This window comes from Coregonus lavaretus (assembly GCF_964263955.1).
Source record: "Coregonus lavaretus genome assembly, chromosome: 33".
Taxonomy (NCBI): Eukaryota; Metazoa; Chordata; class Actinopteri; order Salmoniformes; family Salmonidae; genus Coregonus; species Coregonus lavaretus.
In genome coordinates, this window is record NC_140020.1 from 11,298,749 (window position 1) to 11,587,106 (window position 288,358).

At 43.0% G+C, this 288,358-nt stretch overlaps 7 protein-coding genes and 1 pseudogene across 9 annotated transcripts; 4 read left to right on the forward strand and 4 right to left on the reverse strand.

Annotated features, from left to right (window-relative positions):
* Window positions 1–25,512: 25,512 nt before the first annotated feature.
* On the forward strand, window positions 25,513–26,600 carry LOC311108303 (4-galactosyl-N-acetylglucosaminide 3-alpha-L-fucosyltransferase 9-like; annotated as a pseudogene). The gene has a single exon. The product of its transcript is annotated as a 4-galactosyl-N-acetylglucosaminide 3-alpha-L-fucosyltransferase 9-like (transcript).
* A 500-nt stretch (window positions 26,601–27,100) lies between these two features.
* LOC311108779 (E3 UFM1-protein ligase 1-like) lies at window positions 27,101–41,765 on the forward strand. Its single transcript, XM_084151523.1, has 19 exons — window positions 27,101–27,430; window positions 31,025–31,170; window positions 33,139–33,167; window positions 33,264–33,361; window positions 33,454–33,568; window positions 34,042–34,172; window positions 34,277–34,335; window positions 34,543–34,689; window positions 34,813–34,988; window positions 36,142–36,321; window positions 36,968–37,094; window positions 37,398–37,520; window positions 39,421–39,541; window positions 39,681–39,847; window positions 39,958–40,088; window positions 40,217–40,297; window positions 40,438–40,523; window positions 40,646–40,826; window positions 41,081–41,765. The coding sequence occupies exons 1-19, from the start codon at window positions 27,354–27,356 to the stop codon at window positions 41,288–41,290; spliced, it is 2,385 nt and encodes a 794-aa protein (XP_084007649.1). The 5' UTR covers window positions 27,101–27,353; the 3' UTR covers window positions 41,291–41,765.
* Window positions 41,766–53,203: 11,438 nt separating this feature from the next.
* Window positions 53,204–61,839, reverse strand: LOC311108106 (putative G-protein coupled receptor 63). The gene is made up of 2 exons (XM_084150744.1): window positions 61,447–61,839; window positions 53,204–54,928 (listed from the first exon to the last, which is right to left on the reverse strand). Exon 2 carries the CDS (start codon window positions 54,820–54,822, stop codon window positions 53,563–53,565), a length of 1,260 nt encoding a protein of 419 aa, XP_084006870.1. The 5' UTR covers window positions 54,823–54,928; window positions 61,447–61,839; the 3' UTR covers window positions 53,204–53,562.
* Window positions 61,840–63,457: 1,618 nt separating this feature from the next.
* Window positions 63,458–65,693, reverse strand: LOC311108180 (NADH dehydrogenase [ubiquinone] 1 alpha subcomplex assembly factor 4-like). Its single transcript, XM_084150798.1, has 3 exons — window positions 65,529–65,693; window positions 65,040–65,131; window positions 63,458–64,930 (listed from the first exon to the last, which is right to left on the reverse strand). Exons 1-3 carry the CDS (start codon window positions 65,668–65,670, stop codon window positions 64,628–64,630), a joined length of 537 nt encoding a protein of 178 aa, XP_084006924.1. The 5' UTR covers window positions 65,671–65,693; the 3' UTR covers window positions 63,458–64,627.
* A 1,092-nt stretch (window positions 65,694–66,785) lies between these two features.
* LOC311108258 (dermatan-sulfate epimerase-like) lies at window positions 66,786–102,807 on the reverse strand. 2 transcript variants are annotated; one of them, XM_084150879.1, is made up of 7 exons: window positions 102,628–102,807; window positions 95,461–95,934; window positions 91,503–91,756; window positions 85,118–85,165; window positions 83,586–83,825; window positions 71,492–71,699; window positions 66,786–71,284 (listed from the first exon to the last, which is right to left on the reverse strand). In XM_084150879.1, exons 2-7 carry the CDS (start codon window positions 95,886–95,888, stop codon window positions 69,535–69,537), a joined length of 2,928 nt encoding a protein of 975 aa, XP_084007005.1. In that variant the 5' UTR covers window positions 95,889–95,934; window positions 102,628–102,807; the 3' UTR covers window positions 66,786–69,534. The 2 variants fall into 2 exon arrangements, with proteins under 2 accessions (XP_084007005.1, XP_084007006.1); XM_084150880.1 differs by lacking the exon at window positions 85,118–85,165.
* Window positions 102,808–102,960: 153 nt separating this feature from the next.
* On the reverse strand, window positions 102,961–209,644 carry LOC311108749 (5'-nucleotidase domain-containing protein 1-like). The gene is made up of 12 exons (XM_084151486.1): window positions 209,500–209,644; window positions 208,709–208,800; window positions 208,354–208,425; window positions 208,050–208,159; window positions 207,766–207,845; window positions 207,543–207,624; window positions 128,505–128,679; window positions 115,970–116,067; window positions 111,063–111,184; window positions 106,688–106,861; window positions 104,770–104,938; window positions 102,961–104,479 (listed from the first exon to the last, which is right to left on the reverse strand). Exons 1-12 carry the CDS (start codon window positions 209,590–209,592, stop codon window positions 104,364–104,366), a joined length of 1,383 nt encoding a protein of 460 aa, XP_084007612.1. The 5' UTR covers window positions 209,593–209,644; the 3' UTR covers window positions 102,961–104,363.
* LOC311108747 (uncharacterized protein) lies at window positions 198,496–207,376 on the forward strand (the record flags this gene model as incomplete). Its single annotated transcript, XM_084151484.1, has 2 exons — window positions 198,496–198,619; window positions 204,913–207,376. 2 exons carry the CDS (start codon window positions 198,496–198,498, stop codon window positions 206,769–206,771), a joined length of 1,983 nt encoding a protein of 660 aa, XP_084007610.1. The 3' UTR covers window positions 206,772–207,376.
* Window positions 209,645–214,213: 4,569 nt separating the features above from the next.
* On the forward strand, window positions 214,214–239,918 carry LOC311108748 (tyrosine-protein kinase FRK-like). Its single transcript, XM_084151485.1, has 8 exons — window positions 214,214–214,887; window positions 217,992–218,113; window positions 223,962–224,125; window positions 225,167–225,335; window positions 232,151–232,309; window positions 237,537–237,718; window positions 237,926–238,091; window positions 238,430–239,918. Exons 1-8 carry the CDS (start codon window positions 214,511–214,513, stop codon window positions 238,636–238,638), a joined length of 1,548 nt encoding a protein of 515 aa, XP_084007611.1. The 5' UTR covers window positions 214,214–214,510; the 3' UTR covers window positions 238,639–239,918.
* Window positions 239,919–288,358: the final 48,440 nt, after the last annotated feature.

Genomic DNA, 288,358 nt, shown 5'->3' on the forward strand with positions numbered 1-288,358 from the left:
CCCTGCTCCTATCCTTGGAGATCCCCATGTAGATTAGTATCCAGACCTACAAAACACCACCTCCCATTGGTGGAGGTCTCTTTCAATCTCTCATCCAATTTAGTGTGTGAAGATCTACACCTGGTGTGTTACTAATAATGCATGAACATCCCTGCTTGATGTCAAAATACCTTTGCCATTTTCTCTCTGAACAACATTCATTGCCAGTTGCAAGTTTGGGTGTCTGTGTGTGTAGTTCACTGTGTTTGTTTGGTCTAAAATGAAAGTTAATGGCCTCATGAGTCATTACATTTCAGGAATTTATCAGACACTCTTATTCAAAGCGACTTAAATATGATTTATGCTTGACCTGGCAATGCGGCCCATAGGCTCGGTACGGAGGGTGTGACGCAATTGCGGAGCCTCCGGAGAGTTGCAGAGGCCAAATCAAGCTCCGTACGGCGATGCCGTGCACCTCCCAAATGTTGTAACAATCCAGAGGGCTCCGTATAGCTCCGCATTTACATGATTGGTTGACGGTAGGTGGGGGAGGTACGTCCTGTACAAACAAACTCCCTTCCTTGACAACTTCCTTCACAACAGCTCTGCTCCACGAAGTGCAAGAAGTATGAATGCCCTGACTTCTGCAGAGGCCACGTCGCAGTAAATGCTGTACGGCCAATGCAGACAGCAGATTGACCATGCTGCTAGCTTAACAGTATTGCATAAATTTTCTTACTTTTTTTTATTAAACGTTTTTTACATTAAAAGGCTGGCTGCCCATGTCACTATCAATGTGAGTGTAATCTGCTGTCACCATGCACTGCAGCTTAGTAAACAGATTTGAGCTTCGACACATCAAGTCCAGGAAACGGTGGTGTCAATTCAATCTGATTGCCCCAACTTCAGTGGCCAACCATCCACTCAAGTTGCTCGTATCAGCTAATGGAATCGAGTAGCTGCCAATGTTTGAGATTATCTTCACATTATAGGGACATGTTGGCTGGGCTCCCTAGATAAGAATCCCTGTACTGGTATATGCCATCACAGTGAGACAGCAAGGAAGATCACACTTAAGCCTCTTTCCTTAGACCCTAAAGTGGCAGATGGACGTGAAGTGCAACTTTTGTTAACCATGCAACTTTGAGATCCAAGAGTCTTCACCTTCTCCAGGCAGTGCATAGAAACTCAAGACCATCACATTTTGGCCAATCAAAGCATTTATTTGCCATTCACTTTCTCTATCCCTTTGTCCCAACCCCCCTATTCCTCTCCAGGTAAACAGTACTTCAGATCTATTTACATTTATACATTTATAGGGTAGATCAAACATGTATAGGGAAGCCCAGGAGTCTATAAGTAAAATGAATACCACTGTTCACTCAGATTGACCAAGTCCAGTCTGGATCTCCAACACTGTAATGTGAATATTAACTCAACTAATTGGATTTGGCTCTTAAGTCTCTTCTGCAAGGGGACTGCCAATCAGGCAGAGATATGGACCATATCTGTATCTCAGTCAGGCCATGGGAATAAAAAGAGGGGAAATTACAGTCATTTAATCCAAATTGTATGCGTGTGAATCTTTCTGGGTAGAAAATGCCTGACTGTAACCTTGCATGAAAAACCTGGGTGTATATGACAACAATAGAAGGCCAGTTAAGCTGTAATTGGCAATTTGTGAACTGAAGTATCGATAATCAGATTAAATTAGTGAAACTATGATTCCTCGATGATAGAATGAATGAGGGTCATAACGAAAATGTCAGCTAGTGTGAATTTTTCTTGTTAGGCGAAGCAAATAATAAACTAAAGTTAGATCAAGTGTGGGTGTTGTGTTACATGCACTGATGTTATGCTGGCAGGGAATGCTTATCACACTTCATTCTGACAGATACGGCTTCAAATGTCAGTGAACAAAATAACTGGGTTTTTCACATAGCTGCATGGTAAACCCAGATGCTAGGCTACACTCTCTGTAAGTGCATTGATTTTCATGCTGTCTGTCCAGCATGTTTCCTACCCTGCTGTGAAACTTTAAATTGTATTGGTTGTTTTGGCACTGTACCCCAGCACTTTGGATTTGAAATGATATAATGACTATGAGTACAGACTGTCAGCTTTAATTTAAGGGTATTTTCATCCAAATTCACTTATATGTGTATTAAAGTAGTAAAAGTTAAGTATTTGGTCCCATATTCATAGCACGCAATGACTACAGCAAGCTTGTGACTACAAATTTGTTGGATGCATTTGCTGTTTGTTTTGGTTGTGTTTGAGATTATTTTGTGCCCAATAGAAATGAATGTTAAATAATGTATTGTGTCATTTTGGAGTCACTTTTATTGTTACATACACACAAAATAACCCCCCCCCCCCAATAAAGCTAACCTTGCCTGTTATTATAATGGTGAGAGGTTAGCATGTCTTGGGGGTATGATATTTGTCCGTCTGTAACTTTCTCACTCATCATTATTCACGATTCATTAAGGATTATCCGTAATCATGATAGCATCCACATTAATGTAATAGAACCATATTATATTCTTATTCACAATAAAAGTGACTCCAGAATGACACAATACATTATTTAACATTAATTTCTATTGGGCACAAAATAATTTCAAACACAACCAAAACGAACAGCAAATGCATCCAACAAATTTGTAGTCACAAGCTTAATGTAGCCATTGTGTGCTATGAATATGGGACCAAATACTTAACTTTTACTACTTTAATACACATATAAGTGAATTTGTCCCAATACTTTTGGTCCCCTAAAATGGGGAGACTATGTACAAAAAATGCTGTAATTTCAAAACGTGGATGAAAATACCCTCAAATTAAAGCTGACAGTCTGCATTTTAACCTCATAGTCATTGTATCATGTCAAATCCAAAGTGGTGGAGTACAGAGCCAAAGCAACAAAACAAATTGTCACTGTTCCAATACTTTGGAGCTCACTGTATATAAATGCTACCTATGTTATGTTTGGAAGATGATAATAATATGCACTAAAAAGTTTACTTTTAAGCTAGCTAACATTTCTGTTGACTCAAGAGTTCACCTAAGATGAGGGAGTCAGGCAAAGTTGAGCCATCATATCTTTCTCCCACAGCTCAATTCTCATGTCAATGTCATAGTGCCGGCCCGAGGGGGAAGTCGTTCCTATGAATATATAGCCACATATTCAGTACAATTCCTCATATCAAAAGAGTCCTTAGATAACATGAACTGTTTATCCAGAACATCTAGAGAACAACTTTCGCCCTTTGGACTGGAGCTAGTTGCAGTGTCTTTTTTTCAGTTTGCGTCTAAAATGACATACCCAAATCTATCTGTCTGTAGCTCAGGACCTGAAGCAAGGATATGCATATTCTTGATACCATTTGAAAGGAAACACTTTGAAGTTTGTGGAAATATGAAATTAATGTAGGAGAATATAACACATTAGATCTGGTAAAAGATAATATAAACAAAAAAAACATTCATTTTCTATTTATTTTTTTGTTTCATCATCTGAATATTGAAATGCAAGAGAAAGGCCACAATATAGTCTAGAAAATACTGGGGTGAGTTTCAGGCCAAGGGTAAATCTGTTATTTGTGTGTGGGCTCACACTGCACTGTGGTAGCATCAAAGCCACGTTACTCTGCCACTTTCAAGCTCCGTCTTGCTCTCTTGCTGTCCGTTTTTATCGCTTGTGCTTTTAGTCAAGATGCATATTTTGACAGCAAAACCTGCTGTGCTCTCCAACTTGGTTACCATGGACACAGTAAAGTTAGGGAGGGTTGCATGTTGTGCTCTCTCCCTGCCATTTATCCTGTCGGAAAAGGATCTGACTTACGGAGAGAAGAATCTGACTTACGGGGAGAAGGATCTGACTTGAAGGCTCTACATGGTCTATCCGCTGTCTGCATTGGCCGTGCAGCATTTACGGTGATACGGCCTCAGCAGAAGTCAGGGCATTCATACTTCATGCACTTCGCGGAGCAGCGCAGAGCTGTTGAGCAGAGCTGTTGTGAAGGAAGTTGTCAAGGAAGTGGCATGCAGGGGAAGGGAAGCATTGATGGAAAAACACGCTCTAAGCAGCACCTGGCTGGGAGACAAAACTGATTTAGAAGCAGCTACACAGCTGAGCCTCGCTTCACAGGTCACACAAAAACAAGCAGTCACACAGTATGATAGTTTTTGTCATTTTAGCAGACGCTCTTATCCAGAGCGACTTACAGTTAGTGAGTGTATACAATTGTTTTTTTTCATACTGGCCCCCCGTGGGAAACGAACCCATAACCCTGGCGTTGCAAATGCCATGCTCTACCAACTGAGCTACACCTTTCTCAATTACCATCTCAATTAGGCACTTATGATTTTAAAGGTCCAATGCAACCATTTTTATCTCAATACCAAATAATTTCTGGCTAACAATTAAGGACAATACTGTGATCTGAGTGGGGAGGGGAAAACAGAACATTTGCTGTTATTGGCAGAGAGGTTTGGAACTCTCTTTCCTATTGGTCTATTAACTAATTTACCGCATGGTAATGCCACCATGGAAGGCCAAAACTCCATCCCACCTTACACTAAAGGGGCAATATCATAATTTTCACAGTATTATTCCAACCTCATAGTGTGGAAATATATATATAAAGCACATGAAAATAAAGTTTTGACTGCACTGGGCCTTTAATGGTGCCTGGGGTTGGAAACTGAAAGCATTTTGAGAGTGAAGATTGTAGAAATGAAAATATGTACCAGTGGAGGCTGCTGAGGGGAGGACGGCTCATAATAATGGCTGGAACGGCGCAAATGGAATGGCATCAAACACATGGAAACCATGTGTTTGATGTATTTGATCCCAGTCCACTAATTCCGCTCCAGCCGTTACCACGAGCCCGTCCTCCCCAATTAAGGTGCCACCAACCTCCAGTGGTATCTACAGTACAAATTCAGCTAAGGCAACTGATCCGCTTACTCTACTGTCAATTCACATTTTTACACTGTTGTTGTGACACATCTTTTAAAAGGAATTCAAAGGGATAGAATAAACATTGTTTAAATTAGATGATTTTATCCTCCACACTGGCTTCCAACACTTTAAAATCTTTACTGCATGTTTGGAGATTAATGCTTTATACTCTTTCAAAAAACTGGTTTCCAATTAAATCTGGGCCAGAAAAATCCTGATTCATTAATGTTTACCATGGGCACTTTCCCAAGTGAAAAAATATTTTCTCATTTGACAACGCTATGTGTTTACATAATTTTACATTTATTGCTACCTTGCCGAATGCCCTGGTAGTAAACTTAATCCACCAGGAAATGCTGCATTTTGTATCCCATTTCCAAGGCTTTTATAAGTGGAGACCTTTTTTCGGATGAATCATGACGTATTGAAAGGAAGTCATCTGGAATAGGTTGCATGGCATGTAATGAAAGCTAATTCACTCCCGATGTTGATTGATGGGGTAAAAAACTTTAATTGATATCAGAACGAGAGAGGAAGGGGGACGTCAGGATGGACATTGAAATAGGGAACAGAACTGCGATGATGATTATAGGGTTAAAAGTTCTGCCATGGCTCTGAATAATCAAAAGCTGAAACAATGCTAACAATTTCCCTACAGTGCCTTTACTGTATGTCCACTTCGTGAACCATGCATGACAGAACTGTGTGTTGCTTGTAGTAGGCTAGATCAGAGTTTCCCAAACTCGATCCTGGGGCACCCCCTGGGTGCATGTTTTAGTTTTTGCCCTAGCAATAGACAGCAGATTCAGATAATTAAAGCTTGAGGATGAGTTATTTGAATCAGCTGTGTAGTGCTAGGGCAAAAAACGAAAACGTGCACCCAGGGGGGCCCCAGGACCGAGTTTGGGAAACCCTGGGCTAGATGACCTTCGACCTGTAAACCAAAGGCATGCTCACTACTGCATGCATAAGCTATGTCAGTATTCTGTTTTATCATCTAGGCCTGTTAGTTACACACACCACATAGAAACGGCCTCTCGACTAGCCTACTCTCTACAAGGCGCATCAGTGGATTGAGACATTCTGTATAGGAAATCAACTTTTCAGTGCCTTCTATCCCAGTCTTCTCCTTGAATTTTCCTGACCCCGATTTCTCAGTTTGCAGCTATGATTAGGATCCCCAGAAGAATTGGCTCTGATGCAGGCTGCAGAAGGGCCAACAAGGCTGGGGGTTTTCTGCACTCCGTGGAGGCTACGGATCCCTCTGGATGTGGAAATAGATGTCAGTCAGAGTCTGGCTCTAATTGTAGCTGCTCAAGGTCCTGCCCATGTCGTGGCACATTTAGCTCAAATTATTCACCACTGACGGAAAAGGACTAGAACTATCCAGAACACTCATAAAGGAATGCCGTCCATACTGATATCTTAATTCTTGACTTCTACTCTTTTTTTTCTACTCTTTGGTGGTTTAGAGTTACAAAACTAGAGTCATTGGCTCCTTTTTTTCAGCCTAGGCAGGCATTTAGAAATAATTAGTAGTTTTAATATTTAAAGATAATATGTTCTGCCCTCAATTTTCCCCCTTTAACTTTTCAAGGAGATTGTTTGTGCTATATTAACCATAATTCACAGCAGGGGTCATTTAAACTATATACCTAAACTATAAAAAGACTGCATGAAACGTCCTTCAGTTGGCCGTGATGAATGACTTGTTCTCATTTCATTTCCCATTTCCGCTTCCCATTTCAGTTTGAAAGTCAAATATTGTTCTAATATTATAGGCATAAATTAAAGCCTTGTTCGTTTTGTTCACATCCCTGGAATAGGGAGAAAACAAGAAAATGTGATTTAGATCCAGGTGATTTGAATCTTTAAGTAGTCCCTGAGCCAGGTGAGTAGTGGAAGATATGCTACTGGCTCTTATTCTTGATGAACGTGATGAGTTGATGAGGTAGGATCTAAGAAGGAATGGGTACAAGTTATAATTAGTCCTTGATTTCTTTCATATTGGAGGGCTTCCATCTAAAACAAGTCTCTCCATCACGTCACTATGCACCTCCATGTGCGGCAGTACACTCTAAAACCCAGCCAATGGCTGTTGGGTTTGTACACCTTGTGACAAATGACCAGAAGCAGTTATTTATCATGCAGGTAATTAGGCCATTACAAAGGACACAGCTGTTGGTAAAGCAGGGCTTCTGTTACTGACTGTGTACTCACTGGCACTCCTGGGGCCAAGTGGCTGTAAAAACACTGAGAAAACAGAGGAGAAATCAATACTATATTAACTAAATTAAACTTGCACAACCACTGGTCCCTGAGCCCAAGGTGTGGAGAGAGAGAGCCTGAGAGACACAATGCAGCCAACAGGCTGCATGTTGGGCTACTGATGACCTCCTAATAATGAGGGTGTAGAGCAGGGGTCTCCAAACCTGTTCCTGGAGAGCTACCCTCCTGTAGGTTTTCACTCTAACCACAGTTGTAACTAACCCGATGCAGCTAATCAACCAGCTAATTATTAGAATCAGGTGTGCTAGATTGGGGTTAGAGTGAAAACCTACAGGACGGTAGCTCTCCAGGAACAGGGTTGGAGTGAAAACCTACAGGACGGTAGCTCTCCAGGAACAGGGTTGGAGTGAAAACCTACAGGACGGTAGCTCTCCAGGAACAGGGTTGGAGTGAAAACCTACAGGACGGTAGCTCTCCAGGAACAGGGTTGGAGTGAAAACCTACAGGACGGTAGCTCTCCAGGAACAGGGTTGGAGTGAAAACCTACAGGACGGTAGCTCTCCAGGAACAGGGTTGGAGTGAAAACCTACAGGACGGTAGCTCTCCAGGAACAGGGTTGGAGAGCCCTGGTATAGAGGCTCTATAATTTGTCATTATATCTTCACTCAAAATAAAGCAAAAACCGTTATAAGACAATTTGTGAATTATTAGCTATCGTGCCCTTCATGGATAAGATATTTGTGCATGTCAATGTTTCAAGGAATCAATGATAACATACCATGATGTATTTTATGTAATTTATCATGTTTAACTGAATGTTTGGTTTAATGCATATTTTAATTAAGAGGCGGCAGATGGTATAGCTCAAGACAGAAGAAAAACAAAGGAAGTTGTTTGCTTCCTGTCTATAGGGAGAAACAGAATGGTGAAAGGGAAGTTGTTTGCTTCCTGTCTATAGGGAGAAACATAATGGTGAAAGGGAAGTTGTTTGCTTCCTGTCTATAGGGAGAAACAGAATGGTGAAAGGGAAGTTGTTTGCTTCCTGTCTATAGGGAGAAACAGAATGGTGAAAGGGAAGTTGTTTGCTTCCTGTCTATAGGGAGAAACAGAATGGTGAAAGGGAAGTTGTTTGCTTCCTGTCTATAGGGAGAAACAGAATGGTGAAAGGGAAGTTGTTTGCTTCCTGTCTATAGGGAGAAACATAATGGTGAAAGGGAAGTTGTTTGCTTCCTGTCTATAGGGAGAAACAGAATGGTGAAAGGGAAGTTGTTTGCTTCCTGTCTATAGGGAGAAACAGAATGGTGAAAGGGAAGTTGTTTGCTTCCTGTCTATAGGGAGAAACAGAATGGTGAAAGGGAAGTTGATCATACAATTCTAATAACAGAAGATAATTTTGGCTAGTCCGTTTTTGGACAATATGACATGCCTAAAATATCAAATTAACATATTTTTGGTTCATGTTGTGTATTTTCATCCAAATCATAAAATTTTTCAATTACTCCTAATTTTTACCAATGAAGACCATGTTACAATAACCTTGCAGCCTGTTACTATTAACCCTGTGAGAAATACAAGAGGGACATTTTACTTCCCCCACTTTCGGTTGAATTGTAAACAACTGGTATGTCCTAGAAACTCCTTTACAGCTGGTAATGGCAGCTAAGATACTGCAAATATGTTGTTTGTAGAAATCTATTATGAATCTACCTCAAATATTATTTTCAAACTAAGCAAAAGCCTAAAACAATTACTTTGTTCCCTGGTCTCCCCTACTTCTGAGTTCTTCTCTACTGAGATTTGAGCCCCACGACTCTGTCCTCACAATCAAACATTCATTACTGAATAGTTACAAAGAACATCTTGTTAAAAATAATAAAAGCTAAGCATACACTGTACACAATGTAAATACAGTTACGTTTATTCCCTTTCTTTTTTAACTTGCACCACACCTGCCCAATGACAATTAATCAACATCAATAAGGAAACAGTAGTCACGTTCACTTTGATATTATTCATGAGATATTTCCAAGGCACACCTATTTTTCAAAATATACATTAATTAGTAATGGGTTCTACCTCATTCTACCTCTTTTCCTGATATTTGTCCATTTGAAAACATTGTCCAACCTACAATGGAACTTGATAAATGACTAATTTAATGTAATGACAAATGGTGCAGAAACTGCTTTGGTTAGGAACACATGGGAGGTATTGCTTTTTAATTTGATTTATTACATTTTTCTCTGAGCATGTGTGAGAACAAAAATTATACAAATGTGCGAGCGGGTTCCCACCCCACACACAGGCCGCACGCAGAGGCAACCCATACAGTGCATTCGGAAAGTATTCAGACCCCTTGACTTTTTCCACATTTTGTTACATTACAGCCTTATTCCAAAATTGATTAAATTACATTTTTTCCTCATCAATACCCCCATAATGACAAAGCGAAAACAGGTTTTTACAAATTTTTACAAATGTATTAAAAATAAAAAACAGATTTTACATAAGTATTCAGACCCTTTGCTATGAGACTCGAAATTGAGCTCAGGTGCATCCTGTTTCATTGATCATCCTTGAGATGTTTCTACAACTTGATTGGAGTCCACTTCTGGTAAATTCAATTGATTGGACATGATTTGGAAATGCACACACCTGTCTATATAAGGTCCCACAGTCGACAGTGCATGTCAGAGCAAAAACCAAGCCATGAGGTCGAAGGAATTGTCCGTAGAGCTCAGAGACAGGATTGTGTCGAGGCACAGATCTGGGGAAGGGTACCAAAACATTTCTGCAGCATTGAAGGTCCCCAAGAACACAGTAGCCTCCATCATTCTTAAATGGAAGAAGTTTGGAACCAACAATAATCTTCCTAGAGCTGGCCGCCCGGCCAAACTGAGCAATCGGGGGAGAAGGGCCTTGGTCAGGGAGGAGACCAAGAACCCGATGGTCACTCTGACAGAGCTCCAGAGTTCCTCTGTGGAGATGGGAGAACCTTCCAGAAGGACAACCATCTCTGCAGCACTCCACCAATCAGGCCTTTATGGTAGAGTGGCCAGACGGAAGCCACTCCTTAGTAAAAGGCACATGACAGCCCACTTGGAGTTTGTCAAAAGGCAACTAAAGGACTCTCAGACCATGAGAAACAAGATTCTCTGGTCTGATGAAACCAAGATTGAACTGTTTGGCCTGAATGCCAAGCGTCACGTTTGAAGGAAACATAGCACCATCCCTACGATGAAGCATGGTGGTGGCAGCATCATGCTGTGGGGATGTTTTTCAGCGAATAGCTGTGCAGCGACGCTCCCCATCCAACCTGACAGAGCTTGAGAGGATCTGCAGAGAAGAATGGGACAAACTCCCCAAATACAGGTGTGCCAAGCTTGTAGCATCATACCCAAGAAAACTGGAGGCTGTAATCGCTGCCAAAGGTGCTTCAACAAAGTACTGAGTAAAGGGTCTGAATGCTTATGTAAATGTCATATTTCAGTTTTTTTTTTTTTATACATTTTATAAAAACCTGTTTTTGCTTTGTCAGTATGGGGTATTGTGTGTAGATTGATGTGGGGGGAAAAAACAATTGAATCCATTTTAGAATAAGGCTGTAACGTAACAAAATGTGGAAAAAGTCAAGGGGTCTGAATACTTTCCGAATGCACTGTACATACGCGTGCACACACACACACACACATTTGTGAATAAACACATACCTGTGAAAATGATTAAATGCTTCAATCATGATTACAATCCCTTCAAAAACGACCATATGCAGAGATGCCTTGGCCTATGAAAAAAATTTCCCCAACACATTTACTCTCATGCCTCACTTTAAGTATAGCTACTAGTCAGCTTAATTTTCTCCAGAGAGATAAATAATTTTTAGGCCAATTGATAGCTATTTGAAAGACAGTCTCGGTTAAGTCTGAAAGCATGAGGAACTGACAAGCTGACCAATGGAAAAAAGGAGAGAAAATGGGACAGGAGCTGACAGAAAACACTGACATCCAACACAGGCGTACACATACACAGCCACAGCCACACAACTCCCTCCTCTCCCTGCTTCCCTTTGATAGGGAGGCACTACAAAACAGTGAGGGGGCTTGAAACAAGCTGCACATTAATATTTTAAAAAGGGCACCCGCTACTTTTGATCTGTAGACCTTTATGCAAATGAGCTAGTAGATACAGGTCCCAGCAGAGAATGTGTTGCTTTATTCTTTGTTCTGGATTTTTCTGGGGTTGATAAATCTAAATGAACTTTTCACACTCCCTCTGCAACCCTGCGAGCTGCAGAAAGGATAGTTAAACCCCTCCGCCTCCAGCAGAGTGTGTTTCCTGCTTGTGTGTATGTATGCGTTTGCAGATAAACAGCTGGCCATAGTGAAAAGACTGTACCACTAACAAGGGAGTCACTGTACATAATGACACTGAAAATAATGCAACATCATGTGTGAGTCTCAAAAATGTTACTGCCTCTCTACCAGTTAGTTGAACACTGACTATACAGTATGGCATGATTTGGCATAACAGTGTGATAGTGAGCTGAATGCAATTATCAGCTACTCTGAACATAGTTAGCCTCCCCCCATTGTTACACAATTCATTTCCAAAACCATGCACTTCACCTAGTCGCTAGATTCTAGCACCCAATGTGAAATAAGCTGCTGTATTTCAGGATAAAAGGTGACTCCATCATCCACCCCCTGATGTGAGGTAACAGCTATGAAAAATGTAGATATATACAGGACGAGTGGACAACCAAAGATAATGGGTTTAATGTGAATCAGGTGTACTTCAAGACATTCGTTTAGCTCAACATTCCATTTAGGTTCACTGCTCCCCCTCAATCCTTCCGGACAAGACGGCCAAGAATCTATTTACAGGCATTTCAACCACAAACTTCTTGTACTGTGAAAAAATAAAGATCTTAGCTTTGCTGAGACCTAGCCTTGCATAAACTCTGAAAGTGGTGCCACATTTTAACCTACAGTTGAAGTCGGAAGTTTACATACACTTAGGTTGCAGTCATTAAAACTTGTTTTTTAACCACTCCACAAATGCCTTCTAAAAAAAACTATAGTTTTGGCTAGTCAGTTAGGACATCTACTTTGTGCATGACACAAGTAATTTTTCCAACAGTTGTTTACAGACAGATTATTTTACTTATAATTCACTCTATCACAATTCCAGTGGGTCAGAAGTTTACATACACTAAGTTGACTGTGCCTTTAAACGGCTTGGAAAATTCCAGAAAATGATGTCATGGCTTTAGAAGCTTCTGATAGGCTAATTGACATCATTTGAGTCAATTGGAGGTGTACCTGTGGATGTATTTCAAGGCCTACTTTCAAACTCAGTGCCTCTTTGCTTGACATCATGGGAAAATCAAAAGAAATCACCCAATACCTTTTTGTAGACCTCCACAAGTCTGGTTCATCCTTGGGAGCAATTTCCAAATGCCTGAAGGTACCACGTTCATCTGTACAAACAATAGTACGCAAGTATAAACACCATGGGACCACGCAGCCATCATACCGCTCAGGAAGGAGACGCGTTCTGTCTCCTAGAGATGAATGTACTTTGGTGCGAAAAGTGCAAATCAATCCCAGAACAACAGCAAAGGACCTTGTGAAGATACTGGAGGAAACAGGTACAAAAGTATCTATATCCACAGTAAAACGAGTCCTATATCGACATAACCTGAAAGGCCACTCAGCAAGGAAGAAGCCACAGCTCCAAAACCGCCATTAAAAAGCCAGACTACGGTTTGCAACTGCACATGGGGACAAAGATCGTACTTTTTGGAGAAATGTCCTCTGGTCTGATGAAACAAAAATAGAACTGTTTGGCCATAATGACCATTGTTATGTTTGGAGGATAAACGGGGGTGGCTTGCAAGCCGAAGAACACCATCCCAACTGTGAAGCACTGGGGTGGCAGCATCATGCTGTGGGGGTGCTTTGCTGCAGGAGGGACTGGTGCACTTCACAAAATAGATGGCATCATGAGGAAGGAAAATTATGTGGATATATTGAAGCAACATCTCAAGACATCAGTCAGGAAGTTAAAGCTTGGTCGCAAATGGGTCTTCCAAATGGACAATGACCCCAAGCATACTTCCAAAGTTGTGGCAAATGGCTTAAGGACAACAAAGTCAAGGTATTGGGAGTGGCCATCACAAAGCCCTGACCTCAATCCTATAGAAAATGTGTGGACAGAACTGAAAAAGCGTGTACAAGCAAGGAGGCCTACAAACCTGACTCAGTTACACCAGCTCTGTCAGGAGGAATGGGCCAAAATTCACCCAACTTACTGTGGGAAGCCTGTGGAAGGCTACCCGAAATGTTTGACCCAAGTTAAACAATTTAAAGGCAATGCTACCAAATACTAATTGAGTGTATGTAAACTTCTGACCCACTGGGAATGTGATGAAAGAAATAAAAGCTGAAAAAATCATTCTCTCTACTATTATTCTGACATTTCACATTCTTAAAATAAAGTGGTGATTCTAACTGACCTAAAATAGGGAATTTTTACTAGGATTAAATGTCAGGAATTGTGAAAAACTGAGTTTAAATGTATTTGGCTAAGGTGTATGTAAACTTCCGACTTCAACTGTATTGTTATTCAGTTTATGAAGAAAAATGTGTATTTCGGAGTCAATCCAGTTTACCTAGGTTAATACAGTACATCTGAAATGTCAAACATTTGAAATGTAAATGTGAACAAAAGTCACCGATGTAAATGTGCTCTTTTCATGATTGGTTGAGGGAGTTTAGGCCCATTAAGTATAATACCCTTCCCACTCATATGGAATTTGATGACTTATGTATGTATTTATGTAAGTGCACGGTTCATATGTCACCCCATCGAATAATCCGTTGGAGAAACTTTATGGAACATAACAACCATATTAAAGATCACCATGCTGAACAACAGTGATTATGCATTTTTACAGCTTTTCTAAGTTCACTGAAAACCTGAGCGTGCAATATTTGTGAGCACATGGGTAATTGTGACCCATAACCACTCATATTTTCCCTACGTAATTTGGTGATTTTCTGTGGGGTTTAGTAATCCCCATTTCATGTGGTAGAAATAAGGAAAGTATTTTTTTCAAGTGTGTGTGTGTGTGTGTGTGTGTGGGGGGGGGGGGGGGGGGATACTGTAATAGATGGAAGAAAATGCATGAGGCAAAGGAGGGCGGTGACTACAGGCTTTAATGCAGGAGGGCGGTGACTACAGGCTTTAATGCAGGAGGGGCGGTGACTACAGGCTTTAATGCAGGAGGGGCGGTGACTACAGGCTTTAATGCAGGAGGGGCGGTGACTACAGGCTTTAATGCAGGAGGGGAGGTGACTACAGGCTTTAATGCAGGAGGGCGGTGACTACAGGCTTTAATGCAGGAGGGCGGTGACTACAGGCTTTAATGGTGGAGGGGCGGTGACTACAGGCTTTAATGGAGGAGGGGCGGTGACTACAGGCTTTAATGCAGGAGGGCGGTGACTACAGGCTTTAATGCAGGAGGGGCGGTGACTACAGGCTTTAATGCAGGAGGGGTGGTGACTACAGGCTTTAATGCAGGAGGGGAGGTGACTACAGGCTTTAATGCAGGAGGGGTGGTGACTACAGGCTTTAATGCAGTCCCCATCAGAGGGAGAAATTGTAATCTAGACGAAAATGGTTTTCTATTAATTCTGTGTCAGAGTTCATTTAACACCAGAATGCAAATGATTCACATTCACCATATCCAGTAACCTCTACATTTGTGTGTGTGTGTTTGCGTGTGTGTGTGTGTGTGTGTGTGTGTGCATGTCTAAACTGTATGTACATTGTAGCCACCTAAGTATACATAGCCTAGCTATATCATAAAAGAGAGCAGAAATGACTGTTACAATTTGAGATCACCTCTGGGACTAATACATATATTTGATTCCACAGTCAAATTTGACCCTGTTTACAGTGCCTTTGGAAACTATTCAGTCCCCTTGACTACGTTACAGCCTTATTCTAAAATTGATTACATTTGTTTTTTTGCTCATCAATCTACACACAATACCCCATAATGACAAAGCAAAAACAGTTTCTATTAAATTTCTGCTAATTTAAATATTTTACAAAAATGAAATATCACATTTACATAAGTATTCAGACCCTTTACTCAGTACTTTGTTGAAGCACCTTTTGCAGCGATTACAGCATTGAATCTTCTTGGGTATGACGCTACAAGCTTGGCACACGCCCCGTGTAGCTCAGTTGGTAGAGCATGGTGTTTGCAACGCCAGGGTTGTGGGTTCAATTCCCACGGGTGGCCAGTATGAAAATTGTATGCACTCACTAACTGTAAGTCGCTCTGGATAAGAGCGTCTGCTAAATGACTAAAATTTAACATTTCTCCAATTCTTCTCTGCAGATCCTCTCAAGCTCTGTCAGGTTGGATGGGGAGCATTGCTGCATAGCTATTTTCAGTTCTCTCCAGAGATGTTCGATCGGTTTCAAATCCGGCCCCTGTCTGGGCCACTCAAGGACATTCAGAGATTGTCCCGAAGCCACTCTTGCATTGTCTTGGCTGTGTGCTTAGGGTCGTTGTCCTGTTGGAAGTAGAACCTTCACCCCAGTCTGAGGTCCTGAGCACTCTGGAGCAGGTTTTCATCAAGGATCTCTCTGTACTTTGCTCTGTTCATCTTTGCCTCGATCCTGACTAGTCTCCCAATCCCTGCCGCTGATATACATCCGCAAAGCATGATGCTGCCACCACCATGCTTCACCGTAGGGATGGTGCCAGGTTTCCTCCAGACGATGGTGCCAGGTTTCCTCAATCTTGGTTTCATCAGACCAGATAATCTTGTTTCTCATGGTCTGAGAGTCTTTAGGTGCCTTTTGGCAAACTCCCAAGCAGGCTGTCATGTGCCTTTTACTGAGGAGTGGCTTCCGTCTGGCCACTCTACCATAAAGGCCTGATTGGTGGAGTGCTACAGAGATTGTTATCCTTCTGGAAGATTCTCCCATCTCCACAGAGGAACTCTAGAGCTCTGTCAGAGTGACCATCGGGTTCTTGGTCAACTCCCTGACCAAGGCCCTTCTCCCCCAATTGCTCAGTTTGGCCGGGCGGCCAGCTCTAGGAAGAGTCTTGGTGGTTCCAAACTTCTTCCATTTTAAGAATGATGGAGGCCACTGTGTGCTTGGGGACCTTCAATGCTGCAGAAATTTTTTGGCACCATCCCCAGATCTGTGCCTCGACATACTGTAATCCTGTCTCGGAGCTCTACGGACAATTCCTTCGACCTCATGGCTTGGTTTTTGCTCTGACATGCACTTTCAACTGTGGGACCTTACATAGACAGGTGTGTGCCTTTCCAAATCATGTCCAATCAATTGAATTTACCACAGGTGGACACCAATCAAGTTGTAGAAACATCTCAAGGAAAATCAATGGAAACAGGATGCAGCTGAGCTCAATTTCGAATCTCATAGCAAAGGGTCTGAATACTTATGTAAATAAGGTATTTCTGTTTTTGTTTTTTTGCTTTGTCATTATGGGGTATTGTGTGTAGATTGCTGAGGATTTGTTTTTATTTAATCAATTTTAGAATAAGGCTGTAACGTAACAAAATGTGGAAAAAGTCAAGGGGTCTGAATATTTTCTGAAGGCACTGTATGTTGTGTATTGGGTATAGTGGTGATGCAGCCAGGTCACCCGAGATATACGTCAGTATTCGACCTCCATCCATATCTAAAGAATGTTTGGAGATGACGTTGAAACCGGCCACTAGGGGCAACAGTGAGCGCTGTTACCTTCAAGTAGGTTTTGGTGTTGCTGGGGTGTTGTGGACAGGGATGGCAGATGTGTGTAAGCATCTGCCTCTGGTGCTAAAGTTTGCATGTTTGAATCCAGTGATAGAAAGTTGTTTCTGAGATTTTTGGTTTAAGCCTATCCCAAACCTTAACCCTTACCTTAAGCATTCAGAGTTAATGCCTAAACTTAACCCTAACCTTAAAAATGTGGAGTTAATGACTAAACTTAACCTTAAACACTTTTGGAACAACTTAGAAATTTTATGTTTGAGGAACATGGCTGTATGTCTAATTCTAACGTGAGACCATGAGAGTTTGTTGGGTGGTGTTTACGTTAAGGAGCGTGCACAGACACTCCCATATACAGTGTAGTGTGCGCACCCCATAGGTGTGGAAGTTCACAGTCACCTGCCGACATGGCGTTCATGTTCATTGCCTGCACCATGGAGTAAATAACCTAACCTTACCTTTCTGCCTCCTTGTTATTGAATTGTACTTTCACCATGTCACGAACATAATAGTTTAATTCCTCATCTTTTCATCTAATTCCTATTTAGATGTTTATCATTGAATTAGTGACAAAGCTAAACACAAGGTCAGAATTAATCCATCGGGTGCTATTTCAGACTATCTATTCTAGTGTAGATGTGCCAAACCTCTATCAGACTATAAATTCAGAAATGTTTTAGAATCCTCCTCTCCTTTTGGATGTTGACTAACTTCAATGACAAAACCAATACTTCAGTTACACTTTCTGACTGGCAGTCAGCCACTTACAAAGCATCCATTTCATACACCCTTTCACCAAAAACCTATTTTTGGCAGCGACTCCTGTTTTATTTAAATACAAATCTGTGCGCAGTGAAACCAAGGACATGTACAGCTCCGTATAACCAGGTTTCGGCTGAGGCAAAATAAGGATATGTGTCAATCTAGTGGATGTGGACAGAAAATGTTCCTAGGTATCCAGATGGCCAGTCAAGGGGATCTCCCAGCTGAGCCCTCAGGAATGATAATGACATGCTGAGAGACAGACAGACAGCCAATGTTACCAGCACCAAGTCCAGGATGCCACAAGAACATGGACAAGGTCCTGTTCCGGCTGAAAATTAAGATACTGACAAGAATTACAGAAAAGTTGCACTAACTACAGACCTACACTTTCTTTCAAGTTATGTTTTCTGATATTTATAAATCACAAATACCCACACAACATAGTCAATATGAACACATTGTGAATGCATGGGTGAGAGCAGGACACTGTCATGACATTCATATAAGGACATGTGCATCAGTCAGATCCCAGCAGGTAGGTGACCGCCATGCCATCTTCAGGTTATTATGACCCTTTAGTATGGCCCCCTTTCACAAATGCATTTCCACCCCTGTGATTGGATGAGGGCAGATCACAGGTGAGCATCACAGTGCTAAGCTATACACTGTCAGATGAGGCTCCACCTCGCCACTTGCTGTACACCAGCTGTCCCCAAGAGGATGGAATGTTTGTTGAGGGGTGATACCAGGGTGATATTTGGGACCATGGGGCTTTTTCTCCTGTCAGGTAATGAAAAGATAAGCGCCAAACCAAGGTCCCTGCTGTGGGCAATACAATCCCTTTGTGAATTCACCCAGCACTTCTGCTGCATGATAGATAGGTAGTTCACCCAGGAGATAAAAATATATATATAAATAAAAATGTCTACCCACCCTCACTGAACGTGTTGGCTTCAATAGAGACTGCTGGTGTAGTTGACTATATACCCCTGAAAGGAGTGTTGGCTGCTGAGTACACACCCTAAACCTCTCCAACTACTGCATGAGACTGGCTGCTGTGTACACGACACAAACCTTTCCAACTACTGCAGGAGACTTGGACAGATGAAGATTCCCCCACCCCCCCCTCCCCCCTCCCCCCAGTTCTACCCTTCATGTTGCCAGCTGAACAGTCATCATACACAATGTCCAGTTGGCTTCTGCATAATTAGTAAGACGCGTTTCAATCAAGAGGAATTCACTTTTACAGAAATGAAACTGAAATGTCTGAATTTTAATAGCTTGTTAGATCTATCATTAGTGGGGCATTTACATGCTAGTCAAAGCTGGATTAAGAGGTATACTGAATAAAACAGGTCTACACTGTCATACTTGTTAAGCTAGATGTTAACAAGAAATTCATGTTAATCATTTTTCATTACCAGAACATGCAATAATGATCTGCATTCACTCAGACAACAAGGAGTTCTGCATTCACTCAGACAGCAAAGACATGTAATGATTTCCAACATGCATCAACATGCATTCAGGCCTGCATGAATACTACCCATAGGATGATAAAGCAGTGTTCAATCTAAGAGAGCATCCCAGAGAGACATCACTGTGAAGGTCTGTATTGTGCTCTCACACCATCAGTACTCTGTTCTTTTCCTGTCTTTATCATGTTTCATTTCCTTCTCTGCTTAACACCTAACAGGCTAGGAGATGTGTCTTGTTACAAATGATAGTTTGGACAGGCAGAATTGCTATTTACAAAGCCTTTCAGGATTTTCTATTATATCTGTTGTCAAGTAAGCACATCAGCATTGTTCCCTTTTCCTACCTGATGGGGACAGCAGGGAGACTAGACTACACAAGAGTCCTACACATGAGACTCTTATGCTTAGATAAAAGTGCTACCAAATTTTCACACACCCAATACTCCAGAAAAGAAATACGCCATAGTCAATCCAAAAGTGTTGAACTAATAATTGAACAAATGGGCTCATTGCTTTTGCCATATTGGGAAAATAGTCTCAACAGCATGCTACAATTCTAAACAGAGCTGTGAAACATGTTTCTGGTGTTACACAAGAAAGCAGACAAATTAAGACATTGCATAGTAACTTTTCCCACAGTAAGCAAGTGGTAGCGTTAGTGACCCCAATTTCTTTGCATAATGATTCGAAAGCTCCTTCTCTGTGGGAGGTTTTACTGCAATAAATGGTTGCTTGTCCTGAATAACTTATCTTCCTCCTACATTTCACTACCTACAACAGAGCAGTCATAGGAACACTTTCACTCTTTTCCTTTCAAGGAATCGGAAGAAGATCACCACCAGGGTTGTCAACACCTTTGAAAGGTTGTGTGGATTTGCGGAATCACCTTTCTCTGCAACCCCTGTCTCAGTCCTAGTGGATATGAATGGGCCCTGGTCATCAGACCATAACACAGGTGACAACCTGATGACACCTCTGATATGTCATGGCAACAACCTGGTTAAAACCGTAGGTCACACTTTATTTGGATAGTCCATCTGTAGACGCTCTACAGATGGTCATACTATCAACAAACTATCTGTTGATAAGCCACTGCTTGCTAAGTTTAGGGTTAGGTTTAGAATAAGGGTTAGAGTAAGACTTAAGTTTAGGTCTAGGGTTAGGGTTGGTAGATAGTTAGTTGAAATGTTACTGTAGATAGTCTGTAGAGCATCTACAGGTGGACTATCCAAATAAAATGTTACCAAACCGTATTGCTGAAGAGTATAATGTTACTTACTCACTTAGTCTTCTTTGTCCCGGGTGGGACACACGGCTGGAACAAACTTATACAATCAGAGTCCATCTTTGGCCATAGCTTGCGCCCTGTCCCATGAAAGACCCATTCCCTACAGCTCAGACACCACTGTCCGTCACCATGTAATTTTTTGCCTGTGTATAATGTGTTACAATTGAATTCCGACCATAGTTACAAGTGTTTTACAATTACAGACAACAAACATGTATTTCGCTTGTTCTGCTGCATCAACAAAGCAATATATGCATTTAGAATAACTATTAGTGACAATACTAATATTGTTTGAAGTAATAGAAAAGGACTGTCTGCAATTGGTTTACTCATGCTGCTAAACATCATTACATTTCAAAGAGGCAGTCTCATCATTTCTAAATTGCTGAGGTAACTTGACCTAATGTTTTTAAAGGGGAAGCTATTACATAAGAGAGGAGAGGATGCCTTTGAAGTTTAGAATTAGATTGGAGAACTCTTGTCCCTCCTTCGGTGCGGGGGGCGGCTTATCAAACATGTTTATTAAACATTCAGACTCACAGCTTTAGAGGTGATTTGATGCATTTGATCATTGACAAACCACTTTGCTGGTCCTGACACACAACAGAAGGTTGACAAAAAATCTCAAAGAACATTCTCGACCGCATTTTCTGCTTTCTTCATGTGAAAGTGTGTGCAGCACGTAGGCTAGTCTGTCCTTCAACTGTATCCTGTCATTACAATCAACATATAGCACATGTAGAATATGACTTATAACAGGCAACTAACTGCATTCTGGGAAGTGGGGCAAATTGTTCCCAGTCATCCAGACTGTTGCTATGGTACACTAGTGAAGTGTATGCTATACGGGTGCAGGATGAGCCCAACTTGAATGAGTGCACTTCTAATTGTAGTCCAATTCACCACAACCTGTAGGTGCTCAGTGCCACATAAGGTCAAACGCATTTCTATTTTTGGAATTCTATTAAATTTGATTTTTAAGGCAGAGAAAATGTGATATCTCACATTTGCTGGAATAGGATCATACTGTGTGAACTAAATAGAGAATTATGCTCTCCTGCTGAAAATGCAAAAAAGAAATGCATCTCCATACAGATGGCATATTACATTGCAGAAGGTTGTAGCATTCTCCCACAAAATAAACAAAGCAATAATACTATGTGTACTCATTGACATAAAAAAAAAAAACGGTATTAAACGACGGAATGGTTTCCCTGTTTTCCTCTAAAGTCAGTCCTATTTTATTCTGAACATATGAGAGTCTGGTCTTACACAAAGAAGAAATAGTCACCTGCAGCCCCTATCTAAATTGATCACTTTAGCCTGCACCCTTCACTTGTTGCTACAGTAATGTGTGTTGACGATTTAGATAAAATGCAGGGGAGGTGCACTAGTTGTTTGTGTAATGCAAACAGAGCTCCATTCTGTGATGGGAGAAAAGACCATGCACTTTGCTTTTGTAAATCCTATATGTAAAGTATCTGCACAGTCGAGCCTACATATGAGTACTTAAGAGTTATCCGATCTCTCTGTAGGCTCCAATAGAGTCCATTTTGAAGAGGAACATTGAAAAAAATTCCATTGAAAATGAAATAGCGCTGTCTGAGGATGGAACTGCCTGACACTGGGCACAGCAGGGCCCACAGGTTGAGAGAGAGAGCGAGAGCGAGAGAGCGAGAGAGCGAGAGAGCGAGAGAGCGAGAGAGAGAGAGAGAGAGAGAGAGAGAGAGAGAGAGAGAGAGAGAGAGAGAGAGAGAGAGAGAGAGAGAGAGAGAGAGAGAAAAGAGTGGCTACAAGGACAGAGGCATTTTCATGCTGCTGCTATATAGAGCACTGCTTTCCCATTCCACTGAAATCCTCTCAAATGACAAAGCCATGCTTATCTACAAGGGGGATTTTGCAGAAAATAAAACTATTGGTCCCTAACCATTACATAAAATAAGACAATAATTGGTTCCCAACACAGTGACACTATTTAATGGGTAAAAACAGCTTATAAGAATGTCTGTGAGTCTGAGACATACCTGTCCAGACAACTGAGACTTATTATAGTGGCTTCCTATTCAGATCTTAATCTTGGGAATTCCATAACAGTGCTGTGACTGGTTTCATGCTACCTCACGCCATCTGCAGACATCAATGATAAAACATTACTTGTATTTTACTGCCCTCCAGTGTCTGTACTAGGAAACTACAAGTTCATCTAAAACCGGGTAAAATCTCACAGCAGTTCATTAATTTGAAGTCTTTATAGAGCTAGACGGGAGAGTCTATAGACCAGGGCCCGTATCCACAAAGCCTCTCAGAGTATGAAAGCCGATCTAGGATCCGTTTCGCCTTTTAGATCATAATGAATAAGACTATATGGACAGATGGGGACCTGATCCTAAATCAGCACTCCTACTCTGAGACGCTTTGTGGATACGGGCCCAGGCCAGTGTTTCCCAAACCATGGATCTGGACCCACTAGCAAGATGCACTCGCAGCATATTCCTATTGGGTTATATTCAGACTGGATTGCATCAACAGAAAAACATAGTTTCATTCATTTTAGTTGGTCAAGAAATGTAAAAAGGCTTTAGGTGGGCCACAGAACAAAAAGCAACCACTAATGGCCCAATACAGCATATTCTCCTATAATATCAATAAATATATATATTTTTTTTTACAGTACCAGAAAGGGGCAGCAATGGCCGGTTCTCTCCCACAGGTTGACTTCAAACACCTCTAAAATATGTTTTGTGCAAGTTTGTCTCTATTCTAAATAGAAAATAATGATAATGTGTAATGGCAACACATTTGTCTAAGGTTATGATATTGGAACACTAGTCACTTTAATAATGTTTACATACTGCTTTACTCATCTCATATGTATATACTGTATTATATTCTACTGTATTTTAGTCAATACCACTCCGTCATTGCTCATCCTAATATTTATATATTTCTTAATTCCATTATTTTACTTTTAGATGTGTGTGTATTGTTGTGAATTGTTACATACTACTGCACTGTTGGAGCTAGGAACGCAAGCATCTCGATACACCCGCAATAACATCTGCAAAATATGTGTATGTGACCAATACAATTTGATTTGATTTGACACGACTATTGGCACGAGTGCATCGGCCATGCATCACCGCTATTCAATATTTTCATCATTGGGTGAGTCGATGTCACTGGGGAAGTTTTTTTTTTAGGACTATATGTAGAATTGCATGAAATACATGTATAAAATGGCCATTTGTTTCCGCACCCTACAATTTGTTTTGCCTCATGTGCCTAAATCCTAGAAATACTGTACTACTCTATTCTAGTACGCAAATGCGATGATAGTTCATGTAAAAGAACGAACGCCAGAGTCTGGTAGCTTAATCATGTCATTAATTTAGAAGTGTTTGTCTTTTTGTTTCGTCAACCTGCTCTCTGCTCACCTCCGCTGTGAACTGACTCGTAGGCGTGGCTTCTAGGTCAAATTTACACCGTTTTCTTAAAGTAGGCCTATTTCTATCTCACTGGCTAAACAAATTTGCTCAGGGCGGGGCATGTAGTGCGAGTAGGAGCTGACAATAAGTAGACCAGAGCCAACCATTCCCTATCTCGCATGAGCGTGCCAGATATTATGGAGGAACCAGCTCACGCGGGAAAAGCATGCTCGTTTAAGAGAGGAAACGCCCACTTACACAGACAGGAACCTTGACAATTTCTTTGAATGGTAAACAGCCCGAGTAAACTAACGTATTGTAGCGACCCGCACAGACAGCTGTGTGTTATGTGTTAGGCTAGTAGATGGTTGTGTTGTACCTACCAGTACCCAGTGTTCGCGGGGTCCGACATGTCAATCAACCTGCTATCTGCCAATCACGGGAATGCCTGGAATGTTCTAATGCCGGGCATCCTGGCGGTTGGCGGAGTGGCGTGGAGGGGGGTTGGGCAGGGGGATGGAGCATTGGAAGTTAAGACCAGGTTTAGCCTTTGTTCTCTCTCTTTACGTCTGGGCTTCACAAGAGAAGGTCACGATTGGCTTGTGGGTTATCTTTCATTTATTTGGCGTGGGCTACGGCCAAACAGTAGCCTGTGTAAAGTTGGTTTAATAAACCGTCCATTCGTAAACTCAATCCTCTGTCTGAACAGTTGTTCTTTTATGATCTAGTCAGGTCATTACAGTATTTATCCACCATCTTTGATATGAAAAAAAAAAGCATGGTTTCGTTTGCACATCGTTATGCACGATTGGTCAACATCAAACGTGTAGCCTAATTCACAGTGCGCGTTCCTCGTCAAATGCGATCAACAGATGCTGAATGAACGGGATGCTCAAGTTTTGTAAATTGCCTTTTCAAACGTAAAAGCAACAGTAGTACTGTATAGTGAATCAGCAGCCTATATGATTTGATTATCCTCTGAGTTTCTCTAACCATTCTATGTTCCCATTCGTTAGTCATGTATGAAATTAGTTGGTTTATAGGTTATTATTCAATCATGATCAGCCTATAAGCTACTTAGGCTATTTGATCATTTTAGCCTATGCATTGATTGTGATCTTGCCATGTAAGCTAAAATATGTAGACATGTTCCTATGTTGGACATCTGTGATTAGATAGTGTCAGATTTTTGTGATATAAAATGCTATAAGGTAAACAATCCATAATCACCTGAGAAAATATACACACTGAGCCAAACCAATACATTTACTGCATTGTTACATTATTGAACCACACTATAAGAAAAAAGGGTCCTTTGGCATTCCCCATAGGATAACCCTTTTTGGTTCCATATATAACCCTTTGTGGAAAAAAGGGTCCTACATATAACCCAACAGGGTTCTACCTGGAACCAAAAGGGTTCTACCTTGAACCAAAAATTATTTTTCAAATGGTTCTCCTATGGGGACAGCCGAAGAACCCTTTTAGGTTCTAGATAGTGCAATGTCATCAACATTGTTTTGAAACAAACTTATGACATGATTTTGTGTTTTTATTTTATTTCACAGGACAAAAATGGCAATGGCAACTTTGTACAGCTTTCTGCGCCTACTTGTAATTGGCATCAGTGCAATAGGCTGTTTTGTGACTGTTTTACTCATGTTTTTTAAACCACCAAGTAACTGGCTTGCAAGACCCATTGAATCATCAACATTACCAATTCAGAAGGAAGAACATCTTGAAGATATTACAAAGGAGGTTAATAATAAGACCATAGTTCTATTATGGCTGTGGCCTTTTGGTCACTCCTATGATTTGGACACATGCAGCACCCTGTTCAATATTGATGGCTGTTTTTTAACATTTGACCGAGACCTATACAATAAGTCAAGTGGGGTCATCATCCATCATAGAGACATAAAAAGTGATTTATCAAATCTACCACCATTGCAGCAGCGCCCACCTTTCCAAAAATGGGTGTGGATGAATCTAGAGTCCCCGTCCCACACTTATAAAAAGCCAGGTCTTGAAAATATTCTCAATTTGACTTTGAATTATAGGCAAGATGCAGATATTGAAGTGCCTTATGGGTCAGTTGTATTCAGCCAAGAGGAGGGGGAACCTTTCTTATTGCCAATTAAAACTAAATTGGTCTGCTGGATTGTGAGCAACTGGAACCCTGACCATGCCAGGGCGAGGTACTACAATGAATTGGTCAAACACATCGATATACACACCTATGGAAATGCCTTCAGAGAACACATCAGTGATCAAGACTTCCTGAACACAATATCCAGTTGTAAATTCTGTCATTTGAGAACTCAATTCACAAAGATTACATCACTGAAAAGCTGTACAACCCACTAGCTGCTGGATCTGTGCCAATTGCTCTTGGGCCACCAAGGCAGAACTATGAGAACTTTGTGCCTGGAGATGCCTTTATACATGTGGATGATTTCCTCTCCCCAAAAGAGCTAGCTCACCAACTCACACTGTTACATTCAAATGAAGAAATGTATCTGCAGTATTTTGACTGGCGCAGACATTTCAATGTAAAGAGGTCCCATTTCTGGGCTGAACACACATGTCGTGCCTGTGATTACATTAAAAGACACAAGGAATATAACGTTTGTAATAATCTTGACACTTGGTTTTGGGGTTGATAGCTCATTTTCTTCTGCAATGTTGTGGTTCAACCAATGTTATGGTAGCTCATGAAACATAGCCTGATATCTTGTGTGATAACCAGGACTCATCATTTTGGAGTATAATGTATGTAAGGAGACTGCCAACATGTTTTGCTGCAGAATTTCCCTCCTTGTAATCTCTTCTGTAAACTACAGCATTGCATATTAGGATGAAATCATACATTTTCATATTTTTCAATAAGCTAATTTGTTTGTAGACTGATTTCCAGTGAGTAATTTACAACAATGGATACTCAAACCATTTGTAGCTAGCTTGCATTTCTTGCTCTCAAGCAGTTTTTATGAAATTAGGCTATTATAATAATAACAGGCTAATAAAATGTGTGAATAGGTGACATTGTACAAACTTGAATTGTGTTTTTTGTTGACTGTATAATAAGGCGTGTTTGTTCGATGTTTTCCCAAAGATGTGCTGTGCAGCTGCCAGATGATGATGATGATGAATTTAATTATGTGACGTCACACAGGAGGAATGAGGAGGGGTTGCGGGAAAAAAGGGTGGAAAAATTCTGGTGCTTTTTGGACTCTCGGGCTTTCCGTTCTACGTTACCGTTATGTTGACGTGTAGATCACTCACTATACTACTAGCTAACGTTACTGTACTTTGCGCAACATGGTTTAGCTAGTAGCAATAAATATAGCCATAGAGTTGAAGATTATCGCTCATGCAAAGCTGTAGTTGAATAGTTTTGGAAGCCAACAAATACGATGGCAGCCGCCTGGGAAGAAATCAGACGTCTGGCAGCGGATTTCCAGAGAGCACAGTTTGCTGACACAGTGCAGAGGTAGCTAATGCCAGCGGGCGATTGCAAAACAGCTAACGTTAGCTAACGATACTCGAGTCGTTAGCTAGCTTCTCTGAACTTTATAGTCAGATGTAGCTAGTAAGTTAGCTAGATAGATACATGACTTTGTTGACTGTTTATGTCTGTGTAGTCATAGAACTAGCGTTATAGTCCGAGTTGGCTAGCTGAAACTAACGTTGTGTGGTGGGCTGAACCAGCAGGACAGCTATCGTTAGTAGGACAGCTAACGTTAACTAGCTATCTGTGCCTACGTGCATTTTTTTTGTATGACAAATAAATAAATACAATATTTTTAAATAAACTGTGCCTACGGGCTTCCTGCAGAAGTTTTTAGCTGGACTAATATTGTATTCCCTAGCTGCTAACTAGAGTATGTTAGGTAATGTAACATAACCCCTGGCCTTTTTTAGGAAACAGCTGCTAAAACTAGCCATTGACATACTCTGTTAAAATCAAATTGTATTTGTCACATGCGCCGAATACAACTGGTGTAAACTTTACCGTGAAATGCTTACATACAAGTCCTTCCCAACGATGCAGAGTTTAAAAATAAAATGGTAACATGAGGAATACAATAAAATACACAAGAATGGAGCAATACAGGGAGTACCAGTACCATATCAATGTGCAGAGTTACGAGGTATTTCAGGTAGATACAGTATGTACATGAAGGCAGGGTAAAGTGAATAGGCATCAGTATAGATAACAGTAATATAAAGAACAGAGTAGCAGAAAATGATGAGTGTAAAAGTATTTGTGTTGTTGTTGTGTGTGTGTGTGGGTATGTCAATGTAGTGGGTGTGAGTGAGTATTCAGATCCCTTGACTTTTTCCACATTTTGTTACATTACAGCCTTATTCTAAAATGGGTTAAATTGTTTTTTCTCTCATCAATCTACACACAATATCCCATAATGACAAAGTGAAAACAGGTTTTTAGAAATGTTTGCAAATGTATTTTATTTATTTAAGCAAAGGGTGGCAATTTGAAGAATCTCAAATATAAAATATATTTTGATTTGTTTAACTCTTTATTGGTTTCTACATGATTCCATATGTGTTATTTCGTAGTTTTGATGTAGTTACAATTGCGAAAATAGTATAAATAAAGAAAAACCTTGAATGAGTAGGTGTTCTAAAACTTGATTTGGAAAGGCACACACCTGTCTATATAAGGTCCCACAGTTGACAGTGCATGTCAGAGCAAAAACTAAGCCTTGAGGTCAAAGGAATTGTCCGTTGAGCTCCAAGACAGGATTGTGTCGAGGCACAGATCTGGGGAAGGGTACCAAAACATTTCTGCAGCATTGAAGGTCCCCAAGAATACAGTAGCCTCCATCATTCTTAAATGGAAGAAGTTTGGAACCACCAAGAATCTTCCTAGAGCTGGCCGCCCGGCCAAACTGAGCAATCGGGGGAGAAGGTGACCAAGAACCCGATGGTCATTCTGACAGAGCTCCAGAGTTCCGCATCATGCTCTGGGGATGTTTTTCAGAGGCAGGGAGACTAGCCAGGATCAAGGGAAATATGAATGGAGCAAAGGACAGAGAGATCCCCATCCAACCTGACAGAGCTTGAGAAGATCTGCAGAGAAGAATCTGAGACTCCCCAAATACAGGTGTGCCAAGCTTGTAGCATCATACCCAAGAAGACTTGAGGCTGTAATCGCTGCCAAAGGTCCTTCAACAAAGTACTGAGTAAAGGGTATGGTGTGTAGATTGATGAGGGGGAAAAAACTATGTATTCCATTTTAGAATAAGGCTGTAACGTAACGTGGAAAAAATCAAGGGGTCTGAATACTTTCCAAATGCACTGTATAGTATAGTGAGTGTGCGTAGGGTCAGTGCAATATAAGGTCAGTTGTGCAGATAGTTCGGGTACCATTAATTGACTTATTTAGCAGTCTAATGGATTGGGGGTAGAAGCTGTCTCGGAGCCTATTGGTCCGAGAGCCAATGCTCCGGTACCGTTTGCCGGACGGGAGCAGAGTGAATAGTCTATGGCTTGGGTGTCTGGAGTCTTTGGCAATTTATCGGGCCTTTCTCTGACACCGCCTGATATAGAGGTCCTGGATGGCAGGGAGCTCGGGCCCCAATTATGTACTGGGCTGTCCGCAGCAATCTCTGTATCGCTTTTTGGTCGAGGGCAGTGCATTTGCCATACCAAGCGGTGATGCAGCCTGTCAAGATGCTCTCTCGATGGTGCAGCAGTATAACTTTTTGAGATCTGAGGGCCCATGCCAAATCTTTGTAGCTTCCTGATGGGGAAGAGGCGCTGCCGTGCCCTCTTCACGACTGTGTAGGTGTGTGTGGACCATGTTAAGTCCTTAGTGATGTGGATGCCAAGGAACTTGAAGCTCTCGATCCGCTCCACTACAGCCCTCTCAATCCGCTCCACTACAGGGAGTACAGGAGGGGACTAAGCACACACCCCTAAGGGGCCCCCGTGCTGAGGTTCAGCGTGGCGGAGGCGTTGTTGCCTACCCTCACAACTGGGGCCGGCTCGTCAGGAAGTCCAGGATCCAGTTGCAGAGGGAGGGGTTCAGTCCCAGGGTCCCTAGCTTGGTGATGAGCTTGAAGGGGACTATGGTATTGAACGCTAAGCTGTAGTCTATGAACAGCATTCTCACATAGTTATTTCCCCTCTTGTCCAGGTGGGAGAGGGTGGTGTGAAGTGCAATTGAGATTTCATAATCTGTGGATCTGTTGGGGCGGTATGCGAATTGGAGTGGGTCTAGGGTGTCTGGGATGATGGTGTTGATGTGTGTCATGACCAGCCTTTCAAAGCACTCCATAATTACAGTTGTGAGTGCTACAGGGCGATAGTCATTTGGGCTGGTTACCTTGGAGCTCTTGGGAACAGGGACAATGGTGGTCAGCTTGAATCATGTTGGGATTACAGACTGGTACAAGGAGAGATCTAAAATATCCTTGAAGACACGTGCCAGCTGGTCTGCGCATGCTTTGAGAATGCGCCCTGGTATTCCGCCTTGTGATTGTTAACCTGTTTAAAGGGTTGCTCACATCGGCCACGGAGAGCGAGATCACACAGTCATCCGGAAAAACAAGCATGAAAGGCATTTGCTTGTTTGGGAGTTCTGCATCGCTGGGCAACTCATGGCTGGGTTTCCCTATGTAATCCGTTATCATCTGCAAGCCTTGCCACGTATGAGCGTCGGAGCCGGTATAATAGGATTCCACCTTCCTCCTATATTGTCTTTTTGCATATTTGATGTCTCGTCGGAGGTCGTAGCGTGCTTTCTTGTATGCGTCCATGTCAGTGTCCCGTTCCTTGTAAGCGGTAACTCTAGCCTTTAGCTCAGCACGGATTTTGCCTGTAATCCATGGTTTTTGTTTTGGATACGTTCGTATAGTCACTGTGGGGACGCCATCCTCTATGCACTTATTGATGAAGCCCGTGACTGTTGTGGTAAACTCTTCAATGCTATCGGATGAATCCCGGGACATATACCAGGGGACTCAAATGCCTCTTACTAAATGCATAGAATTACATATAGAACTAAATTATAGGATCTTTGTGTCTAAATGCCTCTTCTACTGTAAATCCTTCCCAGGTTGTCGGAGAGGAACTGCATTGAAATCGTTGCCAAGCTGGTTGAAGAGAAGAAGTTGGATGTGGTACACACACTTGATGGCAAGGAGTACATCACCCCGTCCCAAATCAGTAGGGAGATACGGGACGAGCTCTACGTCCATGGAGGTCAGTTGGCTAGACAACGTTCTTCTGATTCCATTACCTTTGTCATCAAAGAAAAAAGTTTTGCACTCATTCATCTCAGATCATGGTTGCATAGATGTTCAAGGTTTAACATACACCTACATTTATTGACATGGGCAAAAGGTTATGGAAAAGATGGTCCTCTGTAGTTCAGTTAGTTGGTAGAGCATGGTGCTTGCAACGCCGGGGTAGTGGGTTCTTTTACCAGGACGACCCATACGTAAAATGTACGACACATGACTAAGTCGCTTTGGATAAAAGCATCTGTTAAATGGCATATATTATACTAAATGATTATGGTTATATATACAGTGGGGAGAACAAGTATTTGATACACTGCCGATTTTGCAGGTTTCCTACTTACAAAGCATGTAGAGGTCTGTAATTTTTATCATAGGTACACTTCAACTGTGAGAGACGGAATCTAAAACAAAAATCCAGAAAATCACATTGTATGATTTTTAAGTAATTAATTTGCATTTTATTGCATGACATAAGTATTTGATACATCAGAAAAGCAGAACTTAATATTTGGTACAGAAACCTTTGTTTGCAATTACAGAGATCATACGTTTCCTGTAGGTCTTGACCAGGTTTGCACACACTGCAGCAGGGATTTTGGCCCACTCCTCCATACAGACCTTCTCCAGATCCTTCAGGTTTCGGGGCTGTCGCTGGGCAATACGGACTTTCAGCTCCCTCCAAAGATTTTCTATTGGGTTCAGGTCTGGAGACTGGCTAGGCCACTCCAGGACCTTGAGATGCTTCTTACGGAGCCACTCCTTAGTTGCCCTGGCTGTGTGTTTCGGGTCGTTGTCATGCTGGAAGACCCAGCCACGACCCATCTTCAATGCTCTTACTGAGGGAAGGAGGTTGTTGGCCAAGATCTCGCGATACATGGCCCCATCCATCCTCCCCTCAATACGGTGCAGTCGTCCTGTCCCCTTTGCAGAAAAGCATCCCCAAAGAATGATGTTTCCACCTCCATGCTTCACGGTTGGGATGGTGTTCTTGGGGTTGTACTCATCCTTCTTTTTCCTCCAAACACGGCGAGTGGAGTTTAGACCAAAAAGCTCAATTTTTGTCTCATCAGACCACATGACCTTCTCCCATTCCTCCTCTGGATCATCCAGATGGTCATTGGCAAACTTCAGACGGGCCTGGACATGCTCTGGCTTGAGCAGGGGTACCTTGCGTGCGCTGCAGGATTTTAATCCATGACAGCGTAGTGTGTTACTAATGGTTTTCTTTGAGACTGTGGTACCAGCTCTCTTCAGGTCATTGACCAGGTCCTGCCGTGTAGTTCTGGGCTGATCCCTCACCTTCCTCATGATCATTGATGCCCCACGAGGTGAGATCTTGCATGGAGCCCCAGACCGAGGGTGATTGACCGTCATCTTGAACTTCTTCCATTTTCGAATAATTGCGCCAACAGTTGTTGCCTTCTCACCAAGCTGCTTGCCTATTGTCCTGTAGCCCATCCCAGCCTTGTGCAGGTATACAATATTATCCCTGATGTCCTTACACAGCTCTTTGGTCTTGGCCATTGTGGAGAGGTTGGAGTCTGTTTGATTGAGTGTGTGGACAGGTGTCTTTTATACAGGTAACGAGTTCAAACAGGTGCAGTTAATACAAGTAATGAGTGGAGAACAGGAGGGCTTCTTAAAGAAAAACTAACAGGTCTGTGAGAGCCGGAATTCTTACTGGTTGGTAGGTGATCAAATACTTATGTCATGCAATAAAATGCAAATTAATTACTTAAAAATCATACAATGTGATTTTCTGGATTTTTGTTTTAGATTCCGTCTCTCACAGTTGAAGTGTACCTATGATAAAAATTACAGACCTCTACATGCTTTGTAAGTAGGAAAACCTGCAAAATCGGCAGTGTATCAAATACTTGTTCTCCCCACTGTATATTTTTTAATCTTGTGTTTCTGCTTTCCAAAGGTCGTGTCAACATTGTGGACCTACAGAAGGTGTGTCACTCTGCAGTACTACTAATTCATCTTCCTAGTGTGTAGCGCTGTAGTTAAGTGTTTCTGACAATAATGGTTTTTTATTATTGTTTACAGATTATCAACGTTGATTGGGTCCATGTTGAGGCCAGAGCAAATGACATAGCAAGATCTGATAAAAGCGTTCAACTGGTGCTGGGGCAGCTTATCGATGAGTAAGTAGAACTTTTCACATTACATATTTTTCATTGTAGTACTGTCAACTACTGGGCTATCAGATTTGTTCTGATTTCCCTTTGTCTTCAAGAAACTACCTGAATCGAGTTTCTGAGGAGGTGAATGATAAACTACAAGAGGCAGGCTTGGTGAACATCCCAGAACTATGTAAAAACTATGACCTTCCAGGGGACTTCCTGACTGAGGTGAGACAAGGGAACAGTCTAAACGGGGTCCTTGGGACGTCCCAACTCTGACGTCACCCCATTTATGTTGAAATTCAAAATGGTTAGTGTTTAGGGTAGGGACATCGCAAGGATACCGCATAGCACTAACCATGAGTTTAGAGCCCCCTCTGTCTTCTTGTCAATACCATCCCCTCTGTTTCATATTTGAGGTGATACTGACAGAAAATATCTGCAATTAATCATGTGTATCCTTTGATATCAGTAGGCTTTTGACAGCTTGAGTTAAAGCTTGAGGTGCATGTATGGACCTGTACACACAGTTCTTATCTGAAATGGTCCTGTGTAGCTCAGTTGGTAGAGCATGGCGTTTGAAAATGTATGCACTCACTAACTGTAAGTCGCTCTGGAGTGTCTGCTAAAGGACTAAAATGTAAATGTACATTTAAATGTTATCCACTTTGTCTGATTGTGTGCTGTGCTGTGTCTCATAGGAGCTGTCGAAGCGCCTTGGGAAAGTCATCCAAGGCCAGATGGATGAGTACAACAGGGGAGTCTTATTCACCCCTGCATTTGTCTCTCGCCACAGAGCTCGCATCCGTGGGCTTTTCAGTGCAGTGACTTGGTATGTTCCATACCGATCCCTTCTTGTCTTGCGTTTTTAACCAACACTATCTTCGTTTTTTTCGCCCTGCTCCTAATACTTAATTCCTTTGATTCCTTGTGTAGGCCAACACCAGTCGGTAACGTGATTGGCATCTATGGTTTTCAGGAACATCTTCTCTACTGTAAGTAGCTATTCCTTCTGTTGTGTTAATATTCAGACCAAACAGTTAGAATATTGTCAGCACTGTACCATGTGTGTTTTGGGTGTATAGTGATTTGATCTGTGTGTTCATATACAGTACAAAGAATGTTTTGAGTAGGCCTAATCAAACAAATTCAGTTGTATGTCATGCTATCGTTCAACTAACTTTTGGGCCATTGTTCCCCAGCTGTTTTGGAGGAGCTGGTGAATACTGGCCGTCTGAAAGGCACTGTGGTGGGGGGCCGGCAGGACAAAGCTGTCTACATCCCTGACATCTACTCCAAAACACAGAATGCCTGGGTGGACTCATTCCTCAAGCAGAACGGCTACTTAGGTACTCCCACCTTAAATTATTTATGGGATATACTAAGATTATTGGTTGCAATATTTCTTTTTCATAATTTCCATACTGGAATTCTGCCTAAAACCTGATATTTCCTCTGTTCCCCCCACACAGAGTTTGATTCCTTGATCAGACTTGGCATCCCTGACCCAGTGAGCTACATCAAGAAGCGTTTCAAGTCCAGCAAGCTGCTGTTCCTTAGGGCAGCCTGTGTAGGCCAGACCCTGGTAGACCAGGTGGAGGCTTCTGTGGAGGAGGCTGTCAACTCTGCCACATGGTCCGATGTACAGGTCCATACAAACCTGCTTTATGAATCGTTTTCTGCCAAAAAAAAAAAAATCTTTATAGCATAATATGTTGATTTTGCTCAGTAACTAGCTTGCGTCACATTTAAAGTATACAGTGCGTATATATACAGTACCAGTCAAAGGTTTGGACACACCTACTCATTCCAGGGTTTGTCTTTGTAGAATAATAGTGAAGACATCAAAACTATGAAATAACACATATGGAATCATGTAGTAACCAAAAAAGTGTTAAACAAATCCAAATATATTTTATATTTCAGATTCTTCAAAATAGCCACCCTTTGTCTTGATGACAGCTTTGCACACTCTTGGCATTCTCTCAACCAGCTTCACCTGGAATGCTTTTCCAACAGTCTTGAAGGAGTTCCCACATATGCTGAGCACTCGTTGGCTGCTTTTCCTTCACTCTGCGGTCCAACTCATCCCAAACCATCTCAATTGGGTTGAGGTCGGGTGATCCTGTGCACTCTGGATCTTCCATTCCTGTGGCGGTCCTCATGAGAGCCAGTTTCATCATAGCGCTTGATGGCTTTTGCGACTGCACTTGAAGAAACTTTCAAAGTTCTTGACATTTTCCGAATTGACTGACCTTCATGTCTAAAGTAATGATGGGCTGTCGTTTCTCTTTGCTTATTTGAGCTGTTCTTGCCATAATATGGACTTGGTCTTTTACCAAATAGGGCTATCTTCTGTATACCCCCCATACCTTGTCACAACATAACTGATTGGCTCAAACGCATTAAGAAGGAAATAAATTCCACAAATTAACTTTTAACAAGGCACACCTGTTAATTGAAATGCATTCCAGGTGACTACCTCATGAAGCTGGTTGAGACAATGCCAAGAGTGTGCAACGCTGTCATCAAGGCAAAGGGTAGCTACTTTGAAGAATCTCAAATATAGAATATATTTGATTTGTTTAACATTTAATTGGTTTCTACATGATTCCATATGTGTTATTTCATAGTTTTGATGTCTTCACTATTATTCTACAATGTAGAAAATAGTAAAAATAAAGACAAACCCTGGAATGAGTAGGTGTGTCCAAACGTTTGACTGGTACTGTATATAAAATCATCTCATTTTCTTGAGTCACTTAAAGTGTGCCATGTGTTCCCCTGCTTTTGACATGTAGCCCATTCTGCCCAGCTGTCTGTCCATGGAGGACGTTGGCATCATAATCAACGAGGCCATGAGAACGACCAACGTGCAGTCGACTGCCAGGGTCCTGGGAGACACCGTGGTGGTCAGCGAGAAGTTCATCAGCAACTGTCTCTGTCTTTTTGAGGAGACCATGCAGCATAAAGCTCAGAAGGTAAATCACACCGGTCATGAAGTTACCTGATGGCCCAAAACTGTGATTGTCATTGTCTTTTGAGATGGATATAAACTGAATGTACAAAGCATTAAGAACACCTGCTCTTTCCATGACAGACTGACCAGGTGAATCCAGGTGAAAGCTATGATCCCTTATTGATGTCACCTGTTAAATCCACTTCAATCAGTGTAGATGAAGGGGAGGAGACAGGATAAAGAAGGATTTTTAAGCCTTGAGACAATTGAGACATGGATTGTGTATGTGTGCCATTCAGATGGTGAATGGGCAAGACAAAATATTTATTTGCCTTTGAACAGGGTATGATAGTAGGTGCCAGGTGCGTCGGTTTGTGTCAAGACCTGCAACAGTTTCCCGTGTGTATCAAGAATGGTCCACCACCCAAAGGACATCCAGCCAACTTGACACAACTGTGAGAATCATTGGGATCAACATGGGCCAGCATCCCTGTGGAACGCTTTCGACACCTTGTAGAGTCCATGCCCTGACGAATTGAGGCTTTTCTGAGGGCAAAAGGGGGTGGGGGTGCAACTCAATATTAGGAAGATGTTCTTAATGTGTTGTACACTCAGTGTATAGCTGTGTCTCCTTTCCACTTCATCAATTCCATGCTGTTCTCTTTCAGGAAGCCAAGAACAACCCTGTTTTCCTGATAACTGAAGACGATCTCAAGCAAGGCGCTATGATGACAGAAAATATAGCCCCCTCCAAAAAGGAGAAGAGGGAGGCAGAGAGGAGGAGAAGGACTACAGGTAGTACAGGCCAGGCCTATCTGTTAGTCTATCTGTTATCAACTAGACATGGTAACCTCTTCTAAGGCTAGGTATTTTCTGCTCGGTAGTTGGAGAGATTTGACCCCTGGTCAGTTCCTCATCATTCATTAATTAACCTAACGTAGCAGGTGTCAAAATACGCCTGTGCGGCGTCCCCACATCCGTTTTTCAGGAGAAATGGACGTTAGGTTAAAAATACTACATCCCTTAAAACCGGAAACATCTGCTTTCTGCAGACCCCGCGGAGAGTGTTCATTAATTGGTTATTGTTTTGCTTCCTAGAGGGCAGCGGCAGTAAAGGAGGTGGTGGAGGATGCAACGCCAGAGAGGTCAGGATACGCAAAACCAAGAGGAAGGGCAAGAGGGACGATGACAGTGACGAGGAGACAGCAGTCACCCCACAAAGTATGACTACAGTCATTATGTTGCCTGGGTTCCACACTGAATTCACTATGTAGCACGGCTCCAGTTTGGATCACAGGCTAACGTTATTGTGGGTTTGCACAATAAAACCCTACAGTGAAGTGAAAAAAGTATTTGATCCCCTGCTGATTTTGTACGTTTGCCCACTGACAAAGAAATGATCAGTCTATAATTTTAATGGTAGGTTTATTTGAACAGTGAGAGACAGAATAACAACAAAGAAATCCAGAAAAACGCATGTCAAAAATGTTAGAATTTGATTTGCATTTTAATGAGGGAAATAAGTATTTGACCCCTCTGCAAAACATGACTTAGTACTTGGTGGCAAAACCCTTGTTGGCAATCACAGAGGTCAGATGTTTCTTGTAGTTGGCCACCAGGTTTGCACACATCTCAGGAGGGATTTTGTCACACTCCTCTTTGCAGATCTTCTCCAAGTCATTAAGGTTTCGAGGCTGACGTTTGGCAACTCGAACCTTCAGCTCCCTCCACAGATTTTCTATGGGATTAAGGTCTGGAGACTGGCTAGGCCACTCCAGGACCTTAATGTGCTTCTTCTTGAGCCACTCCTTTGTTGCCTTGGCCGTGTGTTTTGGGTCATTGTCATGCTGGAATACCCATCCACGACCCATTTTCAATGCCCTGGCTGAGGGAAGGAGGTTCTCACCCAAGATTTGACAGTACATGGCCCCGTCCATCGTCCCTTTGATGCGGTGAAGTTGTCCTGTGCCCTTAGCAGAAAAACACCCCTAAAGCATAATGTTTCCACCTCCATGTTTGACGGTGGGGATGGTGTTCTTGGGGTCATAGGCAGCATTCCTCCTCCTCCAAACACGGCGAGTTGAGTTGATGCCAAAGAGCTCCATTTTGGTCTCATCTGACCACAACACTTTCACCCAGTTCTCCTCTGAATCATTCAGATGTTCATTGGCAAACTTCAGACGGGCATGTATATGTGCTTTCTTGAGCAGGGGGACCTTGCGGGCGCTGCAGGATTTCAGTCCTTCACGGCGTAGTGTGTTACCAATTGTTTTCTTGTTGACTATGGTCCCAGCTGCCTTGAGATCATTGACAAGATCCTCCTGTGTAGTTCTGGCCTGATTCCTCACCGTTCTCATGATCATTGCAACTCCACGAGGTGAGATCTTGCATGGAGCCCCAGGCCGAGGGAGATTGACAGTTATTTTGTGTTTCTTCCATTTGCGAATAATCGCACCAACTGTTGTCACCTTCTCACCAAGCTGCTTGGCGATGGTCTTGTAGCCCATTCCAGCCTTGTGTAGGTCTACAGTCTTGTCCCTGACATCCTTGGAGAGCTCTTTGGTCTTGGCCAGGGTGGAGAGTTTGGAATCTGATTGATTGATTGCTACTGCGAACAAGTGTCTTTTAAACAGGTAACAATCTGAGATTAGGAGCACTCCCTTTTAAGAGTGTGCTCCTAATCTCAGCTCGTTACCTGTATAAAAGACATCTGGGAGCCAGAAATCTTTCTGATTGAGAGGGGGTCAAATACGTATTTCCCTCATTAAAATGCAAATCAATTTATACAATATTTGACGTGCGTTTTTCTGGATTTTTTTGTTGTTATTCTGTCTCTCACTGTTCAAATAAACCTATCATTAAAATTATAGACTCATCATTTCTTTGTCAGTGGGCAAACGTACAAAATCAGCAGGGGATCAAATACTTTTTTCCCTCACTGTATGTCAATTCAGGTACAGTATTACATTGTTTGTTCGGTGAGGTAGTTCTCTGTAATGAGATCTTAACAGTTGTTGGAAGAGATTGCTCCCCTGGGTGATTAAGCCTGTTAGTGTAAGACCAAGGGAACTGTAATACCCCCATTTAAGGCCAATTATATTTTTCTTTCACTCTTTTGCAGATCGTAACAAACAGACTGAAGTCCCCTTCATGGGCCTGGAGGAGATCACCGCTGTTCTAGAAGAGAGAGTGTGTGACTGCCCCGAAGAAATCCTCTCTGAGTTGGCGGAGCATTTAGTAAGGTAGGGATTCCTGTCACGATCACGATTAGTCACAATCACTTTCAAGCACAATGTATTAACCCCTTTACTCAACCAACAAAATAAATACTGTGCATCAATGCGTCAGTTTTAACATGCAAGACTCTTGCTCTGTCTGCAGGCCATTGACTAAGACCTACCAGGAGGTGGTTCGGACTGTGTTCATGTCCTCCACTAGCTCCACGACCGGTGTGACCAAGAAGAGAAGTGTGAAGGACTTCCAGGAGGAGCTCTCCAACCTGTACAACAACATCAGGCTCTTTGAGAAAGGGACCAAGCTCTTCTCTGGTAAATAGCTTTAATTTACCTCCTACAGAAGTACAGGTGATCCTCATTGAACGTAAAACCTATTAATGCAGCATAAACATCAACTGATCAATCCTTATTTGAGCCCACAGATGAGACCCAGGTCCACATTGCCAAGTACGTCCTGAAGACGGTGTGCACGGACATCACCAATATCCTGGTGAATTTCATGGCAGCTGAACTCATGATGTCAGCAGAGAATCCCAGCTCTATCACCAACGAGGTTAGCTCTCCTCTCAGCTTGTCATTCCAAGCCTGTTCAGTGCTGTTGGTCAAGTACTTTAGTGAGGCTTCATCCATGTACTGCACATTCCCAAATGTCACAATGTCTGTCAATGTATCCCCCTTTAGGTCAGAGTGAAGATGTTAGGAATGTTTCCAGAGGAAACCAAAGGGCCTCTTATGAAAGTGCACAACAGTCTGAATGGAAAAGTAAGTTATGTTCATTCAGTTGGAGGGTTACTACATTATCATTGTTGTTATAAACAAAGAAATGTACTTTGAGATTGCTCTCTCATATGTATCATATGCATGGAGCTTTTCTGACACTATTGATATTTGTTTCTTTTCAGACGATTGAAGATTTTTTAACCAATATAGAAACAGCAGTTGAGGTGTGTGGATTCATGCTGAAGAAAGGAGACAAGAAAAGAGAAAGGTTAAAGCAACCAATTAAGTCAAAGCATTTACCTGTCTATAATAACTATGGACCTGGGTCATTGTCTGAGGTGCTACACATTCTTGGCTGACTGGGCAGTGTGTGTGTTCTGGTTCCTATAGACAGGCCCTGTTCCTGCACCGGCAGGCTCTGATAGAGCAGCTGAAGGAGACGGAGGACCCAGCCTTGATTCTCCACCTGACCAGTGTGCTGCTCTTCCAGGCCAGCACCCACTGCATGCTGCACGCCCCCGGACGCTGTGTCCCCCAGATCATAGGGACTCTGGTGGGCCGCGTCTCTGAGGTACTGCCCCCTTTCTCCTTGGTTCTCATTGATAATACATTACACTAAATTCCTAGTGTTATTATACCAGTAATAGTTAGAATGGTGTATGTTTGCAACCTTTTATGTTATTGGGATGTTTTCGATTAGCTCTATGGGGGACCTATGGTGATCTTTTTCTGCAACACTTACATTGTGACCTGTTTACAATTGACACCGTTTTTAAGATGACATCATACTGAAGCTTTTGGATGGGTGTGGTTGTTGTGTTCCAGGAGCAGCACAGGCTGCTGACGGGCTACCAGGGTCTGGTGGTTAAGCAGCTGGTGAGCCAGAGCCAGGGGAAAAAGCAGGAGCAGGGGGAGGGAGAGAACCCAGAGGAGGGGGATGAGGCAGAGGCCATCCGGAAGGAGCTGGTCTCCCTGACCAGCGAAGTAAAGGATCTGGTCCTCTCTCAGAAGAAGACGTCTGGGACTGAAGAGTGAATGGGCTTGTGCCACATCGACTGCATTGCAGTTGGAAACTGCCAGCTGACTGATCTACAAATCACCTAACTACTCATTATTATTTGTAGATCAGTCAGTTAGTACTGATTTACCCACAATGCATCGCAGATTTAATGCTCTCCAAAGCGGCCAATGAATGTCCAGAAATCTAGAAATAAATTCATAATTAAATACTGTAGATCAGCTGCCCCAAACACAATTGTCTTACAAAGTGCTTTCTCAACAGTCTTACCCATTTAGACTAAGAAATATCTGATACCCACCTAGTGTGGTAGTGTTGTGAGTGGTCTATTATTTGCAGTAAATTCCTTTGCAGGATGTGTCATTTGAATTAACATTCAAATTAAGTCCTCAGTGAGGTAATTTGCTCCTGTAAGTCGCTCTGGATAAGAGCGTCTGCTAAATGACTAAAATGTAAATGTAAATGTAATGTAATAAATAATTTCATGGATTAGTTAAACTCAGCCTCTCTTGGAATGTAACTTAGTTTGTGTCTTTTGGGCTTATAGTCAACATGATATTTAAGAGGTGGAAACTATCGTTATTTATGTCACTTCAAAATTCACAGAAGCTAGATATTTATCCTTAGTAGTCCTAAATCACTGCCTCATCCAGGCTACTGTATCTTCTTCATTCTACTGAAACGAAAGATACACAGACCACTGGCGCCCTCCATTGGTAACACACAATACTGGGAACAACTGCACATGAAACTTGTATTAGGGACAGATCGAAATTTACTGGTGGGGAGGGGCTAGTCCAACTAAAGGTGTCATAAAATAAATTGAACACCCTAGAATTAACAACGAATAACAATAACCGTAGCGACCCTGTGTTTATAAACGTGGATATCAACTTTGCCACTTCTGTATGCTTTTGTGGCACAGTCGATTCCACGCAGGGCTATGGGCCAGAAGGTTGAGGGTTCACCGCTACCACAGACGAGCTCACTCTCCCTGCCTGTTTCATTACACTACGATCAGAGCCGGCTGCAGACACTGATCAGCTAGGGGGAAATCCGATTTTCAACATTTTGATGCCATGTTTATAATTATATAAAAGTGCCCGAAGTCGGTATGCAACAAATTTTCCAACAACTGGTTTCTGTGCCAATGCACCACACAAACAATAAACAAAGCATACTGACTTCGGGCACTTCAATATCATGGTTTGCGTTTTCACACCACAATAAATAGACTGTGTCAATCTGGACAAACAGAACATACATCCCTCCCTACCTTGTAGTCTTACCCAGTATAGAAGGCTTAACAATCTCTGAATAATGTCATTCAACTTTTTGGTGTTTTGTAACAGATGTCGCTTTCCATTCATCAATTGGCCGCTGCACAGTTTGGATTGATTGATTGATTTTATTTGTCAGTAAAAAAATATACATATTCAGTGCATTCGGAAAGTATTCAGACCACTTGACTTTTTCTACATTTTATTACGTTACAGCCTTATTCTAAAATTGATTAAATAGTTTTTTCCCCCCCTCATCAATCTACACACAATACCCCATAATGACAAAGCAAAAACAGGTTTTTAGAAATTTTAGCAAATGTATTAAAAATAAAAAACTGAAATATCACATTTACATAAGTATTCAGACCCTTTACTCAGTACTTTGTTGAAGCACCTTTGGCAGTGATTACAGCCTCGAGTTGTCTTGTGTATGACGCAACAAGCTTTGCACACCTGTATTTGGGGAGTTCCTCCCATTCTTCTCTGCAGATCCTCTCAAGCTCTGTCAGGTTGGATGGGGAGTGTCGCTGTACAGCTATTTTCAGGTCTCTCCAGAGACGTAGTCTCCGTGTCCCTGCCGCTGAAAAACATCCCCACAGCATGATGCTGCCACCACCATGCTTCACTGTAGGGATGGTGCTAGGTTTCCTCCAGATGTGACGCTTGGCATTCAGGCCAAAGAGTTCAATCTTGGTTTCATCAGACCAGAGAATCTTGTTTCTCATGGTCTGAGAGTCATTTAGGTGCCTTTTGGCAAACTCCAAGCGGGCTGTCATGTGCCTTTTACTGAGGAGTGGCTTCCGTCTGGCCACTCTACCATAAAGGCCTGATTGGTGGAGTGCTGCAGAGATGGTTGTCCTTCTGGAAGGTTCTCCCATCTCCACAGAGGAACTCTGGAGCTCTGTCAGAGTGACCATCGGGTTCTTGGTCACCTCCCTGACCAAGACCCTTCTCCCCCAATTGCTCAGTTTTGCCAGGTGGCCAGCTCTAGGAAGATTCTTGGTGGTTCCAAACTTCTTCCATTTAAGAATGATGGAGGCTACTGTGTTCTTGGGGACCTTCAATGCTGCAAAAACGTCCCCAGATCTGTGCCTTGACACAATCCTGTCTTGGAGCTCTAAGGACAATTCCTTCGACCTCATGGCTTGGTTTTTGCTCTGACATTCACTGTCAACTGTGGGACCTCATGTCCAATCAAATTAATTTACCACAGGTGGACTCCAATCAAGTTGTAGAAACATCTCAAGGATGATCAATGGAAACAGGATGCACCTGAGCTCAATTTCGAGTCTCATAGCAAAGGGTCTGAATACTTATGTAAATAAGGTATTTGTTTTTTTATTCGTAATAAATTCGCACCAAAAAAAAAACTGTTTTCGCTTTGTCATTTTAAAAATCCATTTTAGAATAAGGCTGTAACGTAACAATGTGGAAAAAGTGAAGGGGTCTGAATACTTTCCGAATCATCACCACCGTGAGAGGGGAGTATTCCCTAATGTTGAACAGCAAAATAGACTGAAATCTGTAAAGGATTTTCTCTTTAGACTATGCCAGAAGTAAATAAAATCATTTTTAGCCCTCCATCATGTTACCATGAACAGTGATAAGCTGCTCCGATGTTGATTGGCTTGGATAATACTACATTATCTGGATTGTGTGTGCCAGATGGAACGAGATTTGCTGCTTTCAAAGGGGAATGCCAAAGGGGATATATAACTGGAAGGTAGTAATCAACATTCTAGACGTATAGATTGCTGAATGATACATTTTTTGATTGAACCTAATGTAGACCGCTGTAATGGAAGCATGATTATAAAATGCTTTTCATCATGATTTTAGGAAGGTCAGTGTCTAGACGTCCTTCATTTTCTACCATGCAGTAGTTGGTAGTCAGCTTATCTTTGGTAAAGCCCTTGACAGCATACTGTATTGTAAAGTGTCTTCCTTTCCTTAATCTACACTGATCTGATGATTATGGATGGGTGCAAGCAATATAACAGAACCTACAGCTTCTAGCTGCCTAGTAATTATTTCAGATCGCTGCATATCCTCTGTGTTGCAGTCTTCTACAGGTGTCCTTCAATCAATCCAATTTTATTTATAAAGGCCTTTTTACATCTGCAGATTTCACAAAGTGCTATACAGAAACCCAGCCTAAAACCCCTGACAGTACGGCACCACAGAGATGAGGGAGTCTGTCTTGGGTGTTTTTCACATAGACCCGCATGAGGAAGGACGCATGCATCACACAAGTCTATCCACAGGCACGTGCCTCCGATTGCCATGGAAACAAGCAAGAGCGCAAGCTGGAGGAGCTATATGCATGAAGTAGAGCCTGGGCCAAAGCACGAAAGTGTGAACTGTCATTTTTTTCAGTAGATTTTGTATCTTTAGCGCCTACTCCGGTAATCAAGTCAGTGGACCACCCTTCATCTCTGTTCAGAGGCCGTCCATCTCCTTTCTCTTGACTCTCCATCTCTTTTCACAGGCCGTTCATATCCTTTCTCTTAACTCTCTCCATCTCTTTTCACAGGCCGTCCATATCCTTTCTCTTGACTCTCCCATCGCTTTTCATAGGCCGTCCATATCCTTTCTCTTTTCAGTGGCAAGAACAGGATATTTGATCAAACAAAAGTGACGATTGCTCGCTAACATCACCTGAATTGTTTCAAATGTATTGGTAACATGTTTGAAAATAGTTTTTTGTTTACAATTCTTATATTTTCATTTTTGGGGGTTTTGAACTCAACACACATTTCTTCTCCATTTGCTTACAATTATTATTATTTTCGTTTAGAATACAGCTGTACACAAGAGGAGCTTCAGACTCATTACCTGAGAGCTGACGGGATGACTCAAGGGTGCATGGGCAATGTGTTTCCAGGAAACATTTGTTTACGTATTTGGCTAGTAGACCGTCCAGAGGAGCAACTGCAACATCATAGAATTGTCATGGAACGGGCAGGAAGGACTGCCCGTTCCATGATCTCGCCATCACGGTTGACAACTCCGTTGTGTTCTCCTCCCAGAGTGCGAAGAGCCTTGGCGTGACCCTGGACAACACCCTGTCGTTCTCCGCTAACATCAAGGCGGTGACCCGATCCTGTAGGTTCATGCTCTACAACATTCGGAGAGTACGACCCTGCCTTACACAGGAAGCGGCACAGGTCCTAATCCAGGCACTTGTCATCTCCCGTCTGGATTACTGCAACTCGCTGTTGGCTGGGCTCCCTGCCTGTGCCATTAAACCCCTACAACTCATCCAGAATGCCGCAGCCCGTCTGGTGTTCAACCTTCCCAAGTTCTCTCACGTCACCCCGCTCCTCCGCACACTCCACTGGCTTCCAGTTGAAGCTCGCATCTGCTACAAGACCATGGTGCTTGCCTACGGAGCTGTGAGGGGAACGGCACCTCCGTACCTTCAGGCTCTGATCAGTCCCTACACCCAAACGAGGGCACTGCGTTCATCCACCTCTGGCCTGCTGGCTCCCCTACCTCTGCGGAAGCATAGTTCCCGCTCAGCAAACAAACAAACAAACAAAAAAAAGAAAAAAAGAAAAAAAATAGAAAAAATAATAAATACAAAATAAAATTCTAAAGTGGTTATCCCACTGGCTATAAGGTGAATGCACCTATTTGTAAGTCGCTCTGGATAAGAGTGTCTGCTAAATGACGTAAATGTAAATGTAAATAGAATAATCAGGTCATGGCATACCTCACATACCCTTTATTGGCCATATAATTGGATATGATATCATTAGTGTTCTGTTCAACACAAATGCTATAATGCATGTTGTTTAAACACAAGGCTCCTTAAGAGGAAGAAGACACCTTTTACTGAACAATACTAGATCCGCCTTCTCTTGAGACACCCCCAAGTAGCTGTTGCTTAGTAATAGTGCTCGGAGCTATGATTAAAGTGAGCTTGAAAGCCCTTAGCACACTCATTAGTCACTGCTGGCAGAACAATGAATTCCAGAGAGGAAGCTGATTTAAGAACACCATCCCTTATATTCTTTAAGCTGAGAAGAATCGCCTTGGTCCAACTCTATGTTCGTTTGAATGTATCTTTATCTAAATGGACCTGGCCCAGCTACAAAAGGTTGCAGAGGCCGAAGTCTCTTTGAGGCTAAATGTCCACACTGGAAATCAACCCGTTGACCTTTCAGTCTGGCATCCGTTTTAGACGATGCTGCCTGGGACCATGTCCCAAATGTGTCTGCAGAGATTATGTTTGCTTTTGTCTTTTAAACTCACATTAACAGAAATTCGCTGTTTACCTATTCCTAGCTATTCCAGTTAAATGTTAAATACATCAGGAGAATTCCAATGAAACCTGTTAGCATATCAAAGAGAACCTTGTGCATAAACACCTTCAAATAGTCCAGGGATCAGACATGACTGACTGGTAATATATTCTATTACCATATTCAACACTGTTTCATAAGCGGTGTGACCAATGCAACATTGAAGTGTGTACAGTGGCTTGCGAAAGTATTCACCCCCTTGGCATTTTTCCTATTTTGTTGCCTTACAACCTGGAAGTAAAATTGATTTTTTGGGGGTTTGTATCATTTGATTTACACAACATGCCTACCACTTTGAAGATGCAACATATTTTTTATTGTGAAACAAACAAGAAATAAGACAAAAAAACAGAAAACTTGAGCGTGTATAACTATTCACCCCCCCCCAAAGTCAATACTTTGTAGAGACACCTTTTGCTGAAATTACAGCTGCAAGTCTCTTGGGGTATGTCTCTATAAGCTTGGCACATCTAGCCACTGGGATTTTTGCCCATTCTTCAAGGCAAAACTGCTCCAGCTCCTTCAAGTTGGATGGGTTCCGCTGGTGTACAGCAATCTTTAAGTCATACCACAGATTCTCAATTGGATTGAGGTCTGGGCTTTAACTAGGCCATTCCAAGACATTTAAATGTTCCCCCTTAAACCACTCTAGTGTTGCTTTAGCAGTATGCTTAGGGTCATTGTCCTGCTGGAAGGTGAACCTCCGTCCCAGTCTCAAATCTCTGGAAGACTGAAACAGGTTTCCCTCAAGAATTTCTCTGTATTTAGCGCCATCCATCATTCCTTCAATTCTGACCAGTTTCCCAGTCCCTGCCGATGGAAAAACATCCCCACAGCATGATGCTGCCACCACCATGCTTCACTGTGGGGATGGTGTTCTCGGGGTGATGAGAGGTGTTGGGTTTGCGCCAGACATAGCGTTTTCCTTGATGGCCAAAAAGCTCAATTTTAGTCTGACCATAGTACCTTCTTCCATATGTTTGGGGAGTCTCCCACATGCCTTTTGGCAGGTTTGTTGTGGTGCCATATTCTTTCAATTTTTTAAATCATGGATTTAATGGTGCTCCGTGGGATGTTCAAAGTTTCAGATATTTTTTTATAACCCAACCCTGATCTGTACTTCTCCACAACTTTGTCCCTGACCTGTTTGGAGATCTCCTTGGTCATCATGGTGCCGCTTGCTTGCAGACTCTGGGTCCTTTCAGAACAGGTGTATATATATTCCAAGATGGCAGCATGTCAAGTCGTTTGTCAAGTCGTTTGTTTGTGACTAGTACATTTTAACCTACTAATAATCTATTTATTTATGGTTGCGTAACTTCGTTGTTGCGTAGTGCAAACTATTTTATTTTTGCTGGTGTAAAGATCACGGGTCCTCCTCAACTCGGAACTTCATTACTTGAAGTTTACCAAAGTAACCCTATCTCTGGCTGGCCTGAGTTCCTCGTTAGTCCGCGGAGGGTCTTGTCCGAGCTGCTCCTTGCTCTTCGCCTGGCTGTCAGTGGCAGCTCAACTCGTTCTCTCTATCGCCCTCAACACCCAATCTACTCACACGCGCAAACACTCACATTGACTCACATACACGCTGTCCCTCTCTCCACTTACCTTCGTTGGCCTCTTGTTTTTTGGTCAGAGAAAATGACAATTTACGTGGTATTGCTTTGTGCACTGACTTTATTGAACTCTGGAGAAAACGAACATTGTCGCAGTGTGAGTACATCTGAAAATGTACTCTCGCGTCCATTAGACATTTTGTCTGCAGGAACTCGCTCTTTTTCACTCGGTCCACTCGTCCAAGTGCCGATGTATTTGTGGCATGATGTGAACAGTACGAATTTGTGTCACTACCAAAGTCTAATGGTTTTAAATGACTGTTTTGTATTGTCTGGAAACTCACTTGTAGAATTCGCTTGCAGTAGGTCTCTTAAAAAAGAGAAGCCGTGCAAGGTTATTAAACAGAGGTGCCTAGTTATTCTTCTGTTGTTGATATCAGGTAACGTGCAACCTAACCCTGGCCCTGATATGCAATGTCTCCAAACCCCCTCTGATTTTAAATCTAGATCTGGTTTTGGTATTTTTCATTTAAATGTACGCAGCCTGTTGTCAAAAATTGATGGGGTTAGGATTTGGGCTAAATCAACTGATGCTGATGTAATTGTGTTTTCGGAAACATGGCTCAGCAAGCCTATTTTTGATAAGGATATTTGTATAAGTGGTTACAATGTTTATCGTACAGATCGGGTTAAGAAAGGTGGGGGTGTGGCTATATATGTAAAATCTAAATTCCATGTAAGTGTGGCAAAGTCTGAAACTATTTGTAAACAGTTGGAATTTCTTGCTTTGAATATTGAGGTTTCAAAGGGCCTCTCTATAACTGTGATTGGCTGTTATAGACCCCCCTCTGCTCTTGGTGATGCATTTTCTTCTTTGACGCACCTTATGTCTAAACTTCTTTACAGTGAAATGATCTTGATTGGTGATCTCAACTGGTGTTGGTTAAAGCCGGTGTCTGATGATTTAAAAATGTTTTGTAATTCTATGAATCTTACCCAGTTGATTAATTCACCCACTCGCCCAAATCTTAAATGCCCTGATAAATCTACCCTGATTGATTTGATATTGACAAATGTTCCACATAAATATTCTGCGGTTGGTGTTTTTTGTAATGATTTAAGTGACCATTGTGCTGTTGTTGCTGTTAGAAATACTAAGGTTCCAAAGACAAATCCACGTTTTATTCGTAAGAGAAATTTGAAGTGTTTTAATGAGCAGGCTTTCTTTCATGATTTGTTTTATTTTGACTGGAGCAAGATTGAGCTTATCCCTGATGTGGAAACTGCCTGGATATTCTTTCATGATGGTTTTTTCCAAATAGTAAACAAACATGCACCATTCCGCAGGTTCAGGGTTAAAGGGCGGGATAATCCATGGTTTTCTTCTGAGCTGTCTTGTATTATTCACGACCGTAATCTAGCCTGGGCTAAAGCAAGGAAATCTTGTTCTGATGCTGATTGGCTTATTTTTAGGCAGTTAAGAAACAAGTGTTCTTTTCTTCTCAGGAAGGCCAAGTCTGAATATTTTATGTCTGTTACCACTGATAACCTGAATGACCCTAGAAAGTTTTGGAATGCTATTAAGTCTATGTCTGGTAACAGTAATGTTAATGAATTACCGTCATGTGTTTTGAAGGACTCTGTTGCTATATATGACAAAACTGAAATGCTGAATTGTTTCAATGAGCACTTTGTATCATCTGGTAGGCTGTTTGATTCAGTGTCCTCTGTCTCTGTACAACCCTGTGTGGATGAACCAGTGTCCTCTGTCTCTGTACAACCCTGTGTGGATGAACCAGTGAGAGCTGGTCAAACTTTTAGTTTTCTGCCATTCTCAGTGCAGGTGGTACATAAAGCCCTGAAATCCTTAGATCAAAGAAAGCCTGCAGGTCCTGATCTTTTGGATCCCTGCTTTTTAAATCTGGCAGCTGATTTCATAGCTGAACCACTTACATATCTGTTCAATCTAACCCTGGAATGTAATGAAATTCCAAAGATCTGGAAATCAGCATTTGTCCTACCACTTTTAAAAGGGGGAGATCCAACTCTTTTAAATAATTATAGGCCAATCTCAAAGCTGTCACCCCTGGTGAAAATACTTGAAACCCTTGTAAGTGAACAGCTAAAAGAGTTTTTATTTACTAACTCTATTTTATCAATGTATCAATCGGGCTTCAGGAAGAAGCATAGCACAATTACAGCAGCCATGAAGGTTTTAAATGATATCACTGAAGCCCTTGACAAAAAACAGCACTGTGTCTCACTTTTTATTGATCTCTCTAAGGCTTTTGATACAGTTGATCATGCTATACTAAGGCAGAGATTGTTGAGTGTAGGTCTTTCGGAGCATGCAGTTGCATGGTTTGCTAACTATCTGTCTGATAGAACTCAGTGCACTCAATTTGATGGGCTTATGTCTGTTAAATTGTCTGTCCTGAATGGTGTGCCCCAGGGCTCTGTACTTGGTCCTCTCTTATTCACTATTTATATTAATGATTTAGACAAAAATGTCCAAAATGCACAACTTCATTTTTATGCTGATGATACTGTTATTTACTGTTGTGCCTCATCTCTTACAAAAGCTTTCCAGAACTTGCAAACTGCTTTTTATACTGTTCAACATACCTTGTGTCAATTGAAGCTTATCCTCAACACTGACAAAACTAAACTAATGGTGTTTTCTAATGCAAGAAATAGACCTCTGAACCTTTCACCTGTTATTACCTGTCAGGGCAAGGAGATTGAGGTTGTAACCTCATATAAATATCTTGGAATTCTAATTGATGACGGCCTCTCTTTTAAATTGCATATTCAACAACTTACAAAAAAATTGAAGCTGAAATTGGGATTTTATTTTAGGAATAAGGCCTGTTTTTCTTTTGAAGCCAGAAGGAGGCTAGTATCAGCTACATTTATGCCTTTACTAGATTATGGGGATATTTTATATATGAATGCTTCCGCTCAGTGTTTGAGATCAATTGACACTCTTTATCATGGTACTTTGAGATTTATTTTAAACTGCAAAACCCTTACGCACCACTGCACTTTGTATACCAGGGTTGGCTGGCCTTCTCTAGTCACTCGTAGGCTCAGTCACTGGTATACTTTTATTTACAAAGCCATTTTGGGTTTACTACCTTTTTATTTGGGCATTTTTATTGTTCAGAAATGTGGTGGGTACTCTCTTCGTTCACTGGACTTTATCCTGCTAACTGTTCCAAATGTCAGAACTGAATTTGGTAAAAGGTCTTTTATGTACTCTGCGCCATCGTCTTGGAACACCTTACAAAATAATTTTAAACTGGAAGAACTTGTCCCGATTGGTGTTTTTAAATCTCTGATGAAGGATTTTGAGGCTGATTCCCTGACCTGTCAATGTTTTTAATTTGCTGTTTTTGATATTGTTATACTCTTGTGAATTCATGAATGGTTTTTTACTAGATTACTTGTAGGTTTTCATGTTGTCTGTCTGTAATTTTTTGTAATGACTTGGTGCTGCCTATCTTGGCCAGGACGCTCTTGAAAAAGAGATTTTAAATCTCAATGAGCCCTTCCTGGTTAAATAAAGGTTAAATAAAATAAATAAATAATATACTGAGATCATGTGACAGATCATGTGACACTTAGATTGCACAAAGGTGGACTTTATTTAACTAATTATGTGACTTCTGAAGGTAATTGGTTGCACCAGATCTTATTGTTATAGCAAACTTTTCCGTTAATTATTTTTTAGAATTTTTTGAAACAAGTAATTTTTTTCAATTCACTTCACTAATTTGGACTATTTTGTGTATGTCCATTACATGAAATCCAAATAAAAATCCATTTAAATTACAGGTTGTAATGCAACAAAATAGGAAAAACGCCAAGGGGGATGAATACTTTTGCAAGGCACTGTAGCTAATATCAACAGCCAAGATGAAGGCAGACTTATGGAAATAAGTGTATGGTGAGATCATACATAAATGCACTGTGGAAACGTTTCACGTGTGTATGCACTCAGTGGAGGGGCTGACAGGAAAGAGACACCACTGGGTGATGGAAAGAGACACCACTGGGTGATGCAGAGATGTGCTTCATTAACCCTAACCTTTGGAAAAACATTAGATAACTGGTAAACACGGAAAATAGTCTTGCTGCATGTGAAATATACTCTCAACCATAGTGTAATACAGGGATCATCAACTAGATTCAGCCGCGGGCCAATTTGTTATTGAGCGGATGATCAGGGGCCGGAAAATAATTACAAATAATTTATAGACTGCAAATTGACCACAAGAAACACATATAATATTTGACTAAAACATAATAATTTCAAACCTTGCTTACATTTGTATACGATCACGTCATGTGTGGGAATACTTGGGAACATATTTCCTAAATTAAAATCTCTTTGAGCTGATTTTCTGGGGTTCTTACAGTCTTTTATGTCTAACAAATAAATTATTATATATATTTTTTTAAAGAAGACTTGCGGGGCCAAATAAAACTGCAGTTGGGGAACCCTGGTGTAATGCGTCTCTAGAGTGCATGGTACATTAAACAACACATAGGATTCAAGGTCATGTTGAGACAATCTAAACAAATAGACTGCTGCAATTAAAAAAAGTAAAAAAATTAGTGGGTTGCTAAGGAAAAACATTTCTTTACATTTCTTTGACTTTTTTATGACGTGTGTAAACCTTAGTATAATTGCAGAAGTACAGTATAGGTCAAAACTTCCATGAAATCTAACATGAGATATAAAGAAGTAAACCAAACCAGAAGTAAACGCCAAAGACCGTATTAACATGGTAAGAAATGTAAATGTTTTATTACATTCAAGAGAGGCCTAAGTGCAGTACACTGAAATTGCACATTTTCAGCAGATGTAGCAGCATTCTGACTGGCATAGACTAATTAATAGGCACAAAACAATCAAACAGAAATATCAATGATAAAAATGTAATAGTCTGGCTGCCTTTCACCATAATCAAAACCACAGAAGCAGTTAATTTACATGCTTTGTAAACAAATTCTACACAGCTAAAATATCCTGTCCTTGTGGAAACAGCAATCACATCTCCTCATGAATTTGACTGGCGAGAGCAAATTGGATAAATGGTCGAACAAAACCTACATGGCAGTGAAGTCCGTGTCCTCCAAGTCAGACCACAGAGCGATGCTCCCCACACACGTACACAGCGCTGGGTCGGATACGCCGCTTCATGTGGCCGGGCAACTGAGGGAGAAACTTGAAGTACTTGGGCATCAGGTCAAGGCAGACGTCGCGGAACTTCTTGATCCGCCAGTAGTAAATGAGAGGGTTGAGTGCTGACTTGAGGTAGCACAACCAAAGGAGCCAGGTGCTGACTTCAAAGAAGTTGGCCTTGTGGTAGAAGGGGCTGCTGAAGGTGGACAGCAGGCTGTAGGCGGTGAAGGGCGCCCAGCACACGGTGAACACCGAGAAGAGGATGAGTATGGTGGTGAAGGCACGCGTCTTGAAGCTCATGTCTATGTTCATCTGGAAGGGCCTCTGCAGGCTCATGAGGCCCAGCTTGCTGGACTGACTAAGGCAGATGCTGTCCGGGTGGCTGTGGATGCGCACAGCGTTGTGCCGGATGGTGTTCAGGATCCCCATGAAGGTGTACAACATGACCATGAAGGGGATGAAGAAGAAGGTCAGCATGAGGAGCAACACGTAGGCGTGGTACCCCGGCTCACTGGTGTAGCCGAACACACACTGTGGAGCTCTAGAGGGGATCTGGAGAGAAGGGTGACCTGTGGCTAGTGGGAAAGAGAAACAGAAGGAGAGAGTCCAAGTGATGACTATGAACACTTTGGCTCTGTGGGGACTCAACTTGTCCTGTTTCTGGACTATGATCAGGAACCGATCTATGCTTATTATAAGCAGGATGGCCATGCCCTCTATGACAAAAAGCCAGAAGAACATGGCCGACACTCTGCAGAAGACATCCCCGAAGATCCAGCGTGTGGACACCACGGTAACCAGGGCGAAGGGCATGTTGAGGACGGCCAGCATCGTGTCTGCAAAGGCCAGGCTGGCCAACAGAATGTTGATGGCAGATCGCATGGCGGCGCGCTGGTAGACCATCAGAACCACCACCACGTTCCCCAGGAAGGCCACCAGCAGGATGGAGACCATGGCCATGCAGAAGAACACCTGGAGGGGCAGGCTGATGCCCTGCACACTATCCTGGCCCTCGGCTGTTGGCGTGACTGTGAGTAGGTCCAGAGGTGACCAGGAGACACCATAGGAGCTGTTTTGCATGGACATGTCTTCCATGTCAGGCTGGCCCTGGAGGAGGTGGTCAGAGAAGTTCAGCAGACCCGTGATGAGGCAGCAGAGGCTGGCGTTGTTGGTCTCCCTTGCCTCCACAGGGGGAACGACAGTGGAGTAAACCATTCTTCCCCGGGGGGTGTAGGCTTGGGTTTAGGCATCGTTACTGGAGCACTTCTCTCGCCAAACATGATGCCTCGGATGCATTTCTTAGTCCTGAAGAAGCCAGCATCTTAGCATAGAGGAGAGATCCAGGGGAGACAGAGAGGGAAATGGAGGAAACACAGAAAGGGGGGGTCATTACTAAGAGAACATAAACATCAAAATTGCTTTGTCTGTTCTTCCTTAATAATAACACATTTAAAATGGGTATTCTTTGCCTTCCTCAAAAGACAATATTATGTATCAAATTAAATGACTTATTTCAGTTCATTTGTCAAACTGAAACGTTCATATACACATTGATCTGCACGCAATTCACTGTCTCCATGCTTAGGCACCTTGAAAGGAGATCAACAGAGATTGAGATAACATCCTTTCCCTCCAAATCCTCTTGGTGTTACAGTGAATGAGATGCTAAAGCCTCTAATCCATTCAGTGTTGAGGGAAGGCCCTCGTGGGACACAGTCAGTCAGCAAAATCCTACCCTGACACTGCACACAGGGCACAGAGAAGACAGCAAAACCGCCAAAAGCTACCAACTTCATATGGGACTGGCAAGGATCTTCCCTGCCCTTGCCACACTGCTCTCCATCCTCAGTAAATACTGCACTTCCCTACAAACAACATGGCCTTCCCAACACTAACAAAACTTGTTGTTTGTCATTTTTAGGTTTCCATTTGGAGGTCAAACTCTACTTTAACTCTGCCAGTCAGCTGGTGGAACTGGTGTACAGAATGAATTTAAAGAGTTAATGAGATGGTTTTTGTGTATTTATGTATCCCCTTACTGCCACAGGTAATTTATTTTCCCAGAAGAAGTGTGTTTACAGGTGTTAGCATGTCTAGCCTACATAGGGGAGAGTGGGGTAAGTTGAGCGGTTTTTTACATTCAGCATCACTCTGTCAAGGGAAATATATTATTCTTTCCAACAAAGATATCAACATATATTTCAGGATGTTGTGTATCCCTGAAAATAATCAGAATTAATGAAAACATTACAGTTTTGAAAACATAGCTTGTCCAAAAAAAGTGGTCTCATGGCACAACTTACCCTGGGTAGCGGATAATTTCAGCTGCGGGACAGGGTAAGCTAAGCTGCCTACACATTTCCATAATGAATGAAATATTACCACTACCTTTTTAAAAGCATGCCTATCTTTATTTCCCAGACACAATCACGATCGCTTATTCTCTTGTAATAATTTTAAGCATATTTTAACACAGGCTTAACACCTAACAAACACTTTGTACCTTTGTTTTTCCACTTTTAACATAGGCCAGGCCCTGTTGTTACCTCGTATCCCTGCGATAATGCCTTGCATTACACCTGGGAAGAAAACACTTCAATTTGGTCAATTTGCCATTGGCTCAACTTACCCCAAGGCACACATTTTGACTATATTAGCCCACACTTTCATGCTAGGTTTAAGACCTCATATTGAAGCTTATAGAGACCCAAAATTATGTATAGAACAATATTTAAATTATCTAATTTGGTTTAGATACAAGCATCATGAAACCTCTAACACATTAAATTAATTTGACTTGGTGAAAATCAGTTTTTTGGACCTAACTTGCTTACCACTTTTTACATGTGGTTTATTCCTTCATAGACTCCATGAAATTATGACCTCTTCCTATATATTTGGTAAAAGTATTAATTTTGTGTATGCTTTCCTAGAAGCAAGGGTGGCTCGTCTTACCCCTTTGGCTCAACTTACCCCACTCTCCCCTACTTTATTTAGATAAGGCTAAGACTATTTGTTGGTACTTTGTCTGGCACATGGTTTATATCCAGAGCTAAAAGGACTTCAGTCCTTGGAGTTTAGCTATTTAGATGTAAGCCCGGTTACTACACTATTATAAGCATGCCAAACAACTAACTAACCACTGCTTTCCATCTCCAAAATGTCATAGCAATTTCATGCATTAATTAAACCGTGCCAGGGAGAGATTTCTCTGACCATGTCACTGACCAAGTCAATATTTTTATGGGGACAACTCAAGACTGCAATAAAAAAAGCGTATTGCTTATATAAACATTGGATACTGTTATTTTAGAACTGCTGGTATCATTTAGAATGGCTCCACGGCAAACCTCAAACAGAAAATCTTGTAACCGCTTGTCCTCTGGGAGAATAGGACTGTCTATGTTAAACGTGCCAAACTATAAGCAGTTCCATCCATAGAGCTCGCCAGCTTGTAGTCCTAAAAACCGGAAATGAAACCTCTGGTTTGTTCAGCCATTCATATGAGGGAAATTAATTGGGAAAGAATGGGCTTTTGGGATAATTGCCGAAAATAAGGTCTGAGGTTAACACAGGTTTAGGAGATCTTTACGTTTTTTTTATTTATTAGATATTTCAGGTTGACGTTTATTGTCATGAGTCTTGTCCAGGAGGCAGAACAGCAATTTCGCCAGCTGCAAAGTCAAAAATGAGCTTTCTGGTCTTAAGGTTAGGGTTAGGCACTAGGGTTAGCAGTGTGGTTAAGGTTATGGATAGATTTAAAATCTGATTTTATGACTTTGTGGCTGTGGCAGCTAGTGACCAATCTGCAGAGCTGCCTCCAAAACAAGATTCATGATGAAAAACACTAACCTGTGAGATAATATCAGTCAGTTAACATGACCTTTATGAATTATGAAGCCTTCATGTGCTTTATGTTCTTATTTTGATTACATAAATGCTTCAAAATTCACAAGAAGTGGCGTTAGCTGATGAAGATTATCTCATAGAACAAAACATATACAGTGCCTTCAGAAAGTATTCAGACCCCTTGACTTTTTCCACATTTTGTTACGTTACAGCCTTATTCTAAAATGGATTTTTTTTTAAATTAAATCCTCAGCAATCTACACACAATACCCCAGAATGACAAAACGTAAAACAGGTTTTTAGAAATGTGTGCAAATATATTAATCAAAAATACCTTATTTACACAAGTATTCAGACCCTTTGATATGAGACTCAAAATTGAGTTCAGGTGCATCCTGTTTCCATTGATTATCCTTGAGATGTTTCTACAACTTGATTCGAGTCCACCTGTGGTAAATTCAATTGATTGGACATGATTTGGAAAGGCACACACCTGTCTATATAAGGTCCCACAGTTGACAGTGCATGTCAGAGCAAAAACCAAGCCATGAGGTTGAAGGAATTGTCCGTAGAGCTCAGAGACAGGATTGTGTTGAGAGACAGATCTGGCAGCAGCATTGAAGGTCCCCAAGAACACAATGACCTCTATCATTCTTAAATGGAATATGTTTGGAACCACCAAGACTCTTCCTAGAGTCTAAACTGAGAAATTGGGGGAGAAGGACCAAGAACCCGATGGTCACTCTGACAGAGCTCTATAGTTCCTCTGTGCAGATGGGAGAACCTTCCAGAAGGACAACCATCTCTGCAGCACTCCACCAATCAGGTCTTTATGGCAGAGTGGCCAGACGGAAGCCACTCCTCAGTAAAAGGCACATGACAGCCCGCTTGGAGTTTACCAAAAGGCACCTAAAGACTGTCAGACCATGAGAAACAAGATTATCTGGTCTGATGAAACGAAGATTGAACTCTTTGGCCTGAATGCCAAGCGTCACGTCTGGAGGAAACCTGGCACCATCCCTACGGTGAAGCATGGTGGTGGCAGCATCATGCAGTGGGGATGTTTTCCAGTGCCAGGGACTGGGAGACTAGTCAGGATCTAGGCAAATATGAACGGAGCAAAGTACAGAGAAATCCTTGAAGAAAACCTACTCCAGAGCGCTCAGGACCTCAGACTTGGGTGAAGGTTCACCTTCCAACAGCACAACGACCCTAAGCACACAGCCAAGACAACGCAGGAGTGGCTTCGGGCCAATCTCTGAATGCCCTTGAGTGGCCCAGCCAGAGCCCAGACTTGAACTCGATATAACATCTCTGGAGAGACCTGAAAATAGCTGTGCAGCAACGCTCCCCATCCAACCTGACAGAGCTTGAGAGGATATGCAGAGAAGAATGGGGGAAACTCCTCAAATACAGGTGTGCCAAGCTTGTAGCGTCCTACCCAAGAAGACTCAAGTCTGTAATCGCTGCCAAAGGTGCTTCAACAAAGTACTGAGTAAAGGGTCTGAATACTTACATAAATGTGATATTTCCGTTTATTTTTATTTTTTATAAATAAGCAAAACATTTGACAAACCTGTTTTTGCTTTGTCATTATGGGGTATTGTGTGTAGATTGATCAGGGAAAAATAACAATTTAGTCAATTTTAGAATAAGGCTGTAACCTAACAAAATGTGGAAAAAAGGGGTCTGAATACTTTCCGAAGGCAATGTAATATCTCCTAAGCCAATGGAACGCTGCGTTTGCCTTGCAGCATTGCGTTGCAGAGGCAGTTGCAGTGCGTTCTGTGTGGCGCATACGTTGGATTTATCGAACGTATGCATCAAACTGTATGCTTAGACGACTTGACAGAAATGGTAGGTGAATGTTGAACTTTTGTTGCACACATATCCAGATGATGCTGTGTACCATTTTGCACAATTACGCTGTAGGTGTGATCGAGGCATAAGCCTCTGTTAGTGCCTACGAAAAGACGCCATTACTATTTCTCTCTATTAGCATGATTTTCTAACATTCCTGCAGCACTTTCAAATGTGCTCTCTCTCTCATTTCTATTTTTAGTCATTCCATGTGGGTTGAACATACAAAGTGATAAAAGGATTCAAGGCCTATTAAATAACTTGGGAGTAAAAATTTTATTGGCCTCTTTTTTTCTACATTAATTTGTACATTGCAAGGAGGATATGATTGTATGATGGCTGTTGCTAGACTGAAACCTTGAGGCGAATTATATCTATTTACCATGCTGCATATATATAATTATGTCAGTCACCTCACCAGACCAAGGGAGAGTGTAAAATGGTTAATTAATGAGATAAACAGGCTACCAGAATAGAACAGGAACAAATGTATTATTAGGCGATAATACACTGACTGGTGGGTTGTGTTGTCCTCCGCTTACCTTGACAACAGTGTTAGAATACGCACGGCTATATTATGATTAAGACCGAAAGGAAGTGTAGATGTGTGCAAACAAACCTGACTGAAATCTAGGTCTGCTTCCTATCACTGACACTGACTGATCATAATGCTCTGCTCTCTCCTCTCATAAGGATACTATGGCAGGCATTGTTGATAGATACAGTCGCACCAATTCTGCACTGTGTAGGAGTCTTGTATTCTAATTCCCACTGGGCACAGATGTCAATTCAACGTCTATTCCACGTAATTTCATTGAAGTGATGTGAAAACAACGTTGACCCAACCAGTGTGTGCCCAGTGGGTTTCTACATAATTCCTGATACAAATTATACAAATAGCGAGGGAAATGGAGTATATTGGCCATTCCGTCATTACAGTGGTTTTCAGTAATCCAAAAGACAATTAATGATTTGAGCTAAATGTCAGGTAAAATCATGGCATACAGTATCTGTCCCCTTTTCATACAGAATGACCAAAAAGCCATTTGGCAGCTATGCACACACAGCTGACCCATAAAAGCACCTTTTAACCTACCACTTTAAAATAGAATAAATATGAATTGGTGGTTAGGTCATTATTCTTCCATTTTCAGATATTCAGATATTCAGCAGAATACAGTCATTTGAAACATGTAATGGAAGAGCTAGAAAGAGATTAGAGTACATGTACATATTCACAGAAACCATAGTAACTGGTGAGAAGGAACTGCCTGGTACCTTGCAAGTCAATGATAACACTGCATGGTGGGTAGTTGTGGAACCTAGCAACAGGGACCTGCTGCCAGCCACTAGGCCTACCTATCTGGATGCGTTGTATCTTTTTGAAAACGATGATGAGCCTTTCATTAACCACTACAAATAAACGAATTATGTGTCATACTATTTTGAATGATTATGTTGATGTATCATATGGTCCTTAAAGCCTTAGATTATTCTAAGAAGAAGAGACGCAAAAGTGATGCTGCTGAGTTGAAAAGGTTACCATACAGTTAATGGAAATTGCGATTATCTTTTTGTGTCTAGCTAGGAATTGGAATTACACATTTGTTATTGAGCTGGATAATATTGTTCAGTTATCAAATGGGGAAATAAAACATAATAAAGCCGAGTAATTCGTACAGTAGTAAAGTTACAAATAATAGTAGTCCAGTTTAACATGGTAAGAGGTGTAGAAATGAGTGATTAAACGACATGACTACAGTGATTAAAATGTATAAATATTATTTTTGATGCATTTTCTGCAATTATAGCCATTATGTGCCGGCCTATTTAAAGACGATCTCATCACAGGAAATTATTGATTGTGAGGCTATATAATTTCATAGCCTATACATTCTGCGATATACAGACACTGAAACAAACCCATACAAATTCAAATGATAGGCCTATTTTGATAACAGTATTATTATTATGATGCTTGTTTGATTAGAGTTTAAGAGTAGTTTAATCAAACAAACAGAATTGTTTTTAAATGTTTACATTGTATTCATTGAAACAACTTTTCAGGGAGTATTATTGTTTGTAGTTTATTTAGATTATAGATCCTCGGTCTTGAAAAAGCTTAATTACCTTTTTCCTTCCAAAGTCTCAGGTTGACCAAGATCGTTATTGGGTTTCAGTTAAAACAGACCATTTCACGTTGCTTATTTCATTCAGTCTTTCTGTTGATCCATCTCGACCCATCTCGCTGTCCAGATGCTTTTTGTAATTCCTCGAAGTCAGACGTCACAACTATATATTCGAGGTGTAATCATCTCTCATTGCACGCTAATTAACAAGTCTAATCAAATAATATTGATTACAGAGCGACAAACGGCGAATGCTCCCTAAACAATTCAACAAAAGCGGTGAAGTAAAATGTAGCTCCTCCGCATATCCTTATGGCATTGTTTAGCAGGGAAATAAAAATGTCCTACCAGACAAAATCATGACTCAAAACGGGCATTAAACAATTAGATTTTCTTTCCTGTAGGCCTACCCTAACCCTTCTGTTATCCTGAGAACGATAATTTTGCCTTCCACTGTTGGGGTACACGGTAGGCTATAATATTGCATCACTGTTACGAACTAAAATCACTGTTGGTATCCTGGTTAACTGACAGTCCCATCATCCAGTAGTATGGACAGGTTTGGGTACGGTCCTCCGTTAGGACACACCCATTATCTAGAGCTCCAATGGAAATGGGTAATGGCCATAAAGAGAGTTAATGTTTGGTTGCATGACTAGGCCTACAGGGCAAGTGCGATAGGCGTTGTATTGTTACATTGTATACAATCATTCGTCAAACACACTCAGAGAAATAAAATGTTACAACAAGGTTCCATTCAGTGTATGTTTGGTCATTAGATGTTCCAGTAATAATGGCTACTTACAGCTGTTTATAACTGCTTATTACACATCTCACTAACCCATTTTCAAATCAGGCGACCCCACATGAAGTCTCGACCCCTAGTTTGGGAAACACTGTGCAAGTTACACCACTATGATACAAAAATCTAAACAAGTCAGCACTAAATAGATAATAGCAAGGTCAGTGCCTCAGTGAGTCAGAATGACTCATCTATTAGCAGTGCTCTATTCTCAGCCACCATCCCAGGAACTACACTTAGTAATGGTGAGAGGACTCAGCAGTATCCAAGAAGCTGTTAAGTGTGAATAACTCATAACTCAATCCAAGCATGTCATTCACACATCCAAGCTTTGGAAAGACTTATATTACAAATACTGTGGACGTAATAGATTGCCGGCATCCCTTCTAGTTACATCCGGTTGTAAAATGGGAACACACATTGGAACAGGAAGACTGATAACTGCTGAGGAACATTCTGGAATTTCCTTGCCATAAAAAAGGCCTACATTAAAAAAAACTTTTAAAAACAATGTCCTTTATTTTGCAAAAATTGTGCGTTTACAGCAAGCTGTGAAAATTGAGACCATCGAACCAAAATAACCTCACAAAATTGCTACTGAATCAACAAAGAACCCACTACTCATACTCCATGAATAAGAGTTTATAACTTCATCACAAAGTGGAGGAGGCCACAGCACATGACACTGTTAGCCATGTCAAAGTATTAACCCTACAATACAATACTTCCTTATTACCTGGGCACCCCCTTCCATAATAAATCAATCTATTTCCACATGACTTACATTTATAATGTACTGAATATCTCTCAAACATCCCTTTAATCTACATCTTCAACATTAGTGGCAAGTAAATAATGGCATCATGATTATTCACTCATTCATAAAATGGCCCAGCAAAGTATATATATAAACTATAGAAGTTATTGGCAGGATATCCCCACACCAAACACAGAGATACATTCAGTCTGACCCAAAGGTGGATGGAAGTTTTCATATCATAGCATAGGGACCACCCATACACAAAAAATGTATGCACGCATGACTGTAAGTCGCTTTGGATAAAAGCGTCTGCTAAATGGCATATTATTATTATAATGACCAGTGGCCACTGAGGTCCTCACTTGATACACACTGAAGGTTTACATATCATGATACATTGGGTACTTGCTTGCTTGGACACACATGGAAGACAAAAACAAGTCAAATATATTAAATTATTTCTAGTCTTTATAACAGGATTGACAAACATACAGAACATTTGTTTATATAAATGACGAATTGAAGAGAAGAGTAGCTTGATACTTGCAGAGAGATGCACAACTGGCAAGTGACAGTCAATTTATTGGCATCTAGAACCAGTTTTGTAACTGGGATCCATTTACTACTGGGTCAGTTGTATGTGAACATGTAGCATTATGACTCGGCATACAGGGATGAAGGCCTTAAAAAAACAGTATGTTTGCCAATAATCATGAATTAATTTACAGGCCAAATATCATAGCTATCAGTCATATAATTATATAATATAGGCCTAATTGGTTCAAGCTGGAATCCTTAATGGTGAAAAAGCCACGTCCATGTGCAATATTACAACAAAGAAGTTACTGCAAACAACAAACACTGTTTTCTCCCCTCGGACATCATTGCACACGCGATAGAAGAGCACAATATGTACTGCCCGATATGTACTGCCTGTGGTGGGGTGGCCAGTGGCGCTGTTTCCCCCTACTGCGGATTTCATCTTTAATGCAGGCCTAGTGATTATTAAATGTGTATCGAGATTGAAAGATTCGGTCACAAACCTTTTTATTTTTTTACGACCTTGGCGTTTATAACACTGATTAGCACTTCCACAAGGGCGCCATCTTTTTGGAGCAGTAGTAATGTCTGGCTCTGGACCCTAGTGTACTGGGTTCAAATTGCAGGTTGTCATTTATTGTCATGAATCTTGCCCTGGAGGCAGCTCTGCAGAGTGGTCACTAGCTGGCACAGCCAGAACATCAGATTTTAATCCTAACCTTAAAGGGATACTTCCGGATTTTGGCAGTGTGACCCTTTATTTACTTCCACAGAGGTAGATTTACTTGTGGATACCATTTACGCCTCATTGCCAAAATCCCAAAGTATCCCTTTAACCACAACTGCTAACCCTAATGCCTAACTCTAACCTTAAATTACAACCAAAAATCAAATTGTCTTCATGAATTTTTGCCTTTGCAAATGGCCCATCTAGCCTCATGCTTCTCCCTCATTTCATTACAGTATGTAGAACTCAAAATATTGCAGTTTCATTTGGACAAGGACAACAAACACAAATAAATAATATACACTTGGCTGATGGCTGTTGTGTTTAAAGGCCAGGAATACTGCATCTTCGTCCTAGATATCTTTGATCTTCTTTGCATCCTCTGTCTTTGGTGGTATGATCTTAACCTCGAAGGGGATGAAATGCTCTAGAAGTGCTTTAGTATCTTTTAAGTCAAGAGAGTACTCCAGGGCGACCTTGTCCACTGTCCATGTTTGGGGAGCATTCTTGTGATTGTTGAGAGCTTTGAGGGCCTCAATAATAGACAGTTTGCCTTTAGGGACATCACTGATCTCAACAATACCATAGGGGTCCCCAGGTAGGCTGAACATTAGTGGCCTGCGCTCCTCTTTCTCCTCAGTCACCTCCTTTGGAGCCTGTTAGGATCAAACAGAGTAGGGTTATAATCAAACACATAGTTATAGGCCTAGCTATCAAATAATCCATCACTAAAATGTCAGTTGAATAGTCATTATTTAGGCTTACCTCTGTAGGATCCTTTGATTCCACATAAACGGACTTCAGGAACCCCAGTAGAGGGTCGTTTCTCTTGTGGATGGCATCAGAGATCTCAGTAACTGAAGGAAACAAAATCAACCTGAGGATGTAAGTAGAGGTTGAACCCTAGTGATGAATGGGGTAATTTGCACACTGCCACACTAGGAATCTTAGCTGGTAACTAGGTAACGTTAGATAGCTAGCTTTTTTTCTGCTTGTTACAGAATTGGAAAACTGATAAGTCACCACAAATTCATCCACACTTAAACCGTGGTTTCAAATAGCTAGCTATTAGCTAACTAAGCTGTATGAAACACCACCCAGGACAGAGTAAGTTTTGCTAGCTACCTAACGTTACTTGCTAGCCTGGCAGGCGTACCTGACTTTGATAACCCTCCGACTTGAGTTAGCAAAGTCTGTAGCTAGCTAGCAACAGTAATTCAATGCAATGACATAAAGCCCAATGTACGTACTCACCCTGTGTACTCTGAACAGGATCAATGTGGGTCTGATGTCGAGGTGCCGCTTCAGGTTTTGCCTTCCCGATCTCACGATGTACCCGGTTTTCTAAGTTAAAATTCCTAAATAACCGTGCAACGCGTGCCCCCATGTTTGACATAATCAACTCTGGGAACGGTGAAGTTCGTCCAACATTTTTAACGGAGAGCGAGAAAGTTATATCATGGTAGCTGGAAATTCCACAGCGAACCCGTGTGGCGCAGAGAACATCAAGCATCTGGTTCCACCAGTCTGGGTTCGACATCCATTATTTCGCTGGGGACACACTTACCAGCAGGTGGTAGCAGAGCCTTGGAGTCTATTCAGTACAGTAGTCCACAGTGTAGGTAGGCAGGCAGGCAGAGAGGATGGAAAACCGTATGATGCCTCTTGAAAAGGCGAAGGACACGCAGGCGCCTGACGTCCAAACCGATATTTAATTTAAGAATTTATTTTTAAAAAATAGTTTACGGTTTGGTTAGGGTCAGGGTTAAGGGTTTGTTTAAGGTTAGGGTTAGGGTAAGGGTCAGTTTCAGGTTTTTGCTAGTTGGTTAAAGCGCCAGCTGTGTGCTTATAGTCTCCCAGCCTCTTTGGTGTAGGCAGGCCTATAGTTCAGTGTAGTTTGTTCTAGTATTAGTGAGTGTGAGTGACACTTCTGAAGGTAGGCCTATGATCAAGAGGACTGGTATTTGTAATAAGGTAACACTAGAGTCATACAGGTTTTTAGTCTTTTTACTTTATAGAAAAGCATATATTGCAGGTTTTACCATAAATGCAATAAATATAACATCTGTATTTGTTAGTTTATCTATAGGTTGAGTTTGAGTGAGTCTGACTTGGGAGCACATCTGGCAAGGATCAACTGGCAAGGACAAATACCACATTTCAAAATACCGTAGCCTACAGTATTAGAGACACAGACATTATTTTGCTGAAATATCATTGACTTGTGTGCCACTACTCACGTTCATAGGAACTGTCAGGTGAAGTGGCATTTGAGCAACAATGGAAATGTGTCAAAGGTCATGGTTTACGTAAAATAAGATGTTGGCCTGGCTGTCACACTACCTAGGTCATGTTTCTGACAGTCTGGTCACCTCTGAACGCAGGCACTGAACATTGAGATTAATGATGAACTTGTCGTCCTGTAACTTAAATTATTATCTAAGTAACTCAATTCAAGTTCATTAGACATCATCACAACATTTGAGACAGATAAGATACATTTGAGATCTTGCGTAAAACTCTTTATTGAAAAAACTGTGAAAATTAGTTTTTTTATGAGATGACAAAACAAAGAATTCAGATTGTTGCTTGTTGTTGCAAGCCCTGACCAAAAGCTGCTACTTGTCATAAGGTCTTTCATAATCTCGGCATCCAGAGCCAAATCTCTGCGCTGTCACAAAAGACTAGGGATTCCATTACTCATAGTTTAGTTAAATTCATTGGCAAAATACAGCATGATTAGGCTATAGTGGTATAGTGGATTGAGCATCACACTCACCTAATCAAACTGAATTCAACTAGTGACAACGCTGTCATGGGTTGCAACTCCTCCCACTTGCAGGCTGAGGAGTCATGTGTCTACACTCTAGACCCCCCAAGTCTTCTGAGCAAGATTTTCATTGTTGGACATAAAAAACTGTAAAAACACCAGGAAATCAGCTCCAAGTGATTATAATTTGGGAAATCTGTTCCCAAGTATTTCCACACATAATAGAGAGACACATGATCGTATACAAATGTAAGCAAGGTTTGAAATTATTATGTTTTAGTCAAATATTATATATGTTTGGGCAACTTGCGGTCAATTTACAGTCTACAAATTATTTGTAATAATGTTCCAGCCCCACGACCATCCACTCAAGAAACAATCGGCCCGCGGCTGAATCTAGTTGACGATCCCTGCTGTATTTTATTTTATTTTTTAAATTTTTTAGTCATTTAGCAGACACTCTTATCCAGAGCGACTTACAGGAGCAATTTAGGGTTAAGTGCCTTACTCAAGGGCACATAGACAGATTTTTCACCTAGTCGGCTCGGGTATTAGAACCAGCGACCTTTTGGTTACTGGCACAACGCTCTTAACCGCTAAGCTACCTGCCGCCCTGTAGACCATACTATTGACTTGCACATGTTCAGAAGACACGTCTGGGAATGTGTCTAACTTACAGAGAGAGAGAAAGACTCCCACAAAGATAGTTGAACAGAGCCCACCCTCACATGTGCAAAACACGTCAGAGGAACTAAAGACTTGTTTGCATGTCTCTCCTTGTTGTCTGTGTGACTGAGCAGGAGTGAGTAAATATTGATAGCTGCATCCTCTTCTTCCTACAACCAACCTCCTGATCTGAGGAAAACTTTATCATACACACACTAAATTGAGGACAGATACAGGTAACTGCCAAAATAAAGGAAATACCAACATAGTGTCTTAATAGGGCATTGGGCCACCATGAGCCAGAACTGCATCAATGCACATTGGCATAGATTCTATAAGTGTCTGGAACTCGTTTGGAGGGATGTGACACCATTCTTCTTCAAGAAATTCCATAATTTGGTGTTTTGTTGATGGTGGTGGAAAACGCTGTCTCAGACGCCGCTCCAGAATCTCCCATAAGTGTTCAATTGCGTTGAGATGTGGTGACTGAGACGGCCATGGCATATGGTTTACATCGTTTTTATGCTCATCAAACCATTCAGTGACCACCCGTGCCCTGTGGACAGGAGCATTGTCATCCTACGGGGGTATAGCCATGGTAGCCAAGATATAATTAAGTCAGGAACCACACCTGTGTGGAATCAACGCTAGCATAAGGGTATGGCCTTCACCAACATACTGTTGACAAGCAGTTGAGAGCATGAAATTAAATCTATTACAGAGTAAAATTAACATTCAAAAGTGTATTAATCTAAATGGAATTACATGGACCCTGACAGCTTTAGAATAATATCACAATCCTTAAATGGGGATGACAATGTGTTCTGTTATGCAGTTAAGCCAATTTGGTTGTGTCACGACTTCCGCCGAGGCTGCCTCCCCTCCTTGTTCGGGCAGGTTTCGGCGTTCGTCGTCACCGGCTTACTAGCTACTGCCGATCCCATTCTCATCACTCCACTTGTCATGTCTTGTCAATCACACACACCTGGTGCTCATTCCCCTAATTAGTATGTGTATAAGCGTTCCCTCTGTTCCCCTTGTCTTTGTGAAAGCGAGTAGCTCGGTTGAGCTACTCTTCCATTTGATATTGCCAAGGTGGAATATTTCCCTTGTGATAGTTTCGTTTTGACGCTTGGTGCGTTTTCTTTATGTAAACGGAATAAACTCTGGACTTTGGTGTTTTACCTCCTGCGCCTGACTCCTTCTTTCATACCTCATCACAGGTTGAATGCAATGGTATCATGCTGCAGTTATAGAAACAGAGAGGACCACCGCCTGTCGTCTGAGGTAACATATTGCTACTGTTTTATATCTGCAAAGTCCCCACATTCACCAGGCAAAACCAAATACACAATGACAATAACATTGCACATCTATGCATATTGCTCCTTTTTCATTACAAAGAGTAGAAAATAACACCACAAAAATATATCTTGTTTGAACATAATGTACATTCTTTCTATATTCTTTATGACTTAGACTGCATGTCCAAACGTACACAGAGAGAGGCAGAGATATCTGCATTTTAGTGGCTAGCCTTGGAGATCTTTGATATGAGGCAGGGGGTCTAATCTAAAAACGGTACATGACAAAGTTCACACAGACGCCATTCTAAAGCTCCACAGAAGCTTAGGATCTCAGAGGTGGTCTGGCTTAATATCCTTATTAAATCTATCAATTCCTATTTGGAATTAATTTTTTCCTGGACAACCATCAGGTAGATTTGGCTCAGACTGAGGTGTATGGTGCATTTTATTCACCCATGGCGAACTACAATAGGTCTGTCTGTACATTGACATTCCCCATTGTTGCACAGTGATGATGTCAACACTGTGCACGAGAGCAGGAAGAGTAGAGGCAGAGTAAGATGAAGCTGTCAATGAGGAGAATGCCATAGAAACACCTTTGGGTGTGTAGACTTCTGCCTCTCTGGAAGCGTGTCAATAACACAGCCAGTAGCAGGAAGAAGGTGGCTATGTTTAAGATGAGGAATAGTCTGATATAAGAGGCTGAGTTTGACAGACTGTCACTCTTGGCAGTTGCCGACATGTGGACCTCCTTGAACTTGCGACCCTTCACGAAGCCACCCTTCCTGCCTTTCTTTGAGTCTCCATAATCCATAAAAGCCCTGGAGTCTCCATCTTCCTCTGGGCTCTCCTCAATAATCCTCTTTGTGCTCTTCGATCTCTCCTTCTTCTCACTCACCTCGATCTGTGCAAAGATGTCCGGCAGGCTCTCTGAGAGCTGATCCCCAAGGTTCCCCAAGGCTTTCTTGGTCCCCTTTCCCTTGCCCTGTTTCTTAGTCAGAGCAAACATTTTCTTGATGGCCTCCTCCGTCTTCTTCTTGTCTGAGAACTGGAGGAGGCGCTCAGCCGTTTTGCGGAAGCTGGCCGTGTTGAGCACCCGGCCCAGGATGTGTCTCTCCAGCTGCTGGAAAACAGGCTTGGCATGCTGGAGGTTGTCCTCTACTACGTTGACATACTCCTCCACCTCCTCTGGCGTGTCATTCTGCACTCCTGCTGCTTTCTCAAACACAATCTTCTTCTGGTCCACCAGTACCATGGCGAACAGAGGCTTGTTGGTCACCTCTCCTGTCAGAAGGTAGATGGTGTAGGTGTGCTCGTTGGTGGTCAGGTAAATGTCCACTCTATTAGCATCACCACGCAAGCTAAAGCTCTGCACGTCCACCCCCGGCCCAAAGAAGATGTAGGCCACCCTGGTGTGTGGGTACCTCAGTGGCATTGTCACATTCACATAGTTAGAGCCATTATAGGGGTAACCACGTGGATAGTTCCAGTACCCCAAGACCCCTTTCTCGCTGAAGCCTGTGTCATCCAGCCAGAACATTTTATACGGGTCTTCACCGTGTCTGACAAAGGCTCCGTGCACACCATCTATTTTGGCTTCCTGAAAGGGCAGGTCCGTGTTGTGGAAGAAGGCGCTCATGGCCCTTGTTGGGCTGTCTGTCTCCAGATGGATATGATCCACTAGGACCAGCAGCTGGGGGTGCAGGAGCAGCAGGTTCCTCTGGAAGCTCCTGATCTTCAGGTCAGGGTTGTAGGCCGACTGGCCCTCCCCACGGATGAACACCATGCCCTGCCTCTCCAGAGTCGCCTCCACCCTGCCCTGGGCGTCCGCCGCCAGCCCAACCTTGTACTTCAGCCACTTGGAGTCACAGGCCTCGGTGACCTGACCGTCCCATGGCTTGAAACAGCTCCCTGAGGCAGCCGGGGAGAACAGCACTGCGTTGTTGAGGAAGGTGTACTTGGGCCCGTACAGAGCCTCTGTGATAAAAGGAACACCGTTAGGGGCAAACGTAAAGGTGTTCTGGTCAGGGTGCTCGTGGCCAGCGTTAAAGTTCCGCCACCCTTTGATCCAGTCTTTGTACTTGTTCCTGTGAACGATGTCAAATATGGCCTGTCCACCCAGCTTCCCCGACTTGAAGGAGAGGAAGGTGTGGTTGGTGTCTGCGGGTAAAGCACTTCCATACGTGACGACCCCCCAGTCCTCAAAGTAGTGGAGTTGGGATGTACCGAAGTCTGCAGGAGCCCTGGGAGTCAGGCTTGGATCATACCTGCAGAATTGAAAAAACAACAACACATTAATTTCATACATTCAAATTAAGCTGCTCAAAAAGCAGTTTTACATTCAGAATGGAGTAAATGATTTCATTATCAGTACAATAATAAAATGTAGGTCTAAATCCATACAATACAGCATATTTAACAGTACAACTAAACCAACAGACGAGCGAAAGCGAGAGAGAGTGACTCAGTCTCACCAGATGAACTCCGTGTGCAGTGTGCACCATCTCTGTCCCTTCCCGGCCTGTCCCGGCCCCTCCAACACCCGGTTCTGACGGATCAGCTCAGCCAGCCAGTTCCCACTGCCGTTCCTCATCACGTATCTGTCCAGGAACACCAGCTGGCTCTCAGGCCCGTAGAACCAATTGTAGTTGGAATCTGCTATGGCTACAGTCCTCTGGAACCCTGGTGAGATGGAACAGGCCAGGGCCAAAGATCCATATGGATTATTTTACAGTTAAAATATAGGAGGGGGCAACTGCAATAGTGGCCATTCATACTGGTTTGTTTGAGAAATATTGAATGTTATTATCATAAATCTCTTACAAATATGAAGTGACAGCTACATACTGATTTGTCCAAGGTCCAGTTTGGTTGTACAAACAATATACCTTCCTATGATTAAATCTTGAGTAGTCTACAAAATGTAAGTAATACGGTACATGTTGTACAGATATACAGTGTATTCAGAAAGTATTCATACCCCTTGACTTTTTCCACATTTTGTTGTGTTACAGCCTGAATTCAAAATGGATTACATATTACATTTTTTACACATCTAGACACAATACCCCACAATGACAAAGTGAAAACATGTTTTTTGCAAATGTATTGAAAATGAAATACAGAAATACATTATCTCATTTACATAAGTATTCACACCCCTGAGTCAATACATGTTAAAATCACCATTGGCAGCAATAACAGGTGTGAGTCTTTCTGGGTATGTCTCTAAGAGCTTTGCACACCTGGTTTGTACAATATTTGCACATTATTAATTTTAAATTATTCAAGCTCTGTCAAGTTGGTCATTGCTAGACAGCCATTTTCAAGTCTTGCCATAGATTTTTAAGCCGATTTAAGTCAAAACTGTCACTAGGCCACTCAGGAATGTTCAATGTCGTCTTGGTAAGCAACTCCAGTGTATATTTGGTCTTGTGTTTTAGGTTATTGTCCTGCTGAAAGGTGAATTCATCTCCCAGTGTCCCGTGGAAAGCAGACTAAACCAGGTTTTCCTCTAGGATTTTGCATGTGCTTAGCTCCATTCCGTTTCTTTTTTATCCTGGAAAACTCCCAAGTCCTTAACGATTACAAGCATACCCATAGCATGATGCAGCCACCACTATGCTTGAAAATATGGAGAGTGTTATTCAGTAATGTGTTGTATTGGATTTGCCCCAAACATAACACTTTGTATTCAGGACAAAAAATTAATTGCTTTGGCACATTATTTTCAGTATTACTTTGGTGACTTGTTGCAAACAGGGTGCATGTTTTAGAATATTTTTTATTCTGTACAGGTTTCCTTCTTTTCAAGCTATCAATTATGTTAGTATTGTGGAGTAACTACAGCGTTGTTGATCCATCCTCAGTTTTCTCCTATCACAGCCATTAAACTGTTTTAAAGTCACCATTGGCCTCATGGTGAAATCCCTGAGCGGTTTCCTTCCTCTTCGGCAACTGAGTTAGGAAGGACGCCTGCATCTTTGTAATGACTGGGTGTATTGATACACCATCCGAAGTGTAATTAATAACTTCACCATGCTCAAAGGGATATTCAATGTCTGCTTTTTTACCCATCTACAGTGGGGAAAAAAAGTATTTAGTCAGCCACCAATTGTGCAAGTTCTCCCACTTAAAAAGATGAGAGATGCCTGTAATTTTCATCATAGGTACACGTCAACTATGACAGACAAATTGAGGAAAAAAATTCCAGAAAATCACATTGTAGGATTTTTAATGAATTTATTTGCAAATTATGGTGGAAAATAAGTATTTGGTCACCTACAAACAAGCAAGATTTCTGGCTCTCACAGACCTGTAACTTCTTCTTTAAGAGGCTCCTCTGTCCTCCCCTCGTTACCTGTATTAATGGCACCTGTTTGAACTTGTTATCAGTATAAAATACACCTGTCCACAACCTCAAACAGTCACACTCCAAACTCCACTATGGCCAAGACCAAAGAGCTGTCAAAGGACACCAGAAACAAAATTGTAGACCTGCACCAGGCTGGGAAGACTGAATCTGCAATAGGTAAGCAGCTTGGTTTGAAGAAATCAACTGTGGGAGCAATTATTAGGAAATGGAAGACATACAACACCACTGATAATCTCCCTCGATCTGGGGCTCCACGCAAGATCTCACCCCGTGGGGTCAAAATGATCACAAGAACGGTGAGCAAAAATCCCAGAACCACACGGGGGGACCTAGTGAATGACCTGCAGAGAGCTGGGACCAAAGTAACAAAGCCTACCATCAGTAACACACTACGCCGCCAGGGACTCAAATCCTGCTGTGTCCCCCTGCTTAAGCCAGTACATGTCCAGGCCAGTCTGAAGTTTGCTAGAGTGCATTTGGATGATCCAGAAGAGGATTGGGAGAATGTCATATGGTCAGATGAAACCAAAATATAACTTTTTGGTAAAAACTCAACTCGTCGTGTTTGGAGTACAAAGAATGCTGAGTTGCATCCAAAGAACACCATACCTACTGTGAAGCATGGGTGTGGAAACATCATGCTTTGGGGCTGTTTTTCTGCAAAGGGACCAGGACGACTGATCCGTGTAAAGGAAAGAATGAATGGGGCCATGTATCGTGAGATTTTGAGTGAAAACCTCCTTCCATCAGCAAGGGCATTGAAGATGAAACGTGGCTGGGTCTTTCAGCATGACAATGATCCCAAACACACCGCCCGGGCAACGAAGGAGTGGCTTCGTAAGAAGCATTTCAAGGTCCTGGAGTTGCCTAGCCAGTCTCCAGATCTCAACCCCATAGAAAATCTTTGGAGGGAGTTGAAAATCTGTGTTGCCCAGCGACAGCCCCAAAACATCACTGCTCTAGAGGAGATCTGCATGGAGGAATGGGCCAAAATACCAGCAACAGTGTGTGAAAACCTTGTGAAGACTTACAGAAAACGTTTGACCTGTGTCATTGCCAACAAAGGGTATATAACAAAGTATTGAGAAACTTTTGTTATTGACCAAATACTTATTTTCCACCATAATTGGCAAATAAATTCATTAAAAATCCTACAATGTGATTTTCTGGAATTTCTTTTCTAATTTTGTCTGTCATAGTTGACGTGTACCTATGATGAAAATTACAGGCCTCTCTCATCTTTTTAAGTGGGAGAACTTGCACAATTGGTGGCTGACTAAATACTTTTTTCCCCCACTGTACCAATAGGTGCCCTTCTTTGCAAGGCACTGGAAAACCTCCCTGGTCTTTGTCCTTGAATCTGTGTTTGAAATTCACTGCACGACTAAGCGACCTTACAGATAATTGTATGTGCGGGGTACAGAGTTGAGGTAGTTCTTCAAAAATCATGTTAAACACTATAATTGCGAAATGTTTACTCCTGAACTTATTTAGGCTTGCCATAACAAATTATGTTTTTAGAAATGTTTACAAATTAGTTAAAAATTAAAAGCTGAAATGTCTTGAGTCAATAAGTATTCATACTTATTGACTGAAGACATTTCAGCTTTTCATTTTTAATTCATTTGTAAACATTTCTAAAAACATTATTCCACTTTGACATTATGGGGTATTGTTTGTAGGCCAGTGACACAAAATCTTAATTTAATCTATTTTAAATTCAGGCTGTAACACAACAAAATGTGGAAAAAGTCAAGGGGTGTGAATATTTTCTGAAGGCATTGTAGGATCTTAATTTGAGCCAGTTTGCTACAGCAGGAAAATAATCACGCAGCAACAGGAAATGTGAATTATAATGTGGATTATAATGAATGGACATTTTTTTATACATTTGTCAAGTCTGACATTTCAAAGTTGAAATTACAAACGTCAGAAGCCTATGTTAAACCTCAAATACACTACACATCTTACATATGTAGCTTCAACAGAACACATTATTATTTTTGAATTTTTAACACAAATGTCAAAAATGCATGGTATGCCATGTTCTAAAAGGGAACAATAAACTACAGGCCCTGTTGAAATCAGCAGCTCCCTAGCTGTAATGCTGAAGCCATTTCCCCAACACACACAGTTCCCATACATGTTGCTCACTCTCAGGATCTAAGAGAAATGGCAGTTTGGCGTGAAAAGGTATCTTAAAACCTAGCAACCGGTAGTAAATATTTAACCACAATAAATCACTTGTAAGCCAAAGAAATAATAAATAACAGCAATAACCAAGCGGTGTGACAATACATGTTTATATATATATATATATATATATATATATATATACAGTGGGGGAAAAAAGTATTTAGTCAGCCACCAATTGTGCAAGTTATCCCACTTAAAAAGATGAGAGAGGCCTGTAATTTTCATCATAGGTACACATCAACTATGACAGACAAATTGAGAAAAAAAAATCCTGAAAATCACATTGTAGGATTTTTAATGAATTTATTTGCAAATTATGGTGGAAAATAAGTATTTGGTCACCTACAAACAAGCAAGATTTCTGGCTCTCACAGACCTGTAACTTCTTATTTAAGAGGCTCCTCTGTCCTCCACTCATTACCTGTATTAATGGCACCTGTTTGAACTTGTTATCAGTATAAAAGACACCTGTCCACAACCTCAAACAGTCACACTCCAAACTCCACTATGGCCAAGACCAAAGAGCTGTCAAAGGACACCAGAAACAAAATTGTAGACCTGCACCAGGCTGGGAAGACTGAATCTGCAATAGGTAAGCAGCTTGGTTTGAAGAAATCAACTGTGGGAGCAATTTTTAGGAAATGGAAGACATACAAGACCACTGATAATCTCCCTCGATCTGGGGCTCCACGCAAGATCTCACCCCGTGGGGTCAAAATGATCACAAGAACGGTGAGCAAAAATCCCAGAACCACACAGGGGGACCTAGTGAATGACCAGCAGAGAGCTGGGACCAAAGTAACAAAGCCTACCATCAGTAACACACTACGCCGCCAGGGACTCAAATCCTGCAGTGCCAGACGTGTCCCCCTGCTTAAGCCAGTACATGTCCAGGCCCGTCTGAAATTTGCTAGAGTGCATCCAGAAGAGGATTGGGAGAATGTCATATGGTCAGATGAAACCAAAATATAACTTTTTGGTAAAAACTCAACTCGTCGTGTTTGGAGGACAAAGAATGCTGAGTTGCATCCAAAGAACACCATACCTACTGTGAAGCATGGGAGTGAAAACATCATACTTGCACAATTGGTGGCTGACCAAATACTTTTCCCCCCCACTGTAAAAAAAGTATTTAGTCAGCCACCAATTGTGCAAGTTCTCCCACTTAAAAAGATGAGAGAGGCCTGTAATTTTCATCATAGGTACACGTCAACTATGACAGACAAAATGAGAAAAAAAAATCCAGAAAATCACATTGTAGGATTTTTTATGAATTTATTTGCAAATTATGGTGGAAAATAAGTATTTGGTCAATAACAAAAGTTTCTCAATACTTTGTTATATACCCTTTGTTGGCAATGACACAGGTCAAACGTTTTCTGTAAGTCTTCACAAGGTTTTCACACACTGTTGCTGGTATTTTGGCCCATTCCTCCATGCAGATCTCCTCTAGAGCAGTGATGTTTTGGGGCTGTCGCTGGGCAACACGGACTTTCAACTCCCTCCAAAGATTTTCTATGGGGTTGAGATCTGGAGACTCCAGGACCTTGAAATGCTTCTTACGAAGCCACTCCTTCGTTGCCCGGGTGGTGTGTTTGGGATCATTGTCATGCTGAAAGACCCAGCCACGTTTCATCTTCAATGCCCTTGCTGATGGAAGGAGGTTTTCACTCAAAATCTCACGATACATGGCCCCATTCATTCTTTCCTTTACACGGATCAGTTGTCCTGGTCCCTTTGCAGAAAAACAGCCCCAAAGTATGATGTTTTCACTCCCATGCTTCACAGTAGGTATGGTGTTCTTTGGATGCAACTAAGCATTCTTTGTCCTCCAAACACGACGAGTTGAGTTTTTACCAAAAAGTTATATTTTGGTTTCATCTGACCATATGACATTCTCCCAATCCTCTTCTGGATGCACTCTAGCAAACTTCAGACGGGCCTGGACATGTACTGGCTTAAGCAGGGGGACACGTCTAGCACTGCAGGATTTGATTCCCTGGCGGCGTAGTGTGTTACTGATGGTAGGCTTTGTTACTTTGGTCCCAGCTCTCTGCAGGTCATTCACTAGGTCCCCCCGTGTGGTACTGGGATTTTTGCTCACCGTTCTTGTGATCATTTTGACCCCACGGGGTGAGATCTTGCGTGGAGCCCCAGATCGAGGGAGATTATCAGTGGTCTTGTATGTCTTCCATTTCCTAATAATTGCTCCCACAGCTGATTTCTTCAAACCAAGCTGCTTACCTATTGCAGATTCAGTCTTCCCAGCCTGGTGCAGGTCTACAATTTTGTTTCTGGTGTCCTTTGACAGCTCTTTGGTCTTGGCCATAATGGAGTTTGGAGTGTGACTGTTTGAGGTTGTGGACAGGTGTCTTTTATACTGATAACAAGTTCAAACAGGTGCCATTAATACAGGTAACGAGTGGAGGACAGAGGAGCCTCTTAAAGAAGACGTTACAGGTCTGTGAGAGCCAGAAATCTTGCTTGTTTGTAGGTGACCAAATACTTATTTTCCACCATAATTTGCAAATAAATTCATTAAAAATCCTACAATGTGATTTTCTGGATTTTCTTTTCTCAATTTGTCTGTCATAGTTGACGTGTACCTATGATGAAAATTACAGGCCTCTCTCATATTTTTAAGTGGGAGAACTTGCACAATTGGTGGCTGACTAAATACTTTTTCCCCCCACTGTATATATATATATATATATGTATATATTTTTTTTTTGGGGGGGGGGGGGGGTAGATCAGCTTAATATTGCAGATAGATTGTAACTTCCATCAATGTAATTGTCTGCATCACTTCCAATCCCCCATGTTTATTATATACACTGCTCAAAAAAATAAAGGGAACACTTAAACAACACATCCTACATCTGAATGAATGAAATAATCTTATTAAATACTTTTTTCTTTACATAGTTGAATGTGCTGACAACAAAATCACACAAAAATGATCAATGGAAATCAAATGTATCAACCCATGGAGGTCTGGATTTGGAGTCACCCTCAAAATTAAAGTGGAACACCACAATACAGGCTGATCCAACTTTGATGTAATGTCCTTAAACAAATCAAAATGAGGCTCAGTAGTGTGTGTGGCCTCCACGTGCCTGTATGACCTTCCTACAACGCCTGGGCATGCTCCTGATGAGGTGGCGGATGGTCTCCTGAGGGATCTCCTCCCAGACCTGGACTAAAGCATCCGCCAACTCCTGGACAGTCTGTGGTGCAACGTGCCGTTGGTGGATGGAGCGAGACATGATGTCCCAGATGTGCTCAATTGGATTCAGGTCTGGGGAACGGGCGGGCCAGTACATAGCATCAATGCCTTCCTCTTGCAGGAACTGCTGACACACTCCAGCCACATGAGGTCTAGCATTGTCTTGCATTAGGAGGAACCCAGGGCCAACCGCACCAGCATATGGTCTCACAAGGGGTCTGAGGATCTCATCTCGGTACCTAATGGCAGTCAGGCTACCTCTGGCAAGCACATGGAGGGCTGTGCGGCCCTCCAAAGAAATGCCACCCCACACCATGACTGACCCACCGCCAAACCGGTCATGCTGGAGGATGTTGCAGGCAGCAGAACGTTCTCCACGGCGTCTCCAGACTCTGTCACGTCTGTCACATGTGCTCAGTGTGAACCTGCTTTCATCTGTGAAGAGCACAGGGTGCCAGTGGCGAATTTGCCAATCTTGGTGTTCTCTGGCAAATGCCAAACGTCCTGCATGGTGTTGGGCTGTAAGCACAACACCCACCTGTGGACGTCGGGCCCTCATACCACCCTCATGGAGTCTGTTTCTGACCGTTTGAGCAGACACATGCACATTTGTGGCCTGCTGGAGGTCATTTTGCAGGGCTCTGGCAGTGCTCCTCCTGCTCCTCCTTGCACAAAGGCGGAGGTAGCGGTCCTGCTGCTGGGTTGTTGCCCTCCTACGGCCTCCTCCACGTCTCCTGATGTACTGGCCTGTCTCCTGGTAGCGCCTCCATGCTCTGGACACTACGCTGACAGACACAGCAAACCTTCTTGCCACAGCTCGCATTGATGTGCCACCTGGATGAGCTGCACTACCTGAGCCACTTGTGTGGGTTGTAGACTCCGTCTCATGCTACCACTAGAGTGAAAGCACCGCCAGCATTCAAAAGTGACCAAAACATCAGCCAGGAAGCATAGGAACTGAGAAGTGGTCTGTGGTCACCACCTGCAGAACCACTTCTTTATTGGGGGTGTCTTGCTAATTGCCTATAATTTCCACCTGTTGTCTATTCCATTTGCACAACAGCATGTTAAATTTATTGTCAATCAGTGTTGCTTCCTAAGTGGACAGTTTGATTTCACAGAAGTGTGATTGACTTGGAGTTACATTGTGTTGTTTAAGTGTTCCCTTTATTTTTTTGAGCAGTGTATATTTAAACTGTACTGTGATGTTTTACAAAAGTTCTGAACCTTTCTATTCTCATTGCTTCTACAGTTTGTGAATTAAAAATAAACATTTTTGCTAAAAGTATTATTATATTATTGATCGATTGACTATGACTTTTCAGATCACCCAGTAATGCTATCTGCAAGGTTAGCTCCAGGTAAATATTGCAATCCTTTAGCCATTCCTGGACCTGTGTCCAAAAACAAGCTACAAATGGACAGACCCAAAACAAATGATCTAATGATTCTGTCTCTTCACAGCAAAATCTGCAGAGCTGGGAAGATTGTATCCCTCATATAAATAACATTCTATTGGTAGCAAGAATTTTATATAATAATTTAAATTGAAAGATTCTAATTTTTGAATCTGGTGTCATTTTGCGTGTCAGTTCATAAACACTAACCATGGGATCGGTACGTCAAAAATCTCTTCCCAACTATTTTGCAATCTATATGGGACGGCTGTCAATCCTTTGGTCCTTAAATGAAACTGATATACTTTTTTTTATTTATCACCGTTTTCCTTAACCAATTATGTTTTTTAATGCAAGGCCGACAGACAAGTTCCTTACTTTCTCCCCCTTCCACTTTCCTCTTCCATTTTTGCGGTAAGGTTGCAATTATTTGGTTGTAATTTTGGGTAGAGCAGACATTTCCATATGTGTTTGTTAGCTGCATGTGCGACATAACTCCACCAGTCCTACCGATGATATCATTTACGAAGATTATACCTTTTTTAAACATTTTGTCAAAAAATAAAGGTTTTTTGTCAATTAGTATATTTGAATTTAACCACAATATTTGTTGCATTATTTGTTCTGTCGTTTCTGGAGGATTAAATTGAAATTGCAACCAACTTTCTATGGCTTGTTTTAGAAATAGTGATATTTGGGAGATGATTTCCTTTTCAAATAACTGAAAATGAGTGGTTGTAATCTGAATAAAGGGAAAAAGGCCATTCTTGAACATTGGGTGAGACAGTCTTACTAATTTGCTTGAGAACCATACATGTTTGTGTTTCCCATTCTGAAAGATTGTCTGTTTACAACATTCCTGCTGTGATGCAAAGCTAGATCTTGGACAAACAAATGTCCCATGCCAAATATTGTGGGAGTCCAACAAGTCCAACACTAAAATACGGCTACAGTTTACAATCTAACTCATTGGAACACCAACGACCCCCATCATTTGCACACATAGACAGGGTTGGGGAGCAACTGATTACATGTAATCTGATAAATAAATAAAATGGAAGCGTAATCAGTTACATTACGAGCACAAATGTTGCAATCAGATTACAGGTACGTTTGAGAAACTAGATGTCCTGGCTGCTGTAATTGGAGCTGCTCAGCCCCAGCCCCAGTCACAATATGGAGAGTGTTGGCAGCACTGCAGAGGAGAGGGATCAGCACAGCTCTGACAGGCCTCCAGGAAGCTAATAAGTGCACGCATTCATACCCCATATCAGGACAAATGAGTAGTTACACTCTCTAACATGGTGGTAATGCACACTGGGGGTTTTCATGCCTAATCTACTTATAACTTGGGAAACGTTGCCAAGAAGGACGCTGGCTGGGTGCAGGGCCAGGGCAGGTGCCTCAGCAGTTCACTAAGGCATTTATGAACAGATTGCTGACTGGCATTGTATTTCCTCAAAACAATGTTCTTGCTCCCAATACAATATCCATATTACCTTTTAATACATCACGTGACATCTAGACTAAATGCACAGTTAGAGGTAAAAAGTTGATCGAACCAATCAACTTCTGAAAAGGGAAACATTGAGATAACACACCATTAAGGGGAGAAATTATGTTCTATTGAATGGAAGAGCAGAGCAGAGTACAGTCGTGGTCAAAAGTTTTGAGACTAATTTTCACAAAGTCTGCTGCCTCAGTTTTGATGATGGCAATTTGCATATATTCCAGAATGTCATGAAGAGTGATCAGATGAATTGCAATTAATTGCAAAGTCCCTCTTTGCCATGAAAATGAACTTAATCCCCCAAAAACATTTCTACTGCATTTCAGCCCTGCCACAAAAGGACCAGCTGCCATCATGTCAATGATTCTCTCGTTAACACAGGTGAGAGTGTTGACGAGGACAAGGCTGGAGATCACTCTGTCATTCTGATTGAGTTAGAATAACAGACTGGAAGCTTTAAAAGGATGGTGGTGCTTGAAATAATTGTTCTTCCTCTGTTAACCATGGTTACCTGCAAGGAAACATGTGCCGTCATCATTGCTTTGCACAAAAAGGGCTTCACAGGCAAGGATATTGCTGCTAGTAAGATTGCACCTAAATCAACCATTTATCGGATCATCAACAACTTCAAGGAGAGAGGTTCAATTGTTGTGAAGAAGGCATCAGGGCGCCCAAGAAAGTCCAGCAAGCTCCAGGACCGTCTCCTAACGTTGATTCAGCTGCGGGATCGGGGCACCACCAGTGCAGAGCTTGCTCAGGAATGGCAGCAGGCAGGTGCGAGTGCATCTGCACGCACAGTGAGGCGAAGACTTTTGGAGGATGGCCTGGTGTAAAGAAGGGCAGCAAAGAAGCCACTTCTCTCCAGGAAAAACATCAGGGACAGACTGATATTCTGCAAAGGGTACAGGGATTGGACTGCTGAGGACTGGGGTAAAGTCATTTTCTCTGATGAATCCCCTTTCCGATTGTTTGGGGCATCCCGAAAAAAACTTGTCCGGAGAAGACAAGGTGAGCGCTACGATCAGTCCTGTGTCATGGGCCTCCTGTAGCTCAGTTGGTAGAGCATGGCGCTTGCAACACCAGGGTTGTGGGTTTGATTCCCACGGGGGGCCAGTATGAAAAATGTATGCACTCTGGATAAGAGCGTCTGCTAAATGGCTAAAATGTAAATGTAATGCCAACAGTAAAGCATCCTGAGACCATTCATGTGTGGGGTTGCTTCTCAGCCAAGGGAGTGGGCTCACTCACAATTTTGCCTAAGAACACAGCCATGAATAAAGAATGGTACCAACACATCCTCCGAGAGCAACTTCTCCCAACCATCCAAGAACAGTTTGGTGATGACCAATGCCTTTTCCAGCATGATGGAGCACCTTGCCATAAGGCAAAATTGATAACTAAGTGGCTCGGGGAACAAAACATCGAAATGTTGGGTCCATGGCCAGGAAACTCCCCAGACCTTAATCCCATTGAGAACTTGTGGTCGATCCTCAAGAGGCGGGTGGACAAACAAAAACCCACAAATTCTGACAAACTCCAAGCATTGATTATGCAAGAATGGGCTGCCATCAGTCAGGATGTGGCCCAGAAGTTAATTGACAGCATGCCAGGGCGGATTGCAGAGGTCTTGAAAAAGAAGGGTCAACACTGCAAATATTGACTCTTTGCATAAACGTAATGTAATTGTCAATAAAAGCCTTTGACACTTATGGAATGCTTGTAATTATACTTCAGTATACCATAGTAACATCTGACAAAAATATCTCATAACACTGAAGCAGCGAACTTTGTGAAGACCAATACTTGTGTCATCCTCAAAACTTTTGACCACGACTGTACACAACATCTATAAGAGTTGTATTACCTGGAAGGATGGTCCTGTACATGAAGGCAAAGTGTTTGTGGAGCCAGGGGTGGTTGAAGTGGCTGATGGAGAAGTGTCTCTGCACCAGGAACATGTACTGGAATAGAGAGCGGGTGGTGTAGGTCCCGTAGGCCACGCCCTCGTACAGCGAGCCGTCCGTCACGTCTTGGAGGAGTACCATAGACTTCTCCATGATGGCCAGAACCTGCTTAGTCCACAGGTAGGCCTCCTGCAGATAACCTGGAACAGAACAGAGGAGAAACCAGGGTCAGCATAGTGGGTTTGAGATGGATTGCTTTTAGCCACCTAAAGTGTTTGTTGTCATGACTTTAACTAAGCTAGGTGTAATATGTGGTCTCAAGTGAGGTACTGTAGTCATAAATGCAGTTAAAGCTACTCAGTCATTCATATTCCCATTTCAAAATTCAGATGTATAAATTTGTATTTCCAGGAACTTCATACAGGAGCCTTAACTCACGTTATATGGAAAGCATGATGCTACCATACCAGACTAATGTATAGCGTCTCTCTCTCTCTCTGGATCACACACATAGAGTTTACTATGAGAAGAAGTGACCACATAAACACTCCAGCCACACTTCATTGAGGAATCCCAGTCCTTCACTGGTGCCTGGCAGCTACCCAGTGGACTGGCTCCAGCCACCCACTCACCGGAGCCCACAGCCCAGCCCCTGAGCCGGCATCCACCCCTGTGTTTGGTTTGGGCTAGGAGATCAGTGGCCTACACATAGCAGGTATTTACCATCGAACAGGAACTGCTGGCACACAAAGATCACATTTCCACAAACAGCATCTCACTCCACTAACGCCCCCACTCCGGTTCCACACAGTGTTTGGACGGTTCTGCATTTTCCATTATTAGTCAAGGGCATCATGTAGGAATTCATTAACCAAAAAAATAACATAACTACAATAAAATATAAAAAAGTAGATCAAATATAATATAAAAAATAACATATAATTAAATCAAGTCAGGGGAATACCCAAACTAATCTGATTAACCTTATAAAGTCAAAAGCTCCAATAATCTTAATGACCAGTAAGGAATTCTACCACCCATGGCTCAATCACATCACATACAGTAACACTGTGCTCTAGCCATGACCTCCACAATCGATCTGGAGCCTAATGATGTGCCTCAGTTTACCTAATGATTGGCTGAGTGGATAATGTTGCTGTCATGCTGGGGGCTTATCCATTGCTTCTCTTCAGCCATGCTGTTAGTGATGTTACTGGCTCTGGAGCTCAGGAGCCCTCATCAGTACACATTACTCACCCACACCATGACGTTGTGGTTCACAGGAATGTGGAAGGTCAAGGGATTTACTATTTATATGGTGCCATTTGACTTGCCTTCTACTCCTTTGAGGTTCTTCACTAATTATCATTTGATGAGCCATTAAAGGAGAAATTCTATTTTTTACAACCAAATCTCTATTTTTTATGTAAATTGAATGTTATAGAAGGGTCCAGACACCTCTTTTGTGATTTCACGTTTTAGAGAAACTTACCCCAAACAGCAAATATCTTCCTCATCCTCATTGTGTAGTATGGGGGCCCTGAAAAAACATGAACAAAATAAAAAATAGAACACCTCATAACGTCCTTTCAGAAATGGCAAAGCTCTTAATATTTTGATGCAGATCTTTAGATGTTGTACACATGAAGTTGTGTCATTCCGAAATGTATCTGCAACGTTATATGCCCTTTTGCGCAACTCGAGCCGTCTCGAGCGGTTCCATTTTCCGTGTAGCCTGCTGCTACAGGTAACTGCCAAAATAAAGGAAACACCAACATATAGTTTCTTAATAGGGTGTTGGACCACCACGGGCCAGAACAGCTTCAATGCGCCTTGGCATAGATTCTACAAGTGTCTGGAACTTCCTGTGTGGAAGTACCTCATACTTTCAATATACTTTGTATCCCTCGTTTACTCAAATGTTTCTTTTCTTTTGGCAGTTACCTGTAAAATGGACGGAGAGGTATCGCTCGAGTCACAACAAAATGGAATATAACGTTGCAGATAAAGTTCGGAATGACACAATTTCATGTGTTCATGTGTATCTGCATCACAATAAAGAGAGCTTTGCCATTTCTAAAAATATGTATTTGGGTGTTTTTTGGAGTCTTTGTTCATGTTTTTCCGGGCCCCCATACTACACAATGAGGATGATGAAGTGATTTACTTTTCGATGTAAGTTTCTCTAAAATATGTAAAATCACAAAAAAGGTGTCAGGACTAGGGCTGTTGCGGTGACCGTATTACCGCCACACCGGCGGTCACGAGTCATGAAGGCAGTCAAATTCCACATGACCGTTTAGTCACGGTAATTAGGCTTCTCCAAGCTCTGATGCTGCTGCTGGTCATTAGTAGCCTACCAAACTTGCTAACTGCCTGGTACTCAGCACTCTATTGTCCCTCTAATCACTCTGACATCAATGCAAATGTGATCAAAAATCTAATCAAACACTTCATGTGAGCCCATGAGCTCATGTTGAGCAACATTTCTATAGGCTATGCAATTGCGGGAGAAAATAGTGTCATGGCCGCTAATAAAAAGAGGAGGATCCCATCAGCTTTCTATAGGCTAGGCCTACTGTAATTATTTCTCAACTTTCCTAATATTAAGCACATTGCTTATATTTACAACAGGAGTATAGCCTACCTGGCTATACCATTCGCTATTTAAGTGCATAGATTACATGTACTTTTTCCCGCTGCCCATGTTTCGATACAGGTGCATGATAATGGTCCATTCTAAATCAAAATAAATGTCACACATATATAATTTAGTATATGTAAAGACAATATTAAATCAAGAATAGTCTGATGGGTGACAATATTAGCCTATCACTTGTGAATGATGCCCAGCATAAGTAACAATGCCTTTTTTTTTCTTCTCATCATAGTCGCACACCTCATGTAGCCTAGCCCATAAGCCTATATGTTTTAATAAGGTTGGTATCACAACTAAAGTGGCCAAATAACTTCTTAAAATTAAGCACATTAATCCACTTTACAAGGGGTGTAGAGCCTAACTGGCATATCTAAGCAGCGCGTGAGTTTCAAGTTTGGGGAAGATCATTTTCACCATAAAAATTCACCTTTATAATAAAAGCATTACATGCATAATTGCATTTGCGGTCACTTTTGATAATGGTGTTTTCCGCCAATGGAACATTCGCGCTTATAGCCTACTACCATGTGCGCATTGCTGCACTTATAATGTGAAGAAATAGCCTAATAGTTTATCAACATTTTAAGCTAAATGTTCTAATCTGTTGCGTCAGCCACATTGCATAAAAAAGTTTTTTTGATGCTAGTGGTTGTATTAATTTGGGATCTATCGCATCCCACAACTGTCTCAGACTATGTTTGGAATATGTATTTCTCATACAGAATAGAATAGGTCAACTTTTGTACTATGGGGGATAGTAGATTGACATAGGCTAGTGCTTTTGCTGTTCGTTAGGCTTACTCATCTTGTTGGCTGACGAAAAGTAAATGTGGATAGTTCTTTCAATATCTTCAATATGCACCTTGGAATTGGATAAGGATGCGCGCAGTTGCGTCCCCGATGTGTCTGTCTTCACTTGTAGCCTGTGAGAAAGACCCGATCACGTGACGGAGAGCCATGTGAATGAGAGGCACTTCGGATTGCGCAGCACACTCAGGGAGTAGGGCACAACGCAGCACTCTGGGACGCAAAAGGCATGGATTTTTTTAGGGGGCATTACAGCCACAGGGGATGCCGCCGTGAAATTCGAGGCATTATCAAGTGCTTGTCAAATTGTGAATGAGAGACTATTGGAGTGTGTACAGCCTGCGCAAAAAACAAAGCAGATCTCATGCCTTTCAAGTTACTTTTTTCAAATCATCATTAGAGTCTCGTCATGCAGCCTTACAATGTATTAAAAATCCAAACATATAGGCCAACGTTTGTAGAACAACTAAAGTTACATTAATATCTCTAAATTAAGCATATAGGAGTACCTATTTCTTTGTTAACCGCTCAACACAGAATAGCCGCATGTGCGCACTCCTTCAAATCATTTGGAGAAAATATTTATATTTTATTCAGCTTTGTTCAATTGTATTCTTCATACTATAAAATAATATAAAATAATGCCACGGAATTATAAGCATATCTTGTCTGCTAAATGAACTAGTGTAGCCCACAGCCATTTGGCATTGCCACATCAGGACCTAACATAAGGACAATTCAGAGTATGCTATTATTTTCTTCTGAAATAGGCTACATTTTCTTCATATCATGCTTCTTTAGACCTGTCTAAAATAAATAATGGATTTATTGTGAAGGTGTAGACTATATTACATGGATATATTAGATTTTTTTAAATGGCTTGTAGGCTATGTGTGGAAGCCAGGAGGTGCTAAATGTGTTTATGTTAATTAACGGTCAATTACCGCGAGACCGAAAGTTATTTGCTTGACAATCACCGGCTGACGAAATTTCGTGACCGCAACAGCCCTAGTCTGGACCCTTCTATAACATGCCATTTACTTCAAAAATAGAGATTTGGTTATAAAAAAAGTAAACTTATCCTTTAAGTTGAGGGAAATTCCTGATTCCTCTTATTTCATTTCAAAGAATGAACAAAGATTGATTTCCAAGAATAAAATAACAAAATATGACATAGGCTGAATGCAATGATAGTGGTCTGACAAGAGTTTCTGCTTCATTTATTGACATGAGGCCAATCAAGTTGGTTTAGATTATACAAGACGGGAGAATGAACAAGTTTAGACAATTGCTTAAAGCTGAGAGTAATGGCAATATCATTTTCAATACTGTACCAACCGGGCAAAGACGTCAGATCTACACACAATTTTATTTGACATTTGATAAAGTTCTCAACAAACTGTCAAAACGTAAACCAACCCTGTTGTTAATTTGTGTTTGAATTTGATGTAAATTATATTGAAATTTTTATTTTATACCTTTATTTAACTAGGCAAGTCAGTTAAGAACACATTCTTATTTACAATGATGGCCTACACCGGCCAAACCCGTACGACGCTGGGCCAATTGTGCGCCGCCCTATGGGACTCCCAATCACGGCCAGTTGTGATACAGCCTGGAATCGAACCAGGGGGTCTGTAGTGACGCCTCAAACACTGAGATGCAGTGCCTTAGACCGCTGCGCCACTCGGGAACAAGGTTGACTCAACCCATTTTGCCCAGAGGTTATACAGTATGTGTAAAATATACACTTTTCCGCAAATCAATAAAGTGTTCATGTATAACAGCTTTTGTTTAAGGAAGCAACACAATGTAGTGTGACCGTGGCTATGACTGTGAATGGCTCCCAGACAACTCGAGCTCCTGGGTGGCCATAGCAGACAGGTGGGTGATTGAGGTCATAGGTTAACTACTGATGAACCCATGGTAAACTACTGCACACATGGCTGTCCAATTAAGATCCCAGCAAGGCAGCCCAGAAGCCAAGCGCCAACATGCAGACACCTGCATCAGGAATGCACTGATCCCCTATAAGCTGCTGTCCTGTGATCTAGTCATCTGATCCACTCTCTTCTCGTGGCTCACCCTTTGGACAGAGCCCATACAATATCTCTTCTGATGATAAGACTATAGTTTACACAGTAGTTATTTGCTGATATTAACTTTCTCATAGAGGTCTTAAGAGGTTTTATGCTTTGGACAGATATGTCTTCCTTTATTTTCAACAGATGGAGCCTATCCCTTCCTTATAAATAAATGCTTTGAATGGGCTTTTTACTTCCCCTAACAAATAACACACATCTTTTAAAGAGAGGTGCTGAATTCTTCCATAAATCTCAGTACTATAGACCTATTCAGTACAATGGCTCTGAATTAAATGTGACATGAAGCCAATGTTTGCTAGGATTGATTTTTGGCAGAATCTTATTTGCAAAGTTCCATTTATTCATTGGGTTCTTGATAGAATAATATTTGCCCGTAATGTCATACTTTTGCACATGAATGATACATTTGTGACAAAGGAATGCAGGAAGTGAATATGCACACAGTTAAATAATTATGCCAGAGTTAGGCCCCTAAATAAACTGGTTCAAGAATGAGCAAGGTAACGGTTTCTGCCTTTTCTCAATCTGCTATACCCTAAGCAAAAACTGTATGTTAGTTTAGCTACCTTTCAACAATTTGCAGCTGATCTAAAACATATAAGTGCAAAGTCAGCTTTAAACATTTATACAGTCAGCACATAGACCCCAGGCCATGACCAAATTACGTTTATTTCCAAGGTAACAGAAGAGTTAACAACCAAAGCTGCTGGACCAAACTCGTTTTTTCCTGGACTTGAAACAAAAAAGCTGATTCAAAACAAAAAGGGGGTGCTATAATTCTCCAGAGTCTGCACCGCCTGCCTACCCCCCTCTATTTTTTCAAACCTCTGCTCACTATCATAAACCAGCCTCAAAGAAAAACTACGATGACCACAGTAATCTCCATAAGCCTGCTGTCATGTAGTTTACATCGACTCTCATTCTTTCTGTACCAGAAACACTTCCCTTGTAAACAAACCAATCTATACTGTAGCACTACTTGGAACAACAAGAACAACTTCACCTTCCTTTGGCCTCTCTGCCTCTCTGACTCAAACATTCAATAAAATACAACCAGGAAATTGAAACCAAAACAATAGAAGGAACAGTTTTGAAATGAGCAGGAAATAATAAGGCCCTTTTTTCAGACTTACGTTCCTTCCTTAAGACTCTACTAATAGAAATACTGGGAAAAGGTCAATCCAGAATGTTATGGAATCGTGTGGAGAGTCTCCGCTTGAGAAACAATTATGAGGGATTAAGTGCAGCTATAGAGAATAACCCCGGGCTGACTGAACGGAAATTCCAGCCCAGAATTTGTCTACTCAGGGGCAGAGGGGGCTGCCTGGCAAGCGTCCACTGGAGGAACCAATCTTACTCAAGTCATATGGAGCTGGCCTGCAGCCATCCATTTAAGGCAAATGTGATTTCAAGTAACTCAGGAAGGATGTGACAGAGGAGGAATGAAGTTGCCAAGAAGAGGCCACAGTATTCCACAGAGGAACATGAATAGACTAAGTAGAAACTGACCAATCTGCTGGAGCTACACTGAGTGTACAAAACATTAGGAACACCTGCTCTTTCCATGACATAGACTGACCAGGTGAATCCAGGTGAAAGCTATGATCCCTTATTGATGTCACTTGTTAAATCCTCTTCAATCAGTTTAGATGAAGGGGAGGAGACAGGTTAAATAAGTATTTTTAAGCCTTGAGACAATTGAAGCATGGATTTAAGTGCCTTTGAACGGGGTATGGTAGTAGGTGCCAGGCACATCGGTTTTAGTGGGTCAAGAACTGCACCGCTGCTGGGTTTTTCACACTCAACAGTTTCCCATGTTTATCAAGAATGATCCACCACCCAAAGGACATCCAGCCAACTTGACACAACTGTGGGATACATTGGAATCAACATGGGCCTGCATCCCTGTGGAACGCTTTCCACACCTTGTAAAGTCCATGCCCCAACGAATTGAGGCAGTTCTGATGGCAAAAGAGGGTGCAGCTCAATATTATGAAGGTGTTCCTAATGTTTTGTACACTCAGTGTATATCTATCTAGGCCAGTGTTTCCCAAACTCTGTCCTGCCCCCCTGGATGCACTTGTAGTTTTTTGCCCTAGCACTACACAGCTGATTCAAATAACCAACTCATCATCATGCTTTGATTATTTGAATCAGCTGTGTAGTGCTAGGGTAAAAAACTAAATGTGTTTTGGGGGGGCAAGGCATTTCTGTAGGAACCCTCTGAAAGCTGATTATGTAATAATACATTTGTTTGTGTTTATCTGCACACACACGTTCACAGTGCATGGACCAGCTGTACTCACCCTGGGCCATGTAGACCAGGCTGCCAGTGAGGAGAGCCACACAGTTGGTGGGCTGGTGGTTGTGCAGGTACTGGAAGCCCCAGCCGCGGATGTAGGACTTCTCATACATGAAGCGCGTAGCGTTGCCGATCACCTGCAGGAAGCGCTCCTGCTGCACCTTGCTCAGGTACTCATACAGGAAGTCATACGCCGTGGCGAAGCCAACCAGAGAGTGGGCTAGAGGAACCTCATCCCAGGGAGCATCTTTAACCAACCTGCAACACACGGAAAAGGATTGATGAGTACAGTAATCTGTAAATACGGGTTTATATTGTGCCTATATTTCCTAACTTTGAAAGACTTAATTCAAACTGAAACAGTAATAACAATATGTAGTATCCTTAAGAATAGTCTTGAATTAATTGAAATTCCTTTTACACACTAGCCCAAGCAAGGCTGCTGGTTCTTTTTCTGTTTTTTAAACCACTCATTGACCTGCTCAATTATCTGAATTACATTTTGTTCATTTTTTCTTCTTCTGTGAGCACAATGCGCAGTTTCTCTAGCGATAAATCAGATCAAGCTCAAATTGAGCAATGTAGTAGGGTTTCCAACAGTCCAATATTCTACATAGTTTAGTGCAGAAAACGTGGTAATTAACTACAACGACCATAATCCATTGCGTGCCTACTAGTCCGGTTTGAGACGAAGAGAAGAGACAGAAGTACGTGCGATCAAGAGAGATAGAGAGCAGCTGCTTCGTGAGGTATCACTACCTGAAAAGACATGATCTAAGATTGATATTTAGTATTCAGCAGTCATAAAAGTATAATAATAATATGCCATTTAGCAGACGCTTTTATCCAAAGCGACTTACAGTCATGCGTGCATAATTATTTTTGTGTATGGGTGGTCCCGGGGATCGAACCCACTACCCTGGCGTTACAAGCGCCGTGCTCTACCAGCTGAGCTACAGAGGACCTTATTCACTTTGAAAAACTACTAAAATAGTGACAGGATATGCAGCAGCTCTTATAGAGATGAGATGATGACTTGGAATTAAATAATAAAGTCATCAAATAGGCCTGACATTTTTTTAATATACACAACAACTGAAATATTTTATTAAAATGTGAATAAATGATGGTTAATAAGTGATAAGCAGTAATGGGCAGTCGCTACCATCATGGGACTTTTATTAATTGTTTTATTATCTGTTGTTACAGCATTCAACCCACATAACGCATAGTGCATTTAATGGCTAAAAACATTATCAAAACCTAAATCAAAAACCGTAATAATGTTTTTATCGAACCGAAACCGAACCGACCTCAAAACACACTATTTGCTCAGCACTAAAGGCTGCAATAAAAACAGAAAAAGGTAACTACATATTCTTGAAAGTTAAAGGTCATCAAAAGTGTAGACTTTAACTAATCTTTCTCAGGTCCATTTTATGATTTGGCAAAGATCAGCTACTAAATAGATTTTTGTTCTCTTTACCAAAAAACATGCAAAACAGCATTTTCACACGTTTTAAAGTCCAAAAACATATCCTGCCTTTTAAAGTGATTTAAAGTGCAATGTGTGCAATTTTAAAAGTAGCTGGCACCTCAGAAATGCAGAATGCTGACTGACTTGTATTTCTAAGAGCTACTAATTGTTAAATTGGCAAAATAGTCCTGACCCATGCATTAATGTCATATAACACAGGCTAAGAGGTGTTCTTAAAAAGCTCTCTCTGTGTAATTATAGTAAAATGTGGCAGTAACATGAAAAAGAAGGAAATTGTATTTTGAGCAGTTACCATTAAAATGCATGCCATGTAACTACATTTTCATCCCCATCTTGACAATCATTCTTCTCAGAACATATAAAAGACATATAGGTTGAAATCCGTTCCATCCATCACATGGACCCATACACTTTACTCCGTGCCAAATATCAAAGCAGCTGCCTGCCTTACTTTCAAATGTGACTCTTTATTCACACATATCAAAGATATGCAGCTACCCTCTGGCAGCATTTCCTCCATTTGATGTAGCTAATACATTATTTCCATCTGTCAACGAGCTGTGTAAGTTCGTTGGAAATTAATTTGCCTTCTACATGGGTAGAAATTACATTGAATAAAAGGGGTGCTTGATTTCGACTTCATCCATAAAAAAACAAGTTAAAATATTTTTTGGGATGACAGTCTTTGGTTCACAAACCAGGTTTAATGCACTGTAAAAGTATTTAGAATGAGTACTGCTGTACTGTACTGTATATTACATTACGCCAAAGCACACAAGATGTCTCTTCTGTGTGTTTACACATGGACTGCCTTAAAACAAACCAGGGACCAGAATACACCACAAGATGGAGTTTCCCGGTCGGAATATGGTTCTCCTCGACAAGTTGTCAGAGACATTATTGAAGGTCACAGATACCACAGTTGACTGATTCCTGGAGCAACTTTTAAGGATCCCTGTGAGATTCAGAAACCATAGTAAACGTGTGGCTGAGGAGTGAACTCACATTGTATGTTGTTAAACTGTAAAAACGTGCTCAGTGGGTTTTCATTTCTCAACTTGAGGTACAGACAAATATTGTGAGAAGTATTGGCAAATTTGGACTAATGCTTCTGGTCAGTACCCAGAAGAAAACCTTGCCTCTCCCTCTGAATGGGGTGGCTAGACGCAGCAGCTGATGGCTAAGTAGAGGATTTAAACAATGGGGCTGAGGTAATGCTTCTTTCTGATAGAGGAATGAGAGATCGGGAGAAGGTGAAACTGGAAAAGGGAAGCCCTCTGACCATGAGGCTAAAAGCAAAGACATTCTGAGAACGCAGGCGCCATGACTCCAAAATTGGCTGTGACAGTGAAATGCCTTGCCTCATATGTCAGAGACCTCTCCTTAACACTGAATTCCTTGGCTTGCGACATGCAGAGAAAGCTTGATATAAAGCACTTTATAAACTGTACTGTTAGTGAACATCTTAAAACCACTGCAGTTTCACAATCACAACCCTCACAGGAGGTCAGGGGTCATCTGAAGTACAGTACTGTAAGGGTTGGATAAAATACAGAAACAACATGCAATCTCATAGGTGCCATCTTAGCCTATGATTCTTGTGCAACATAATGTGAACAAGTCTGCATGATAGCCTAGTACGGTTAAATAAATATCATATACTTTTGATTCAAATATAACAAAATTCAGACTCTAAGCGATTCCCTTCTGATTCTGTAGACTGGGACAGCCATTAGCACATCCTTTTGGTTGGGGCTGAACAATGTGAGATGCAGATGAGCTTTCCCATGTAACCCCTCTGAGAACCCCAGTCAAATTACTATCTCAGCCACTGACCTCCAGTCCAGAGCAGTAGTAGTGGCTGAAACCCTAGTCCTCCCATCCCACTGCACAAGGCCAGGCAGCTCAACATTTCATTTCCTTTGAACGGGGGCATGTTCAGCAATGAATTAGAACAGCTGCTAAACATATTTCCTGGACCACAGGCCCATCGGACCACAATGCATCTCTACTTGCAGGTCTGGCCACAAAGAAGTGGAGGGGGATTGAGTCAGTCAAAGGTCCTCTGAGGAGGATTTGGCATTGATCCCCAGTGGGCACATGGTGATGTACAGAGGACAAATACATAGATTAGGTTGCATCTGTGCCTTCTTCAAATAGATCAGTATTGGTCATTGTAATGAGAAAAACATGTGAGAGTTTTTCTTACTGCAAAGGGTAAGCTAAGCATAAAACAATAGAGATCCCAAGGGAAGAACGGCTCCGTTTTCTGCAATTGAGAAGCAAGCAATCCACTCAGGGGTTGAATTTTAGTAACTACACAGTAACTGTTTCCACAGGGGCATATCTGATTGTATCTCATATTTCTTATCCCTATAGATTAGGGATGCTGTTCACAGACAATTGATTGCATTTTGGTTTGCTTTCTGCAGCAATAAGGGAAAAACTAAGATAGAAAATATACCAACTAGGCTGAGCTGCCATCCTCTCCATGTAATCCTTGGCCAGGTCGAGGGCCCCGGCCCTGTGTGGGTAAAGCAGACAGAACATAGACAACACGCCCAGGTTGTTTCCATACACCTCATTCCAGCGGGCGCTGAACTCGGCCGGGCTCCAGGGGGGCAGGTACTCCTCAGGGTGCTCCAGCATGGCCTCCCCCGCCTCGCGGATCCTCGCAGCCATCTCCCGGTGAGTCCCAGCCGCTGCCGCCTGCAGCTCCTCCACCTCGCCCTGGCCGAAAAACAGCATGGGGTGTCCATCGTAGTTCCCTCCCATGAAGGGTATCCCTCCACTGGGGTCCGTCTCCTCCCCCACCCCCACCACCGGGGACACCAGGGGCCACAGTAGACTTATGAAGAACACTGTGGGGGCCCCTCGGGTGTAGGTCCTCATCCTCACATCAGAGAGGGCACCGTGGAAACGTCAAAATGGAGCTCAGCTGAGAAGGAAAGGAAGGGGAGAAGGAAAGACTTTGTGAAAGCTAGCCAGCATATTCTCTCTCTCCACTCCACATCTTTTTCATACAAAGGGTGCATTCCTTGAATAATTGGATACAGCTGTATTCCTGATCATTCTGGCTTTCCCCTACTGTTCTGAGAGGTTATAAAACGCTACAAAACCAGAGGACTTGGTGTAGACTGTCACAACTGAAAGGAAAGCTGAGCTCTATGTTGTAAAAATGCAACACATCTTTATGATTAATCATAACAGACCCCCTCCTCCTCCCCCATGTGTACCTTGAGAAGAGGTAGCGGAAATGTGTAAAGTGTGCTATCATACCTATTGGCGAGAGGTGTGTTCATCGCTATGAATCCTGAGGCCTAGTTCATTCTTGTATTGGCATTGTCTCAGGCGAGTCTAGCCATGTACACCCACATAGTCAGACACGTTGTCCTCAACACTCTAAAGGTCAAAAAGGCCCTTGCTGGTATTCTTATTCATCAGTTCTACTGGTTTGGCTTAACCGATGACTAAGATGACATGGGTACATTTGACACTATGGTAGTGTTAATCATCTCTTCTCAGGAACATGGACGTACATTCCAGGACCTTACTCTTGGCACTTGTCTAACAGAAAACCATTTGGTGGTGATTTGAAGGGTGTCTAGAGAGTCTAGACTCTGGTCAGTTCTATTAGTATGAGTTGTCTGTTTTGTATTATGTTACACTATTTAGTGTTGCCTAGCAGTGTCGTGTTCGAGACCACCTTAAGCGAGACCAATTCAAGACCAAGATCGGGAGGGGGATGAGAGGTTCGAGACTGAGTCAAGACCATGACTGTAATTTTGTCAAATCGTCACCATGATAAGAGTTCAAAATGTCCAGTATTTCTGTGTTCATATTTCAGAAGAACATATGGATTCTTTAGACAGAGAAAGGGTAAGGATTTATAAAATAATACAAATGATATTATATTATTATTTTCAATGATGTTCTGATTTAATCTCTTCAGTTTTTGTTAGAAATGAAAGGGTTTACACTGAAGAGAAAAGAATATCCAATCAGGATTTTCCTTTGGTGGTCTCTGGGGAGATAAGTCAGCCATTGGCTAGGTCATCAAAAGCTCGATAGAAGGCATCTGTCATTCAACTGTATTAGGGCAACTTTTTGGAGTAACAGTGGAATCAACCAATCACATTGACTTGTAATGGGTGGGACCATTTTTACATAAACTTATTGAAACTTCTGCCTTCTCAAAGGCAACAGGTCACTGTGCAATAGGGAGCAGTAGTTTTCCCACGGTTTAGCTAGCTAGCTTTTGTTCTAGGCTAGTTTGCAGCGGCTGCAGCAGGTGTTATCGAAGAGGATGTTGTTGCTAATTTGTTAGCTTCTCCCTTTTCAAGAATAACTTTCAACAAGAAGTTTCAAATGATCATCATCAGGTGAGTGGAACTGTGTTTTTTATTGCAGCTCGCATGCTGTTGTTGGCCATCTCTATCAAAATAACTTAAACTACATGACCAGAAGTATGTGGACACCTGCTGGTTGAACATCTCATTCCAAAATCATGGGCATTAATATGGAGTTGGTCCCTCTTTTGCTGCTATAATAGCCTCCACTCTTCTGGGAAGGCTTTCCACTAGATGTTGGAACATTGCTGCGGGGTCTTGCTTCCATTCAGCCACAAGAGCATTAGATACAGTAGGTTGGGTACTGATGTTGGGCGATTAGGCCTGGCTCGCAGTCGGCGTTCCAATTCATCCCAAAGGTGTTTGATGGGGTTGAGGTCAGGGCTCTGTGCAGGTCAGTCAAGTTCTTCCACACCAATCTCAACAATCCATTTCTGTATGGACCTCGGGGGCATTGTCATGAAATAAGAAAGGGCCTTCCCCAGACTGTTGACACAAAGTTGGAAGCACAGAATTGTCAAGAATGTTATTGTATGCTGTAGCGTTAAGATTTCCCTTCAAAGGAACTAAGGGGCCTAGCCCGAACCGTGAAAAACAGCCCCAGACCATTATTCCTCTTCAACCAAACAGGTAGCGTTCCATTTCATGAAGCTCCCGACAAACATTTATTTTTCTGACGTTGCTTCCAGAGGCAGTTTGGAACTCGGTAGTGAGTGTTGCAACCGAGGACAGACAATTTTTACGTTTGACGAACTGACTTGTTGGAAAGGTGGCATCCTATGACGGTGCCACGTTGAAAGTCACTGAGCTCTTCAGTAAGGCCATTCTACTGCCGATGTTTTTCAGCTGGTTTCGGGAACAAATTACGAGTCCTCACTGGCCGAGACCGAGTAAAAATGTATTAGACACCGACACAAGACTGAGACACTCTATTAGTGGTCTCGGGTACTACAACACTGTTACCTAGGCTACTACAAATGACACCAATGGGGGAAAGGAAGCAAAATTGTCATTATTCTGCAGATGTTGCTTCACTTGACCACTAGACATGACACCTGACCTCATAAACTGGCACATTCCAGTTTAAAGACACATAATCAGATAGTCTGCCATAACAGACATAAAGACCATAAACCCTGGATGGTGGAAGTGGAACCTATAGCCACATGTTAAGAGGACATGGAGATGGAGCACTGATTGGTTTAAGGGAATAAGGGAAACCAGATGAGAGGGCCCAGTTTTCCCTCTCCGGGGCTGGATTAGCATTAGTGGAGTTGCCAACAACCGGATGTTCCAGTTTTCAGGGATACAGATATTTTCAACCTAGCTTCCTTTTTCCGCTGAAATCCACTCAGTCGTTTCTCTTACGCCTGCTAAATTAGGTTAGGGCTGGATTAACCTTTAACTGCTTTGTTTTCTTTCAATCTACACAACAATGAGAAACCCATGGAACAAAATGGGGAATGAATTCTCAAATAGACCTTTAGCTTTAAAATAACTATGCCCTTAAAACTTTATGACTACTTCAAATGACCACATGTTGAAAAACTTTATCTTACACAAATAAAGTGTAATTACTGTAGAGTAATGTGCCAATAATGTATTATGGAAACTATTATATACTGCTCCATCACTAGAAAGTAATACAACAAACTTGATACTCATATTAAAAGACACCTTTGCCAAAGTGTCCCAGCTTTTTCCTATTAGTAGTTTTAATAGGACATATGATTATGATATATTTGAATACCTACAGTTGAAGTTGGAAGTTTACATACACTTAGGTTGGAGTCATTAAAACTCGTTTTTCAACCACTCCACACATTTCTTGTTAACAAACTATAGTTTTGGCAAGTCGGTTAGGACATCTACTTTGTGCATGACACAAGTAATTTTTCCAACAATTGTTTACAGACAGATTATTTCACTTATAATTCACTGTATCACAATTCCAGTGGGTCAGAAGTTTACATACACTAAGTTGACTGTGCCTTTAAACAGCTTGGAAAATTCCAGAAAATTATGTCATGACTTTAGAAGCTTCTGATAGGCTAATTAACATCATTTGAGTCAATTGGAGGTGTACCTGTGGATGTATTTCAAGGCCTACCTTCAAACTCAGTGCCTCTTTGCTTGACATCATGGGAAAATCAAAAGAAATCAGCCAAGACCTCAGAAAAAACATTGTAGACCTCCACAAGTCTGGTTCATCCAAATGCCTGAAGGTACCACGTTCATCTGTACAAACAATAGTACACAAGTATAAACACCATGGGACCACGCAGCCGTCATACTGCTCAGGAAGGAGATGCGTTCTGTCTCCTAGAGATGAACGTACTTTGGTGCGAAAAGTGCAAATCAATCCAAGAACAACAGCAAAAGACCTTATGAAGATGCTGGAGGAAACAGGTACAAAAGTATCTACAGTGGGGAAAAAAAGTATTTAGTCAGCCACCAATTGTGCAAGTTCTCCCACTTAAAAAGATGAGAGATGCCTGTAATTTTCATCATAGGTACACGTCAACTATGACAGACAAATTGAGGGAAAAAAATCCAGAAAATCACATCGTAGGATTTTTAATGAATTTATTTGCAAATTATGGTGGAAAATAAGTTTTTGGTCACCTACAAACAAGCAAGATTTCTGGCTCTCACAGACCTGTAACTTCTTCTTTAAGAGGCTCCTCTGTCCTCCACTCGTTACCTGTATTAATGGCACCTGTTTGAACTTGTTATCAGTATAAAAGACACCTGTCCACAACCTCAAACAGTCACACTCCAAACTCCACTATGGCCAAGACCAAAGAGCTGTCAAAGGACACCAGAAACAAAATTGTAGACCTGCACCAGGCTGGGAAGACTGAATCTGCAATAGGTAAGCAGCTTGGTTTGAAGAAATCAACTGTGGGAGCAATTATTAGGAAATGGAAGACATACAAGACCACTGATAATCTCCCTCGATCTGGGGCTCCACGCAAGATCTCACCCCTTGGGGTCAAAATGATCACAAGAACGGTGAGCAAAAATCCCAGAACCACACGGGGGGACCTAGTGAATGACCAGCAGAGAGCTGGGACCAAAGTAACAAAGCCTACCATCAGTAACACACTACGCCGCCAGGGACTCAAATCCTGCAGTGCAAGACGTGTCCCCCTGCTTAAGCCAGTACATGTCCAGGCCCGTCTGAAGTGCATTTGGATGATCCAGAAGAGGATTGGGAGAATGTCATATGGTCAGATGAAACCAAAATATAACTTTTTGGTAAAAACTCAACTTGTCATGTTTGGAGGACAAAGAATACTGAGTTGCATCCAAAGAACACCATACCTACTGTGAAGCATGGGGGTGGAAACATCATGCTTTGGGGCTGTTTTTCTGCAAAGGGACCAGGACGACTGATCCGTGTAAAGGAAAGAATGAATGGGGCCATGTATCGTGAGATTTTGAGTGAAAACCTCCTTCCATCAGCAAGGGCATTGAAGATGAAATGTGGCTGAGTCTTTCAGCATGACAATGATCCCAAACACACCGCCCGGGCAACGAAGGAGTGGCTTCGTAAGAAGCATTTCAAGGTCCTGGAGTGGCCTAGCCAGTCTCCAGATCTCAACCCCATAGAAAATCTTTGGAGGGAGTTGAAAGTCTGTGTTGCCCAGCGACAGCCTCAAAACATCACTGCTCTAGAGGAGATCTGCATGGAGGAATGGGCCAAAATACCAGAAACAGTGTGTGAAAACCTTGTGAAGACTTACAGAAAACGTTTGACCTGTGTCATTGCCAACAAAGGGTATATAACAAAGTATTGAGAAACTTTTGTTATTGACCAAATACTTATTTTCCACCATCATTTGCAAATAAATTCATTAAAAATCCTACAATGTGATTTTCTGGATTATTTTTTCTCATTTTGCCTGTCATAGTTGACGTGTACCTATGATGAAAATTACAGGCCTCTCTCATCTTTTTAAGTGGGAGAACTTGCACAATTGGTGGCTGACTAAATACTTTTTTTCCCCACTGTATATCCACAGTAAAAACGAGTCCTATATCGACATAACCTGAAAGGCAGCTCAGCAAGGAAGAAGCCACTGCTCCAAAACCGCCATTAAAAAAGCCAGACTACGGTTTGCAACTGCACATGGGGACAAAGATCGTACTTTTTGGAGAAATGTCCTCTGGTCTGATGAAACAAAAATATAACTGTTTGGCCATAATGACCATCGTTATGTTTGGAGGAAAAGCCGAAGAACACCATCCCAACCGTGAAGCACGGGGGTGGCAGCATCATGCTGTGGGGGTGCTTTGCTGCAGGAGGGACTAGTGCACTTCACAAAATAGATGGCATCATGAGGAAGCAACATCTGAAGACATCAGTCAGGAAGTTAAAGCTTGGTCGCAAATGGGTCTTCCAAATGGACAATGACCCCAAGCATACTTCCAAAGTTGTGGCAAAATGGCTTAAGGACAACAAAGTCAAGGTATTGGAGTGGCCATCACAAAGCCCTGACCTCAATCCTATAGAAAATCTGTGGGCAGAACTGAAAAAGCGTGTGCGAGCAAGGAGGCCTACAAACCTGACTCAGTTACACCAGCTCTGTCAGGAGGAATGGGCCAAAATTCACGCAACTTATTGTGGGAAGCTTGTGGAAGGCTACCCGAAACGTTTGACCCAAGTTAAACAATTTAAAGGCAATGCTACCAAATACTAATTGAGTGTATGTAAACTTCTGACCCACTGGGAATGTGATGAAATAAATAAAAGCTTAAATAAATCATTCTCACTACTATTATTCTGACATTTCACATTCTTAAAATAAAGTGGTGATCCTACCTGACCTAAAACAGGGACATTTTACCAGGATTAAATGTCAGGAATTGTGAAAAACTGAGTTTAAATGTATTTGGCTAAGGTGTATGTTAATTTACGACGTCAACTGTATACACACCTCTGAGAACATCCTACACATTTCCATTTGGTAGGCTATCTAATGTCATCAGTCGGGTACTGTCCTTGTATGTGACTTTTAAGTCATCAGTGTCATTTAACAAAGATATTTAGTTCATTATTTCGTTTTTATATTTACATCTACTTAAATAAATAGTACTTTCTTAGGTTGAATTACTGAATTCTTATTCCCACATTGGAAAAACGTTACACCTACTAGTACCACACGACATTACCTCAAAATATGATTATGCGCAGATTGGGCACTGGAATGGACGTTTTCCGATCGGTGAAGGCTTGGTGTAAAGACAGAATGGTACACTGATTAAGATTAGCCTACCTGTCAAAACCAGTTGTTGTAAAATTGTAGTCCAGATTTGATACTCCTACCAGTCATTTCATAATATAATCCCCGCGACATTCATCGATACGTTGAATCTTTCAAGTGGTGAAACAAAGTTACCATCTGCGCAAGGGGAGAATTACGGTTTTGGAGAGAACGTCATCAATTCTGTTGTATAAGGGGCAGTAGGGGAAATTGACTGGAGAAGTAGGAAGTGGGAGGGAGACCGAAAGTACTTATTGTACACACATAGAACCAGGTAGATAGAACAGACACATATAATTGAATGCAGGCAGCCAATAGTCTCAAATACGTTTGAAACAGTCTATTCCAATTTTGTAATTATCTCTGACTAACACATTGTCAGAAATGTTTTATTTTTACTGTCAAGAAAACACACAACGCACCAGAAAAGGCAGTGTGTAACAAAATTGTAGAACATGGTTTTATTTCATAGACAGTACATTAAACACTTTCCCTGCATCTTCTCTAGAACACAAGAGCACTAATGAATTGAACATAAGGCAAATGGGCATATAAAAGTTTGCAAATCGCATGAACAAAAGTAAATGGACCACTAAAGCTGCATTGTGTTTAACACCAACACACACATTTAGAACAGAAATAATAATCCACTTTGGCTGACCAATTAAAGTCTCCCGTCCTCTCTTCTCAACTAATACAGTACTTACTATCAAAATACTCTTAAAAGCATATTAAGACTTGTTTCTTATCAATATAATACAACTAGTCTATATGCAGTCCACCAATACATGTAACCATTCAGGAGTCGGTTAAAGCATATCTTCAAATTGGTACTGCATATGAAGCATAAGTATTCCACATTTTTACACAGTCACCCCAACAGCACTGTAGTTTACTGCTGCACCAAAATACATAGAGTACACAGAGCATAGTATTTAACCAGCCAGTATTACAGTTTTCAAAGAGGAAGGGTTTGCCTTTATTATTCTATTTTCTTCCACAGAAAGGTAACAGTAAGGACAGATTGTTCCATTTCTTCAAGAACAATGCTCTTACACACCTTACACAAAATCAACACAGGGGAAATGCTTTACCTTTAAGAGCATCTTAAGTTACTGTTACTCAAATGCATACAGTGAAACAAAACCAAAATGGCTGTTTATTACGTATTATACACACATTAATACCATGGATACTGGACATAATGGATTATTAGGAATTTATCTTGGGAGACAAACACTGCTGTGACTGTTCAATGTTGCATTTCAGCTCAGATCAGGTTTTTGAGGTAAGGACACAAAAACTAAATGTAGGACAGTATTTGTGAGACTTGAAAGGTTCTTTAGTACTCTAAAGAGTTATTAACTTACACTGAATGATGCACTTACAGTATAGGGGGTCCAACTGGAACATCAATTACCTATCTATCTACATACAAAAATAGTGGTCTTCACATAAAACAATATGAATGTGTTTTATGCTGACAGATACCCACACAATTGGCAAGTCACATTTTCCACACACACGTACAATAATCCACATACAGAACAACGTTCAAATGTAGCCAGGTTACTTACAGAGAGATACTGTGCTTTTACATTCACATGGTTTCTATCAATGTGAGCGTGATTTCCTGTGCTCTAGGGATGATTGGCGTGGTTCAGGTGTGGAACTACAGGCGAGATGGAGGCACATTCCTCCCCATTAGGCTGAGGAGGGTGAGGGGGCGGCTCTGGGAGGAGGACTCTTTAAGACGACTGACTCTGGCACTTCTTCAGCAGGGAATCTGGAGGTCTGGGGTAGTAGCCGGTGGTGCAGGGTTTGTTGGGAGAAAACCTGGGGAACTTGTAGTCCAGAGGGAGATCTATGGAGGAGGAGAGAAAAATGAGTGAATAATATGACGTCACAGCAACCTGAGCTGAGACAGTAACCCCCAAAGCTCTGTCAAACCCAACCGTCACAAAAAGGAACAGAAACTATTTTAGAGTCACTTCTCAACAAGAATAAGGGATGGGTAGTAGAGGATATCTGGGGTCAAATGCCTCTTCAAACTAACAAAGCACGCCTCTCTCAAGACAACATACTACAGTAGTTAGGTAGGCCTTTACGCAACACAAGAGTCAGTGAGCTCCCATAGCCCTCTCCTCGCTGTACCTGCAATAGACTCCACACTGGGGATGGCCATGGTGCTGTATTTGTGGATGCTATGGCAGCACCAGGTGAGTTTCTGGCTCTCCTCGTCCCCTTCACCAGTCTTGTGTGCGTCCACAAAGTAGGATCCCCACTGTTCTGATGGAGCAGAGGGTGCCTTCATGCCCTGGTCCTGAAAGCACATCACAGGTGTTAATGAGGCAGTGCAGAGGGTAGTGCGTACGGCCCAGTACATCACTGGGGCCAAGCTTCCTGCATCCAGGACCTCTATACCAGGTGGTGTCAGAGGAAGGCCCTCAAAATTGTCAAAGACTCCAGCCACCCTAGTCATAGACTGTTCTCTCTGCTACCGCACGGCAAGAAGTACCGGAGCGCCAAGTCTAGGTCCAAAAGGCTTCTCAACAGCTTCTACCCCCAAGCCATAAGACTCCTGAACAGCTAATCATGGCTACCCGGACAATTTGAAATCCCCCACCCTTCTTACTCATCCTTATCAGTGCCATGCGTCGGTCCGATCTGTAAATCTCTAAAAAGTGCTGAAAGGAAGAGCATGCCTAAAAAACAGGATGTGGTTAACAAGTACGGACTCATAACAGATCAAACCAGAGGTAGCAGAAGACACTAATGCATCTATAATTACTCAACTCTTACAGATACTTCTTTGAAATGTGATTCAGTTAATCTGGGAGAAAGAGCATTACGTCAAATGAAAAAAAAAACTGTTGCTACTTTGTCCCTCTCTTGGTGAAAAGTGTGATGGAAGCTTTTTTACTTCCAACCAGACTTGGAGTTGCATGTTGAGAAGAAGTGTTTACGTTAGAAGTCATTAATAAAATAAAAAAAATCCAAGATCTGTCATGTTAAAAGATCAGCTCTGAACTCTGAGCCATGGAAACATTCTGGCTACTTCTGCACCAACTACTTCTCCCTCTTCCCTAGTTTGGATCTTCTCTACAATGAACCTCATAATATATCATTAATAACTGGCAACGTGACGCACAACATTACATACAGTAGCCTATTCATGTGGAAATTTCCACCAGATATTAAGGGACAAATTGTAACCAAAAGGAGTCTGGGGAAAACTGGTGAGAAACATGTAGTTCCAGGCAGTTCTCTTAAGACTGTCTTATTAATGTGTTACATACACTCTGGCTGCAGCAGAGCAAAAGAGAGATAGAGAGAGAAGGGGGTGGGGGGGGGGGGGGGGGGGGACAAAGAGGGAGGGAGAAGGGAAAAAGAGCATGAGAAAGAGAGGTGGAGGTGTGAGTCTAGGCAGAGACAATTTGTCCATCTACAAGGCCCTGTGCTCCAAACGTGGCACAACCCCCTCAGTCAGTCCCCTTCAGATGAAGGCGTCGTCTATCCTAGTGGTGTTTTTTTTCCAAACTAGGAGGTTCCTCTCATTGCTCCTGGCAACAGACATGCTGCCTCATCTAACTTCTCTACTGTCAAAACATCCTCCATGGCCTGGTCAGTGAGGGAGAGGACAGCACTTGGTGATATTACATCCTGGTCATATGGATTTATTTATAGTTTCCTTCCTAGTAGTACGTCAGCTTCCCTAAAATGTTTATTTGCTGACTTTCCCGTACTCACACTAGGCTTACTCTGAGAAATACAGACTCGCATAAACTTGTTTCAACATCACCGCTTTTACAGGTTTCTCCTTTAGATGTGAAACTGTAATAATATGAAACCGCCACGGTATACTTACAACACTGTAATTGCTGAACGTCTCTTGATAATGCTTACAAAATGAAGACACGCACATTCTCAGACACACACACAAACACATGCTACAGTGGGTATATTGTGGCACTGAACCAATGGACTGGTTGTTGGGTGAATCTGTCTTTTAGGCAGCAGGGGCAAGGTGGGCGAGCATGTTAAACGGAAACAAGTGCTGGTGCGAACTTACCTCAAACTTTCCCTTCTTCTCCTGAGGCTCCGCTTGGGCCTCGTTGGTCTCCGCTGCGTCGCTCCTCGGGACGCCCTCTCCCTCCATTTCCTCCACGATCATCACCGTTTCCCACTTCCCAAACGTGTTAGCAGGGAACATGTCCGACCGCATGCTATCCCCAAAGTACACCACCTGTAGAGGGTAGGAGACAGGACATAGACAAAGAATGAGTCCATTATCTGAGCAGCTGCTCTGTAAATGTAGATTTTTCATATAGTAACTACTTCTTTATATGATTTGTAAAGGTTCAGTTGTAAAGCGCTGATAAAATAGCAATTTGGCTGGATTTATTTCAAAGGGGGCGTTCAGTCGTAGTCGAATTCAATAAAGCTGACGTGTCTTACTGCCACTTAGGGCAAACTAGACCAGACACGATGTGGCTGTGAAACTCATCACGTCTTCTTTGACCATCATGTCTCTTTTGTACTCTAGCTATGGCTGGAAAGAAAAACACGTTAAGACAGGCTTAGCTGAACAGCATACCAAAACTGACTGGTAACCCCTTTCCTTACATTCAAAACCCACTGCAACAAATGTAATTAGTTGTATTCCGATGGAAACTAAGGGTTAAGAAGAGCGTCAGAGGGATTAGAGAACCACTAGGAAAAACAAACTAGAATGCTGCCTTAATGGAATCAGCTCTTTAAAGGAAATAGCTCCTTGAGTTTCAGCACATCATCAAACCCTGACTTCTTGAGGGGTCATTTTAAGGAGCGAATAAAGGTAATTACACCAGGCCACTGAGGCCAGTGTTCTATAAGGATAATGAGACAATTTTGGTGCTAAAGACACACACTTAAAGAGTCCTTCACACAGCGCTCTGTGTGGAATGCAGAGTGGCGTGTATGTGTGTGTGTTTTGGAGGGGGGCAGACACCCATAAAGAGAAGGTGGTGAGGGAGGAGTGGAGGGTCTCTAATGTGTTCATGTGGGCTGCTGGACTCGCTCCGGAAACCCCCTACACTTCTCAGGCCTTTTACAGTGTCTGTGACCAGGTCTTGCAGTTCCACACATAAATAAACAGGACAGCCAGCCGGCCAGCCGGGGCCTAGGCTGTGGAGCTGTAAGCTGGGCCTGTGGAGCTCTGGTTCTGGGGCGGGCTTAGGCATCAGGTTTTCAGAGAAACAGGCCACGGAGAGGGAGAGAGAGAGAGAGCACTGCTGCGGAGTGCACTGATCCTTTTTCATCTTCCCACTGCAGCCAGAGGCATCGGATCAGTACGATAAATATTTACAGGGCAATTCCAACACAGTGGCAAAACATTATAGAGAGGCTTTCATGGGGCTCGCTAGATACTAAACACACTTTCATAAGGCTGGGACGAATAACACAACATAATTCAGGTTTCAACTACAACAAGACTGCTCTTCTCAGACTCTTTCCCCAGAAGTTGTGACTTGCTACAACCTGCAGCTCCCTCCCTCCCCCTAGGAAAAAGTTCATGTCAGCCTGACAACATGGCCTTTCCCCTGGGGAGGAAACAGGGTGAACAGGTCTGGAGAGCCACAGAGAAGCACAGCCCAATGAGCCCATTGTGTGGGGCCTGGCTGGGACAGACAGAGGCTGCATCCCAAATGGCACCTTGTTCCTTATGTAGTACACTACTTTTGACCACAGCCCTTAGGGGTGCCATTTGGGATGCAGACAGACAGAGAGGAGGGAAGGGGAGATCACATATCTGACATGAGAGGGCCAGGGATATAAGGACTATAATCCATGTTACTTAGTCCCCGATCATTACATAAAACTGTAATGACACAACAGAACTTTAAGAATGGTTAATCGTGTCTGGGGGGAGAAAAAGGTCTGAGATTCCAGATAGAGAGAGAAGTGGGTGGAGTACGTTTACTACAGCAAAATGACTCAGAGGAAAATGAGTGCCATTTGAATAATTTACTCATTGAGTCTATATGAGCATGGCAGCTCAGTGTCTAAGCTTTGATCCTCCATGTCACAGCCAGACCTGTGCTAACTGCTACAGGGGACTGTAATCTGCCCTGAATGCCTCCCATTCAGCCGGCCTAGCGGGCCTACATTAAGTCCTGTCAGGTGAAAGTGAGGAGAACCCAAAACGGACTGCCTCAGGTCACGGTTAGTGCAATCTGGGATGCTTGGGACATCCCTACCCTGAACCTTAACCCGAACCTCAACCTCAACCCCTACCCTTAACCATAAACCCTAACCTTAACCATTTTAAATCTCAACTTCAATGGGGGGTTTATGGACATCCTAAGGATCCCGGATAGCAATGACCCTCTGGTCACCCCAGAGGGGCTGCCTTAAAGCTGCCATAAGTGTAGGTTGACACTGCATTCCTCGAGCGCTTTCTCCACGTGGCCCGAGAACAGAGGGGGCATTGAGCGCTCCTGGCCGGCTGGGAGGGGTGGAGGGTTGGAGGAGGGGGAGAGGGAGAGGAGGCTGAGGACGTGGATGATGGGCGTCCCTGGATGCACTCGAGGGGGCACGAGTCAGTGAGCCGGGGCCTTTCCTTAAAGCTGAGAGAGGCCTCAAAACAGAGTCTCAGAGTCAGAAGAGCTGCCTGCCTGCCAGAGATCGTATAGGCTGTGTACTCTCAGCAGGCTCTCTGGCTGGCACTCTAGCCCTGTCGACACTTATGCCAAGGTCTGCAGGTGTACACGGCCATGTTTCCCTCTCCTTCACACCGGTGCGAATAACCACAAGCTGATTTATAGAGGACGTCAGATCTCTGTGCGTCTGCCAGGAACGGAAACCTACACTGTTGCATGGATAAACATTTTTACACAAATCCCAGGATAATATGGAAGTGATGTAGTTATTTGGATATATACTGAACAAAAATACAAACTTAACATGTAATGTATTGGTCCCATGTTTCATGAGCTGAAATAAAAGATCCCAGAAATGTTCTATATGCAGAAAAAGCTTATTTCTCTCAAATTGTGCGCACAAATTAATCCCTGTTAGTGAGCATTTCTCCTTTACCAAGATAATCCATCCACCTGACAGGTGTGGAATATCAAGAACTTGATTAAACAGCATGATCATTACACAGGTGCACCTTGTGCTGGGGACACAACACAATGCCACAGATGTCTCAAGTTTTGAGGGAGCGTGCAATTGGTATGCTGACTGCAGGAATGCCCACCAGAATTTAATGTTTATTTATGTACCATAAGAATTTAATGTTTATTTCTGCACCATAAGCCGCCTCCAACATCCGTTTTAGAGAATTTGGCAGTACGTCCAACCGGCCTCACAACCGCAGACCACGTGTAACCACGCCAGTCCAGGACCTCCACATCTGTCTTCTTCACCTGTGGGATTGTCTGAGACCAGCCACCCGGACAACTGATGAAACTGAGTTTGCACAACCAAAGAATTTCTGCACAAACTGTCAAAAACCGTCTCTGGGAAGCTCATCTGCATGCTCATCGTCCTCACCAGGGTCTTGACCTGACTGCAGTTCGGCGTCGTTACCGACTTCAGTGGGCAAATGCTCACCTTCGATGGCACTGGCACACTGGAGAAGTGTGCTCTTCACGGATGAATCCCGGTTTCAACTGTACTGGGCAGATGGCAGACAGCGTGTATGGCGTCGTGTTGGTGAGTGGTTTGCTGATGTCAACGTTGTAAACAGAGTGGTGGCGGTGGGGTTATGGTATGGGCAGGCTTAAGCTAAGGACAACGAACACAATTGCATTTTATCGATGGCAATTTAAATGCACAGAGATACCATGACGAGATCCTGAGGCCCATTGTTGTGCAATTCATCCGCCACCATCACCTCATGTTTCAGCATGATATAATGCACGGCCCCATGTCACCTGGAACTGTACACAATTCCTGGAAGCTGAAAATGTCCCAGTTCTTCCACGGCCTGCATACTCACCAGACACATCATTGAGCATGTTTGGGACGTGTACGACAGTGTGTTCCAGTTCCCGCCAATATCCAGCAACTTCGCTCAGCCATTGAAAAGTACAACATTCCACAGGCCACAATAAACAGTCTGATTAACTCTATGCGAAGAAGATGTGTCACGCTGCGTGAGGCAAATGGTGGTCACACCAGATACTGACAGGTTTTCTACTTTTCTTTTAAGGTATCTGTGACCAACAGATGCATATCTGTATTCCCAGTGATGTGAAATCCATAGATTAGGCCCTAATGAATTTAATTCAATTGACTGATTTTCTTATATGAACTGTAACTCAGTAAAATCTTTGAAATTGTTGCATGTTGCATTTATATTTTTGTTCAGTGTATTTCTATACAGCTTGTTAGTCATTTCAACACATGATCAGTAGTTGTTGAGCAGAATTTCCTCTTGAAGGACAATCAATCAATCTTACCTTGGGCTCAGGATTGCCAGTCATGGTCTTGAGCAGCTCGTGGAGGTGGGGCCAGTTGCCTTGAGAGTACCAGCCAGGTTTGTCCAGGGACAGCAGCCCCTCGCTCTCCTCCACATCATTCACTACAGCCAGGACAAAGACAACAACAACCACAAAGTCACCACACAGCTCGACTACACCGTTCAACGACATGAACATACACGACCACACCGCTCAGCACACAACCACAACACCGCTCAACCACATAACTCAACACTGGGCCCACAAGCAAATGTGACTCATTTCAGGAAACTAGGCATATGTCGCTCATCACTACTTCACAGGAGAGGCATGTAAGCATAAACTTATCAAGATGCGTTTTTTGGCAGAAATGCCTTCTGGAACATGCAAACTTTCATGCCATCTGTAAATACAAATACAATTGTTATATTACGAGCCTAGTTGGTTTAGCCACGGAAAAAGACAGGAACCTTCCCACTAGCCATGATTGGCTGAGATATTGGATGTACTGGACATGCCGAGAGATGAGTTCGGCCTGTCTATAACATGAGCTGGTCGGTATGTGTAGGTAATCCTTTCTAAAGCAGATTTTTTTGAAAGATATCACATAGTAGAACTGCAAAAGTGTTGTTCTCCACTTTTTGGAGGACTGAGTTTTGAAATCAGTGGAATACCCGGTGGAATTAGAGTACGATAGCTAAGGAGATGGAGAAAATTCTGGCGTTTGATTGCAAATATGCAGAGGGAGTCGAAAAGAGAACACACAGAAGGCTGTTGTATAAAACACCTGTCTCCGGATTACATCTTCAAACTAAGGGCAACCATGGCATCTGTGACAGATAGGGAGAAGCGTCCATCCATGTATACGGGTAAGAGAGTCTAGCTAGCTACATTTTCAGATATTATACGTTTCTAATTTTGTCAGAAAGTCGTTTTCATTTCATGTTAAAGTGTACTGTTAGTTAGCTAACGTTAGCTGGCTGGCTCGCTAGCTAACGTTACGTGTATAATCTTTGTAGTAATATTATTTGTATCTCAGAGCCATTTGCATTGCTAGTTATAGCCTAATGTTAGCTAGCTAGCTATCATTGAACCTGGTTGGTTAGCTACCTGCAGATTCATGCAGGGTAGTAACATTATGAGTTGGGATTATGGTTAATTGTTTAGCTAGCTAGCTACATGTGTAAACAAAATACTCTACTATGCAAGTAACCATTTCACTACACCTTCTGTATCCTGTGCATGTGAGAAATCAACTTTGATTTGATTTGATATAGTATGTGACGGTAATGTGAAGGACATGACCTGCACCAAAGTCAAATTAGGATATAACGTTAGGCCAACGAGACAGTGTCCAAGTTCTAAAATTCTCCGGTAGAATGCCCTGCTTTTATTGTGATACTCACAACCGTAAGCTATTTTCTGTAATTGGCTCCCCATTAACTTGTAAATAATGATCTTGTTGTGAGTTTATTTTCCTGTAATAATGAAGATGGGTGGCAGGTAGCTTAGTGGTTAAGAGCGTTATGCCAGTAACCGAAAGGTCGCTGGTTCTAATCCCCGAGCCGACTAGGTGAAACATCTGTTGATGTGCTCTTGAGCAAGGCACTTAACCCTAATTGCTCCTGTAAGTTGCTCTGGATAAGAGCGTCTGCTAAATGACTAAAATGTAAAAAGACAAATGAGCTAAAGTGAAGACATTGTCAGCTATATGATATGGTCATTATTTGAACTGGATAGCCAGCTAACTTAACATTAGCTAACAAGCTAGAAACGAAGCAAAACATTGTTTAGAAAGTTGCTTTTAGTTCCCTGGTTTGCTAGATTGACATTTACTCAATTCATTTTTAAACGGGTGGATTTATTGGCTATTTTGGATCACCAGGCTGCTGATGTCATGCAGCCTGTAGTTTTTGTGTTTATACTTTTTCATTGCAACAAAATGTTTGATGTCGGACGACATTAGAATGTTCATGATGTCACTGCGACAACTGTCGATAGATGTAATATAAACCAGCCTTTAGTTTTGAAATCTTTGGTTGTTTAGTACATGGCCTAACATGTGAATCCTTAAAGAGATGGGTGGGGCTAAGGCTTAAGAGGGTGTGAACTATACTGAATGGGTGTAGACTAAGAAGAGCATAAAACATTCAAGGGCCATTTTCTCAAAAAGTTGATCAACTTTCAAAGCAGAATTACTTAACCATTGTTCCTCAACTGTACTGTATGATATACACTTTTCTCTACTACAAAGTCTCTACTTTTATCCAATGTAAAAAACAAAATTTGAAATGTTGCTACATAAGACCGAATTGAGCCGGTTTGTAACAAAAATGGATTCTAACAACATGGATCCTTCCATATACAGCACTTGTGAGGGATAAAAGTACCTCATTTAAAAGATAGATTTTTCACAGGGGAAATGTGCCTTATTGGAGCTACTGTACTTCCATGAGTATGTTTCCTAAACAGATATAGTGCACTACTTTTGAACAGGGCACATAGGGCTCTGGTCAAAAGAAGTGCACTATTATAGGGAATAGCTTGCCATTTGGGACACAACCATGGATGCTCGCCTGCTTCCTCCTCTCATACCCCCACAGGTGCAGTGATCCAGTGTGGCCTGGCGTACCCCTATCTCAGCCACCAGACAATGGTGTCAGCGTCTCAGTGAAGAGGAACACTTCCAAAGGACTACTTCCAAAGAAACACTTTGCTTTTTCAGGCACTCACTCACAGAAGTCACACATTATACAGTACAGGAAAGTGTGTCAATGACCTCATGGAAGCATTTACAGTTCATAAATAACACCCAAGGATCTTTCCAGACTTCAGGAACAACGTGGTTTATGTCTTAATGCTCAACAACAGCCAAGTACTTTTCACTAAGAGAAAAAGTCTGTATATAGTCATTCCTGGTTGACTAGAGGAGGTTTTGGCCTGCTTGATTGGGCTGCTGCTGGTTAGCAATAACAACAGTCTGTTTCAGTTTGAGCAAGGGGGTAGTGGAGCATAGCCAAGATAAGATACAGAGAGGCTGGAATCTAAACTGCACCACACAATTCCCAAAGCATTACTCACACATTAGAAACTGCCGGGAGGGAGGCCCCGGAAAGTTCCTTGAAAACAGTAAATAGAACTGTATAACCTTTGTTATTCATATTGTGTGTCATCTTCAAAGTCGTTGTGCCCGGCTTTTAGGGACCCTGCACTTGGAAGTGGGTGATTGCACTTCTGGACAGGAGAAGAAATCAGTCTTAAGGACAACTGATTGGTGCTTAAGACCAGCAGCCGGAGAAGCTCTACTTTCATTTGTTAAAAGGACAGCCCTTGACAGGGTGGGCTGCAGGTTCATGCTAAGGTTAAATATGATATAAATATTGTTGCAGAAGATAGAAAGCACACACTTGGGGACACACACAAACACAAACACAGCTGTGAGGACGTACAGACCTTGACAGTAGATGGAATTAGAAGTATGTGGTCTCTGGAAGCCCACAACTGAGCACAAAAACACACATTTCTATCTCTGAGCCCCCCCTTCCCCCCACACACACACTACCACAAAAAATACCTGGCACCTATTAGAATGTGCAATCCGGTGGCGTTTTCACTGTAACCAAAGTGAGGCTGTATGCACAAGGCAAATATTTAGAGAGACCTGGCCTGGCTGACATCCTCTGGACAAATGACTGCTGAAGGAAGGTCATGCTTAATAAGCGACTGGGAGGAGTCTGACGCTAGCAGCCAAAGTAAAGGATCCATTTCTAAAACCATTTAGTCTAATACAGTCCCTGGCAGGAACTGGGCTCTTCTTAAGGAGTATATCATGTTCTCCTGTCCTGTATAAGACTAGAGCCCATTGACTTACACACATACACTGTGTGACTATGTGTACAGAATTTGTGACCTTTAGAATGATTGATAACTTGTTGAATATTACAGGACATAAAACTGCACACGTGGTTGTGGTGACACGATAGCAACCTGCTGATAGTCAACTAGCTTAGCTTTGGACTAAACTTAGCTGAACTTGTCATCTCTTTAGCTGATCACCTCTTTATCTGATCAACTTGACAGAATCACTATAGCAACACTATTAGAACATAACTGAGGCAAATAAGTAGTGCATGACAGTTATGCTGTAATGAAAAAAGCCCCAAGGCATACAGTATCTCTGCTACAGTATGGAATAAGATCTCTACCAATATCTCTGCTACAGCATGGAATAAGATCTCTCCCAATATCTCTGCTACAGTATGGAATAGCAGCAGCCACTGACTGAGGCTATATCTGCCAATGTGGCGAGGGCTGGAGGAGGTATGAATATTTGAGCGACTGGGTCATACATAACGCATCCATTCCTGGCAGAAACACAGTCCAGATGGAGGAGCATTCCAGAGCCTGTGCACACCTTTAGGAACTGACCGGGATTAAATATCAGCTACCTGAGCAGGAAGACTGGGATCATGTGTGGATAACAGATCAAATTAGAAATACTGACAGCTAATATAAACCTAGTTTAAACCCTACTATGTCTGCAAGGAGAGGTGGTGTGATGGTCACCACCTGTCTTGATGCTAGTTTATCTTATAGGTTTCAGAAGAGATTTGATTTGACGTTTGGGTTTTATCTTCTGGAAGACATCTCCATAAGTAGTGCTTTTCTCATCCCCAAAAAATGAAATAATTTGCAGTAATCACCATCATGAGATTCCACTGGGCTGTAAAGTCCACAGCCCTGTAATGTGCTCTTTGATGTCGGCAGAGAGCTGATCTACAGTGCTTAGTGTTGGAGAGGAGTGAACTGTACATAGGGTACTGATGGTTGACTGGGAAGTGGGATCCTGTATGGACAGGCAGACATACAGACAGGCAGGGAAGCAGGTACTGTAGTCAGGTACTCACCCAGGGTCCTGAAGGGCCTCTGTTGGGGCACCAATGAGAAGAACCCAGGCTTCAAGGCATTGGTGATGATGATGTCAAACAGCTCCTCCCAGTCCTTCCTGCAACAGCCAATAAGAAGCAAACCCCTGATTACTAAAATACATCAGCAAATACAGGCTCAGTGTGAGGTCAAAGCTTGGACACCAACCAACTGGATTTGTGTAGCACACAAAAACTCTTACTTTAACTAAACATTGGGGAGTTGATGAAAAACATGAACCATAAACAGTGTATTTAGGAAAAAGGCATGAGGGAAATGTTAGGGAACAATAAACATCAGGCCAAAAAAGACATACACACATACAACAGCCAAAAAAGACATACACTCATGGTAATTATTAACACTAGCTTAGCGTTAGCATCCAGCTCCAAGCACTAGCAGACATTCAGACCAGGGTTGCATCCTGTCTCCAGAAATGTACCTGGATCTCCTCTCCAGAGCAGAGCCATGTGGGTGGGTAGACTGGTGTTTGCGGTTCTCTGGCCTGGCTAGAGCTGACTGGGATTACACTATGAGAGAGACCTCTCACTGCAGCCCTACGTGGGCAGATACCTATCCTGAGCTGAGGCAAGGCCCAGGGTCATTCAGAGCACTGCCTTTTGATATAAAACTCACAATTCTAAAGCTAGGTCATAGACATGCAGGACCTCAACCATCTCAGTTATACACTCCCCTCCATATGTATTTGGACAGTGAAGCTAAAATGTGTACATTTGGCTCTATACTCCAGCATTTTGGATTTGAGATCAAATGTTTTATATGAGGCGACAGTACAGAATGTCACCTTTTATTTGAGGGTATATTCATACGTATCCGTTTTATCGTTTAGAAATGAAAGCACTTTATGTATCTAGTCCCCCCATTTGAATATGTTTTTTTCCATAAATATTTGGACAACTTCACTTATCGTGAAAAGCTGAGTATTTGGGCCCAAATTCCTAACACGCAATGACTACATCAAGCTTGTGAGTCTACAAACTTGTTGGATGCATTTACAGTTTGTTTTGGTTGTGTTTCGGATTATGTTTTGCCCAATAGTAATAATGTATTGTGTCATTTTGGAGTCACTATTATTGTAAATAAGAATAGAATGTTTCTGAACACTTCTACATTAATGTGGATGCTACCATGATTATGGATAGTCATGAATGAATCATGACTAATGATGAGTGAGAAAGTTACAGAGGAACAAAGGCCATATCCCCCAAAAATGCTAACCTCCCCTGGCTAGCATTTCTTGTGGGGTATGATCTTTGTTCCTCTGTAACTATAAGTGAATTTGTCCAAATACTTCTTCAAATGAGGGGACTAGATATATAAAATGCTTTCATTTCTAATGGTAAAACAGATATGTATGAAAATACCTTCAAATAAACAGTGACATTCTGTACTGTCGACTCATATTAAACATTTGATCTCAAATCCAAAATGATGGAGTATAGAGCCACATTTTAAAATGTTAGCTTCACTGTCCAAATACATATGGAAGGGAGTGTACATCAGTGGCGGTCGGTGCCCTTTAAGATGAGGGAGGACAATTTTTTTTTTTTTATGAGCATGGGCTTATTTCTATTACAGCATATTGGATGAGCGTCATTCATATTCCATTCACCTTGCTCAATGTAACATTGATATTTTTGGGCTACTAAATGATACACAAATGTTCCCTATACCCATCATGAGGTTGCAACAACCTAGACTACGAATTAAAGTTTACAACATAGGTTCACAGGTCGAGAGAAATTAGAGTAATCAAGGTGACAGATAGTGACACATTCAATACCGCCTAGCCGATCTACAGTGAGGGAAAAAAGTATTTGATCCCCTCCTGATTTTGTACGTTTGCCCACTGACAAAGAAATGATCAGTCTATAATTTTAATGGTAGGTTTATTTGAACAGTGAGAGACAGAATAACAACAAAAAAATCCAGAAAAACGCATGTCAAAAATGTTATAAATTGATTTGCATTTTAATGAGGGAAATAAGTATTTGACCCCCTCTCAATCAGAAAGATTTCTGGCTCCCATGTGTATTTTATACAGGTAACGAGCTGCGATTAGGAGCACACTCTTAAAGGGAGTGCTCCACTCTTAAAGGGAGTGCTCATAATCTCAGCTTGTTACCTGTATAAAAGACACCTGTCCAGAGAAGCAATCAATCAATCAGATTCCAAACTCTCCACCATGGCCAAGACCAAAGAGCTCTCCAAGGATGTCAGGGACAAGATTGTAGACCTACACAAGGCTGGAATGGGCTACAAGACCATCACCAAGCAGCTTGGTGAGAAGGTGACAACAGTTGGTGCGATTATTCGCAAATGGAAGAAACACAAAAGAACTGTCAATCTCCCTCGGCCTGGGGCTCCATGCAAGATCTCACCTCGTGGAGTTGCAATGATCATGAGAACGGTGAGGAATCAGCCCAGAACTACACGGGAGGATCTTGTCAATTATCTCAAGGCAGCTGGGACCATAGTCACCAAGAAAACAATTGGTAACACACTACGCCGTGAAGGACTGAAATCCTGCAGCGCCCACAAGGTCCCCCTGCTCAAGAAAGCACATATACAGGCCCGTCTGAAGTTTTCCAATGAACATCTGAATGATTCAGAGGAGAACTGGGTGAAAGTGTTGTGGTCAGATGAGACCAAAATCGAGCTCTTTGGCATCAACTCAACTCGCCGTGTTTGGAGGAGGAGGAATGCTGCCTATGACCCCAAGAACACCATCCCCACCGTCAAACATGGAGGTGGAAACATTATGCTTTGGGGGTGTTTTTCTGCTAAGGGGACAGGACAACTTCACCGCATCAAAGGGACGATGGACATGTACCATCAAATCTTGGGTGAGAACCTCCTTCCCTTAGGCAGGGCATTGAAAATGGGTCGTGGATGGGTATTCCAGCATGACAATGACCAAAAACACACGGCCAATGCAACAAAGGAGTGGCCTAGCCAGAAGAAGCACATTAAGGTCCTGGAGTGGCCTAGCCAGTCTTCAGACCTTAATCCCATAGAAAATATGTGGAGGGAGCTGAAGGTTCAAGTTTCCAAACGTCAGCCTCGAAACATTAATGACTTGGAGAAGACCTGCAAAGAGGAGTGGGACAAAATCCCTCCTGAGATGTGTGCAAACCTGATGGCCAACTACAAGAAACATCTGACCTCTGTGATTGCCAACAAGGGTTTTGCCACCAAGTACCAAGTCATGTTTTGCAGAGGGGTCAAATACTTATTTCCCTCATTAAAATTAAAATCCATTTCTAACATTTTTGACATGCGTTTTTCTGGATTTCTTTGTGTTTATTCTGTCTCTCACTGTTCAAATAAACCTACCATTAAAATTATAGACTGATCATTTCTTTGTCAGTGGGCAAACGTACAAAATCAGCAGGGGATCAAATACTTTTTCCCCACACTGTAGGTTGTAATCATTAGTCCAACAGTTGCAAACAAGAGTTTCTATTGGACAAATTCAAGTATGTTTATCCCTATTTTGTTCGGTTTCCTTCGGTTTAAGAAACATTTTTCAACAGAATCGTCGGAAAGAATACACCCCTGATCACAGGCAAACACAGAACTAGCAGCCACATATAAACCACATGATCACTTTGCTCGTTGTATGTATATAATTCCTTCTCGCATCTACGCTCTCTCCTCCTCTCACCTTTTCCCTTCAATTGTGGACTTCAGTGCACAATACAACAGCTGTCTGTGACCAGGCGAAAAAACCTTTCCAAACCAAACTTTCATACCGTACCCTAACCACTACACACAGCCTACATCGTTGTCACCATATTAACGTCATAGCAAACACAGCTACTAGAACTAACACGTTAGTAAACCCGCTACAATCATGCAGTACAGTATACAGCAAGCAGTTTAGCAGTTACACCGTCGGCCCCCAGTATAAATAAATTAATAAAACCAAAAGCTTGGAAGAGTTCCAGTGTTGGATAGCCATAGCTAGCAAACATAGCATCCCTCTCTGTTTGAACCGGGTTTTTGAGTAGGCTAAATTAGCTAGCTGTATTTGCTAGCTAAGTAAATGAAAGTAGTATATATATATATATATATACACACACACACCGAACAAAAATATAAACGCAATATGTAAAAGTGTTGGTCCCATATTTCATGAGCTGAAGTAAAAGATCCCAGAAATTGTCCATATGCACAAAATACATATTTCTCTCGAATGTTGTGCACACATTTGTTTACATGCCTGTTAGTGAGCATTTCTCATTTGCCAAGAAAATCCATCCACCTGACAGGTGTGTCATATCAAGAAGCTGATTAAACAGCACTATCGTTACACAGGTGACCCTTGTGCTGCGGACAATAAAAGGTCACTCTAAAATGTGCCGTTTTGTCACACAACACAATGCCACAGATTTCTCAAGTTTTGAGGGAGCGAGCAATTGGCATGCTGACTGCAGGAATGTCCACCAAAGCTATTGCCAGAGAATGTAATGCTAATTTCCCTACCATAAGCTGCCTCCAACGTTGTTTTAGAGAATTTGGCATAACACTTGTATGGCGTCGTGTGGGCAAGCGGTTTGCAGATTCTATTTTTGTTTCATCAGACCAGAGGACATTTTTCAAAAAAGTAGTTGCAAACCGTAGTCTGGCTTTTTTATGGCGGTTTTGGAGCGGTGGCTTCTTCCTTGCTGAGCGGCCTTTCAGGTTATGTCGATATAGGACTCGTTTTACTGTGGATATAGATACTTTGTACCGGTTTCCTCCAGCATCTTCACAAGGTCCTTTGTTGTTGTTCTGGGATTGATTTGCACTTTTCACACCAAAGTACGTTCATCTCTAGGAGACAGAACCCGTCTCCTTCCTGAGCGGTATTACGGCTGCGTGGTCCCATGGTGTTTATACTTGCGTACTATTGTTTGTACAGATGAACGTGGTACCTTCAGGCGTTTGGAAATTGCTCCCAAGGATGAACCAGACTTGTGGAGGTCTACAATGTTTTTTCTGAGGTCTTGGCTGATTTCTTTTGATTTTCCCATGATGTCAAGCAAAGAGGCACTGAATTTGAAGGTAGGCCTTCAAATACATCCACAGGTACACCTCCAATTGACTCAAATGATGTCAATTAGGCTATCAGAAGCTTCTAAAGCCATGACATTTTCTGGAATTTTCCAAGCTGTTTAAAGGCACAGTCAACTTAGTGTATGTAAACTTCTGACCCACTGGAATTGTGATACAGTGAATTATAAGTGAAATAATCTATCTGTAAACAATTGTTGGAAAAATTACTTGTGTCATACACAAAGTAGATTTGATGGTACATGGCCCCGTCCATCGTCCCTTTGATGCGGTGAAGTTGTCCTGTCCGCTTAGCAGAAAAACACCCCCAAAGCATAATGTTTCCACCTCCATGTTTGACGGTGGGGATGGTGTTCTTGGGGTCATAGGCAGCATTCCTCCTCCTCCAAACACGGCGAGTTGAGTTGATGCCAAAGAGTTCCATTTTGGTCTCATCTGACCACAACACTTCCACCCATCATTCAGATGTTGGAAAGCTGTCATCAAGGCAAGGGGTGGCTACTTTGAAGAATCTAAAATCTAAAATCTATTTAGATTTGTTTACTATATCATTCCATATGTGTTATTTCAAAGTTTTGATGTCTTCACTATTATTCTACAATGTAGAAAATACTAAAAATAAAGAAAAACCCATGAATGAGTAGGTGTGTCCAAACTTTTGACTTGCCTTGCAAAAGTATTCATCCCCCTTGGCGTTTTTCCTATTTTGTTGCATTACAACCTGTAATTTAAATGGATTTTTATTTGGATTTCATGTAACTGACCTACACAAAATAGTCCAAATTGGTGAAGTGAAATTCAAAAAAATTAATCATGGAAAAGTGGTGCGTGCATCTGTATTCACCCCCTTTGCTATGAAGCCCCTAAATAAGATCTGGTGCAACCAATTACCATCAGAAGTCACATAATTAGTTAAATAAAGTCCACCTTTGTGCAATCTAAGTGTCACATGATCTGTCACATGATCTCAGTATATATACACCTGTTCTGAAAGGCCCCAGAGTCGGCAACACCACTAAGCAAGGGGCACCATCAAGCAAGCGGCACCATGAAGACCAAGGAGCTCTCCAAACAGGTCAGGGACAAAGTTGTGGAGAAGTACAGATCAGGGTTGGGTTATAAAAAAATATCCGACTTAAAATCCATTAATAAAAAAATTGAAAGAATTTGGCACCACAAAAAACCTGCCAAGGAGGGAATTAATCAGAGAGGCAACAAAGAGACCAAAGATAACCCTGAAGGAGCTACAAAGCTGTATCTGTCCATAGGACCACTTTAAGCCGTACACTCCACAGAGCTGGGCTTTATGGAAGAGTGGCCAGAATAAAGCCATTGCTTAAAGAAAAAAATAAGCAAACATGTTTGGTGTTCACCAAAAGGCATGTGGGAGACTCCCCAAACATATGGAAGAAGGTACTCTGGTCAGATGAGACTAAAATTGAGCTTTTTGGCCATCAAGGAAAATGCTATGTCTGGCGCAAACCCAACACCTCTCATCACCCCGAGAACACCATCCCCACAGTGAAGCATGGTGGTGGCAGCATCATGTTGTGGGGAGGTTTTTCATCGGCAGGGACTGGGAAACTGGTCAGAATTGAAGAAATGATGGATGGCGCTAAATACAGGGAAATTCTTGAGGGAAACCTGTTTCAGTCTTCCAGAGATTTGAGACTGGGACGGAAGTTCACCTTCCAGCACGACAATGACCCTAAGCATCCTGCTAAAGCAACACTCGAGTGGTGGGCGGCAGGTAGCTTAGTGGGTAAGAGCGTTGTGCAAGTAACCGAAAGGTCGCTGGTTCTAATCCCTGAGCCGACTAGGTGAAAAAATCTGTCGATGTGCCCTTAAGCAAGGCACTTAACCCTAATTGCTCCTGTAAATCGCTCTGGATAAGAGCGTCTGCTAAATGACTAAAATGTAAAAATGTTTAAGGGGAAACATTTAAATGTCTTGGAATGGCCTAGTCAAAGCCCAGACCTCAATCCAATTGAACATTTGTGGTATGACTTAAAGATTGCTGTACACCAGCGGAACCAATCCAACTTGAAGAAGCTGGAGCAGTTTTGCCAAGCTTATAGAGACATACCCCAAGAGACTTGCAGCTGTAATTGCTTGTTTCACAATAAAACATATTTGCATCTTCAAAGTGGTAGGCATGTTGTGTAAATCAAATGATACAAACCCCCAAAAAATCAATTTTTATTCCAAGTTGTAAGGCAACAAAATAGGACAAATGCCAGGGGGGGAGGTGAATACTTTCGCAAGCCACTGTATACTACGAAATATAGCTCTCTCTCTCTTGCTTCTCCTTAATTTTGGAAGAAACTCAAATTTCTCAACTGTTCAACTATTGTTTATCTATCTCTTTGAGTCAACTACTCACCACATTTTATGCACTGCAGTGCTAGCTAGCTGTAGTTTATGCTTTCAGTACTAGATTCATTCTCTGATCCTTTCATTGGGTGGACAACATGTCAGTTCATGCTGCAAGAGCTCTGATAGGTTGGAGGACATCCTCCGGAAGTTGTCATAATTACTGTGTAAGTCTATGGAAGGGGGTGAGAACCATGAGCCTCCTAGGTTTTGTATTGAAGTCAATGTACCCATATGAGGACAGAAGCTAGCTGTCCTCTGGCTACACCCTGCTGCTACCCTACAGAATGCTGCTGAGGCTACTGTATACCTTCATTGCAAAACAGTGTGCTTTAATCAATTATTTGGTGACGTAAATATATCTAAAAAATATAACTTTTTTAATGTTCCACTATTTTAATTTTTATGAAATTCACTGAGGAAGATGGTCCTCCCCTTCCTCCTCTGAGGAGCCTCCATTGGTGTACATCCACGTTATACAGCCTTAGGAGCTAGTCAAACATATTCCTGACATAACATTATACAGTGCATTCGGAAGGTATTCAGACCCCTTGACTTTTTCCACATTTTGTTACATTACAGCCTTATTCTAAAATGGATTTTAAAAAATGTGTACCCCTCATCAATATAAACACAATACCCCATAATGACCCCAACAAAATAATTCACCTCCCTGACCAAGGCCCTTCTCCCCCAATTGCTCAGTTTGGCCGGGTGGCCAGCTCTAGGAACTGTCTTGGTGCTTCCAAACTTCTTCCATTTGATGATGGAGGCCACTGTGTTCTTGGTGACCTTCAATGCTGCAGAAACGTTTTGGTACCCTTGCCCAGATCTGTGACTCGACACAATCCTGTCTCGGAGCTCTACGGACAATTCCTTCAACCTCATGGCTTTGCTATGACATGCACTGTCAACTGTGGGACCTTAATGAGACAGGTGTGAGCCTTTCCAAATCATGTCCAAACAATTAAATGTACCACAGGTGGACTCCAATCAAGTTGTAGAAACATCTCAAGGATGATCAATGGAAACAGGATGAACCTGAGCTTAATTTAGAATCTCATAGCAAAGGGTCTGAATACTTATGTAAATAAGGTGTCTTTTTTATTTGTAATAAATTTGCTACAATTTCTAAAAACATTTTTTCACTTTGTCATTATGGGGTATTGTGTGTAGATTGATGATTGATTGATTTTTTTATGTAATCAATTTTAGAATTAGGCTGTAACATAACAAAATGTGGAAAAAGTCAAGGGGTCTGAATACTTTCCGAATGCACTGTAGCTACATCCCTTTATAGCCAGCAAAAAGTATTACAGGGAGGTCTAAAAACTAGTCAGAGCAAACACACACAGTTTATTAGGTACACTCATCTAGTACCGGGTTGGACCCCCCTTTGCCTCCAGAACAGCCTGAATTCTTTGGGGAATGGATTTTACAAGGTGTCGGAAACCTTTGTTGCTCAATTGGTAACAAGGGATCTAACGTGTGGCAGGAAAACGTTCCCCACAACAGTACACCACCGCCACCAGCCTGTACTGTTGACACCAGGCAGGATGGGTCCATGGACTTATGCTGCTAATGCCAAATCCTGACTCTGCACCACATCAGCACACAACATAGAGGAGGTTCACATGCAGGCCAGCCCGTACAGCAGAACAAAGCAAAGCTTATCCCCGAGCCACCACACGGACAAGACCATTTCCTGGCTTCAGTTATCGCAACATAAATCTGACGTCCTCAGGCGTTGTAAACTGGAGCTCTGAACACACTATATTACACACACAGTCGGGCTTCCACTGGACATGGCGGCTCCTTATGCGGTGACACATGCTGAAGGGTTAAAGGTCGCGAGGAGGGGGAGGTCAATGAAACAGTGGGGGAGAGAAGGGGGAGAGGGAGAGGAACAACAGACTCAGCCAGGCCAGGCTATTTTACAGGAAATGGCTGTGGGGGAAGCCTGGGCCACAGAGGTCCCTGAAGACCTAGCAGGCATCCAGAACAAACAGTTCACTTTCAGCCCCTCTCCCCTAAGTCTGACTCTCCATTATAACAGTCAGCTATACTAGGAGAGTGGGACAGAAGAATATATCTGGATGTGTGGTTGGTTACTTACCAGATGGCATCAAACGTTACTGTAGCTAGGCTATGGCCTTGGTTTGATTAAACCTCATGACCAAGTTCTCCACTGTGAAGTAATACTGGTGATGTGTGATTGTGTCTGTTTAGATAATGGGCAGAGACACTTCACTAAGACATTATATTAAACACACTTCGCCACCAGCCAGACCAGCCAAAGCACCAGTCTGCTCTCCGCTAGACTTCCCCTTGCTGCCTGACCAAATGTGTAAGAGGTTTTAGGCTAGAATAATAACCCTAGACCACATAGTGTACACTGCAGAGAGAGAGCGAGAGGCACCAGTGATACTGACAGTCCAGTCCACTGGTCAGCCCACAGCTGCAGCTGGCTAATATGGAGAGTCTGCTAGGACAAACAGCACCACTACATAAAGGCAGGCTCAGCCATAGTAAGGTTCACTCTAGTCTAGTCTAATGTGCTGTTATATTTCTGCTGGGCTGAGTGGGAATGAGAGCTGACAATGCACAGTGTTGAGAGGGTGTGCTGAGCTTAGTGATGAGCTTGGAGGGCACTATGGTGTTGAATGCTGAGCTATAGTCAAAGAAAAGCATTCTCACGTAGGTGTTTCTCTAGTCCAGGTGGGAGAGGGCAGTGTGGAGTGCAACAGACATTGCGTAATCTCTGGATCTGTTGGGGTGGTATGCGAATTGGAGTGGGTCCAGGCTGTCTGGGATGACGGCGTTGATGTGAGCCATGACCAGCCTTTCAAAGCATTTCATGGCTACATATGTGAGGTGCTACGGGGCGGTAGTCATTTAGACAGGTTGCCTTGGCATTCTTAGGCACTATGGTGGTCTGCTTGAAACATGTAGGTACAGTGGGGGAAAAAAGTATTTAGTCAGCCACCAATTGTGCAAGTTCTCCCACTTAAAAAGATGAGAGAGGCCTGTAATTTTCATCATAGGTATACGTCAACTATGACAGACAAATTGAGATTTTTTTTCTCTAGAAAATCACATTGTAGGATTTTTAATGAATTTATTTGCAAATTATTGTGGAAAATAAGTATTTGGTCACCTACAAACAAGCAAGATTTCTGGCTCTCACAGACCTGTAACTTCGTCTTTAAGAGGCTCCTCTGTCCTCCACTCGTTACCTGTATTAATGGCACCTGTTTGAACTTGTTATCAGTATAAACGACACCTGTCCACAACCTCAAACAGTCACAGTCCAAACTCCACTATGGCCAAGACCAAAGAGCTGTCAAAGTACACCAGAAACAAAATTGTAGACCTGCACCAGGCTGGGAAGACTGAATCTGCAATAGGTAAGCAGCTTGGTTTGAAGAAATCAACTGTGGGAGCAATTATTAGGAAATGGAAGACATACAAGACCACTGATAATCTCCCTCGATCTGGGGCTCCACGCAAGATCTCACCCCGTGGGGTCAAAATGATCACAAGAACGGTGAGCAAAAATCCCAGAGCCCCACTGGGGGACCTAGTGAATGACCTGCAGAGAGCTGGGACCAAAGTAACAAAGCCTACCATCAGTAACACACTACGCCGCCAGGGACTCAAATCCTGCAGTGCCAGACGTGTGCCCCTGCTTAAGCCAATACATGTCCAGGCCCGTCTGAAGTTTGCTAGAGTGCATTTGGATGACCCAGAAGAGGATTGGGAGAATGTCATATGGTCAGATGAAACCAAAATATAACTTTTTGGTAAAAACTCAACTCGTTGTGTTTGGAGGACAAAGAATGCTGAGTTGCATCCAAAGAACACCATACCTACTGTGAAGCATGGGGGTGGAAACATCATGCTTTGGGGCTGTTTTTCTGCAAAGGGACCAGGACGACTGATCCGTGTAAAGGAAAGAATGAATGGGGCCATGTATCGTGAGATTTTGAGTGAAAACCTCCTTCCATCAGCAAGGGCATTGAAGATGAAACGTGGCTGGGTCTTTCAGCATGACAATGATCCCAAACACACCGCCCGGGCAACGAAGGAGTGGCTTCGTAAGAAGCATTTCAAGGTCCTGGAGTGGCCTAGCCAGTCTCCAGATCTCAACCCCATAGAAAATCTTTGGCGGGAGTTGAAAGTCTGTGTTGCCCAGCGACAGCCCCAAAACATCACTGCTCTAGAGGAGATCTGCATGGAGGAATGGGCCAAAATACCAGCAACAGTGTGTGAAAACCTTTTGAAGACTTACAGAAAACGTTTGACCTGTGTCATTGCCAACAAAGGGTATATAACAAAGTATTGAGAAACTTTTGTTATTGACCATATACTTATTTTCCACCATAATTTGCAAATAAATTCATAAAAAATCCTACAATGTGATTTTCTGGATTTTTTTCTTCTCATTTTGTCTGTCATAGTTGACATGTACCTATGATGAAAATTACAGGCCTCTCTCATCTTTTTAAGTGGGAGAACTTGCACAATTGGTGGCTGACTAAATACTTTTTTTCCCCACTGTATTACAGACTCGGTCAGGGAGAGGTTGAAAATGTCAGTGAAGACACTTGCCAGCTGGTCAGCGCATTTGCTGGTGACTGAAGGAATGAGGGGTAATGGCATGTGAGAGCTGTGTGGAATGTGGGTTGGGAGAGATGAGCCAGTATGGCTGAAACCAGTAGGGTAGGGCTATTCAACTCTGGTCCTGGAGGCTCGAAAGACTTCTGGTTTGTGCTTCTACCTGGTAGTTAATTGCACTCACCTGGTGTCCCAGGTCTAAAATGGTCCCTTATTAGAAGGAGAGGATGAAAACCAGAAGTGTTTCAACCCCCCAGGACTGGAGTTAAGTAGCCCTGCATTAGGGGCTCATCATAAAACCATAAAATAAGTATTAACTTCAGCCCGACTGGTTCTGCTCTCCCATCTCACATACTGGGGCTAAACCAATATGGTTAGTGCCTGGCCCCAGTGAGGTGTGTTTTATGGAGTGCGTCCCAAATGACATATAGTGCACTACTAACTCACCCCAGGATGTGGTCACAGATGAGCCTGCAGTAGTCACTGTGGGAGCTGGTGATGAGCAGGAGGACCTTCCCTGCACTCTTCATGCTCCTCAGCCAGGTCTTGACGGACTCAGAGCAGGGCTGCAGGTAACGACCAGGGTCCCTCTTCACACTGGGGAAGTACCACCCGGCATCCTCTGAGGGGCAGACAAACAAACACCCATTACTAAACGTAGAGATGCACATGCAATAACTTAAATAGTAGCTAGTACTTGAGATGTAGAATACAGATGTAGGATCTTAATCTGCACAGCAGGAAATGCAAACTTGTAGTGTATTCAAGGTTAAAAAAAGGTTCACACTTTAAAATGTCAGACTTGATTTGCCCTAACTAAAAATGTATCAACCCCAGAAAAAATGTCCATTAATTATAGTCCACATAATAATTAACATTTCCTGTTGCTGCAGGATTATTTTCCTGCTTTGATAAAATGCTAAAATTAAGATCCTAGCTACACCTGTAGATACAATATACAGTGCATTCGGAAAGTATTCAGACCCCTTGACTTTTTCCACATTTTGTTACATTACATCATTATTCTAAAATCCTCATTAATCTACACACAATACCCCATAATGACAAAGTGAAAACATGTTTTTTTTTTTTTTAGCAAATGTATTAAAAAGAAAAAACAGAAATACCTTACTTACATAAGTATTCAGAACCTTTGCTTTGAGACTCGAAATGGAGCTCTGGTGCATCCTGTTTCCATTGATCACACTTAACAGGTTTCAACAACTTCATGGTAGAGTGGCCAGACGGAAGCTACTCCTCAGTAAAAGGCACATGACAGCCTGCTTGGAGTTTGCAAAAAGGCACCTAAAGACTCTCAGACCATGAGAAACAAGATTATCTGGTCTGATGAAACCAAGATTGAACTCTTTGGCCAGGAATGCCAAGAGTCACATCTGGAGGAAACCTTGCACCATCCCTACGGTGAAGCATGGTGGTGGCAACATCATGCTGTGGGGATGTCTTTCAGCAGCAGGGACTGGGAGACTAGTCAGGATCGAGGGAAAGATGAACGGAGCAAAGTACAGAGAGATCTGTCTATAGCTGTCTATTTACCACCACAAACCGATGCTGGCACTAAGATTGCACTCAATGAGATGTATAAGGCCATAAGCAAACAGGAAAACGCTCATCCATAGGCAGCGCTCCTAGTGGCCGGGGACTTTAATGCAGGGAAACTTAAATCCGTTCTACCTAATTTCTACCAGCATGTTAAATGTGCAACCAGAGGGAAAACAACTCTAGACCACCTTTACTCCACACACAGAGACGCGTACAAAGCTCTCCCTCGCCCTCCATTTGGCAAATCTGACCATAATTATATCCTCCTGATTCCTGCTTAAAAGCAAAAACTAAAGCAGGACGCACCAGTGACTCGGTTAATAAGGAAGTGGTCAGATGACGCAGATGCTAAGCTACAGCACTGTTTTGCTAGCACAGACTGGAATATGTTCCGGGATTCTTCCGATGGCATTGAGGAGTAAACCACATCAGTCATTGGCTTCATCAATAAGTGCATCGATGACGTCGTCCCCACAGTGACCGTACGTAATTTACATACCTCAACCAGAAGCCATGGATTACAGGCAACATCCACACTGAGCTAAAGGGTAGAGCTGCCACTTTCAAGTAGCAGGACTATAACCCGGACGCTTATAAGAAATCCCGCTATGCCCTCCGACTAACCATCAAACAGACAAAGAGTCAATACAGGACTAAGATTGAATCGTACTACACCGGCTCCAACGCTTGTCGGATGTGGCAGGGCTTGCAAAGTATTACGGACTACAAAGGGAAGCACAGCCGCGAGCTGCCCAGTGACACGAGCCTACCAGACGAGCTAAATCACTTCTATGCTCGCTTCGAGGCAAGCAACACTGAAGCATGCATGAGAGCATCAGCTGTTTCCGGATGACTATGTGATCACGCTCTCCGTAGCCGATGTGAGTAAGACTTTTAAGCATGTCAACATTCACAAGGCCGCAGGGCCAGACGGATTACCAGGACGTGTACTCCGAGCATGCGCTGACCAACTGGCAAGTGTCTTCACTGACATTTTCAACATGTCCCTGACTGAGTCTGTAATACCAACATGTTTCAAGAAGACCAGCATAGTCCCTGTGCCCAAGAACACTAAGATAACCTGACTAAATGACTACCGACCCGTAGCACTCACGTCTGTAGCCATGAAGTGCTTTGAAAGGCTGGTCATGGCTCACATCAACACCATTATCCCAGAAACCCTAGACCAGGGGTATTCAACAAAATTAAAAAAAGGTCCAGTTAGAGAAAATGTTTTGAAGCAAAGGTCCAGAAGATCATAATGTCTAACAATTTAGTGGTATATATATTTAAGTAGCCTAGTAGTTCTGAATGTAATCAATAACTGACCGTCTAATCAAATTAATTCAGTACAATTCAAAAACTTGTTGACAATATTTATTATCACGAAACATAGAACTGAACATTAGGGTTGTCCTCGACTAAAGAAATTCTTAGTCGACTAACACTTATATGAGTTTGTCGACTAATCGATTAGTTGATTTAATCGACAGAGCTGTGCAAGACTAGAAAAGCGCAATATAAATGTAGTTAATTAACCATCTGTAAAACTGAGTTTCTCCGAAATTAATCCTGCAAAAGCACCACTTTAAATCTCGTGTTCACCAGAAATGTTCTCATAAGTTACTTGGAAATGAGTAATTAAGCATGAATAAGCATAAAAAATGACTTATCGACTAAAGAAATCTTAGTCGACTAAGACCAAAACGACCGATTAGTCGACTAATCGACTAAGAGGGGCAGCCCTACTGAACATATATGTATGACTGTAGATATGTACAATGTGCTCTCATTAATTAACTAAATAAAACTAGGGCTGCATGTCAAAATAAGAGAAAATAAATAAAATGTGAAAATTGTGCATTTTCAAAAAAAGTGCTTAACTTCAGAAAAATAATATAAAGGGAGGAAAAGTTTGAATTTCCCCTTTTCTGTTTCACATCTTGACTCAACAGTCTCAACCAATTTTACAAATAATAAATCTCAACAGATCTTAACAATTGAACAGTTTTAGAGTATCACTTTCTTCCCCTCATATCCCACTCCACCATGTTTTTGCTCAGTGAGAGAATTGAGCTTTAGCCTGTCTTGCCAGAATTTTAAACCTGGGCTTGAATGGAGTCAGGGCCATTCTCATACACATGTGAAGGTGCTCATTGGTGAGCCTGGAACGATATTTAGTTTTAATTATGTTCATTGTGGAGAAAGCTGCCTCGCAGTTGTATGTGGAGCCAAACATGGTCAAGATGTATAGGGCTACTTTCCTCAGACCCGGGAAAGCAGTCTCAGGGACCATTTGGAACCAGAAAGTGGAAGGGTCAGTTCTTACAAACTGCTCTTTCAGGGCCACATCTGCTTGGAGATCAACCAATTGCATCTGGAGAGACCCAGCATTTACCCATTTAAAGTGCTGTGTGACTTCCTTTGAGAACCCCCTGACATCTGTGATCAGAAATGGGTTCTGAATGAACATGGTGAGCTGCTCTCCAAAGCTGAAGCTGTCAAAACGGTTGCTGAAGTTTACAATCAGCTTATCAATAAAATCAACAAAAGAAGACAAATCTCTCTGTCCCTGAACCTGTTCCTGCACTGCTGGGAAGTGTACACAGTCTCCCTGCAGGTCTTCCTTGAACACTTCAAGTTTCCTCTGAAAGGAGCGAACAGCTGTCATCAGTTCACAAATTGAATTGTCCTTGCCCTGTAGCCTCAAATTCAGTTCATTCAGATGTGACGTGATGTCAACCAAAAAGGCCACATTATCCATCCATTTCTCATTTTCTAAAAAGAGAGAAAACTGTGTTGCCTTCTGACTGCTTAGCTCTGCCAAAAAAGATGCTAATTCCCTCCTGATGGACCAAAAGCGCTCTAGCACCCTGCCTTTGCTGAGCCATCTCACATTGTTGTGCAGCAAAAGATCATCAGCATTGGCATCAACTTCTCTGAGGAATTCCCTAAGCATGCGATGCTGGTAGGAAGAGGATGCCCTGAGAAAATTTATCATTTTCATCATTGTATTCATCACCTCAGCATGCTCATCTGACAGGGAGGCACAGAGGACAGATTGATGAATGATGCAATGGTAAGATAAAAGCTCAGGATTGTCCCCTTTCAGTCTTGCTACAGCTCCTTTTTCTTTCCCTATCATAGAAGGGGCTCCTCTGTGGTTATTGAAACCACTTGTTTTGGCTCTATTCCTCTTTTTGTTAACATCTCCTTAATGGCCAGGTAGATATCCTCTCCTCTTGTACTGGTCTGAAGGGGAGTGACACCTAACATGTCTTCACAGAATGTTTTCTGGGCTGTGTTGAAAAACCTGGCAAACACTAACAGCTGAGCATTGTCACATATGTCAGTGGACTCATCCACAGCTAAGCCTACACATGGTGCCTTATGCATGGCTTCATCTAGCTGGGTTAGCACATCCTGAGTTAATATTTCACTTTTCTTTGTGGCAGATGATGCTGACATGGGAATTTGCTTTATTTTATCACAAAGCTCATTTTTTTGTTTTCCCTCAAGTAGTGTTTCAGCTACTGCACTCATGCATTCTTTGACAACCCCTCCATCTGTAAATGGCTTTTTGTGTTTACCCAAAATCCAAGAAACTCTGAGGGAACACTCAAGAGCACGTTGTTGGGCAGTGAATGTGTTGCTCAGGATCCTGGTGGACTGGTCATATTGGGCTCTGAGACTACTTACTTTCTGTGATCTCAATTCAGATTTGAGTGGGTACGTTTGTTCAAAACCTTTATGTTTTGTCTCATAATGGCGTTTCACATTGCCACTTTTAATAAGTGCCACGGTTTCTGCACATATGAGACACACTGGTTTAGTGCTCCCATTGGGAAGTATGAACAGAAATGAGTCTGTCCATTCTGGATTAAATGCTCTGTTTTCATTGTCCACTTTTCTTTTTTTGGAGAGTGCCATTTGTTCCTTATTTTCTCTAACTGTTACCCTTTTTCTGCCTCACTCGTCTGTTTCGCTCCCTTTCTCCGTCTCACTCATATTTTCGTCAACTTTCTCCGTCTCACTCGTATTTTCCTCAGCTTTCTCCGGCACACTCGTCTGTATCTCTCCCTTTCTCCGTCTCATTCGTCTGTTTCTCACTCGTCTGTTTCGTTCCCTTTCTCCGTCTCATTCGTCTGTTTTCGCTCCCTTTGTTTTCTACATATATCGCTATCTTTTTAATCCGACTTTCTTTTCCTTGGTAACTTGCCTCTAAAACTCTCATCTGTCTGCACTGTAGAGTCCCAATGTTTACCGCCAGGAATGCAAAGACTTCATTGGCTGAGTGGTATCACGTGGGATCGCTTAACTCACATGCAATTGGTCGGTGAGTTTCCTCATTCACAAAACGAGTACCGTAAAGACTATAAAAGCTGTGCATATTAAAATAGAAGCGCCCCGTCAGGTTTTAATTCATAATCTTTTGTTTTGGTCCGGGTCCGTATGGGACGGCTTCTGGGTCCGGATCCGGACCGCGGTCCGCCTGTTAGTGACCTATGCCCTAGACCCACTCCAATTTGCATACCACCCCAACAGATCCACAGATGATGCAATCTCTATTGCACTCCACACTGCCCTTTCCCACCTGGACAAGAGGAACACCTACGTGAGAATGCTATTCATTGACTACAGCTCAGCGTTCAACACCATAGTGCCCTCAAAGCTCATGACTAAGCTAAGGACCCTGGGACTAAACACCTCCCTCTGCAACTGGATCCTGGCCTTCCTGACGGGCCGCCCCCAGGTGGTAAGGGTAGGTAATAACACATCTGCCACGCTGATCCTCAACACAGGGGCCCCTCAGGGGTGCGTGCTCAGTCCCCTCCTGTACTCCCTGTTCACACATGACTGCATGGCCAGGCACAACTCCAATACCATCATTAAGTTCGCCCGACGACACAACAGTGGTGGGCCTGATCACCAACAACGATGAGACAGCCTATAGGGAGGAGGTCAGAGACCTGGCCGTGTGGTGCCAGGATAACAACCTCTCCCTCAACATGATCAAGACAAAGGAGATGATTGTGGACTACAGGGAAAAAAAGAGGACCGAGCACGCCCCCATTCTCATCAACTGGGATGTAGTGGAACAGGTTGAGAGCTTCAAGTTCCTTGGTGTCCATATCTACCTGGTACACACCAAGACAGTCGTGAAGAGGGCACGACAAGGCCTATTCCCCCTCAGGAGACTGAAAAGATTTGGCATGGGTCCTCAGATCGTCAAAAAGTTATACAGCTGCACCATCGAGTGCTTCCTGACTGGTTGCATCACCGACTGGTATGGCAACTGCTCGGCCTCCGACCGCAAGGCACTACAGAGGGTAGTGCGTACGGCCCAGTACATCACTGGGGCCAAGCTTCCTGCCATCCAGGACCTCTATACCAGGTGGTGTCAGACCGTTCTCTCTGCTACCGCATGGCAAGCGGTACCGGAGCACCAAGTCTAGGTCCAAAAGTCTTCTTAACAGCTTCTACCCACAAGCCATAAGACTCCTGAAAAGCTAATCATGGCTACCTGGACAATTTGCTTTATCCCCCCCACCCCCTCTTTTACGCTGCTGCTACTCTGTTTATTACCTATGCATAGTCACTTTAACTCTACCCACATACATATTACCTCAATTACCTCGACTAACTGGTGCCCCCGCACATTGACTCTGTACAGGTACCCCCTGTATATAGCCTCCCTACTGGTATTTCATTTTACTGCTGCTCTTTAATTATTTGTTATTTTTTACTTAACACATATTTTTCTTAAAACTGCATTGTTGGTTAAGGGCTTGTAAGTAAGCATTTCACAGTAAGGTCTACACCTGTTGTATTCGGCGCATGTGGCAAATAAAATTTGATTTGATTTATCCTTGATGAAAACCTGCTCCAGAGCACCCTGGACCTCAGACTGGGGTGGAGGTTCACCTTCCAACAGGACAACGACCCTAAGCACACAGCCAAGACAACGCAGGAGTGGCTTCAGGACAAGTCTTTGAATGTCCTTGAGGAGCCCAGCCAGAGCCCGGACTTGAACCCGATCGAACATCTCTGGAGAGACCTGGAAATAGCTGTGCAGCGACACTCCCCATCCAACCTGACAGAGCTAGAGAGGATCTGCAGAGAAGAATGGGAGAAAGTCCCCATATACAGGTGTGCCAAGCTTGTAGCTCAGCTGGTAGAGCACGGCGCTTGTAATGCCAAGGTAGTGGGTTCGATCCCCGGGACCACCCATACACAAAAAAATAAAAATGATGCACGCATGACTGTAAGTCGCTTTGGATAAAAGCGTCTGCTAAATGGCTTATTATTATTATTATTATTATTATTATTATTATTATTATTATTATTATTATTATTATTAAGGATCGAGGCTGTAATCACTGCCATAGGTGCTTCAACAAAGTACTGAGTAAAGGGTCTGAATACTTATGTGAATGTGATATTTCAATTTTTTTTATTTGATAAATTTGCAAATATTTCAACAAAAAAAAACTGTTTTTGCTTTGTCATTATAGGGTAATGTGTGTAGATTGATGAGGGAAAAAAACGATTTAATCAATTTTAGAATAAAGCTGTAACGTAACAAAATGTGGAAAAAGTGAAGGGGTCTGAATACTTTCCGAATGCACTGTATATACACAAACGTTTGTGGACACCCCTTCAAATTAGTGGATTTGGCTATTTCAGTTGCTGACAGGTGTATAAAATCGAGCACACAGCCATGCAATCTCCACAGACAAACATTGGCAGTAGAATGGCCTTACTGAAGAGCTCAGTGACTTCCAACGTGGCACCGTCATAGGATGCCACCTTACCAACAAGTCAGTTCGTCAAATTTCTGCCCTGTTAGAGCTGCCCCGATCAACTGTAAGTGCTGTTATTGTGAAGTGGAAACTTCTAGGAGCAACAACGGCTCAGCCGCGAAGTGGAAGGCCACACAAGCTCACAGAATGGGACCGCCGAGTGCTGAAGCGTGTAGTGTGTAAAAATCGTCTGTCCTCGGTTGCAACATTCACTACCGAGTTCCAAACTGCCTCTGGAAGCAACGTCAGCACAATAACTGTTCATCGGGAGCTTCATGAAATGGGTTTCCATGGCCAAGCAGCCGCACAAGCCTAAGATCACCATGCGCAATGCCAAGCGTCGGCTGGAGTGGTGTAAAGCTCGGCGCCATAGGACTTTGGAGCAGTGGAAACACGTTCTCTGGAGTGATGAATCACGCTTCACCATCTGGAAGTCCAACGGACAAATCTGGGTTTGGCAGATGCCAGGAGAACACTACCTGGCCCAATGCATAGTGCCAACTGTAAAGTTTAGTAGAGGAGGAATAATGATCTGGGGCTGTTTTTCATGGTTGGGGCTAGGCCCCTTAGTTCCAGTGAAGGATAATGTTGATGCTACAGCATACAATGACATTCTAGACGATTCTGTTCATCCAATTTTGTGGCAACAGTTTGGGGAAGGCCCTTTCCTGTTTCAGCATGATAATGCCCCCATGCACAAAGAGAGGTCCATACAAAAACGGTTTGTCGAGATCGGTGTGGAAGAACTTGACTGGCCTGCACAGAGCCCTTACCTCAACCCCATCAAACACCTTTGGGATGAATTGGAACGCCGACTGCGAGTCAGGCCTAATCTAGCAGCAATATAGCAGCAAAGGGGGGACCAACTCCATATTAATGCCCATGATTTTGGAATGAGATATTCGACGAGCAGGTGTCCACATACCTTTGGTCATGTAGTGTACTTTGTCCATTTGCAAAACATAAATGTGTCTTCTGCTCAACTCAACCCCCCATCAAAGAAGTATAGCCTCATGGGACACAGAGCATCTATTTTCTCATTAACAACTTGTGAGTAAGTCAGTAAGCTAAGCCAAGGATGATATTCTGCTCTGTCTATATTCCATGTACAGATGGAGTATTACAAATGTCATCTGGCAGACAGCCCTAACCAAGTGGATGAATACTAATCAATACGGCTGTGTGACATCCTGGCAGGCCAGGTCAGAAGACAGGCACAACTCCCCTTCTAACCCAGTGGACTGTCTGTTTGAAGTTAGAAGGCTCTTAGCCAGTCTATGGTTTTCATTAGAGGATAATGAGCCCCAGACACAAACGGCACCCTATTCCTTATATAGTGCACTATTTTGATTAGTGGAAAGGCATTAGACTGTCTGCGACACCCACTCCCTGAGCTATGTCACAGGAAACAGCAGGAGGTAAGGGGGATGTATGGGTCACGTCCCACCCCCACTCAGACAGCGGTACGGGCAGCCTGTTCTTCAAAGACCGACTGGCTGATCCAAGGCACCTCCAGCCGATATATAAGATATCGGCCCAGAGCTAAATTTGGTACAATGCTCTGATCTCTGTTATAAGAACAGGCAGTCAAAACATCCCACTTGACCTGCCATACTGAAAACAGCCTGCTAAAATGCAGCATCAAAAGCAATCTGAACACATTATAATGGGAGGGAGTCATTTGATACAGCAACACCCGCTTTTCTACTACTTTTTGTTTTTTTTGAAGAGGAAACCAGGGAAAATATTGCATAGTACCATACCCCTAATGGAATGCAATTGATAGGCTTGTCATATACACAGGAGACAAAGACCACATTTTAAATGACATATTTGCAAGCTATTAAAACAGGAATTAGTAGAGTTGTATTTGCCCCAGAGCAAAAGAATGTGACCAATATGGCGCTGCTTTTTTTCATGAGCAGGAGAAAAGAAGGCATTGGGAAACATCCCGGGTGCAGATGAGTGGCGTGTATTCATCAGGCCAGGGTAGGCCAGGTGTTTATCCTGGCACCGAGAGAGTGGTGGAGAGGAGAGGAGCTCTCAGGGAGGGAGCATCACAGTGCACATACTAGACAGCAGGGAGAGGAGAGGACACTCACCCTTCTATTCTACTTTTCAACTCCCTCTCTCAAGGCAACAGCCCAGGGCCTCACCTCACCAAAGGTTATAAAGCTACAGACACCTGAAGTCGCATGGGTAAATGATAAATAGCTATCTAGCTAGCTGTATAGCATGGGAGTAGGGTGAAGTTGCCCCTAGACACTGATCCTGGGTCAGTTTAGCATTTCCCCCACTAATGATTAAGGTTAGGATTGGGGGAGGGGAAGCTGATCCTAGATCTTTCCCTAGGGAAAACTTCACCCCTGAGCAGGTCACAAGCTCCAGACACCAGAGACTCATGTGTAAATGATAAATAGCTATATAACGTGCCGTGTATGCAATGTGAATGTCTTCTGTAGCTAGCAAAGGGCTAAACACAAACATTGACTCACATTCACATAGCCTACTATGTAGGAGTTGCAAGTGTTTCCATATGCAACATGCATATAAGGGTGACATGCTAAAGGAAATCTGTTACAGCTCCAACACACTAAAGAAAATAAACCTTTTTCAAACTCCACTCTATTAAGGACCCTTTACTTTCACAAACTAAACAGGACTTTCTAGAGGATGTAAAATATTTGAGTATGCTGCCATCATGTGGTACAAAAGCAACATTGCATTTACCAAGAACAAGACCAACCCTATTCATACTCATTTTACATTTTAGTCATTTAGCAGACGCTCTTATCCAGAGCGACTTACAGTTAGTGAGTGCATACATTTCTTTTTTCTTTTTTTTCTTCTTCATACTGGCCCCCCGTGGGAATCGAACCCACAACCCTGGCGTTGCAAGCGCCATGCTCTACCAACTGAGCTACACAGGCCCCAGCAGAAGAGAGGGGAGACTGACACAAGAGACGAGACACTCTTGAATGTTTCAGAAATGACAAGCCATGCATTGCACAGAAAATAATATATTTAGTAAAGCCAAAGTAATTTTTGTTATTTTAATTTTAACAGATTTGTACTGGAAGCTTTATTCATCATGTTATTCATCATGCTAGCATTCTTAAACAGATTGAACGGGATCTTAAGCATCTACAAATTCGTAACATATTGTATGAATTGGAATTCGGGACCCGTTTTGGCTTGTGAGCACTACTTTCAAAACTACTGGCTGAAATTATACAAAACCTTTCTAGCATCACTTTAACAGCAGAGGTCAGCATTGGATGACAAACAAACGGATACAGAAAATCAGTCTCACAACAAACTCCCCAGTGTGATGAAATGTGTCCTATTGAAAGGTTACATAACCTAAACATTAGGCAAAACTGATTAACTTTGTTTCTCTCTGTTAAATATCCGTAGTTGTATGAAATAAACATCTATCTGGCTGTGATCTCCAGCCCAGCCGTTTCCTCCAGTGTTTTTCCTCACACTTCAATTTATCTCCAGATAAACAGAACAGCCTGGCCTGGCCAGAGTGACAGAGTGGCTGGCTGGCCTGCCTGACAACCTATGGGTGGACCGAGGGTCCAGGACCCTGTTGTCCCTCTGGAATGTCACCCTGCTACAGTAAGACACCCAGGTTCCATCCTAAATGAGACCATATTACCTATGTACAGTGGGGAAAAAAAGTATTTAGTCAGCCCCCAATTGTGCAAGTTCTCCCACTTAAAAAGATGAGAGAGGCCTGTAATTTTCATCACAGGTACACGTCAACTATGACAGACAAATTGAGAAAGAAAAATCCAGAAAATCACATTGTAGGATTTTAATGAATTTATTTGCAAATTATGGTGGAAAATAAGGATTTGGTCACCTACAAACAAGCAAGATTTCTGGCTCTCAGACCTGTAACTTCTTCTTTAAGAGGCTCCTCTGTCCTCCACTCGTTACCTGTATTAATGACACCTGTTTGAACTTGTTATAAGTATAAAAGACACCTGTCCACAACCTCAAACAGTCACACTCCAAACTCCACTATGGCCAAGACCATAGAGCTGTCAAAGGACACCAGAAACAAAATTGTAGACCTGCACCAGGCTGGGAAGACTGAATCTGCAATAGGTAAGCAGCTTGGTTTGAAGAAATCAACTGTGGGAGCAATTATTAGGAAATGGAAGACATACAAGACCACTGATAATCTCCCTCGATCTGGGGCTCCACGCAAGATCTCACCCGTGGGGTCAAAATGATCACAAGAACGGTGAGCAAAAATCCCAGAACCACACGGGGGGACCTAGTGAATGACCTGCAGAGAGCTGGGACCAAAGTAACAAAGCCTACCATCAGTAACACACTACGCCACCAGGGACTCAAATCCTGCAGTGCCAGACGTGTCCCCCTGCTTAAGCCAGTACATGTCCAGGCCCGTCTGAAGTTTGCTAGAGTGCATTTGGATGATCCAGAAGAGGATTGGGAGAATGCCATATGGTCAGATGAAACCAAAATAGAACTTTTTGGTAAAAACTCAACTCGTCGTGTTTGGAGGACAAAGAATGCTGAGTTGCATCTAAAGAACACCATACCTACTGTGAAGCATGGGGGTGGAAACATCATGCTTTGGGGCTGTTTTTCTGCAAAGGGACCAGGACGACTGATCCGTGTAAAGGAAAGAATGAATGGGGCCATGTATCGTGAGATTTTGAGTGAAAACCTCCTTCCATCAGCAAGGGCATTGAAGATGAAACGTGGCTGGGTCTTTCAGCATGACAATGATCCCAAACACACCGCCCGGGCAACGAAGGAGTGGCTTCGTAAGAAGCATTTCAAGGTCCTGGAGTGGCCTAGCCAGTCTCCAGATCTCAACCCCATAGAAAATCTTTGGAGGGAGTTGAAAGTCCGTGTTGCCCAGCGACAGCCCCAAAACATCACTACTCTAGAGGAGATCTGCATGGAGGAATGGGCCAAAATACCAGCAACAGTGTGTTTAAACCTTGTGAAGACTTACAGAAAACGTTTGACCTGTGTCATTGCCAACAAAGGGTATATAACAAAGTATTGAGAAACTTTTGTTATTGACCAAATACTTATTTTCCACCATAATTGGCAAATAAATTCGTAAAAAATCCTACAATGTGATTTTCTGGATTTTTTTCCCTCATTTTGTCTGTCATAGTTGACGTGTACCTATGATGAAAATTACAGGCCTCTCTCATCTTTTTAAGTGGGAGAAGATGCACAATTGGTGGCTGACTAAATACTTTTGTTCCCCACTGTATATGGGAGGGCACGTATGTCATGAAAGGAAGATGTGTATTTCACAAATAAAGCAGATGGCATACAAAATCAAACTAGTGAAAAAATCTAACCAAAGACTCAATGTTCCTGAGTGGCCGAGTTACAGTTTTGACGTAAATGCTTGAAAATCTATGGAAAGACCTGAAAATGGTTGTCTCGCAATGATCAACAACCAATTTGACAGAGCTTGAAGAATTTTGAAAATAATAATGGGCAAATGTTTCACAATCCAGGTGTGGAAAGCTCTTAGACTTACCCAGAAAGACTCACAGCTGTAATCGCTGCCAAAGGTAATTCTAACATGTATTGACTCAGGGGGTTGAATACTTATCTAATCAAGATATATTAGTGTTTTATTTGTCATTAATTTTTTACAAATGTTAGAATTTTTCTTCCACTTTGACATGAGTATTTTGTGTAGACGTTGACAAAAAATTTCAATTAAATCCATTTTAATCCCACTTTGTAACACAACAAAATGTGGAAGACGTCAAGGGGTGTGAATACTTTCTGAAGGCACTGTATATAATGAGGGAAATTAGGCATTCAAACTAGCAAACATTTCCTAGTCCCCAAACATTTTCTCCCACCAACATGCACTCAAAATACCCCCCCCCCCCCCCCTTCTAAACGAGGCTGCACTGTCCTTTACTGTAGGTGACATTGAAGTCAAACTCCTGTAGTCTGATCATCCATCTTACCAGTCTTGAATTGGGCTTTGGATGGTTGAACACCCAGACCAGGTCTGAGTGGTCAGTAATGACCTCGAACTTCCTCCCTTCAAGGAAAAGCTGCCATTTTTCCACCACCTAAATGACTGCTAGGCACTCTTGCTCAGAAACACAGTAGTTCTTCTCAGCAGAGTTCAACAGTCTTGATCCATAGGCGATAACTCGCTCACCGCCAATCACGTGTCAAAACAGCACCAAGACAAAAGTCACTTGCATCTGCTTGTACTTTGAAGGCAGGTAGATGTCAGGGGAGAGGAGCACTGGTGCTTTGGTTAGCGCTTACAGTGAGGGAAAAAAGTATTTGATCCCCTGCTGATTTTGTACGTTTGCCCACTGACAAAGAAATTATCAATCTATAATTTTAATTTTAATTTGAACAGTGAGAGACAGAATAACAACAACAAAAATCCGGAAAAACGCATGTCAAAAATGTTATAAATTGATTTGCATTTTAATGAGGGAAATAAGTATTTGACCCCTCTGCAAAACATGACTTAGTACTTGGTGGCAAAACCCTTGTTGGCAACCACAGAAGTCAGACATTTCTTGTAGTTGGCCACCAGATTTGCACACATCTCAGGAGGGATTTTGTCCCACTCCTCTTTGCAGATCTTTTCCAAGTCATTAATGTTTTGAGCCTGACGTTTGGCAACTCAAACCTTCAGCTCCCTCCACAGATTTTATATGGGATTAAGGTCTGGAGACTGGCTAGGCCACTCCAGGACCTTAATGTGCTTCTTCTTGAGCCACTCCTTTGTTGCCTTGGCCGTGTGTTTTGGGTCATTGTCATGCTGGAATACCCATCCACGACCCATTTTCAATGCCCTGGCTGAGGGAAGGAGGTTCTCACCCAAGATTTGACGGTACATGGCCCCGTCCATCGTCCCTTTGATGCGGTGAAGTTGTCCTGTCCCCTTAGCAGAAAAACAACCCCAAAGCATAATGTTTCCACCTCCATGTTTGATGGTGGGGATGGTGTTCTTGGGGTCATAGGCAGCATTCCTCCTCCTCCAAACACGGCGAGTTGAGTTGATGCCAAAGAGCTCGATTTTGGTCTCATCTGACTACAACACTTTCACCCAGTTCTCCTCTGAATCATTCAGATGTTCATTGGCAAACTTCAGACGGGCCTGTATATGTGCTTTCTTGAGCAGGGGGACCTTGCGGGCGCTGCAGGATTTCAGTCCTTCACGGCGTAGTGTGTTACCAATTGTTTTCTTGGTGACTATGGTCCCAGCTGCCTTGAGATCATTGACAAGATCCTCCCGTGTAGTTCTGGGCTGATTCCTCACCGTTCTCATGATCATTGCAACTCCACGAGGTGAGATCTTGCATGGAGCCCCAGGCCGAGGGAGATTGACAGTTCTTTTGTGTTTCTTCCATTTGCGAATAATCGCACCAACTGTTGTCACCTTCTCACCAAGCTGCTTGCCGATGGTATTGTAGCCCATTCCAGCCTTGTGTAGGTCTACAATCTTGTCCCTGACATCCTTGGCGAGCTCTTTGGTCTTGGCCATGGTGGAGAGTTTGGAATCTGATTGATTGATTGCTTCTGTGGACGGGTGTCTTTTATACAGGTAACAAGCTGAGATTAGGAGCACTCCCTTTAAGAGTGTGCTCCTAATCTCAGCTTGTTACCTGTATAAAAGACACCTGGGAGCCAGAAATCTTTCTGATTGAGAGGGGGTCAAATACTTATTTCCCTCATTAAAATGCAAATCAATTTATAACATTTTTGACATGCGTTTTTCTGGATTTCTTTGTTGTTATTCTGTCTCTCACTATTCAAATAAACCTACCATTAAAATTATAGACTGATAATTTCTTTGTCAGTGGGCAAACGTACAAAATCAGCAGGGGATCAAATACTTTTTCCCCTCACTGTACTTCAAGTCCTAGAAAGCCCTCTGGCATTCTGATGTCCAAGCCCAAGACACATCCTACCTCTTCAGAGCATTGAGAGGAGCAGAGCGGTCTGCGTAGTGAGGGATGAAGCGATGATACCATCCTGTCATACTGAGAAACCTCTCCACAACCTTGACTGACCGAAGTGTTGGAAAAGACTTGTTAGCCTCAGCCTTCTTTGCCTGTGTCACGATGCCCGCAGTGGACACCACATGTCCTGAGATGGAAATGCTCCTCTGGAACACTTCTTCAGGTTCATCATGAGCCCGGCTTTGTGCAAACTGCTGAACACAGCTCTGAGGTCTTCCAGGTGTTGCTCTGAGCGGGAGAATGTATACAAAGCAACATTTCCCCTTCACATCTTCAAGGGCTATTTCGATGAGCCTTTGGAACGATGCTCCAGCATTTTTCAAACCAAAGGGAAGAATGAGAAACTCAAATAAGACCCCCGGAGTAACAAGTGCCGTCTTCTGGACGCTGTCACCTGCCAGTATCTGCTCTTGAGGTCGATAGTGCTGAATACTGTAAGGACTACAATATTTCCTGAATTTTAAACATGGGGTAGGCGTCAAGAGGGGTCTTCGCATTGATGCCTCTGTAATCAACACAGAGCCTTGTTCCTCCATCCTTTTTCTTCACAAGCACTCCAGGTGAGGCCCAGGGGGATGTAGATTGTCTGACCTTTCCGTCGCTCAAAATGTCCTTGACGTGTCCGTCTATGAACTCCTGCTTCTGCAAAGACACTCGGTAGGCCTTCTTCTTTATTGGCACCTCATCAGTTGTTATGATGCAGTGAGAGACAACAGTAGTGCGTCCAACAGAATTTGTGCAAACAGTGGGCCACTCATGCAACAGGCTGTCAAGCAGCGGGCTGGTGTCCATCCCACTAACCAGCTGCTGTATTAGGACTTCAGATTCCTCACAGGGTGACGTGGATACATTGGCCTCCTTCTTTCGAACTCCTGAGAGCCTTAGCTGCGCTAACCAGTAGTGTTGGGACGGCTAGATACTGTACATATGCATGGTCTGTGGGTTGCCGGCTGTGCGAAGACCCCTCTTGACCCCTGCTGGTAAAAAGGGAAGTAGGAAAGTCCTGTGACTACTGGTAGACCATAACATGAGTTCTTGAAGTCAAGACTGAGGCCAGTCATTGACAGAAAATCTAGCCCAACAATAACTGGAAAGGCCAGGTGATCATCCCTCATGACATAGCCGTCAAGTGTAGTCCCGTGTATCTCAGTTGGTAGAGTATGGTGTTTGCAACGCCAGGGTTGTGGGTTCGTTTCCCACGGGGGACGACCAGTATGAAAATAAAATAAAAAATGTAAGTTGCTCTGGATAAGAGCATCTGCTAAATGACTAAAATGTAAATGTAAGTGTCCATTGCTGTCCATGGAGAGAACAGTCCATATCAGCATGCCCCATGGCTTGATTGGCTTGGCCATTCGCTAACACAAAAGAACAGTCAAGGCATGGTTTCAACTCCTCTTTGGGCCCTCTCACCCAACTCCACAACGATTCCTGTACAAGTGTGTATGTGCATCTGGTATCAAGAAGAGCATGGCATGGAATAGCAACAGCATCATGATTGGATTGGAGAGCACAGTCCCTTCATTGGCAGGCTGAACGATGCTAATGTTCCCTGGAGGCTTCCTTCCTCCAAAAGGAGGGAAAGAGGGAGCTTTAGACTTATTCTGCTGCTCACTGTCTTATTGACTTGGGACCACTATGTCTTGGAGGCCTGCAAGTCCCTTTCTATGAGAGTTCCCACTCTGACCATCTCATCCACTGAATGTACCATTCTCCTAAGATGGCATGCCAGCCTTGGGTTGCAATTTCTGAGGATGTGTTGGAGTATGGTCTTCTCTGGGAATCAGGTTGCCACCGCAGACAGGGAGCTCTGAGTTGAAAAGCAAAATCCCTGAGGATTACTTGAGGGCCCTGATTCGTATCTCAATTACGCTTCTCAGCTTCAGTTTCATAGTCTTCTGAAAGGAATGACTTCATGAAGACAGACTTGAACTGCTACCAATTTCTCACGTTTGGGCTTTGCCTTCCACCAATCCTTGGCAGTGCCTTTCAAAAGTGAATTCAGAGCTGCAAGGATTTCAGCATCAGATAATGGGCGCACAGCAAGAAACTCCTCACACTTCTCAATGTAAGAAATTAGGTCCAACTCACTGTCCTGGTCCCCAAAACATGGAAATTCAATGTTGATAGGAGGTTTGAAGTTGTAGACTGGGTAGCCACCACTTTTTTTTATTCAATTCCATCAAAGGGGATAGGTTTTGCCCGGGAAGCCCCCATGCCTGGCAATGGGGTTGAGGCACCGAGTGGCGTACACGTTTTCAGCCTTGTCAAATTGGTAGCATGACATTTCGTCCTGTTTTTTTGTCATTTGCATCAAGTATCTTGATGTCTGTGACAGCTGAAGCCATTGAGTCTTTCAGGATCTGTTCCATGGCAACCATTTTGATTTTCAGATCATCATCAACGCTGGCCTTACAGGCCTGAAGGTCATTCTCCATGAAAGTCGTTCTTGTTGCTAGGCTGTCATAGAGATCATACAAGGCTTCCATTAAAGCCAGGGTGTTTTCCTCTTTTGGGAGAGGAGGATCACCTCCTTCTTCTGTGGCTAAACTAGCCTCATCCTCAGCTTGGCCTGAACTGGCCACCTCTTCATTGTCAGAGCTGGTTTCTGTATTAGGAGCATGTTCTTCATGTACATAGTCCTTTAGACAGTCAGTTAATCCACCGAAAGGAACATTATTCTAAATGCTCAAATACAAGACTAGGCGTTCAAACTAAAAAGTTTCCTAGTCACCAACCAAACATTTTCTCCCACCAACATGCAGTCAAAATGGCCCATTATATTTTCTTCTTCATGTGGCTTTCCGGCAGAGTAGACGCTTTGTTGTGTATTGCTGCCTTTCATAGTTTGGAAAGTGCATTGCACATTTGTTCACAAAAAATGAAAAATTCACCGCCATCTAACCCTATATACACACTGAGTGTACAAAACATTAAGGACACCTGCTCTTTCCATGACAGACTGACGAGGTGAATCCAGGTGAAAGCTATGATCCATTATTGATGTCACTTGTTAAATCCACTTCAATCAGTGTAGATGAAGGGGAGGAGACAGGTTAAATAAGGATTTTTAAGCCTTAAGACAATTGAGACATGGATTGTGTATGTGTGCAATTCAGAAGGTGAATGGGCAAGACAAAAAATTTAAGTGCCTTTAATAATATAATAAACGGGGTATGGTAGTACATGCCAGGCACACCGGTTTGTGTCAAGAACTGCAATGCTGCTGGGTTTTTCATGCTCAACAGTTTCCCGTGTGTATCAAGAATGGTCCACCATTCGAATAGAAAGGTTCAGAATTTTTGTAAAACGTCACAGTACAGTTGAAATATATATGGCAAATAGAAATCCTATATGGATGGTGTTAAGAGATAGATGGGATGTGTTGAATGGAGCTGAAGGATGGGACTAATATCAACTAACAACAAAATAATAACAAGATAACTAATAATGTAAGCATACTGTGTCCATAAATAAGTATATAGGTTGTACAGTGGGGGAACAAAGTATTTAGTCAGCCACCAATTGTGCAAGTTCTCCCACTTAAAAAGATGAGAGGCCTGTAATTTTCATCATAGGTACACGTCAACTATGTCAGACAAAATGAGGAAAAAAAATCCAGAAAATCACATTGTAGGATTTTTAATGAATTTATTTGCAAATTATGGTGGAAAATAAGTATTTGGTAAATAACAAAAGTTTCTCAATACTTTGTTATATACCCTTTGTTGGCAATGACACAGGTCAAACGTTTTCTGTAAGTCTTCACAAGGTTTTCACACACTGTTGCTGGTATTTTGGCCCATCCCTCCATGCAGATCTCCTCTAGAGCAGTGATGTTTTGGGGCTGTCGCTGGGCAACACAGACTTTCAACTCCCTCCAAAGATTTTCTATGGGGTTGAGATCTAGAGACTGGCTAGGCCACTCCAGGACCTTGAAATGCTTCTTACGAAGCCACTCCTTTGTTGCCCGGGCGGTGTGTTTGGGATCATTGTCATGCTGAAAGACCCAGCCACGTTTCATCTTCAATGCCCTTGCTGATGGAAGGAGGTTTTCACTCAAAATCTCATGATACATGGCCCCATTAATTCTTTCCTTTACACGGATCAGTCGTCCTGGTCCCTTTGCAGAAAAACAGCCCCAAAGCATGATGTTTCCACCCCCATGCTTCACAGTAGGTATGGTGTTCTTTGGATGCAACTCAGCATTCTTTGTCCTCCAAACACGACGAGTTGAGTTTTTACCAAAAAGTTCTATTTTGGTTTCATCTGACCATATGACATTCTCCCAATCCTCTTCTGGATCATCCAAATGCACTCTAGCAAACTTCAGACGGGCCTGGACATGTACTGGCTTAAGCAGGGGGACACGTCTGGCACTGCAGGATTTGAGTCCCTGGCGGTGTAGTGTGTTACTGATGGTAGGCTTTGTTACTTTGGTCCCAGCTTTCTGCAGGCCATTCACTAGGTCCCCCCGTGTGGTTCTGGGATTTTTGCTCACCGTTCTTGTGATCATTTTGACCCCACAGGGTGAGATCTTGCGTGGAGCCCCAGATCGAGGGAGATCATCAGTGGTCTTGTATGTCTTCCATTTCCTAATAATTTCTCCCACAGTTGATTTCTTCAAACCAAGCTGCTTACCTATTGCAGATTCAGTCTTCCCGGCCTGGTGCAGGTCTACAATTTTGTTTCTGGTGTCCTTTGACAGCTCTTTGGTCTTGGCCATAGTGGAGTTTGGAGTGTGACTGTTTGAGGTTGTGGACAGGTGTCTTTTATACTGATAACAAGTTCAAACAGGTGCCATTAATACAGGTAATGAGTGGAGGACAGAGGAGCCTCTTAAAGAAGAAGTTACAGGTCTGTGAGAGCCAGAAATCTTGCTTGTTTGTAGGTGACCAAATACTTATTTTCCACCATAATTTGCAAATAAATTCATTAAAAATCCTACCATGTGATTTTCTGGATTTTTCTTTCTCAATTTGTCTGTTATAGTTGACGTGTACCTATGATGAAATTTACAGGCCTCTCTCGTCTTTTTAAGTGGGTGAACTTGCACAATTGGTGGCTGACTAAATACTTTTTTCCCCCACTGTATGTTGGGAGCTTTTGGGAAAGAGCACAGTTGGAAAGATATGGCATATAGAAGCAAACCGGATGGACATCATGAAAATGATCGGAGAGGTTGAGAGTAGAAGAATTTCAGGAGAAAAAAACAAACAAAATATAATGATTGTAAAATTGACTGTGTCCATAAAATGTAATCTAAGTTGTCCTTATGTTAGGTCCTAATCTGGCTATGCCAAATGGCTGTGCGCTACACTAGTTCATTTAGCAGACAAGATTTGCTTAAAATTCCGTGGCATTATCTTATAGTATGAAGAATACAATTGAACAAAGCTGAATAAAATAGAAAGTATATTTTCTCCAAATGATTTGAGGGAGTGCGCACATGCGGTTATTCTGTGTTGAGCGGTTAACAAAGAAATAGGTACTCCTATATGCTTAATTTAGAGTTATTAATGTAACTTTTGTTGTTCTACAAACGTTGGGCTATATGTTCTGATTTGTAATACATTGTAAGGCTGCATCATGCAACTCTAATGATAATTTGAAAAAAATCGCTTGAAAAGGCATGAGCTCTACCTATTTTTTTTGCGCAGGCTGTACACACTTCATCAGTCTCTCATTCACAATTTGACAAGCACTTAATAATGCCTCGAATTTCACAGAAGCATCCCGTTTGTGTGGCCGTAATGCACCCTAAAAAAATCCATGCCTTTTGCGGCCGTTGTGCCCTTGGCCCGGAGTGCTGCGTTGTGCCCTTCTCCCTGAGTGTTGCGTGCTCTGAAGCACCTCTCACTCACAGGGCTCTCCATCATGTGATCAAGTCTTTCTCACAGGCTACAAGTGAAGACAGACACATCGGGGATGCAACAGATATTGGAAGAACTGTCCACATTTACTTTTCATCAGCAAACAAGATGAGTAGGCCTAACGAACATCAAAAGCACTAGCCTATGTCAATCTACTATCCCCCATAGTACAAAAGTTGACCTATTCTATTCTGTGCGAGAAATAAATATTCCAAAACATAGTCTGGGACAGTTGTGGGATGCGATAGATCCCAAATTAATACAACCACTAGCATCAAAAAAAAGTTTTTACACAATGTGGCTGATGTAACAGGTCAGAACGTTTATCTTAAAATGTTGATAAACTATTTGGCTATTTCTTCATATTCTAAGCACAGCAATGTGCACATGGCAGTAGGCTATAAGCGCAAATGTTACATTTGTGGGAAAACACCATTATCAAAAGTGACCACAAATGTGATTATGCATGTAATGCTTTTATTTTAAAGGTGCATTTTTATGGTGAAAATGATCTTCCCCAAACTTGAAACTCATGCGCTGCTTATGTATGCCAGTTAGGCTCTACACCCTTTGTAAAGCGGATTAATGTGCTTAATTTTAAGAAGTTATTTGGCCACTTTAGTTGTGATACAAACCTTATCAAAACATATAGGCCTATGGGCTAGGCTACATGAGGAGTGCGACTATGATTCGAAAAAGTCAAGAGAAAAAAAGGCATTGTTTCTTATGCTGGCGATAATATATCATTCACAAGTGATAGGCTAATATTGTCACCCATCAGACTATTCTTGATTTAATCTTGTCTTTACATATACTAAATAATATATGTGTGAAATTTGTTTTGATTTAGAATGGACCATTATCATGCACCTGTCTCGAAACAGGGGCAGCGGGAAAAAATATATGTCATCTATGCACTTAAATAGCGAATGGAGGACACTTTTCCCGTGGTTCATTTTAATGCCAGCCAGGTAGGCTATACTCCTGTTGTAAAGATAAGCAATATGCTTAATATTAGGAAAGTTGAGAAATAATTATAGTAGGCCTAGCCTATAGAAAGTTGATGGGATCCTGCTTTTTATTAGAGGCCATAACTCTGTTTTCTCGCGCAATTGCATAGCCTATAGAAATGTTGCGCAACTCATGGGCTCTCATTAAGTGTTTGATTAGATTTTCGATTACATTTGCATTGATGTCAGAGTGATTAGAGGGACAATAGAGCGCCAAGCAGTTACCAAGTTTGATAGGCTACTAATGACCATCAGCAGCATCCTAATTACCGTGACTAAACGGTCACGTGGAATTTGACTGCCTTCATGACTCGTGACTGCCGGTGTGGCGGTAATACGGTCACCGCAACAGCCCTACTCTCACCCTGGAAACTTAAATCTGTATCACTCTCACAGGACATTTCTTATCCCCAGCAACAATGCCAACCTCCACAATTGAAACTACACACTTTTTTTCTCCCATGCCCTCCTGCACACTTATATTTTACATTTTAGTCATTTAGCAGACACTCTTATCCAGAGCGACTTACAGTTAGTGAGTGCAAACATTTTTCATACTGACCCCCTGTGGGAATCGAACCCACAACCCTGGCGTTGCCATGCTCTACCAACTGAGCTACAGGGGACCCTAATATACATTCAAAGGAAATCATTTTTTTATTAATTTTTTTGCAATGCTGTAACAAACCTTTAACAAACCAGCAGTGTGATATTGTACCAAACAGTATGAAAAACAATCATTCAAAAATGTATTCTGTCAACAACAACTGCATGCCTGAGGATGCAATATGCTATGTTTAACTTCCTGACCAAAGTAAAGAATAAAGTCGAAGTTCCGAAACTGATGCTTTTGTCTTGTTTTTCTGCGACAGTCTACGGTAGGAAATGGAAAATACTGTTTGAATTTCCCTCCTGCATACTGCTGCAACATGACCAAACTACTCGACACCTGAAACACCATGGTGGGTTCGGAACAAAAGCTCTCACAGGATAACTAGCATGACTTCATGCAGCAAACACTCTGCACCCAAATGCTAAATAACAGACAGGGTCTCCTCAGTCTCGCACTCACCACCGGGTCTGCGTCGCACCAAACGGTGTGCATCACAGACACCGGGTATCCCCAACTTCAGTTGATCCACCTTAACACTCAACCCCACCCCAGTTATCACTCCTTTCAGCAGCGCTCTGTTCTGGAGAGCAAAGCAGGACACCGCTTTCGTCCCGAGTCTCGAAACGCGCAGCGCCCCTCGCCCTCTGAACAGCAGACACACAAAAAATCAACACATGTCCGCCTCTGGATACTCAGACCAAACTGACAGAACCCAACTCCTTCTTCACCCAGCCTGATACCACAAACGGATTCGGCCAAAAGGCATGGATCCACTTTCTCCATGAATTGTACTCCCACTGGGCCAGTGTCATCTCAGGCATTTTCCTGATCATTGGGGTGATCAGGAGACAAACCTTTGTCGTCTCACCTGGAAGTGACAATGGGTGTGTCTAGGGAGTGACCAGGGCGGAGCCCACAGCCTATACACATGTCAAGAAACTACGGAACCTTGTGGGTTACAAATGTAGCAGTGGCACCCCGTGGTGGTGCACAGAGAAGAGGTCACTTTGGACAGTATTGAAAATGCCTATACACATTACAACATTACAATCATATGGGAGTCCCAGCCTCTTGTCAACATCGGTTTCATGTGTACTCTTGTCTTATTGTTGATAGTGACATCTGAACCCCCCTGGCCTTGCAGCTACTACATGTTGGCACAGTAACAGTAAGAGGAGGGGGCAGGGCCTGACTGGAGCACTGCCTCTGTGTCTCTCTCATGTCAAAGAGTGGCGACAGGATGCACAAGTCAACAGTTACAGTGAAGATTAGGGCAGCGCACAGCACAAGTTCACAAACAGCTGCATCATAAGTGAAGGGAAAGGAGCTTGATTCAAACATTTTCCTTATTATCTACAGAATCAACAGGGAGGGATAGATATAGGTTATGGAAACGAAAATAAACTGTGCATTTATGTAGTCCTAATTGAAGTTTATAGATGACAACTACATGGCCAAGTATAAATAAATTGTATGGAGCGCATCTATTTAGAGGAAAGCTATAATCTAGGAAAACATGTTTTCTTTTCTCTGAAGATACAAAACAGAGTAACCTTACATAGCATAGGGATATTTTTGCTTGCACCTGCGTGAACCCTGGGAAAATATTTGCACAGCCACCAGCGGCTGAGCATGGATCATTTTTAGACGAATGACCACAAATTGCTGCATCGGGTTGGCTATGACGCATTTTTCTATCTCTTTGAGGTCAGCGAAAAGACAAGGAGAGTCTTAATTTGTGACCCATGGTAACAATAATGGCATGGTTCAACAAAGCCAAAGTCACAGACTCTTATTTTACCTGTTTGTCCTAATGTAGTGAATGGACACAAACACTTTGTAAGATGGTTCAACACATATTTGTGTCTTCAGGATTGGGTGCCGTCTGTCATCAGCAGCCATTATCCTTTAGTGTCTGGGTTAAGAAAGATGCTGCTAAGCGGTCATTTGCATGTGATTAAGACCCCAAGAGAGCATGGGAAAACTGAAGACCTGGGGCTGATGTCTGCCACCCTGGCACCTGTTACCACCGGCATTATGATGGCTAGTCCTGCCACAGAGATAAAATGATGAAAAACTCCTTTCAAAAGGACACTCACCAGCTCACCAAGTCTCTCATGATGATATATTGACATGTTTCAAAAAAAGAAAGAGACAAACATAGTGATACACAAAGGACAATGGATGGCAATTCAGATGAATGGGATGGTGGTTTTGGGACACCAATGTGCAGTTAACTCTGGGGACACTGACGCCAGTTACGTAGTCACTCTCCCCTAAAAGGGAAAAGTGTGGACATTGCAATCTGTCATTATATAAAACCAAGGTTATATTTAGCATGGAGATCTTAGGAAAAGAAGAGTTGGGTGGAACTGTATTTCAGGATCTGATCTTCAGTCAAGTGAAGCCTCATCTCATCTTAAATTCCCCATTATCAGGGTGAAAAATCTCCACTATTGCTGCAAGTGTCATTACATAGCCCAATATTGCAAAAGATAACCCTAATTCTCATGCCTAACACTAGCCTTCTAATATTAGGCTATTTAGTGAGAATACTGCTATTACAAGATTACCATTTCAGGCACCAGTCGAATGCCTGTGAGTCATGAAACGCAGGTGTCCGTTGCATTAAGTGCTCCTCCCAAGTGGAACCCACTGGGCAGAAAACTGCTCTGTCGGGGAGGGTGAAAAGGAGGAAAAACAGACTGAAACAGAGAGTGAAAAATCCCAGCAAGCAGCAAGTCCAGCCATGTTCTGTTTTAATGATAGGGGCTTATGACACTTATGGAGATGAATGATCCCCCCTGTCTAAAGGTACAATCTCCTTAAACAATGCATTCAGATCTGCCAATGGGCACGTTATAGCCCCAAAAGAGACAAACAGTTATTTATAGCTAGTGCTAGACACTATAAGTAGGATTTATGAGATTCATCTTCATTTCATCATCTGATTTATGGCAACATCAAGATGCACAGTACAAAACAACAGTGGAAGGGTTGGTAACATTCAAATGGAATACTTCTGAATGATGCTTCAATGGGTTAAGATACACCTGAAGATGTGAGATTCAACATTAGGTTAAATATTTTCAATAGACAGTTTGAAAACTGTGCGCTAGTGTGTTGTACTGAAATGGAAAACTGGCCATTGTACGAAGATATGTTGACCTACAGGGCAACCAACTCACATGTCATTAAAACCTAAGCATAGTTCTGAACACACCCATATTTGCCACTACTGGGGGAGCTCTATTCAAAATCTCATAATGAAGCTGGAACACCAACCACAGTTCGAGACAAGAAACTCTGCAGTGAAATTGTGAACACATTAAACAGTGCCTTGATTGATGGCAGAAATCAGTTCATCTTTCATCCCACTCCAAATGTCACAAATATTACACATCAGTAACTCATACTTTATTATCAGTTTTAATGTGGTTCAGAGATGCGATATCTGCTCATAAACTACGGGGAGAGACAATTGTTTTTCTAATTAAGGAATGGTATAAAATGTTGACCAAAACAAGTAAAATCTAATATGATATAATATATGCCATTTAGCAGACGTTTTTATACAAAGCGACTCTAAATTAGTGAGGTAAAATGCATCTAGATTATCCAATAGGCTCTCTCTTTCTAGTATGAGTGGGGGTCACTAATTGAACAGCATGTTTGACTATCAGGTGTTTTCTGTACTGTAGATCCAGCTCTTAACTCTTATGGATGACATATCTCACTTTGACATTTCATACCCCTAAAGAGGCCACATAATGGTTGCATGTCAGTGAAACATGAGTCTTGATGACAAAAATATCCTTTCTGATCAAATAAATGTGGCCTCGCTCACACCCTCAGCAAACAAACCTGCCAACATTTTAGAAGTACACTTTATATACACACACATATGTGGACACCCCTTCAAATTAGTGGATTTGGCTATTTCAGTTGCTGACAGGTGTATAAAATCGAGCACACAGCCATGCAATCTCCATAGACAAACATTGGCAGTAGAATGGCCTTACTGAAGATCTCAGTGACTTTCAACGTGGCACCGTCATAGGACGCCACCTTTCCAACAAGTCAGTTCATCAAATTTCTGCCCTGCTAGAGCTGCCCCGGTCAACTGTAAGCGCTGTTATTGTGAAGTGGAAACGTCTAGGAGCAACAATGGCTCAGCCGCGAAGTGGTAGGCCACACAAGCTCACAGAACGGGACCAGTGCCAACTGTAAAGATTGGTGGAGGAGGTATATTGGTCTGGGGCTGTTTTTCATGGTTCGGGCTAGGCCCCTTAGTTCCAGTAAAGGGAAACCCTAATGCTACAGCATACAATGACATTCTAGACAATTCTGTGCTTCCAACTTTATGACAACAGTTTGGGGAAGGCCCTTTCCTGTTTCAGCATGACAATGCCCCTGTGCACAAAGCGAGGTCCATACAGAAATGGTTTGTCGAGTTCGGTGTGGAAGAACTTGACTGGCCTGTACAGAGCCCTGACCTCAACCCCATCGAACACCTTTGGGATGAATTGGAACGCTGACTGCAAGCCAGGCCTAATCGTCCAACATCAGTGCCCTACCTCACTATTGCTCTTGTGGCTAAATGGAAGCAAGTCTCCGTAGCAATGTTCCAACATCTAGTGTAAAGCCTTCCCTGAAGAGTGGAAGCTGTTATAGCAGCGAAGGGGGGACTAACTCCATATTAATGCCCATGATTTTGGAATGAGATGTTCGACAAGCAGGTGTACACATACTTTTGGTCATGTAGTGTATGTCCACCTTAGTCTATAATGACTTTCTGGTCTATTTGGTTTTGTACAGTAGGTACTTCTGCTGTTATTATTAACAGAGCCAATTAAATGTAACCACACATGTATCACTCATATACTGTCCATCTCCTTTAAATGTTGATATTTGGTTGAGTTGTCAACCAAACACAATTCAACATGACTTTGTAATACAGTAAATAGCCAAAGGTTAAGGCCATCTTACAAACTAATGTAACATTCAACCTTAAAATGAGAAACACATCAATGGCTACATTTTGAGGTTACTGTAACTATAAAGTTCTTCTCACGTATTTTATTTTATTATTTTTATAATTTTTATTTAACCTTTATTTAACCAGGTAAGCCAGTTGAGAACTGGTTCTCATTTACAACTGCGACCTGGCCAAGATAAAGCAAAGTAGTGCAATAAAAACAACACAGAGTTACATATGGGGTAAAAAACATAAAGTCAGAAATACAACAGAAAATATATATACAGTGTGTGCAAATGTAGCAAGTTATGGAGGTAAGGCAATAAATAGGCTATAGTGCAGAATAATTACAATAGTATTAACACTGGAATGCTAGATGTGCAAGAGATTATGTGCAAATAGAGATACTGGGGTGCAAAAGAGCAAAATAAATAACAATATAGGGATGAGGTAGTTGGGTGGGCTAATTTCAGATGGGCTGTGTACAGGTGCAGTGATCGGTAAGGTGCTCTGACAACTGATGCTTAAAGTTATTGAGGGAGATAAGAGTCTCCAGCTTCAGAGATTTTTGCAATTCGTTCCAGTCATTGGCAGCAGAGAACTGGAAGGAATGGCGGCCAAAGGAGGTGTTGGCTTTGGGAATGACCAGTGAGATATACCTGCTGGAGCGCAGACTACGGGTGGGTGCTGCTATGGTGACCAATGAGCTAAGATAAGGCGGGGATTTGCCTAGCAGTGATTTATAGATGGCCTGGAGCCAGTGGGTTTGACGACGAACATGTAGTGAGGACCAGCCAACAAGAGCGTACAGGTCACAGTGGTGGGTAGTGTATGGGGCTTTGGAGACAAAACGGATGGCACTGTGATAGACTACATCCAATTTGCTGAGTAGAGTGTTGGAGGCTATTTTGTAAATGACATCGCCGAAGTCAAGGATCGGTAGGATAGTCAGTTTTACGAGGGCATGTTTGGCAGCATGAGTGAAGGAGGCTTTGTTGCGAAATAGGAAGCCGATTCTAGATTTAACTTTGGATTGGAGATTCTTTATGTGAGTCTGGAAGTTGAGTTTACAGTCTAACCAGACACCTAGGTATTTGTAGTTGTCCACATACTCTAGGTCAGACCCGTCGAGAGTGGTGATTCTAGTCGGGTGGGCGGGTGCTAGCAGCGTTCGATTGAAAAACATGCATTTAGTTTTACTAGTGTTTAAGAGCAGTTGGAGGCTACTGAAGGATTGTTGTAAGGCATTGAAGCTCGTTTGGAGGTTTGTTAACACAGTGTCCAATGAAGGGCCAGATGTATACAAAATGGTGTCGTCTGCGTAGAGGTGGAAGCATGCATGTTCATCATATAAAGCATGCATGTTCAAGATAGCATGGATAGGTCGTCGCAGGTCAGTAGAGATCTTCACAATTGCTGTAATAATCTGGCAGAATCTCGAACGGCATTGATCACTTGCGCTATGTACTTTTAATGTAAATTCAACTGCAATTCAGGTAATTTGGTTCTGCTATTAGATGAAACACAGTGATAATACATTAATCTGTTGTATAAATAAACAAAATATCTGACATTGTATTCCCATTTCAACTTTGCTGTACTATTAAATGGTTGAAAGCGCAGTGATAGACATTTGGGTGTCAACTAAACCAAAAATCAGACATTGTTTTTCCATTGGAATTTGGTTGTGCTTTTAGATGGTCGAAAGCATAGTGATAACACATTTGAAATGTAACTAACTTTTGGCTGTATTTTTGAGTGGGTTAATATACTGTAGGTTGTAATCTCATTGATCAATGTCTCAACCAAATATTCCCAAATGATCCACGTTGAAATGACGTGGTGTGTCCAGTGGGTTGTCTATCTCACTATCCTAGGTCAGACCAAACAAAACTAGGGCAGAATATAGAGTGTCAGACATAACAGTGGACATTCCCACCCTTCGAAGAGTTATGCCATACCAGAGGTCGTATGGAAACAGACGTACATTTCTTATGCTACACTGGTCCCCCTACTTGCACCTTACCCTACCCTAATATAAACTCTACCATACAATAGATAAACATTTTCAAGAACCAAAACAAGTTTGAACAATATGGAGTTGTCGTGTTAATTGGTAACAGAAGAAACTGTATCTCACTTATGAAAATGGAAAATGTTGTTGACACTCAAATAGAGATACCCTCTCCTCAGAGACAAGCTGAGGTAAATTGTGCCCTTCCTGTATATGGACACAACCCTGAGATCAGCCCCATTTCAAATGCAACTTTAGTCACCACTGCAACCTTATAACACAAAAGCAAAACATTGTGCTAACTTCTGCTATGCCATTGAAACAAACGATAGTTACCGGAGTGTAACTCCAGTTCTATGAGTGGAGCGGAGCCCCATAGGGGAGCTCTGCTCCTATTGGTTTACCCCGCTGCCTAGGCAGCGAACAGCCTGAGACAAAATTATGCACACACCTGCAGCCAATAAGAGTACAGGTGTCCCTATAAGAGGGGACGCTTCCCCTCAATCAGCCTCCCGAGAAATTATCTTCAGCGAGACTAGAGGGTCGGCAGGGCCTTAAATCCTATGGGGCTCCGCTCCACTCATACAACTGGAGTTACACTCCGGTAACTATCGTTCTATATCGTGGAGCTCCGCCCCATAGGGTAGCTCTGCTCCTATTGGTTTAAGGCGGAGTGCAACGCTCCAAAATGTACTCCCTGCCGAGCGCAACACTTCCCATCGAAATGAAAAGGTCGGGCCTAGCAATGGCTGCGACCAAGTCCCGCAGTACTGTAACACACTGTGTCACAATATACTGCGTCCTCGGTTCAAATCCGCCCCACCTAGTCCAATGGCATCACCATACTAATCTGTACTAGCAGATAGATGGTTACTCAATATCCTGTTACAACAATACCGACCACTAATGGAATGACACAAAGTGTCACTCTACATTGTGTACACGGTAGCCCGCCCCACTCAATCAATGGAACCCCAAAGATTAGTGGGCAAATCCCAGAACATGATTCATTCTAATCTGAACAAGCAGATAGGTGACGTCACATTCCTTCAAAATTGTCATGACCGGTCTAATAGTACCGTGACCAAGGTTACTACTATTGTCCCTCATCATTCCGCCGCAACCCAGTTATTCACTGGTGGGCAGATCAATACATGCCTTCTACTGTACTGAACATGTCATTCAGGAGTCATGCTAAAATATGTCTCTCTATCAGAAGCGGACCTGAAAGAGACCCGTCTCCTCAGTCCTGCATTCCCCTCTCTTACCTCAAGTCCTCCCCTCAGCCACGCTGAGTACAGACTGAGCCAAGTAGTTAGAAGACATATCCAAGAGATAGAAACTGATAAAAGGAGACGGTGACGATCACGACGCCGCTGCACAAATATCCTCTACTCCTGTGCCTCCGAAAAGAGCCGTAGAGGCTGCTACTCCAAAACGCTGTTTTGAAAGTGGTCTACCCAGTGCAGCCGCACCGTGACACACAAACAACTGAGGCGATGACCTAATCGCCGCTGTGCGCTCCACGTAACATGCCAAAGCACGTACCGGGCACATGCGATGGAGCCTCTCCTCTCTCCTCTCCCCATGAGGAGGGGGACAAAAGGCCCACAGCTCAACGATCTGTGACCTATATGAGCTCTTAATAACCTTCGGCATAAAAGCCGGGTTAGGACGTAACACCGCCCTGCTCAAATCTCCATTAATGGCGAGGCAGTCGGCTCTCGTCGACAGAGCGCACAAATCACTGACACGCTTAGCAGTGGTCAAAGCGAGCAACAGTGCCGTCTTCAATGACAGCATCTTGAGGGGTATTTGATTCAATGGCTCGAACGGCGACTCACAGAGCGCTTCGAGTACCAAAGCCAAATCCCACTGAGGAAGCGTGGCTCTAGGCATTAGCCTAAGCCGCCGCGTTCCTAATGAGAAACGTTTCACTAGAGGGTGGCTGAAGACAGTGTCTCTGCCAAACCCCTTGTGACAAGCTGAAATCGCCGCTGCAAACACCTTAATGGTGGCGGGCGATCGCTGCTTATCAAACATAAACTGCAGGAACAAGAGTACACTCTCAACCCGACAGTTCGTGGGGTCTACATTCTCTGTGACACACCACTGTGAAAACATGTTCCATTTACTGGCATACACCCTGGAAGTGGAACCGGCATGTGAACCCTGTATGGTCCTGATTACTGAATCAGATAACCCACGGCGCTCTAGCCTGTCCCTCTCAGGTGCCAAGCCTTCAGTGGTTGGCCGATTATGGGCAACCGCCCTATCGAGCCCCCCGCCTGAGACAACGCGTCCTGTCGATGTGGAATTGGCCAAGGTGGCGCATTCAACATCTGACTCATCTCCGCGAACCATGGAGCCCCGGGCGATCGGGGGCCACCAATATTATTGACAGCCCGCCTGATCTCACCCTGGCTAACAGTGGGAGAATGCAGGACAGCGGTGGGAATGCATACAGGAGAACTCTTGGCCACGGTCGGTGCACAAACGCGTCCCTCCCCAGTGGCGGTTCATCCTGATCCCTTAGAGAGAACCATAGAGACCACCTCGGCTCTCCCGAACTGTTCCCAAATTTGGAGAACAATGTCCGGGTGCAGACACCACTCGTCGTCTCGAGGACCCCCTCGAGACATGAGGTCTGCTCCCACGTTCAAGTAGCCTGGAATGTGTGCTGCTCTCAACGAGCGAAGGTGCTCGTGAGCCCCCAGCCACAATTCCTCCGCTGACCGGTGGAGTGCAGGAGACCTGACTCCTCCCTGGCGATTTATGTAGGCTACTGTGGTCCGGTTGTCTGACAAGACCAACACATCGCGACCCCGAAGGGTAGACGCGAAGTGGGTCAGAACCAGTCGAACCGTTTTCAACTCCAAGAGGTTGATGTGGCGACTCGAATGAGGCCACGCACCTCCTATCGCTTGGGTCTGACATGTCCCTCCCCATCCAGTCAGAGAGGCATCTGTAAACACTGGAATGTAGGAGGACACTTTGCCTATTGGGACTCCGTGCGTGAGAACGCGCGGGTCTCTCCAATAGTTCAGATCTGCACTGAGCGAGAGAGGAACCACCACCAACCAACGACGTTGCGCACTGGGTCTAGTCTTAGTTGGGCGAACCATCGCTGCATCCTGCGCATGCGCAGGAGTCCCAGCGGGACCACGGAATGTGCTGACGACATGAGACCCAAGAGTGACTTGACTGACATGTAATCGTACGCCCCCCCTTGAAAGGCGAATCGCAGAAACTTTCTGTGACGCGGCTGCACCAGCACATGAAAGTACGCGTCCTTTAGGTCTATGCTCGTACAGAAGTCTCCCTTCTGGACACATTCCAGTAGACGTTTTGTCGTTAGCATTCAGAAGGGCCATTTGGCTACGCTCTCGTTGAGAATGCGTAAATCCAATATTGGCCTCATACCCCCGTCGTTTTGGGCACCAGGAAATAGGGCGAATATAGCCCTTTGTTCCTTTGCTCCCGGGGAACTACTGTGACCGCCTCCTTCGCCAAAAGTTCCGTAATTTCTGAAACCAGAGCGGCCACTTTTTCAGGCATTTTCATCACCGTCTCCACCACCCCCCTGTTAGCCTGAGACAGAGCGCCGTCCCCAAATAGCGATTGCGTCATCATTCCATTACCTGGTTGTGACTGCAGTCTGCTATGTGAGACCTTCACTGCAGTACTCCTAGGAGTCTGCAATGTGAGGTCTTTATGAGGTAAAGCAAGGTGGCGCCTTGTTACCTTTATCACACTCGCCTCATGTGTGTGCTCAGCTATGCACCCTTGGTGGGCTGAGCTACACTCATAGTAGTGAACATCAGCGCGTTCTGAGAGAAACGGGGGCGCCGATACGTTGGTTACACTCGTAATCTCGATATCCCGTCCCTCCGTGAACACAGCACGGGTCTGAACTGCACTGACTGAGGAGGTAGCTTGAGACAGAGCGCCGTACCCGCATAGCGATTGCGTCATCCTTCCATTACCTGGTTATGACTGCAGTCTGCTATGAGAGACCTTCACTACAGCACTCCTAGGAGTCTGTAGTGTGAGGTCTTTATGAGGTAAACTAAGGCGGCGCCTTGTTACCTTTCTTACACTCGCCTCATGTGTGTGCTCAGCTACGCACCCTTGGTGGGCTGAGCTACACTCAGAGTGGTGGGAGAGAGACATAAAGAGTGAAGGGTTCTGAACGTTCTCAGACGCCTGCTGCTTGAGGCCGACGCCTGACGCCAGGCACGACACCTCGCTGTAGATCCTGACCTACTGGAGGCGGTGGAGGTGGACGGCTTCTGCGGCGCATGGCTAGACTTCCCTGCCAGTGGCAGGTGTCTGGCCAGCTGCTTCCTCTCCTCGTCCAACTTCATAAACCGCTCCGTCGCCTCCTTGACGGCGACTCCGAAGAGACCGTCGTCAGTGATGGGGGCGTTAAGAAGTGACGCTCTGACGGCCTCTTTCATGGCCATCATGGACAGCCAGAGGTGTCGCTCCGTGACCATCGAAGTGGCCATGGACCTCCCCGCACAAACGGCCAACGCTTGAGTCAGGTGGAGAATAGTGCCAGAAATCCTGGACGCCTCTTCCACCTCCTCTCTCGTGAGCTCAGTCCTACCCGTGGTTAGACGGGACAGAGAGGCCGCGAGGAGGGCAATGTTGTTAGCTGCTGCTATACCTTGGGCTCCCAACGTGAAAGACTTCTCCGCCAGCTGTGCTGTGAGTCTGTCCTTTTGCGTCGGCAAGGTGGCCTTTTTGGAGGAGGGCCAGGGACTCGAACCCGGCACGAGATGCGCAGCCATGGTGCTCTCGAGCCTTGGGAGTCCCCTAGAACCCAGCTGTCTCCCTTCCACTCTAGTGAATGGGAGGTACGCCTTAGCCGGTGAGCGCGTTGCTAAAGGTGCCTCCCATGAGCCCTCGACATACTTGCTGAGAGAGGGCATGGCTGGAGCCAGTGGCTCTGCCACCCTCCTCGGCCGAGAATAAGGCCCGCCCTCCATCATATCCACCTCCGAAGTGGGGGAAATGGGGGGCAGCGCTACCTCCAAACGTCTAGCAGCCCTCTCAATGAGCCCAGGAAAGTCTGAGCGCAGAGAGGCTGCAGCGAAAGACAGGGCTACTGATCTCTCAGAGCCCGTGTCGTCATCGCCCAGGGAAGTACAGGACCACTCACTCAAGGGAAAGGGGGTCTTGAAGGTTTGGGTCAGAGGGACGGACTGTTCCATAGGAATGTCCATCTCATCCCCATCATCCCTGTCTTCTCCAGGGTCGGCGCCTTCGGATGACGCCTCAGAAGCTGAGGCTAACACCGATAGCACGTCCTCTAGAGGGATATCCTCCTTATAAAACGGCCAGCGCTGCTTCCTCTCCTTCAATGGAAGGAGGGCGCAGCTGGCGCAAATAGGAGGATCGCTGATGCCGTCCTTGGCGTGCTGTGAACCCAAACACACGAAACATAGGTTGTGGGGGTCCGCAGCCACCATGGAGGAGCAGTGGCATTGAGCTCTGAAAATAGCATTTGGGGGTAGAAAACTTCCCGGTGTGCTCATTCTAGGACGACGTCAAGAGCTGGAAATCGACGGCTTTATCTTCGTGCTGAGTCTTCGTCTCTTCGTAGGCTCTTCAGTCTAGTCCAGTCGCTGAAGATAATGGGAGGCTGATTGAGGGGAAGCGTCCCCTCTTATAGAGACACCTGTACTCCTATTGGCTGCAGGTGTGTGAATAATTTTGTCTCAGGCTGTTCGCTGTCTAGGCAGCGGGGTAAACCAATTGGAGCAGAGCTCCCCTATGGGGCGGAGCTCCACGATATAGAACCAAGAGATATGGATACAACACTGAGCAGCACTCAGAGGACAGTAGCAGTCAGGACACAATGACTGCTAGAAATAAAGACCAAAGCCTGGGATCTGCTACTATAATGCCTCAATGATTCACTCCTTACATGTTTCTGCAAATTATTTTGGCCAACTCATTTCACAGTGGTTGTGGGTAGTGGGTACACTGTAAATGTAAACATAGACAGCCAAATTGCCTTTCCTGCCCAGTTTTCGACTAGCTGTCATATCATTTGGGACATAAAGTTAGTGTCCGACGACATGGATGACATCATGGCACCAAGTTTAACATGTAGAATTACAAAGCTGCAAAAACATGGATACAGTTGCTATGTCAACACTGCATGTACATGCTCAATTTATGACAAGCAGGTAGCAAGATTAAACCATTGCCCATGCATGCTTAAAATATTAATTAAAACCAAAGATCACAGAATATATATATATTTTTGCTTATTTAAATTTCACAATACATCAAAGTCTGATTTTACAGGACTACACCAGTTTGGTGACTGTCTTGAACAACAGCAGTACAGGCAAGATCCATTGCCAAATTTTTGCCCAGAGTCCCAATGGATAGAGAAGGATGAAATAAGGATAACCACCGAGCATTTCAAAAATACACTTAATTGACAGTGATAGTGATGACTTGGAGCCAAGCAGATGGCTTTAGATAAGCTTGGCTGAGAAAAATATAACCTTCTGTAGCAAGGGTCCTTCCAATCAGTTGGGGCTCTTGTTTTAGACAAGTTGGTTACTCAGAAAATCAATACCATTTCAGGCAGGAGATAATGGTTGGTAAACCACGTGGCTCACTCATCATGGCTGCGGTGTACTGTAGTGAGGGAAAATTTTATTAGATTGATTTTGAAGGCATAATGCCAAGTCTATGCCATAAACTTTATTTTCTCTACCCCGCAGGCCAGAGCAGTTAGAATCTTGACACCTTTGTGCCATTACTATTTGTAAGGCTATTTGTGAATTATAACATTAGTTTGGTTGGATAAAGTATATCAAAGAAGATCTAAAAGGCTTTAGATATTTTTGAGCAACTGCTCTGGTGTTTATTCACTTTGAAAGGCACTAATAAGCAATTGAAAGTGGTTGGTTTGATGAGAGCAGTTGATATTTAAATACTAAATTAGCATTAGCATTAGCTGACAAACGACTTCTTATTTAGATCTGCAGGATTGCCTGGACAACAAACCACATGTCAGTGTTGCCATCTCTGTGTTTATTGGCACAATTAAGCATTAATTTTCTCCTGTGTCCTCCTCCCAGTCCCTCTGTAAAACTCAGGCAAAGTGCAGTACATATGCTGGTGTCCCAAATGTGCAGTAAAATGGAAGTATAGTGGCTGTCTTTTTTGCCAATAATACACATCTATGCAGCTTTAATCCACTTTCAACAACATGTGAACTAGGCTAATACAAGTACATTTCTTTGATGACAATTTTCATTCACATTGTGAAACTCCATTGTCATCGCCAGTATCTTGAAAGGCTAATGTAAGCTTACTGACATTTACCAAATCAGAAAATTACGACTCAGTCACTTTTTCCTTGGCACCAAAATACTTCAGAATAAGCAGTCTTAGTACAACTATTCTTGCTGATGATGGTAGGCTATATTTGATTAATTCTGACTTAATTGCTGGAAAAATCACTTTGCTTTCCTTTGCAAAGTAAAAAAGACTGCCACTGAGCGAGCCTGACTTTGATGTTTCATAGTGATTAAGTTGGGGGCATGGTTAACGAGCCCTCACCAGTGGTCATTTAAAATTTTTATTTTTTTATTTTATTTCACCTTTATTTAACCAGGTAAGCCAGTTGAGAACAGGTTCTCATTTACAACTGCGACCTGGCCAAGATAAAGCAAAGTAGTGCAATAAAAACAACACAGAGTTACATATGGGGTAAAAAACATAAAGTCAGAAATACAACAGAAAATATATATACAGTGTGTGCAAATGTAGCAAGTTATGGAGGTAAGGCAATAAATAGGCTATAGTGCAGAATAATTACAATAGTATTAACACTGGAATGCTAGATGTGCAAGAGATTATGTGCAAATAGAGATACTGGGGTGCAAAAGAGCAAAATAAATAACAATATAGGGATGAGGTAGTTGGGTGGGCTAATTTCAGATGGGCTGTGTACAGGTGCAGTGATCGGTAAGGTGCTCTGACAACTGATGCTTAAAGTTATTGAGGGAGATAAGAGTCTCCAGCTTCAGAGATTTTTGCAATTCGTTCCAGTCATTGGCAGCAGAGAACTGGAAGGAATGGCGGCCAAAGGAGGTGTTGGCTTTGGGAATGACCAGTGAGATATACCTGCTGGAGCGCAGACTACGGGTGGGTGCTGCTATGGTGACCAATGAGCTAAGATAAGGCGGGGATTTGCCTAGCAGTGATTTATAGATGGCCTGGAGCCAGTGGGTTTGACGACGAACATGTAGTGAGGACCAGCCAACAAGAGCGTACAGGTCACAGTGGTGGGTAGTGTATGGGGCTTTGGAGACAAAACGGATGGCACTGTGATAGACTACATCCAATTTGCTGAGTAGAGTGTTGGAGGCTATTTTGTAAATGACATCGCCGAAGTCAAGGATCGGTAGGATAGTCAGTTTTACGAGGGCATGTTTGGCAGCATGAGTGAAGGAGGCTTTGTTGCGAAATAGGAAGCCGATTCTAGATTTAACTTTGGATTGGAGATTCTTTATGTGAGTCTGGAAGTTGAGTTTACAGTCTAACCAGACACCTAGGTATTTGTAGTTGTCCACATACTCTAGGTCAGACCCGTCGAGAGTGGTGATTCTAGTCGGGTGGGCGGGTGCTAGCAGCGTTCGATTGAAAAGCATGCATTTAGTTTTACTAGTGTTTAAGAGCAGTTGGAGGCTACTGAAGGATTGTTGTAAGGCATTGAAGCTCGTTTGGAGGTTTGTTAACACAGTGTCCAATGAAGGGCCAGATGTATACAAAATGGTGTCGTCTGCGTAGAGGTGGAAGCATGCATGTTCATCATATAAAGCATGCATGTTCAAGATAGCATGGATAGGTCGTCGCAGGTCAGTAGAGATCTTCACAATTGCTGTAATAATCTGGCAGAATCTCGAACGGCATTGATCACTTGCGCTATGTACTTTTAATGTAAATTCAACTGCAATTCAGGTAATTTGGTTCTGCTATTAGATGAAACACAGTGATAATACATTAATCTGTTGTATAAATAAACAAAATATCTGACATTGTATTCCCATTTCAACTTTGCTGTACTATTAAATGGTTGAAAGCGCAGTGATAGACATTTGGGTGTCAACTAAACCAAAAATCAGACATTGTTTTTCCATTGGAATTTGGTTGTGCTTTTAGATGGTCGAAAGCATAGTGATAACACATTTGAAATGTAACTAACTTTTGGCTGTATTTTTGAGTGGGTTAATATACTGTAGGTTGTAATCTCATTGATCAATGTCTCAACCAAATATTCCCAAATGATCCACGTTGAAATGACGTGGTGTGTCCAGTGGGTTGTCTATCTCACTATCCTAGGTCAGACCAAACAAAACTAGGGCAGAATATAGAGTGTCAGACATAACAGTGGACATTCCCACCCTTCGAAGAGTTATGCCATACCAGAGGTCGTATGGAAACAGACGTACATTTCTTATGCTACACTGGTCCCCCTACTTGCACCTTACCCTACCCTAATATAAACTCTACCATACAATAGATAAACATTTTCAAGAACCAAAACAAGTTTGAACAATATGGAGTTGTCGTGTTAATTGGTAACAGAAGAAACTGTATCTCACTTATGAAAATGGAAAATGTTGTTGACACTCAAATAGAGATACCCTCTCCTCAGAGACAAGCTGAGGTAAATTGTGCCCTTCCTGTATATGGACACAACCCTGAGATCAGCCCCATTTCAAATGCAACTTTAGTCACCACTGCAACCTTATAACACAAAAGCAAAACATTGTGCTAACTTCTGCTATGCCATTGAAACAAACGATAGTTACCGGAGTGTAACTCCAGTTCTATGAGTGGAGCGGAGCCCCATAGGGGAGCTCTGCTCCTATTGGTTTACCCCGCTGCCTAGGCAGCGAACAGCCTGAGACAAAATTATGCACACACCTGCAGCCAATAAGAGTACAGGTGTCCCTATAAGAGGGGACGCTTCCCCTCAATCAGCCTCCCGAGAAATTATCTTCAGCGAGACTAGAGGGTCGGCAGGGCCTTAAATCCTATGGGGCTCCGCTCCACTCATACAACTGGAGTTACACTCCGGTAACTATCGTTCTATATCGTGGAGCTCCGCCCCATAGGGTAGCTCTGCTCCTATTGGTTTAAGGCGGAGTGCAACGCTCCAAAATGTACTCCCTGCCGAGCGCAACACTTCCCATCGAAATGAAAAGGTCGGGCCTAGCAATGGCTGCGACCAAGTCCCGCAGTACTGTAACACACTGTGTCACAATATACTGCGTCCTCGGTTCAAATCCGCCCCACCTAGTCCAATGGCATCACCATACTAATCTGTACTAGCAGATAGATGGTTACTCAATATCCTGTTACAACAATACCGACCACTAATGGAATGACACAAAGTGTCACTCTACATTGTGTACACGGTAGCCCGCCCCACTCAATCAATGGAACCCCAAAGATTAGTGGGCAAATCCCAGAACATGATTCATTCTAATCTGAACAAGCAGATAGGTGACGTCACATTCCTTCAAAATTGTCATGACCGGTCTAATAGTACCGTGACCAAGGTTACTACTATTGTCCCTCATCATTCCGCCGCAACCCAGTTATTCACTGGTGGGCAGATCAATACATGCCTTCTACTGTACTGAACATGTCATTCAGGAGTCATGCTAAAATATGTCTCTCTATCAGAAGCGGACCTGAAAGAGACCCGTCTCCTCAGTCCTGCATTCCCCTCTCTTACCTCAAGTCCTCCCCTCAGCCACGCTGAGTACAGACTGAGCCAAGTAGTTAGAAGACATATCCAAGAGATAGAAACTGATAAAAGGAGACGGTGACGATCACGGCGCCGCTGCACAAATATCCTCTACTCCTGTGCCTCCGAAAAGAGCCGTAGAGGCTGCTACTCCAAAACGCTGTTTTGAAAGTGGTCTACCCAGTGCAGCCGCACCGTGACACACAAACAACTGAGGCGATGACCTAATCGCCGCTGTGCGCTCCACGTAACATGCCAAAGCACGTACCGGGCACATGCGATGGAGCCTCTCCTCTCTCCTCTCCCCATGAGGAGGGGGACAAAAGGCCCACAGCTCAACGATCTGTGATCTATATGAGCTCTTAATAACCTTCGGCATAAAAGCCGGGTTAGGACGTAACACCGCCCTGCTCAAATCTCCATTAATGGCGAGGCAGTCGGCTCTCGTCGACAGAGCGCACAAATCACTGACACGCTTAGCAGTGGTCAAAGCGAGCAACAGTGCCGTCTTCAATGACAGCATCTTGAGGGGTATTTGATTCAATGGCTCGAACGGCGACTCACAGAGCGCTTCGAGTACCAAAGCCAAATCCCACTGAGGAAGCGTGGCTCTAGGCATTAGCCTAAGCCGCCGCGTTCCTAATGAGAAACGTTTCACTAGAGGGTGGCTGAAGACAGTGTCTCTGCCAAACCCCTTGTGACAAGCTGAAATCGCCGCTGCAAACACCTTAATGGTGGCGGGCGATCGCTGCTTATCAAACATAAACTGCAGGAACAAGAGTACACTCTCAACCCGACAGTTCGTGGGGTCTACATTCTCTGTGACACACCACTGTGAAAACATGTTCCATTTACTGGCATACACCCTGGAAGTGGAACCGGCATGTGAACCCTGTATGGTCCTGATTACTGAATCAGATAACCCACGGCGCTCTAGCCTGTCCCTCTCAGGTGCCAAGCCTTCAGTGGTTGGCCGATTATGGGCAACCGCCCTATCGAGCCCCCCGCCTGAGACAACGCGTCCTGTCGATGTGGAATTGGCCAAGGTGGCGCATTCAACATCTGACTCATCTCCGCGAACCATGGAGCCCCGGGCGATCGGGGGCCACCAATATTATTGACAGCCCGCCTGATCTCACCCTGGCTAACAGTGGGAGAATGCAGGACAGCGGTGGGAATGCATACAGGAGAACTCTTGGCCACGGTCGGTGCACAAACGCGTCCCTCCCCAGTGGCGGTTCATCCTGATCCCTTAGAGAGAACCATAGAGACCACCTCGGCTCTCCCGAACTGTTCCCAAATTTGGAGAACAATGTCCGGGTGCAGACACCACTCGTCGTCTCGAGGACCCCCTCGAGACATGAGGTCTGCTCCCACGTTCAAGTAGCCTGGAATGTGTGCTGCTCTCAACGAGCGAAGGTGCTCGTGAGCCCCCAGCCACAATTCCTCCGCTGACCGGTGGAGTGCAGGAGACCTGACTCCTCCCTGGCGATTTATGTAGGCTACTGTGGTCCGGTTGTCTGACAAGACCAACACATCGCGACCCCGAAGGGTAGACGCGAAGTGGGTCAGAACCAGTCGAACCGTTTTCAACTCCAAGAGGTTGATGTGGCGACTCGAATGAGGCCACGCACCTCCTATCGCTTGGGTCTGACATGTCCCTCCCCATCCAGTCAGAGAGGCATCTGTAAACACTGGAATGTAGGAGGACACTTTGCCTATTGGGACTCCGTGCGTGAGAACGCGCGGGTCTCTCCAATAGTTCAGATCTGCACTGAGCGAGAGAGGAACCACCACCAACCAACGACGTTGCGCACTGGGTCTAGTCTTAGTTGGGCGAACCATCGCTGCATCCTGCGCATGCGCAGGAGTCCCAGCGGGACCACGGAATGTGCTGACGACATGAGACCCAAGAGTGACATGACTGACATGTAATCGTACGCCCCCCCTTGAAAGGCGAATCGCAGAAACTTTCTGTGACGCGGCTGCACCAGCACATGAAAGTACGCGTCCTTTAGGTCTATGCTCGTACAGAAGTCTCCCTTCTGGACACATTCCAGTAGACGTTTTGTCGTTAGCATTCAGAAGGGCCATTTGGCTACGCTCTCGTTGAGAATGCGTAAATCCAATATTGGCCTCATACCCCCGTCGTTTTGGGCACCAGGAAATAGGGCGAATATAGCCCTTTGTTCCTTTGCTCCCGGGGAACTACTGTGACCGCCTCCTTCGCCAAAAGTTCCGTAATTTCTGAAACCAGAGCGGCCACTTTTTCAGGCATTTTCATCACCGTCTCCACCACCCCCCTGTTAGCCTGAGACAGAGCGCCGTCCCCAAATAGCGATTGCGTCATCATTCCATTACCTGGTTGTGACTGCAGTCTGCTATGTGAGACCTTCACTGCAGTACTCCTAGGAGTCTGCAATGTGAGGTCTTTATGAGGTAAAGCAAGGTGGCGCCTTGTTACCTTTATCACACTCGCCTCATGTGTGTGCTCAGCTATGCACCCTTGGTGGGCTGAGCTACACTCATAGTAGTGAACATCAGCGCGTTCTGAGAGAAACGGGGGCGCCGATACGTTGGTTACACTCGTAATCTCGATATCCCGTCCCTCCGTGAACACAGCACGGGTCTGAACTGCACTGACTGAGGAGGTAGCTTGAGACAGAGCGCCGTACCCGCATAGCGATTGCGTCATCCTTCCATTACCTGGTTATGACTGCAGTCTGCTATGAGAGACCTTCACTACAGCACTCCTAGGAGTCTGTAGTGTGAGGTCTTTATGAGGTAAACTAAGGCGGCGCCTTGTTACCTTTCTTACACTCGCCTCATGTGTGTGCTCAGCTACGCACCCTTGGTGGGCTGAGCTACACTCAGAGTGGTGGGAGAGAGACATAAAGAGTGAAGGGTTCTGAACGTTCTCAGACGCCTGCTGCTTGAGGCCGACGCCTGACGCCAGGCACGACACCTCGCTGTAGATCCTGACCTACTGGAGGCGGTGGAGGTGGACGGCTTCTGCGGCGCATGGCTAGACTTCCCTGCCAGTGGCAGGTGTCTGGCCAGCTGCTTCCTCTCCTCGTCCAACTTCATAAACCGCTCCGTCGCCTCCTTGACGGCGACTCCGAAGAGACCGTCGTCAGTGATGGGGGCGTTAAGAAGTGACGCTCTGACGGCCTCTTTCATGGCCATCATGGACAGCCAGAGGTGTCGCTCCGTGACCATCGAAGTGGCCATGGACCTCCCCGCACAAACGGCCAACGCTTGAGTCAGGTGGAGAATAGTGCCAGAAATCCTGGACGCCTCTTCCACCTCCTCTCTCGTGAGCTCAGTCCTACCCGTGGTTAGACGGGACAGAGAGGCCGCGAGGAGGGCAATGTTGTTAGCTGCTGCTATACCTTGGGCTCCCAACGTGAAAGACTTCTCCGCCAGCTGTGCTGTGAGTCTGTCCTTTTGCGTCGGCAAGGTGGCCTTTTTGGAGGAGGGCCAGGGACTCGAACCCGGCACGAGATGCGCAGCCATGGTGCTCTCGAGCCTTGGGAGTCCCCTAGAACCCAGCTGTCTCCCTTCCACTCTAGTGAATGGGAGGTACGCCTTAGCCGGTGAGCGCGTTGCTAAAGGTGCCTCCCATGAGCCCTCGACATACTTGCTGAGAGAGGGCATGGCTGGAGCCAGTGGCTCTGCCACCCTCCTCGGCCGAGAATAAGGCCCGCCCTCCATCATATCCACCTCCGAAGTGGGGGAAATGGGGGGCAGCGCTACCTCCAAACGTCTAGCAGCCCTCTCAATGAGCCCAGGAAAGTCTGAGCGCAGAGAGGCTGCAGCGAAAGACAGGGCTACTGATCTCTCAGAGCCCGTGTCGTCATCGCCCAGGGAAGTACAGGACCACTCACTCAAGGGAAAGGGGGTCTTGAAGGTTTGGGTCAGAGGGACGGACTGTTCCATAGGAATGTCCATCTCATCCCCATCATCCCTGTCTTCTCCAGGGTCGGCGCCTTCGGATGACGCCTCAGAAGCTGAGGCTAACACCGATAGCACGTCCTCTAGAGGGATATCCTCCTTATAAAACGGCCAGCGCTGCTTCCTCTCCTTCAATGGAAGGAGGGCGCAGCTGGCGCAAATAGGAGGATCGCTGATGCCGTCCTTGGCGTGCTGTGAACCCAAACACACGAAACATAGGTCGTGGGGGTCCGCAGCCACCATGGAGGAGCAGTGGCATTGAGCTCTGAAAATAGCATTTGGGGGTAGAAAACTTCCCGGTGTGCTCATTCTAGGACGACGTCAAGAGCTGGAAATCGACGGCTTTATCTTCGTGCTGAGTCTTCGTCTCTTCGTAGGCTCTTCAGTCTAGTCCAGTCGCTGAAGATAATGGGAGGCTGATTGAGGGGAAGCGTCCCCTCTTATAGAGACACCTGTACTCCTATTGGCTGCAGGTGTGTGAATAATTTTGTCTCAGGCTGTTCGCTGTCTAGGCAGCGGGGTAAACCAATTGGAGCAGAGCTCCCCTATGGGGCGGAGCTCCACGATATAGAACCAAGAGATATGGATACAACACTGAGCAGCACTCAGAGGACAGTAGCAGTCAGGACACAATGACTGCTAGAAATAAAGACCAAAGCCTGGGATCTGCTACTATAATGCCTCAATGATTCACTCCTTACATGTTTCTGCAAATTATTTTGGCCAACTCATTTCACAGTGGTTGTGGGTAGTGGGTACACTGTAAATGTAAACATAGACAGCCAAATTGCCTTTCCTGCCCAGTTTTCGACTAGCTGTCATATCATTTGGGACATAAAGTTAGTGTCCGACGACATGGATGACATCATGGCACCAAGTTTAACATGTAGAATTACAAAGCTGCAAAAACATGGATACAGTTGCTATGTCAACACTGCATGTACATGCTCAATTTATGACAAGCAGGTAGCAAGATTAAACCATTGCCCATGCATGCTTAAAATATTAATTAAAACCAAAGATCACAGAATATATATATATTTTTGCTTATTTAAATTTCACAATACATCAAAGTCTAATTTTACAGGACTACACCAGTTTGGTGACTGTCTTGAACAACAGCAGTACAGGCAAGATCCATTGCCAAATTTTTGCCCAGAGTCCCAATGGATAGAGAAGGATGAAATAAGGATAACCACCGAGCATTTCAAAAATACACTTAATTGACAGTGATAGTGATGACTTGGAGCCAAGCAGATGGCTTTAGATAAGCTTGGCTGAGAAAAATATAACCTTCTGTAGCAAGGGTCCTTCCAATCAGTTGGGGCTCTTGTTTTAGACAAGTTGGTTACTCAGAAAATCAATACCATTTCAGGCAGGAGATAATGGTTGGTAAACCACGTGGCTCACTCATCATGGCTGCGGTGTACTGTAGTGAGGGAAAATTTTATTAGATTGATTTTGAAGGCATAATGCCAAGTCTATGCCATAAACTTTATTTTCTCTACCCCGCAGGCCAGAGCAGTTAGAATCTTGACACCTTTGTGCCATTACTATTTGTAAGGCTATTTGTGAATTATAACATTAGTTTGGTTGGATAAAGTATATCAAAGAAGATCTAAAAGGCTTTAGATATTTTTGAGCAACTGCTCTGGTGTTTATTCACTTTGAAAGGCACTAATAAGCAATTGAAAGTGGTTGGTTTGATGAGAGCAGTTGATATTTAAATACTAAATTAGCATTAGCATTAGCTGACAAACGACTTCTTATTTAGATCTGCAGGATTGCCTGGACAACAAACCACATGTCAGTGTTGCCATCTCTGTGTTTATTGGCACAATTAAGCATTAATTTTCTCCTGTGTCCTCCTCCCAGTCCCTCTGTAAAACTCAGGCAAAGTGCAGTACATATGCTGGTGTCCCAAATGTGCAGTAAAATGGAAGTATAGTGGCTGTCTTTTTTGCCAATAATACACATCTATGCAGCTTTAATCCACTTTCAACAACATGTGAACTAGGCTAATACAAGTACATTTCTTTGATGACAATTTTCATTCACATTGTGAAACTCCATTGTCATCGCCAGTATCTTGAAAGGCTAATGTAAGCTTACTGACATTTACCAAATCAGAAAATTACGACTCAGTCACTTTTTCCTTGGCACCAAAATACTTCAGAATAAGCAGTCTTAGTACAACTATTCTTGCTGATGATGGTAGGCTATATTTGATTAATTCTGACTTAATTGCTGGAAAAATCACTTTGCTTTCCTTTGCAAAGTAAAAAAGACTGCCACTGAGCGAGCCTGACTTTGATGTTTCATAGTGATTAAGTTGGGGGCATGGTTAACGAGCCCTCACCAGTGGTCATTTAAAATTTTTATTTTTTTATTTTATTTCACCTTTATTTAACCAGGTAAGCCAGTTGAGAACAGGTTCTCATTTACAACTGCGACCTGGCCAAGATAAAGCAAAGTAGTGCAATAAAAACAACACAGAGTTACATATGGGGTAAAAAACATAAAGTCAGAAATACAACAGAAAATATATATACAGTGTGTGCAAATGTAGCAAGTTATGGAGGTAAGGCAATAAATAGGCTATAGTGCAGAATAATTACAATAGTATTAACACTGGAATGCTAGATGTGCAAGAGATTATGTGCAAATAGAGATACTGGGGTGCAAAAGAGCAAAATAAATAACAATATAGGGATGAGGTAGTTGGGTGGGCTAATTTCAGATGGGCTGTGTACAGGTGCAGTGATCGGTAAGGTGCTCTGACAACTGATGCTTAAAGTTATTGAGGGAGATAAGAGTCTCCAGCTTCAGAGATTTTTGCAATTCGTTCCAGTCATTGGCAGCAGAGAACTGGAAGGAATGGCGGCCAAAGGAGGTGTTGGCTTTGGGAATGACCAGTGAGATATACCTGCTGGAGCGCAGACTACGGGTGGGTGCTGCTATGGTGACCAATGAGCTAAGATAAGGCGGGGATTTGCCTAGCAGTGATTTATAGATGGCCTGGAGCCAGTGGGTTTGACGACGAACATGTAGTGAGGACCAGCCAACAAGAGCGTACAGGTCACAGTGGTGGGTAGTGTATGGGGCTTTGGAGACAAAACGGATGGCACTGTGATAGACTACATCCAATTTGCTGAGTAGAGTGTTGGAGGCTATTTTGTAAATGACATCGCCGAAGTCAAGGATCGGTAGGATAGTCAGTTTTACGAGGGCATGTTTGGCAGCATGAGTGAAGGAGGCTTTGTTGCGAAATAGGAAGCCGATTCTAGATTTAACTTTGGATTGGAGATTCTTTATGTGAGTCTGGAAGTTGAGTTTACAGTCTAACCAGACACCTAGGTATTTGTAGTTGTCCACATACTCTAGGTCAGACCCGTCGAGAGTGGTGATTCTAGTCGGGTGGGCGGGTGCTAGCAGCGTTCGATTGAAAAGCATGCATTTAGTTTTACTAGTGTTTAAGAGCAGTTGGAGGCTACTGAAGGATTGTTGTAAGGCATTGAAGCTCGTTTGGAGGTTTGTTAACACAGTGTCCAATGAAGGGCCAGATGTATACAAAATGGTGTCGTCTGCGTAGAGGTGGAAGCATGCATGTTCATCATATAAAGCATGCATGTTCAAGATAGCATGGATAGGTCGTCGCAGGTCAGTAGAGATCTTCACAATTGCTGTAATAATCTGGCAGAATCTCGAACGGCATTGATCACTTGCGCTATGTACTTTTAATGTAAATTCAACTGCAATTCAGGTAATTTGGTTCTGCTATTAGATGAAACACAGTGATAATACATTAATCTGTTGTATAAATAAACAAAATATCTGACATTGTATTCCCATTTCAACTTTGCTGTACTATTAAATGGTTGAAAGCGCAGTGATAGACATTTGGGTGTCAACTAAACCAAAAATCAGACATTGTTTTTCCATTGGAATTTGGTTGTGCTTTTAGATGGTCGAAAGCATAGTGATAACACATTTGAAATGTAACTAACTTTTGGCTGTATTTTTGAGTGGGTTAATATACTGTAGGTTGTAATCTCATTGATCAATGTCTCAACCAAATATTCCCAAATGATCCACGTTGAAATGACGTGGTGTGTCCAGTGGGTTGTCTATCTCACTATCCTAGGTCAGACCAAACAAAACTAGGGCAGAATATAGAGTGTCAGACATAACAGTGGACATTCCCACCCTTCGAAGAGTTATGCCATACCAGAGGTCGTATGGAAACAGACGTACATTTCTTATGCTACACTGGTCCCCCTACTTGCACCTTACCCTACCCTAATATAAACTCTACCATACAATAGATAAACATTTTCAAGAACCAAAACAAGTTTGAACAATATGGAGTTGTCGTGTTAATTGGTAACAGAAGAAACTGTATCTCACTTATGAAAATGGAAAATGTTGTTGACACTCAAATAGAGATACCCTCTCCTCAGAGACAAGCTGAGGTAAATTGTGCCCTTCCTGTATATGGACACAACCCTGAGATCAGCCCCATTTCAAATGCAACTTTAGTCACCACTGCAACCTTATAACACAAAAGCAAAACATTGTGCTAACTTCTGCTATGCCATTGAAACAAACGATAGTTACCGGAGTGTAACTCCAGTTCTATGAGTGGAGCGGAGCCCCATAGGGGAGCTCTGCTCCTATTGGTTTACCCCGCTGCCTAGGCAGCGAACAGCCTGAGACAAAATTATGCACACACCTGCAGCCAATAAGAGTACAGGTGTCCCTATAAGAGGGGACGCTTCCCCTCAATCAGCCTCCCGAGAAATTATCTTCAGCGAGACTAGAGGGTCGGCAGGGCCTTAAATCCTATGGGGCTCCGCTCCACTCATACAACTGGAGTTACACTCCGGTAACTATCGTTCTATATCGTGGAGCTCCGCCCCATAGGGTAGCTCTGCTCCTATTGGTTTAAGGCGGAGTGCAACGCTCCAAAATGTACTCCCTGCCGAGCGCAACACTTCCCATCGAAATGAAAAGGTCGGGCCTAGCAATGGCTGCGACCAAGTCCCGCAGTACTGTAACACACTGTGTCACAATATACTGCGTCCTCGGTTCAAATCCGCCCCACCTAGTCCAATGGCATCACCATACTAATCTGTACTAGCAGATAGATGGTTACTCAATATCCTGTTACAACAATACCGACCACTAATGGAATGACACAAAGTGTCACTCTACATTGTGTACACGGTAGCCCGCCCCACTCAATCAATGGAACCCCAAAGATTAGTGGGCAAATCCCAGAACATGATTCATTCTAATCTGAACAAGCAGATAGGTGACGTCACATTCCTTCAAAATTGTCATGACCGGTCTAATAGTACCGTGACCAAGGTTACTACTATTGTCCCTCATCATTCCGCCGCAACCCAGTTATTCACTGGTGGGCAGATCAATACATGCCTTCTACTGTACTGAACATGTCATTCAGGAGTCATGCTAAAATATGTCTCTCTATCAGAAGCGGACCTGAAAGAGACCCGTCTCCTCAGTCCTGCATTCCCCTCTCTTACCTCAAGTCCTCCCCTCAGCCACGCTGAGTACAGACTGAGCCAAGTAGTTAGAAGACATATCCAAGAGATAGAAACTGATAAAAGGAGACGGTGACGATCACGACGCCGCTGCACAAATATCCTCTACTCCTGTGCCTCCGAAAAGAGCCGTAGAGGCTGCTACTCCAAAACGCTGTTTTGAAAGTGGTCTACCCAGTGCAGCCGCACCGTGACACACAAACAACTGAGGCGATGACCTAATCGCCGCTGTGCGCTCCACGTAACATGCCAAAGCACGTACCGGGCACATGCGATGGAGCCTCTCCTCTCTCCTCTCCCCATGAGGAGGGGGACAAAAGGCCCACAGCTCAACGATCTGTGATCTATATGAGCTCTTAATAACCTTCGGCATAAAAGCCGGGTTAGGACGTAACACCGCCCTGCTCAAATCTCCATTAATGGCGAGGCAGTCGGCTCTCGTCGACAGAGCGCACAAATCACTGACACGCTTAGCAGTGGTCAAAGCGAGCAACAGTGCCGTCTTCAATGACAGCATCTTGAGGGGTATTTGATTCAATGGCTCGAACGGCGACTCACAGAGCGCTTCGAGTACCAAAGCCAAATCCCACTGAGGAAGCGTGGCTCTAGGCATTAGCCTAAGCCGCCGCGTTCCTAATGAGAAACGTTTCACTAGAGGGTGGCTGAAGACAGTGTCTCTGCCAAACCCCTTGTGACAAGCTGAAATCGCCGCTGCAAACACCTTAATGGTGGCGGGCGATCGCTGCTTATCAAACATAAACTGCAGGAACAAGAGTACACTCTCAACCCGACAGTTCGTGGGGTCTACATTCTCTGTGACACACCACTGTGAAAACATGTTCCATTTACTGGCATACACCCTGGAAGTGGAACCGGCATGTGAACCCTGTATGGTCCTGATTACTGAATCAGATAACCCACGGCGCTCTAGCCTGTCCCTCTCAGGTGCCAAGCCTTCAGTGGTTGGCCGATTATGGGCAACCGCCCTATCGAGCCCCCCGCCTGAGACAACGCGTCCTGTCGATGTGGAATTGGCCAAGGTGGCGCATTCAACATCTGACTCATCTCCGCGAACCATGGAGCCCCGGGCGATCGGGGGCCACCAATATTATTGACAGCCCGCCTGATCTCACCCTGGCTAACAGTGGGAGAATGCAGGACAGCGGTGGGAATGCATACAGGAGAACTCTTGGCCACGGTCGGTGCACAAACGCGTCCCTCCCCAGTGGCGGTTCATCCTGATCCCTTAGAGAGAACCATAGAGACCACCTCGGCTCTCCCGAACTGTTCCCAAATTTGGAGAACAATGTCCGGGTGCAGACACCACTCGTCGTCTCGAGGACCCCCTCGAGACATGAGGTCTGCTCCCACGTTCAAGTAGCCTGGAATGTGTGCTGCTCTCAACGAGCGAAGGTGCTCGTGAGCCCCCAGCCACAATTCCTCCGCTGACCGGTGGAGTGCAGGAGACCTGACTCCTCCCTGGCGATTTATGTAGGCTACTGTGGTCCGGTTGTCTGACAAGACCAACACATCGCGACCCCGAAGGGTAGACGCGAAGTGGGTCAGAACCAGTCGAACCGTTTTCAACTCCAAGAGGTTGATGTGGCGACTCGAATGAGGCCACGCACCTCCTATCGCTTGGGTCTGACATGTCCCTCCCCATCCAGTCAGAGAGGCATCTGTAAACACTGGAATGTAGGAGGACACTTTGCCTATTGGGACTCCGTGCGTGAGAACGCGCGGGTCTCTCCAATAGTTCAGATCTGCACTGAGCGAGAGAGGAACCACCACCAACCAACGACGTTGCGCACTGGGTCTAGTCTTAGTTGGGCGAACCATCGCTGCATCCTGCGCATGCGCAGGAGTCCCAGCGGGACCACGGAATGTGCTGACGACATGAGACCCAAGAGTGACATGACTGACATGTAATCGTACGCCCCCCCTTGAAAGGCGAATCGCAGAAACTTTCTGTGACGCGGCTGCACCAGCACATGAAAGTACGCGTCCTTTAGGTCTATGCTCGTACAGAAGTCTCCCTTCTGGACACATTCCAGTAGACGTTTTGTCGTTAGCATTCAGAAGGGCCATTTGGCTACGCTCTCGTTGAGAATGCGTAAATCCAATATTGGCCTCATACCCCCGTCGTTTTGGGCACCAGGAAATAGGGCGAATATAGCCCTTTGTTCCTTTGCTCCCGGGGAACTACTGTGACCGCCTCCTTCGCCAAAAGTTCCGTAATTTCTGAAACCAGAGCGGCCACTTTTTCAGGCATTTTCATCACCGTCTCCACCACCCCCCTGTTAGCCTGAGACAGAGCGCCGTCCCCAAATAGCGATTGCGTCATCATTCCATTACCTGGTTGTGACTGCAGTCTGCTATGTGAGACCTTCACTGCAGTACTCCTAGGAGTCTGCAATGTGAGGTCTTTATGAGGTAAAGCAAGGTGGCGCCTTGTTACCTTTATCACACTCGCCTCATGTGTGTGCTCAGCTATGCACCCTTGGTGGGCTGAGCTACACTCATAGTAGTGAACATCAGCGCGTTCTGAGAGAAACGGGGGCGCCGATACGTTGGTTACACTCGTAATCTCGATATCCCGTCCCTCCGTGAACACAGCACGGGTCTGAACTGCACTGACTGAGGAGGTAGCTTGAGACAGAGCGCCGTACCCGCATAGCGATTGCGTCATCCTTCCATTACCTGGTTATGACTGCAGTCTGCTATGAGAGACCTTCACTACAGCACTCCTAGGAGTCTGTAGTGTGAGGTCTTTATGAGGTAAACTAAGGCGGCGCCTTGTTACCTTTCTTACACTCGCCTCATGTGTGTGCTCAGCTACGCACCCTTGGTGGGCTGAGCTACACTCAGAGTGGTGGGAGAGAGACATAAAGAGTGAAGGGTTCTGAACGTTCTCAGACGCCTGCTGCTTGAGGCCGACGCCTGACGCCAGGCACGACACCTCGCTGTAGATCCTGACCTACTGGAGGCGGTGGAGGTGGACGGCTTCTGCGGCGCATGGCTAGACTTCCCTGCCAGTGGCAGGTGTCTGGCCAGCTGCTTCCTCTCCTCGTCCAACTTCATAAACCGCTCCGTCGCCTCCTTGACGGCGACTCCGAAGAGACCGTCGTCAGTGATGGGGGCGTTAAGAAGTGACGCTCTGACGGCCTCTTTCATGGCCATCATGGACAGCCAGAGGTGTCGCTCCGTGACCATCGAAGTGGCCATGGACCTCCCCGCACAAACGGCCAACGCTTGAGTCAGGTGGAGAATAGTGCCAGAAATCCTGGACGCCTCTTCCACCTCCTCTCTCGTGAGCTCAGTCCTACCCGTGGTTAGACGGGACAGAGAGGCCGCGAGGAGGGCAATGTTGTTAGCTGCTGCTATACCTTGGGCTCCCAACGTGAAAGACTTCTCCGCCAGCTGTGCTGTGAGTCTGTCCTTTTGCGTCGGCAAGGTGGCCTTTTTGGAGGAGGGCCAGGGACTCGAACCCGGCACGAGATGCGCAGCCATGGTGCTCTCGAGCCTTGGGAGTCCCCTAGAACCCAGCTGTCTCCCTTCCACTCTAGTGAATGGGAGGTACGCCTTAGCCGGTGAGCGCGTTGCTAAAGGTGCCTCCCATGAGCCCTCGACATACTTGCTGAGAGAGGGCATGGCTGGAGCCAGTGGCTCTGCCACCCTCCTCGGCCGAGAATAAGGCCCGCCCTCCATCATATCCACCTCCGAAGTGGGGGAAATGGGGGGCAGCGCTACCTCCAAACGTCTAGCAGCCCTCTCAATGAGCCCAGGAAAGTCTGAGCGCAGAGAGGCTGCAGCGAAAGACAGGGCTACTGATCTCTCAGAGCCCGTGTCGTCATCGCCCAGGGAAGTACAGGACCACTCACTCAAGGGAAAGGGGGTCTTGAAGGTTTGGGTCAGAGGGACGGACTGTTCCATAGGAATGTCCATCTCATCCCCATCATCCCTGTCTTCTCCAGGGTCGGCGCCTTCGGATGACGCCTCAGAAGCTGAGGCTAACACCGATAGCACGTCCTCTAGAGGGATATCCTCCTTATAAAACGGCCAGCGCTGCTTCCTCTCCTTCAATGGAAGGAGGGCGCAGCTGGCGCAAATAGGAGGATCGCTGATGCCGTCCTTGGCGTGCTGTGAACCCAAACACACGAAACATAGGTCGTGGGGGTCCGCAGCCACCATGGAGGAGCAGTGGCATTGAGCTCTGAAAATAGCATTTGGGGGTAGAAAACTTCCCGGTGTGCTCATTCTAGGACGACGTCAAGAGCTGGAAATCGACGGCTTTATCTTCGTGCTGAGTCTTCGTCTCTTCGTAGGCTCTTCAGTCTAGTCCAGTCGCTGAAGATAATGGGAGGCTGATTGAGGGGAAGCGTCCCCTCTTATAGAGACACCTGTACTCCTATTGGCTGCAGGTGTGTGAATAATTTTGTCTCAGGCTGTTCGCTGTCTAGGCAGCGGGGTAAACCAATTGGAGCAGAGCTCCCCTATGGGGCGGAGCTCCACGATATAGAACCAAGAGATATGGATACAACACTGAGCAGCACTCAGAGGACAGTAGCAGTCAGGACACAATGACTGCTAGAAATAAAGACCAAAGCCTGGGATCTGCTACTATAATGCCTCAATGATTCACTCCTTACATGTTTCTGCAAATTATTTTGGCCAACTCATTTCACAGTGGTTGTGGGTAGTGGGTACACTGTAAATGTAAACATAGACAGCCAAATTGCCTTTCCTGCCCAGTTTTCGACTAGCTGTCATATCATTTGGGACATAAAGTTAGTGTCCGACGACATGGATGACATCATGGCACCAAGTTTAACATGTAGAATTACAAAGCTGCAAAAACATGGATACAGTTGCTATGTCAACACTGCATGTACATGCTCAATTTATGACAAGCAGGTAGCAAGATTAAACCATTGCCCATGCATGCTTAAAATATTAATTAAAACCAAAGATCACAGAATATATATATATTTTTGCTTATTTAAATTTCACAATACATCAAAGTCTAATTTTACAGGACTACACCAGTTTGGTGACTGTCTTGAACAACAGCAGTACAGGCAAGATCCATTGCCAAATTTTTGCCCAGAGTCCCAATGGATAGAGAAGGATGAAATAAGGATAACCACCGAGCATTTCAAAAATACACTTAATTGACAGTGATAGTGATGACTTGGAGCCAAGCAGATGGCTTTAGATAAGCTTGGCTGAGAAAAATATAACCTTCTGTAGCAAGGGTCCTTCCAATCAGTTGGGGCTCTTGTTTTAGACAAGTTGGTTACTCAGAAAATCAATACCATTTCAGGCAGGAGATAATGGTTGGTAAACCACGTGGCTCACTCATCATGGCTGCGGTGTACTGTAGTGAGGGAAAATTTTATTAGATTGATTTTGAAGGCATAATGCCAAGTCTATGCCATAAACTTTATTTTCTCTACCCCGCAGGCCAGAGCAGTTAGAATCTTGACACCTTTGTGCCATTACTATTTGTAAGGCTATTTGTGAATTATAACATTAGTTTGGTTGGATAAAGTATATCAAAGAAGATCTAAAAGGCTTTAGATATTTTTGAGCAACTGCTCTGGTGTTTATTCACTTTGAAAGGCACTAATAAGCAATTGAAAGTGGTTGGTTTGATGAGAGCAGTTGATATTTAAATACTAAATTAGCATTAGCATTAGCTGACAAACGACTTCTTATTTAGATCTGCAGGATTGCCTGGACAACAAACCACATGTCAGTGTTGCCATCTCTGTGTTTATTGGCACAATTAAGCATTAATTTTCTCCTGTGTCCTCCTCCCAGTCCCTCTGTAAAACTCAGGCAAAGTGCAGTACATATGCTGGTGTCCCAAATGTGCAGTAAAATGGAAGTATAGTGGCTGTCTTTTTTGCCAATAATACACATCTATGCAGCTTTAATCCACTTTCAACAACATGTGAACTAGGCTAAGACAAGTACATTTCTTTGATGACAATTTTCATTCACATTGTGAAACTCCATTGTCATCGCCAGTATCTTGAAAGGCTAATGTAAGCTTACTGACATTTACCAAATCAGAAAATTACGACTCAGTCACTTTTTCCTTGGCACCAAAATACTTCAGAATAAGCAGTCTTAGTACAACTATTCTTGCTGATGATGGTAGGCTATATTTGATTAATTCTGACTTAATTGCTGGAAAAATCACTTTGCTTTCCTTTGCAAAGTAAAAAAGACTGCCACTGAGCGAGCCTGACTTTGATGTTTCATAGTGATTAAGTTGGGGGCATGGTTAACGAGCCCTCACCAGTGGTCATTTAAAAAAATTTTATTTTTATTTTATTTCACCTTTATTTAACCAGGTAAGCCAGTTGAGAACAGGTTCTCATTTACAACTGCGACCTGGCCAAGATAAAGCAAAGTAGTGCAATAAAAAACAACACAGAGTTACATATGGGGTAAAAAACATAAAGTCAGAAATACAACAGAAAATATATATACAGTGTGTGCAAATGAAGCAAGTTATGGAGGTAAGGCAATAAATAGGCTATAGTGCAGAATAATTACAATAGTATTAACACTGGAATGCTAGATGTGCAAGAGATTATGTGCAAATAGAGATACTGGGGTGCAAAAGAGCAAAATAAATAACAATATAGGGATGAGGTAGTTGGGTGGGCTAATTTCAGATGGGCTGTGTACAGGTGCAGTGATCGGTAAGGTGCTCTGACAACTGATGCTTAAAGTTATTGAGGGAGATAAGAGTCTCCAGCTTCAGAGATTTTTGCAATTCGTTCCAGTCATTGGCAGCAGAGAACTGGAAGGAATGGCGGCCAAAGGAGGTGTTGGCTTTGGGAATGACCAGTGAGATATACCTGCTGGAGCGCAGACTACGGGTGGGTGCTGCTATGGTGACCAATGAGCTAAGATAAGGCGGGGATTTGCCTAGCAGTGATTTATAGATGGCCTGGAGCCAGTGGGTTTGACGACGAACATGTAGTGAGGACCAGCCAACAAGAGCGTACAGGTCACAGTGGTGGGTAGTGTATGGGGCTTTGGAGACTAAACGGATGGCACTGTGATAGACTACATCCAATTTGCTGAGTAGAGTGTTGGAGGCTATTTTGTAAATGACATCGCCGAAGTCAAGGATCGGTAGGATAGTCAGTTTTACGAGGGCATGTTTGGCAGCATGAGTGAAGGAGGCTTTGTTGCGAAATAGGAAGCCGATTCTAGATTTAACTTTGGATTGGAGATTCTTTATGTGAGTCTGGAAGTTGAGTTTACAGTCTAACCAGACACCTAGGTATTTGTAGTTGTCCACATACTCTAGGTCAGACCCGTCGAGAGTGGTGATTCTAGTCGGGTGGGCGGGTGCCAGCAGCGTTCGATTGAAAAGCATGCATTTAGTTTTACTAGTGTTTAAGAGCAGTTGGAGGCTACTGAAGGATTGTTGTATGGCATTGAAGCTCGTTTGGAGGTTTGTTAACACAGTGTCCAATGAAGGGCCAGATGTATACAAAATGGTGTCGTCTGCGTAGAGGTGGATCTGAGAGTCACCAGCAGCAAGAGCGACATCATTGATATACACGGAGAAAAGTGTCGGCCCAAGAATTGAACCCTGTGGCACCCCCATAGAGACTGCCATAGGTCCAGACAACAGGCCCTCCGATTTGACACACTGAACTCTATCTGAGAAGTAGTTGGTGAACCAGGCGAGGCAGTCATTTGAGAAACCAAGGCTATTTAGTCTGCCAATAAGAATGCGGTGGTTGACAGAGTCGAAAGCCTTGGCCAGGTCGATGAAGACGGCTGCACAGTACTGTCTATTATCAATCGCGGTTATAATATCGTTTAGGACCTTGAGCGTGGCTGAAGTGCACCCGTGACCAGCTCGGAAACCGGATTGCATAGCGGAGAAGGTACGGTGGTATTCGAAATGGTCGATGATCTGTTTGTTAACTTGGCTTTCGAATATTTTCGAAAGGCAGGGCAGGATGGATATAGGTCTGTAGCAATTTGGATCTAGAGTGTCACCCCCTTTGAAGAGGGGGATGACCGCGGCAGCTTTCCAATCTCTGGGGATCTCAGACGTTATGAAAGAGAGGTTGAACAGACTAGTAATAGGGGTAGCGACAATTTCGGCGGCTAGTTTTAGAAAGAAAGGGTCCAGATTGTCTAGCCCAGCTGATTTGTAGGGGTCCAGATTTTGCAGCGCTTTCAAAACATCAGCTGTCTGAATTTGTGTGAAGGAGAAGCGGGGGGGGCATGGGCAAGTTGCAGCAGAGGGTGCAGAGTTGGTGGCCGGGTTATTGGTAGCCAGATGGAAAGCATGGCCAGCTGTAGCAAAATGCTTGTTGAAATTCTCGATTATTGTAGATTTATCGGTGGTGATAGTGTTTCCTAGCCTCAGTGCAGTGGGCAGCTGGGAGGAAGTGCTCTTATTCTCCATGGACTTTACAGTGTCCCAAAACTTTTTGGAGTTAGTGCTACAGGATGCAAATTTCTGTTTGAAAAAGTTAGCCTTTGCTTTCCTGACTGCTTGTGTATATTGGTTCCTAACTTCCCTGAAAAGTTGCATATCGCGGGGGCTATTTGATGCTAATGCTGTACGCCACAGGATGTTTTTGTGCTGGTCAAGGGCAGTCAAGTCTGAGGAGAACCAGGGGCTATATCGGTTCTTAGTTCTGTATTTTTTGAATGGGGCATGTTTATTTAAGATTGAGAGGAAATTACTTTTAAGGAACAACCAGGCATCCTCTACTGACGGAATGAGATCTATATCCATCCAGGATACCTGGGCCAGGTCAATTAGGAAGGCCTCCTCGCTAAAGTGTTTTAGGGAGCGTTTGACAGTGATGAGGGGTGGTCGTTTGACCGCGGACCCGTTACGGACGCAGGCAATAAGGCAGTGATCGCTGAGATCCTGGTTGAAGACAGCTGAGGTGTATTTAGAGGGTATGTTAGTCAGGATGATATCTATGAGGGTACCCATGTTTACGGATTTAGGGTTGTACCTGGTAGGTTCGTTGATAATTTGCGTGAGGTTGAGGTCATTATAGTACAGTTATAGAGCCCGAAGCAGTTAAACCTGACTCATATCTCACATGCAGCCTTGGCCTCACCAGCTAATGGCTTATTATTTGTGGAGGAACAACTTGAGCCTTTTCAGTTGACTTCATGACCTTCACCTCAGCTGAGTGAAAGTTTCTAAACACTGCCACTTACAGTAGCTCATCTAAACAATCTGGTACTCCATGTCATTGTTTTTGTCTGACTGCCACATAACTTGCAGCATCTGTTGCTAGATGCCATATAAAACAAAATTATCACAGAAACAAAATTATCAAATTAATGCATTTCAAATAGGCGATATGTTATGATTTTTTTTCATGGTAGGACAGTGCTTCAAAATTCAGTATTGTGCAGACCTATTTTATTCATCTCCTGTGACTGCAGGAGGCCAAGGATGTGGAGAAAATCGGGAAAAGATAGATTCTACAAATAGCTTGCTCATTACCTTTGTTTCCAAATCTAACTCCACACATTTCTAAAACTGTCCTGTACTAGCTGTTGGACACATAAGCACCCATTTTGGGAAGAGAGGAGAACCCAACACTATCTTTAAATGTTCTGTACTTTCTGTTCCAACTGTCAGAATCCTGTCATGCCAGAAAGAATGTGTAATTCTCCTCCCACTCTTTCTCTTCTCAAACACACCTAAACAACAACACGTGTCAACAGGCTTTAATATATGGATTTCACAGAGCTCAGCTGATGATAGCTACACGCATACAGCACCTACGCCTACACATGGCCAACAATAATCGTACAAAATGAAGGAGCACATATGGTGGTGAACTACAAAGATCCAGTAATTTACATTTTGTAACACGAGGACAAAAAATATAAGCGGAAAACTAAACATTTATCCAGACAATTTAGCACCATAAGGAATAATTGGTTGAGCAGATATAGTAATGGAATCCTTTTTTAGCCAGTCTAATGAGAGTAATGTAAATTAACTTCCCAAAAAATATAAATTGAGCTTTTCCCTTCTACTGCGCCATGGTATTCACAAGATAATATTTATTCAGAAGTTCTTCCTCATTCATGGCCCCTGGGTTTCTGTTGAAAGAGGAAGTAGCTAGCCTACCTCTTAAACTATACCAAATATTCTTCCCACCGTAATGAGAGTGGTGTTCAGGGATTCTTCTCAACCCACACACCTAAAATAAAGATCCAACCAAGAAAAACAAAAACAGACCTGACCTATGACAGAAACACCCGAAAGGGGAAATCCAGAAGTTTGACATACTGTATGAAGACGTGCTACAGGCCACCAAGAATGATAGGCCGCAGCTTCAGAAGCACTATAAACAAACAATGTGTGCAGAGATTGGGATTCAAGTCTAATCTAAGTTACTGTGCACAACATATGAGGGATAGTCAACCAAAAAGTGGATATACTGTTTCAGTGCATCAGTGTTTCTCACTCTTGAATGCTGTGGTTTGCAACCTTTGGCACTTCTAAGTTCAGGTCAAGGCTTCCAACCAAATCCTGGTCAAAAGACCAAAGTGAAAATGCAGCATACAAAGATATCCCATAGCTATATTTTAGGGCTGTTTACCAATGGCTTGGATTCTCAATAGTGCTAAAATATAGCTATGGGATGTTTACCAATGGCTTGGATTCTCAATAGTGCTTGCATGGCTTATTCTTTTTCTTATCCGACCATAATTATTTTCAGAGCTTCATAATTAGGTAAACACAGGAGCTCCTCCCAGAATAGCAAAAATTAAAAAAGGTCCATCCTACTGGGCACATATGTCAATTCGGGCTAGTAGGCGAGTCCAATGGAACGGTTGTAGAGGCCCTCCTTTTGACCACAGAGACGTTTTGGTGCTATTTTAAAGCACATTTTCTGCAATTCAAAACATTTGTCCATGGGGCGGAGAGAACATTGCAGTTTCAAAGCTAATTTCCTGAAATTCTACACATTTTGCCATGGCTTATGCCATGTTTTTATGCTATCTGAGTGACTCAAACATTATGCCATTACATTTATTTAATTTTAGATTCTCCCTGACTGTCTAGTTTTTATTTTGGTGATTGTTCGTTCTCAAAGATGATCTTTAAAAAAAATATTCAGTGGGGAGAACAAGTATTTGATACACTGCCGATTTTGCAGGTTTTCCTACTTACAAAGCATGTAGAGGTCTGTAATTTTTTATCATAGGTACACTTCAACTGTGAGAGACGGAATCTAAAACAAAAATCCAGAAAATCACATTGTATGATTTTTAAGTAACTAATTTGCATTTTATTGCATGACATAAGTATTTGATCACCTACCAACCAGTAAGAATTCCAGCTCTCACAGACCTGTTAGTTTTTCTTTAAGAAGCCCTCCTGTTCTCCACTCATTACCTGTATTAACTGCACCTGTTTGAACTCGTTACCTGTATAAAAGACACCTGTCCACACACTCAATCAAACAGACTCCAACCTCTCCACAATGGCCAAGACCAGAGAGCTGTGTAAGGACATCAGGGATAAAATTGTAGACCTGCACAAGGCTGGGATAGGCTACAGGACAATAGGCAAGCAGCTTGGTGAGAAGGCAACAACTGTTGGCGCAATTATTAGAAAATGGAAGAAGTTCAAGATGACAGTCAATCACCCTCGGTCTGGGGCTCCATGCAAGATCTCACCTCGTGGGGCATCAATGATCATGAGGAAGGTGAGGGATCAGCCCAGAACTACATGGCAGGACCTGGTCAATGACCTGAAGAGAGCTGGGACCACAGTCTCAAAGAAAACCATTAGTAACACACTACGCCGTCATGGATTAAAATCCTGCAGCGCACGCAAGGTCCCCCTGCTCAAGCCAGCGCATGTCCAGGCCCGTCTAAAGTTTGCCAATGGCCATCTGGATGATCCAGAGGAGGAATGGGAGAAGGTCATGTGGTCTGATGAGATAAAAATAGAGCTTTTTGGTCTAAACTCCACTTGCCGTGTTTGGAGGAAGAAGAAGGATGAGTACAACCACAAGAACACCATCCCAACCGTGAAGCATGGAGATGGAAACATCATTCTTTGGGGATGCTTTTCTGCAAAGGGGACAGGACGACTGCACCGTATTGAGGGGAGGATGGATGGGGCCATGTATCGCGAGATCTTGGCCAACAACCCCCTTCCCTCAGTAAGAGCATTGAAGATGGGTCGTGGCTGGGTCTTCCAGCATGACAGCGACCTGAAACACACAGCCAGGGCAACTAAGGAGTGTCTCCATAAGAAGCATCTCAAGGTCCTGGAGTGGTCTAGCCAGTCTCCAGACCTGAACCCAATAGAAAATCTTTGGAGGGAGCTGAAAGTCCGTATTGCCCAGCGACAGCCCCGAAACCTGAAGGATCTGGAGAAGGTCTGTATGGAGGAGTGGGCCAAAATCCCTGCTGCAGTGTGTGCAAACCTGGTCAAGACCTACAGGAAACGTATACCAAATATTAAGTTCTGCTTTCCTGATGTATCAAATACTTATGTCATGCAATAAAATGCAAATTAATTACTTAAAAATCATACAATGTGATTTTCTGGATTTTTGTTTTAGATTCCGTCTCTCACAGTTGAAGTGTACCTATGATAAAAATTACAGACCTCTACATGCTTTGTAAGTAGGAAAACCTGCAAAATCGGCAGTGTATCAAATACTTGTTCTCCCCACTGTATTGATCCATTATCTTTTTCTACATACTTTCTATCTGGTTTTAGTCTTTTAAGTTTACTTTGAAAACATTTTACAATCCCCAAAATTATTTTCAATATGTTTTTTTGTTTATATATATATATATTCTTTTTTTCTTTTTTTTGTGGCTGTCATTGCTAAATGCATGTAGGGGAAACACTGCTATTTCACCACTATCTCCAACACCACCTCCAGAGGCGGAAACCCTAAGGCCGACAGTCAGGTCAGCCAAGCCCAGGCCAGAGCCCTCTACACCCCCAGCGTCCACTGGTCATGAGTAGCTGGACTCTGGGTCTGGGTTGGGCACGCCAAACTAAACAGGAGCTATCTGATTGACAACACAGAAGTGCATGGGAAGCAGAGAGTGAGGGATAATGAAAAAACATGGGAAACATCCCATAGTCTTCAATGGACTGTAAAATTACATGCTTTTGGTGAATATAACCATAAAGACATATAACCATATAAGCACTCGTTATGCTTTATTATGACCATTAATCAAAGGTTTAACGTAATGTGAATTAGACATGCAGTCAGTGCATACATGGCAGCCTTGGCCTCTTCAGGAACTCAAGCCAACCAAACAGGATACCAGCTTTCCCCGGTAACTCCATTTAATGACATGTCACATCTCTCTATAAAATGTCTAAAATAATCCTGTGAAAACCGCTAACTCTGATAAGATGGCTATAGACGTCAACCTACGCTAAATGCACGTTTTACTGTACAATATAGGTTTAGGCTTAATTCAGAGTCAGTCAAACATATATAGTTTACAGATTTCAATCCAGAGGCAGACTTATTTTCTTCGTCAGCATACTTTTACAGTGAGAGAAAAAAGTATTTGATCCCCTGCTGATTTTGTACGTTTGCCCACTGACAAAGAAATGATCAGTCTATAATTTTAATGGTAGGTTTATTTGAACAGTGAGAGACAGAATAACAACAAAAAAATCCAGAAAAACGCATGTCAAAAATGTTATAAATTGATTTGCATTTTAATGAGGGAAATAAGTATTTGACCCCCTCTCAATCAGAAAGATTTCTGGCTCCCAGGTGTCTTTAATACATGTAACGAGCTGAGATTAGGAGCACACTCTTAAAGGGAGTGCTCCTAATCTCAGTTTGTTACCTGTATAAAAGACACCTGTCCACAGAAGCAATCAATCAATCAGATTCCAAACTCTCCACAATGGCCAAGACCAAAGAGCTCTCCAAGGATGTCAGGGACAAGATTGTTGACCTACACAAGGCTGGAATGGGCTACAAAACCATCGCCAAGCAGCTTGGTGAGAAGGTGACAACAGTTGGTGCGATTATTCGCAAATGGAAGAAACACAAAATAACTGTCAATCTCCCTCGGCCTGGGGCTCCATGCAAGATCTCACCTCATGGAGTTGCAATGATCATGAGAACGGTGAGGAATCAGCCCAGAACTACACGGGAGGATCTTGTCAATGATCTCAAGGCAGCTGGGACCATAGTCACCAAGAAAACAATTGGTAACACACTATGCCGTGAAGGACTGAAATCCTGCAGCGCCCGCAAGGTCCCCCTGCTCAAGAAAGCACATATACAGGGCCGTCTGAAGTTTGCCAATGAACATCTGAATGATTCAGAGGAGAACTGGAGAAAGTGTTGTGGTCAGATGAGACCAAAATCGAGCTCTTTGGCATCAACTCAACTCGCCGTGTTTGGAGGAGGAGGAATGCTGCCTATGACCCAAGAACACCATCCCCACCGTCAAACCTGGAGGTGGAAACATTATGCTTTGGGGGTGTTTTTCTGCTAAGGAGACAGGACAACTTCACCGCATCAAAGGGACGATGGACGGGGCCATGTATCATCAAATCTTGGGTGAGAACCTCCTTCCCTCAGCCAGGGCATTGAAAATGGGTCGTGGATGGGTATTCCAGCATGACAATGACCCAAAACACACGGCCAAGGCAACAAAGGAGTGGCTCAAGAAGAAGCACATTAAGTTCCTGGAGTGGCCTAGCCAGTCTCCAGACCTTAATCCCATATAAAATCTGTGGAGGGAGCTGAAGGTTCGAGTAGTCAAACGTCAGCCTCGAAACCGTAATGACTTGGAGAAGATCTGCAAAGAGGAGTGGAACAAAATCCCTCCTGAGATGTGTGCAAACCTGGTGGCCAACTACAAGAAACGTCTGACCTCTGTGATTGCCAACAAGGGTTTTGCCACCAAGTACTAAGTAATGTTTTGCAGAGGGGTCAAATACTTATTTCCCTCATTAAAATGCAAATCAATTTATATCATTTTTGACATGCGTTTTTCTGGATTTTTTTGTTGTTATTCTGTCTCTCACTGTTCAAATAAACCTACCATTAAAATTATAGACTGATCATGTCTTTGTCAGTGGGCAAACATACAAAATCAGCAGGGGATCAAATACTTTTTTCCCTCACTGTAGATCCATAGCTAGTAGAAAATATGCTGCAAATTACAATATTGTTTCAGACTAAAAAATATTGTGCTTTGGACAATATGTTCCATCTTATTTTGTCCTGGTGTCTCAATACCAGAAGAAAACCATGGGATTGGCTCAGGCATCCATGTGAGCCGTTTGTTCCACTTAAAGGGCTCTGGAGGGTGTGGAAGGCATATTAGACTAAAAGGTAGTAGTCATTAAGCCTCTTTGTGTTGTGTCCTGCCTCGATTAACATAATTGACTTCCAACAATCCCCTCCCATTACCTGGTCCTAAAAGAGAGCCTAAAATTGGAACCAAATCTGATTTGGAACATTCTCAAGACTTCAGCGTGAAAAATAAAACTTTCAACTCTTTTGGCCTTAATCCCCCTCTTTCTCTGATTACCAGCTTTTCACTAATTTCTTCATTTAAGTACTTCCATCTTAAAATGACAACAACAAAGTCAGGAGGGATACATTTTGGGTTTCTGGTTCCTATTTTAAACACAACCTCAGCCTCCTCAGGTTGGTCAGTTCTGCTTCTGACCGTGATTTCTAGATGTTTTTCTTTCGGGTCCCTATAATTGCACCCTCACTCAGCCTGGAGGGCCAACATCATCCTTCCATTCATAAAGCTGCAACCGCCTCTTAGTGGCATATTGGGTTTATTAAAATGTTATATCTGTATCCCAGTCACTTCCCAGCTAAAACAAGCTATCTTTAGACTCCCACTTTCTACTCCTCAAACTGGCATAGTTACATCATCAACCTGCAATTATTTTCTCCTTTCTCTCAGGCAGTGTGGCATCCTCCAATCACTGGGCCCAAACAGAGCAGACAGATTTTAAACACAGACAAACGTGTCTGTGTCACCCAGACTATGCCTTCCCAGCACTCTAAAACTGAAGCAACCACCACCACAATGACACATCATTAAGTGGTTCAGGAGTGATGTGACAAAGGCTTATTGTAAAAAGGCCAACGTTTGTGCATTTCATAACAGGCCCCATTGTCATGATGCAACACTCTGATGACTAGTACAATAGAGTGGTCTTGAAGGTGTTTAACTTCTATCCTCATACACAAAGACGGTCTGTAAGACCTGGTCCTCCTCCTATCATATCCTGCAAAGTCTTCCAGGACACTTGTATTCATGTGACTCTAGTCTAGGCATTCAATTACGTTAAATGACACAGTATACTTTTAGATAGGGAGGAATTCATCCTGACACACCAAAAAATCGTAGATGCAAATAAAATAAAAACATGATGCCACTGTGGGGCAGCTTTCATGGTGAAAGTGTGATGGAGGGACTGGGACATGAAACGTTTTTAAGTGTTGACTCCACCTCCTGCGACTCTGGCATTTAACTAAAGGGTGGCTCGACTGGCTTTCTTCTGCGGGCTGTAAACTAAGAGTTGAAAATGATTTAGGTTTTCCGAAACCTAAACACATCCTAGAGTCCATTTCAATCGTATTACAGTAAACCTTGAGCTGGCATGGATTAACAGGTGCAAAACAGCTCAAAGAAGAACAAAGATAAATACTGCAGATAAGGAGACACAAATACAAGTACAGCTAACCTTATGAGGACACACAATTCAGTCCCATTCAAAATCCTATTTTCCCTAAACCCTTACCCTAAACCTAACCCGTCCTCTTACCCTAACCCTAACCTTAACCCAGAAACCGAACAACCCTAAACCTAACCCTAGCTCCTAACCCTAAAACGAACCCTAGCTCCTAACCCTAAAACGAACCCTAGCTCCTAACACTAATTCTAACCTTAACCCTAAACCCCCTAGAAATAGCATTTGACCTTGTGGGGACCAACAAAATGTCCCCAGTTGGTCAAATTTATGTTCGTTTACTATTCTTGCGGGGACTTCTGGTCCCCATCAGAATAGTTAAACACGTACACACACACACACAGAAAATAGTAGCAATTTGAGGCACAGCTTCTGTATACAAAATGTAAAGCTGCAATATTTAATTTTGGGCTACCAGACCAAATTCACATAGAAATGTGAGTTATAGATCTGTCATTCTCATCGAAAGCAAGTCTAAGAAGCTGTAGATCTGTTCTATGTGCTCTATTTTTTTGTTTCCCGTTCATACGTTTATTTTTATGTCTTTTACTTTCGGTTTTGTACACTAGCTTCAAACAGCTGAAAATACAATTGTTTTGGTTTAATGAAAATATATTTCACAGCGGTTTATATGGTACAATGATTCTGTATATTGCTTGCTTTGTCACATAAATTGAAATTAGGCAAACTATTAGAATTTTTGCAACCAGGAAATGGTGGAGCGATTTTTGCATATTGCACCTTTAAGTATATCTGTCCACTGCATGTGACTGTCCCACATGACATTGTGTGTAATAAGAATATTATTATATAGCCCGTGGTGACATCACAAAACACAGTTGAGAGACTCTTGGGAAAACCAAAGGTAGGTACTGCACATAATCAAATCAGTTAACTAGATAGGAAAAAGTATCAGTTGTGGTAAAACAAATTACACAAATAAGACCATGGTGGACCTTCGAGGACACCCGACCACAAGAGGTCTGAAGACAGAAACTCAACTCTACCCTCTGATATACCCATCTTGCACTGCGGCTCAGTGGAGGCATAGTACCGCTGTATGCACTCTACACCACACACAGTTAAAATAGTTTAGCTCTCCGGTGAATAAAATAACATGGCTATAAACTTAACTAATGTTTACCAGAGTTCACTAAGCTGACATACCGTATTGATTTTGTTACCACAATTCATACACAATCTGACATTAAAATCCTGCAAGGGAGCAATATATGAATATTTGTTTGCTTGCAGAAGTGCACAAGGCTGAAGCCCACATTGTTGCCTGGAAATTCCTGCCATAAGGACTCAATGGTCTGGGCCATCCACTGTGTTATTTACGCTGACAGAGGGACTACATGGGGTGACGGGGAAAAATTCTCACTCACTTTGTTATTTTGGAGACAATTCATGTACTAAAGCTGTTCCCATGCACCTGTTTTTGAGCAATCGAAATATCCATAAATGGGTAGAAGAGGGGAACACTTATGTTGTTATTAGAATTAATCTAAGACATCACAGAAAAAAGTTATACCCATATAGCTCTGTACATGACTTGAACTTATGACCACATATACCCTCAAAAATATTAAATCTCTTTCCGTGCCGCTCCATTGAGAACTGGTGAGGGAGGAGGTGTGGGGTTTTTAAATGCTATGAGAGGACTATCATCCTGAAGTGACATGCCTTCTCTCTCTGAAGACATGGCACCCTTCATTAAAGCTGACATCACAACGGGGTGGGACGTCTATACTAGGTTGATTCTGGGTGATGCTAGAGACAGATTTGGTATAAATACCCCGAGCCCAGTGGCCTGGGTAGCAGCAGCCAGCCCAGACTTAACCTCCAGACTTACGGACTATACAGCAACGTGCCGGGACAGCAGCTTCCCGACCCCTACTGATCTTTTGGAGCCTAATCTTCTCTGCTGGTAGGTGTACCCTGCCCGCTTTCTCTGGTCTGCTCTCTGGGTGTATGTGTGTGTGACTCTTGTGTGGCCCTCTGTGCCTGGTGCTGTGAGGTGTACAGTGTGGATGGGGCCATGGGGGAGGATGTTGGGGTCTTGGGGGAGTCAGTTGGGGGCATGGTTGAGGATAAGGTTGAAGTAGAGGGTACTGGGGGTGTCTAGCCTCAAGTGTTCCTCGTAGCACGCATCTTAATTATCATTGTGATGAGATGGTTCACTTGGCGGAGGAAGGGATGACCCATACATTAGAGACTGAATCTGAGGTAGCTCTGGAAATCTGACTGAAGAGTGGGGGTCCGCAATGTTCCCTACTGTGCTTGTTTCTTGTAATTCTGACACAGAAATGTTAGTTTGCTGTTGTGCAGGCCCTGTTATAGAGCGGTAATAGAACAGCCAAGCTACTGTGTATCTCGCCACTGTGTCTCTGTATGTTGAAGAACATTGACATTTCAACAAACTGAAAGGATGTCTGAAAAGATTCTGAAGTTCTACATTTCTTTCATGCAGGTTTAGCTTCACAAGATGGACCTCAGGGTGACAAGCGTTCTCCTCCTCCTGGTGGCCTTGGCCGTGGCAACGCCAGAGAGATACTACCATGTACAGAAAGTAGCCAAGCAGCAGTATCCTACCAAGAGCCATGTCCAAAGTAAGTCTCAACATCTTCATGTCTATCAGCATGTTATTATTGTAAAAACTATTTTGTACATCAGCTTTGCAGTACATTCTCTTGGTGGAAAGCTTATGGAAGGTTTCATTCCAATTCTAGACTGTACTAGAGGTTTGTCATTGGGACCAGGAGTTTTTCTTCACCACCTGACTAGGAAAAACTCTTGGCCTTTTTTATAATACCTGTCAGTTCCAACAGAGAATAAACATGTCAAACTGGAAGATACTTGGCTGTTTTTAATTCCTTATAGTTTTAACAAATGGGACTTTAAGAACAGGATAGTGAGAAATATATGTAATATGGACAAATAAGCATGGTTTGCTAAAATATGTTTTAAAAAGTTACTAATTAGCCAACCTGTTTCTGTTACTTAGCCAATCAATTAATGTAAAATTGCTGAATATCCAGCATTACTTTCATTTGAAAATACCATCACTGTGGAAGTTAACAGTTTTTACTAAAGCCCTCCACATTTGATCTTATGAAACAGATTTGATAGCACATTATCCTTAACAAGGGAACAAGTAACTGAGATTTATTGATGGGACCTGAGGCAATGTCTTAGTCAAAATTGTTGAGGGTTTTCACCTGACCATAGTTGTGGTGGCAATAGGAAACCATGGGCCCATGCATCCTTCCACAGCTCCCAAGACATGACACACTCATTCATCAACAGAAAGTGGACAAAAAACTGTAGTTAGGATAACAACTATTCTCCTGGCTGCAACAGTGCTGACAGTCAGACCACAGAGGTTCTGTAAAAGTGAGAGCCAGGGGCAATTATCACTTCTGTATGCCTCATAAAAAAACACCAACACGCACCAGTTAAAATGCTGCTAGCTGCCACATACAGTGGCTTGCGAAAGTATTTATTTTTCCTATTTTGTTGCCTTACAACCTGGAATGAAAATTGAGTTTTTGGGGGTTTGTATCATTTGATTTACACAACATGCCTACCACTTTGAAAATGCAAAATATTTTTTTATTGTGAAACAAACAAGAAATAAGACAAAAAAAAAACAGAAAACTTGAGCGTGCATAACTATTCACCCCCCCCCCCCCCCCCAAAGTCAATACTTTGTAGAGCCACCTTTTGCAGCAATTACAGCTGCAAGTCTCTTGGGGTATGTCTCTATAAGCTTGGCACATCTAGCCACTAGGATTTTTGTCCATTCTTCAAGGCAAAACTGCTCCAGCTCCTTCAAGTTGGATTGGTTCCGCTGGTGTACAGCAATTTTTAAGTCATACCACAGATTCTCAATTGGATTGAGGTCTGGGCTTTGACTAGGCCATTCCAAGACATTTATATGTTTCCCCTTAAACCACTCGAGCGTTGCTTTAGCAGTATGCTTAGGTTCATTGTCCTGCTGGAAGGTGAACCGCCGTCCCAGTCTCAAATCTCTGGAAGACTTGAAACAGGTTTCCCTCAAGAATTTCCCTGTATTTAGCACCATCCATCATTCCTTCAATTCTGACCAGTTTCCCAGTCCCTGCCGATGAAAAACATCCCTACAGCATGATGCTGCCACCACCATGCTTCACTGTGGGATGGTGTTCTCGGGGTGATGAGAGGTGTTGGGTTTGCGCCAGACATAGCGTTTTCCTTGATGGCCAAAAAGCTCAATTTTAGTCTCATCTGACCAGAGTACCTTCTTCCATATGTTTGGGGAGTCTCCCACATGCCTTTTAACGAACACCAAACGTGTTTGCTTATTTATTTCTTTAAGCAATGGCTTTTTTCTGGCCACTCTTCCATAAAGCCCAGCTCTGTGGAATGTACGGCTTAAAGTGGTCCTATGGACAGATACTCCAATCTCCACTGTGGAGCTTTGCAGCTCCTTCAGGGTTATCTTTGGTACCTTTGTTGCCTCTCTGATTAATGCCCTCCTTGCCTGGTCCGTGAGTTTTGGTGGGCGGCCTTCTCTTGGCAGGTTTGTTGTGGTGCCATATTCTTTCCATTTTTGAATAATGTATTTAATGGTGCTCCGTGGGATGTTCAAAGTTTCAGATATTTTTTTATAACCCAACCCTGATCTGTCCTTCTCTACAACTTTGTCCCTGACCTGTTTAGAGAGCTCCTTGGTCTTCATGGTGCCGCTTGCTTGGTGGCGCCCATTGCTTAGTGGTGTTGCAGACTCTGGGGCCTTTCAGAACAGGTGTATATATACACTGAGATCATGTGACAGATCATGTGACACTTAGATTGCACACAGGCGGACTTTATTTAACTAATTATGTGACTTCTGAAGGTCAGTGGTTGCACCAGATCTTATTTAGGGGCTTCATAGCAAAGGGGGTGAATATATATGCACACACCACTTTTCTGTTATTTATTATATTATTTTCATTCAACTTCACCAATTTGGACTATTTTGTGTATGTCCATTACATGAAATCCAAATAAAAATCTATTTAAATTACAGGTTGTAATGCAACAAAATAGGAAAAACACAGAGGGGGATGAATACTTTTTCAAGGCACTGTAACACTGCTTCCAAGATATCTCACTCTTGACAAATATTGAAATATCCTGCTAAATATCCTACTATCCTCTCTTCAGGAGAAAGCTCAGAAGACAGCGGGGAAAGTAGAGAGGGTAAGACAGTGGGTCTTGACAAAATGGAAGAGATCAGACCATTCTGTCAAGAATATGGTCCGGAGTCAAGTGTTGCCGCTCAACCAGACTCCGGCACTCAGTAGCTTTGTTTAAGATGTTTTGTTTTGATGCAGTTTTTATGGCCAGTGGCCTCTGACATATAAATATAATCCTTTCCCACAAGTCAACAATGAAAGCTTAGATGTCTGAAAAATCTTCAAAATAGATCTTACCACATTGCACTCCCAAACAAACCACTTTGTAGTGCTTAAATTGTCTCAGACTTCTCAAAACAAACACCCTAAAGTAGAGTTGACAAAATTGCATATAATCTCAAATATGCTGTAAGATATTTTTTTAAGTAAGTCTGATATACATCCTCAGGATGTATAATGTTACAATGCGAGAGCCATGGCATAGCCTACATATAGAAATATATACGGTTTGACGCTGACAATAGACACAGGATCTAGGCCTAAACCATGCAGACTAGACAAGTCAAGATTCAACAGCTAGCTATGCCACTGTGCTGACCGTGGTCAGTACCATCACCTCCCAGTTTCTGGGGTATGACTTGGCTGCCAAAGTGTCCAGTTCTGGCACATTCTGCTCTTCTGGGGTTTCAAACCTACTCTTCAGTGGCTTTCTAATTACAGCCCTGTCTTGCCGTTTTGTTCTCAAAGTGCTATTCCAAAGCAGGAAAAGGCAAACACTTTTTGATGTGTTTTTCAACAAATCATGCATCCAATCCACTTCGTTCACTGTAGCCAAATGTTCCATACTGACTTTTGTATCAGTACTTCACACCATGGCAATACTACACCACACATTACTTGAGGACAGTGTTGGGGAGTAGTGAACTACATGTAACGTTACTACATTTAGCAGTAGCTTGGAGGTAGTTTAACTAAATCCAAATCTAGGTAATGTTTTCAGTAGTTAATTACTTTTTGGCATAATATGCAACAAACAACATGGCTTCAGGAAATTGTTGATGTATTATGGGCTAACCTCTCAAAGGCAGGGATAAAAGTATCCCGTCAGCATTTCAGGATTTAGGCCAGATGCCACACATTTAAACAACCATTATATCCCACTATGGCCTGCATTTTACCCTATGACCTACCCTGTACTGCCTCACAAACTCCACACTAAGAAAGAGGAAGAAAGGGTTCAAGGTGATGCACATGCATCAACAACTGGAGGACCACTAACCATATAATTCACTACAGACAACTTGGGAAATTAAAGGGTTCAATATAGTATGGGTAAATGAAACTAAAGTAACTGGCTACAGTAGTCTAATATAGTCTCAACATGCTGTGCATTGTACATGTACACCAGTGTTTATGTGAACATCTCCTCAGAACACTGGTGCTGTCAAGATGACCCTGGGAAAAGCAGTCAGTTCCCACAAACTCCCTCCATAATCACAGAGCCTACTCTGTTGTTTAAATCACAGTGTGGTGTTTCAGAGTGGAACACCAAAGCAGAGGACTCAAGGATAAAGGAACCAATTGACATGCAAGTGGTCTAAGTGAGGGAGAAATGGACGTGACTTAACAATGATACATTACATGACCAAAAGTATGTGGGCATCTCATTCCAAAATTATGGGCATTAATATGGAGTTGGTCCCCCCACTCTTCTGGGAAGGCTTTCCACTAGATGTTGGAACATTGCTGCGGGGACTTGCTTCCATTCAGCCACAAGACCATTAGTGAGGTTGGGCACTGATGTTTGGCGATTAGGTCTGGCTCGCAGTCAGCATTCCAATTCATGCCAAAGGTGTTCGATGGAGTTGAGGTCAGGGCTCTGTGCAGGCCAGTCAAGATCTTCCACACCGATCTCGACAAACCATTTTTATATGGACCTCTCTTTGTGCACAGGGGCATTGTCATGCTGAAACAGGAAAGGGCCTTTCCCAAACTGTTGCCACAAAGTTGGAAGCACAGAATCGTCTAGAATGTCATTGTATGCTGTAGCGTTAAGATTTCCCCTCACTGGAACTAAGGGGCCTAGCCCGAACCATGAAAAACAGCCCCAGTCCATTATTCCTCCTCCACCAAACTTTACAGTTGGCACTATGCATTGGGGCAGGTAGTGTTCTCCTGGCATCCGCCAAACCCAGATTCGTCCGTTGGACTGCCAGACGGTGAAGCGTGATTTATCACTCCAGAAAACATGTTTCCACTGCTCCATAGTCCAATGGTGGCAAGCTTTACACCACTCCAGCCACACTTGGCGTTGTGCATGGTGATCTTAGGCTTGTGTGCGGCTGCTCGGCCATGGAAACCCATTTCATGAAGCTCCCGACTAACAGTTATTGTGCTGATGTTGCTTCCAGAGGAAGTTTGGAACTCGGTAGTGAGTGTTGCAACCGAGGACAGACTATTTTTATGCACTACGCGCTACAGCACTCTGCAGTCCTGTTCTATGAGCTTTTGTGGCCTACCACTTCACGGCTGAGCCGTTGTTGCGCCTAGATGTTTCCACTTCACAATAACAGCACTTACAGTTGACCAGGGAAGCTTTAGCAGGGCAGAAATTTGACGAACTGACTTGTTGGAAAGGTGGCATCCTATGACGGTGCCATGTTGAAAGTCACTGAGTTCTTCAGTACGGGCCATTCTACTGACAATGTTTGTCTATGGAGATGGCTGTGTGCTCAATTTTATGCACCTGTCAGCAACGGGCGTGGCTGAAATAGCCGAATCCACTCATTTGAAGGGGTGTGCATATACTTTTGGCCATGTAGTGTATATAGTGCAATGACGAGCAGAGGCAAAATGTTACATTTTCAAGCTTATCTTATTATCATTTAATACTTTGCTTTATGACTTCTATTTTGCACAGGATGGACATCTGAGAGATGGTAGTTTAATCAGGTCAGGGAAACCCCCCACCGCTATATGTTTGCAACAGGACTCAATAGGAAAAAACAAACATGACTGGTGCATGACAGAGTTGTTCCTCAATACCAATACAAATAGGGCACAGATATCAGTAATCCGCTTTCTAAAACATCTAAGATCCATTTGGGGCATCACTGAGAATACATCAACATATAAAATGAAACATTAGACAAATGATTCAGATGCATTAAGAATAAAAAAGTGGACTCAACTCTTCAATTGAGAATTCTCTGATAGCAGACAATGGACAAAGTGGCTAAGTTCACCTTGACTGAAATCTAATGACCTAATGAACTCTGGAAAAACAAAAACGAACTCTGACAAACTTATTGAGATGGAGAAAAAAAGAAAAAGAGATCCTGAATCTAAACCAATTACAGTTGACTGTAGTTGTTACCTGCATCTTAAAGCCGCAATGTGTAACTTTTTGGGCGACCTGACCAAATTCACATAGAAATGTGTAAGTCTAAGAAGCGGTAGATCTGTTCTATGTGTGCTATTTCTATGCTTCCCGTTCTTACATTTAGTTTTTTCATCTTTCACTTTCGGTTTTGTACATCAGCTTCAAACAGCTGAAAATACAATATTTTTGGTTATTGAAAATATATTTAGATTGTACAATGATTCTCTACACCATACATTGCTTGTTTTGTCACATAAACTGAAATAAGGCGAACTATTAGAATTATAGCAACCAGGAAATAGCAGAGTGATTTCTGCATATTGCACCTTTAAGTAATTCTACTTATCCATTTACCCAGCTGTTGCAGGGGAGGCAGGTATTCCAGGATCCCCTGGTGAGCCAGGACCTATGGGGCCCCCTGGGCCTCCCGGCAAGAGTGGCATTGGACATCCCGGACCAAAGGGCCCAGTCGGGCCCCCCGGACCTGCTGGCTACTCCGCAGCTGGCAAGCCTGGCAACCCAGGTGCTCCTGGGAAACCAGGTAGTAATGGCATGCCCGGTGAGAAGGGCCATACTGGCGCAACTGGCGCCATGGGTCCAAGAGGATCTCCCGGTTCCCCTGGAAGCCCAGGACCTGCTGGATACTCTTCTGCAGGCAAACCTGGCCCACACGGTCTGCCCGGCAGCATGGGGCCAAGGGGTGAGTCCGGACTTAAAGGACATCCAGGTATCCCTGGTCTGCCAGGTCAAAAGGGAGAGAAGGGAGTTGGTATTCATGGGGCACCAGGTGCAGTGGGTGCAGTGGGACCAATGGGACCATCTGGTATGCCCGGTCAACCCGGAGTTGGTAAGTCTGGTGCCCCTGGATACCCCGGGGAGCCTGGGAAGTCAGGTACTCCAGGTAGGGATGGAGCTCCAGGAGCCATGGGTCTGCCAGGGCCAAAGGGCCACAATGGAAACCCTGGGGTAGGAGCACCAGGAAAGCCAGGTGAAAATGGCAGTCCAGGTATGCCTGGAAATATGGGACCTAAAGGTCCCCAGGGACATGCTGGACAACCAGGTGCATCTGGCTTGCCAGGAGTTGGTAAACCAGGAGCTAATGGCATGCCAGGAGACAGAGGATCACCAGGTACATCAGGAACCACGGGTCAGAAAGGAGAGCCAGGGCCAACAGGTTACACTGGGGCAACAGGTGCTACAGGGCTTACGGGTCCAGCTGGTCCCCAGGGTGCTAGAGGATTCCAGGGAGAGACAGGTATTCAGGGACTTAAAGGTGATGTCGGCATGGTGGGAGCTCCTGGGGCAAAGGGAACCAAGGGAGATCAGGGACATCAGGGTCATGCAGGGAAGTCAGGTATCCCCGGGGCAGCAGGCCCTCCTGGTGCAACAGGTGCTACAGGACATCAGGGTAATAAAGGAACTCAGGGCCATACTGGCGCTCCAGGTACTCCAGGTGCAAATGGTCTTCCAGGAGCAAAGGGACACCCAGGCACACCTGGAGGGCCTGGGAAACCAGGCGAGAACGGCATCTCAGGGCCAAGAGGACCAGTGGGGCCTTCAGGTCCAGCAGGTCAACCAGGTCTTAAGGGTCACCCAGGTCTTCCTGGTACACCCGGCCCAGCTGGCCAGATGGCCAAGGGAGTTTCTGGTCCCATGGGTCCACCTGGAGCTCCTGGTTCCAGAGGTCACGATGGTAACCCAGGTGCTATGGGACCTCCTGGACCACCTGGTCCCCCTGGTGAGATGGTCTACCATCATGAGAAGAGCATGCCCATAAAGTCCCATGAGATTATGATGCCTCATCATGAGATGATGAAGGCCCCTATGTCTGCCTTCAGCGCTGTTCTGACTAGGGCTTATCCTTCAGCTGGATCACCTATTCAGTTCAACCAGATTATTTACAATGGTGAGCAGCACTATGACCCCCAGACTGGCATCTTCTCCTGCCAGGTACCAGGTCTCTATTACTTCTCCTACCATATGCATGTTAATGGTGCTAATGCATTGGTGGCACTGTACAAAAATGGTGAGCCAATCATGTTCTCATACGATGAGTACAACAACGGCTTCTTGGATCAGTTGTCTGGCAGCACTGTTCTTATGCTGAATGCCCATGACCAAGTCTACATTCAGGTCCCTGATGAGGAGACCAATGGTGTCTTCGCTGCCGACAATGTTCACTGCTCTTTCTCTGGGTTCCTGATTGCTTCAACGTGATACAGACACTAATCCTTGAAACCTTAAAGAAACGACTTAAAGAAATAGATCAGTTTACAACTTCCATTGAGATTTGGTTGTCATTGTAGAATAAAAAATTTATGTAATATTCTACAAGTTAATTTGTCTTTGAAAAGGCTGAAAAAGAAAGAGCAGCAATTTTCTGAAGTATTCCATTGAGAAGGGTATTCAGTTCATGGAGGCATTCAAATAAATTGAGAGGAAGAATATAATTTAGGAATTAAATGTTTTTTATCACTATTCCCTTTCCCAGTATTTGCACAAGTATTCAGCAAACAATGATCAAGGAATACAAAACAGTTTGAAAATACACAAAATGGTGCTCTTTGACTGCCTGTAACATTTCCAGCAGTTTTTTTTTTCATAGTGTTTAATAAATGTCTTGTAATATACATGCAAAGGAAATCATTGTTTTTTGTTTTTTTTTGCAATGCTGTAACAAACCTTTAACAAACCAGCAGTGTGATATTGCACCACACAGTATGAATAACAGTCATTCAAAAATGTATTCTGTCAACAACAACTGTATGCCTTAGGATGCAATATGCTATGTTTAACTTCCTGACCAAAGTAAAGAAGTTCCGAAACTGATGCTTTTGTCTTGTTTTTCTGCGACAGTCTACGGTAGGAAATTGAAAATATTGTTTGATTTTGAGCCCACCGATATGGCCAATTAAATGAGTGGTTCTGATATGGTGCACTGATTCAACAATGGAAAGTGATTGATTATAAAATAAGTGATCAACCTACCTTTAAATGCTGATGTGTTGTAGTTGTGGTCGATGGCAGCAACCATGTCTTTCCAAAAGTCTGAATTCACCTCATTCCCACGCTGTTGACAAAAACAAAATAACGTCCTTGAAATTAAATCTTTATATGTTGTTGTTTTTTATATGGTTTTATTATTAACAAATGTGTAAACATTAATTATCTATTAATAATCATAATGAACATTTATTTTAATAGATTTTACCTTGTGCAACATATCCACAACCCTTCCACAGAGAAGAGCCCCAGGTAGATCGAAATAGTTGTCATAAAAATAGTACTTTGCTGCGGAGAATAAAACAGAAGATATTTATTGTGAGAAACAATCCAATCATTCATCACTCTGTAAATTGGAAATAAAGTGAGAAGAAAAAAGTACATGTTTTGAGAAGATTGCATTATCATGAAAATTCAACTGCATCACAAAAAACAAACAAACGCTGTCACAAGGATTGGAGGGGAAACACAGATCCAAGATGAAAGACTTACTAGATCTCGTAAATGTGGTATTGAGGCTATTGAAGTGCTTCCATTCCCTTTTTGGACCGTAATGTTTAATGATCTCTTCTGTTCTGAGGTTATTGGTCCCATGGGTTGCTCTGATCAAAACAAACAGGTTTAAAGTCAGGCTTTTTATTCATTTTGGGTACAAAGAGAAGTAAAAATAAAAGACATGCGTGCACAAATACTGTACATTCATACCAACACTTCAAAACAGGCATTTTTCCTATCAATATAAATGGAAAGCAATATCAAAGCATGCATTTAACTGTATCATTAACTGTAATCGTACCGTAAGACAGTTCCATCTTCGGCCAACTTAACCAAGTTTCCATCCTCAAGGTCTACCACTAAGCCTTTGAAACTGGACATACAGAATACACATTTCATAGTGGTCATTGGCAAAAAAATAAGCATGTTGATCAATGTCCTATGCTAAGCAATAACGATAAGAATATGTGAGCATTATTCAGCATCTTCCTTTTTGCTTAAAAAGTGCCCTTTATCCAACCTGAAAATGGGGTAGTGGAATGATGCATGCAGGTGGTCTGAATTTACAAGGGCACACCACGGTCATTACTGATTACAGAATAGAGAGGAAGGGATGATTTTATTCAGTCATTCTGCTGCTGCTGCTAGTGACTCACCAGAAATCCCAGGTAGCAGGGGTCAGTGTGAGAAGGTCCTTGTCATAGTCTTTATGCTCCACCAGATACCTGGTAAAGCTCTCATAGATCAGCTGCAAAGAAGCACAATAATATAGGGTCACTGTTATAATCTATCCACAGGTGGGGTGAACATTCAGTGACACTGAACATGTATTACTGTAAAATGCATACACACTGTACTGTATTGACAGCTACCATGATGGAGCTGCCTCGCATGCATTGAAAACCTATTTGTAAAGTCATGGCTTCAATGTCATTTGTGTTCCTGACAGAGAGGATGCCATTGGTTTTCTGCAGCTGGCAGTCAGATGTCACACAGACACCTTAAGGGCCTGCTGGCTAATCTGTTGTTGCAAGCATATTGCTTATACATTTCATTTATGCATGCAGTATAACGACATACAGTATACAGTGTTATGTTAGCGATATCATGTTGCAAAAGCGAAAGAATCCCCTGCATTACAACAATGTCGTTTTAGGTTTTGGCGCTTGCATCACGACTGCAACGTTTAGCATATGAACACCATGTAGGAAGTATTTTATATTCCATTCGTTTCGTAATACATTGTGAGTAGTAGCTATTGATGAAATGCAGCGATCCATGAATGACCGACTTGACACTGCGAGTTGGAAAGGATGGTGATGTTGCGGGCAATCGTTAGGCTACTTGGTAGCTATAGCCGGCTACATTGTTACTGTATTGTATTGTCAGAAATGCCAAGAACAGCTCACAACGTTCGCTGTAGCTCGTGAGCTACAAATAAACTCACCCTGGAGGTCTCTTTCAAATGGTACCGACAGAGAGTGTGGTCCAAATCAAAACCAATGACATCACAATCTGAAAGGGAAAAATATTCGCTCATTTTAACGAGAGCGCTGGAAAACAAGGATGTTGCACTGTACAGACAAACGTGCACTCCTGCACACTACTGTCAATCAATGGGCTCGTTTGAGTGGTTAGGCAACCGACTGCAGACGAAAGTCGAGGAGAACGTTGGGGAGCTGCATCTGCGACAGTCAGACACCGATGTGGTTTTCCAACAGCAAGGCTCAATGCAACATGTCAGTGTTGCCATTGTTTATAAAGTTTTTATTTGTAATGTCGAAATAAACATGTCTCCAACCCCCATATCACACATTCACAAACTGTTAATATACAGTACACTACCGGTCAAAAGTTTTAGAACACCTGCTCATTCAAGGGTTTTTCTTTATTTTTCCTATTTTCCTTGCTGTAGAATAATAGTGAAGACATCACAACTATGAAATAACACATATAGAATCTTGTAGTAACCAAAAAAGTGTTAAACAAATAAAAATATATATTATACTTGAGATTTTTCAAATAGCCACCCTTTGCCTTGATGACAGCTTTGCACATTCAGCTTGAACACGCCCAAAATCAATGACGAGTCTGCAGCCTCCAATGGAAATGGCCGTGTTCGAAAGGCTCAGAATTGCAATGTATCATGGGTAAATTGTGACTGACTGATTTAAAAAATAAAATAATGAGTCGTTACTTATGATGCAAGGTAATATGAATATCAGTCAGTCGGCAGTCGCCTGCAGTCGTGTTGATGCTCTGGAACACGGCCATTGCATTTATCTCTATCGAAACGTGGGCTGTTACAAAAGGCAAGGGGACGCATTAGAGGATTTCTCCAACAACCAGACACTATCGTACAATTTTAGTTAATCAAGTCTAAGAATTGTCTATCTATAGTATGATATTATTTATCAACCGCAACAGTGATATATCTGGTGGAGGTGCGCACGATACAGAATGTGCAGAAGAGGTTTGTGCCCAAGGCTTCCGGGTGTACCGTAGTACATCCAATAAATGTGCATCAATTATCCGAAGAGGGGAGAATTTGTAATGGGGGCCACACATGCACGACACCGGGGCATACTGACAACATGCATACGGAAGGCTACCAAAAGATGCAAGTTGCCTAAAAGTGTGATTTATAATGTTAAATAATTAATCTCACTTTTAATAAGGGTTATTCATCCTATTCAATTTAATCATTTGGAAGTCTAGCTTAATGCCTACAGGTAAAGCAGTTGTTAAAAATGTGTAGCCTTAATTAGTTAGGCTAGATAATTAAAGCCCCCTAGCAGTCTTTTTATTTTTAAATTATGTCTAATAAATCACTGTGTGTGTTTTATTTAATGAAAATAACTCCAAAATATATTGTCATAATTTATTTCCATGGGCCTCTTTTGGCCATTGAAATCATGAGTCTGGTAGTGTGGGCATTAGGAAAGAAATGTGAAGATATATACATACACAGCCCTGATTGGCTGATAGGGTGGTCTAGAGCCCAACCCTTACCCAGATGAATGGTCATTGGTATATTATAATCAGATCAGACTGTGACATCATGATCTGATCAAAAAAAACCATCCCACCTGAACAAGCTGAAATTCCAGGCATTTTTTTTTTTTCAAACAGCTCTCTCACACAAAAAGGGCAATATCATAATTTTCACAATTTCAGAGTGTTATTTCGACCTCATAGTGTGGAAATATCATTTAAAAAACAGGAAAGTCATATTAACTGCCCTGCCCCTTCAACTAATAGCCTAACATTTTGTCCACCACATAATGGACAGGCCCAACAGGTAGGCCTACAATATAGAGTAATTGTAGACCTCAATTCAGGCGTTTCTTGATGTGGTCATTCCTTGATATCAGGAAAACGCCCATTTGTGCCTACTATTGGTCAGTGCCGGTGTTATGAGACTGATGGTTTCATGACACAGATGATTTGTTTATTTTACATTTGAGTCATTTAGCAGACACTCTTATCCAGAGCGACTTACAGTTAGTGAGTGCATACATTTTCATACTGGCCACCCGTGGGAATCGAACCCACAACGCTGGCGTTGCAAACGCCATGCTCTACCAACTGAGCTACACGGGACTGTAGCAGGTTTGGATAAGTAACGTGGCAGGTTAGGATAATTAACATGGCAGGTTAGGTGAAGTAGCGTGGCAGGTTAGGAGAATGAGGTTAAGGTTAGGAAAGGGGTTAGGGTTAGGTTTAGCTACAATGCTATGGTTGTCAATAACTTGTCCCTGAAGTGGAAAAAACGGCCACGGACCAATGGCGAGCATCAATGGGTGATATCAAGAAACGCCGTTATCAGAACATGCAACTAATTGCGGTCTGCAATTACACCCATCTCAACAGGTAGGCTATTATTGCCTGTAGGTCAGGACTGCCCAACCCTGTTCCTGGAGAGCTACTGTCCTGTAGGTTTTTGCTCCAACCCTAATCTAGCACACCTGATTCTAATAATTTGCAGGTTGATAAAATGAATCAGGTTAGTAACACCTGGGGTTGGAGTGAAAACCTACAGGAGGGTAGCTCTCCAGGAACAGGGTTGGGCAACCCTGCTGTAGGTGGTGAAATAGAAGTTAACGCCCTGGACGGGTATCGCTCAAAGTGCACACAGGCAGAGAGGAAGAGGTGAAGCGAGAGGTTTTACTCAGCCCAAAACCTGTCCACGAAAAGAAGCCCAGGAAGTGAGGAATTTTTGTATGGAGGTCAATGAGTGTCGAATTTGGTCAACAACATTTTATTGCTAATTTGCTACGTAAGGCTTATTTTATCAAATATAAGTTTCGTAATGGTTAGGTTGTTATGAATGCAATGATATAAGTGGACGCACATGGCATTTCGGCAATTTTGAAATCTTTATATCAGAGTTGTGCCTGTTGTCATAGAGATGGAGGAATAATCATGGTTATAACCCTTTTTAGCATGGACATTGCCATTGAAGGCTTCTACCCTTTTAAAGTAGTTGGGATTCCTATGAGTTGGGAGCAATTAGCCAATGAAGACAAATAATATTGACTACTTTAAAATAGAGATAGCCTCAATGGCGATGCCCATGCTGTCGCAAATGCTATAATGGCACAGATAACATGATGAGTCCTCTATCTATTTGCCCTCTCATTGGGTAGAATCGTTTACATTTCAGGCATTTAGCAGACACTCTTATCCAGTGCGACTTACAGTAGTGAGTGCATACATTTTCGGAGTTTCTTGATGTCAAGTTACACCCATTGATGCTCGCCATTGGTCCATGGCCGTGGCGTTTCTTTCGAGTCGGGGACAACAGTTGTTGACAACTGTACACAGGCGGTTGGTGGCACCTTAATTGGTGAGAATGGGCTCGTGGTGATGGCTGGAGCAGCATAAGTAGAATGGTATCAAATACATCAAACAATTGGTTTCCATGTGTTTGATGCAATTCCATTTGCGTTATTCCAGCCATTATTATGAGCCGTCCTCCCCTCAGCAGCCTCCACTGCAACTGTAGCATAGTAGGGTGATTTGAAAAGTCTTAGTCTTAATTTATAATCTGTAGAAACTATGAGAATAGAAAGGTTCAGAACTTTTGTGAAACATCACAGCACAGTGGGAAAATATATAGCAGAAATTAAAACTGGATGGTCTTCAGAGATAGATGGGAGGGGTTGAGGGTAGCTGAAGGCTGGGACTAAAAACAAACAAAGATAACTAATGTAAAATATACTGTCTGTGAAATGTATGTAGTATGTATAAGCTGGAAGTGGAAGTGGAAGTGTTGTTGTCCATAAGTTTACTCCAGTTAGGGGAGGGATGGTAGGGTTATGGGGAAATTATATATATTTTTTTTTATTTTTTATTTTGGGGATTGGAAATTATGCAGACAATTACATTGATAGAGCTGCAATCTATCTGCAATATTAAATAAATAAATAGTCATTTATTTTTTAAACTGTAGCATTGTAGCTAAGGCTAACCCTAACCGTTTTCCTAACCTTAACCTCAGTCTCCTAACCTGCCATGTTAGTTATCCTAACCTGCTATGTAAACAAATCAGGGCTGCGTTCAGTACGTTTTTACGTTCTGGAACACACAGGTACAAACACATGCATAAGCACACTAACGCTAGCACGCGCACTCTACACACGTACATTGTAATATTGTTGCATGGTGGTATTATCCATTTGGTATTGTAGATATGTAGTGGTGTAATAATGTTATATGATGTACTGTTTTATATTTTGTTTTATGTGTGATGTAAGTGCCTTAATGTGTTTGGACCCCAGGAAGGATCCCTAATAAATACAAAGACAAATACATTTGAACAGAAACGGTGCTGTACTGAACGACCAGTTGAAAAACTGAGAGGGGTTGGGGATCGCTGTCAGCATGGCCACTGCCCATTAAAAACGTCACTCATTGCTTCAAGCCACACCCACCAAACGGGAACTAACGTACCTCAGAGTCTGTTCAAGAACGTTTTGGGGAAACGTGTAGTCCAGTACAAAGCGTTCCGCAACGTAGCAAACGTTCAAGCGAACTGAATGCACCTCATCTGTGTCGAGAAACCATCAGTCGTCATAACACCGGAACTGACCAATGGCAGGTATCAATGGGCGTTTACTGATTTCAGGGAACACCCACATCAAGAAACGCCCCGAATCACACCATATTCGAGAACCAGGTGAACGAGACATAAAAGTAACCAGGAAACACTGACTCGGCCTCCGGCAATAAATCAATTTATTTTACTGCTAGTGTGTGTTTCTGTGCTCTAAATTGTATTCCAGTCCAAAGACCAGGTTTGACAAGTGTTTGGGGAACGAGTCAAACTTTCTAGGATCCAATCCATGATGTGAAAAATTCATTCTAACCGCAATGGAATATGAGCGCTAAAAGGGAACTTTTACATTTTATTTTATCACAAAATGATTTAGTGCGATTACCCGGGAGTCTTCACAATGGAAATTCGAGAAAAGTGCTTTTTGTGTTGTCAGACTGTTTTCCCGTGTTTTAATAAACCACCGTCAGATTCAGAGTCTGGGACTGAAAAGAGAGAAATCGTGGTGATTATAAATGATCACGCGAAGGATCCCAAAAACAGGGCTTTGCCACCTATACCCCCTGAGAACCCGGGATACGTTTATATCGCTCTCTATGATTATACCGCCCGAACGGAGGAGGACTTGAGCTTCAATACTGGGGACAAGTTAGAAGCTTTGGAAAAAAGTGCTGGCGATTGGTGGTACGCAAAAGCGCTCACTGGAATTTCAGCTGCCAAGAAAGGTTACATTCCAGCCAATTATGTGGCACCTGTGGAGAGTCTTGATGCTGAGCCGTAAGTAGCCTACATTCACAAAATGATACCCTGGATGAATTATTCTGTTGAAATGGTTGACATGCTGTAGTAGTTATACTAGAGCAGCAACAGGTAAAGTTTGAAGAATGATGGTGTTTCTGTGGCTTCATTCAACGAAGTGAAGACAACTGAATAGGCTACAGAAAAGTACATTTGATCATTCTTCAATTATAGGGTAGCCTATTCAAATTCTGTCTACATCACTAAATAACCTTTACTTATCATGGATATTGGGTTACTTGTGGCCAGAGTAAAAACAGTATTGCCATAGACTCCCACACAGACTAGATGCATGTCCCAGAGCGGCTTATTTACCCCTGAACCCACTGATCACGTTACCATAATTTTAGAAGGGGACACTATCCTAGAGGTGCAGCTTCTGTTGTGGTTATTTGATTAACCATCATAACTGACCTGTTGTTATCCCTTAGACCACGGGACCATTCCAAGATGGATTTGGCAAATATTTGCATACATTCACAGTTTATGAGAATGAGCATGTTCTAGAATCTAGATAGCCTTGGTACATTCTGGTGTGTGTTTATTATGCCAATTGAAAGAATTGCTAAGGCCAGAATTACACATTTTACGCCGTAGTGGAATATGATGAGTCAATGATGTTGGTGCTTTATGGATTCATATAATCTAGTTTTAGATGAGGCCTCAGATTTGGGTGACTGCTCTCTAACAAACACATGATACACGACTAACCAACTGTTGACATAGGCTACAGTAATGTCATTGTTTTGAAAATGGCAAAGCACTAGTTTAGTTTAATGCAGGCCTACTTTAGATATTGAAAACAGATTTGATCAATAGGCAAATGCCACACTATTGGTGCCGTTGCATGTGTGTAGACCTAAGTGGTTGGTCAAACTGGTTAATGATTGTCAATGACCAGGAAGTACAAACGATAATAATAGTTAATCATTCCCCAGATCACAGAGGAAAATACATCTGTAGAATGCAGCGGTCCAACCCTAAAAATATTAATTGTACATGTAGCTGTGTCTACAACTGTGTGTAGCATCAAAACACCATACAAATGTACCTGCTAAATACAGAAAGAAACTGGTTTAGCAAGGCAATTGCACTTGGCATGACATGACAGAGAGTAAAACGTCACTTTGTCGAAACCAAACACTCTGTGGGTTTCTTGGTCAAGGTCAATGTTTTGTTGACGCTTTGGAAGAATGGAACAGGTACCATTCATAACTAAATGAGCTTTTCAAGAGGAAAATAATGTGTCTTACCATATCCTATTCCTCAATTTATCAATGCCTTTGAGACTAAAAAATTCTAAGCAAAATGTTTCTTATGGAAATTAGGGGTCCATCTTTTGAACGACATCAATACTCTTGGCTGAACGACGTCAGTACTCACCCATGATGTCGTCTTATCCTGTTGATCTTCCCCATGAAACTGCTTTCCGTTCAGCTGCGGTCACGTTTTTCCAGTTTTCTTCACGGTCTCTGACTGGAAAAATTCTTGAGAGGTTTTTGTCTTGGTAATCAGGAGTAGTTTCACTGAAGTATCACAGAGAGTGGCTCATATACAGTGTACGTAACCTGATTTAACTTGATTAGCGGATGGATAGAGTAGAGTTCGGTATCAATCATATTGGGGTCCAATACAGCCGTTTTTATCTCAATATCAAATCATTTCTGGGTAACAATGAAGTACCTTACTGTGATTGTTCCAATTCATATTGTAAATTGTTTTAGCAAAGAGCAATTTCTCAACCAATAATCTTGCTAGGACTGTCTGATGGGGAGGGGAAAACTGAAAACTAGCTTATTGGAAGAGGTATGGAACTTTCTTTCTTATTGATCTATTAACTAATTTACCGCCTGGTGATGTCACCAGGCAGGCCAAAACTCCCTCCCACCAAAACGGGCTGAAATTTCAGGCAGTCTTTTCAAACAGCTCTTACACAAGAAAGAGCATAATCATCAATTTCGCAGTATTATTCCAACCTCCATAGTGTGGAAATATATATATATATATATATATAACACAGGAAAGTCACAGTTTTGACAGGACTGGGCCTTTAAGCTGATTGATTACATCCACATTGGCCATTTTAATTTATAGGATTCATATAATGTTCAATAAATGTAGTACCTTACATCCCATTTTGACCAAACCTTTTTCTAACGATGAGTTATACATGAGGAATCCAAAGGAATGGTCACAAGCCACCCACGGACCTCCCACACCCCACGCCAATCCCACCTCAACGAGTATATAGTATCAGTTCTCTGTGTCTGACAAGTAGTATGGAGCTGCGGCTCGGAGTATTGTTTCTTCTTCCAATGTAATGTATTCCCAGTGAATGAGCTTTTTTTTCTTTCAGTGAAATTAGTAATTTAAGTTATGTTTATGTCCCATCCTACATCCTGAAATTAACAGCTTCTGACCACTAGATGGGGCTGTTTCTGCTATTAGGTTAAATAAAGTTTGAAGACCCCTACCATCTCAGATTGTTCTGAAGCGCCCCCCCAATGTTAAAGGGATAGTTCACCCAAATTACAAAATTACATTGGTTTCCAGTCTATCCACAAGTTATGACAGCAACCCATGCTTTGGTTTTGTTGGCCACTGTTTCAAATGCTAACATTTTAGCATTTGTGGCACATCCAAGTCAATGGCACCTAATATTAGCATGTTCACACTTCATCATCCTAAAGTATCTAAAACTTGATTGTGTAACTCAATGATGTTACTTATAGATGATTTGGATATGAAGCATGTCAATGCTAATATAGGTGCCAGGTAAACAAAACCAAAGCATGGGTTGCTGTCATACTTTGTCCATAGACTGCTTACAGGGTAAGGAAACCAATGTAATTTTGGAATTTGTGTGAACTATCCCTTTAACATTGAGGCGGCAGGGGGGCGGGGGGGGGGGGGGGGTCATGGCTTGCTAAAATGACATGAAACGACTCATTGGTCTGTAATGGTAAAAACCCTAAGCTGTTCACCTTAATGTAGCTACCCACCAACTACATGTCAGTGTGCAGTGACAGTGAATATCTATGATGATGCTGTTGTTGAGTTGTTTCCCCTGTTCTGCTATACAGATGGTACTTTGCAGACACCAAGAGACTGGATGCTGAGAAGCTGCTTCTGTCTGAGGGGAACCAGCATGGAGCCTTCCTCATCAGACACTGTGAGAGTCAGAAAGGAGAGCTCTCACTCTCAGGTAAATCTCAGCGTCATGTTCTTGAACTTGTCACATCTGCAAGAGACTATAGGTCACACCAAATATACTACCAAAGATGTACACCGATCAATATACTCACAATGCTGGTATCAGGTTTAGAATTACTTTGTAATGTTTGTCTATTTTTTGTGACTTACAGTGGGGAAAAAAGTATTTAGTCAGCCACCAATTGTGCAAGTTCTCCCACTTAAAAAGATGAGAGAGGCCTGTAATTTTCATCATAGGTACACGTCAACTATGACAGACAAAATGAGGGAAAAAAAATCCAGAAAATCACATTGTAGGAATTTTAATGAAATTATTTGCAAATTATGGTGGAAAATAAGTATTTGGTCAATAACAAAAGTTTCTCAATACTTTGTTATGTACCCTTTGTTGGCAATGACACAGGTCAAACGTTTTCTGTAAGTCTTCACACGGTTTTCACACACTGTTGCTGGTATTTTGGCCCATTCCTCCATGCAGATCTCCTCTAGAGCAGTGATGTTTTGGGGCTGTTGCTGGGCAACACAGACTTTCAACTCCCTTCAAAGATTTTCTATGGGGTTGAGATCTGGAGACTGGCTAGGCCACTCCAGGTCCTTGAAATGCTTCTTACGAAGCCACTCCTTCGTTGCCCGGGCGGTGTGTTTGGTATCATTGTCATGCTGAAAGACCCAGCCACATTTCATCTTCAATGCCCTTGCTGATGGAAGGAGGTTTTCACTCAAAATCTCACGATACATGGCCCCATTCATTCTTTCCTTTAGACGGATCAGTCGTCCTGGTCCCTTTGCAGAAAAACAGCCCCAAAGCATGATGTTTCCACCCCCATGCTTCACAGTAGGTATGGTGTTCTTTGAATGCAACTCAGCATTCTTTGTCCTCCAAACACGACGAGTTGAGTTTTTACCAAAAAGTTCTATTTTGGTTTCATCTGACCATATGACATTCTCCCAATCCTCTTCTGGATCATCCAAATGCACTCTAGCAAACTTCAGACGGGCCTGGTCATGTACTGGCTTAAGCAGGGGGACACGTCTGGCACTGCAGGATTTGAGTCCCTGGCGGCGTAGTGTGTTACTGATGGTAGGCTTTGTTACTTTGGTCCCAGCTCTCTGCAGGTCATTCACTAGGTCCCCCCGTGTGGTTCTGGGATTTTTGCTCACCGTTCTTGTGATCATTTTGACCCCACGGGGTGAGATCTTGCGTGGAGCCCCAGATCGAGGGAGATTATCAGTGGTCTTGTATGTCTTCCATTTCCTAATAATTGCTCCCACAATTGATTTCTTCAAACCAAGCTGCTTACCTATTGCAGATTCAGTCTTCCCAGCCTGGTGCAGGTCTACAATTTTGTTTCTGGTGTCCTTTGACAGCTCTTTGGTCTTGGCCATAGTGGAGTTTGGAGTGTGACTGTTTGAGGTTGTGGACAGGTGTCTTTTATACTCATAACAAGTTCAAACAGGTGCCATTAATACAGGTAACGAGTGGAGGACAGAGGAGCCTCTTAAAGAAGAAGTTACAGGTCTGTGAGAGCCAGAAATCTTGCTTGTTTGTAGGTGACCAAATACTTATTTTCCACCATAATTTGCAAATAAATTCATTAAAAATCCTACAATGTGATTTTCAAGATTTTTTTTCTCTCAATTTGTCTGTCATAGTTGACGTGTACCTATGATGAAAATTACAGGCCTCTCTCATCTTTTTAAGTGGGAGAACTTGCACAATTGGTGGCTGACTAAATACTTTTTTTTTTCCACTGTAGCTTTATTGTTCAGGAATGTATTTTGTGGTTTTATTGTGATCAATCTATTTCCGTGTGTTACTGGTATGAGAAGGGAACTCGATGCACAAAAAACACAAGCCGTTTCCTCATTCCTGAACAATCCCCACTTTGCTCTGTGTAGATCACAGTTTCTCATAGTCCACTGAAGTGATTGAAGGTTCAAGGTCTTAAAGTTAAAAAAATAGACCTCTGCTCTCACATGAGTCTGGCTGGCCGTACCCTGTCAGCCTGAAGGAAAAAGTCCCTTGTTTATACATGAACAGTTGGCTGTGAACTTAGTCTCCACAGAAGCAATAATATTATAGCAACCTGATTACAGGAAAGTAGAATTGTGTTGCTATCTACCTCCGTACTGTACATAATATAATTTGGGCTGGGAATTGCCAGGGGCGACACTTAGGTGCCGATACGATATGTATTGCGATTCTCCCAAATTGATTGATTTATATATACAGTACCAGTCAAAAGTTTGGACACACCTACTCATTCAAGGGTTTTTCTTTATTTTTACTATTTTCTACATTGTAGAATAATAGTGAAGACATCAAAACTATGAAATAACACATATGGAATCATGTAGTAACCAAAAAAGTGTTAAACAAATCAAAATATATTTTATATTTGAGATTGTTCAAATAGCCACCCTTTGCCTTGATGACAGCTTTTCACACCCTTGGCATTCTCTCAACCAGCTTCATGAGGTAGTCACCTGGAATGCATTTCAATTAACAGGTGTGCCTTCTTAAAAGTTAATTTGTGGATTTTCTTATCTTCTTAATGCATTTGAGCCAATCAGTTGTGCTGTGACAAGGGGGGGTGGTATACAGAAGATAGCCCTATTTGGTAAAAGACCAAGTCCATATTATGGCAAGAACAGCTCAAATAAGCAAAGAGAAACGACAGTCCCATCATTACTTTAAGACATGAAGGTCAGTCAATCCGGAAAATGTCAAGAACTTTGAAAGTTTCTTCAACTTCAGTTGCAAAAACCATCAAGCGCTGTGATGAAACTGGCTCTCATGAGAAGCACCACAGGAAAGGAAGATCCAGAGTCACCTCTGCTGCAGAGGATAAGTTCATTAGAGTTACCAGCCTCTTAAATTGTAGCCCAAATAAATGCTTCACAGAGTTCAAGTAACAGACACATCTCAACATCAAACTGTTCTGAGGGGACTGTGTGAATCAGGCCTTCATGGTCGAATTGCTGCAAAGAAACCACTACTAAAGGACACCAATAAGAAGATGAGACCTGTTTGGGCCAAGAAACACGAGCAATGGACATTAGACCGGTGTATATTTGGCTCCAACCGCTGTGTCTTTGTGAGACGCGGTGTGGGTGAACGGATGATCTCCGCATGTGTATTTCCCACCATAAAGCATGGAGGAGGAGGTGTTATGGTGTGGGGGTGCTTTGCTGGTAACACTGTCTGTGATTTATTTAGAATTCAAGGCACACTTAACCAGCATGGCTACCACAGTATTCTGCAGCGATACACCATCCCATCTGGTTTGGGCTTAGTGGGACTATGATTTGTTTTTCAACAGGACAATGGCCCAACACACCTCCAGGCTGTGTAAGGGATATTTTACCAAGAAGGAGAGTGATGGAGTGCTGCATCAGATGACCTTGCCTCCACAATCCCCTGACCTCAACCCAATTGAGATTGTTTTGGATGAGTCGGACCACAGAGTGAAGGAAAAGCAGCCAACAAGTGCTCAGCTTATGTGGAAACTCCTTCAAGAATGTTGGAAAAGCATTCCAGGAGAAGCTGGTTGAGAGAATGCCAAGTGTGTGCAAAGCTGTCATCAAGGCAAAGGGTGGCTATTTGAAAAATCTCATACATGATTCCATATGTGTTATTTCATAGTTTTGATGTCTTCACTATTATTCTATAATGTAAAAATAAAGAAAAACCCTTGAATGAGTAGGTGTGTCCAAACTTTTGACTGGTAGTGTATATTGCGATTTGATGTTCCAAACATTGCTCACTACAGAGCCTTCAGAAAGTATTCATACCCCTTGACTTATTCCACATTTTGTTGTTACAGCCTGATTTCCAAATTGATTAAATTGTTTGTTTTTTCTCTCACCATTTACATACAATAAACCATAATGACAAAGTGAAAACATGTTTTTAGGATTTGTTTTACATTTATTTAAAATGAAATACAGAAATATCTCATTTAACGTAGGTATTCACATCCCTTAGTGAATACTTTGTAGAATCACCGTTGGGAGCGATGAGTCTTTCTAGGTAAATCTCTAAGAGCTTTCCACACCTGGATTGTGCAACATTTGCACATTAATCTTTTCAAAATTCTTCAAGCTCTGTCAAATTTATTGTTAATCATTGACAACCATTTTCAGGTCTAGCCATAGATTTTCAAGTAGATTTAAGTCAAAACTGTAACTCTGCCACTCAGGAACATTCACTGTCTTCTTGGTAAACAACTCCAGTGTAGATTTGGCCTTGTTTTTTAGGTTATTGTCCTGCTGAAAGGTGAATTCCTCTCCCAGTGTCTGGTGGAAAGCAGACTGAACCAGGTTTTCCTCGAGGATTTTGCCTGTGCTTACCTCCATTCCGTTTCTTTTTTTTTTATCCTGAAAGTCCTTAACGTGTACAAGCATACCCATAACATGATGCAGTCACCACTATGCTTGAAAATATGGAGAGTGGTACTCAGTAATGTGTTGTATTGGACATGCCGCAAACATAACACTTTGTATTCAGGGCCAAAAGTTAATTGCTGTGTCACATTTGTTGCAGTATTACTTTAGTGCCTTGGTTGCAAACAGGATGCATGTTTTAGAATATTTGTATTCTGTACAGGCTTCCTTCTTTTCACTCTGTCAATTAGGTTACTGTTGTGAAGTAACTACAGTGTTGTTGATCCATCCTCAATGTTCTGCTATCACAGCCATGAATCTCTGTAACTGTTTTAAAGGTACCATTGGCCCATTGTGAAATCCCTGAGCGGTTTCCTTCCTATCCGGCAACAGAGTTGGGAAGGACGCGTGGATCTGTATTATTATTTTTTATTATTATTAATTTTTGATCCATCTACCAATGGGTGCCCTTCTTTGTGAGGCATTGGAAAACCTCTCTGGTCTTTGTGGTTGAATCTGTGTTTAAAATTCACTGCTCGACTGAGGGACCTTACAGATAATTCTGTGTGGAATACAGAGATGAGGTAGTCATTTGAAAATCATGTTAAGCACTATTATTGCACAGTGAGTCCATGCAACTTGTTATGTGACTTGTTAAGCAAAATGTTACTTCTGAACTCATTTACGCTTGCTATAACAAAGGGGTTGAATACTTATTGTTTGAAGACATTTCAGCTTTTCATTTTTTATTAATTTGTAAACATTTAAAAAAGAATTCAACATTGACATTATGGGGTATTGTGTATAGGTCAGTGACCCCCCCACCCAACAAAATCTAGTTAATCAATTTTTAAATTCAGGCTGTAACACAACAAAATGTGGAAAATGTGAAGGGGTGTGAATACTTTCTGAAGGCACTGTCTGCTGTAATGAGACGAGGGAGTATGAGAAAATGAGTTTTGATCATGGAAATAAAAGTGCTGAAAACATGTTGGCTCACTATTTAAAAAGATGGAAAAAAAGATATAGGATGAAAAATACCAGAGTTTTGGCACAGGTACAGCAGACTAACGCTACGTATATATTTTATACAGATTGATACTTGGAGTCAAAGTATCTATATAATATAGTCCAATAATAATATTGCGACATGTAACTGTCTATTTAATGTTTTCCCCATCACTGTTTATAATAGTACATTAATTATGTAATGTTTGAATGTCTAGACAAAATACGTAAGTTCAGTCAAATCACCCAAAATAATGTTTTAATGTGGGCAGCCCAGGGATAAGTAATTTATGTCATAATGGCCATGTACTGTGCACAGATTTCAAAATGGTACTTTCCCCATTCATTTACAATTCGGTACAGATTTGCATGGTCATGGTTGATTTTACTGTCATCATTCTCTCGTTTCAGTATTGTGCCCTTATGCTTTTGGATGTATCTTTCAGTATTGGACAGGGACAAAGTGAAGCACTACAAAGTAAGGAAGCTGGACACTGGAGGCTACTATGTGTCAAGGTCCAGGAGCTTTCTGACTCTGAGGGAGTTAGTGGAACACTATTCAAAACTGGAGGATGGTCTCTGTGTGCGTCTGCTTGAACCATGTAAAAAGGTATTTACATTCTTTGTTAACAATCATGTGATTGTGATAAAGCATATTTGTTTAGTGACCCTTTTGATCTGAATTCATGAACCAAAACATTGTCTGGCAAATTTGATAAAGATATCTAGTTGACAGAAACCCTCTTCAAATATTGGGCCTAATGCATTAGCCTGATAATTTTCAGTGTCAACCATGTACACTCACTGGCCAGTTGATTAGGTACACCCATCTAGTACTGGGTCGGACCCCACTTTGCCTCCAGAACAGCCTGAATTCTTCGGGCATTCTACTAGGTGTTGGAAACGTTCCACAGGTCCATGCTGATGCGATAGCATCACACAGTTGCAGTAGATTGGACAGTGGTACATTCATGCTGCGAACACCCCGTTCCATTTCCTCCCAAAGATCCTTTATTGGGTTGAGGTCTGTGGGCTGCGCAGGCTACTCAAGTAAACTGAACTCGCTGTCATGTTCCAGGCAATATTTTTACATTCCTCAATTGTCAAGTGTTGGTGATTGCGTGCCCACTGGAACCGGTTCTTCTTGTTTTTAGCTGATAGTAGTAGAGCCCGGTGTTGGTTGTCTGTTGCAATAGCCGATCCTTGACAAGGATTGACGAGTTGTGCGTCCCGAGATGCTGTTCTGCACACCACTGTTGTACTGCGGCATTCTTTTTCTTTTTGTGGATGTTTTTTGTTTGTCACACCATTATCGGTAAACCCTAGACACTGTGGTGCGCGGAAATCCCAGGCCGGCTTTGAGATATTGGATCCGGCCCGCCTGGCACCGACGATCATATCACGCTCAGGAACTCATTTTGCCAGTTTCTAATGTTCAATCGAACAGTAACTGAATGCCTCGATGCCCGTCTGCCTGCTTTATACAGCAGGCCACTTGACTCAGTCGTGAATGTGGTGTACCTAATAAACTGTTCACAAAGGACAATAGAACAACAGTAATGTGGTTTTCCTGAAATATGGAGAGGACAGTTTGTCAGGTCTATTCTGGCTCTTCTTATGGTCTGTTAATGTTGTATCTCTCTCCTGTCAGACGGAGGCTCCTCAAACCCACGGTCTGTCCTACAACACAGCCGACCACTGGGAGATTGACCGGACGTCTGTCAAACTGCTGAATAAACTGGGCGCTGGACAATTTGGAGAAGTCTATGAAGGCATCTGGAACGATACCACTGCAGTAGCAGTGAAGACCCTGAAACATGGTAAATAGCCTGTTTCGCACAAACACTGGATTCAAACCCAGAAAATCACTTTATTTCAAATCCATGATTTTCTTCTATATATATATATATATATATATATATACACACACACACACACACACACACACACACACACACACAGACAGTGGGGGGGGGAAGTATTTAGTCAGCCACCAATTGTGAAGTTCTCCAACTTAAAACGATGAGAGAGGCCTGTAATTTTCATCATAGGTACACGTCAACTATAACAGACAAATTGAGGAAAAAAAATCCAGAAAATCACATTGTAGAATTTTTTATGAATTTATTTGCAAATTATGGTGGAAAATAAGTATTTGGTCACCTACAAACAAGCAAGATTTCTGGCTCTCACAGACCTGTAACTTCTTCTTTAAGAGGCTCCTCTGTCCTCCACTCGTTACCTGTATTAATGGCACCTGTTTGAACTTGTTATCAGTATAAAAGACACCTGTCCACAACCTCAAACAGTCACACTCCAAACTCCACTATGGCCAAGACCAAAGAGCTGTCAAAGGACACCAGAAACAAAATTGTAGACCTGCACCAGGCTGGGAAGACTGAATCTGCAATAGGTAAGCAGCTTGGTTTGAAGAAATCAACTGTGGGAGCAATTATTAGGAAATGGAAGACATACAAGACCACTGATAATCTCCCTCGATCTGGGGCTCCACGCAAGATCTCACCCCGTGGGGTCAAAATGATCACAAGAACGGTGAGCAAAAATCCCAGAACCACACGGGGGGACCTAGTGAATGACCTGCAGAGAGCTGGGACCAAAGTAACAAAGCCTACCATCAGTAACACACTACGCCGCCAGGGACTCAAATCCTGCAGTGCCAGACATGTCCCCCTGCTTAAGCCAGTATATGTCCAGGCCCATCTGAAGTTTGCTAGAGTGCATTTGGATGATCCAGAAGAGGATTGGGAGAATGTCATATGGTCAGATGAAACCAAAATAGAACTTTTGGGTAAAAACTCAACTCGTCGTGTTTGGAGGACAAAGAATGCTGAGTTGCATCCAAAGAACACCATACCTACTGTGAAGCATGGGGGTGGAAACATCATGCTTTGGGGCTGTTTTTCTGCAAAGGGGACCAGGACGACTGATCCGTGTAAAGGAAAGAATGAATGGGGCCATGTATCGTGAGATTTTGAGTGAAAACCTCCTTCCATCAGCAAGGGCATTGAAGATGAAACGTGGCTGGGTCTTTCAGCATGACAATGATCCCAAACACACCGCCCGGGCAACGAAGGAGTGGCATCGTAAGAAGCATTTCAAGGTCCTGGAGTGGCCTAGCCAGTCTCCAGATCTCAACCACATAGAAAATCTTTGGAGGGAGTTGAAAGTCTGTGTTGCCCAGCGACAGCCCCAAAACATCACTGCTCTAGAGGAGATCTGCATGGAGGAATGGGCCAAAATACCAGCACCAGTGTTTGAAAACCTTGTGAAGACTTACAGAAAACGTTTGACCTGTGTCATTGCCAACAAAGGGTATATAACAAAGTATTGAGAAACTTTTGTTATTGACCAAATACTTATTTTCCACCATAATTTGCAAATAAATTCATTAAAAATCCTACAATGTGATTTTCTGGATTTTTTTTCTCATTTTGTCTGTCATAGTTGACGTGTACCTATGATGAAAATTACAGGCCTCTCTCATCTTTTTAAGTGGGAGAACTTGCACAATTGGTGGCTGACTAAATACTTTTTTCCCCACTGTGTGTGTATATTTATATATATATATATATATATATATATATATATACTGCTCAAAAAAATAAAGGGAACACTAAAATAACACATCCTAGATCTGAATGAATGAAATAATCTTATTAAATACTTTTTTCTTTACATAGTTGAATGTGCTGACAACAAAATCACACAAAAATTATCAATGGAAATCAAATGTATCAACCCATGGAGGTCTGGATTTGGAGTCACCCTCAAAATTAAAGTGGAAAACCACACTACAGGCTGATCCAACTTTGATGTAATGTCCTTAAAACAAGTCAAAATGAGGCTCAGTAGTGTGTGTGGCCTCCATGTGCCTGTATGACCTCCCTACAACGCCTGGGCATGCTCCTGATGAGGTGGCGGATGGTCTCCTGAGGGATCTCCTCCCAGACCTGGACTAAAGCATCCGCCAACTCCTGGACAGTCTGTTGTGCAACGTGGCGTTGGTGGATGGAGCGAGACATGATGTCCCAGATGTGCTCAATTGGATTCAGGTCTGGGGAATGGGCGGGCCAGTCCATAGCATCAATGCCTTCCTCTTGCAGGAACTGCTGACACACTCCAGCCACATGAGGTCTAGCATTGTCTTGCATTAGGAGGAACCCAGGGCCAACCGCACCAGCATATGGTCTCACAAGGGGTCTGAGGATCTCATCTCGGTACCTAATGGCAGTCAGGCTACCTCTGGCGAGCACATGGAGCCACCCCACACCATGACTGACCCACCGCCAAACCGGTCATGCTGGAGGATGTTGCAGGCAGCAGAACGTTCTCCACGGCGTCTCCAGACTCTGTCACGTCTGTCACGTGCTCAGTGTGAACCTGCTTTCATCTGTGAAGAGCACATGGCGCCAGTGGCGAATTTGCCAATCTTGGTGTTCTCTGGCAAATGCCAAACGTCCTGCACGGTGTTGGGCTGTAAGCACAACCCCCACCTGTGGACGTCGGGCCCTCATACCACCCTCATGGAGTCTGTTTCTGATCGTTTGAGCAGACACATGCACATTTGTGGCCTGCTGGAGGTCATTTTGCAGGGCTCTGGCAGTGCTCCTCCTGCTCCTCCTTGCACAAAGGCGGAGGTAGCAGTCCTGCTGCTGGGTTGTTGCCCTCCTACGGCCTCCTCCACGTCTCCTGATGTACTGGCCTGTCTCTTGGTAGCGCCTCCATGCTCTGGACACTACGCTGACAGACACAGCAAACCTTCTTGCCACAGCTCGCATTGATGTGCCATCCTGGATGAGCTGCACTACCTGAGCCACTTGTGTGGGTTGTAGACTCCGTCTCATGCTACCACTAGAGTGAAAGCACCGCCAGCATTCAAAAGTGACCAAAACATCAGCCAGGAAGCATAGGAACTGAGAAGTGGTCTGTGGTCACCACCTGCAAAACTAGTCCTTTATTGGGGGTGTCTTGTTAATTGCCTATAATTTCCACCTGTTGTCTATTCCATTTGCACAACAGCATGTGACATTTATTGTCAGAGTTGCTTCCTAAGTAGACAGTTTGATTTCACAGAAGTGTGATTGACTTGGAGTTACATTGTGTTGTTTAAGTGTTCCCTTTAATTTTTTTGAGCAGTGTATATATGTATGTGTGTATATATATATATATATATATATATATATATATATATATATATATATATATATATATATATATATATATATATATATATAAAATAAAGTGGTGATCCTAACTGACCTAAAACAGGGAATTCTTACTAGGATTAAATGTCAGGAATTGTGAAAAACTGAGTTTAAATGTAATTGGCTAAGGTGTATGTAAACTTCTGACTTCAACTGTACATACAGTTAATCCTAGTAAAAATTCCCTGTCTTAGGTCAGTTAGGATCACCACTTTATTTTAAGAATGTGAAATGTCAGAATAATAGTAGAGTGATTTATTTCAGCTTTTATTTCTTTCATCACATTCCCAGTGGGTCAGAAGTTTACATACACTCAATTAGTATTTGGTAGCATTGCTTTTAAATTGTTTAACTTGGGTCAAATGTTTCGGGTAGCCTTCCACAAGCTTCCCACAATAAGTTGGGTGAATTTTGGCCCCTTCCTCCTGACAGAGCTGGTGTAACTGAGTCAGGTTTGTAGGCCTCCTTGCTCGCAAACGCTTTTTCAGTTCTGCCCACAAGTTCTCTATAGGATTGAGGTCAGGGCTTTGTGATGGCCACTCCAATACCTTGACTTTGTTGTCCTTAAGCCATTTTGCCACAACTTTGGAAGTATGCTTGGGGTCATTGTCCATTTGGAAGACCCATTTGCGACCATGCTTTAACTTCCTGACTGATGTCTTGAGATGTTGCTTCAATATATCCACATAATTTTCCTTCCTCATAATGCCATCTATTTTGTGAAGTGCACCAGTCCCTCCTGCAGCAAAGCACCCCCACAGTATGATGCTTCCACCCCCGTGGTTCACGGTTGGGATGGTGTTCTTCGGCTTGCAAGCCACTCCCCTTTTTCCTCCAAACATAACGATGGTCATTATGGCCAAACAGTTATATTTTTGTTTCATCAGACCAGAGGACATTTCTCCAAAAAGTATGATCTTTGTCCCCATGTGCAGTTGCAGACCGTAGTCTGGCCTTTTTCCGGCGGTTTTGGAACAGTGGCTTCTTCCTTGCTGAGCGGCCTTTCAGGTTATGTCGATATAGGACTTGTTTTACTGTGGATATAGATACTTTCGTACCTGTTTCCTCCAGCATCTTCACAAGGTCCTTTGCTGTTGTTCTGGGATTGATTTGCACTTATCGCATCAAAGTACGTTCATCTCTAGGAGACAGAACGCGTCTCCTTCCTGAGCGGTATGACGGCTGCGTGGTCCCATGATGTTTATACTTGCATACTATTGTTTGTACAGATGAACGTGGTACCTTCAGGCGTTTGGAAATTGCTCCCAAGGATGAACCAGACTTGTGGAGGTCTATAAATTTTTTTTCTGAGGTCTTGGGTGATTTCTTTTGATTTTCCCATGATGTCAAGCAAAGAGGCACTGAGTTTGAAGGTAGGCCTTGAAATACATCCACAGGTACACCTCAAATTGACTCAAATTATGTCAATTAGCCTATTAGAATCTTCTAAAGCCATGACATCATTTTCTGGAATTTTCCAAGCTGTTTAAAGGTACAGTCAACTTGGTGTATTTAAACTTCTGATAAGTGAAATAATCTGTCTGTAAACAATTGTTGGAAAAATTACTTGTGTCATGCACAAAGTAGATGTCCTAACCGACTTGCCAAAACTATAGTTTGTTAACAAGACATTTGTGGAGTGGTTGAAAAACGAGTTTTAATGACTGCTACCTAAGTGTATGTAAACTTCCGACTTCAACTGTACATGCATACATACACAGTGCCTTTAGAAAGTATTCACACCCCTTGACTTTTTCCACATTTTGTTGTTACAGCCTGAATGTATGTATTACATGTAGATTTTTTTGGGTCACTGGCCTACCCCATAACATCAATGTGGAATTATGTTTTTTTATATTTACAAATGTATTACAAATGAAAAGCTGAAATGTCTTGAGTCAGTTATTATGGCAAGCCTTAATAAGTTCAGGAGTAAAAATGTGCTAAAGTCACATAATAAGTTGCATGGACTCACTCTGTGTGAAATAATAGTGTTTAATATGAATTTTGAATTACATTTACGTCATTTAGCAGACGCTCTTATCCAGAGCGACTTACATTATTATTATTATTTTTCATACCCCCTGTGGGAATCGAACCCACAACCCTGGCGTTGCAAACGCCATGCTCTATCAACTGAGCTACATCCCTGCCGGCCATTCCCTCCCCTACCCTGGACGACGCTAGGCCAATTGCGCGCCGCCCCATGGGTCTCCCGGTCACGGCCGGCTACGACAGAGCCTGGATTCGAACCAGGATCTCTAGTGGCACAGCTAGCACTGCGATGCAGTGCCTTAGACCACTGCGCCACTCAGGAGACAATGACTACCGCATCTCTGTACCCCACACATACAGTGTCTGTAAGGTCCCTCAGTCGAGCAGTGAATTTAAAACCAAAAAGACCAAGGAGGTTTTCCAATGCCTCGCAAAGGGCACATATTGGTAGATGGGTAGGAAAAAGCAGACACTGAATATCCCTTTGAGAATGGTGAAGTTATTAATTACACTTTGTATGGTGTATCAATACACCCAGTAACTACAAAGATACAGCCGGCCTTCCTAACTCAGTTGCCGGAGAGGAAGGAAACCACTCAGGGATTTCACCATGAGGCTAATTGTGACTTTAAAACAGTTACATAGTTTCATGGCTGTCATAGTAGGAAACTGAGGATGAATCAACGTCATTGTAGTTACTTCACAATACTAACTTAATTGACAGAGTGAAAAGAAGGAAGCCTGTACAGAATAAAAAATATTCTAAAATATGCACCTGTTTGCAACAAGGCACTAAGGTAATGCTGCAAAAAATGTGGCAAAGCAATTAACTTTTTGTCTTGAATACAAAGTGTTAAGTTTGGGGCAAATCCAATACAACCCATTATTGAGTACTACTCTCCATATTTTCAAGCATAGTGGCGGCTGCATCGTGTTGTGGGTATGCTTGTAATCGTTAAGGACTAGGGAGTTTTTCTGGATAAAAAATTAACGGAATAGAGCTAAGCTCTGGCAAAATCTACTTGATAATATATGGCAAGACCTGAAAATAGTTGTCTAGCAATGATTAACATCCAATTTGGTAAAGATTAATGGGCAAATGTTGCACAATCCAGGTGTGGAAAGCTCTTAAGAGACTTACCCAGAAAGACTCACAGCTGTAATTGGATTATAACATGCATTGACTCAGGGGCTTGAGTACTTATGTAAATTAGATATGTCCAAAAAATCAATTTAATCCATTTTTGGAATTCAGGCTGTAACGCAACAAAATGTGGAATAAGTCAAGGGGTATGAATACTTTCTGAAGGCACTGTATCTATTTAAACAATGTCTCTGTCACAGTGCAGGTAAAATACAATTCCAGCTGGTGTTAGTGTGCATTACAACTCAACATGTACATGTTATTCTCCTAGGCTCCATGGACGCTAAGGACTTCCTACAGGAGGCCCAGATCATGAAGAAACTCCGGCACCCCAAACTGATCCAGCTCTACGCTGTGTGTACTGTGGAGGAACCCATCTACATCATCACAGAGCTCATGAAGAATGGCAGTCTGCTGGAGTACCTCCAGAGTAAGAACACACTGTTGTATTGCATTATAACCTACCCACGTACAAGACCTCTGCACCTTCCTTTTTAATGGGATGTTTAGATTAGAACACCATCTCAATGTGCCTACTGTAGCAATAGTTGAAATAAGGTGCAGAAGTTTAACTTGTATAACATGTTGATGTGTATTAGGGGAAAGTTTGATATGAAGTGAAAGTTTGGCAACAAGTTAAAAATAAATAAAAAATTTGCTCCCTCTTATAGGGATACTTCAGGATTTTGGCAATGTGGCCCTTTATCTACTTCCCCGGAGTCAGATGAACTTGTGGATACCATTTGTATGTATCTGCGTTTTTAAAGAAGTTGCTAACTAGCGTTAGTGCAATGACTGGAAGTCTATGGGTATCTGCTAGCATACTAGTAAATACCCATAGACTTCCAGTCATTTTGCTAACGCTAGTTAGCATTGGCTCACAAAACTACCTCTAACTTCCTTCATAATCGACACAGAGACATACAAATGGTATCCATGAGTAGGGCTGTTGCGGTGACCGTATTACCGCCACACCGGCGGTCACGAGTCATGAAGGCAATCAAATTCCACGTGACCGTTTAGTCACGGTAATTAGGCTTCCCCAAGCTCTGATGCTGCTGATGGTCATTAGTAGCCTACCAAACTTGCTAACTGCCTGGTACTCGGCACTCTATTGTCCCTCTAATCACTCTGACATCAATGCTAATGTTTTCGAAAATCTAATCAAACACTTCATGAGAGTCCATGAGCTCATGTTGCGCAATATTTCAATAGGCTATGCAATTGCGCGAGAGAACCTCGGCCTACTATATTTATTTCTCAACTTTCCTAATATTAAGCACATTGCTTCACTTTATAACAGGAGTATAGCCTACCTGGCTGGCATGAAAATTAACTATGGGAAAAGCGTCCTCCATTCGCTATTTAAGTGCATAGATTACATTTATTTTTTCCGCTGCCCCTGTTTCGAGACAGGTGCATGATAATGGTCCATTCTAAATCAAAACAAATTTCACACATATACACTGTGTGCACAATTATGTTTGAGGATTAATTGTATTATTGAACAACTACAGTGCTCGGTCAATCCAAAATGTTAATAAACCTCAAACCTGAATATTTAAGAAAGTAAAAGTGATGTTTTGGCTTTCTTTGGAGAATATCTATGTGTGCACAATTATTGGGCAACTATTAGTGTGCAGAATTATTATGCAACTAAATGAAAAACGAAAAGTTCCCCATCTCACTTGTTTATTTTCATCTGTTAAAGTGAGAATAATAAACAAACAACTCAACATTTACAAAAACATTTCTGACATAAAAAAAATAAATCTGTGACCAATATAGGCATCCCTTCTTTTCAATAACAGTCATACGCCTTCCATCCATGGAGTCTCAGTTTCTTGATCTGTTTACGATCAAGTTTTTGTGCAGCAGCAACCACAGCCTCCCAGACACTGGTCAGAGAGGTGTACTGTTTTCCTTCACCGTAAGTCGACCGTTTAAGAAGGGACCACAAGTTCTCAATAGGGTTTAGGTCAGGCCATGTCATTATTCTTTCATCTTTAAGGCCTTTACTGGCAAGCCACGCAGTGGAGTACCTCGATGCATGCGATGGAGCATTTTCCTGCATAAAAATCATGGGTCTTCTTGAAAGATGCAGACTTTTTCCTGTACCACTGCTTGAAGAAAGTGTATTCTACAAACACGCCCCAATAGCTTAGCAATATCAAGAGTGCTGCATCCCTCAAAGACAATTTTTGACTTTTCAGAGTCAGTAAATCTCTTTTTTTGCCCATTTTGCCTGAGGAAAAGAAGCTGCCTAATAATTACACACACCTTGATATAAGGTGTTGATCTCCTTAGGCCACACCCTCCCTCATTACACAAATACACATCACCTGATATGCTTAAATCCAATAAGCATTCCAGTTTATACAGCTTGGTGTTGGGAAATATGCATAATAATTATGAAATGGTCAAAATACTGACTTGCCTAATAGTTGTGCACACAGTGTATAATTTAGTATACAGTGGGGGGAAAAAAGTATTTAGTCAGCCACCAATTGTGCAAGTTCTCCCACTTAAAAAGATGAGAGAGGCCTGTAATTTTCATCATAGGTACACGTCAACTATGACAGACAAATTGAGAAAAAAAATCCTGAAAATCACATTGTAGGATTTTTAATGAATTTATTTGCAAATTATGGTGGAAAATAAGGATTTGGTCACCTACAAAAAAGCAAGATTTCTGGCTCTCACAGACCTGTAACTTCTTCTTTAAGAGGCTCCTCTGTCCTCCACTCGTTACCTGTATTAATGGCACCTGTTTGAACTTGTTATCAGTATAAAAGACACCTGTCCACAACCTCAAACAGTCACACTCCAAACTCCACTATGGCCAAGACCAAAGAGCTGTCAAAGGACACCAGAAACAAAATTGTAGACCTGCACCAGGCTGGGAAGACTGAATCTGCAATAGGTAAGCAGCTTGGTTTGAAGAAATCAACTGTGGGAGCAATTATTAGGAAATTTAAGACATACAAGACCACTGATAATCTCCCTCGATCTGGGGCTCCACGCAAGATCTCACCCCGTGGGGTCAAAATGATCACAAGAACGGTGAGCAAAAATCCCAGAACCACACGGGGGGACCTAGTGAATGACCAGCAGAGAGCTGGGACCAAAGTAACAAAGCCTACCATCAGTAACACACTACGCCGCCAGGGACTCAAATCCTGCAGTGCCAGACGTGTCCCCCTGCTTAATCCAGTACATGTCCAGGCCCGTCTGAAGTTTGCTAGAGTGCATTTGGATGATCCAGAAGAGGATTGGGAGAATGTCATATGGTCAGATGAAACCAAAATAGAACTTTTTGGTAAAAACTCAACTCGTCGTGTTTGGAGGACAAAGAATGCTGAGTTGCATCCAAAGAACACCATACCTACTGTGAAGCATGGGGGTGGAAACATCATGCTTTGGGGCTGTTTTTCTGCAAAGGGACCAGGACGACTGATCCGTGTAAAGGAAAGAATGAATGGGGCCATGTATCGTGAGATTTTGAGTGAAAACCTCCTTCCATCAGCAAGGGCATTGAAAATGAAACGTGGCTGGGTCTTTCAGCATGACAATGATCCCAAACACACCGCCCGGGCAACGAAGGAGTGGCTTCGTAAGAAGCATTTCAAGGTCCTGGAGTGGCCTAGCCAGTCTCCAGATCTCAACCCCATAGAAAATCTTTGGAGGGAGTTGAAAGTCCGTGTTGCCCAGCGACAGCCCCAAAACATCACTGCTCTAGAGGAGATCTGCATGGAGGAATGGGCCAAAATACCAGCAACAGTGTGTGAAAACCGTGTGAAGACTTACAGAAAACGTTTGACCTGTGTCATTGCCAACAAAGGGTATATAACAAAGTATTGAGAAACTTTTGTTATTGACCAAGTACTTATTTTCCACCATAATTTGCAAATAAATTCATTAAAAATCCTACAATGTGATCTTATGGATTTTTTTCTTCTCATTTTGTCTGTCATAGTTGACGTGTACCTATGATGAAAATTACAGGCCTCATCTTTTTAAGTGGGAGAACTTGCACAATTGGTGGCTGACTAAATACTTTTTTCCCCCACTGTATGTAAAGACAATATTAAATCAAGAATAGTCTGATGGGTGACAATATTAGCCTATCACTTGTGAATTCTATATTATCAGTTGTGAATGATGCCCAGCATAAGAAACAATGCCCTTTTTTTCTTCTTCTTCCGAATCATAGTCGCACACCTCATGTAGCCTAGCCCATAGGCCTATATGTTTTAATAAGGTTTGTACCACAACTAAAGTGGCCAAATAACTTCTTAAAATTAAGCACATTAATCCGCTTTACAAGGGGTGTAGAGCCAAACTGGCATACATAAGCAGAGCATGAGTTTCAAGTTTGGGGAAGATCATTTTCACCATGAAAATGCACCTTTTAAAATAAAAGCATTACATGTATAATCACATTTGCGGTCACTATTGATAATGGTGTTTTCCCGCTAATGGAACATTTGCGCTTATAGCTTACTACCATGTGCGTATTGCTGCGCTTAGAATGTGAAGAAATAGCCTAATAGTGTATCAGCATTTTAAGCTAAACGTTCTGATCTGTTGCGTCAGCCACATTGCATACAATTTTTTTTTTATGCTAGTGGTTGTATTAATTTGGGATCTATCGCATCCCACAACTGTCCCAGACTATGTTTGGAATATTTATTTCTCGCACAGAAGAGAATAGGTCGACCTTTGTAATATGGGGGATAGTAGATTGATATAGGCTAGTGCTTTTGCTGTTTGTTAGGCCTACTCATCTTGTTGGCTGACGAAAAGTAAATGTGGACAGTTCTTCCAATATCTTCAATATGCACCTTGGAATTTGATAAGGACGCACGCAGTTGCGTCCCCGATGTGTCTGTGTTCACTTGTAGCCTGTGAGAAAGTCCCGATCACGTGATGGAGCGCGCAGCTCTCAGGGAGAAGGGCATAACGGTCACTGGCCGCAAACGGCATGGATTTTTTAAAGGTGCATTACGGCCACACAAAAGGGATGCCATGGACTAGCGACGTGTAAAATGGGAAGGAGATTATCCAAGCAACCTGCATTGTGTCATCTCCTCTCCTTTAGCTATGCTACACCACAAAATGGTTACCTTTGTGGTTTAGCATGATTGTGATTCTAATGGTGTCTAACACTATTGCTACGTAATCACGTGCATTTCATCATTGCTCTAAACGAGTGCATTGAATTCCATCTATATTTACCAGTTGCATTGCTACTAAGATTATCTGATGTCCACTCGCATGACGTGCTGTGCCATTGCGTGAAAGATGCAGTAACATTGCCTGTCAGAGTGATGGTCACCTATTGAGGCGGTCATGTGAAATTGATGTTGGTGGCCCTGAGACCGTCTGCATTGCATCCCCCATATTTCACCAGATGCCCTTACACACTGGCAAAGTCTTGACTCAAAGTCGCACACACATTCAGACATTTACTAACACATTTTTTGGGAACTTCGGAAATATTTACAAGGAATCGCATGGTCATACTTTTGCATGCACACATTACGTTGAATGTTTGTTTGTTATTCAGGTCAAAAACATATAGACATTGTACTATACCATTTTACTATAGCACTCATCTTTTTCTCATCCTGGTCCTTTCCTTCCCTCTTCCACAGAGGACATGGGTGTGATGCTTGGCATCTCGGAGCAGATAGAGATTGCTGCCCAGGTGGCTTCTGGGATGGCCTACCTGGAGCAGCAGAACTACATCCACAGAGACCTGGCAGCTCGCAACGTTCTGGTGGGAGAGAACAATGTCTGCAAGGTGGCTGACTTTGGCCTCGCCAGAGTCTTCATGGTGGGAATCTCTTTCTTTTTCTAAGAAAAACAAGAAGAGGAACTTGAGACTGGTTATGTCTTTCAGCACTAAGATGTTACTCAAGACCAGTCTCAAGTTCTCTCTTTCGAAGACATGACACTAAACTGTAGTAAGTCCACAAATGATTAATTCTACTCTTTAAAGCCCAGTGAAGATTCATATGTTCATATTTATTTGCCATTTTAGATGGAGAGTGAGAATGTGTATGAAGCCAAAGAGGGCACTAAGTTCCCTGTGAAATGGACCGCCCCTGAAGCCATCCATGGCAGCAAGTTCACCATCAAGTCTGACGTGTGGTCCTTCGGCATTCTGCTGTATGAAATCATGACCTTCGGTCAGATGCCCTATCCAAGTAAGACCTATTCATAATAACATATTCATCCCTTGTTAGGAAAGCTTATTAAATCAGTCAGTCAGTGTTAATCCTGTAATTTACTACCATGGAATGTTGTGAGTGAGGAGCGTGACCTCTGGTTAACAGTTAAAAATACATCTGGCACCCGTTCATCACCTGGTACAACTTACATGCAACCAGCCATTGCAGTTGATTGTCAAGAGAGTGTATCCAGCCTAGACTGATCCAACATGTACTGTAGCAGTACTAGTGTATGTTTTTACATGGCCTAGGTTTCATTGTGTTACTATGTTACATCAGTATCATAATAATTATCCCTTCTGTTACTGTTCCAGCCATGACCAACTACCAGGTGGTCCAACGTGTGCTCACTGGTTACAGGATGCCCAGCCCTCCACAATGTCCCAAGGTGATGTATGAGATCATGTCTGACTGCTGGAAGGAGAATGAGAGTGACAGACCGACCTTCGAAACCCTGCAGTGGAAGCTGGAGGAATTCTTTGACCTGGATGTGACCGCTTATGATGACGCCAACCGTTACTAGTACTGTACTACACTGTACTGTGTTGTATTGTTTAGAGTGTTCAATGATGCTCTGCTCATACTCGTAGAAAGAGTCAGCAGAGGAATGTACAGTATGTCCACTGTCACAGGTAATATAATCATATGCCTAAGATAAATGCCATTTCATACTCCAACAATTAGTATCTAGAATACAGTTACTATTGATTTTACCACAGTTGAACCATCCACTTCCTGATCACATTATGGTTGGATATCTATTTATTAGGATTATATTATGCTGTCGAACACGTGTGACAACAAACGGTTTGATAAGAAAATATTGTATGTGGAGGTTTTATTTGGCTGCTCGTATATCGTTGTCGTGACTACGATGGGGAATCCTCTATTGTAACTGTTTGACACTCTCACTAGTTGTGATTTGTTTGCCAACTTAATGCACTTTTTATATGGGTTATACTGAGAGTGACATCTCATATCCAGCTAAACTCACTAGACACACTTGACGAAGTCAAAACCCTGTCCATGGCCTGGTTAGGCTTGCATAACAACTGCTGTTCTCAGGTGAGCCTGACTGAGCTATCAAGCCAGGTGAACCGGTTCTGTGTTCACTCTGTATAGCAGGCATTCTTCCACTACACTGGTTGGCTGCCAAGTATTCATCAGGAGTCTCCTGTAAAGATGTGCTTGAGTCATGTTCACTAAGAAGCATTTGAGTTCTCTGAAGCATGGTGAGTGGTCTATTATCACTGAACACGCATCAATACACACACCTAGGAATGAGAGGATGATGTAGTTAGAATATATTCACATAAATAGTAGATATGATTCTGACTGGACAGAATTGGATTTATGGATCATTGACTGTTTTGACACTGCACTTATTTGATGAGACCGGAATTGTACAAGTGCTTGTTTGTTATGGCTTGTTCTGATCATTTTTTGCAATGTTTTAAAAAATGTCTAATAATTGGTCGTAATCTGTGTGAAAGTGTACACTTGATCAGAAAAATGAAATTATTTCCTTCATTTTGTTCATTGTAAGATTAATTTAATGTCATGTTTGATGCATAATAATTTAAGTATAGCCATTTCATTTTTATTAATCTGTGGTGAGTCTACTTAATACTATGAATATACAGTAACATCATTGTGTGCCATCCCTTGTTCTGAAAAGCTTTCTTTATTTTGTTAATAATCATTTAGAATTATTTGATAACATATGTTGCCAACTGATTTGGTCAAGGGTCACTGAATCCTCTGTGATAATTTCTGTTGTCTAATAAATTGTTTTAAAGTTCTAATCCAAAGCGATGGTCATTTCAACCTGATTCCTCGTGTAATTTACCATACTGACCACATGATGGTGCTAACATTCTCCTAGGGCTTAGAACTGTTCATAACTCTGCCATTGCCTTGCTATGATATGAAATCAGTTTAAAGATGGCACATTAGTTATTTGTTAACCTAGCTATAACTAAACCAAGCCATTAAAGAATACTAAATAGCTCTCCATAATATAACAGGTTTCCGGTAGTCCTAACGGCGTTTATGCTGAAATCCCAGTTTGTATATATTAATTTGATCAAAGCTGTCACCCGTGTGTGTGTGTGTGTGTGTGTGTGTGTGCCCTGCATAAAAATTAGGGCTGCCGGAAGCCTCATAGATGCTGTGTGCATTCCAAATGGCACCTTATTCCCTATATAGTGTACAGGCTCTGGTCAAAAGTAGTGCACTATATAGGGAATATGGTGCCATTTGGGACACATGCGCTGTCATTGCCACAGTGACCCCTGTGACCTCTGACTCCTCATGAATATCCTGTTCCATAGATTGCTGTTTGTGAAACTGTATGATATTCATATGGCTTTTTAAATGAATACCATGTTATGGTATCATATAGTTACAGCAGGTGGGATATATATATATATATATATATATATATATATATATATATACAGTGGGGAGAACAAGTATCGATTTTGCAGGTTTTCCTACTTACAAAGCATGTAGAGGTCTGTAATTTTTATCATCGGTACACTTCAACTGTGAGAGACGGAATCTAAAACAAAAATACAGAAAATCACATTGTATGATTTTTAAGTAATTAATTTGCATTTTATTGCATGACATAAGTATTTGATCACCTACCAACCAGTAAGTATTCCGGCTCTCACAGACCTGTTAGTTTTTCTTTAAGAAGCCCTCCTGTTCTCCACTCATTACCTGTATTAACTGCACCTGTTTGAACTTGTTACCTGTATAAAAGACACCTGTCCACACACTCAATCAAACAGACTCCAACCTCTCCACAATGGCCAAGACCAGAGAGCTGTGTAAGGACATCAGGGATAAAATTGTAGACCTGCACAAGGCTGGGATGGGCTACAGGACAATAGGCAAGCAGCTTGGTGAGAAGGCAACAACTGTTGGCGCAATTATTAGAAAATGGAAGAAGTTCAAGATGACGGTCAATCACCCTCGGTCTGGGGCTTTCCTTGATGACAGATTTGCACACTCTTGGCAATCTCTCAACCAGCTTCATGAGATAGTCACCTGGAATGCATTTCAATTAACAGGTTTGCCTTGTTAAAAGTTAATTTGTGTAATTTCTTTCCTTCTTAATGGGTTTGAGCCAATCAGTTGTGTTATGACAAGGTTGGGGTGGGGGGGTATACAGAAGATAGCCCTATTTGGTAAAAGACAAGTCCACATTATGACAAGAACAGCTCAAATAAGCAAAGAGAAACGACAGTCCATCATGAACGTCAGTCAATATGGAACATTTCAAGAACTTTGAAAGTTTCTTCCAAGTGCAGTCGCAGAAACCATCAAGCGCTATGATGAAACTGGCTCTCGTAAGGACCGCCACAGGAATGGAAGACCCAGAGTTACCTCTGCTGCAGAGGATCAGTTAATTAGAGTTACCTGCCTTAGAAATTGCAGCCCAAATAAATGCTTCACAGAGTTCAAGTCACAGACACATCTCAACATCAACTGTTCAGAGGGGACTGTGTGAATCAGGCCTTCATGGTTGAAGTTCTGCAAAGAAACCACTACTAAAGGACACCAATAAGAAGAAGAGACTTGCTTGGGCCAAGAAACACGAGCAATGGACATTAGACCAGTGGAAATGAGTCCTTTGGTCTGGAATCCAAATTTGAGATTTTTGGTTCCAAACACTGTGTCTTTGTGAGACGCGTGTGGGTGAACAGATGATTTCCATATGTAGTTTCCACCGTAAAGCATGGAGGAGGAGGTGTTATGGTGTGGGGGTGCTTTGCTGGTGACACTTTCTATGATTTATTTAGAATTCAAGGCACACTTAACCAGCATGGCTACCAAAGCATTCTGCAGCGATACGCCATCCCATCTGGTTTGGGCTTAGTGGGACTATCATTTGTTTTTCAACAGGACAATGACCCAACACACCTCCAGGCTGTGTAAGGGATATTTAACCAAGAAGGAGAGTGATGGAGTGCTGCATCAGATGACCTGGCCTCCACAATCCCCCGACCTCAACCCAATTGAGATGGTTTGGGAAAGTCGGACGGCAGAGTGAAGGAAAAGCAGCTAACAAGTGCTCAGCATATGTGGGAACTCCTTCAAGACTGTTGGAAAAGCATTCCAGGTGAAGCTGGTTGAGAGATTGCCAAGAGTGTGCAAAGCTGTCATCAAGGCAAAGGGTGGCTACTTTGAATGATCTCAAATATAGACTATATTTTGATTTGTTGAACACTTTTTTGGTTACTACATGATTCCATATGTGTTATTTCATAGTTTTGATGTCTTCACTATTATTCTACAATGTAGAAAATAGTACAAATAAAGAAAAACCCTTGAATGAGTGGGTGTGTCCAAAATTTTGACTGGTACTGTAGGTGTCGCCAGATGGAGTGCATTGGTTGGGGGATATGTTTTCATTGGGCTGATGCCAAGTCTCAGTGAGGCGGAACAAGTCTAGACCTCTATCGGTGATGACATCATTCAGCAGTAAGCCCTTGTTGTTTAAGGATCTTGCATTTAAAATACAGAGTTTAATGACTTTGGGAGTTGCCTGAGGGGCAGCCTGCAGAACTGACCAGTGTCCTTTGTCATCCAACTCCAGTGTTCATGTTGTTCTGCACTCATTTGGAATGCACATAATAGACTTCAGTTTGTTAAATAGTCTCGTACCGCCTCTTCGTCCTCGCTGTCTGCATTTTTTCCGTAGGATCCCATATTGAACGTTGCTTTTCTTGTGCTCCTTAAACAGGGTTGTTTTAATCTGTGCAAAACTTCTGAAGAATCCTTCTGAATAATGAATGAAGGTTGCTGCCATTTCTGAATCTTTTGGTCCAGCCTTTGGTCCAATAGATGAGACGAGATGAGATGAGGATCTAGGAAGATATAGCTAGGCTGGTATTTGAATCCAAGCAGTTAGCTAGTTAATTGGAGAAGATGGAGAAGTAGCCAAATATGTTAGCTAATTTAACGATGATGATTAAAAAAACTAGATTCCTGTGTTCTATACTTGATAAACTCTAAAAAATAATAAAAGGTTGTTAAAAACAATGCACATTGCAAATACTTAAAACAAACAATTATGTATAATTTTATAGGAGTAAACTACCAAGGCTGCCACTAGGCGCCACGGCAACCATGGAACTATATGCACAGTCTTCTACAACTGTTCAGAATGATAAACTATTTGCATATTTGGGATATGATTTATCGAAGATGCACAATTGAGCAACGCACAATAATCAATCTTATTTTTAGTGTCTGAAAAAAGGCACTGGGATGGAGATCCACCATGGAAACTACCTGTCTGTTCCAATTAAAAAGTGTACTTTTCCCCATTTACCATAACACTTCACAATAACACAGAGTAGGTCTTCCTAGGCATCCCCGTAGAACCATGGTGGATTTGACTGTGGTCATAAATTACAAGCAGACAAGGGGTGATTGCTCCTCAAAGGGAGAACAAGTGGATGAGACAGGTTTAGAGAGAATTATTCAAATGAATTGCTCTTGTTTGTATAGAGAATGGGATAAGTAATTATTTCTTCCCCCAACATATTTATGTGTCCAGAGTTAATTCCCTTATTCATAGAGACAAGCTCTGAGTTACTCTGTGTGCATCTCCTCTCCCCTCCTCCTCTTCTATCCTCTCCCCTCCTCTCTGTCTACAGGCATCTGTGATTGACTGGGGCAGAGTATAGAGAAATGAAATAGAAGGCATTTGGATCGCCATTCAATACAGAGTCTAATTCAGCTCTATGACTTACAGTATATGGCTTGCGTCAGCATTATGAGGCTCCCATATCAAAAAATCTATTTGAGAGACAACAAACCGGTATTGAAGTGAAAATCCCCTTTCATGGTGTAATATATATATTTTTGTCATCAGAAAACTTTTTGTTTGTTGTTTGCTTTTAAAAGGAACATGAAAAGAAACAATTGGGATTAAAATTAGGCCAGAGATGCAATGGTTGCTCGTAGGAATGTAATACATAGTAGATTTAGCTATGCAAAATCATCTCTTTGATCGTTTAAATATTTCTGCCAGTTTTAAAATGACTCTTTTGAATTAACATATTCAAAAGATGCAGTGTAACCCCCAGGAGGAGTCGACAGCCACCTCCTCAGCATCAAGAGCCAAACCTTGTTTGTTTGCCTGCTCCAAGTAGTTAACTCCCTGATTCATTCTCTCAGAAATCACATTCTGCTAATTTTTCTGCAGATCAAACAATCACTTATAGTCTTATCTGCAAATGTCACTGTGCGTCTGAGGCAAGTGCCCAGGGAGGAGAGACAATCAGACTCTCTCTGTCAGCATCCAAATGCTGGCCTTTCCTTATCACAGGAAAAAAGGCACGGGAAGAGCCCCTAATGTGGCGGCCAAAGTGAAGGATTGTTTCCAGGAGTGTTTCACCATGGAAATTGACTAGTCTTCTGTAAATAATAAGCAGCTAGTACACATGAGGTATTGCATTTTTTTGTCTTCTACTGCCGCCCTGGAAAAGGGATGTTTTTGAAGGAATTAAAAAAATAGCACCCTGTCAATTAAATGAGCTTGCATTGGTCAAGGTTGTGTCGTGTCGAAATTGGATTCGGACATGAATGTCCATCTTGCATCCTTTTATAACTAATTTATTTCCAATCCCAGGTAGCAATCTAGATGGGATCAGAGGTGCTGTTGACATACATGTGTGTGGGTGTGTGTGTGAGTGGGGGGCTTATTAACCAATCATGTTTCACAATCATATCACTCCTCCTTTGATCCACTGTGTACTCTGCAAGTGATTGTGGTGGTCGATATCTAATCTGATATACAGTGAGGGAAAAAAGTATTTGATCCCCTGCTGATTTTGTACATTTGCCCACTGACAAAGACATCTCCCGAGTGGCGCAGTGGTCTAAGGCACTGCATCGCAGTGCTAGCTGTGCCACTAGAGATCCTGGTTCGAATCCAGGCTCTGTCGTAGCCGGCCGCGACCGGGAGACCCATGGGGCGGCGCACAATTGGCCCAGCGTCGTCCAGGGTAGGGGAGGGAATGGCCTGCAGGGATGTAGCTCAGTTGATATAGCATGGTGTCTGCAACGCCAGGGTTGTGGGTTCGATTCCCACGGGGGGCCAGTATGAAAAATAAAAAAATGATGTATGCATTCACTAACTGTAAGTCGCTCTGGATAAGAGCGTCTGCTAAATGACGTAAATGTAAATGATCAGTCTATAATTTTAATGATATGTTTATTTGAACAGTGAGAGACAGAATAACAACAACAAAATCCAGAAAAATGCATGTCAGAAATGTTATAAATTGATTTGCATTTTAATGAGGGAAATAAGTATTTGACCCATCTGCAAAACATGACTAAGTACTTGGTGGCAAAACCCTTGTTGGCAATCACAGAGGTCAGATGTTTCTTGTAGTTGGCCACCAGGTTTGCACACATCTCAGGAGGGATTTTGTCCCATTCCTCTTTGCAGATCTTCTCCAAGTCATTAAGGTTTCGAGGCTGATGTTTGGCAACTCGAACCTTCAGCTCCCTCCACAGATTTTCTATGGGATTAAGGTCTGGAGACTGGCTAGGCCACTCCAGGACCTTAATGTGCTTCTTCTTGAGCCACTCCTTTGTTGCCTTGGCCGTGTGTTTTGGGTCATTGTCATGCTGGAATACCCATCCACAACCCATTTTCAATGCCCTGGCTGAGGGAAGGAGGTTCTCACCAAAGATTTGATGGTACATGGCCCTGTCCATCGTCCCTTTGATGCGGTGAAGTTGTCCTGTCCCCTTAGCAGAAAAACACCCCCAAAGCATTTCCACCTCCATGTTTGATGGTGGGGATGGTGTTCTTGGGGTCATAGGCAGCATTCCTCCTCCTCCAAACACGGCGAGTTGAGTTGATGCCAAAGAGCTCGATTTTGGTCTCATCTGACCACAACACTTTCACCCAGTTCTCCTCTGAATCATTCAGATGTTCATTGTCAATCTTCAGACGGTCCTGTATATGTGCTTTCTTGAGCAGGGGGACCTTGCGGGCGCTGCAGGATTTCAGTCCTTCACGGCGTAATGTGTTACCAATTGTTTTCTTGGTGACTATGGTCCCAGCTGCCTTGAGATCATTGACAAGATCCTCCTGTGTAGTTCTGGGCTGATTCCTCACCGTTCTCATGATCATTGCAACTCCACGAGGTGAGATCTTGCATGGAGCCCCAGGCCGAGGGAGATTGACAGTTTGTGTTTCTTCCATTTGCGAATAATCGCACCAACTGTTGTCACCTTCTCACCAAGCTGCTTGGCGATGGTCTTGTAGCCCATTTCAGCCGTAAGCAGCCAAGACGCCATGATCCAGAGATTCGGCACCGCCATGCAGGATGTAATGGACACTTTGAGCCGATGGGAAAGAGGAGTTTTGCCCACACCTCCTCCAACAATACCACCACCATCGGCCAGACCCTTCGTTCCATCTCCGGAGTCCAGTGGGATTCGGCTCTCGCTCCCGAGGGCTTATGATGGCACCGCGGCCGGGTGTCAGGGTTTCCTGCTCCAAGTAGAACTCTACCTGGCAACCATTCACCCGGCGCCCTCAGGATACGAGAGCGTTTCCGCCCTCATCTCCTGTCTGTCCGGCAAGGAGTGGGCCAATGCCGAATGGAGGGGAATAGACGCCGCCACCGTCAGTTATGCGGAGTTCTCCCGCCGCTTCAGGGCGGTTTTCGATCATCCCCCAGAGGGGAAAGCGGCGGGGGAGCATCTGTTCATCCTCAAACAGGTGAATAGGAGCGCGCAGGAATTCGCACTGGATTTCCGGACTCTGGCGGCCAATGCGGGATGGAATGAGAGAGCCCTCATCGACCACTATAGGTGCAGCCTACGGGAGGACGTTCGCTGAGAGTTGGCCTGCAGGGACACCAACTTAAGCTTCGATCAGTTGGTGGACATGTCGATCCATCTGGATACCCTGCTGGCTACCCGCGGACGTCCGGAGCTGGGGCCGTCCATTCCATCCCCCAGCACCTCCGAGCCGAGCCCTATGGAGCTCGAAGGTGCTGGTGCTAGAGAGAGGAGGAGAGAGACCCGGAGAGAGGCCGTCCCCTGCACCAACTGTGGCCGTAGAGGACACACTGCGGTTCGGTGCTGGGGAGGGTCTCCTAGGGATCGAGGCAGCAGGTCACGCACTGATGAGTCATTCCCGGTGAGTACGCGCCCAACTCAGCCAGAGCTCTCTGTTGTCCACTTGTGTATCCAAGTTGTGTTTCCCCAGGTTTCTTCTCACTCCCAGCATAAGGCGCTAGTCGATTCAGGCGCAGCTGGGAATTTTATTGATCGTAGTTTCTGTTATAGGTTAGGGATTCCCCTCATACCAGTTGATGTGCCCTTCCCTATCCATGCCCTAGACAGCCGCCCTTTGGGGTCGGGATTGATTAGGGAGGTCACGGCGCCACTTAAGATGAAGACGCAGGGGGGTCATGAGGAAATTATATGGTGTTGGGGCTTCCTTGGTTAACATCTCATGACCCCAACATTTCGTGGCAACAGAGGGCTCTCAGGGAGTGGTCTGATCAGTGGGTCGGGCGGTGTATAGGTGTTTCCGTAGGGGCGACAACGGTGGAAAGTCCGAACCAAATGCCCACACTGCACATTCCTCCTGAGTATAATGATTTGGCACTCGTCTTCAGTAAGAAGAGGGCGACTCAATTACCATCTCATAGACAGGGGGATTGTGCGATAGACCTCCAGGCAGGCGCTGCACTTCCGCGTAGTCATGTGTATCCTCTGTCTCAAGAGGAGACGGTGGCTATGGAGACATACATCGCCGAATCTCTGGGACAGGGATACATACGGCCCTCCACTTCTCCTGCGTCCTCAAGTTTATTTTTTGTGAAGAAGAAAGATGGAGGTTTGCGCCCGTGTATTGATTACCGTAGTCTCAATCAGATTACCATTAAATACAGTTATCCTCTCCCTCTGATTGCGTGTATGACGGAGTCATTACACGGAGCGTGATTCTTCACAAAATTGGATCTCAGGAGCGCTTACAACCTGGTGCGCATTAGGGAAGGAGATTAATGGAAATCAGCATTTAGTACCACCTCGGGTCACTACGAGTATCTCGTCATGCCATACGGGTTAATGAATGCTCCTTCAGTCTTCCAATCATTTGTGGACGAGATTTTCCGGGATTTGCATGGACAGGGTGTAGTGGTGTATATTGACGACATTCTAATATACTCTGCTACACGAGCCGAGCATGTGGCCCTGGTGCGTCGGGTGTTGGGTAGGCTGTTGGAGCATGACTTGTATGTGAAGGCGGGAAAAATGCCTGTTTTTCCAGGAGTCCATCTCCTTCCTGGGACATCGGTTGTCCGCGTCAGGGGTGGAGATGGAGATTGACCGCGTTTCAGCCGTGCGTAATTGGCAGACTCCTACCACGGTTAAGGAGGTGCAGCGGTTTTTGGGTTTTGCCAATTACTACCGGAGGTTTATCCGGGGTTTTGGACAGGTAGCAGCTCCCATCACCTCCCTGCTAAAGGGGGGCCCTGTGCGTTTGCAGTGGTCGGCTGAGGCGGACAGGGCGTTTAGACATCTGAAGGACCTGTTCACCTCGGTCCCGGTGCTGGCACATCCGGACCCCTCTTTGGCGTTCCAAGTGGAGGTGGACGCGTCAAAGGCGGGGATTGGGGCTGTACTGTCTCAACGCTCGGGCACGCCTCATAAACTCCGTCCCTGTGCCTTTTACTCTAAGAAGCTCAGCCCGGCGGAACGTAATTATGACGTGGGGGACAGGGAGCTGCTAGCGGTGGCTCAGACCCTAAAGGTGTGGAGGCATTGGCTTGAGGGGGCTAAACACCCTTTTCTCATTCTGACTGACCATCGTAACCTGGAGTACATCCGGGCAGCTAGGAGACTGAACCCTCGTCAGGCTAGGTGGGCCATGTTTCTGGCCCGGTTCGTCTTTAAGATCACGTATATACCAGGGTCACAGAACGTTAAGGCAGATGCCCTGTCCCGGCGATATGACACAGAGGAGAGGTCCATTGAGCCCACTCCCATACTTCCGGAGTCTTGTCTGGTGGCACCGGTGGTGTGGGAGGTCGATGCGGAGATCGAGCGGGCGTTACGTACCGACCCTACTCCTCCAGAGTGTCCGGAGGGGCGGAAGTACGTGCCGCTCGAGATCCGTGATCGACTGATTTATTGGGCTCACACGTCACCCTCCTCTGGTCATCCTGGTATTGGCCGGACAGTGCACTGCCTTAGTGAGAAGTACTGGTGGCCAACTTTGGCTAAGGACGTGAGGGTTTATGTCTCCTCCTGCTCGGTGTACGTCCAGTGTAAGGCACCTAGACACCTGCCCAGGGGGAAATTACAACCCCTACCCGTTCCACAACGGCAGTGGTCTCATCTATCGGTGGACTTTGTCACGGACCTTCCCCGCTCCCAGGGGAATACCACAATTTTGGTCGTTGTGGATCGGTTTTCTAAGGCCTGCCGTCTCATTCCCATGCCAGGTCTCCCTACTGCCCTACAAACTGCTGAGGCCCTGTTTACACACGTCTTCCGGCACTACGGGGTACCTGAGGATATAGTGTCTGATCGGGGTCCCCAGTTCACCTCTAGAGTCTGGAGGGCGTTTATGGAACGCTTGGGGGTCTCGATTAGCCTTACCTCGGGTTTCCACCCTGAGAGTAATGGGCAGGTGGAGAGAGTAAACCAGGATGTGGGTAGGTTTCTGAGGTCCTATTGCCAGGACCGGCAGGAGGAGTGGTCGGGGTATATCCCCTGGGCAGAGATTGCCCAGAACTCACTTCGGCACTCCTCCACTAATCTGACTCCTTTTCAGTGTGTGTTGGGGTATCAGCCGGTTCTGGCACCCTGGCATCAGAGCCAGATCGAGGCTCCTGCGGTGGATGAATGGTTTCGGCGCTCGGAGGAAACATGGAACGCTGCGCATGTCCATCTGCAGCGGGCTATCCGTAGGCATAAGGCGAGCGCCGATCGCCACCGCAGTGAGGGTCCAGTTTATGCACCTGGAGATCGAGTCTGGCTCTCGACTCGAAACCTGCCCCTTCGCCTGCCCTGCCGGAAGCTGGGTCGGCGGTTTGTGGGGCCATTTAAAGTTCTGAGGAGATTGAACGAGGTATGTTACAGGTTACAACTGCCCAATGATTACCGCATTAACCCCTCATTCCATGTGTCTCTCCTCAGGCCAGTGATAGCTGGTCCACTCCAGGAGAATGAGATACGAGAGGCTCCTCCGCCCCCACTGGACATCGAGGGGGCTCCGGCGTACTCAGTCCGGTCCATCGTGGATTCGAGACGTCGGATGGGGGGTCTGCAGTATCTCGTGGAGTGGGAGGGGTACGGTCCGGAGGAACGGTGCTGGGTGCCTAGGAGGGACATCTTAGATCCCTCCCTCTTGACGGAGTTCCACCGGAGTCATCCAACTCGCCCTGCTCCGCGTCCTCCTGGCCGTCCCTGTCAAGGGGGGGGGGGGGGGTACTGTCACGGATTCTGCCGAGGCTGCTCCTCCTCCTTGCTCAGGCAGGCTTCGGCGTTCGTCGTCCCCGGAGTACTAGCTACTGCCGATCGATGTTTCGGTGTTTGTCTTGTTTTGTCTGGATTAGTACACCTGTTGTCTATTATGTTTGATTGTTTAGCCTATAATTTCCCTTGTCTCACGTTTGCTATTTGTGTGTTATTGTTGTATGTCTAAGTCGATGTTCGGCCTTGCTATTTTTCCATATTACGTATATGGTGTATTTCCCTCCAGTGTTGGAGGCGTTTGTTTTGCACTTTACATTGAGTAAAGTAGTCTACCTGAATCTCTGTGTCCTGCGTCTGACTTCACTCGCCGCGTACACATCACCTTCTGACAACAGGTGTCTTTTATACAGGTAACAAGCTGAGATTAGGAGCACTCCCTTTAAGAGTGTGCTCCTAATCTCAGCTCGTTACCTGTATAAAAGACACCTGGGAGCCAGAAATCTTTCTGATTGAGAGGGGGTCAAATACTTATTTCCCTCATTAAAATGCAAATCAATTTATAACATTTTTGACATGCGTTTTTCAGGATTTTTTATTTTTATTCTGTCTCTCACTGTTCAAATAAACCTACCATTAAAATTATAGACTGGTGGTCCTCTGTAGCTCAGCTGGTAGAGCACGGCGCTTGTAATGCCAAGGTAGTGGGTTCGAACCCTGGGACCACCCATACACAAAAATGTATGCACGCATGACTGTAAGTCGCTTTGGATAAAAGCGTCTGCTAAATGGCATATTATTATTATTTATTATTAGACTGATCATGTCTTTGTCAGTGGGCAAACGTACAAAATCAGCAGGGTATAAAATACTTTTTTCCCTCACTGTAGTCCTGCAGATACACCTTATTTGATCAAGTCAGGCATGGTTTTAAACCAGAATGCCACTGATTCTCACAAGGGCCTACAGAAGGTTAATGTATGCTATTTCATGTTACTTTATAGATCAAAGTCAGTCAACACAGATATAGTATGAGCTGTGCTGCATGTGGCTGAGCATAATTAGAGTATGTCAGACAACCACCAATTCTCAAGCATGCATATGATTGTAATTCCCTCTCATCAGACAGACAATTCACCTTAATCAATTACATTTCCTTTATTTACCAGATGGACAATCAACAACTCACAACAAAAACAGCGACCTCTGTTGTCTTCAAAATATGAATGTCATGTGAGTGGAGGAGGAGGAGTCTGAGAGAGACTGAGTGTAATTACATGTGTGGTGGGTCGGGGCAGGTTCACAGCCAGGGCCAGCTCCAGAAGGGACATCATGAGTGTGTGGGTGGCTGACATGATGGATGGACTTCTCCCTGGCAGGCCCTGCCTGGTCATATTGATCCTGCCAGGCGTAATGGCCCATAGGGCTCTGGTCAAAAGTAGTGCACTAAATAAGGAAAGGGCCCTGTCAAAAGTAGTGCACTAAATAGCGAATAGGCTGCCATTTAGAACATAGTCTGGGACTCCAGGGAATGGGGGTAGGAGGGACATCCATCATTCCTATCCCGGGGCCCCACCACCATATTTTAATCATGCATCGATTGGCGGCCGGTGATAAATACCTTGTGGCGGTGGCCGGCAGACAGCCGTGGGAAGGAAAGAGGACACTGCCTGGCCATGCGGTGGCCTTTATTAGCAGTGTTAGCCAGGCCACTGTGGCTCTGACCTGTCATTAGGGATCTCTTTTTTTTCTCTCTCTCGTCTGTGTGTGAGTGGCTGGGTCCTGAGAGGACCTGAGCAGGTGCTGCTTTTGCAAGATCAAGGTCATCATCACACAGGACAGAGCAGGACAGAGCAGGATAAGACAGGACAGGACAGAGCAGGACGAAGCAGGACAGGACAGGACAGAGCAGGACAGGACAGAGCAGGACAGAGCAGGACAGAGCAGGACAGGACAGGACAGGAAAGGACAGAGCAGAGCAGGACAGAGCAGGACAGGACAGGACAGAGCAGGACAGGACAGGACAGAGCAGGGCAGGGCAGGGCAGGGCAGGGCAGGGCAGGGCAGAGCAGGACAGGACAGAGCAGAACAGGACAGAGCAGGACAGAGCAGAGCAGGACAGGACAGAGCAGGACAGGACAGGACAGGACAGAGCAGGACAGGACAAGACAGGACAGGACAGAGCAGGTGTAGTGCTGACGTGAAGCAGCAGCCAGGCCGGTGACTGCAGGCTGACTCCCAAATGGCACCCTATTACCTATATAGTGCACTACTTCTGACTAGAGCCCTATGGGCCACGATCAGAAGTAGTGAATAGGGTGCCATTACCTGCATGGGAAAGTGACAGCATTCTTTAGCTCCCATCACGCTGGCATGGCTGTAATATGAGCATATGGAACGACATCAAATGTGCACTCAGGAGAACAGGCAATATTATCAAAGGGTGAAAATGAAGATTGAGTGTCCGCCGTGCATCTGTGTTCTGCAGGTGGGAGACAGGGATATGTCTAGAAACCTCATCTACTGGGTTATCTATTTAACATGTAGAGCTTTTTCATTCTTTGATTGCCACATAACTGTACTGTAGGCCTACTTTGAGGCACCAGAGTTAAACTACGAAACCAATCAACAATGCTAAATAACATGTATGCTTAAAAAAGAAGGAAACAAATATTAATATTAAGATATTGATAGACATGGTTTAATCTGAGTATTAGTCCTGACCTCTCACAGGATTCCACCCCCACCTCTATCTCTCTCTCTCTCTCTCTCTCTCTCTCTCTCTCTCTCTCTCTCTCTCTCTCTCTCTCTCTCTCTCTCTCTCTCTCTCTCTCTCTCTCTCGCTCTCGCTCTCGCTCTTGCTCTCGCGCTCTCTGTTCAAACATTCAGAAAATCCGTTCCTATCACAAATTTCCTCAATTAAATACTATATATGCATGTTAATTGGAATTATATAAATCCATTTAACAGTTCGTGTCATACATATTATTATCATGGTGACATTAGTTTAAATGAGGCATATGACATTGGGGTTCTGCTGTAAAGTGTCATTTGTCCAGAGTCCCAGTAACACCTACCCAGGTCCTGCTCTCACCGTGTCAAGCTGATAGCTCTGTGTTTTACCATGGCCACCTGCTCCAACCATCGGCCAGCAGACCCGAGCGGACCCCTAACAGAGAGCCATGGCTATAGAGACGACTCTTCACTGCTGAGGCTGCCCTGAGCACTGAGGAAACACTAGCATCTCTGGTTACACAATACATTATCAGGCTACTTGTCCTGAACCATCAGACAAAGGGGGAAATTACCCCTGAGGAGTCCAACATTATAGGTACTGTTTGAATATTAATCTTCATAAGATATGATGATGTGCTACTGTAGGCTACAAACTGAAAAGGGCTGGGAAAAAAGCCCTTCCAATAAAGTATTTGCAGCCTATGCTTATGAAGTAACTATTTATAAATGTACACTGAGACAAAACATTAGGAACACCTTCCTAATATTGAGTTGCTCCCCCTTTCGCCCTCAGAACAACCTCAATTCATTGGGGCATGGACTCTACAAGGTGTCGAAAGCGTTCCACAGGGATGCTGGCCCATGTTGACTCCACTGTCTCTCACAGTTGTGTCAAGTTGACTGGATGTCCTTTGGGTAGTGGACCATTCTTGATACACATGGGAAACTGTTGAGCATAAAAAACCCAGCAGTACTCAAACCGGTGCGCCTGGCACCTACTACCATACTCTGTTAAATATTTTGTCTTGCCCGTTCACCCTCTGAATGGCACACATACACAATCAATGTCTTAATTGTCTCAAGGCTTAAAAATCATTATTTAACCTGTCTCCTCACCTTATCTACATTGATTGAAGGTGGTTTAACAAGTGAAATCAATAAGGGATCATAGCTTTCACCTGGATTCACCTGGTCAGTCTATGTCATGGAAAGAGCAGGTGTTCCTAATGTTTTGTACACTCAGTGTATAAGTTGAAGTTACTGTAGTACTGTAGCTGTTATTAGACTGGTGTGAGGGGCATGGTGTTTAGTCACTAAGTGGTGTGTTATAAGGAAAAAATGTGAACTCTCTGCTCCTCGTAGCAAGGCTTCATTCTCATTCCGAGTGATGACAACAAAGGGGGTGAAATCACCCAGAATCCTGCTGTGTGACCATATGGTTGATCCATTTTGTCAGAGGCTCACATTAAGGAGCAGTCTGCTGCTAGCTAGATGAGACCAAAGGAGGAAGAGTCCCGCAGATAGAGGTCCATTAGCAGGGAGAGAGAGACTAACAGACTGAAGCAAAGGTTTACATGGTGAAAACCTCACACTCTGTCTACTCCCCTAGTATACTGATGGTCTTGGACCAATTGCATTTTTTCGGGACATACTGTCTAGTTCAAAGTACTGGTTTTTATCTACTTTCTGGTGGAGTAATGAAAAACAGCATGCAACCTGTGAATGGAGTTTTCAACTCCCTTGAATCATCTAAAATGGTCCATAAACCTGTAATCAACTTCTCTTCCATTTGACAAATGAACTTGATAACAGATGTTGATCAACAGTAAGTGTTCAGAGGACAGAAATGATTAAATATTAAAGCATTAGACCTATCACTAAAAGCTTCAGTCATACAAAAATGATACTTAAATCCGAACTGGTTCTCTAGCAAATTAGTAAGATTGTCTCACCCCATGTTCAAGAATGGCCTTTTTCCCATTATTCAGATTACAACCTCTCACTTTCAGTTTTTTGAAAAGGAAATCATCTCCCAAATATCACTATTTCTGAAACAAGCCATAGAAAGTTGGTTGCAATTTCAATCTAATGCTCCAGAAACGACAGAACAAATAATTCAACAAATATTGTGGTTAAACTCAAATATACTAATTGATAAAAAGCCAGTATAATTTTTTTTTTTTTTTTTAATGTATAATCTTTGTAAATGATATCATAGGTAGGACTGGTGGAGTTATGTCGCACATGCAGCTAACAAAAACATATGGAAATGTCTGCTCTACCCAAAATTACAACCAACTAATTGCAGCATTACCGCAAAAATGGAAGAGGAAAGTGGAAGGGGGAAAAAATAAGGAACTTGTCTGTCGGCCCTGCATTAAAGAACATAATTGGTTAAAGAAAATTGTGATAAATAAAAAAGTATACCAGTTTAATTTAAGGACCAAAGGATTGACAGCTGTCCCATATAGACTGCAAAATAGTTGGGAGGAGATTGTTATTTGTTTCTGGCCATTTTGAGCCTGTAATCGAACCCACAATTGCTGATGCTCCAGATACTCAACTAGTCTCAAGAAGGCCAGTTTTATTGCTTCTTTAATCAGCACAACAGTTTTCAGCTGTGCTAACATAATTGCAAAAGGGTTTTCTAATGATCAATTAGCCTTTTAAAATGATAAACTTGGATTAGCAAACACAACTGGAACACAGGACTGATGGTTGCTGATAATGGGTCTCTGTATGCCTATGTAGATATTCCATTAATAATCAGCCGTTTCCAGCTACAATAGCCATTTACAACATTAACAATGTCTACACTGTATTTCTGATCAATTTGATGTTATTCTAAAGGACAAAAAACAAGGACATTTCTAAGTGACCCCAAACTTTTTAACGGTAGTGTATGTAATGTATTTATATGTACAGTTGAAGTCAGAAGTTTACATACAGTGAGGGAAAAAAGTATTTGATCCCCTGCTGATTTTGTACGTTTGCCCACTGACAAAGACATGATCAGTCTATAATTTTAAAGGTAGGTTTATTTGAACAGTGAGAGACAGAATAACAAAAAAATTATCCAGAAAAATGCATGTCAAAAATTTTATAAATTGATTTGCATTTTAATGAGGGAAATACGTTTTTGATCCCTCTGCAAAACATGACTTAGTACTTGGTGGCAAAACCCGTGATGGCAATCACAGAGGTCAAACGTTTCTTGTAGTTGGCCACCAGGTTTGCACACATCTCAGGAGGGATTTTGTCCCACTCCTCTTTGCAGATCTTCTCCAAGTCATTAAGGTTTTGAGGCTGACGTTTGGCAACTCGAACCTTCAGCTCCCTCCACAGATTGTCTATGGGATTAAGGTCTGGAGACTGGCTAGGCCACTCCAGGACCTTAATGTGCTTCTTCTTGAGCCACTCCTTTGTTGCCTTGGCCGTTTGTTTTGGGTCATTGTCATGCTGGAATAACCATCCACGACCCATGTTCAATGCCCTGGCTGAGGGAAGGAGGTTCTCACCCAAGATTTGATGGTACATGGCCCCGTCCATCGTCCCTTTGATGCGGTGAAGCTGTCCTGTCCCCTTAGCAGAAAAACACCCCCAAAGCATTTCCACCTCCATGTTTGATGGTGGGGATGGTGTTCTTGGGGTCATAGGCAGCATTCCTCCTCCTCCAAACATGGCAAGTTGAGTTGATGCCAAAGAGCTCCATTTTGGTCTCATCTGACCACAACACTTTCACCCAGTTCTCCTCTGAATCATTCAGATGTTCATTGGCAAACTTCAGACGGGCCTGTATATGTGCTTTCTTGAGCAGGGGGACCTTGCGGGCGCTGCAGGATTTCAGTCCTTCACGGCGTAGTGTGTTACCAATTGTTTTCTTGGTGACTATGGTCCCAGCTGCCTTGAGATCATTGACAAGATCCTCCCGTGTAGTTCTGGGCTGATTCCTCACCGTTCTCATGATCATTGCAACTCCACGAGGTGAGATCTTGCATGGAGCCCCAGGCCGAGGGAGATTGACAGTTCTTTTGTGTTTCTTCCATTTGCGAATAATCGCACCAACTGTTGTCACCTTCTCACCAAGCTGCTTGGCGATGGTCTTGTAGCCCATTCCAGCCTTGTCCCTGACATCCTTGGAGAGCTCTTTGGTCTTGGCCATGGTGGAGAGTTTGGAATCTGATTGATTGATTGCTTGATTACACCAAATACATTTAAACTCTGTTTTTCACAATTCCTGACATTTAATCCTAGTAAAGATTCCCTGTCTTAGGTCAGTTAGGATCACCACTTTATTTTAAGAATGTGAAATGTCAGAATAATAGTAGAGAAAATGATTTTTTTCAGCTTTTATTTCTTTTATCACATTCCCAGTGGGTCAGAAGTTTACATATACTCAATTAGTATTTGGTAGCATTGCCTTTAAATTGTTTAACTTGGGTCAAACGTTTCGGGTAGCCTTCCACAAGCTTCCCACAATAAGTTGGGTGAATTTTGGCCCCTTCCTCCTGACAGAGCTGGTGTTACTGAGTCAGGTTTGTAGACCTCCTTGCTCGCACACGCTTTTTCAGTTCTGCCCACAAATGTTCTATTGGATTGAGGTCAGGGCTTTGTGATGGCCACTCCAATACCTTGACTTTGTTGTCCTTAAGCCATTTTGCCACAACTTTGGAAGTATGCTTGGCGTCATTGTCCATTTGGAAGACCCATTTGCGACCATGCTTTAACTTCCTGACTGATGTCTTGAGATGTTGCTTCAATATATCCACATAATTTTCCTTCCTCATGATGCCATCTATTTTGTGAAGTGCACCAGTCCCTCCTGCAGCAAAGCACCCCCACAGTATGATGCTTCCACCCCCGTGGTTCATGGTTGTGATGGTGTTCTTCGGCTTGCAAGCCACCCCCCTTTTTCCTCCAAACATAACGATGGTCATTATGGCCAAACAGTTATATTTTTGTTTCATCAGACCAGAGGACATTTCTCCAAAAAGTACGATCTTTGTCCTCATGTGCAGTTGCAAACCGTAATGTGGCTTTTTCATGGCGGTTTTGGAGCAGTGGCTTCTTCCTTGCTGAGCGGCCTTTCAGGTTATGTCGATATAGGACTCGTTTTACTGTGGATATAGATACTTTTGTACCTGTTTCCTCCAGCATCTTCACAAGGTCCTTTGCTGTTGTTCTGGACTTTTCGCACCAAAGTACGTTCATCTCTAGGAGACAGAACGCGTCTCCTTCCTGAGCGGTGTGACGGCTGCGTGGTCCCATGGTGTTTATACTTGCATACTATTGTTTGTACAGATGAATGTGGTACCTTCAGGCATTTGAAAATTGCTCCCAAGGATGAACCAGACTTGTGGAGGCCTACCATTCTTTTCTGAGGTCTTGGGTGATTTCTTTTGATTTTCCCATGATTTCAAGCAAAGAGGCACTGAGTTTGAAGGTAGGCCTTGAAATAAATCCACAGGTACACCTCCAATTGACTCAAATGATGTCAATTAGCCTATCAGAAGCTTCTAAAGCCATGACATCATTTTCTGGAATTTTCCAAGCTGTTTAAAACCACGGTCAACTTAGTGTATGTAAACTTCTGACCCACTGGAATTGTGATACAGTGAATTATAAGTGAAATAATCTGTCTGTAAACAATTGTTGGAAAAATTACTTGTGTCATGCACAAAGTAGATGTCCTAACCGACTTGCCAAAACTATAGTTTGTTAACAAGAAATTTGTGGAATGGTTGAAAAACGAGTTTTAATGACTCCAACCTAAGTGTATGTAAACTTCCGACTTCAACTGTATGTATGTATGTGTATATGTATGTGTATGTATGTATATACAGCTCTGGAAAAAATAAAGATACCACTGCAAATTTTTCTTAAATCAGCATCTCTACATGTATGACAGCCATTCCATTCCAGTGTCTGTTGAATTCCAACACAGGCACACCTCATTCTACTGAATTAGGTACTGATTAGGTGATCACCTGAACCAAATCTTATTTAACGAGGAAAAGTATAAAAAATGCTGCTGTGGTCATCACTATCCTCTTGCAATAGGACCAGCTGGATGGCAAAAACAGTGCTAATAGTACCTCAAAAGTAATATTAATCAAAAAATAACTATTTACCATGCTAAAAATTTTGAGTGAGGAAAAGAAGGGTTCAGTTCTGGCTTTACTGGCAGAGGGATACAGTGAGCGTCAGGTTGCTTCCATCCTTAAAATGTCAAAGACGGCGGTTCAGAAGAACAAGGTCAAGCAGCAGACATTGGGGACAACAAATCTATAGACCGGCAGAGGGCGAAAACGACTCTCTCCTGACCGGGATGACCGCCAACTCATTCGAATGTCACTCAACAACCGTATGATGACATCAAGTGACCTACAAAAAGAATGGCAAACAGCAGCTGGGGTGAAGTGCACGGCGAGGACGGTTCGAAACAGGCTCCTAGGGGCAGGGCTGAAGTCGTGCAAAGCTAGAAAAAAGCCCTTCATCAATGAGAAGCAGAGAAGAGCCAGGCTGAGGTTTGCAAAAGACCATAAGGATTGGACCGTAGAGGACTGGAGAGTAAGATCATCTTCACTGATGAGTCCAATTTTCAGCTTTGCCCAACACCTGGCCGTCTAATGGTTAGACGGAGACCTGGAGAGGTCTACAAGCCACAGTGTCTCGTACCAACTGTGAAATTTGGTGGACGATCGGTGATGATCTGGGGGTGCTTCAGCAAGGCTGGAATCGGGCAGATTTGTCTTTGTGAAGGACGCATGAATCAAGCCACGAACAAGGTTGTCCTGGAAGAAAAGTTGCTTCCTTTTGCTCTGACATTGTTCCCCAACTCTGAGGATTGGTTTTTCCAGCTGGACAATGCGCCATGCCACACAGCCAGGTCAATCAAGGTGTGGATGGAGGACCACCAGATCAAGACCCTGCCATGGCCAGCCCAATCTCCAGACCTGAACCCCATTGAAAACTTCTGGAACGTGATCAAGAGGAAAACTGGTGGAGAGCACGCCAAGACGCGTGCTCTCCACCAGCACGCCAAGACGCATGAAAGCTGTGATTGAAAATCAGGGTTCACCAAATATTGATTTCTGAACTCTTCCTAAGTTAAAACATTAGTATTGTGTTGTTTAAAAATGAACATGAACTTATTTTCTTTGCATTATTCGAGGTCTAACAACACTGCATCTTTTTTTGTTATTTTGACTAGTTTTCCTTTTCTGCAAATAAATGCTCTAAATGACAATATTTTTATTTGGAATTTGGGAGAAATGTTGTCAGTAGTTTATAGAATTAAAAAATATATATAATTTCACCCAAACACATTCCTATAAATAGTAAAACAAGAGAAACTTATATTTTTGCAGTGGTCTCTTAATTTTTTCCAGAGCTGTATATATATATATTTGCGAGAAAAAAACAACATATAGGGGATTGGAAGTGATGCAGACAATTACATTGATGGAAGTTACAATCTATCTGCATTATTAAAGCTGATCTACCCTCCCCCCCCCCAAAAAAAAAAAAAGAAGAAAAAATAAACAGTAAGTGTTTCTTCCAGATATAAGAGACAAAAGCCAGAAATGTCCCTCTCCAGCCCTGGACAATAAAGCATCAGCCTTGTCAAGTACTCTCTGACATTGACACAGATGTCCGAGTCTATCAAATGTTTTTCAAGGACTGCCATGATCATTGACAAAGCTGGCCAAGAAAGCACACGGATATTCTAATCTGACCACAATAAACTTTTCTCACATGTCCTCTAATTTTTTATTTGCTAGAATGGTGCTGGACATGACACAGCAACATAGTCTCAGGGCAATTCATATGATTCTGTACGTAAATCTGTGACACTCCATTTAGTATGTTAAATTACATTAGGTTTCATTATGAATATAATAGACGTCATACAATAGCATACGAATTGGATGACGTAACATATGCAAAAAATAATAATTGAGAAGATTGAAGACTGCTAGTTTTTTAGCAGTCGTTCAGTCTTCTCGGTGTAACAGTTGGGATAATGGGCCAATTCGGAACATCGCAATTTCTCATCCCTGGATTGTTTTCCATCCCATATCTCTCATGTCTTAATCTAAACAGGAAGTCTGTCCAACGCCAGTGCAGCTGTAAGCAAGCATAGGGTCTGAATACATTCTGGCTACCTGTCAAGTTATCCTCAGGTACGTATACGGACCTGAACAGTATTGTTGAGTTTTTATTAGGAGAGTGTAAGGCCAAGATGAAAGCATGTTGATGAAAGCAATCTCTCTTGGATATTTACCATCAGCCTGTAAAAGGGTTAATGAAAGACTGATTCACGCTTTGGGAGAATGAATCAAGTAATTTTACTCTCCTTTTGTGTGACCCTCAAGTTTCGGGAACCCTCTAGCCTTAATTTGAAGAGAGAGATGCATAATTTCTTGTTTAGCATTAATCACTTGCGCTGCGCGCTCTTGGAAATCCAGCAGGGAGGTTCTAACGGTTATGCTAGATGGTGATGGACTGAGTGATCAGCCAATTAAAACCAGCGGTTGTTTCGTCCGCTCCTGACATAGACTTCCAGTCAAGTCCCATTTTTAGGCACTCTGAAACCAAACGTCTCGACAGAGAGAGAGCCGGATGGTGGGACAGATTAGATTCTTCACAACCTGTCACACATCCCTCTCATGCTATCAATCCTGCTTTTCCTCATTCCACTTCATTGTCTCTTTATTTCGGCACTTTCCTGCATGGGGAAGCTTGATTGATTCGGCCTTATAGGCCGGGAGACAGGGAAGTTGGGGGGCTAGGCAAATAGTTTGAGAGCATCGCATAAACTCTGACACAGACAAATGACATGCCTGCCTGAGATGAATCATTTGACTTTCTCAAAATTGCATTGGTTCCCACTCAGACAAGTGGCCTCGTCATGCGTTTTCAACCGGCAAGATAATGTGAGGACACGCACATCTGTTTTCCTTTGGCCCACATTACTTAGTAGGATTAGCCCATTTGACAAAAGTCTATATTCTCTCTTGTGGCCCACACACTTTCCCTTTTCTATACTCAACTATTTTATCTCCAAGAGGAATGAATTCCAAGTCTAAAGTGCAAAGTACAAAATTCCATATACATCATGTATCACTAGACTTTACACAACGTTTTAATCGACACCACAGTGAATTTTAAATATTTTTGGCACACACACACTCATCGAGTAGTTTGCCTTGTTATAGAAACCACAGCAGTGTTGATTAACACTGTGTGCAGATTAGTCCACGGGAGCAGAGGCTATAGAGAGCCACAGTGTTAGACAGGGACTTGGCGGCAATTAACAGCACTGACACCATTTTGTGTGTTCTGCCTGAGCTCGCATCGCACAGAGAAACCCTGCAGGCAGGCACCATCCAGCCCTCCCCTACTAATCCTCTGCAAGATTTCCATTTTTAATTAAGTTAATTTATTTTGGTTACAAGCGTTTAAACATTTCAACAGTTCCCCCCGATTCAGAGACCGTGCTTGGCCCGATGCTTTTCTAAGTACATAAAGAGTAGAGCTGGGGCTTAGCCAACAAGATGCATAACAAATATGGCAGAATGCTAAGGCTTTGGTTCACACTCAGAGCATTTATGAGTATTTATAACTGTAATGAAAATATCAGTCAGCTTTGTCCTGAAATGATATTTTAGAGTGTACATTGCAACCATCTTTATATGTATCTTTGATGATGCAGACATACCCCTCCACATCAACTTGGAACTGGTTCTCCCTGTATATAGCCATGTTCATTATTGTTATTTGTTATTCACTGTGTATTTATTCCTTGTGTCACTATTTAAATGTTTTATTAAATGTTTTATCTTTATCTTTAATCTGCATTGTTGTAAAAGGACCCGTAAGTAAGCATTTCACTGTTAGTCTACACCTGTTGTTAATTAAGCATGTGACAAATAACATTTGATATGATTTGATATGATACAGTATATGTATGCATTGTATTTCTCTATGACTGATTAAGTCATCTTCAAAATTGAATGCTAATATTTCTATTGCCACACAGTGCAGTCTCAATGTGGACAGACAGGAAGCCATTCTGCAACTGTGAATGTGTTGGGCCTGGTATTAAACTGGCCTATTTAACAGTCCCCACTGCATGTATAAATCATCATCCCCATGCAACGTGGGTCTAATCTTCTGCCTGGCTGATAGGGACCTGAGGCTTCTGTCTGCTATCAGTGTTTGACAGCCAACACACCAATTAGGAGGGTCACTGGAAGCAAATGAAGCTCTAGTCCAAGTGGAGAGAGGGAGTAGAGCAGCCTCCCCCTCCTGTCCGACTGGGTGGGTGTGCTGAGGCTGGGGGAGAGGGCGAGGCTGTGCAGAGCTTGTGCCCACTAGCAGAGCATGGCATGGCAGGGCTGCCCAGGGCAGACGGACGATGAGGGCTAACAGGGGGCACCATCTGTGGAGGGCCAGTCTGTTTCCCATCCATCCATCCCCTGGGCTCAGAGGCTAATCAAAACATTTTGTGTCTCATCCTCCCTCTGCTCCTCCCGCTCCGCTCGGTGCCTCAGCCTCTTTAGAAGGGCAATTGGCTGAATGGAAAAACAAGGCATTATGAAAACTGGATGTTTTGGGCAGGAGGCCGAAACAACACTCTCGACACGGAGCTGCATAATGTTTCCTTCTAAAAACACAGATTTGTTAATGTCCTATCATGTTTATGGGATTGAAGTCCCCCGGCCCGAACCTCAATCATATTTTCTCACACAGTAATTAATTGGCTTTGGAATATGAAATGGATTTGTGTAGAAACATTGACTTGTGTTGTCGCTGCTCTGACCTGCTTCTGCTTCTCTGTGACTGGAGTTCTCTGGACATGCTGACAACCAATGAAGTTCATTGATTCATTTCCTCTGGTTCTTCCCCATCGTTTGATCTTTACCACTTCATGAAATATCGTCAATTGGGTGATAACAGTTCTGAGCTTGTTAAGATGAAGGCACACAATGGAGTAAAAGTCAATCAAGCTTATTAATGATAATGTTGGCAATAACTCTTTACATTTGATTGTTTTGGGCTGAGGTTTGGAAAATATCCAACAATTCTGCTGTAGCCTTTATCCTTTGAATTATAAAAAAGGCAACAGTAAACATGTCGTACCCCACGAAAGATGCAGCGCCCCCCCTTGGGCCAATTGAGATATTGCGTGTGACTGGCACATTTCAGTTAATTACTATAGCTTCCGTCTTGGGACAATCAATGTAATTTTGTAAATGCCGGATCTCTATGGCATCAAATGCCGGATCTCAAAGCATCATTCTTTCCAAGTTTTGTCAAAAATCAGGCCATGGCTGTCTGAGATATCGCGTGTGACTAACGGACATACAGAGACAGAGCCACAGTCCCCTCCCTGATGTCATTGTGAGGGACAATTATAAATAATACAATGTTTCTATCAAGTTACACTGTTGCCTGTCATGTGACACTCAACCTTGTCCAATAGTAGCTCTAGTAGCTGAAACATCGCTGTAAGGTTGTCAGTCATTAATGAGATGAGAAGAAATTGAGCTTGATTGGGCTGGCCCTCTGCCACATCATTAGAGTGATAGATGGAATTGGCAGATCGGACGAGGTAAGGCGGGAAGCACTTAAGTCATAAAGCAAGGTCGTTTTCACCATGTGACTGACTCATTTGCAATGTTTGTTTCCAGTTGCCTTGGCGCAGTGCGCGGAATGTCAATTATTAGAACACAAGCCATGGCAGATATTTCACTTTCAGGGGTGACCATCCACTTGACGGCAGCATTGTAAATGTAAATGTGAAACAAGACAGGTCCATGAATCAATATGCATATTCACTGTCTACAAAACATTATGAACACCTGCTCTTTCCATAACATAGACTGACTGACCAGGTGAATCCTGATGAAAGCTATGATCCCTTATTGATGTCACTTGATAAATCCACTTCAATCCGTATAGATGAAGGGGAGGAGACAGGTTAATGAAGGATTTTTAAGCATTGAGACAATTGAGACATGGATTGTGCATGTGTGCTATTCAGAGAGAGAATGGGCAAGAAAAAATATTGAAGTGTCTTTGAACGGGGTATGGTAGTAGGTGCCAGGAGCACCAGTTTGTGTTGAGAACTGCAACGCTGCTGGGTTTTTCATGCGCAACAGTTTCCCGTGTGTATCAAGAATGGTCCACCACTTAAAGGACATCCAGCCAACTTGACACAACTGTGGGAAGCATTGGCGTGAATGCATTCGACACCTTGTAGAGTCCATGCCCCAACAAATTGAGGCTGTTCTGAGGGCAAAAGGGGGGGGGGGTGCAAATGTTTTGTACACTCAACGTATATTCACACTGTATTACATGGTATATTCGTACTGTATTACATGGATATTCACACTGTATTACATGGTATATTCACACTGTATTACATGGTATATTCACACTGTATTACATGGTATATTCACACTGTATTACATGGTATATTTAAGCAATATGGCCCGAAGGGGTGTGGTATATGGCCAATATACCACGGCTAAGGGCTGTTCTTATGCACGATGCAACGCGGAGTGCCTTATTGCTATTATAAACTGGTTACCAACGTAATTAGAGCAGTAAAAATGTATGTTTTGTCATACATATGGTATACGGTCTGATATACCACTGCTTTCAGCCAATCAGCATTCAGGGCTCGAACCACCCAGTTTATAATCACACGGTATGTTCACACTGTATTACATGGTATATTCACCCTGTATTACATGGTATATTCATCCTGTATTACATGGCATATTCATCCTGTATTACATGGTAAATTCATACTGTATTACATGGTATCTGTTGAGGATCACATCAAAACCAAGTATGTTATCATCACAGGAGGTTGATGGCACCTTAAATGGGGAGGACGGGCTCGTGGTAATGACTGGAGTGGAATCGGTGGAATGGTATCAAATACATCGAACACATGGTTTGATGCCACTCCATTTGCTCCGTTCCAGCAATTATTATGAGCCGTCCTCCCCTCAGCAGCCTCCACTGGTTATCATGTAGAGGCACCGTATTGCACATGTGTAATGAATACTCAGGGAGAAAAAGGTGTAGATTCACGCGCAGAGCATGGCAGGTTTTATTACGCCTTCGCAGAAGGCAGGAATCGTGGTCACAGGCAGGCAATGGTCATACACAGGTAGGCAAACAGACAGGTAGGCAATGGTCATACACAGGTAGGCAAACAGGCAAACTAGGACTGAAGGCTAAAACTGGTTCTAACAAACGAGCTAGGAAAAGGCTTAGTAGAGTCAAAACGAACAATACCTCACAAGGCACAAATAGAATGAACTGAACTAAATAAGGAGCTGATGAGACCAGGTGAGTAACTAACACAGGTGAAATCAATGAACAAAAATGAAAGACAGGGCTACATTCAAGAACACAAAGAAACAGGGCTACGTTCAAGAACACAAGGTGAACTAAGAAAACAAATACAGAACCTTACAACATGCATTGCTATACTGTCTTATACTTTCAGACCTTTACTGACATGTTTATTACGTGATGTCTGATAAAAGCTGAGAGTATTGAACCAGGCAGTGGAATTAAAGACCATCAAAAGATTGATGCTTTTTAAAAATGTATTTTAACATTTATTTATTTATTTCACCTTTATTTAATCAGGTAAGCCAGTTGAGAACAAGTTCTCATTTACAACTGCGACCTGGCCAAGATAAAGCAAAGCAGTGCGATAAAAACAACAACACAGAGTTACATATGGGGTAAAAAAAACATAAAGTCAAAAAATACAACAGAAAATATATATACATAAAGACATAAAGACGGAGGTAAGACTATTGCAGGTTCAGTTACTTATCTTCAAACTGTATGCGTACCCGTATGTGAGCTTGTTTTAATAAGCATGAAGAGGCCTCCATAGCTAATGGATAAGGGCAATTCCAGGCAATTGGACAAACTGTCATTCTGTTAACAAAGTCGTCCTTGTGCATAATGTTGTATTATTTGTTTAAGTTTGCAATCATTGGTTTTTGTTTGACATACATTTTAAAGTGAAAGATCTGAGTCTCAGTGTTACTGTTAGAGTGGAATTGCCCATAACATTTTCTATGTAAACCCCTGAAAGGTATCCTCTCCCAGCTCTGGAAGCTTTACGAGTCTATATAGAACTCTGAGCTCTACAGTATATACAACTCTTAGATTTCAAGGATAGGACTACTTGAAGAGACACTCGTATAGTGTGATAAGTAAGATCCCTCGCTCAGGTAATGGAACACTTGCTGTAAACATCCAACATATCTTAGCCTGTAAACCGCTTGTCGGTACTAAAGGAAAGGATGGTTAAATTAAACATTTATAATCATATTGGGCATTAAGTATGCCAGTCACTCTCAATATTTAGTAAATCGGCATTCATGTGTCTGTTTCTCCTTAATTTAGGGGAGAGGCATTAGCCAGGACTCGTTGGGAGAGAGTACACCATTACTGGCGTTTATGATGTGCTGAAGGGGTAACCAACGGCACTGCTCGGTGTTTATGCTGTTCATGTGGGAAGATTTTGGGGAGTAGAAGATTACACTGATCTAATTAATTACCATCATAAAAACAGCGAACATCGTTAAAGTGTAATTCCATTAGAGTTCATCATTCCACTGATGTTCATTAGCAGACATGAGTGGGAGATGGGGAGTAAACTGAGGGATTGAACACATGCTAACACTAACGCTCACACACACGCACGCACACACACACACACACACACACACACACACACACACACACACACACACACACACACACACACACACACACACACACACACACACACACACACACACACACACACACACAAGAACAGTCTGGGAGTGCTGTGTAGAATTGAAATCACAGTTATGCTGTTAAAGTATGCGAGACAGGAAGGAAGAGGAAGATACTGTATGAACTCAGTGGTCTTTAAAATAATTAATGTAGACTTAAACACAGTCTGAAAGCATTCCATCCATAAGGGATTCTTTGTGTTTCCATTCATTCGTTCAGTATGGATGTGGCATACAAACACACTTCAACTGTAAAGTATTCAGCCAAAAAGCCCCCTTAGACACGATGCAGACATAGTTCTCAGCATGCACAACTCCTAAAGCCCCATCTCCACCATGCTTAGGAAATCCATGTGCAACAATGGATTGAAGTTGAAATTGTGCAATATATGTTTTTTGGAAATCCATAATAATGAATAACTGCAAGACGTTGATAATAAAGATAATAATAATATTCCAAATATTAATCAGAACACAGACAATGCCCACATTCTGAATAGATGCTGAGATCCATAGAGTTACATATAGAACACAGATGTATACAGATGTAGGATCTTAATTTTAGCCAGTTTGCTACAGCTGGACAATAATGCTTCAGCAACAGGAAAGGTGAATTATTATGTGGATTAGAATTAATGGAATTTTTTTGTAGGGGTTGATACATTTTTCATTAGGGCAAATCAAGTCTGACATTTTAAAGTGGAAATTACACACTTTTTCAGCAACAAAATAGTGATCAAGTTAAGATCCTACATCTGTTGGATCTCTGTTGTGATCTTCCATCCCAAAACTCCATGATCCTCACAGATATTTCTGGCAATAGAAGAATATATGCAGCCATGATGAACTAAAATTAATGTAACATTTAGCATTGGTACCATACCTCAGTCTTTCTAGTTTAGCATTGATTCTCCTCATAATATGACAACGCTCTTAATGGACAAAGTATGTGGAGGTCTATCAGTGCTATCTCCTCAGTACAAATAAAGGACTGACATTTTGCCATGACCTTTGATGTAATGCATTGTAGCAGCATGAACCACTTCAACCAGAAGGGTTCCATTACCTTGATCACCGGCTCTCCAGGAACCCTTGTATTGAGTGCCTTTGATGAAGGATGCTGTTTAGGGCCCTTGTTCAGAGAATGATGGGGCAACCCTGGGAAGTCTAGAGCGCTACTCTATGCCCTCACCTGGAACCATGTGGTCCCCTGTGGAGCTCCTGACGTTGGAGTGGGGCTTTAGAGGATTTGGCATAGCCTCTGATATTACTCCTGAACACAGCAGGCTGACACAAACAGGATAGAAAGTCTTATCACCTGACCCACAGAGATTACCCAGTTAGGCATGGATGGGCCGGGTGTGACAGGATGAACGAATACAAAGCAACCATTTCTGGTAGGGTCACTGTGAAGTGCATTGTCCTCAATTAGCCACTAACCCACACAAGGGGATTCTGAAAGTTCAGAGAAACACATGCATTCTATTGTTTTGTCTCGTAGACTTCTATCTCAATCAACTTTTATCACTTGATCCATCTGCTTGACCTTTGGTAAGAGGCTCCAAAACTATTTATTTTACAGATTTTGCATTGAGTCCTGTAGGATCCCGGAAGAGAGCCCAGGCGCTTTCTGGATGATTAACGCATTGCTTTGTTCTGCTTGAAGAACTTTTCTTACAAGCACCATTCAGCCTGAGATCAGGGAAGGAGGGAAAACACTGACAATACAGCAGGAATAAATAAGAGTCCCAGACCCCGTAGTCATATATCAGAGGCTATTGACAATAAAGAGATACTTCCACTGCATGGTTCATTACAAATGGAAAAATGTGAATGCTGGCCCGCAAGGTGTTTTTATTTCTCCAATTCTAGTGCAACACAGCATGTTAAGAGGGATCCCAGCAGCCTCTCAGCCTTGTGTCTTCTTTCATGTCAATAAGACAAATGGTTACAGCCGCCACACAAGCTGTTGCCTCGCAATTCAATACACCAATAGTCTCTATTAATAGTGCAGAACAAATGTAAATTAAATTCACACTGTAATCTATCAAAGTATATCAAAATTGAATTGACAATATCATATTACATCTGGTAATACATATGGCAAACACAAACAAATAAAGTTAAAATGTCACTTCAAGGTGACAACCACAATATCGCTGGATGAAACGTTGCTGCCATGGATGATTATGCATCCAATTTAAGTGATGGAACAAAGCGGCCATTATTTCAATCCATCTGTTCAAGTGTTGATGAGGTGCCTGATAAATTAGATTGGCTAAGTGGCACCAGGCAGGCACCAGCCCGAAGTGCTACTGGCCTGAGGGGGCTGGCACCTTGGCACTGACCCTGAATCCGACTGGAACCAGAGAGATCAGAGGGGTCAACACAACACAACCCCAGCCTGGACGTTGTGGTCTGTGATGTGTGGTGTATCCTTGTGGAACAGCAGGAGGTCAGGCAGCGAGGCCTGTCAGGCAGACATTTGGCCTCTCAGGCAGACTGTTGGCTGCAGGATCACAGTGCACAGAGGGAACTGGAAACTGCCTTTGGCTAGAGAGGTTAATATGAAGCCTTTAATGAAGAGCTCTCCCTACCCTTGAAAGGCCTGGCATGCCAGGCACACTTCTATGGGTCCAGCCTTGTTAGTGAGAGTGCTCTGCTCTGCTCTCTCATCAGCCCGCCAGCTGAGGTGTGCAATATTTATGACAGGAAGCTTGCATGGACACCAGAGGGCAGGGTGTCCGAAAGTCCAGCACAGCCGCTGATGGTCCATTTGGCACACCCTAACAGAGTCTATAAGGTGTGCTGACTTCACTTATTCAGAATCTAATATAAATGCTGAGGGAACTTTTTTATATGCTCCAAAAATGCCAGCATATGGCCTGGTGTTAATTCAATTTCACCTGACATCATAAAACTCCACTTGACTGATATTATTTCAGAAATATATAATTTTGAGAAAGAATATCAAGTGTGTCAATCTATATGATTATCCAAACTGGAATGGTGAAGTAAAGTTGGTATGATTTAAATAATTTATCGTATAGCATTGATAACATATTCTAGAGGACACAATTGAATGCAATGCTAATCTGAACGTGTCATTTTGAATGCTCTAAAGTTGCTTGCAGTAGCATCATTTAGTGACCTATCAAGTGGTCGTAGTTATTAGGTCAAACCTTTACACTCAGTTTCACAACAACACCTGTTGTTTGTCAAAATATCCTGGAGAGGAATATAGTGCCTTCAGAAAGTATTCACACCCCTTTAATTTTTCCACATTTTGTTGTGTTACAGCCTGAATTTAAAATTGATTAAATTGAGATACCCCATAATGTCAAAGTGGAATTATGTTTTCAGACATTTTAACAAATGAATTTAAAATGAAAAGCTGAAATGTCTTGAGTCAATAAGTATTCAACCCCTTTGTTATGGCAAGCCTAAATAAGTTCAGGAGTAGAAATGTGCTTAACATGTCACATAATAAGTTGTGTGGACTCACTCTGTATGCAATAATAGTGTTTAACATGATTTTTTGAATGACTACCTCATCTCTGTACCCCAAACATACAATTATTTGTAAGGTCCCTCAGTTGAGCAGTGAATTTCAAACACAGAATCAACCACAAAGACCAGGGAGGTTTTCCAATGCCTTGCAAAGAAGGGCACCTATTGGTAAAAAAACAAAAACAGACATTGAATATCCCCTTAAGCATGGTGAAGTTATTAATGACACTTTGGATGGTGTGTCAATACACCCAGTTCCTACAAAGATACTGGCGTCCTTCCTAACTCAGTTGCTGGAGAGGAAGGAAACAGCTCATGGATTTCACCATGAGGCCAATGGTGACTTTAAAACAGTGTAATGGCTGTGATGGGAGAACACTGAGGATAGATCTACAACATTGTAGTTACTCTACAATACTAACCTAAATGACAGAGTGAAAAGAAGGAAGCCTGTACAGAATAACAATATTCCAAAACATGGATCCTTCTTGGAATTAGGCACTAAAGTAAAACTGCAAAAAAAGTAACTTTATGTCCTGAATACAAAGCGTTATGTTTGGGGCAAATCCAACAAAACACATTGCTGAGTACCACTCTTCATATTTTCAAGCATGGTGGTAGCTGCATCATGTTATGGGTATGCTTGTCATCAGCGTTTTATAGAATAAAAAGAAATGGAATAGAGTTAAGCACAGGCAATCCTAGAGGAAAACCTGGTTCAGTCTGCTTTCCAATAGACACTGGGAGATAAATTCACCTTTCAGCAGGACAATAACCTAAAACCCAAGGCCAAATATACACTGGAGTTGCTTACCAAGACGGCATTGAATGTTCCTGAGTGGCCGAGTTACAGTTTTGACTTAAATCGGCGTGTAAATCTATGGCAAGACTTGAAAATGGCTGTCTAGCAATGATCAACAACCAACTTGACAGAGCTTGAAGAATTTAAAAAATAATAATGTGCAAATATTGTACAATCCAGGTGTGCAAATCTCTTAGAGACTTACCCACGAAGACTCAGACCTGTAATCGCTGCCAAAGGTGATTCTAACATGTATTGACTCAGGGTTGTGAATACTTATGTAAATGAGATATTTCTAAAAACATGTTTTGAACTTTGTCATTATGGGGTATTGTGTGTAGATTGGTGAGAAAAAAAATCTCTTTAATCCATTTTGAATTCAGGCTGTAACACAACAAAATGTGGAAGAAGTCAAGGCGTATGAACACTTTCTGAAGGCACTGTATGTGAGTTAATTTCTAACCTAAACTTTAAAGAGAAATGTGATCAAAGGCCATTCTCCTGTTGCTAAAAAATACATCAAAGTGATCTTTTATCCACTGAGCGTGAAGGTGAAATAGGGTAGTCCTATAGTTTTTCCAATCTTTTTCTTTAGAACACACTATTTCAAGGGTTGTTTTAGTATTGTTTGAGATTACTGGATACTACCCAGAGCCCAAATACACCTTACACCTCATTGGTCCAACAGAGCTTCATCAATATCAACAAGTGACAGAAGGTACTGTATGTGATGCGACAATATGTTCTTGCTGTTTCTAAGCTTGCTCTTACCGAGTCTCAATCTCCTCCCAAAGGCACAACAAGGAACAAACAGAATCAGAGCTGATCCCATATGTATGGCCAGAACTGGGGGACGACAAGAAAACCTGCTGTGAACAACTAGGATAACAGCCCACTCCTCCTCTCCCTGTACTCTGAGCTCTCAGACACCGCTGAAATGATAAGCATGAGATTCCCTCAGCCAGATTCTGAGGCAGCCTAAACAAGATGGTGTTTCTCGCCTGTGGCTGAAAAGACTCTTGGCACTCAGAAAATCTGCATAAAGATGAGAAAGTGAGGTTAGTTGGGGCTGGAGAAAACACAATTAATGAATATATATGGAATAAGATGTGGGAGAATCCTCCTGGAAGTGCCATATGTTAATAGTGTTCTGGAAGACTAAACGAGGTACAACGCAAGATTTCTTAAACATTTCTATTAAATCAACTCATGGGATCGTGTCAGTGGGGGTAGTGTTGCGTGCCTCCAGGAAAATTATCCAGATGTGAAGGGAGTGGATCACCGGGTTGGGAGGATGACTGTCTGTATCCACCTGTTCACGGTAGACTGATTATGAAACAGACCAGACATGACAAAGCAGTCAGATATCTTTTTTTTCTTCCCAGATGACACTGGGGTTTTTGCTTTATGTCCACTATGCTGACTATAGCAGCCATCTAATCAGCCATTCTTTCATAATGATGGGGATTCTGCATGCACAATTAAACCCAATTAAACCAGCTACATGTACACCTGACTTTAATGTCAGGAAGGGAGGAACAAAGAGAGGTAGAGTTCATCTGTGTTACCCAGCTCGAATGGATGTCCATGGGCCCCATTATACAGATGCTACAGCCCAGTCACATAGCCTTTATAGAGAGAGAAAAAGAGGCTTCCCTTCCATGAAGGAAGGACAGACAGTTTAGCTCTTTGCATTTTCCAGGCATGTCATGAATAATTTGAATAATTGTCTGTACTCCAGAAGAGTGGCTTTGACCTCGGCTGACATTGTGCTCCCTCCACTTTAGAGAGTGTATGCGGGAGGTCACCCGTCTGTCCATCTTTCTACGCGACACATCCACCTATGTCTGGCACAGGGAGACGCATGCCACGGCCTCCTGGACCACCGAGCTGGCTGCCGCTCTTCATCATGAGTGCTGGCAGGAGCAATGTGTCTCAGCGACATTTCCCGGCCATCTTGGAATTCTCCAGGCCCCCTAATGGGAGACGCCTTGCCCCCAGAGCCTCCTAGTAGAAGGGCATGTCTGTCAGAGCTCCTCCATCTCCTCCATCTCCTCCAGCCTCCCAGGTCTCCTGTCTGTCTGTCCCAACCTTGGAGGGTCCCACACCTGCCTTCCCAGCAGATGGACAGACAGATAGACCGCGTCTGTGTGACAGACCCACAGCGGAACCTGACGCTATGCTAATGGAGTCGCGGCTATCAGGCGACGATGGTGACATCCTCCCATGCAGCTCGACTCACTCAGGGGATGGACAGATTATCTTTATCACTTCTATTAACATTTTTCACACTACTGGAACAGGACAGCTTCATCGGTTATTGGATTCCTGTGTCGGATCACCACTACAAGTTGATGCAGAGCAGGGCCATCACCAGGCTATATGGGAAATTGAGTGCAGTGCTTTTATTAATTAATTAATTAATATGCCATTTAGCAGACGCTTTTATCCAAAGCGACTTACAGTCATGCGTGCATACATTTTTGTGTATGGGTGGTCCCGGGGATCGAACCCACTACCTTGGTGTTACAAGTGCCGTGCTCTACCAGCTGAGCTACAGAGGACCACATTTTAGCCATATAGAATGATATAGTGAGTCATAGCGAGGTTTGCGGGAACTTTGAATAAATTCCCTGGTTTTCCTGAAGTCTCGGTTGGAGTATTACCCAGAATCAGCAGGGAATAAGCAGGAAATCCGGAACCCTCCAACCAGGATTTCTGGAAAACCAGGGAATTTATTGAAAGTTCCCAGAATTTTGCAACCCTAGTCATAGCTAGAGGTGCGCTGTTATCAACCTGAGAGACCTTCATTGATATATTTTTTATTGTTGCGTGTTGTTTCAATGGCGCCAGTGAAATTACACTTCTGAAAGGGTATAGTAGATTGAGAGTCCTATAGCCACACCCAGTCTAACTTTCACATGGTGGTGATATGCAGGGAGGAACAGAGTGATCCTGCTAACAATTTGACCTCAATAACTTTTCTCTCAATAATTTATTTCCCCTCTAAGCATCGATAAAAGCCATTTAGCAGGATCGTTACCATTCAGACCTGGTGATGGAGCATTATAAAAATATACCTTGACAGACAGTTGGAGATTCAGTGGATGAATCAACGTAATAAAAGAGCAAGACATCCATCATCTCTCCAATTACCTTTCAGACCAAATAAGAACATGTCACAGAAAAGGTCAAGGTTACTTTGGCGTGCGTGTCTGTCGGCCACAAATGGCCTAGGAAGTCCAACAGTTTTTTTCAAAATGCTTGGGTTCATTGTGCTTGTCCTTTATGACGGGGCAATTCAAACACTCAAAGGGAATGCCAAAACGCTACTCTGTCACAGACAAGTGGCTCTGAACGGTCCTAAATCATCTCCTAAATAGCCCTACTTGTGACAGGCGCTACAATCAGAGAGGAAAAAAAAAAGACAAATTACCTAGGGCCAATTTAATAATGTATACGGGATTGCTTCTTGGCAAGCAATGAATGTGTCCTATGATAAACATAAATGTCACACACAACATATTGCTAAAATAACCCTAAACCCGCTGTAGTAACCCACTATGGCACATTCAACATCTCACCTAGGTTGTTCTATTATGTCAATTATAATGTTAAAGGGGTATCAGCAGTTGAAAGAATCATGTTTTTTTCCCCACCACTGTTTCAGTAAAAAGCTAAGGAATGGGGCAGGAGGGAGCAATGTAACCACTCTCAAATTCAAAAACAGAGCTATGGATGCAAGCACTGACCATCCACGATATCAAGATTATATTTTTGACCATGTTTTGAGGCTAAATAGTGTTTGGTTTACATTTACTTTGTTAGCAAACATTGGAGTAAAACAAGCTTATATTTTGGGTTCTGATGGGGTACAACAGTTGAACTAAGCTCATGACGCATTTCACAAGTTATCTTCTTCAAGAATCATAGATAAGATCATAAATGGTTAATGATAACCATTTCCTGTATTTGGAAAGTGGTATCTTCTACCAGTGTGTTCAGTATTACTGTCCTGTCACTGCCCATAGCATGAGCAGGCCTCTCTCATCATGACAGGTCTGTGGGGGGAGCTGGGCATTTATTCTACTTGTTTCTTCATGGAATCCCTATGGAGAGGTAGGGAGATGGACTGAGGGGAAGTGATTATCATTGGCCCCCTGCTCACTCCAGGCCTTGTGGGGACAACTACTTCAGACATTAAACAAATGTCCCTCCTTTTCTAATTTCATTCTGTGGCATCTCTGGACCCCCATAGGAAGTAAATCACCTGCCCCATCCACACTGCTCGTCATCACACCAGCCCTCCTCCCCTCAAACGAACAACTGCATGGAACCATCCTCAAAGGAATCAACAGTAGTATTGCATCTGTACACATGGAATGGATAGTGATTCCTCATCCTTTGAAAAATGCAAATATTTGGCTGTAACTAAAGCGGAAACTTGACTTAATTTGTTTTAACCAAAGCCTTGTTTCACTACAATTATTAACTGATTCTTCATGCTAGGTTTCACAATGAGAAGTTTAAAAGCCTTAAATTAGCTTTCAACTTACTTTTCTCCCCTTTTTAAATGGAGAAAACTTTTCCCTGCAGGATAAACATGGTTTTCTAATTATAATTACCATCTTAATCTGTGTCAGTCTGACACTTTGATAAGCTCTCAGTCAAGCATTCCACCCAAACAAATCATGATAGTGAATCTTCAGGCCTTGCAGTAATTACCTAGCCTTAAAATCATACTACTACATTAAAAAGATCAAGTACTGTACTGTAGCCTATAAGAAAATACATGTTAGTACAGAATTCACTCCATGTTTAAGAACATACTTAGTCCTCTTTGTCCCGGGTGGAACATAAGACAAACAAGAACATTTTAAGATACATTTTTATCCTCCCAAACGCTTAGCATGTGTCTAAATGAAACTGAGGCAAGCTCATATTGATCATAAGGCCCCAGTACACACCACACACTAACATGTGCTATGTCTGTCTAGAGCTGATGAACTGGCACACAGTCGGCAAGAATCTTGAGCAAATAATTAGCATCAGTCTGCTGTCCATTACCTCAGGATATGGAGCAGAGACAATGGATCAGCAAACAGGACAGTCAGCTAGGTTACAGAGACAGTCACAGCAGGCCATGAGGAGAGGGAGAGTGATAAAGACATTAGGTTAAGATCAATCAATCAATCAAATGTATTTATAAAGCCCTTTTTACAACAGCAGATGTCACAAAGGGCTATACAGAAACCCAGCCTAAAACCCCAAACAGCAAGCAATGCAGATGTAGAACCACGGTAGCTAGGAAAAACTCCCTAGAAAGGCAGGAACCTAGAAAGAAACCTAGAGAAGATGCTGAAAGCCATCCTGCGAAAGTCTTCAATACCTGCAACTCAATGTATTTTATTTTTCACTGGGATGAGTAGAATAGAAGGCTTAGCAATGAGGAGAATCAGTTAGTTCTGTTTCTACTTTCATTACCGTCTTGAAAACAAATGTGTGTCACAAATGATACTGAAACTATCGGGCTAAAGGAGATTTTTATAAAGGGGCTGTTGAATTAGCCATCATAAATGCAACATAGAAAGTTGTTTTACAGAATCCCTCACATCTCCATTCAGTGTCCTGGAGAGGGGGGGCGTCTGAAATATGATTAAACTATGCCTGGGATTTACCTCCTGAGTGCATTCTCTTGTTTGACACCTTGAATTACACCATTACCAAAGCTACTCAAGGAATGCTGTTGGAAATCTATTCATTAGCTTTTTTTATATTGATTTGTTGTGGCTGCCCCTCTTCAGGCCCTTCTCCCACTGTGGAATAAGGTTACTGATCTCTAGAACCAGAGGTGTCCAGGTTCTGGAATGGTCTGTAAATCTCTATGATCCTTATGGTCACTGGGTCTCACAAACAGAGGACACTGTGCAGCAATACACATCACATTACATCACACACTCATCACACACAGCAATATCATACCTCCACATCAACATATCATAAAACGAGGAGGCTATTTTGTGTTTTACCGTGCTTCAGTGTTCAGTGAATGCTAGGGTTGGCTACAGGGAGCCATTTCCATCCATCCCTATGAGTGCTGCTTCACAGACACACTCCCAGTAATGAGGCTGTAAATGGAACAGCCTGGCCATCTACTTCTTCTCTTCTACTCCCTCTCTCTCTCTTTCTCTCTCTCTCTCTTTCTCTTTCTCTTTCTCTTTTGCTCTCTCTCTCCCCCCCTCTCTCTCTTTCTCTCTCGGTCTCCCTCTTTCTCTCTCTCTCTCTTTCTCGTTCTCTCTCTCTCTCTCTTTCTCTTTCTCTCTCTCTCTCTCTCTCTCTCTCTCTCTCTCTCTCTCTCTCTCTCTCTCTCTCTCTCTCTCTCTCTCTCTCTATCTCCCCTCTCTCTCTCTTTTTCTCTCTCTTCCTCTCTCTCTTCCTCCCTCTTTCTCTCTCTCCCTCTCTCTCTCTTTCTCTTTCTCTCTCCCTCTCTCTTTTGCTCCCCCCCCCCTCTCTCTCTCTCTCTCTCTCTCTCTCTCTCTCTCTTTCTCTTAGTGAGCATCTTTCTCTCTCTCTCTCTCTCTCTCTCTCTCTCTCTCTCTCTCTCTCTCTCTCTCTCTCTCTCTCTCTCTCTCTCTCTCTCTCTCTCTCTCTCACACATTCCCCCCTTTTTTATTTATTTCTGCCCTAATGTCTTTCCATAGTGATAGTGGCAGAGCACAGAGTAGGGGTTCTCTCTGGGGATCTGTCTGCACGTGGAATGGCAGCATTCTCTACTTTACCCTGGACTAATAAACACATTATGGAACATCCGGTTGATTTATCCACCTGTTATTGGAGGTCTTTTAACCATTTGTTCTCACAGCTGAAACAAAATGCTGTTTCTCTGTGATCCGTCGCGTTGCAATGGGGGTCATCCATGAGTGTTGCAAGTCTTACATAACAATTTGGGAACTGGTCGACACGTGACTGATCAGAATACTGCCATCAGAATATCATCACGTTAGTTTGACCTTTTTATTTGAACAGATGACACATGCTGTAATGTTCTTTATCTAAAGACGAGAGCCTCAAACCTCCACACCTCAGTGTCTCCTTCTGGAGATATGGTCCTTCTGAACTTCAGTATGAGAGTTTCCAGACAATCCGACCAGCACCACAATCCCCTTCCTGTCGAGCTAAGTGCAGTCTCACTGCTTGGTCATTGCCTTTTTCCTAGTGTGACAGTAAACAACAGAGGAGAATGGAGACCTTACCAGGCCCAGAGCACTGCAATAATTGAATGCCGTTTTTCATGGAATCAGGCTGTTAGATGCTGGCACACAATAAGGTTACTTTATGTTTGAGAAGGTGGTGAGACGCATCGATAGAAGAACAACAAAGAAAAACTAATATGATGCCTATAGCATGAAATTTAAAACATGAGTTAATGACAATGTTTTAACCAGCTTAATACTACCTCTTTCAGATTAGAAATATGTTTCAAAAGACTTCAGGTGAGAGTATCAGCTTTGTCAATGTATTACGACTAGGCCTTATCATTGTAATGCATTATGGACAATACAAAAGTAGTCTATATACGTTTTGTAGAATAACGAGTAAAGAAAATGGTACCATGTCATAGAAATACTCAAGACTGAATTACAGAATAATTAGCACATCTAGAGCAAAACAATATACACTACCGGTCAAAAGTTTTAGAACACCTACTCATCCAAGGGTTTTTCATTATTTTTGTTATTTTCTACATTGTAGAATAATAGTGAAGATATCAAAACTATGAAATAACACATATGGAATCATGTAGTAACCAAAAAAATTATGTTTATGTTTGAAATTCTTCAAATAGCCACCCTTTGCATTAATGACAGCTTTGCACACTCTTGGCATTCTCTCAACCAGCTTCATGAGGTAGTCAACTGGAATGCATTTCAATTAACAGGTGTGCCTTCTTAAAACTTAATTTGTGGAATTTATTTCCTTCTTAATGCATTTGAGCCAAAAAGTTGTGTTGTGACAAGGTAGGGGGGGTAAACAGAATTTTTATAAAATATTTGGTAAAAGACCAAGTCCATATTATGGCAAGAACAGCTCAAATAGGCAAAGAGAAACGACAGTCCATCATTACTTTAAGACATGAAGGTCAGTCAATACAGAACATTTCAAGCGCCATGATGAAACTGGATCTCATGAGGACTACCACAGGAATGGGAGACCCAGAGTTACCTCTGCTGCAGAGGATAAGTTCATTAGAGTTACCAGCCTCAGAAATTGCAGCCCAAATAAATGCTTCACAGAGTTCAAGTAACAGACACATCTCAACATCAACTGTTCAGAGGAGACCGTGTGAATCAGGCCTTCATGGTCGAATTGCTGCAAATAAACCACTACTAAAGGACACCAATAAGAAGAAGAGACTTGCTTGGGCCAAGAAACACAAGCAATGGACATTAGACCGGTGGAAATGTGTCCTTTGGTCTGGAGTCCAAATTGGAGATTCTTGGTTCCAACCGCCGTGTCTTTGTGAGATGCGGTGTGGGTGAACGGATGATCTCCGCATGTGTATTTCCCACCGTAAAGCATGGAGGAGGAGTTGTTATGGTGTGGGGGTGCTTTGCTGGTGACACTGTCTGTGATTTATTTAGAATTCAAGGCACACTTAACCAGCATGGCTACCACATAAACTTCCAAACACACAAAAAGCTTATTTCTCTCAAATGTTGTGCACAAATGTGTTACATCCCTGTTAGTGATCATTTCTCCTTTGCCAAGATAATCCATCCACCTGACAGGTGTGGCATATCAAGAAGCTGATTAAACAGCATGATCATTACACAGGTGCACCTTGTGCTGGGGACAATAAAAGGCCACTCTAAAATGTGCAGTTTTGTCACACAACACAATGCCACAGACGTTGCAATTGCCATGGTGACTGCAGGAATGTCCACCAGAGTTGTTGCCAGAGAATGTAATGTTCATTCCTCTACCATAAACCACCTCCAACGTCGTTTTAGAGAATTTGGTAGTTCATCCAACCGGCCTCACAACCGCTGTTGATTTCAATGATACCTGTCAGTATTATAGCAGAATAAAGGCGTTCACTTCAAAGAACAATGAGTGTCTGTCTACAGTATGGTAAAAATACGTTTGGGCACATTGCTGAGAACGAGAGCCCAAATATTGGGCAGATGTAGGGCCATTATCCTGCTGGTTCAGGCAGATGATACCTAATTCACCCTGAGTGTGATGCTGTGTTGCGGACGTCCTGCAGTGATGAGCCCCCCTGCTTTTGATGATAATGGTGTTTTGGGCCCTTATTGGCCTGTCAGCCATTACACATGTGCTGCTCCTCTCCTGTAGATCACCCTCAGGCTGCAGCAACTCCCTGCTTCTCTGCCTGCCTTTCTGCATGCCTCCATCTCTCTGCCTGTCTCTCTGCTTGCCTCTCTGCCTGCCTGCCTCTGTGCCTGTCTCTGTCCCTGCCTCTGTCTCTCTGGCTTTCTGCCTGCCTGCCTGCCTGCCTGCCTGCCGCTCCTCCTCCTCCCCTTCCTCCAGCACCGCAGCCGGAGCCAAGCACCAAGTGCAGCCCCCCTGGTCAGCTAGTGGCACCTTCAGCCCACAATGCCATGGGCCGGAGATGGACGCTTATTTAGAACTGTCACAAAGGACGCGGGGAAGTTTTGCAATAGCAAAGCGTTTGCTAATCAAAATCCCTTTTTGATTTCCCCCAAGTCTATGTCTCTCTCAGACTGGTGTTTTTCAGTGGCCAAGACTGATGGGGTGTGGCAGGAGTCGGCTGGCGGCAGGTGACGAATCAGGGGGTTATGTGAGAGGAGAGCTGGTCGGTCGGTTGTGAGATGTCATTTTATTAACTGCAGCCTTGTGGTGCATCATCCTCCCTGACTTGGCCCCCCAAATAAATGTCTGCTGCATAAACAACGCTTTAGAAAAACACAGGGCCTCGATGATGTGGTTGTTAACGTCCTGGTGATCAATCCCCCTTCCCCGATGAGCATACAACACTGATGTGATCAATTTCCTTGAGCTCAACCTTGATACCCAGGGAATGGATGGGCCACGGTTGTATTGAGAGGGTGTGGGTGCATACACACCATACAGATTGTGCTATAGGGTGGCTAAGTCAGTGGGGTTTTGTTGTAAGCATCCTTGACTCTCTCTGGATTTTATTCCCACTCTCCCATACACTCTTAAAAAAAAGGGTTCCAAAAGGGTTCTTTGGCTATCCCCATAGGAGAACCCTTTTTGGTTCCAGGTAGAACCCTTTTTGGTTTCATGTAGAACCCTCTGTGGAAAGGGTTTTACATGGAACCAAAAAGTGTTCTGGAACCAAAAAGGGTTCTTCAAAGGGTTCTCCTATGGGGATAGCCGAATAACTATTTTAGCACTGTATCCATTATTCCATCATCTCAGCGTTCCCCTTGGGTTGTAAGTATTTCATAAAGGAATAGAGCTGATGCATTGACTCTGGGAAGCTTAGTTTGGAGAACCAATTGTTTTTACAAAATACTTTTTTGTGTTGAGTTTGTTCTCTGTTTGTACAAAGATCTGTATTTGTGACAGGTACAGATGTCATCAGCACCTACACACTGTTCTTCTACCTCTGCTATGCTGAGGTTAAAATCAATCAATTATTATCCTAAGATCGCTGGATGATTGGTCTAGCCCCATTAGATGCTGAAATTATTAAAATATATATTGAAAGAGAGAAAATATATCTTGAAACTGCCATCAGAGAGCTTTGGCATGGCCTGTTTATGCCAAGACGAGCCATAATGATGAGTGGGTCTGATTACAGGGCTGATCAGCACAACTGACAATGAAAAACTGTTTGTTGACTGTATTCCTGAGACAATGGCTGTCACTGTTGATCAACATTTACAGTGCCGTTCATTTCCCAAACCGCATCTAAATTAATGACTACATGAATAATGCATTAGTAGGCACAAAGCAAGACTCTTAGTGTACTGATTTGAGCGAGTAAATATTTAGTGTATCCACATAGTGATTCTAATGACTCTATACCGCTTCGGGCCTATTCCCTGTTCTAATACTCAATACATTGTTTTAGTGCCTCTTCAGTCAAGTTTACATATCTATATGTAGATAGATATGTACTATGTAGTTGTGTTTATAGGTTTTCCTCCCATACATTGGACTGAATGTTGCATTTTTTACCATCAATGAGCTCAAACCGTCTGCCTCGAAAAAACTCAACATGCAAATGGGGGGAATCAGATGACTGCATGAATCTCTCTACTTCTGGACTGAAATGAGATGCTGCTGATCGCTCCCTTTTCAAGATATAACGTGAAACAGCAGCTTTTCAGCTTTCTCAGCTTTGTAGTGTCCACAGATATATGAATCATGTTTTACAAGATCCCAAATTAATGAAATAAAGGAGGGAAAATTCATAAATAAATGGCAGTAGCTGCAGGGAGAATGGTGAGACAGACACCACCCTGCCAATATATTACAGATACTGTATCAAAAGCTACGCTACACACACCATGATTTAGCTGTAATGGTTTTCAGGTGTTGCTTTCCGCACCGCATTTATTTACTAAATAAATAGTGTGTAGAGCCTTGAAGTATTTTAAAGGCCTCTGACGCCAGCCCTGAGGGTGATCACTCACTTCATGGATTCCTCTCATGGCAGGCAATAGCCTTCTTAACAATGGGATGCCAGTAGTCTCTGGAATAAGAGATAACATCATCACTCTCTGTATGTCTCCCCGTTAGGAGCATTTAAATGTACAGTCAGGACATTTGAGAAACTACCGGAAAGGATATGTTTAACGAAGAGCTTTACTTGACCCGAGGTGGCCCTGCTGAGTTCGCCTGCTATGAAGACTAATCTCCAATCATCAGCCATTCTAAACCACTATACCTCAGGGCCTCGTTGGAAACCAAGGTACCCATTTCTACGTTAGTCACTTCAATGTCCACATAAGCTTGGTCAAAGGGCCCCAGAACTGATGATTAACTTCACATTATCACATAAATTGTGCAGCAGCATGAGCCAGTGGAATCCTGGTTTTGTGCTGAGTGGATAGTACACTCTTAGAAAAAAGGGTTCCAAAATGAATATTTTATTACAATTTTTATTTGTACTTTTTACCCATTTTTCTCCCCAATTGGTAGTTACAGTCTTGTCCCATACTCGCGTACGGGAGTTGCAGATTACAACTTCTCATTTACGACTAATTGAAAATGACATGTTGTTTAATGTATCACCCTTTCTTAAACAAGCCATACAAAGCTGGCTACAATTTCAGTTTTATCCTCCAGAAAAGATAGAACAAATATTACAACGAATGTTATGGTTAAACTCAAATATACTGATTAATAAAAAAAAACTTCTTTATGCATAAAAAAATAATAATATTGTATTATTTTTATTAATGATATTATGAATGTAAACGGTGGAGTTATGTCACATACGCAGCTATCTAAAATATATGGGAATGTCTGCTCAATCCAAACTTATAACCAACTGATTGCAGCATTACCACAAAAATGGAGGAGGCAAGTGGAAAAGGGAGAAGGAACTTGTTTGCCTGCCATATATACAAGATACAAATTGGATGAAAGGAATTGGCATAAATAGAAAAATATACCAGTTTCATTTGAGAACAAAAATGTTGACAGATGCACCATACAGGTTGTAAAACAAATGGGAAGAGATTTTTGATGTACCGATTCCATGCACATGGTTTATGAACTGGTACAAAAAACAACACTTGATTCAACACTTCAGGTTTTTGAATTTAAATTATTATACAAAATTCTTGCCACCAACAGAATGCTATTTATATGGGGCATACAACAATTTCAGCTCTGTAGATTTTGCTACGAAGAGACAGAATCACTAAATAATTTATTCTGGTATCGCCCCTATGTACAGTGAGGGAAAAAAGTATTTCATCCCCTGCTGATTTTGTATGTTTGCCAACTGACAAAGACATGATCAGTCTATAATTTTAATGGTAGTTTATGTGAACAGTGAGAGACAGAATAACAACAACAAAAATCCAGAAAAATGCATGTCAAAAATGTTATAAATTGATTTGCATTTTAATGAGGGAAATAAGTATTTGACCCCCTCTCAATCAGAAAGATTTCCCAGGTGTCTTTTATACAGGTAACGAGCTGAGATTAGGAGCACACTCTTAAAGGGAGTGCTCCTAATCTCAGTTTGTTACCTGTATAAAAGACACCTGTCCACAGAAGCAATCAATCAATCAGATTCAAAACTCTCCACGATGGCAACGACCAAAGAGCTCTCCAAGGATGTCAGGGACAAGATTGTAGACCTACACAAGGCTGGAATGGGCTACAAGACCATCGCCAAGCAGCTTGGTTAGAAGGTGACAACAGTTGGTGCGATTATTCGCAAATGGAAGAAACACAAAATAACTGTCAATCTCCCTCGGCCTGGGGCTCCATGCAAGATCTCACCTCTTGGAGTTGCAATAATCATGAGGTGAGAAATCAGCCCAAAACTACACAGGAGGATCTTGTCAATGATCTCAAGGCAGCTGGGACCATAGTCACCATGAAAACAATTGGTAACACACTACGCCGTGAAGGACTGAAATCCTGCAGCGCCCGCAAGGTCCCCCTGCTCAAGAAAGCACATATACATGCCCGTCTTAAGTTTGCCAATGAACATCTGAATGATTCAGTGGAGAACTGGGTGAAAGTGTTGTGGTCAGATGAGACCAAAATCGAGCTCTTTGGCATCAACTCAACTCGCCGTGTTTGGAGGAGGAGGAATGCTGCCTATGACCCCAAGAACATCATCCCCACCGTCAAACATGGAGGTGGAAACATTATGCTTTGGGGGTGTTTTTCTGCTAAGGGGACAGGACAACTTTACCGCATCAAAGGGACGATGGACGGGGCCATGTACCGTCAAATCTTGGGTGAGAACCTCCTTCCCTCAGCCAGGGCATTGAAAATGGGTCGTGGATGGGTATTCCAGCATGACAATGACCCAAAACACACGGCCAAGGCAACAAAGGAGTGGCTCAAGAAGAAGCACATTAAGGTCCTGGAGTGGCCTAGCCAGTCTCCAGACCTTAATCCCATAGAAAATCTGTGGAGGGAGCTGAAGGTTCGAGTTGCCAAACGTCAGCCTCGAAACCTTAATGACTCGGAGAAGATCTGCAAAGAGGAGTGGGACAAAATCCCTCCTGAGATGTGTGCAAACCTGGTGGCCAACTACAAGAAACGTCTGACCTCTGTGATTGCCAACAAGGGTTTTGCCACCAAGTACTATGTCATGTTTTGCAGATGGGTCAAATACTTATTTCCCTCATTAAAATGCAAATCAATTGATAACATTTTTTACATGCATTTTTCTGGATTTTTTTGTTGTTATTCAGTCTCTCACTGTTCAAATGAACCTACCATTAAAATTATAGACTGATCATGGCTTTGTCAGTGGGCAAACGTACAAAATCAGCAGGGGATCAAATACTTTTTTCCATCACTGTAGCTTGTTAGCTCACAATCTGTGGATACTATACGATTAAAAAGGTTCAAAATGTGTGTAAAACATCACAGCACAATTGAAAGATATATGTTACATGGAAACCAAACGAGGGTTGTTTATGGTGATAGGTGGGATGGGCTGAGAGTGGCTGAGGGGTGGGATTAAAGAGCTTATGTTTGGTAATGTATTATTGTTATGTGATTGCTTAATATAAAAGTACCATGTATGTAAAATGTATATGTAAAATGTGTATGCAAAATGTGTATGTAAATTGTATGTACAGTACCAGTCAAAAGTTTGGACACACATACTCATTCCAGAGTTTTTCTTAATTTTTTACTATTTTCTACATTGTAGAATAATAGTGAAGACATCAAAACTATGAAATAACACATATGGAACCACGTTGTAACCCAAGAAGTGTTCAACAAATCTAAATATATTTTATATTTGAGATTCTTCAAAGTAGCCACCCTTTGCCTTGATGACTGCTTTGCACACGCTTGGCATTCTCTCAACCAGCTTCATGAGGTAGTCACCTGGAATGCATTTCCTTCTTAATGCATTTGAGCCAATCAGTTGTGTTGTGACAAGGTAGGGGTAGTATACAGAAGATAGCCCTATTTGGTAAAAGACTAAGTCCATATTATGGCAAGAACAGCTCAAATAAGCAAAGAGAAACGACAGTCCATCATTACTTTAAGACATGAAGGTCAGTCAATCTGGAAAATTTCAAGAACTTTTAAAGTTTCTTCAAGTGCAGTCGCAAAAACCATCAAGAGCTATGATGAAACTGGCTCTCATGAGGACCGCCACAGGAATGGGAGACCCAGAGTTACCTCTGCTGCAGGGGATAAATTCATTAGAGTTACCAGCCTCAGAAATTGCAGCCCAAATAAATACTTCATAGAGTTAAAGTAACAGACTCATCTCAACATAAACTTTTCAGACGAGACCGTATGAATCAGGCATTCATGGTCAAATTGCTGCAAAGAAGCCACTACTAAAGGACCAATAATAAGAAGAGACTTGCTTCGGCCAAGAAACACGAGCAATGGACATTAGACCGGTGGAAATCTGTCCTTTGGTCTGATGAGTCCAAATTTGACATTTTTCGGTCCAACCGCTGTGTCTTTGTGAGACGCAGAGTAGGTGAAAGGATGATCTCCGCATGTGTGGTTCCCACCGTGAAGCATGGAGGAGGTGTGATGGTGTGGGGGTGCTTTGCTGGTTACACTGTCAGTGACTTATTTAGAATTCAAGGCACACTTAACCAGCATGGCTACCACAGCATTCTGCAGCGATACGCCATCCCATCTTGTTTGCGCTTAGTGGGACTATCATTTGTTTTTCAACAGGATAATGACCCAAC

Bases quoted from the DNA above. Each gene is read 5' to 3' on its own strand.
- LOC311108779 (XM_084151523.1), top strand. From the start codon at position 27,354: ATGGCAGCCGCCTGGGAAGAAATCAGACGTCTGGCAGCGGATTTCCAG. The intron at 27,431-31,024 runs GTAGCTAATGCC...AATCCTTCCCAG, and splicing joins TTTGCTGACACAGTGCAGAG to GTTGTCGGAGAGGAACTGCA. The intron at 37,521-39,420 runs GTATGACTACAG...ACTCTTTTGCAG, and splicing joins GACAGCAGTCACCCCACAAA to ATCGTAACAAACAGACTGAA.
- LOC311108106 (XM_084150744.1), bottom strand. From the start codon at position 54,822: ATGGTTTACTCCACTGTCGTTCCCCCTGTGGAGGCAAGGGAGACCAAC.
- LOC311108180 (XM_084150798.1), bottom strand. From the start codon at position 65,670: ATGTCAAACATGGGGGCACGCGTTGCACGGTTATTTAGGAATTTTAAC. The intron at 65,132-65,528 runs GTGAGTACGTAC...TGTTTCCTTCAG, and splicing joins TCCTGTTCAGAGTACACAGG to TTACTGAGATCTCTGATGCC. The intron at 64,931-65,039 runs GTAAGCCTAAAT...TGATCCTAACAG, and splicing joins AATCAAAGGATCCTACAGAG to GCTCCAAAGGAGGTGACTGA.
- LOC311108258 (XM_084150879.1), bottom strand. From the start codon at position 95,888: ATGAGGACCTACACCCGAGGGGCCCCCACAGTGTTCTTCATAAGTCTA. The intron at 91,757-95,460 runs GTATATTTTCTA...CGTGTGTTGCAG, and splicing joins ATGGCAGCTCAGCCTAGTTG to GTTGGTTAAAGATGCTCCCT. The intron at 71,285-71,491 runs GTGAGACTGAGT...TCAATTCTGCAG, and splicing joins CTGCACACGGAGTTCATCTG to GTATGATCCAAGCCTGACTC.
- LOC311108749 (XM_084151486.1), bottom strand. From the start codon at position 209,592: ATGAGCGAATATTTTTCCCTTTCAGATTGTGATGTCATTGGTTTTGAT. The intron at 208,801-209,499 runs GTGAGTTTATTT...GCTTCTTTGCAG, and splicing joins ATTTGAAAGAGACCTCCAGG to CTGATCTATGAGAGCTTTAC. The intron at 207,846-208,049 runs GTAAGTCTTTCA...TATTCTCCGCAG, and splicing joins TACCACATTTACGAGATCTA to CAAAGTACTATTTTTATGAC.
- LOC311108748 (XM_084151485.1), top strand. From the start codon at position 214,511: ATGGAAATTCGAGAAAAGTGCTTTTTGTGTTGTCAGACTGTTTTCCCG. The intron at 237,719-237,925 runs GTGGGAATCTCT...TTGCCATTTTAG, and splicing joins GCCTCGCCAGAGTCTTCATG to ATGGAGAGTGAGAATGTGTA. The intron at 238,092-238,429 runs GTAAGACCTATT...TTACTGTTCCAG, and splicing joins CGGTCAGATGCCCTATCCAA to CCATGACCAACTACCAGGTG.